At 45.4% G+C, this 260,760-nt stretch overlaps 6 protein-coding genes and 1 pseudogene across 20 annotated transcripts; 4 read left to right on the forward strand and 3 right to left on the reverse strand.

The window, feature by feature from the left end:
- Positions 1-59,726: 59,726 nt before the first annotated feature.
- Positions 59,727-163,122, forward strand: SIMC1 (SUMO interacting motifs containing 1). 4 transcript variants are annotated; one of them, XM_034961001.3, is made up of 10 exons: positions 59,727-61,835; positions 108,316-109,701; positions 113,797-114,029; positions 114,986-115,055; positions 129,705-129,859; positions 138,272-138,424; positions 140,632-140,760; positions 152,675-152,831; positions 153,017-153,101; positions 161,123-163,122. In XM_034961001.3, exons 1-10 carry the CDS (start codon positions 61,707-61,709, stop codon positions 161,401-161,403), a joined length of 2,778 nt encoding a protein of 925 aa, XP_034816892.2. In that variant the 5' UTR covers positions 59,727-61,706; the 3' UTR covers positions 161,404-163,122. The 4 variants fall into 4 exon arrangements, with proteins under 4 accessions (XP_034816892.2, XP_034816894.1, XP_054969011.1 ...); XM_055113036.2 differs by lacking the exon at positions 59,727-61,835 and adding an exon at positions 85,018-85,104; XM_034961003.3 differs by lacking the exon at positions 108,316-109,701 and having other exon boundaries at positions 61,565-61,835.
- LOC129397851 (lys-63-specific deubiquitinase BRCC36-like) lies at positions 124,046-125,044 on the forward strand (annotated as a pseudogene).
- On the reverse strand, positions 162,002-177,728 carry KIAA1191 (KIAA1191 ortholog). 7 transcript variants are annotated; one of them, XM_003806830.6, is made up of 9 exons: positions 177,512-177,552; positions 175,726-175,833; positions 175,396-175,482; positions 171,509-171,687; positions 168,562-168,688; positions 166,549-166,673; positions 164,185-164,291; positions 163,856-163,998; positions 162,002-163,743 (listed from the first exon to the last, which is right to left on the reverse strand). In XM_003806830.6, exons 3-9 carry the CDS (start codon positions 175,421-175,423, stop codon positions 163,535-163,537), a joined length of 918 nt encoding a protein of 305 aa, XP_003806878.1. In that variant the 5' UTR covers positions 175,424-175,482; positions 175,726-175,833; positions 177,512-177,552; the 3' UTR covers positions 162,002-163,534. The 7 variants fall into 7 exon arrangements, with proteins under 7 accessions (XP_003806878.1, XP_034816898.1, XP_063460367.1 ...); XM_034961007.4 differs by lacking the exon at positions 177,512-177,552 and adding an exon at positions 177,443-177,462; XM_063604297.1 differs by lacking the exon at positions 175,726-175,833 and having other exon boundaries at positions 175,377-175,482; positions 177,512-177,728.
- A 3,182-nt stretch (positions 177,729-180,910) lies between these two features.
- ARL10 (ADP ribosylation factor like GTPase 10) lies at positions 180,911-197,342 on the forward strand. Of its 2 annotated transcripts, XM_034961013.3 has the most exons (4): positions 180,911-181,207; positions 181,837-182,038; positions 184,212-184,387; positions 187,022-197,342. In XM_034961013.3, the coding sequence occupies exons 1-4, from the start codon at positions 181,025-181,027 to the stop codon at positions 187,193-187,195; spliced, it is 735 nt and encodes a 244-aa protein (XP_034816904.1). In that variant the 5' UTR covers positions 180,911-181,024; the 3' UTR covers positions 187,196-197,342. The 2 variants fall into 2 exon arrangements, with proteins under 2 accessions (XP_034816904.1, XP_034816903.1); XM_034961012.3 differs by lacking the exon at positions 187,022-197,342 and having other exon boundaries at positions 180,916-181,207; positions 184,212-185,020.
- A 2,034-nt stretch (positions 197,343-199,376) lies between these two features.
- NOP16 (NOP16 nucleolar protein) lies at positions 199,377-203,997 on the reverse strand. 4 transcript variants are annotated; one of them, XM_008958012.4, is made up of 5 exons: positions 203,857-203,997; positions 203,659-203,767; positions 202,267-202,336; positions 200,648-200,754; positions 199,377-199,717 (listed from the first exon to the last, which is right to left on the reverse strand). In XM_008958012.4, the coding sequence occupies exons 1-5, from the start codon at positions 203,961-203,963 to the stop codon at positions 199,412-199,414; spliced, it is 699 nt and encodes a 232-aa protein (XP_008956260.1). In that variant the 5' UTR covers positions 203,964-203,997; the 3' UTR covers positions 199,377-199,411. The 4 variants fall into 4 exon arrangements, with proteins under 4 accessions (XP_008956260.1, XP_003806881.1, XP_008956263.1 ...); XM_003806833.4 differs by having other exon boundaries at positions 199,377-199,805; XM_008958015.3 differs by having other exon boundaries at positions 199,377-199,714; positions 202,267-202,370; positions 203,857-203,890.
- Positions 203,998-204,243: 246 nt separating this feature from the next.
- HIGD2A (HIG1 hypoxia inducible domain family member 2A) lies at positions 204,244-205,186 on the forward strand. The gene is made up of 2 exons (XM_008957991.5): positions 204,244-204,397; positions 204,755-205,186. The coding sequence occupies exons 1-2, from the start codon at positions 204,244-204,246 to the stop codon at positions 204,919-204,921; spliced, it is 321 nt and encodes a 106-aa protein (XP_008956239.1). The 3' UTR covers positions 204,922-205,186.
- Positions 205,187-207,944: 2,758 nt separating this feature from the next.
- Positions 207,945-231,902, reverse strand: CLTB (clathrin light chain B). Of its 2 annotated transcripts, XM_034961016.3 has the most exons (6): positions 231,493-231,890; positions 225,565-225,611; positions 213,240-213,357; positions 212,898-213,009; positions 211,804-211,857; positions 207,945-208,394 (listed from the first exon to the last, which is right to left on the reverse strand). In XM_034961016.3, the coding sequence occupies exons 1-6, from the start codon at positions 231,677-231,679 to the stop codon at positions 208,223-208,225; spliced, it is 690 nt and encodes a 229-aa protein (XP_034816907.1). In that variant the 5' UTR covers positions 231,680-231,890; the 3' UTR covers positions 207,945-208,222. The 2 variants fall into 2 exon arrangements, with proteins under 2 accessions (XP_034816907.1, XP_034816908.1); XM_034961017.3 differs by lacking the exon at positions 211,804-211,857 and having other exon boundaries at positions 231,493-231,902.
- Positions 231,903-260,760: the final 28,858 nt, after the last annotated feature.

The following is a 260,760-nucleotide window of genomic DNA, read 5'->3' on the forward strand; positions in this document are numbered from 1 at the left end:
AACATTTGAAAATTTACTTCAGCAATAAAATATAAGCTGACACAATCACATGGTGTCTTAAAAATAAACAGGTCAAAGAAAAGAGTATTTTTACATCAGTCCAGGAAAGTCAAAAGCATATACAGAGGAAGAGGGTTCTCCAAAACTCGTACGCTCCAGAGGGCTGAGGGGCCAGGGAAATCCACTGGCTGGCGGCCCTTCCGGACGAATCTGCGAAACAGACAGAGGTTCGAGGGTCACTGGGGGGGCACAGAGGTGGAGGGAGGGGCGCTCCCTGGGGTAGGTGTACAGGTCTCAGAGGGCTCCTCGGGCCCTAGAAGGTGGCCTTGGGCCCCTGGCCTCCCCAGAGTCCATCCACAGGGCACCGAGGCCTGTGCGCTGCTCTCTGCTGAGGGGGTTGTCTGTGCACAGTGTCTATTAAATGTCCTGCAGGAGGCACTGAGCCCAGGCACGCACATGGGTGCCTTCAGGGGACTGGACCTCCAGATACTGAAACACAAAGAGCAAGGATCAACAGGCAGAGCCCCATGCCCCCGAGCCCTGGGAGGAGCAGGAGGTCTGATGACACAGGGTGGGGTGGTGACCTGCCCCTCCACCCAGACCCTCCATGCCATCCAGACAGAAGAGCTGCACGTTAAATGTGTGCTGCTTCCTGGAGCACGTCATTGTTATCGCCCAATCAGACTTGATCCTTCCAACATCCCCACCAACCCTGTCTATGCATTTTCATTTAAAAAATCATTAATGCTTTGCTAAAACATGCATTTCTCACTTAATACATTCCAGCATAAAAAGATTATGGAAACCACTGTTTTGAAGAGTAAAAAACTGTGTGTGTGTGACTGTGTGTGTGTGTGTATATATATATATATACACACACACATATCTATAAAATACACAAAAACACACTCATATATGTTAATTTCAAATTGGAAAATACATTTAAAACTGTGACTTCCTGAATCCTGCCCCTCAACTCCTCCTAAGTGAGCATGGCCCTGACTTGTCTTCACGAGTATTTTTGTTGGCATCTGACACAGACACAGAACCACTGATGCCCAAATCAGTGCTCTCTACACACAGAAGCCTCCAAACTCATCTTGAGAAATGGGGCCATGAGGCCACCCAAGGCACCGAGGGCTCCATGGAGGCTGGGGGGTCCCTGGGACTGGGCACATCCCAGCGGGTCTTGGATCCTGGCCTTTCCCCTTCTTGATGCCAGGACCTACTGAGTGCCCGCAGGTGTGCAATGCTGGGCTGGGTGGGCTGCTTGTGTGGCAAGAAGCCTGGGGCTGCCTCCCTCCCTCTCACACCTTTCCCAGCAGGCATGCAACAGGGGGATTCATGATCAACCCAGTGGCTGCTCATGTTGAATTGGTGAAGCTCCCTCCCTGTTGTCTTCTGGGGACATGGAGGGCAGGGCTGGGTCCCCTCAAATGAGCTTAAGTGGCACTGCAGACAAGAACGCGCTGCATGGCCTTCAGAATCCTGCATCTGGTAGCCTGACCGGCACCTCAGCCCCTCCCTCATTAAAGCAGCCTATGGAAGGCTCAGCCCAGTGGGCTCAGGGCCTGCTATGGAGAGGCTGTCTGCTCCCTGGAGGATGTTCTCAGGGCATCCTTCACTTGCCTTTAGGGATTTCCAGCATAAGTACAAAGGCCACAACAGGTCAGGCCACAACAAGTGAGCTCAGGCTCTTCAGCAGCCTCATCCTTCAGCTCACTAGGTTTTCTGATGGGACAACAAGAGAGTGAGGGCAGCCATGGGCACACAGGCATTGTCTGCCTTCCCCTGGTCATGCCGCCCCTGCACACTCACGTTTCTGCCTCTTCGGGGATTTTCCCCACTTTTTCTGCAGGTGCCGGGAGAGGGCTTGTTGGTATCTGGGAGGAAGACAACAAGTGCGCATGTCCAGAGACCCCAGTGCAGCAAAAGCCCAGGGGCGGAGGGGGGCGGCCACAGCAGACCCAGACGTCACTGGGAACCCTTCCTGCAGGGTGGCACCAACTCTTCTGACCTCAGCTGGGCTCCCTTCCTAAACCCTGTGGGGTTGCTCAACAGGATTCAACGCTGCAGCCTGGGGACCAGGAATGGAGGCAATGCCAAGACAGTGGGCAGGAGGGCTGCAGGGGGACTTTATAGACACTGAAGACCCAGGACATTGACTGTCACGATGAGACCACCCAAAAGCACCCAAAATAAGAACAGGACACACCGAATCATGCTAAAAACCTAAGTTTTCATTGGAGGATGTTTCCCGTAAGTCCATGTTGCTTGGCAATTAAGTGATTTTGCCCCAAGGAGAGAATCAAGCTGCTGAGTGGCTGATGATGTCATTTTCTTCTGCCATCTTAAATCAAACCTCAGTGGGGAACAGACTCTCACTCTAAATTCTCCTTACCAAGGACACTGTGTAAGTCACCTATGATACATACGGTCAGATTCTCATATTTTAATTCAAATAGGGGTTATCTTTTTTCTTTGACAAAAGCAGGTGGCCTGACCTACGACGGTCCTGGGGCATCCTCATCTGATTCATATATGAATTCTTCCACGGGATCCTCTGTGCAACCTAGGAGGACACAGAGTGACTGTCAGGAGGTACAGAGAAAGCATGTTCCTCTGTGCAAAGCACGACCCAAAGATCAATGTTCTAGAGAAATGCACACACTCCCAAATACATTCACCACCACTCCACACGGACTCTCTCCTCCACACCTCCCCACCCCGATGCACCCTATTCCTATTTAAATGACATCACTGCTTCTGGGAACTGCAGTGGATGGCCACAGTTGTTGACTAAACTCTTCATTTTTTCACACCCAACTGCCCAACCTCATTTCTAGCAGGAAGCTCAAACCAGGGTGGCTCTCCAGCAGAAGTAGGGGGGAAAGTGTCACCTTTCTCAACACTAAGATATTTCCTTAGCAAATGGGTGACCCCAGAGTACGTACCACTTGCCCAAAGTGCTGAATCCCTCTGCAGAGAGAAAGGAAAACACTGTGAGCGTCAGACCATGCTGTGTCCTGTGTGTACAGGTCTTTTCTTCAGTTGCTGACATTAGGAAACCAGACAAGAAACAGTGCTCGAGGTAATGGCCCCAAAATAAAGCCTAGAAGACACCTGTGGAAAGGCACAAGAGTTTCGTCTAAGACTTTCGATATGATTTTTGTTGCAAAGTCACCATTATTTTCTAACAGTAAGCATTTCTCCTGAGGAAAATGTTATCTGCATACAGTTTGTAACTGAAGGTGGCATCTATGTGTGCCATCTGGAGCCAGCTCCTAGTTGCTCATGAACTCTCACATTATCCCACCAAGAAATTCTGTAACTTATCTATAATGTCCATGGTAAGGTTTGCATATCTTAATTCAAATGAAATAGAAAGAAACCAAGAGAAATACAATTCCCATCTTAGTCAAAGAAAGATCTCACTTCGACAATGGCAATGACTTGCTCTGAGGACTCCCCAGGAAGCTCTGCTGCCACAGGCTTGACACCTAGGAAACATAAGAGTCACTGTCAGCTCATGGGAGCTGCTGAAGAATCCCTCAGGCAGCTTTGGGTGCTGTGGACAGGGGGCTGGCGTGTGTGGAAAAGGTGGGATAACAGCACAGGCTGAGCAGCTGCTGGCCGTCCTCCTTAGTGGAGAAGGAAAGCAAAGGAGATCATCAGGAAAGCCCTGGGAGACAGAGCCTTGGCTCTCTAGCTAAGCCACCCTCATCGGTGTGAAAGCTGATCTCAAACAGGGTACACCATACAATGTGGCTGTTTCAACAACAGCATCTCAGGGAGCCTTCTATTCAAACCTGAGCTAAGTTGTACTTTTTGTTTGAGATGGTTTTGCACTGTCACCCAGGCTGGAGTGCTGTGGTTCAATCACAACTCACTGCAGCCTCGACCTCCCAAGCCCGGGTGGATCCTTCGCCTCAGCCTCCAAGTCGCTAAAACTACAGATGCCCCCATCAAGCCCAGCTGATTTTTTGTATTTTTTTGTAGAAATGGGGTTTTGCCAGGTTGCCCAGGCTGGTCTCGAACTCCTGGGCTCAAGCGATACATCCACCATGGCCTCCAAAAGTACTCAGATTACAGACGTGAGCCACAGCTCCCGGCCTCTGCTGCCTTTCTGATCCCTTCTGAGGGCATTTACTCCCAGGACCCACCTGCGCTGCTGTGTGGATCACCCCTCCTAGATGATTTCTTACATCATAAAATCAGCCCTTCTTTTAAAAAATATGCAATTCAGCCAAAATATTCTACAACATTTATCCGTCAAACATCTGTTTTAAGCAAAATTAAAGATTTGAAAATACAATTATCCTACCATTTAAACATGACATGTCACATGTGCTATCTGTCCTTCCGGTCTCCCTCTTCAACACACGCGTCCAGGGAGTCTGCTACTGCTCAGGCTCTCGCTGGCTCTGACACTGGGAGAGCCCATCCTGGAAGCAGCAGGTGGGGGCGCTGACACTCTCCATCCCAGCTGTGCAGGAATTCCAGCAGGAGAGATGGGCACCAGGCTAATGCCCAAGTTGTTCCTTGAGCTCCTGTTTGCTGCTGTGCCTTAGGTGCGTGTGCTAGTGAACTGCAGCATTTCTAAGGCTTGTGGTTACTATGTTCTTAAATACAACAGGACATGTCCTTGATTATTCTCTGCTCTCCACCAGGAGCTGAGGAATGAACCCATCATGCCGCTAAAACCCGCTGAGCTCTGCAAGTGTGCCTCACATTAATGACCACGCCAGATTCCACTGTAAAATGTAGCTATTCCTACGCGGTGTTAGGTGACCACTAAGACCGTCCTGTAATGACAGTGCTTAAAATCTCTACAGGCTGTCATACTTCCACACGCACACATAGGTGCTGGAACTCCCTGGCATGCTGATGAGTTATGCCAGGGCTGTCTGATAAACGCGCAGTAGTAGCCCATCGCATCCATGTTTCACCCATTCTTGAGTTCACATTTGTCTCTTCCATTTAGGAGACCAAGAGCTCAGGAAATTCATCTCCACACCATCTCTATCTGAGGAGTGAAGACAGGAAACTTACCTTCAGATACAGCTGCCATGGAGGATGAAAGGGCTGATTGACGTGACGTGTACAATGGTGATGAATTTTGTGTTTAGAATAGTAATCCTTGTGTTGTGCTTTGTACATAGGAACATGCTTTCTGGGGAAATGCACACACGCGCCCAAAGACATTTGTGATCCCTTTACACAGACTCCCTCCTCCATACCTCCCACCCTGATGCACACCACCCTCTTTCATCTAAATGACACCACTGCCTCAGGGACCAGACTGGGATGCTCACAGTTCTTTACTAGACTTCCCCTCCCTTCCTGAGTCCTTCCAACATCATTTCCTCCCTAGAATCCACCTGTGGTGCTTCTGTGTGTATCACTCATTCTAGAATATTTTATACTTGGTAAAAACAATATTTGTTCAGAGAGATTTCATTCCAGCCCCAATATTCTACATATTCACCAAACTTTTGTGTTAAAGACAATAAAACAAAGCTTTGAAAATACTCAATTATCCTCTATTTAAAGATAACCCCTACTTAGCAAGTGCTATCTGTCCTTGCACTCAACCTTCTCAATGCAATGTCTGTGTGTCGGGAGTCCCTTGCTGCTCACACTCACACTGGCTCTGACACTAGTAGAGAATGTCATGGGGGCAGCAGGTGGCAGCACTGACCATCTCCAACCCAGCTGTGCAGGAGGTTCCACCAGGGGAGATGGGATGGGTGGGAGGCCAACACCCAAGTTGTTCCTTGGGATGATATTTGGTGCTGTGTATTGATTGTGTTTGCTACGTAACTAAAGCATTTCTTTCCTTCTTTCAATAGCGGGTCTCTGTTACCGAAGCTGGAGTGTAGGGGCATGATCTCTGCTCCCTGGAACCTGTGCCTCCTGGGATCTAGTGATCCTCCCCAATCGGCCTCCCAGGTAGCTAGGACCATGGATGGGCCACCACACTGAGGTAGTTTTTTGTATTTTTAGTAGATACGAATTTTCACCTTTCTGCCTTGCCTCATCTCCAACTCCTGAACTTGCCTCAGCCTCCCAAACTACTAGGATTACAGGCGTGAGCCACTGTTCCTGGCCAACTGGAGCATTTCTAAGGCTTGTGATAATCATGTTATTAAATACAATAGAGGATGTTCCTGAGTATTCCCTGCTTTTGACCATGAGCTGAGAAGTAACCCCACCACTACGGCCAAAAGCCCGTGAGCTTGCTATGTGTGTTTCACACTAATGGCCACATCAAAGTCCAGTGTAAAATGTACCTACTGCTACCCTGGGTTAGGCAACCTTTGAGACCTCCCTACAATGACAGACAGTGTTTGGGACCTCTCTAGGCTATCATCCTTCCACATGCAAAAACGGATGCCAGAACTCCCTGGACTAATGGTGAGTTACGCCAGGGCTGGCTGCTGAATGCACAGTAGTCACCCTTTCTATCAACTCTCCACACATTCCTGAGTTCACATTTGCCTCTTGCATTTAGGAGATTGAGAGCCTGGGAAATCTATACCATCTCTATCTGAGGAGTGAGGATATAAAATTTACCTTCAGGTACAGCTGTAGTGGAGGATGAATGGGTTAATTTATGTGAAGTGTGCAGTGGTGTTGCAATTTTTTTTTTTAGGAAAATTGCTCCTTCGGTTGTGCTCTGCACAGGGGAACATGCTTTCTGGGGAAATGCCCACACAACTCCCAAAGACACTCCCAATCACTCCACACGACTCTCTCCTCCGTACCTCCCCACCCTGATGCACACCACACTATTCCACCTAAATGACAATCCTGCCTCCCCGGACTCGAGTGGATGGTCACAGTTCTTTACTGGACTCAGTGTTTTTTATACCAAACTGTCCAAATCTCATTTCTGTCAGGAAGCTCAAACCAAAGTGTCTCTCCAGCAAAAGCAGACTAGTAAGTGCCACATTTTGCAACACTGAAGGTCTTTCCTTAGAAAGGAGTGCTCCCAGAATACACACCTTTCTCCTCAGCCTGTACCTCTGCCTGCATTGAGAGAAAGAAAAACACCATGAGCTTCAGACCATCCAAGTACCAAGTGCACAGGACTTTTCTTCACTTGGTGACATTAGAAAACCAGATGGAAAACAGTGTTCAAATCAAAGGAACACAGAAGAAGAACAGGGCAAACTGACTCGTGCTAAAATTTTTCTTGGAGGATGTTTGCTCTCAAGGTCATGTTGCTCAGCAATTAAGTGATTTTGCCCCAAGGAGAGAATCAAGCTGCTGAGGAAAAAGCTCACTGCCACTCAGTGCATGGCTGATACTGTCGTTTTCTCCTGCCGTCTTAAATCAAGCCTCAATGGGGAACAGACTCACTCAGAATTCCCCCCACCAAGGACACTGTATAAGTCACCTATGATATATAGGGTCAGATTCTCATATCTTATTTTAATTCAAGAAGATAAAGCGAAGAAAGTAACTTTTTCCCAGACGAAACCAGGTGGCCTGACCTTCAGTTGTCGTGTGTCACTATCATCTCTGGTGTTCCTGCGGAGTCTCCTCAAGAGGGGATCTCTTGCCACTAGGAGGACACAGAGTGACCGTCAGCAAGTGCAGGGCAGGAGCAGGGAAGAAAGGCTTTCTAGCCCTGACTGCCTCATCAATGTGAAATGGCCCATCTTAAACAGGGCACACCACCCAGGGCAGGCTGTGTGTCCCTGCAGCCTCTCAGGGCTCCTGCTTCTTAATCTGACCCGAGCTCACTTGCCCTCCCTTCCTGCGTCCTGCCAAGGTCATTTCCTCCCCAGAATCCACCAGTGGTGCTGCTGTGACTATCACCCCTCCTAGAGGTTTTCTACTCGATAAGAAGCAGCCTTTCTTTAAAGAGAAGATTTAATTCCAACCAAAACCTTCTATTTTTTCACTATCCATTTGTTTTTAGGACAATGAAATAAAGCTTTGAAAATACTCAGTTTTCCTCCCATTTAAAGATAACCCCTATTTAGCACGTGCTATCTGTCCTTCCACTCTCTCTTTTCCATACGTGTGTGTGTGTCCGCGGAGTCTGTTACTGCTCACACTTACCCTGGCTTTGGCACTGGGACAGCCTGTCATGGGAGCAGCATGTGGGGGTGCTGACCCTCTCTAACCCGGCTGTTTGAGATTCCAGCAGGGAAGAGGGGCACCAGGCTAACACCCAAGTTGTTTTTGACATCATATTGGGCGCTACTTCTTAGGTGTTTGTATTACTAAGCTGGAGCATTTCTAAGGCTTGTGGTCATCGTGATTTTTGTTTTGTTTTTTTGTGGCAGGGTCTCACTCTGTTTCCCAGATGGAATGCAGTGGCACAATCATGGCTCACTGAAGACTCCACCTCTCTGGCCAAAGCAATCCTCCCACCTCAGCCTCCTGAGAAACTGGGACTACAGGAGCACGTCCCCACGCCTGGCTAATTTTTGTATTTTTTGTAGAGATGTGGTTTTACTATGTTGCCCAGGCTGATCTTAAACTCCTGGGCTCAAGTGATCCTCCTGCCTCAACCTCCCAAAGTGCTGGGATTACAGGCATGAGCCTCCCCATTGGGTCCAATCATATCTTTAAATACAATAGGACATATCCCTGATTGTTCTCTGCTTTTGAACAAGAGCTGAGAAATGACACCACCACTGCAGTCAAAAGCCTGTGACTCCCCTATGTGGGTTTCACATTAAGAACCACCCCAAAGTCCACTGTATTGCTACCCTGCCTTTTGCCGTCACTGAGAACATCTTACAATGCTGGGCAGTGTGTGGGATCTCTCTAGGCTGTCATTCTTCCACATGCACACACAGATGCTGGAACTCCCTGGTGTAGTGACGAGTTATACCAGGGCCACGTGAGGACTGCGGAGTAGCAGCCCATCACGTCAACCTTTCACTCATTCCTGAGTTCACATTCGCCTTTCCCATTCAGGAAATTGAGAGCTTGGGAAATTCATCTCTCCACCATCTCCAATCTGAGGACCGGGGATGTTAAACTAACCTTCAGGTACAGCTGTGGTAAAGGATGAAGTGTCGACTGATGCGGGGATGGAATTTTGTTTCTAGAACATTGATCCTTGGGTCGTGCTTTGCACAGAGGAACATGCTTTCTAGAGAAATGCACACACACTCCCAAAGGCATTCACCATCACTCCACACGGACTCTCTCCTCCATATCTCCCCACCCTGATGCACCCCTATTCCTATTTAAATGACATCACTGCTTCTGGGAACTGCAGTGGATGGCCACAATTGTTGACTAAACTCTTCATTTTTTTACATCAAACTGCCCAACCTCATTTCCAGCAGGAAGCTCAAACCAGGGTAGTTCTCCAGCAAAAGTAGGGAGGAAAGTGTCACCTTTCTCAAAGCTAAGATCTTTCCTTAGCAAATGGGAGATCCCAGAGTGCATACTGTAGAGCTGAATCGCTGAGTGTGTCTGCAGAGAGAAAGGAAAACACTGTGAGCCTCAGACCATGCTGTGTCCTGTGTTCATGGGTCTTTTCTTCACTTGGTGACATTAGAAATCTGGATGGGAGATAGTGCTCGAGGCAATGGCCCCCAAATAAAGCCTGGAAGACACTTGAGGAAATGCACAAGAGTGTTGTATGAGATTTTCAAAAATGATTTTTGGTTGCAAAGTCACCACTATTTTCAAGAATGCATTTCTCCTGAGGACAATGCTCTCTGCCATGCAGTTTGTCACTAACACTGTCATCTATAAGTGCCATCTGGAACAAGTTCCAAGTTGGCAATGAATGGGCTCTCACATACCTCTGCCCACCAAGAAATTCTGTGGCTCATCTGTAAAGTCCGTGGTAAGAATTACATATCTTAATTCAGAGAAAATAGAAAGAAAGCAAAAGAAATAAAATTCCTATCTCAGACAAAGAAAGAAGACTTTACCGAGTGTGCTGCCTGGATCAGGTCCCAAGAATCCAGCGAGGGAAACTGCCAATTCTGGCGGTAGAAGAAGCCTAGGAAACATAGAGTCACTGTCAGCCATGGGAGCTGCTGAAGGACCTCTGGCAGCCTTGGGTGCTGAGGACACAGGGCTGGTGTGTCTGGAGGAGGTGGGTGAGAGCACGGGCGGAGCTGCTGCTGGGCCACCCTCCTTGGTGGTGAAGGCAGGCAAAGGACGCCATCAGGAGAGCCCTGGGAGACACAGCCTCGGGTCCCTGGCTAAGCCGCCCGCATCACTGTGAAGTAGGCAGTGTTCACACAGGCAGCCCTCATGACCAGTGACCACCCCAAGGGACCGACGGTCTACTTGGTCCCCAAGATGGCTCAGAACTCAGAACATTCTAAGCCAACCACCACCTGATGGCTGTACCAAGAATCAACTTCCCTTCAACTGACCAACCCCGCATGAGCAGTTCACTGAAAATGTGGCCATCAGGGCTGGCGCTTAAGTGACTGAATGAATTAAAATCTGTGACCCCCACTGTCTCACTGACTACTTATCTGAGCAACTATCTGAGCAGGCTGAACTAAGGCCTGCCTGAGAATGGGCAGTGTTTAAATGAAGCCTATTGAATAACTTGGGAGTCACACCTCATGAGAAGGGTACTCGAATTTAATGAGACACAGCGTGTGTTCAGTCATGCGTGAATACTGTATTACAGAGAAGTGTAAACAGAACTGCTAGTAACTTGAGTGGGGGGGATACCTAGCTCTAACTAACAGCATGGGAGGCTTCCTGATCACCTGAAACAATTAAGACATAGCAAAAGGCCAAGAGTACAAAATCATTTTACATCTGAGGCAAACATTAGTATTTCAGACCTTTAAAATAAGCATTTTAGTATTACAGCAGCAGAATTAGAACCTGTGTGGGGGCGGATGAAAATTTAAAGGAGAGAGTTATCATCCAAGCCAAGTATAAAGATGCGCCTTTTCCAGGGGAAAAGAAACAGAAGGCAATGATGTGGGACCTGTAACTTAGGTGTAAAGAGACACAGAAAAATTCGAACCTCTGAGGTATAAATCTGAGAAGTTTAACCAAAAAAAAAAAACAGATTTCAGAAGAAAAAATTATTACCTCTTATAATTTCATTGAGAACAAATTATCTATCTTAACAAAAGCTTATTTCTAAACCAAAATTTTAGTTTGGTATTACTGTATTTTCAATATTGTAGCTAATTTTAAGAAGACCTTATCAATAAATCTATCTACCCCCGTCAGTTTTGACTACAAAGATTTTCATAAACCTTTTATAACCTCTGATAATTTTTCTATTTTGTAACTTTGTATATCTACTTGATTGTGTTTATGTTTTCAAAAGGTCTTTAATTTAAAACAATCCTCAAAACCTCTTCACTAGGCCACTGCGTTTCCCACCAGAAGATCGCAGTCTATTTTCTAAACATCTCTGGATTCCAGCTGTTTCAACATTTGATTTAAGATTTTCACATCTCAATTTAGAGGACTTTGGCCTGTCATCTGCCTTTCATGGAACGTCTCACACTGTCATCGGTATCAAGATCTCCCGATATGACCAAGGAAATGCTGTTGCGTTTCTTCTGGGTCTATTCTATGCAAGTGTGTATAAAATTGGCCTTGGAAACAGTACATTTTTCTAAACAGAGGAAAATATTTAAGGCAGAAAGCTTGATGGCAGAATCAAAAATACAAACTGAGTCATAAAACTCTAAAACCAATTTGTAAATCTGTAGACAAACTGGAGGTGGGGGAAAAATACATAAATCAGGAAAACATTTAAGTACAAGTGGCCCATCTGAAGAAACTGCAGTGAGAAGATGGAAACGAACCTACCTTCACCTTCACCACAGCAGCAGAGGCTACCTCCCATTTTGGTGAGGAGTCTAGCTGGCAGTTCCAACACAGCGGCAGTTGAAACACAGCCAGCGACAGTTGAAACACAGTGGCAGCTGGGGTGGAAGACAGGATACGCATCATCACATGACCTCAGCGACAGGTCATCAGAGAACGTTCAAATGAACACAGGAACACGTGCCACACTCTGGGGTCCAACTGCTGCTCTCTAGACCAGTGCACTTTCACAGGGACAAGGGGCCACTCAGAGTTCATTTCAAAATCAAAATCTGAATCCCACACCCACAGTACTATTCTCTGAGTATGAAATAAACGTTAAATGAGGAAAGAAGACCTGCCTTCCAAATATATTTGATAGTGAAAATTTCAGGGTGAAGAGTCAAAACTAACACATTCAGAATAAAATGAGGTTCCTTCCTTGACTTGAAATACTATCCCCATCCCTCTTACTATTCCTGAGTCATCAGCAATTTCCATATTCAACAATTTTAAATTTATTCCAGATGAAAGTTTAAAATGCCTTAGTATAAATTCAATTTTTTTTTTTTTTTTTGAGACCAGAGTCTCGCTCTGTCACCCAGGCTGGAGTCCAGTGGTGCGATCTTGGCTCACTGCAACCTCCGCCCCCCGGATTCAAGTGATTCTGCTGCCTCAGCCTCCGGAGTAGCTGGGACTACAGGCATGCACCAACATGCCCAGCTAATTTTTGTACGTTTAGTAGAGATGGGGTTTCACCGTGTTGGCCAAGCTGGTCTTGAACTCTTGATCTCAGGTGATCCACCCACCTCGGCTTCCCAAAATGCTGGGATTACAGGAGGGAGCCACTGGGCCCAGCCTAAATTCAATTTTTAAAAGTCGATCTCTAAGAATATAACTCATAGTAATTGTATAAAATATCTTATCACCTATCTATATTATCTACTGTTTTTCTCTGTATGTAACTAAGTTGCAGACTTACTAATCTCCGAATCTCTTTGAGTTCTTGAGAGATTTCTCTGTGAAAGTATACATGAAAGACTGTCTATTCACCTGGAGATGAAGAAAAAAGAAGCATTGTATGTTCAACATACAATGATGATTTTCTAAAACATAAAGGATGATTTTCTAAATGGGGAGTTCTGATAACCTCAAACTCCAGGATTCAATGTGTTCGGCTCATCAATCAACACCCAGTCACAGCCATTCTTATCTCGTCATGAGAATTAGCACTTGGAAGGCAACTGACAAGGTCCCCAAAAGACACAACAACTGAAAATTAGAGAATAAAAACGAGAGAGTTACCATGTTTAAGACAAAGTGGATACCCATTAAGATATGAAATGGTTCAGTGAAAATTTCTGTCACCGCAGATTCATCACAAGCTTTAAGAACTATCAAATCAAATGGGCACTGATGACGTATAAAAACTGCATTAATACAGACCTTGCCAATTTTTCAGGGATTACCTAATTGAGAAGGTGACAGACAGGATTTGGGAAGGAATAAGTAATATTACCTGTCTAAATGGAGAATTGTAATTGTTAACAACTGAACAGAAAAATGTGTGTTTGTTTGCACATAATATACATATACTTGCATATATACATACATACATATACATGTATATGCATATATATATGTATGCATGAGACAGAGAAATAGACAGTGGTGAGACTTAAGGAAAAACTGGAAAACAGATTCACATCTCCAATGCAAATTGGGGAAGAAATTGTTTTAAAAAATACAGAATACATTAAAAAAATAAAACCATCTCACTGGAGGAACAGCATTCTAACGCAACTTTTAAAAACGCAGCTCATTTATAGGGAACAGTTAAAAAGAGCAAACGGCTTTCCTTCCTGCTGCCATCTGAGTGTTTACAGGGAATGAAAACTAAATGGCTCTTTCACATTGGTAGGCAAAGCCCTTAGAAAGCTTTGTCACGGTGTCAGCGCTAAATGATTGTTCAATTAATAAATCTGGAAAAATGTACAAAAACTAAACAGCCATTTCTTCCAGAGGCAGGAGCTGGCAGGCTGCAGAAGAGGGAAAGGAGGAAACCCAGATTTCAGTGTGTCTTCTTCTGTACCTTGTGAATGTGCTGCAAGTGTGTTATTCCTGGTGCGTTTATTGTGACTTTATTAAAAACATATAGATACCCCAAATTGCTGGCATAAAACAACCATTTTCTTTTGTTGATGCTTCATGGGGATAGGAATTCACGCAAGACACAGAAAAGATATCTTCTTGCTATGTGTTGATGTCTGGGGCCTGCAGAGAAGGCTTACCGGCTGGGGCTGAATCCACAGCAAGGGGTTGGGATCATCCAGAGGGGACATCACTCCCGGGCCTGCCGGGGTCATCGGGCTCGGCTGGAGGACCTACAGGAGACACTCTGGTGTCCGGGGCTTCCAAGCAGTGGGGCAGTCTCAGGATATTCAGAGCCTTGACTGAGCGGCCAAGGGCGCCACAGGTGAGTGACTGGAGTAAATCAGAAAGAGGCTCGTGGCCTTTTCAAACATAGCTTGGGAAGTTTCTCAGCATCCCCTCCACATCACCTGGCAGTGACAAGTGAGCACTAGTGCCTGGCCTCATGAGAAGAGTCATAGATGCCCACCTCTCAAGAGGAGAATAGCAGAGAAATTGCAAACATGTTTAAAAATCCACATGCAAATTCCTGTTTGAAAATCTCCAGCACAGAGATACCTCTCAAACATGAGATAAAAGACCTGCCGCTGTATGACCCAGGTCAAGGGTAAGACACCTGTGTGTTTTCCTGCTGCTTCAGCCACTGTGGGTTGACTGACAAGTAAACACACACATTCAGGGAAATTAACCAGAGGATTATGGAGTAACAGGGTAATGAAAGCTAACGTAGACCTGAAATGCTGCTCTACAAAGGAAGCATTTCATTCACTCTGTTAACTTAAAAAAAATCACAACATTTATACATTCAGAAAACAAGAGGAGACTTTTTTTCTTCACTTCATTTTAGGTTCAGGGGCTTCATGTGCAGGTTGTTACATGGGTACATCGTGTCGCTGAGGCCTGGTATAAGACCTAATTAAACCAAGGAGCTTCTGCCACAACCAGAGACTTGATTTCTTATGGAAGTTTATAGCCCGCAAGGTGGCCATCCTGCAGGCTGGGAAGCGTGCCTCCTGCCAAGGCCAGAGCCTGGCACATGGAAGGAGGGGGAGTTGGGGCAGGAGCTTTACGCTGCACAGGCTGGCTAAATAGAAACCTTCGACAGGTTATAGGAGGAGCTGTGAATATTCATGAGGATGGTCCTGATGCATGCATACTGAACATACATGTAACATATGACCCATGTTCACCATGGGGTGGAGACATAACATTTAAATGTATTACAATTAGGCCCTATACCTCAAAAGGTCTTTTCAGGACACAAAGGCACACAAGTGCACAGCCTCTGTAAACCGGCCAGAGCCAGCCCATGGCGGGTGGTCTCTTCCCGGGAGAGAGTTACTGAAATCGGTCTCCCGTCCAGTTGGAGCTCTAGTTGGACACCCCTGAGCACCCCCAGCCCCGTGTCCTCCATACTCCAAGCCTCCCTTGAGGTGAGAAGGGCTGTGTGACCGGATCCCATGGAACACAGGCAAAGTGACAACGGCCCTTCCCAGGCCTCAAACCTCCTCAAGCCTCAGGCTCCTCGAGGCTCTGTGCTCTCCTGTGCACACAGCCGGGCACATGGGCTGGAGGTGCGGCCACCAGTCCCAGAGCCTGGAGGACATGCCAGGCTGTGCCACAAGCAGGACACGAGTGGACGGCATTAGCTCCCAAGACTTGGGGGTGTTCCTGTCCCCAAATACAGTCTCACCTGCCCTCACAGGTACTGGTGGTCTGGAGGCTGGGTGAGCAAAGAAGATTCGAGCCCTTCCTGGGTCACAACTTTTCAAAGCCCTGTGGGGCGTCCTGTGTGTGACCTGCCAGAGGAGTCTCCTGCAGAGATGACCTGGGGGCTACCCACTGGTGCTGGGTCCCACAGCCAAGGCTGGCCTCTCGCCACAGAAGAGCAACGTGCCCACGTCACCAAGCGCCTGTTAGCCCCGTTTCCCCAGGTGAGGAGGGCCGGGCCCAGAGCCCCACCTCTGCTCAGTGTCAGGCTGGAAGGGAGCTGGGGCTTCCCAGGGTGCCACAGACACCCTACAGGCCACAGTGGAGGAGTGGGAGGGGGAGAAGACAGAACAAAACCACTGGCCCACCCAGGACCAGCCCCGTCTGCCAGGTCTGTGCCGGCTTCAGTGGCAACTAAAGTGTGAGCAAGAAACCCAGTGAGCCCTCCCGTCTCTCACCCACCCCGGCTCATGCTGCACCCCCAGCTCCCCACCCTCGCCCACCCCGGCTCATGCTGCACCCCCAGCTCCCCACCCTCGCCCACCCTGGCTCACGCTGCACCCCTAGATCCCCACCCTCAGGTCCTGGCACCCGGAGTGCACACCTCCCCCAGCATCCCCCAGGTCATGACTTAAATTCTAGGCAACTACATTTTTTCTCTTTCAGGAACACAAGGGTGAGAATTTTCTAGAGTCATGGAGACACAGGAGGGACCTGGAAGCGACTGGGATGGCCCCTGTCCTGCCTACCCTGCCTCCTGCCCAGGGCCACACCGCCCCCCAGGTGCTTCCCTGGAACGCTGGGCTCTGCAGGACACAGACATCAGCAGCCCAGGGCACAGAGGAGCCCAGGGCCAGGACCGGAAGCACCACTGCCAGCACCCAAATCTGGGAAGCGGTTCTGGTGCCCCAGGACCTGGGCCTGCAGGGCCACAGACATCTCCCGAGCTGGCCCCAGCTCCTCTGGTATCACTGGTGTCAGGGAGGAAAGCCAGCACCAGGTGGGTGCACACCCGTCCAGGTGCACAGAGGACCTGTGGTGGTGACTGGGCTGCTGTAATTTGTGGAGCCATCCATGACGCAAAAGCCAACAGAGATGTTTGCTCAGAGCTAAATGCCAGTCCCTCCAAGACCCAGGGGAGGCTGAACTGCCGCCCTCGAGGTCCTGCCTGCACCGTCTCCCTGCCCCGGGCTCTCTAGGGGGCAGGAACCAAGCAGAAAGGAGCTTCAGGAACAAGGACACCTCACTGCCTGCTCTTGCCCAACCCCTACCTTGTCCGGGGTGTCAGAGGGGACAGCTCAGGTATCCCTCCACAGGCCTCATGGCCTTCAGGCTCAGGGGCAGAGGGGAGAGGAGTCCCCGAGGCCCCCACAACCACACAGCCGTGACGCCAGAGCTCCACGGAGGCCCAGGGATGATCTCAGAGCCATTCCCAGGCCTGGGCCTCACCCTAGAGCTCCGGGAGGGAGGCCAAGGCTGGGAGAAAGGGCAGGACCACAGGGGCTGCCAAGTGTCCTTGAGCCTGGGTCAGGAGAGGGCCTATCCTCCAAGGTCCCCTGGGGAAAGTGGAGCCTGCCTCAGGGGGCACAGCATCACCTCCTCAACCCCAAGCCTGGCTGCCTTCCTGATGGAGGAGCCAGGTGGGCTCTGGGAGGCCTAGAACCTTCTCACCCCTCCCAGCCCCAAAGGGTGCAGTTACTGCATCACAGCCCCCAGGGGACCCCTGACCGCAACCTCTCCGAGTCACACTGACCGGCAGCCTCCAAGGGGCCGAAGACTCCCACCCCATGGAGCATGGAAGACAGCCCTGGCAGGCCCAGGTGCAGACACGCAGGGAGAGATGGCCCCACTGCCGTGGTGGTCCCCTACAGCCACCGCCGGGGTGCACTCCCTGTTTGGCAGCCACTGTCTAGTCCCCTACGCCTGGCCACACACGTGGGGAAGAAATCATGACACAGGGTGTTGACTGCGGCCTCTCCCTGCCATGTGACAGCTCCTGAGGTCCCTGAGGCACTCTCCCCAATGCATCCTGACCTCACTATATTTGCACCCCAAACCCTGGCACCCAAGCCCCACGCGGCACTCCCTGTCCTCAGCGCAGCGGTACCCCTGTCCCTGGACCCGCAGCCCGTCAACCTTCACCCCGTCCTCAGCACAGCAGCACCCCTGTCTCACGAAACCAAGCCCCCCACCCTGCACCCTGTTCTCAGCAAAGCAGCACCCCTGCCCCGACACCCATTCCCCCACCCTGACCCCTGAAAACGAGCCCCGGCCCTGCACCCGCTGTCCTCAGCACAGCAGCACCCCTGCCCTGAATCCCAGCCCCGCCACCCTGAACCCCGTCCTTTTGATGCCTTTTGATGCCCGGGCCACCCGCCCTACCCCACCCGTCCTCAGCACAGCAGCACCCCTGTCCTCTGACACCCAGTCCCAAAACCTGCCCCCGTAAGTGTTGGCCCTGAACCTCCCATGGCCCTGAAGCCGCATCTTCAGGTGCTCTGTCCCCAGCAGCACGTAACTCCCAGGCTGCCCGGTGGGTTGAGGCCCACGGCAGCCTCACCAAGGGCTCCACCCCAGAAACGACAGGCTTTTAGATGTTTAAAGACCAGAGTGGCAAAAACGCAGGAGAGCAAAGGAGCCTTGCCTAAGAGACCGCTCCACTCCAGCAGCAGAGCTGGAGGAGGAATGAGGGAGGTAGAGCGCAGAAGGGAACTCAGGACTGGGCCATCTGCTGCAGAAACAGCAGGCCCAGGACAGTGGCGACTTCTGGGCTCCCCGGCCCTCTGCTCATGCTTGCTCAGAAAGGGCTGTCCTGTTTACTTTGGGAGGTGGCTTTGGCGGGAGGGGCAGCCACACTGGGACCTCCGGCTGTGGCTGGGTTCTGGGCACCAAGCCTGCTGCCAGGCCGGTGCCTGCTCCTGCAGACCTGCCATGCCAATGCTCTCCAAGCTGAGGCCGGGTGGCCTGCGACGCTCAGCCCGCTGCCCATCACAAGAAGAAAAGCGCTTATCAGGGCGCTGTGTGCACGGGGCCACCTTCGCGCTGGCCGGTGCGGCCACCCTCAGCTGGCGGGACTTTCACCTTTGCCGAGCAGCGGCAGCAGCACCAGATGTCTCCTTCGCCCTTGCGCACCGGGGTCGCTGCAGAAAGGACGGTGGTTCTGACCGGCGGCTCTCCGGGGCGGGGTGCGGCGCTCAGCCCGGTCGCCCCATGCCTGCCCAGGGCTTGGTGGACCCGAGGGACACTGTGGGCATGGCACCTCTGGGCAGGGACTCCTGGGCAATCCGAGCTGCTGTACGCCCTGCTCTGGTCTCTGCCCGCCAGGCGAGTGCTGTGCGCGAGAGGAGCCGGCAGGGGCAGCACCAAGGCGGCATGTAGGAGAGGAGTGCAGACTGTGCAAGGGCAGGAGCGGGGCGGGGGCCAGGCAGGGGCAGGGGCAGGGGCAGGAGCGGGGAGCGGGCCAGGCAGGAATAGGAGCGGGTCGCCACAGGAGCGGGGCGCGGGTAAGAGCAAAGCCGGCCGGCAGAGGTAGGAGCAGGGCGCGGGCGGGAGCAGGGCGTGGTGCTGGGAAGGCCACCAGTAACCTGGGTCCGCTCACCTTTGCACGCACAGCCCCTCCTTTCACCAGGTGCACCTGCCTGCAGTCCCTGTGCTTTGCCCTTTTTGCTGCACAAAGACAGCAGGGAAGCCGAGCAGGATGCAAGATCTGGGACTGCTGGGGTTGCGACCCGAGGACTCTGAGAACACCACCCTCCCCGCCAACTGCCCATCCCTACCCCAGCTCCAGGCTCCCCCAACCAGAGCGCATCCCCAGCCATTTCTCCTGAGGCAGAGGCTGGGTGGAGCTCAGCCTCTGTGGGGCTAGAAGTGAGAGGAAGGGAAGATATGGGCAGGGAAGGGGGCAGGAGAGCCTTTGTCAGCATCCAGGGCAGTGCAGAGGGTGGGGGTCCTGGAGGCCTGGCCTGGGAAAAATGTAACCAGTTTTGGAAAAACAAGAATTAGGGAGGCGGGAGGCAGAGGCGTTGGTCAACAGGCACCAGGTGGCTGAGGCAGTCCAGAAGGGTGAGGGGCAGGCCTGTCAATGTCAGGCCCCGAGCTGGTAAGTTTCAACTCCCTACTGTTCTCTGGGAGGTTTACCGGAAAAACCAACTCCAGTGAGACAAATGTAACTTTCTTTAAGACTGGGAGGATCAATTTCTATATTTATTCAAAGAAGCAGTAAACATCTACAGGAGAATTTGGCTACTTTCCACCTCATGGGGGGAGTGGGGGGGGGGCCCTTCCCTCCTCTACACAGGAAAGCACGGGGTGTGGGACTAGGAGAGCCAGCATGGAGCCCCAGAGAATCCAGTTTTCCCCCGAAGAAATGATGCCCAGGGGCATCACATTTACCTCTAACAAGGGGAAGCCATGGACCTGTCAGGGGGTTCCTGGGGTGAGGTAGGTGGTGGGTTCTGGGCTTCTGTGGGGAAAGTCCCTGTTCTTTCCACATCCCCCAGCTGCCTCTTGAGGTCTGGCCTGCGCCCAGCCACAGACAGATGGAGGAAGGGAAGCCCATGGGGCCATGGGATGGGAGGGCCCAGGAAGCTGGGCCTGGGGTGCCCCGGGGCCAGCCCCTCCTCTTTCTCCTGCATCCTGGCTGAGCTCAGGGCTGAATCAGTGATCTGCACATCACTGAAGATCTGAAAAAGTGAAGTCACCCTGGCAGGCAGGCAGGAGGAGTTGCCAAGATGGGCTGGCTCGGACTTGGCCAACCACTATGTCCAGAGCCAGCCTGCTGAGGGGTAGGTGGTGTGGGCAGCCAGCCCACGAGAGGTACCCTAAACCACTGGACCCTCTGCTGCCTGCCACCCACCCCCGCCCAGGCTTTACAGAGCTGGAGTTGGCTCCCTTGGGTGCATACAAGCCCCGTTTCTGTTGCTAGCAGCTACAGTCTTCACACTCAGGCCTATGCCCAGGGAAGGGACATTGTAGGTAGGGAGGGGCTGAGGGGGACTTTTGGCAACAAACAAGCTCCCGTGACTGTCCCCTAGGAGAATGAAGAGGGAAGGGGGTGGGCCTGAATAGCACCCCCCACCCCCACCTCCCAGGAACCTCTCTGGCCACATCTTGGCTGCTGCACAGACTGGATGCCTGGCTCAGCTCTGTGACCACCTCAGGGCCCATCTGAGCCTGCACTCCTGCCTGGCATCCCAGGCACTTTTCCCTTCTCCCCATCCCCACCCTTGGAGGGCTTGGGTGGACACCTGACACCAGGGGGAGATATGGTCTTCTCCTGGGGAAAAGGTCTGGGGAGCCTCACCTGGGTGCACCCCTGTACACTTGCATACGTGCACACATGCATACACCTGTGTTCACACGTGTAGACACACATGCACACAGATGCACGCCTTCCTCCACATGCACACCCAGGGACCTGACCAGAGGATCATCCAGTAGAGAACAGAGGTGAAGCCTGGGGCCTGATGGCCTCAGCAACTATAGGGAGAGGAGACAGCCCTGCCTGGGTGTGGGCTCAGGATCCAAAACATCAGGCAGCAAAAAGGAGCTCCTCGCCCACACAAGGGAAATGGGGCCACCCCCTGAGGTCCCACAAGGGGAGGCGGAGGCAGAGTGGGTTGCAAGGCAGGCCCTGGCCCTGGCTTCTCTCAGTTCCTCGGGTGAGGAGGGCCTGCAGGGGGCTCTGCCTCCCTTTCTTGCCTTCCCTTAGTCAACTCTCTCTGAGCCTCAGTTTCCCCAGCTGGAAACATCTCCATCTCAGAAGGAGGGGTTGTAAGAATTAAAGAGGAGAGAAACACGAAGGGTGGCTCAACAGTTAGCAGGTTTATTTCAAACCTGGGAGGGACTTCTGTCCAAGTTAAGTCAGAAGCCGCACTTGCCTACATGCGAAAAGTTTTTAAGGATTCAGGGTGGGAGAGTTTATCAGAGGCTTGCACTGCTCCTATGTCTCTTTGTTGTGCTTATCTGGGAGGGAGAGTTGTGTGTCCGTTCCCATACATCTTGCTTCAGCCGCAGGCATACCTCCCCTCTCCCGAGTCTGCTTTAGCTTCCCTATCTTAGTGCATCTGAAGGGAAAGGACTGTGATTATTAAGGCCCACTGGTTTACTGGGGCCCATTGTATGAGGGTGAAGTTTGGCAGTTACTTGAGAGACTTTCCCCCCTCCCTCCACCTCCCTCTGTGCCCGAGCTCTCTTAGCTTTTACTGCCTGCTCTTTCTGGCTGCTGCTTGTAGTTAGAAGTTAAGTGATTTCCTTGAAATGCATGGGGCTAGAAAGGGAGCTGGAACTTAAAGTGGCGGTGTTTGTCTGAGATGACGGTGCTTCTGCTCTGTCACCCCTGCCTTTTGATGCCCAGGAACCCTGCCCTGCACCACCTCTGTCCTCTGCACTGCAGCAACTCTGCCCCTGACACTCAGCACCACACCCTGCACCTCATCCTCAGTGCAGCAGCACCCCTGGCCCCGACACCCAGCCCCAAAACTTGCACCCATAAATGTTGTCCCTGACCTCCCATGGCCCCAAAGCCACATCTTCAGGTGCCCTCCCAGACAGCGGCACAGAACTCCCAGGCTGCAGGCCGGGTCTCAGCCCACTGCAGCCCCTCCAAGGGAGCCACCCCAGAAACCACAGGCTTTTAGGTTTTTAAAGACCAGGTGGCAAAAACGCAGGAGAGCAAAGCAACCTTGCCAAAGAGAGCCTCTGCACTCCTCTGCCAGCCAAAGCGGCAGAGCTGGAGGAGGAATGAGGATACATGGACACAGGGAGGGGAACACCACACACTGGGGCCTGTCGGGGGCGGGGGGGGAGGGACAGCATTAGGAGAAATACCTAATGTTGATGACGGGTTGATGGGTGCAGCAAACCACCATGGCCCATGTATACCTGTTAACCAACCTGCACATTCTGCACATGTACCCCAGAACTTAAAGCATAATAAAATAAAATTTTAAAAAAGGAAACCAAGACTGCACCATCTCCTTCAAAAACAGCAGACCCGTGCCACTCGTGGCTTCCTGGGCTCCCCGCCCCTTCGCCCACACCTGCCCGGAAAGAGCTGTCCTGTTTGCTTCAGGACACCGGCTTTGGCGCTTGGGACAACCACGCTGGGAACTCCCACTGCGCTAGGTTCTGGGCACCAGCCCCGCTGCCCGCGGGCGCCTGCTCCTGTCAGAGACCTGCCCGCCGCCCGCCACCAGTGCGCTCCCAGCCGAGGCCAGGTGGCCGGTCACACGCAGCCCGCTGCCCAGCGCAAGCAGAAAGGTGCCTCTCAAAGCCTCGGCTCCGCCGCTTGGCACTCTGGGCCACCTTTGCACTGGCCGATGCGGGCGCCTGCAGCCAGCAAGACTTACTTTTGTGAGCAGCCTCGGCGCACCGGATGTCGTCTTTGCCATCCCCAGTGGGCGCTGGGGCCGCGTCTGGAGAGACGGTGGCTCTGGCCAGCGGGATGCGGCGTGAAGCCCGACCGCCCCATGCCTGCCCGGGTGAGGCCGACGTGGGCGTGGCACCTCGGGGCAGGGACTCCAGAGCACTCAGCGGCTGCGCGCCCTGCTCTGTCACTGTTGGGCCAGGCGGGTGCCGGCTGCTGGGGAGGAGCCGGAAGGGGCAGCGCAAGGCGGCGGGTGGGAGTGGGCACGGGCCGGGCTTAGCTAGGAGCGGGGCACGGGATAGGAGCGGCGCACGTGTAGGAGCGGGGCGCGGGCAGGTACAGAACGCGGGCAGGAGCAGGACGCGGAGGGGAGCGGGGCGCGGGCTGGCAGAGGTCAGAACAGGACGCGGTAGCAGCGGGGTGCCACTAGGCAGGGATAGGAGCGTGGGGCGGACCAGACAGGCGGGTGCTGGAAAGGCCACCAGTATCCTGGGTCAGCGCACCTCTGCAAGCACAGCCGCTCCTTTCAAACAGGTGCGCCCTTTCCACTGCACAGCGGGCAAGGAAACCAGGTGGGGATGCAAGATCTGGTACTGCTGGGGTTGCTGGGGTTGCGACCCAGAAGACTCTGAGAACAACGCCCTCTCCCCAACCCCCCATCCCTACCCCAGCTTCAGGCTCCCCCGCAGCGCACCCCCAGCCATTTCTCAGAGGCAGAGGCACAGTGTAGCTCGGCCTCTGCATGGCCAAAGGTGGGAGGAGGGGAGGAGCTGGTTAGGGAGGGGGAAGGAGAGCCTTCGTCAGCATCCAGGGCAGTGCAGAGGGTGGGGGTCCTGGAGGCCTGGCCAAGAAGAAATGTAACCAGTTGTGGAAAAACAAGAGTTAGAGAGCAGGGAGGCAGAGGCGGTGGTCAACAGACACCAGGTGGCTGAGGCACTCCGGAGGGCTGAGGGAGGGGTGAGGGGCAGGCCTCTCACTATCAGGCCCAGAGCTCTAGCTCGTAAGTTTCAGCTCCCTACTGTTCTCTGGGAGGTTTCCCAAGAAAACTCCATTGAGACAAATGTAACTTTCTTTAAGTCTGGGATGATCAATTTCTATGTTTATTCAAAGCAGCAGCAGCAAACTTTTTCTATGGGAGAATTTGGCCACTTTCAGCCTCAAGGGGGGAGTGTGGAGGGGGTGGCCTTCCCCCTTCTACACAGGGGAAGTGGGATGTGGGACTGGAAGCCTAGGAGAGCCAGCAGCAGAGAGGAACTGGAGCCCCAAAGAATCCAATTTTCCCCCAAATAAATGATGCCCAGGATCACATTCACCTCTAATAACGGGAAGCCACTGGACCTGTACTGGGGAATCCTGGGGTGAGCCTACGACCCGGGGCTTATACCCAGTGCCTAGAACTTGGGGCTTACACCCAGAGCCTAGGACTTGGGGCTTACACCCACAGCCTAGGACCCGGGGCTTACACCCACAGCCTAGGACCCGGGGCTTACACCCAGAGCCTAGGAAACAAAGCTTATACCCAGAGCCTAGGACTTGGGGCTTATACACAGAGCCAAGGACGTGGGGCTTATACCCAGAGCCTAGGATATGGAGCTTATACCCAAAGACTAAATCACAAGGCTTATACCCAGAGCCGAGGACACAAGGCTTATATCCAGAGTTTAGGACCCGGGTCTTATACACTGAGCCTAGGACACTGGGCTTGTACTCAGAGCCTAGGACATGGAGCTTATACCCAGAGCCTAGGAAACACAAGTCTTATACCCATAAAAAACGTGGGGCTTATACCCAGAGCCTAGGACCCGGGGCTTATACACTACTTATACTCTACTTTTAGTAGAGACGGAGTTTCACCATGTTGGCCAGGCTGGTCTCAAACTCCTGACCTCAGGTGATCCACCCGCCTCAGCCTCCCAAAATGCTGGGATTACAGGCATGAGCCATTGTACCCAGCCATACAGTACAGAAGCAAGTTTAAAAATTAAATATTTATTTGAATAACAAGCTTACATTGGAGCTGCAATGTTGGCAATGCAGATTTTGAACACGGATCACAAAAAGCATGCATAAAATCCTACTGGCCCAGAGAACAAACCACTGCTCAGAATTAGGCTAAATAGCTGCTGCTTTTAAGAAAATAAAAGGCCTGAAATCAATATACAAAATTTTTAAAAATGTATTGGCCGGGCGGGTGCCTGTAATTCCAGCACTTTGGGAGGCCAAGATAGGAGGATCACCTGAGGTCAGGAGTTCAAGACCAGCCTGGCCAACATGGTGAAACTCCGTCTCTACTAAAAATAAAAAATTAGCTGGGTGTGGTGACACACGCCTGTAGTCCCAGCTACCTGGGAGGCTGAGGCAGAAAAATTGCTTGAACCTGGGAGGAGGAGATGGCAGTGAGCCATGATCATGCTATTGCACTCCAGCCTGGGCAATGGGTAAGACTCCATCTCAGGAAAAAAAAAAAAAAAAAAGGTATTAAACACTACCATATACAGAACAATCTTTGTTATTGACTATATTTAAAAATTATTTGCATAGTTATTACATATTGCAAATGAGCATAATACATGAACTTTCTTTTGGAAGGCAATTCCTTTTTACATACAATAAGAAACATCTAATTTCAGCTGGGCGCAGTGGCTGATGCCTATAATTCCAGCACTTTGTGGGGCCAAGATAGGCACATCATCTGAGGTCAGGAGTTGGAGAGCAGCCTGCCAAATATGGCAAAAACCTGTCTCTACTAAAAATACAAAAATTAGCCAGGCATGGTGGCGGGCGCCTGTAGTCCCAGCTCCTTAGGGAGGCTGAGGCAGGAGAATCGCTTGAACCCGGGAGGCAGAGGTTGCAGTGAGCTGAGATTCTGCCACTGCACTCTGGCCTGGGCAACAAGAGAAAAACTTGGCCTAAAAAACAAACAAACAAAAAAAAACCTAATTACATCACATAGCAAATATCTCATTTTTCCTGTCAATAAACAGTTAATAGTATTACCGTAAATATCAGGAAGGCTACAAAAAAATAAGATTTCTTTTTGTCTTCACAGTGTTTTTTATGCAGTGAAGCACTTACTGTATTGAACAGAATGCAGTACTAGAAAATGTCCTGGGTGTGAGATGCTCTTGAGTGACAAAACTAGGCTTTTCTTTTCTTTTTTTTTGAGATGGAGTCTCACTCTCTCACCAGGCTGGGGTGCAGTGGCGCAATCTCGGCTCACTGCAACCTCTGCCCCCCGGGTTCAAGTGATTCTCCTGCCCCAGCCTCCCAAGTCACTGGGACTACAGGCGCCCGACACCATACCCGGCTAATTTTTTTGTATTTTTAGTAGAGACGGGGTTTCACCATGTTGGCCAGGATGGTCTCGATCTCTTGACCTCGTGATCCACCCACCTGGGGCTCCCAAAGTGCTGGGATTATAGGCTTGAGCCACCGAGCCCAGTCCAAGACCAGGCTTTTCAAATCAAAGACAAAAGAATCATGCAACCCTCTTACAACTGGGATACCATCCTGTGCCACTTGCCAATACTGTCTTTCCAGAAAACCATTCAAGACACTAAAAAAAGATCAGACTTATATGATAAACATACATAGAATGAAAAGACACCAACTGCTATTTGACACTACTATTGGTAATGTCTGTCATATGTGAAAGTACTTTTTATTTTATTATTTGAGACTGAGTTTTGCTCTTGTTGCCCAGGCTGGAGTGCAATGGCACAATCTCAGCTCACCGCAACTTCCACCTCCCGGGTTCAAGCGATTCTCCTACCTCAGCCTCCCGAGTAGCTGGGATTATAGGCATGTGCCACCACGCCAGGCTACTTTTCTGTATTTTTAGTAGAGATGGAGTTTCACTATGTTGGTCAGGCTGGTCTCGAAATCAGAACCTCCGGTGATCTGCCTGCCTCGGCCTCCCATAGTGCTGGGATTACAGGCATGAGCCACTGTGCCTGCCTGTGAAAGCACTTTTAAAAAGAGAGCACGTCTGCTGCGTCACATTCTGTACCTGTTCCCAAACCCCGAAGCCAGTGATGTCAGTGGCTGCGTGGGCATTGAACGTGTACATGATTCCTGCAGCTTTCCTGTTGACCTGGACCATGTTCATCAATGTTTTTCGATACATTAATTCTACATCTTCTTGGATGACCACTAGTTTTATTTCATTTTTCAGAAATATCCAGCCACTGGTGCACAGCCATTGCCACTTGTGCCCCCAGGGGATCTTGTCAACTCCAGTATGTCCCCCCAGCACTGTGTTATCTGGCATAATAAATGTAGTTGGGCTGTAGTTGTAGTGACTCCTCCCAAAACAACCCAGGAGTTTAATACTGTTTGGCCACCGGTTACAGACACTGCTGCTCCTTCCGCTGTGGCTTTAAAAGCCTATCTAATCGGCTGGGTGTGGTGGTGGTTCAGACCTATAATCCCAGCACTTTGGGAGTCCGAGGTGGGTGGATCACCTGAGGTCAGGAGTTTGAGACCAGCCTGGCCAACATGGTGAAACCCCATCTCTACTAAAAATACAGCAAATTAGCTGGGCATGGTGGCGCATGACTGTAATCCCAGCTACTCGGGAGGCTGAGGTAGGAGAATTGCTTGGGTGGCAGAGTAAGACTCCGTCTCAAAAAAAAAAGTTATCTAATCAGGGACGTCACCTTTCCCTGCCAGTCATTTTGTTACCAAGGAAAGAAAACATATTCAAATCAATTTTTAGTTCAGAAAATGTTTTACTGTATCTTTTAACTTTTTTATTGTTCTGCATTTTTTACGTTAAAAACACCTACCATATATATTTTTTTCTGTTTTGTTTCCTTTTTTTTCAAGAAATGTTTTTGTTACTTTCCTTTTTGATTTTTTCACTGACCATTACCATTATTTATATACCATGTACCTAGAGAGTTTCCAACGTTTCTCTTGTTATTGGCTTTTAATTTTATGCCATTTTGGTCTGAGAAGATACTTGCTATGATTTTCATTTTTTAAATGCTTTTTTGAGATTTGTTTTGTGGCCTAAAATGTGGTCTATCCTGGAGAACGTTTTGTGAGCTGATGAGAAGAATGCACATTCTGCAGTTGGTGGGTGAAATGTTCTGTAATTACCTGTGAGGTCCCTTTGACTTCTCTTGGAGTCAGTCTGGTCTTTGTTACTTTTCTGCCTAGAGGGTGTGTCTGTTGCTGAAAGTGGGTGTTGGAGTCCCCAGCTATTATTGTCTGTCTCTGTCTGTTGCTCGAATAACTCTTACTTTAATAACTGGGGCTCCTGTGTCAGGTGTGTTTACATTGACAACTGTCCTACCTTCTTGCTGAATTGATCCCTTTATCATTTTATAATGACCTTTATTTTCTATTTTTGTGCTTTTTTGACTTAAAGCCTACTTTGTGTGACAAGCATAGCTGCACATACTCACTTTTGGTAACACCTTTCATTTCTTATCATCTTCATTGAATCTCACTTCTTCACATTTACCAAAATGTCTACTTTTGAGCCATGGCAGTTCTTTGAATCTTCAGATCCACCACATGCTGATCAAGCCTTCCTTTTTGTCTGTACTCTGAGGAATCCCAAACAGGCATTTTTGCAAGAAAGTCTAGGAGGGAAACATAAATCTATGTGTCAGAAGAATTAACATAGAAAATAGTGTGTCCTGGTTAACAAAAGTTCTCATTGTAAAGTGTTATGCACAAGACTATGAAATTTCATGTGCCATAAATAAAATTATCTTGATTTGTCTAAAACTACATTTTGTCTAAAACTACTTTTAAAAATTACATGTTACTCTAATAAATGTATTTTTGGCTGGGCGTGGTGGCTCACGCCTGTAATCCCAGCACTTTGGGAGGCCGAGGCGGGTGGATCACGAGGTCAGGAGATCGAGACCATCCTGGCTAACACGGTGAAACCCTGCCTCTACTAAAAATACAAAAAAAAATTAGCCAGGCTTGGTGGCGGGTGCCTGTAGTCCCAGCTACTCAGGAGGCTGAGGCAGGAGAATGGCGTGGACCTGGGAGGTGGAGGTTGCAGTGAGCCGAGACTGCGCCACTGCACTCTAGCCTGGGCGACAGAGCAAGACTCTGTCTCAAAAAACAACAACAACATCAAAAAAAACAAATATTTTTTCCAACTATATTCTTTCTTTTTTTCAAGATTATTTTCCTATATTGGGTTCGTTGTATTTCTACGGGGTCCACTTGTCTACAAAAAAGTCTTTTGACAGGGATTGTGTGGAATCTATAGATTAATTTGGGAAACACTGACATATTAACGTTAAGTCTTTCAATCCATGCATGCAAAATGTCTTTCTTAGGTCTTCTTTAGTTTCTTTGAAAAATGTTTTCTAGGCTGGGCGCGGTGGCTCACACCTATAATCCCAGCACTTTGGGAGGCCGAGGCGGGCAGATCACGAGGTCAGGAGTTCAAGACCAGCCTGGCCAACATGGTGAAACCCCGTCTCCACTAAAAATACAAAAATTAGCTGGGCATGGTGGTGTGCACCTGTAATCTCACCTACTGGGGAGGCTGAGGCAGGAGAATGGCTTGAACCCAGGAAGCAGAGGTTGCAGTGAGCCGAGATCATGTCACTGCACTCCAGCCTGGGTGACAAGCAAGACTTCATCTCAAAAAAAAAAAAAAAAAAAGAAAAATGTTTTCTAAGTTTTCAGTGCACAAGTTTTACACTTCTTTTGTTAAATTTATTCCTAAGCATTTTATTATTTTTGATGCTATTGTAAATGGAATTTGTGTTAATCTATTCTTGCATTACTATAAATAAATACCTGAGACTGAGTAATTTATAAAGACAAGAGGTTTAATTGGCTCATGGTTCTGCAGTCTGTACAAGCAGCATAGCAGCTTCTGCTTCTGGGAAGGCCTCAGGAAGCTTCCAATCATGGCAGAAGGCAAAGGAGAAGTGAGGTATCTCACATGGTGAAAGCAGAAGGAAGAGGGGGTGGGGGTGGGGGTGCCATATACTTTTGTTTGTTTGCGACGGAGTCTCACTCTGTCACTCTGGCTGGAGTATAGTGGCATGATCTTGGCTCACTGCAACCTCCGCCTGCCAGGTTCAAGTGATTCTCCCACCACAGCCTCCCGAGTAGATGAGATTATAAGCACATGCCACCATGCTCAGCTAATTTTTGTATTTTTAGTAGAGACAGAGTTTCACCATGTTGGCCAGGCTGGTTTTGAACTCCAGACCTCAAGTGATCCACCCACCTTGGCCTCCCAGAGTGCTGGGATTACAAATGTGAGCCACCGCACCCAGTCTATATAATTTTTTTTTTTTTTTTTGAGATGGAGTCTCGCTCTGTCACCCAGGCTGGAGTGCGGTGGTGTGATCTTGGCTCACTGCACCCTCCACCTCCCGGGTTCAAGCAACTCTCGTGCCTCAGCCTCCCAACTAGCTGTGACTACAGGTGAGCGCCACCATGTCCAGCTGATTTTTTGTATTTTAGTAGAGATGGGGTTTCACTGTGTTGCCCAGGCTGGTCTCGAACTCCTGAGCTCAGAAAATCCACCTGCCTCAGCCTCCCAAAGTGCTCACAGGCATGAGCTACTGCACCTGGCTGGGGCCTATATACTTTTAAACAACCAGATCTCATGAGATCTCACTCACTATCATGAGAACAGTACCAAGGGTATGGTGCTAAACCATTCATGAGAAACTACCTCCATGATCCAATCACCTCCCACCATGCCCTACCTCAAACATTGAGGATTACAATTTGACAGTCCCCAATGTCATGTCCTTTCCACATTTCATGCCTTCCCAATAGTCCCCTAAAGTCTTAACTCATTCCAGCATTAACTCAAAAGTCCAAAGTCCAAAGTCTCATTTGAGACAAGGCTAGTTCCTTCCACCTATAGGTCTGTAAAATCAAAAACAAGTTAGTTACTTCCAAGATACAATTGAGGTATAGGAATTAGGTAAATATTCCCATTCCAAAAGGGAGAAATCGACCAAAAGAAAGGGGCCACAGGCCCCATGCAAGTCTGAAACCCAGCAGGGCAGTCATTAAATCCTAAAACTCCAAAATAATCTCCTTTGACTCCATGTCCCACATCCAGGGCAACTGATGGAAGGGGTGGACTCCCAAGGCCTTGGGCAACTCTGCCCCTGTGGCTTTGCAAGGCTCAGCCCCCGACACCACTCTCAAGGGCTGGTTTTGAGTACCTGCAGCTTTTCCAGGCACAGAGTGCAAGCTGCTGGTGGATCTACCATTCTGGGGTCTGGAAGATGGTGGATCTCTTCTCACAGCTCCACTAGGAAGTGTTCCAATGGGGACGCTGCGTGGGAAATCCAACCCCACATTTCCCCTCCTCACTGCCCTGGTAGAGGTTCTCCATGCTGCTGCACGGGGCAGAGCCTTCCTGGAGGACCTCTACTAGGGCAGTGAGGCTTCTGCTTAGACATTCAGGCTTTTCTATACATCCTCTGAAATACAGGCAGAGGCTCCAAAGCCTCAACTCTTGCACTCTGAACTCACAGGCATATTACCACATGGAAGCCACCAAGGCTTATGGCTTGCACCCTCTGAAGCAGTGGCCTAAGCTGTACCTGGGCCTGTTTGAGCCATGGCTAGGCTGAGATGCAGGGAGCAGTGTCCCGAGGCTGCACAGGACAGCAGGAGCCCTAGGTCTGGCCCAGAAAACCATTCTTCCCTTCTAGGCCTCTGAGTCTGTGATGGGAGGGGCCATGGTGAAGGTCTCTGAAATGTCTTCTAGGCTTTTCCCCCATTGTCTTGGCTATTAGCACTTGGCACCTTTTTACGTATGCAAATTTCTGTAGCCTGCTTGAATTCATCCCCTGAAAATGGCCTTTTCTTTCCAGGCTGCAAAATTTCCAAACTTTTACACTCTGCTTCCCCTTTAAATATAAGTTCCAACTTTAGGTCATTTCTTTGCTCATGCATATGAGTGTAGGTTGTTAGAAGCAACTGGGTCACATCTTGAATGCTGTGCTGCTTAGAAATTTCTTCCACCAGATAGCCTAAATCATCACTCTCAAGTTCAAAGTTCCACAGATCCCTATGGCAGGGGCACAACGCAGCTATGCACTCAGGTTCTTTGCTAAGGTATAACAAAAGTGACCTTTGCTCCAGTTCCCATCAAGTTCCTCATTTGCATTTGAGACCTCATCAGCCTGGCCTTCACTGTCTACATCACTACTAGCATTTTGGTCTAACCATTCAACCAGTCTCTAAGAAGTTCCAAGCTTTCCCTCATCTTCCTGTCGTTTTCTGAGCCCTCCACATTCTTGCAACCTCTGCCTGTTACCCAGTTCCAAAGCTGCTTCCACATTTTCAGCTATCTTTATAGTAATGCCCCACTCCTTGGTACCAATTTTCTGTATTAGTCTGTTCTTGTATTGCTATAAAGAAATACCTCAGACTAGGTAATTTTAATTTTATTTATTTTTTAAAATTTATCTATTTATTTTTGAGACAGTCTCACTCTGTCACCCAGGCTGGAGTGCAGTGGCGTGATCTTGGCTCACTGCAACCTCCACCTCCTGGGTTCAAGCAATTCTCGTGCCTCAGCCACCCAAGTAGCTGGGATTATAGGCGTGCACCACCACAGCTGGTTGATTTTTTGTATTGTTAGTAGAGACGAAGTTTCACTATGTTGCCCAGGCTGGTCATTTACTCCTAGCCTCAAGTGATCCACCTGTCTCAGCCTCCCAAAGTGCTGGGGTTACAGGCATGAGCCACCATGCCTGGCATAGACTGGGTAATTTATAAAGAAAAGAGGTTTAATTGACTCATGATTTTACAGGCTGTACAGGAAGCATAGTGGCTTCTGCTTCTGGGGAGGCCTGGAGAAGCTTCCAATCATGGCAAAAGGTAAAGGCAGAGCAAGGCATCTCACATGGTGGGAGCAGGAGTGACAGACAGAGGGGAGGTACTATACACTTTTAAACAAACAGATCTCAAGAGAACTCACTCACTATCACGAGAACACCACCAAGGGGATTGTACTAAACCATTCATGAGAAAATGCTGCTATGGTCCACTCACCTCCCATCAGGCCCCACTTCCAACACTGGGGATTATAATTCGACCTGAGATTCAGGTGGGGACATATATCCAAATCATATCAGAATTGTTTTCTTAATTTCATTTTTGAGTGTTCATTACTACGGTATAGAAATACAACTGATTTTTGTGTCTTGGTCTTGTATCCTGCAACTGAGGTGTTTTGTTTTGAGACAGAGTCTTGCTCTGTGCCCCAGGCTGGAGTGCAATGGTGTGATCTTGGCTCGCTGTAACCTCTGCCTCCTGGGTTCAAGTGATTCTCCTGCCTCAGCCTCCTGAGTAGCTGGGATTACAGGCGCCTGCCACCATGCCCAGCTAATGTTTATATTTTTAGTAGAGACGGCATTTCACCATGTTGGCCAGGCTGGTCTTGACCTCCTACCTCAGGTGATCCACCTACCTCAGCATCCCAAAGTGCTGGGATTACAGGCATGAGCTACCACGCCCAGCCACAACTGAATTTTGTATTTTGGTCCTGTATCCTGAAACCTTGCTGAACTCCTTCATTAGCTCTCATAGTTTTTTTGTAGATGCCTTAGGATTTTCTATATTCAGAATCATGTCATCTGCAAACAGTTTTACTTCCACCTTTCCTATCTGGATGCCTTTTAATACTTTTTCTAGCCTGTCTGGTTAGAAATTCCAATACAATATTAATAGAAATAATGAGAGTGAACATCCTTGTATTGACCTTGACTTTAGGGAGAAAGCTCTCAATCTTTTACCCTAAAGCATGAAATTATCTGTGGATTTTCAGAGATACCCTTTCACGGGTTGGGAAGGTTCCCTCCTATTCCTAGTTTATTCATTGTTTTTATTTTGAATTTTATCAAATGCTTTATCTGAAGTTACTGAGATGATTATGTGGGTTTTGTCCTTTATTCTATTAATATGGTGTATTATATTGATTTTCATCTGATGAACAAACTGCATGCATTCCTGGGATAAATCCCATATGGTCATGATATATCATCCCTTTATATGTTGCTAGATTCAGTTCACTAGGCTTTTGTTAAGAATTTTTATATCTAAATTCATAGGAGATATTGGTTGGTAGTTTTCCTTCTTGTGTTTTTTTTTTTTCTGGCTTTGGTATCTGGGTAATACTAGCCTCATAGAAGGAGTTGGGAAGTATTTCCTCCTCTTCTATGCTTATGGAAGACTTTATGAACAATTAATATTAATTCCTCTTTACATGTTTGGTAGAATTCACCAGTCAAGCCATCTGGCCCTGGGCTTTTTTGTGGGGGAAGGATTTTTTATTACTAATTCAATATTTTTTCTTGTTATACGTCTTTCAGATTTTCCACTTCTTCTTGAGTCAATTTCAGTAGTTTGTGTCTTTCTAGGAACTTGTTCATCTCGTCTCAGTTATCTAATTTGACACAGTTGTCCATAGTATTCCCTTATAATTCTTTTTATTTTGTAAGGTCAGTAGTAACATCTACACTCTCATTCCTAATTTTAGTAATTTTGGACCTTTTCTCCTCTATGCTTGATTAGCCTAGCTAAAAGTTTTAGCTAGCTAAAAGCTAAAAGTAAATTTTGTTGATATTTTCAAAGAACCAACTTCTGGTTTCCTTTATTTTTTTCCGTTGTTTTTCTACCTCTATTTCATTTATTTCCACTTTGCACATTAATATTTCCTTCCTTCTGCTTGCTTTGAGTGTAGTTTGATCTTCTTTTCCAGTTTCTTAAAGTGGAAGGTTAAGTTATTGATTTGAGATCTTCTTTTCAACATAGGCATTTACAACTATCAGTTTAGCTCTAAGTAATGTAGTAGTATTGGATATAAGGTACTTTTAATGAACTTAAATTGCTATGGTACTTAGATTTCTTTGGATACATTTTAAAATATGGGATAGTAAGCCAGGTGCAGAAGCATGTGCCTGTAGACCCAGCTACTTGGGATGCTGAGGTAGGAGGATTACTTGAGCCCAGGAGTTCAAGACCAGCCTAGGGAATATAGTGAGACCCTGCCTCTAAAAAAATTGTTTAAATTTTAAAAAGTGGCAGCACACAGTGGCTCACACCTGTAATCCCAGCACTTTGGGAAGCTGAGGCAGGAGATCACTTGAGCTCAGGAGTTCAAGACCAGCCTGGGCAACATGGCAAAAGCCCATCTCTACCAAAAATACAAAAATTAGCCAGGCGTGGTGGCACATGCTGTGGTCCCAGCTACTCAGGATGCTGAGCCAGGAGGATCACTTGAGCCCAGGAGGTCAAGGCTGCAATAAGCCATGATCGCACCACTGCACCCCAGCCTGGGTGACAGAGCAAGACCCTGTCTCAAAAAAATAAATAGAAAAGAAAGTATGGGATAATAGTGACAGTTTATTTTTTAAACATCAATATATGTAATAACTTAGTATTTAACTATTTAAACTTACGATAAAAAAAAAAGCTTTAAATGTCAACAAAGGAGGTATATAGATTTTCAAAACTCTTTTAGAGGGCAATAAGCAAGTCTGAAGCAGGCTCCAGTAAAGGCCATCACTGAATCTGGAGAAGTGACCGTGTCCAAGTTTGTCAGTGAAGCCACCCAAAAGGAATGGGTTCAGCTGGACAGGGAAGGCATTGTCTGCCATTATGCAGAACAAGAATGCAGAGTCAGAAATTAATGAGGTATTAAGAATGAAGAAAATTATACTGTTTGCACACCTGAGTTTGTGACTGAAAAATTCACATCATGATTATAAAAGTAACGACGATGATTAGAGCACACAAGAGCCTTTTAAGACAGATGCTATGTTTTGAAAACCTCCTGCTGGATGGGAAAGTACAAATGAGAACCTTTCCTTGGTTGGCACAATTCCTTCCCTTCCTGGGTATCACCTTACTAACTAGAACTAAAGAGCCATATTTGCAATGCTAATACCCAGCCCTGGGGAGAGCCCACAGTTGCCCATCTGCCTTACTTACCTCAGGAACACAATCGCTAACTTCCCAAACAAAAAGCTGCCCAAGTGTCAGCCACAGCTACCAGTGACCAAAACACAGGAGCTCCCAGAAAAGAAGAAGAGCAACAACCACAGGCTGGTATCAACTTAGATGGGGGACAGTAAGGACTCAGGTCCTAAGGGGGGGGAGGGGGGCAGGGGGAACTGGCTGCAGAATAGAACACTAAGGAAATCTGTCAGAAAATAGTCAGGAACAAGGTAGGAAAAGTGTCCAGCCCTGATCTTCCCCCAGAGAAACAGATCTTGTCAAAAGAAGGTACATTGTATAAATTTACAGTGCCAGGCAGAGTCCCCCAATCCTCAGAGAGCTGGAGTAGGGATTTGGAACAAGATCTAAGAACCCCCAGGTACCAAGGGACACAGATCCTAGGACTGCTGAAGTACAGAAGAGGGCCAGAGTGGTTGCTGCCCAATGACAACCACTGACTCCTCCAGCACCTCAGGCTATCCCCAGTAAGAAGCATCCCAGACTGTGCATTTCCAACCCTGCTGAAAAGCAGGACAAGGAGAAAGGGCTGACTCTGCCTCAGCTGCAGATGAGGCTGTGCAGTCTGCAGACAACTGTGGGTTCATTACTGACAGTAGAAATGGCACTGGAAATTGTCGGGATCAGAGCAAAGGGGCTTCTGAGTGAACTAGGAACACCAGCACTGACAGCAAAACCACCCAGCTAAATAAACAGTAGGATATACGTAATTCCAGCAAGGTCACAAAACATAAGATCAATACACAAAAATCGATTATTTTTCTATATACCAGCAATGAACAATTCAAAAATGAAATTTAAAAAATAATTCCATTCATAATAGTATCAATACAATAAAATGCTTAGGGATAAATTTTACAAAAAATGCACTTCTTTGATACAATGAAACTTTTATACACTAAAACTGGTGCTGAGAGAAATTAAAGAAGATTTAAATAAATGAGGGGACATCCATATTTATGGATTGGAAAACTCAATCTTGTTAAGATGACAATTCTCCCCAAATTGATCTATAGCTTCAATGCAATCCTTTCAAAATCCCACCTGCCTTTTTTGCAGGAATTAACAAGCTGATCCTAAAATTGATATGAAAATACAAATAACCTAGAATAGCCAAAACAATTTTGAAAAAGAACAAAGTTGGAGGACTTACAGTTCCTAATTTCAAAACATATTATAAATCTACAAAAATAAGGACAGGCTGGGCACGATGGCTCATGTTTATAGTATCAGCTACTTGGGAGGTTGAGGTGGGAGGATCACTTGAGCCCAGGACTTCAAGGCTGTAGTGAGCTATGATCACACCACAGTACTCCAGCCTAGGCAACAGAGCAAGACTGTCTAGAAAAAGAAAAAAAAATCAGAAGAGTGTACTGGCATAGGGATTGACATATAGATCAATTAAACAGAATTGAGAGCTCAAAAATAAACATTTATGGCCAACTGATTTTCAACAAAGCTGCCAGAAAAATTCAAACTGGAAAGAATATTATTTTCAACAAATGGTGTGGGACAATATTCACATGCAAAAAGATAAATTTAGGTACCTCACACTAGTCATTAAAAATAGCTCAAAAACTGAGATGTGAGGAGCACCTCTGCCCGGCCGCCCCGTCTGGGAAGTGAGGAGCATCTCTGCCCAGCCGCCCCATCTGGGAATTAAGGAGCGCCTCTGCCCGGCCGCCCATCATCTGGGAAGTGAGGAGCACCTCTGCCCGGCTGCCCCATCTAGGAAGTGAGGAGTGCCTCTGCCCGGCCGCCACCCCATCTGGGAAGTGAGGAGCGCCTCTGCCCATCTGCCCATCGTCTGGGAAGTGAGGAGCGCCTCTGCCCTGCTGCCCATCATCTGGGAAGTGAGGAGCGCCTCTGCCCGGCCTCCCCATCTAGGAGTGAGGAGTGCCTCTGCCCGGCCGCCCCATCTGGGAGGTGTACCCAACAGCCCCGAAGAGACAGCGACCATCGAGAACAGGCCATAATGATGATGGTGGTTTTGTCGAAAAGAAAGGGGGAAATGTGGGGAAAAGAAAGAGATCAGATTGTTACTGTGTCTGTGTAGAAAGAAGTAGACATAGGAGACTCCATTTTGTTCTGTACTAAGAAAAATTCTTCTGCCTTGGGATGCTGTTAATCTATAACCTTACCCTGAACCCCATGCTCTCTGAAACATGTGCTGTGTCAACTCAGGGTTAAATGGATTAAGGGCGGTGCAAGATGTGCTTTGTTAAACAGATGCTTGAAGGCAGCATGCTCGTTAAGTATCATCACCACTCCCTAATCTCAAGTACCCAGGGACACAAACACTGCGGAAGGCCGCAGGGACCTCTGCCTAGGAAAACCAGAGACCTTTGTTCACGTGTTTATCTGCTGACCTTCTCTCCACTATTATCCTATGATCCTGCCACATCCCCCTCTCCGAGAAACACCCAAGAATGATCAATAAATAAAAAAATAGCTCAAAAAGAGTCACAGATCTACATACAAGAACTAAAATTACAGGCAGGGCGCAGTGGCTCACGCCTGTAATCCCAGCACTTTGGGAGGCTGAGGTGGGCAGATCACAAGGTCAGGACTTCAAGACCAGCCTGGCCAATGTGGTAAAACCCCATCTCTACTAAAAATACAAAAATTAGCCAGGCATGGTGGCGTGCGCCTATAGTCCCAGGTACTTGGGAGGCTGAGACATAAGAATTGCCTGAACCTGGGAGGCAGAGATTGCAGTTAGCTGAGCTCATGCCACTGTACTCCAGCCTGGGCAACCAAGTGAGACTCCATTCCAAAAAAATAAAAAACCTAAAATTACAAAATGTTTAGAAGAAAATAATCCTGTGACCCTGGATTATGTGGAGTCCTAATTAGGGAAAAGGAATCAGGCTGGTGGGATTGAGGGAAAGCAACAAGAAAAAGCAGATAAGTTTTCCTTTCTTCATGGTCCAGGACACACAGCCCTCCTGAGCAAATAACTCACAATCTCCCTGCACCCAGCTATCACCAGACCCTCAGCTGATAGAAAAATGCAATTTAGTTCACTGCAACGTTGGTGTTATCAGTATACACAAAGCCCTCTTCAGTACACAGCACAAACGCCATCCTATAAAATCCCCAGCAGGCCTTTGTTTCCTTGCAGTTACCTCCACACTTGCTAACTTGCCCACACTTGCTAACTTGCCCACACTTGCTAACTTGCCCACTGCTTCCTTGCAACATATTTTCCTACTTTCTCTAATAAATCAGCCTTTCTTAACCTACAACTGTCTTGGTAAATTCTTTGAACCATCACGCCACCAGCCCCAGATAGTCACCACTCACCCATGACATTTTGGTGGCCCATATAAGGACTCTCTCTCCTTACAGGGAATCCTCTCCATTCTCTTTCCCAACTTGTGATCCTTGGTGGCCAACATCTGAGCACAGAGACAACTAAAGGTCTCTGGCCAGACCTACACTCCAGTGGGACTGACAGGGGTCCATGTGGAAGCGTTTGACCCACCACCAGGTTCAGGTGAAGGACCTAAATTTACTTTCACTTTTCAGTCTCCCAGCAGCTGGCTTCTAGTATCCGACAATTGATGGCAACTGGCCAGGGCCACTCTCTGGTGTTGTCTGAAGGCCAAAGGGTGAATAGGGCTGAGTGCCCTGCCCAACAGGAAGGAAAGCTCTCTCCTATCTTTTCTGGTCAAAAGTCCCTAAACCCTACGTGTGACACAACTGACAGCAGAAGCTCGTTCAGAGCAAATTCACACGCATTTTGGGTGACTCGTACCCTCTCTTTCTCGCTCTGAATTATCCATCTTGTTCAGGACTTTGCTAAATCAGGTGATCCAGACAGCCTCAGAACAATGAGTCTTCCCTTATCCGCCCGCTCTTCTGACTGGCACCAGGCTGAGTTCTTCCTTTACCCTTTTTCCTCATACCTGGGCTGATCACCCAGCGTCAGTACCTGGACTGGCCACCGATTGTAAAGCCCCTGAGCAGCCGAGAGGTCTTTTCTAACGGTGGGAGGCCCCTTTATAAAGTGTACCCTGAGTCCCTCAGCAGACATAAGTGGAGCCCTTTTCATCTTGGCAGGATATCCAGAGAGAATGCGCGGTTCAAATAGCCCCAAGCAGCATGTTTTCCAGTCCCATCATGGGATAAACCCCATCTATTCCTTTAGCCTCACCTCTAGGCTGCATTCTAAAACACTGGAGAAATTTAACCTTTAGACTCTCAAGAAGAAACGTCTAATTTTCTTGTGTAATACAGCATGGCCCCTGTGCAGAAAATCCTCAAATTAGCCTCCTCAGTCTTTTATAGCCAAAAGCAGAATAAGGAGGACAGGGCTAAAAAGAAAGAAAACCACAGGGACAAAAGGCAGGCTCAGCTCTTGGCTGCTTGACAAGCCCCCAGCCCCCTCCAGGTTTCCCTAAGAGCACTCCTCCAAATAACCGTCATTGGTACAAAAGGCTAGGCCACTAATAGGCAAACTGCCCTAATGGGATAAATGGGGAAAAAACCCACATGGCTTACCCCAACCCATAAGCTCGGCCGCTGGAAAAGGGACTGCACTGAGGACCGAAGGGCCCCTGGAACAGAATCCTGACCCCTGATGGCCTTAAGCTGAAGGGGCTCTCTGCTCCCGCTGGAGACAGCTCACTTTAACTGGTGGCTTGTGGAGGTAGGAGGAATTCATCCCATACTGTGTAGGTCTGGGGTGCTAAGGCTCTCCCTGATAGGAAATGAGCGAGAGGGGTAGGGATGCTGCCCTACACTGTCCAGTGGCTGCAGGCTCAAAAGCCATCCTGTAAAGCTTAACCTTTTCCTCTATTCCTTTCTTTTCTTTTTCTCTGTTTCTGTTCAATCCAGGAGTCTAACCTTAAATGGGAAAAAACAGTTTGTAACATCCTAGCCCGATTTTATTGTTCTCTTTAAAACTCCAGCTGCTTACATATTATGCTGTTTTTGTGCACATTTTAAACTAACGGGCAAATTACAAAAAAAAAAAAAACTCAGAGCTCAAATATTTAACTTGCACTACAGAGGTAAACAGTCTTCTAAAGCTCTCGATTTTCCTCTCTTTTTTTCTTCCTGCTTTAGAACTGCTGTTACTAAGCTGCTGCTGCTGAGATAAGACTCATTATTTATGGTCAAACTAGAATGTAAACACTGGAAACTCTTTTAAAGTTAAGGAAAAAAAAGGTTAAAGAAGTTTTGTTAAACCAAACAACCTAGAATTTTTTAACCTCCCTTAAAGTTGATGGAAATAAATCCAGCACCTCTTTTAAATCTGTTTTGTTTTGTTTTGAGACAGAGTCTCTCTCTGTCACCCAGGCTGGAGTGCTGTGGCGCCATCTCAGCTCACTGCAACCTCCACCTCCTGGGTTCAAGCGATTCTCCTGCCTCAGCCTCCTGAGTAGCTGTGATTACAGGCATGTGCCACCAAGCCCGGCTAATTTTTGTATTTTTAGTAGAGACGGGATTTCACCATGTTGGCCAGGCTGGTCTCAAACTCCTGGCTGCAAGTGCTCCATCAGTGTCAGCCTCCCAAAGTGCTGGAATGACAGGCATGAGCCACCATGCTGGGCTACATCTTATTCTTAAAGCGAACTCTTTGCATTCAGTTCTACCACAGGCTCTCAGTAATTCTCCAACTGCCTGTTAAGCAGCTTCACCCTCTTGATATTAATGCTCTTATAAGGGAGATAGTACACGATTGCTATTTGCAGAGGAACCTCCAAAACTATCACCCAGATGAAACTTCTTTATATTTGTCCTAGTGATGTTATTTACCCCCACACCACAACTTCAATGCGCTGAAGTACTAGTATTTGTTTAACTGTTTTTCTCATACTCTTTACAGCCCCTCTTCTTTCCTGCCTTCCTAAGTTTACCATATATTGTCATTTTCCTTAAATATGATTCTGTTTTTACTCTATCATAGCTAGCTACTGCCTCAATGGCTGCACCCAAGCACCCACTCTACCCAGTAATATCTCAAGTTGCTAACGTAACACACAATACTGACTGCTGAATATGCCCACACAAGCAGGCACTTGAGGATGACATTACACTCCTTCCTAGCTGTCGCACTATCTATAGAAGAAATTGTTAACATACAAGCCCAATAGTCTGGATTCGACTACACCACTTACACACACACCAAAAACGCAGGTTTAAGAGGGGGACCTAGGCCAACGGATGCCTCATGGCAATCATCCACCATGACAAAGTGGATCGGGAAGGCACCAGAGATGGCCTGTAAGGCAAACCTCTGCATTAGAAATTCCAAGGGGTTCGGCCCTTTCCTAGGGGCTTTAACACAAGTGCATTGCAATTCTGCCCTCAACTATAATCAGGTACACCAGGAACAGGTGCCATATGACGACTCTGATCAGCTCACTGTGGACCCCCACAGGCTTTCTCTATTGCGGGGAAACAACAAAGTTAATGCCTGCAAGATTGATGATGATGACTTTATGCCTATAAACAATTCAGCAACGGGGATGGAATATATAGGAATAGGGGTTCAAGACTAGACAACTCCTCGTCCTCACTAATACATCTACATCTTTTTCTCAATTTTCCCTTATCCCATTAATATTTAGAAATCTTTATCTGTCAGACCCCACTTCTCCCACCTGTAATAATGCTCATAGGAGTTCATTTGTACCATTCATGGTTAATGCAATATCTCATTTTGTGTCTTGTAGAATACAACAATTTCAAACCAAAATGTTACTGCAGCAATGGTATCAGCCATTAAGGGTACTCCATTAACTCTCCTTTAAACACAGCAGGACAAAATTTTAGGCTACTAAATAAATGCTGTTCCCCCATAGTCCCGCAGTCACCCTGCCCAATTCAAGTCCCAACTCCGGGGTTTAGGCCCATATAACCTCCTAACAGGCCAGTAATCCCAGGTAGGGCCAACTCTATGCCCCTGGTCAGCAGGAAGCAGTTGGAAGATGAGACCTTCACCCACATGACAAAGATTTGTCATTATTGCTCTGTCAGCAAGAAAATTTAGAGTCTTAATTAGGGAAAAGGAGTCAGGCTGGTGGGACTAAGGGAAAGCAAAAAGAGAAGGCAGATAAGCTGTAAGTTTGCCTTTCTTCATGGTGCAGGACACGTAGCCCTCTTGGGCAAATAACTCACAGTCTTCCTGCACCTATCACCAGACCCTCGGCTGACAGAAAACTGCAGGTTAGCTCACTGGAACCTTGGTGTTATCAATACTGCACAAAGACCCCTTCAGCACACAGCACAAGCATCACCCTATAAAATCCCCAGCAAGCCTTTGCCTCCTTGTAGTTAGCTTCTCTCTTGCAAACTTGCCTGTTGCTTCCTTGCAATGTATTTTCCTACTTTCTCTAATACATCTGCCTTTCTTTACCTGCAACTGTCTTGGTAAACTCTTTTTACCACCACACCACCAGCCCCAGATAGTTACTGCTCACCCATGACAGATTAGACAGAGTCCTTCAAAAGCCTAATGCATAAAGAAAAATCTGATAAATTAAACTGCATAAACATTTTAAAAATTTTTGCTCTTAAGAAGACATCACTTAGAAAATAAAAGGAAAAATCACAGACTGGAAAAAATATTTGCAAATCATATACCTGATCAAGGACTTGTATCTAGAATATATAAAGGCCTCTCATAACGCAATGGTAAGTACACAAACAATTCAATTAAAATATGGGTAAAATATTCGAACAAACATTTCACCGAGGAAGATATACAAACTTAATGAGCACACGAGTAGATGCTTGACATCATTAGTCATTAGAGAAATGCAAATTAAAGCCATAATGAGCTACCACTAGAATAGCTATAATTAGGTAAGACGTTGGTAAATTACAGAACCACCTGTTTCTGTATAATAAAGTTTTATTGCAATACAGCCCTCCCATTTATTTATAATGTATGGTCTACGCCTGCTTTTACACTAGCATGGCAGAATTGAGTAGCTGCTACAGAGACCACAGTGGTCTGCAAATTCTAAAATATTTACTATCTGACCTTTCACAGAAAAAGTGACAAGTATTGGTGAGGTTGTGGTAGGTAAATTATACCTCAACATTGCTGATGGTGTGTCCAGAATTGGTGGGTTCTTGGTCTCACTGACTTCAAGAATGAAGCCGCGGACCCTCGCGGTGAGTGGTACAGCTCTTAAGGTGGCGCGTCTGGAGTTTGTTCCTTCTGATATTTGGATGTGTTCGGAGTTTCTTCCTTCTGGTGGGTTCGGGGTCTCGCTGGCTCAGGAGTGAAACTGCAGACCATTGCAGTGAGTGTTACAGCTCTTAAGGCAGCGCATCTGGAGTTGTTCGTCCTCCTGGTGGGCTCCTGGTCTCGCCGGCTTCAAGAGTGAAGCTGCAGCCTTTTGCGGTGAGTGTTACAGCTCATAAAAGCAGTGTGGACCCAAACAGTGAGCAGCAGCAAGATTTAAAGCAAAGAGTGAAAGAACAAAGCTTCCACAATGTGTAAGGAGACCCGAGCGGGTTGCCACTGCTGGCTGGGGGGGAGGGGGGCAGCCTGCTTTTATTCTCTTATCTGGCCCCACCCACGTCCTGCTGATTGGTAGAGCCCAGTGGTCTGTTTTGACAGGGCGCTGACTGGTGCGTTTACAATCCCTGAGCTAGACACAAACGTTCTCCACCTCTCCATCAGATTAGTTAGATACAGAGTATCCACACAAAGGTTCTCCAAGGCCCCACCAGAGCAGCTAGATACAGAGTGTCGATCGGTGCACTCACAAACCCTGAGCTAAACACAGGGTGCTGATTGGTGTGTTTACAAACCTTGAGCTAGATACAGAGTGCCGACTGGTGTATTTACAATCCCTGAGCTAGACATAAATGTTCTCCAAGGCCCCACCAGAGCAGCTAGATACAGAGTGTCGATTGGTGCACTCATAAACCCTGAGCTAGACACAGGGTGCTGATTGGTGTGTTTACAAACCTTGAGCTAGATACACAGTGCCGATTGGTGTATTTACAATCCCTGAGCTAGACACAGGGTGCTCCAAGGCCCCACCAGAGTAGCTAGATACAGAGTGCCAATTGGTGTATTTACAATCCCTGAGCTAGACATAAAGGTTCTCCATGTCCCCACCAGACTCAAGAGCCCAGCTGGCTTCACCCAGTGGATCCCGCACCGGGGCTGCAGGTGGAGCTGCCTGCCAGTCCCGCGCCACGCGCTCGCACTCCTCAGCCCTTGGGTGATCGATGGGACTGGGCGCTGTGGAGCAGGGGGCGGTGCTCGTCGGGGAGGCTCGGGCTGCACAGGAGCCCACGGAGGCGGGAGAAGGCTCAGGCATGGCGGGCTGCAATCCCGAGGCCTGCCCCGCGGGAAGGCAGCTAAGGCCCGGCGAGAAATCAAGCACAGCGCCGGTGGGCTGGCACTGCTGGGGGACCCAGTACACCCTCCGCAGCCGCTGGCCCGGGTGCTAAGTCCCTCATTGCCCGGGGCCGGCAGGGCCGGCCGGCTGCTCCGAGTGCGGGGCCCGCCAAGCCCACGCCTACCCGGAACTCTAGCTGGCCCGCAAGCGCCGCACGCAGCCCCGGTTCCTGCTCGCGCCTCTCCCTCCACACCTCCCTGCAAGCTCAGGGAGTGGGCTCCGGCCTTGGCCAGCCTAGAAAGGGGCTCCCACAGTGCAGCGGTGGGCTGAAGGGCTCCTCAAGTGCCACCAAAGTGGGAGCCCAGGCAGAGGAGGCGCCGAGAGCGAGCGAGGGCTGTGAGGACTGCCAGCACGCTGTCACCTCTCAATAGGAATGTGAAATAACAGTCTGGTGGCTTTTTAAAAGGTTAATCACAAATTTACCATATTATCCAGCCATTCCATTCCTAGGTAATAAAGAGAAATGAAATTATATGTCCACATGGACTTGCACAGGGATGTTCACAGCAGCATTATTCATACAGCCAAAAAGTGGAAAGAACCGAATGTTAATCTACTGGTAAACAGACAAGTGAAATGCAGTCTATCTATACAATAGAATACTATTAAGAAATAAAAGGGCCTGGCGCAGTGGCTCACACCTGTAATCCCAGCACTTTGGGAGGCCGAGATGGGTGGATCACAAGGTCAGGAGATCAAGACCATCCTGGCTAACATGGTGAAACCCTGTCTCTACCAAAAATACAAAAAAAAATTAGCCGGGTGTGGTGGTGGGCCCTGTAGCCCCAGCTACTCGGGAGGCTGAGGCAGGAGAATGGTGTGAACCTGGGAGGTGGAGCTTGCAGTGAGCTGAGATCACGCCACTGCACTACAGCCTGGGCAACAGAGCAAGACTCTGTCTCAACAACAACAAAAAAAGAAATGATATATTGATACATGCTACAACATGGATGACCTCAAAACCAGTACATTGAATGAAAGAAGCCCGATGCAAAAGATCAGATATTATATGATTTCATGTATATGAAATGTCCAGACGAAGCATTAAACCTAGAGACAGAAAGCAGATTAGCAGTTGCCTGAGCCTATGGGTAGGAATAGGGATTGGTTACAAATAAACAAAAGCAGGGGATTTTTGGGGGGTGATCAAAATGTTCTAAAACTTGATTGTGATGGTGGTTACATAACCCTATAAACATACTAAAAATCATTAAATTATAACACTTAACGTGTAAATATTATGGTATGTAAACTATGCCTCAACAAAGCTGTTTTAAGAAAGGCTATAAAAATTACATAACTTTCTAACTGTAAATTACAAAGAGAGAATCTGGTTCTTAAAGGAAAAATATCAAAGCAATGACATAGACAAGCTCACACTAGCCTAAAGTGGGTTGGGGGATAAATATACCATATAAAAAACAAGAAGAGATTAAACCACAAATGTGATTTCCCCCATTATAATAAGATAGTTTGTACAATTATTTCCTGATGAATGTGTAAGTCTTGAATCAGACATTTTTTGAGAAAATATGAATTACCAAAATTGGTTCAAGAAGAACCATAAAATCAGAAGTTAAAAAAAAAAAACTTTGAAAAACAAGTACTGAAAGAAACATTCCATAAAAAGGCACCAGACCAAAGCTTTTTATGTGCAAGTCCTTTCGAATTTTCAAGGAACAGTCAGTCCCAAATATTCATCAAATGTCTACTAGGTTATTGGACCCTGTGCCGGGCACTGAGCTGCAACAGTGTTCACAGTCGGGCATTCTCCACGCTCTCACGGCACTCACAGTTGAAGAGGGAGGGGCAAATGTTAATCAAAGGTACCACCTCTAGGCTCAATTATTAACTTAGGCTATGACCTAGAGAAAAGGGCCCCAATTCTCCAGAAAGTTGTAAGATATGTTCTTGACATAGATTGGAGGTTTGGAGAGTTTTCCATGACCTAGGGATGCTGTGCTGAGATCTGCCAGGGACTAAGCATTTCACAGAGGCTCCCATAAAGGCCCTGCCTGGGTCAAGGGGGAACATACCATGTTAGAAGGGTCACTATGGCTGAATTTCAGGGAGCAAGTGGGGAGTGTGGCACAATGAGACTAGAGATGTAGGCTGTGATAAGAAGACAGAGACTGGCAGGTCATCTTAAGGATTTGGGGGTTTTAGTCAAAGACTGATAGGAGATGATTAAAGCCTTTAAATGCATTAAAGCAGAACAAAAAGACATTTAAAAAAGAAAAGAAACATGATCAGATCTGTGTTTTGAAAATATCCCTCAAGCAATAGTATGGACAATGGACAGGAGATGGGCCTAGGATAGATGTAAGGGAATAGGTTTGAAGGCTACAATAAGAGTCCTGGTGACAAAGAATCATGGCTTGGATAGCAGAGGAGATTTAAGAGATGATGCAGGAGTTAAGCAGGCTTGGAAATGGATTAGATACGTGGTTAAGGAGAGAGAGGTGCATGGCGGGCTATAAGCAACTGGATAGATGGTGGTAGTGTTATTCACTGAAATAGAAAACACAGAAAGAGAACCAAGTTTTGAGGGAAAGACGATTTGTTTTCTGAGTAGAGACTGAGGTGCTTTGGGGGTGATGAAGGATAATGCTGAGCGAACAGTTTCAAATGTAGGTGAATTGTTCTGGGAAGACGTCTGGGTTGGATGAAGAAACTGTCAACTGCATATTTACTGAGAGGCTGAGTGAGAACTCTGAGAAAGATTAGATTGAAAAGAGAAGAAGACTTTAAAGAGCTCATCACTGAATTGACTGTAGAGGAGAAAGAACTGGCAAAGGAATGAGAAGGAAGGATTGGGGAGGTAGAAGAATGTAGTGTGGTGGAATTAAAAGGAAGAGTGTTTCAGAGAGGGAGAGGTCAACAGTGTCAAATGCTGCCCAGAAGTCGTGGCATCCTTTAGATATAACAATGTGTAGGTTGTATTCCTTATCTATTGCTGTGTAACAAATTACCCTAAACTTCAGCACCTTACAACAACAAATATATATTAACTGATTGCTGTGGTTTGAATGCGTCCCCTCCAAAATTCAGGTGTTGCCAATGTGACAGTATGAAGGGGTGGGGTGTTTATGAGATGATTAGGCCATGAAGTTTCCTCTCTCATTAATGGGATTGAGGCCCTTATAAAGGAGGCTTCTTGCAGCATTTGCTTAGCTCTCTCTTCTCCTCTTCAACCATGTGAGGACACAGTATTCCTCTCTCCCAGAGGATGCAGCAAGAAGGCCCTCACCACGTACCCGTGCTGGCACCTTGATCTTGGATTTCCCAGCCTCCAGAAACAGTGTGGAAATGAATTTCTGTTCTTTATAAATGACCCAGTCTTAGGTATTCTGTCACAGAAGCATGAACAGATTAAGATACTCATGCAGTTTCTGAAAGTGAAGGATCCAGGAGCTGCTCAGCTGAGTGATTTGGGCCCAGTGTCTCATGAGGCTGCAGCCATCTAAAAGGCCAGTAGGCCTGAAGGATCCTCATCCACCAAGGCCCACTCACACCTGGCTCTCCCAGAGTAGGCAATCTATGCAGGAGAGAAATGTTGAAGTCACATTGTCTTTTTCAACCCAGACTTGGAAATCACCCACCATCACTTCTGACACATTCTATTTATCATACGCAAGTCAACCAAGTACAACCCACACTTAAAGGGAGGGAAATTAGACCTGCCTTTTGAAGGAGGGACTTCTAAGGAATTTGTGGACATGTTTTAAAACCACCACAGAGGTCAGGGGACCTGAGTGAGCACTATCTCTGCTGACTAATGAGGAGTGGGAGCTAGATTGGGGTGGGTTGAGAAGTGAATATGAGGCTAGAAAATGGAGCCTGCTAATGTAGATGACTCTCTCAGGAAGTGTGTGAAGGAGAGAAAATTGATTAGAATAGTGTTGAGGCCTGATATGTTGGTAATCATTAGTCTGCAGGAATTAGAAGGAAATCCCAGAAAAATGGAGAGCAAATGGTGTCACATTGAAGGAGAAAATCATAACCTAAAACATCCAGAGGAGAAAATCGCAACAAAAGGTAAGATCAACTTGATGGCTCTCCAACCTCAGGAGCAGCAGATATGAGGAAACAGGAGTGAGCCCTGGGCACCTAAGAGTAACCTTCTCCAGCGTTTGCAAAGCAACTGGCAGCAGAAGCTTAAGAGCAGTAAGTGCGAGTGTGAGCACCTGAGCCAGAGAGGCAGGGCGTTGCAGTGCCCACGGTAACTATGTGGTTTCCCCCAACACACACACATGCCTGTCCCAGAAGACTGGATGCTAACAAACCCTATCCCACTGCAAGTCCAAATTCTTTCCTGAAATTACTGGCAACAAGGTGCTATGAAAAAATCCAGCACTCACATGTGAGCTAACAGGGAACTTCAAAAATTAAGACAAACACCCAACCAAGAATGACAAAATATTTGAGGAAAACTCTAACACTAAAAATGAGAAACACCACCCCGCATGAAGGAGAGAAGTCACATCTAAGGAAATAGAACTAATAGAGCAAGCAACATGACTTCCTCTGAGGGGGAAGAAACTGGCTCCGAATATCTTATACCTGAGCCCCAGCTTTGACATTCACAAGCCAACAATGTGTCTTTTTGTATTCTGATTCCACTGTGACAATCTTCTTTAAGGCAAAGGATGACTCCGTCTAGTTATCTGAATGGTGAAAGAGTTACATACTGGACAAAAACAGGTGGGCTTAAATATCAATATTTTCCCAGCACATCAAAGAATTGTTATGTATGTTATAATATTATGTAACCAATGACTCAAGATGAAAGGCACTAAAAGGGACAAATGGTGATATTTCATACCCGTAAAATAACAATTAACTTGAATTTTTATATATCTCACATAAGCGCTTGTAAATATATAAATCAAAATATAATAGAAATATCAGACTTCTGATAAGATGATGAAATGAAATTGTATTAGCAATTTTCTCCCTCAATACCTTACAAAATGAGCAATAAGTGGTAAATGCACTCACACACACACACGTGTGAGCGCGCGCACACACACACGTTGAACACGCACATTATCGGCATCGCCAAACTAGATCGGTAGTTAAGAAGAGAGTCTAGAGCAAAAGGAGGTCCAACTTAGCAACACTGCAGCCTCAACCCCCAGTAGCCTTACTGGAGAACTCACAAAACCCTGAAAATACTTGCTAACGTCATCAAACCTGGAGTGATGTAACCTGAATGGGAATCCTTATCTTTTACTTCTTCTAGGTAGTACACATGGATCCTAGAAAAGAACAGGGGTTGGGAGGAAGTGGGGATGATTAACAGGTACAAGAAAAGTAGTTAGAATGAATAAGACCTAGTATTTGCTAGCATAACAGGGGGGGACTATAGTCAAAAATAATTTAATTGTACATTTTTACATAAGAGTATAATTGGAGAGTTTGTAACACAAAGGATAAATGCTTGAGGTTTACCCCCATTTACCCTGATGTGATTGTTACACATTGCATGCCTGTATCAAAGTGTCTGATGCAACCCATAAATATATGCACCTATGTACCCACAAAAACTTTTTTTTTTTTTTGAGATGGAATCTGGCTCTTGTCACCCAGGCTGGAGTGCAGTGGTGCAATCTTGGCTCACTGCAACCTCCACTTCCCAGGTTTAAGCGATTCTCCTGCCTCAGCCTCCCAAGTAGCTGGGATTACAGGCACCCACCACCACGCCCAGCTAATTTTTGTATTTTTGTATTTTTAGTAGAGACAAGGTTTCACCACATTAGCCAGGCTAGTCTTGAACTCCTAACCTCAGGTGATCCACCCACCTCGGCCTCCCTAACTGCTGGGATTACAGCTACCACGCCTGGCCAGAAAAATATTTTTAAAGAGTAGGGTAGGTAAAAATGAAACTGACTCTCAGACAAAAGGAAAAATTTCAAAACTACCCACTGAATTGGGAAAATGTTCCAAAGAAGAAGAAATCCAAATTGACAAACTTTAAAAAGATTGTTTTAAAGCCCACTGACTGAAGGCCATCAGGAACATTTCTATAGTAGAAAATAGTTTGGTTTATTTACCTTGCTGCAGGAGCGGGGAAAGCACTCCAAAGGAACTGTAGAGGTCTCAACAAGGAATTGAAAGGGGCTTCTCATAGGATTTGGGCTTGTACTAGATTATTTCAAGAAAAGCTGGAGAAGTGAGGATTAGCTGTGAGTTGAGGGTTGTTAATAAGTTAGGGCAATGCAGTGGCTGGGATATCTTAATTCTTATCTAGGAAGTAGGACTAAGGTAAGACTACAGTCGTCATTGGTAAATGAGCAGCAGTCACTCCAGTTAGAAATGGAGAATGTTTTATTGTTTCCATGGTTGCAAAATGGCTTTTCTCTATTTTGTTCCAGACATGGTCATGCAGTAGCCTTGTCTATATCCCATTTATATTCTAGAAAGTATTCTTTATGTTTGTTTGGGAACACCATAACCTGACTGCTAGCTGCCAAAAAGGAAGTGTTACACTTTCTCAAGATAATCAATCTCACTAGCAGTAAGGTAAATACAAATTATAGCAGCAAATACCTCTTTGCACACATCAGATTGACAAAAATAAAAGTAGTAACACCCATTACCAAGGGAAATGTAAGGTAATCATTTTTCTCATACATTGATAATATAGGGTGAATTATTACAGCTTTATAAAATTATTATTGTGGAGAATTTCTAACATATCTAAAAGGAAGACAGTGGTATAATGGACTCTCATTATACCAGCTCCAACAATTGTCAATTCAAGGCCATTCATTTTATCCCTGTTTCCATCCACTTGTCTCTCCCCAATACCTTTCTGAAGCAAATTATTTTATCCATAAATATTTCAGAATGTCTCTTGACCATTATTACATCTAAAAATAGAAAACCAAAAAGTCCTTAATTTAGTGAAACATCTACGCAGTGTTCAAATTTTTTTTTAAGAGACGGGGTCTTGCTCCCTGCCCAGGCTGGAGCGCAGTAGCACGATCATAGCTCACTGCAGCCTCGATCTCCTGGGCTCAAGTGATCTTCCTACCTCAGCCTCCCCAGGACCTGGGATTACAGGCATGAGCCACCACACCTGACCCTGTGTTCAAATTTCCAACTGTCTTATAAATGTCATACTTTTTCTATTTTGTTTGAACTGAGATCCAAATAAGGTCCACACATTGATACTGGGTGATATGACCTACAACCTTTTAAAGTAAGTAACATGGCCTTATACACTAAAACCAAAAATATACATACCCTTTGATCTAGTGATCCTAGTCCTAACAATGTAAGGTCGAATCTGAGACTTACTGTGACACTGTAATGACAAAAAACATGAAAACAGCTTGAATGACCATCAATGGGGAAAAAGTAAATAAACATGTACCTCTACAGTAGGAATAACTATGTCACTATTTAAAACAAGTAGGATCTGTAGTGTATTGATCTGGTGGCTGTCCTGATGAATTAAGCAAAAAAAAAGTGGTTAAGAAATATAGTTTATGATCTCACTTTAGTAAAAGCAAATGACAAATTCACAATCTCTAACATATATTTTATATATTTCTATGTGGTGTACATGTGTCTGTATATCTTTGGAGAGGCTTACATGATTATGGAGAAATATGTACAGGCTTACATACCTGGGCAAACAACATTTGCCTGGTGATGGTGGTCACGATGGTGGTCAACAAAGAATGTATAAGAAGAGCATAAAGGGAGATAACAAACAGATTAGCAAAATTGGAAAATATTCACAGTATGCTAAGTGAAATGTATAAATCCAAAGTCTAACCACAATATTGTTAAGATATGTAAAACTGAATATGTAATGGTAACTAGGACAAAGGACAACTTAATGTGAGGAGTAGATTTTTGTCTTGGATGTCTTTTTTCACAAGAAAGTAACATTGGAACAAAGAAAAAATAGCATTTTATATATTGTTATTAATTAAATGCATATTAGAACAAAACATGAGAGCACACCAACTTTTGTCTATTTGATTTTGTCAATAACATGAATGCAGAAAATGTTCAGATAATTATTCTGTACAAAATGGTGTTAATAACTTCAGTTCTTTGCTACCTCAAGGTAGACCTCATACTTGGTCAAAACCACCTCCAAACAATCCTGGAATGCCTGGTTTCATGCAGTTTCCCAATAACTCCTGTAAAACTAAGGTGGACATTGTGGTCATTAATGCAATTTGGCTTGAATTGGTGTCCTAATCCAATTATTACTCAAATCAGAAATGTAAAACAATGTCATTGTTTCCTACTACACTTGCTGCTAATGAACAAGTTGTACAAAGACAGGATTTGCTCAACTCATCCTCCCTCAAATCATTTCCTACATTCTTCTAACTTAAAGGATTGCTTTTGCCCAGGTTCTTTTGAGCTCTGCTTGCCCCGGAGTCCACCTGCCCCATGAGTAAACTGGCTCAATTCTCCCACTACCTCCCTCCACTTAGTTAAAATTCATGAACTACCATAGTGCCTTAAAACATTATGCACCTGGCCAGGCGCGGTGGCTAACGCCTGTAATCCCAGCACTTTGGGAGGCCAAGGCAGGCGGATCACGAGGTCAGGAGATCGAGACCATCCTGGCTAACACGGTAAAACCCTGTCTCTGCTAAAAATACAAAAAATTAGCCAGGCGTGGTGGCGAGCACCTGTAGTCCCAGCTACTTGGGAGGCTGAGACAGGAGAATGGCGTGAACCAGGGAGGCGGAGCTTGCAGTGAGCCAAGATGGTGCCACTGCACTCCAGCCTGGGGGACAGAGCAAGATCCGTCTCAAAAAAAAAAGACAAAAACATTATGCACCAATGCAGGCAACTATAAACAGAAACATAAAGCCAATGTTGGAGTTGTACGGTCATAAAATGATTCAGAATGTGCTTATAATTTTTAATACTATTGCTCACCTGAAAATTACAAAATTACTTTTTCTTTTTTTTTTTTTTTAACCCTAGAATTTGCAGACTCCCAGGAGGTCTGGGCACTCAAATAGAGAAAGAGAGTTAGGATTTTACAAAGCTTATTGATGAAAGCAGGTAGGATGATATCATCAATTAGCCTGCTAACTAAACTCTAATTTAGAGCTGACTGGCCTTGCAATTGGGAGTAACTGTTAAGTTCCTTTCTTTCCTACTTCCTCACTTGGACCATTCCCCTATCACACAATGCTGTTTGGAACATTTGGACAAATAATTCAACTTTAAATCAGCAATTCCACTTCCAGAAATTTAACTTAAACAGATACATATCTGGTCCAGAGTACAAAGATGTATGTGCAAGAATGTTTAAAGCAGCAAGATAATACTGTAAACATCCTAAATGTTCATTATTTGATGTCTTGTTGAATATGCAAGCAATGTAATACTTTGTAAATGTTAGCTATTCATATAGATTTCACTGTTACTGAAAAAGATGAACAGCATAGGAGAAAAAAGTCAATGTATATGAACACAGTTTAAAGAAAAAGCTACAAATAGCCAATGAGCACTTTAAAAGTGTCATAACTTCACTCATAATGAAGTAAAGGCGATCAGGACAAGAAACCAACCTTAAATTATTTGATTGGCAACAACTAAAAAGTCTGATAACCAGCGCTTGAAGAATTTGGGGAAATAAGCACTCTCAAGTGCTTTTGTTGATACGTTATTTGGTGCAACCTTTCTGGATGACAATTTGGTAATTTCTATCAATATGTAAAGCACACATCTTCTAACCCAGTCCCCCATGCTTAAGAATTTCCCGGGCCGGGTGCGGTCGCTTACGCCTGTAATGCCAGCACTTTGGGAGGCCAAGGCAGGCAGATCACGAGGTCAGGAGATCGAGACCATCCTGGCTAACAGGATGAAACCCCGTCTCTACTAAAAATACCAAAAAAAATTAGCCGGGCGTGGTGGCGGGCGCCTGTAATCCCAGCTACTCGGGAGGCTGAGGCAGGAGAATGGTGTGAACTCGGGAGGCAGAGCTTGCAGTGAGCCAAGATGGTGCCACTGTACTCCAGCCTGGGCGACAGAATGAGACTCCGTCTCAAAAAAAAAAAAAATTTCCCTGCAGTTATGCTGGCAAGACTTCTTAGAAGCTCAAAGATGTTGTTGTAACATAATTGGTAATAGTAATAACAAAAATACACAAAAACCCTAGAAACAACCAAAATATCCATGATAGAAAACCAATTAAATAAATTATGGCACAGCCTAACAAATGACTTTTTAATGTAAGCTGTTAAAAAGTGACAGATATGTTTACCCTGCAGTTAGGAAATAATGCCCATGATAAATTTAAAAAAGCAAAGTAAATAACTGTACAGTGTGATTTTTTTAGGGTGTGTTAGAACAGATAAGTATGTGTAGTAAGTAAGTATGTTTTGAAGGATTTACAAGAAACTAATAAAGGTATTTAGTGTTAGGAAGAAGAACTAGGAAAGAGAGGGTGGCTTTCAACTTTCACTTTTCATTTTGTAAGTTTTGGTAGCAAGAATTTACTGAACTCACAAGATGTTTCTTTTAGTTTTACAAACTGTTCAATGAGGGATACCAAGAATGGGAGAACGTGGTATATTTTTTTGCTTGCTTCTTTGTGGTTTTCTATATAAAAGCAAATACGCTATTTTAAAATATGAGCCAATAGACAATATGGATACTATAGATCCATGTTCACTGACACAGAAAACCATAAGGACATATCAATTTAAGAAAACCAACTGTGATGCAATATGCATAGTCTGATCCCATTTATGTAAAAATTTTGCACATGTGAGTATCGGCCATTTAGAGATATCTGGAAAGATGTTATCAAAATATGATGGAGTTACACATTCTGCTTCGTAACCATTCTCAATTGCTTTAACTTTCTCAAATGAGGATTCTTCAAACATAGGGAATGAAACAAAATTTTTACAAAGGCCTTGATATCACAGCAAATTTGAAGATGGGAAGGCAGCAGGGAGAAAGTATAAGAAAATGATTTAAATAAAGTTATGTAAACTGAGAGGCCGCCTGCTGAAGCAATCCAGTGGAAAAGCTAAGAGTGCCCTGAAACTGGAAGATTAGACCTGGAATCCCACAGAAGGGACAGAATGTTCCCTAGAGCAGGGAGAAACTTGAGCTAGCTGGCTTTAGCATAAACAAAAGCGGGTCTGCAGGCACTGACCCTGCCATGTGATGAAAAATAGAAAAAAGAAAAAATATTTTAAAGATGAATAACCACCAAAAAAAAAAACCCCATTAATAAGGCAGGAAGCTTTGTATTTAGAATGTTTTTACCACAAATGATGGTTTCAAATCTCAATAGCAGGCTGCGTGCGGTGGCTCACGCCTGTAATCCGAGCACTTTGGGAGGCCAAGGCAGGTGGATCACGAGGTCAGGAGTTCAAGACCAGACTGGTCAACACAGTGAAACCCCATCTCTACTGAAAAAAAAAAAAATACAAAAATTAGCCGGGCATGGTGGCGTGCATGCCCAGCTACTCCCAGCTACTCGGGAGGCTGAGGCAGGAGAATCGCTTGAACCCAGGAGGCGGAGGTTGTGGTGAGCCAAGATCGTGCCACTGCACTGCAGCCTGGGTGATAGAGTGAGACTTCGTCTCAAAAATAAACAACTCTATACCAGAGCAGATATGTTATTCGATAAAGCTAAAAATGTATTTAATTTTAGTAAGTACACATGAATTCAGGTAAATACACAGAAGCAGCTCTAGAGGAATAAACGTAACAGCACTGAAAAGGGGGAATTGCGAATCTGGACAGGGGAGGTGGCAAAAGGGGCCTTTAGCCTTGTCTGTAATGCTTTTAAATTTTATAAAAGAAAACCATGCACATAGTGTGTTCTATTTTGGTAAAATAGACGTAACACAAAATTTACCATTATAACCATTTTAAATATACAATTCGGTGGCATTAGTTCATTCACAAAGTTGTGCAACCATCACCACCATCCATTTCCAGAACTCTTTGTCATCCCAAGCTGAAACTCAATACCCATTAAACAATAACTCCCCATTCTCCCCTTCCCCAACCCCTGAAAACCATTATTCCATTATCTGTCTCTGTGAATTTGCCTATTCTAGGTACTTCATAAACATGGAATTGTATAATATTTGTCCTTTTGTATCTGGCTTATTTCACTTAGCATAATATTCTCAAGGTTCATCCATGTGACATGTTATCAGAATTTAATTCCTTTTCATGGCTGAATATATTATTGTATTATATGTATATACCACTTTTTTTTAATCCATTCATCTGCTGAGAAAGACTTGTTTCTACATTTCGGCTATTAGAAATAATGCTGCTGTGAAGATTTGCAGACGAGTACCTGTTTGAGTCCCGTTTTCAGTTTTTCTGGGCAAATATCTAGGAGTAGAATTGTTGAATCATACGGTAATTCTACATCTAACTTTTTGAGAAACTGCCAAACTATTTTTCACAGCTGCTTCTCCATTTTACATTCCCACCAGCAACGCACAGTGGTTCGTTTCTCCATATCCTTCCCAAATTTGTTTTCTGTTTTTTAAAAAAATAGCCATCCTAAATGGGTATAAAGTAGGATCTCAATGTGGTTTTGATTTGCATCTTCACACATTTTCTCATGTATGAATTTTTCATTAAAAATTATTTTAAAAGAAAAGAAACAATTTTTTCTTCATTAACCAACTAGTGATACCTCCTTAACTGCTAAGCTCTTTGAGAACAGAGGCAATAGCTGTCCTGCTCACTGCTTTATCCCCGACCCCTAACATAAGCCTAGCATCTAGCAGGTACTCACCAAATACAGTATTCACTGGATGCATAAAATACTACATTAGCCTCTCAATTTACATGAGACTAATGTATGGTTTGGGGGGAGTGAGTCCATGAAAAAGTGTCAACTTAAAAAAAATACACAAATTTCTGAAAAACATACAATCACTTTGGAAGTCTTGGGTAAACGGCACACTTCAAGACAAATCCAGGATGGCCAAGGAAACATAAGTGACATTACTTACAGTTTTAAGGAGGGCAACTTCAGAGCCAGTATTCATCCCACCTGGGTTGCCAAGTAAGGGCAGGGTACTTTTAAGCTGTTCTCATATTATACCACCAGGGGTCCTGAGTTTCCTGTATTTCAGGCAGGATGGCTGATGAGAAAGAAACAATCTGAACACTCTTGTGTCTTGCCACAGTAGAGCAGGCCAGAGCTTGGCTAGAATCAGCAGCAGAGGCCAAAAGAAGCAGAGGGATGCAGGAGATGTTTAGGAGGTAAAACAGACAGGACTTGTTGAGGAAAGGGGAGAAACCAAGTGCAATGCTCAGGTTTTTCACTTCAGCAATTGCTGGCTGGTGGAGCCATCACCATAAGACACACGAAGAGAGCAGGCTTTTTTGTGGGTGTGGGGAGCATAAAGGTGAGTTTGGCTTTAGACTTATTCAACCTGAGAGGCCTACGAGCTTCAGCAGATGTTTGGATGTATACAACTGGAGTTTTAAGGACAGCACTGGGCTGAGATAAACTCGTGGCAGCCATTGGCATAAAACCAATCACTGAAGCCAGGGAATAGTTGAGATTGTAGAGGGAAGAGGTCCCGTGTGTAAAGGTGGCCAATGTCAGGACTCTAAGGGACATCAAGAGTTTAAGGAGTGAGTAGAGGAGTAGGAGTCAGCTAAGGAGACTAAAAAAAAGTGGTGAGAGAAGCACAGCATCACAGAAACCTACAGAAGACAGTGTTTCAGCAAGCAGGTAGTCAGACACACCAAATGGTTGTGTATTTTGTTTCGTTTTGTTTTATTGAGACAGGGTCTCACCCTATTGCCCTGACTGGAGTGCACGGGCAGTATCATAGCTCACTGCAGCCTCCAATTCCTGGGCTCAAGGGATCCTCCTGCCTCAGCTGCCTGAGTAGCTAGGACCACAGGCATGCACTACCACACCTGGCTAATTTGTTTTTATTTTTGTAGAGACAGGGTCTTGCTATATTGCCCAGGCTAGTCTCAAACTCCTGGCCTCAAGCTATTCTCCCAACTCGGCCTCCCAAAGTGCTGGGATTACAGGTGTGAGAGATCACAACCCTAAATGTTTAATATCTTTAGATGAAGACAACTTAATGAATCCTTTCACAAGGGTGACTTCACCCATTGGACCAGAATGTCTGAAATCTGCTGGGCATAAACTCCCTGTCCACCAGACCAGTGGTTCTCACAGTGTGGTCCCCAGACTAGCAGCATCCACATCACCTGGGCACTTGTTAGAAATGCAAATTTCAGGGCCCCACCCCCAAAATTCTTTTTCTCAATCAGAAAATCTGATGTGTGATTGTTAGTTCATTCTCGAATTGCTATAAAGAAATACCTGAGACTGAGTAATTTATAAAGAAAAGGGGTTTAATTGGCTCACGGTTGTGCAAGCAGTACAGGAAGCATAGTAGCATCTGCTTCTGGGGAGGTCTCAAGAACCTTACTATCAAGACGGAAGGCGAAGGGGGAGTGGACACCACATGGGGAAAGGGGCGAGGTGGGAGGTGCCACACACTTTTAAACAACCAGATCTCAAGAGAACTCGCTATCACAAGGACAGTACCAAAGGGATGGTACTAAACCATTCATAAGAAACCACCCCCATGATCCAATCACCTCCCACCAGTCCCCACCTCTAATATTGGGGATTACAATTCAACATGAGACTTGGGTGGGGACACAGATCCAAACCATACCAGTAACCCAGCAATCTGTGTTTTGTTGAGTTTTTTGTTTTTGTTTTTTTGAGATGGAGCCTTGCTCTGTCCCCCAGGCTGGAGTGCAATGGCGCGATCTCGGCTCACTGCAACCTCCGCCTCCCGGGTTCAAGCAATTCTCCTGCCTCAGCTTCCCAAGTAGCTGGGATTACAGGCGCCTGCCACCATGCCCAGCTAATTTTTGTATTTTTAGTAGAGACGAGGTGGGCCAGGCTGGTCTCCAACTCCTGACCTCAAGTGATCCACCCGCCTCGGCCTCCCAGAGTGCTGAGATTACAGGCGTGAGCCGCCGCACCCGGCCGCAATCTGTCTTAACAAACACTCTAGGGGATTCTGATGCTCACTAAAGTGGGAAAAACACTGCATTAGACAGTGCTTGGAGAGCACCTGATAACCATTCCTTTAGGAACAAATTCCCCTCCTATTAAACACATTATTCTTTGGATCTGTTAACATATTTTGCAAAACTGCTGGAGCCTGAGCAGCAGGATTTTGTCAATACCCCACATTTAGTGTACCAATAGGTCCTATCTTGATTTTAATGGTCCTGCCCTACAACCAACCAACCAGCCAACTACCCACCGATTCCTCTACTGGGGACAACCTTTTTCACCTTTATAACTTCTGCTTATTCACAACATCTAATTATTCATGGCCTCTGCTACTTCATGGCTTCTTTTGTGCACCTTTTCAGCTTCTGATCCTGATACCAACTGAACAACTGTCTACGTCAAACTTGTTTAACTCCCTGTTTAACATTAAGAGATCTTTTTTTTTTTCGCAACTCTTTTCCTTTAGGTCATCAGCTATCATTAGTGTATTTTATGTATGGCCCAACACAATTCTTCTTCCTGGGGAAGCCAAAAGATTGGACACCCCTGCTCTAAATCTCAGTTTAAACTCCTGAGAGACACATATTGTTGGTGAAATCGCAAAACTGGTACAATTTAGGAGGGTAATCTGGCATCATTTATCAAAACTACAAAAACATGGCCTTTGCCCCATTAAGTCCGCTTTTAGGCATTTATCCTACAGATACACATGGGCGTGTGCACCAAAAAGTGGGGTCTCTCTCTCTCTCTCCCCTAGCTCGGCCAGAAGCCAGGTCACTCGGGGGCCAGGACCTCTCTCCCTGCCCCTCAGTCAAGGCCCTCTCAGTCCGGGAGGCGCTTCACACCTGGGCAGGGTGGGACTGGGCGCGCCTCACTTCACGCTTTCGTCGGTTGGAAGCAGGTGGGGAAGTCCCCGCGGCCTCGGCGTCTCGCACGCCCGGCCCCAACACCTGCCGAAGCCGGCTGCGACTCCATTTTTCTTTTTTTTTTTCCTCCTGGGAAACGGAGGACCCGCGCCGCCACGAAGCACAGCGACCCCGGCCCTGACCTCAGCCGCCCGCCGCCGGTGGGCGGGGCTTGGCGGCCCGGCGGGGCGGGGCCGGCGTGGTGATGGCCCGGGTTGTAGCCGCCGCCGCCGCCGCCGCCGCCGCCCCCGCCCCCGCCGCCGCCCCCGCCGCCCCCGCCGCCGCCGCCGCCGCCACCACCTCAGAAGCAGGAACCGAAGTTGTCGCCGCCGCCGCCACTGCCTGGGTCTCCGGCCGCCCGCGCGCTGGCTCGGTCGGGGCCCGCAGCCATGGAGGATTTCATCGTGATCTCGGACGACAGCGGCTCTGAGAGCTCCGGGGGCGCCCGCCCGGGCCGGTCGCGGAGGCTGCGCCGGGCCCTGTCGCGAACCTCCGGCGCGCTGCCCCGCCGGACCGTGGTGAGTGAGCGTCGCCTCGTTTGGGGGCGCGCGTCTTCGCGACCCTCGGCTGGGCCCGCCGCCCGCTTCCCGCCCCTGGCGCCTCACAGCTGCAGCCACTTCCCGCCTTGCCTCCTTCCGGGCCTCTCGGGCCCCGGGGAGCGCGGCGGGCCGGGGCAGGGACCCGGGCAGGGACCCGGGCAGGGACCCGGGCAGGGACCGGGGAGGCCGGGCCTCCCAGGCTCAGCGCTGAAGCCCGAGAGGACTGCGGCTGGAAAGCGGCCGAGCACATGGACGAGCTCCTGGCGCGCCTGCTGCAGGGGCTGGGGGGTCTCAGGCCGGGGCCGCGGGCGTCCTCGGAGCCTCGGCGGGACGTGGGGGCTCGGGTGTACTGGCCGGGCCGATGCAGGAAAGCGGGAGCGCGTAATTCTTTGGCCTGTGGTGGGCACAGATGTGTGCAGGGAGGTAACAGGAGCCCAGGCTGGGAGGGAGGGAAGCGCGGGCCTGGGCCAGATGGTGGCCGCGCTCCAGGGCCTGACTGCAGAGCGAGGGGCCCGATTTTGGAGTTGTACAGGAGGGCGATTTATTTCCTTGGCACTTACCCTGTACCAAGCCCTGAAGGAATAGGGAAGGAAACCGCGCGCACTATTTCTCTTTCCCTCGGAACCCCTTCGTCTTTGTCGTTCATGAGGTGGTGAATATTTGCCTTTGGAGAATCCTGCATAGATGTTTATTGAATCCCTACTATGGGCCCAGATGTTGTAGGGGCTGGGGATACAACGGCGAACACAATATCCATGGTCCCCTCAGAAGGTGATACATTCATCAGGTGGTTATTGAGGACCTACTCAAGCGGTGGGAGGTGGAGCTTTCTCTCAGAAGGCTTCCAGCGATCTCCCCAGCCTCCCAGAGCCATCCCCCGGAAACACAAGGATTGTCAAGCTGATGTTATGTGTATAGATCATACGGTTTACCATGCTTCCTATGCAAATACTCGTTCAAGACGTTTCCTAGCTTCTGCTGCCCCTGTTCCCTTTCTAGCTGGTTTACAGTCCCTAAACCTCCATTGGGAACCCCTTCTGTGCCCGAGGTACAGTGCCAAGTGCTAGATGATCACTATAGAATGAATAGCATGCAAAACTAGTTAATATATATTATTTTTCAAGCAAGAGGGGTTCTCAGGACGTCTTAGAGACAAATTTAGTTGAGTTAGGCAGCTCATGAGGTAGTGAGAGAAGAGATTTCCAAGCTAGAAATGACCCGACTTCATGAGTGAATGGATATATCTAGGGCTGTGGCTGAATGTATCGGACATAATAGATGCACAATAAATATTTGTTGGATGAAGGAACGATTGAAAGAATATGGGGAGAGAGAATGGTTTAGATGGATGTTTGATAAGCATAAGAGAAGTGCATATAAAAGTAGCAGCAGGCTTGGGATGAAGGAGATGCTGAATTCAGGTTGGGCCTGTTGGATTTACAGTGTTAATAGGAAATGTAGATGGATGTGGCCAGCTCAGTAGTTGGAGAAAAGGCAAGAATGGAGATATTTGGCAATCATGCAAACAGAAAGGAGTCTTGAAGGCCTAATGGTGACTGAGATCATCAAGGAAAAGAGTAGGGAGAGAAAAAAGGTGGAAGGGAAAAAATACTTCTTTCCTCCTAGTTCCTCCTCATTCCTATGGCCTCTTCTCTCACTACCTGTTTAACTTTGTCCTTCCCACCTGCTTCCTTTCCTCCCAAGTGTTGTCCATTTTCCCTCATTCTGGTCCAGCTTCCTTCTTCAGTGGTCAGATGCCATGCTTATCTCAGTCTTTCGTGGTCTTTCACACACGTACATGGGCGTACTCTCTCACTGCTTCCCTCACTTGTGACCACTCAAGCAAGCATTTTGATCTTGAGCCTTTGAGTTGAATCGAAATGAGGGGCAAGTTCCAGAGAGCAGTACCCAATTTAAATCGTGCTTCTCCAGATATTTATTCCAGCTCTCTAAAAGCTCCAAGCTTATTCTCGTTTTATCTTTTTTGCAAATTAGATAAGAGTGGTATGATAACCATGTAAAAGATCAGAGGCATTGAGAGACTTGCAAGGTTATAAAGTCTAAAAGTGCCCTTTTCTCTGTAGCTTTTCCCGAAGGCTCTGAGGTCAGAGAGACTTCTGAATCAATATCTCCAACATAGCAACTATTTGAGTTTTGGAAAGTTCTGTCAACTCTCAGCTTTTGAGCCTGAGAACATTAATGCCTACCTAACAGGATGGTTTTAAATTTTTAATGAGACAAATGCAAGGAAAGGATCTCATATAAATGATAGCTTTTGCCACTTTTTGTGTTGTTTCTAAGCCCAGGCCTGTCCCTCTTGAGCTTCACAGGCAATGAAATAAAAGAAGCAACTTTTACATCTTTCTTTTTTTTTTTTTTAATAAATATTGACTAAGGGGAAGTAACTTGCTTGAACTTGAGAAAGCCATGTCTAATACTGAAGTTGACATTTCTGAACTCTTGATTCTTAACCTGGGCTTTAGTCTTCACTGAGTCGATGAGGTGTGTTTCTGTGTTTATCATGGCTTTTTCGTTTGGGGTTTTTTGTTTTTCGTTTTTTTACTTATAAAAACAGAACATTTTCAGATGGTTAATTTTGTTGATCTTATTATGCAATTTTTATAAATGTATAAAGAAGAAAATTAAAATTGCCCGTAATCTCACTATCCAAAGATAACCAATGTTAACATTTTGATGTATGTCTATGTAAACGTTTACTTGCATACACACATGTGCATACATACATACCTATGTGTCCTCCCCATACATGTTTTTATGACCTCCTCTTAATGGATATTATGCCTTCATTTCTAAATTTTCTCTAAGAACCCAGTGAAAAATTCCCTCATAATCTTTGTACTCTTGTTCATTTGTTTATTAAGTTCCTCTTAGAAGTTAGATTGCTGAGTCAAAAGGTGTGCCCTACTTTATATGTAGCTAACCCTTGAATAACACGGGGATTAGGGTTGCTAACCCCCACGTGCAGTTGAAAATTTACATGTAACATTTGACTCCTCGAAAATTTAACTACCAGTGGCCTACTGTTGACTGGAAGCCTTACCAGTAACATAAGCAGTTAACTCATGTTTTGTATGTTATATGGACTCTTACGATAAAGTAAGCAAGAGAAAAATGTTAAGATCATAAGGAAGATAAAATACATTTACAGTACTATACTGCATTTGTCAATACCATAGGTTTACATCGTCTGTTTACAAGATAAATCATCTGTCTGAAATAGGGGACAACCACAGCTGCAGACCTCTATCTACGGTACATCTCAAGCGATTCAGCTTTTCTTATGTCATGACTTTTCTCTGTTTCTTGAGAGCACATCCAGCATCACTAGTAGCACTTTGTATGGGTTTCATGGTGTTATTCAAGGTTTACGATATTACCCTACACATGATTAAACAAGTATATGTGGAAAAAAACCCAGGAGAGAACACTTGTTACCGTGATACACAGTTTACTGGGAAGTAGTGCAGAAATTGATTAGTGTCACGTGGCGTTTTAAGTGGATCCTCACAACACTTGAGCCCACCACAGCAGCAGCAGATGTCTGTGGTAGTAGGACATTATTATCACAGTAGCACAGTGTAGTCTATGGTAAATTTTATGCAGTTGTGATACAAATTAAAAAGAAAAAAATAATAAATTTAAAAATATGCAGTTGTGAGTTAATATTGCATCTTTACATTTCTGTCAACTGCAGATGTCACCATCTATGGTCAGTAAGTGATTGTGTGCATAAATTTTGATAAAGTTTAACTTTGTATAATAGATTTGTGTTGATTTTATGGTAGTAAATGGATAAAATAGGCTAGTATCTACATATATTTTATGCATTCAGGACATATCTTTTTCTTAGTTTTTTTCAATTTTTATAGGCTGTGGAGTTCATCTGTGAGTTTTCCAAATTGTTATAAATCGCCAAAAAATTTTCCAATATATTTATTGAAAAAAACTCTCTTGTAAGTGGACCCATGCAGTTCAAACCTGTGTTGTTCACGAATCAACTGTATTGCCAAATTTCCTACAGAAATTGTGCATTAATATTCTTACCAGTGGTGTATGGCCAATCATATCCCTTTCTCTGCTGCCTAGTCACCCCTAGGTATTGTTACATTATTCCATAAATATTTATTGAACACTTATTATATACCGGGCACTCTTAGAGGTGCTGGGAATACATCTATGAAAACCAAGTCCCTGCCCTCTTGGAGATTTCATTTTACTGAGGGGACACAAATAGTAAACAACACTATAAATGTAATGTCAGGTGATAATACAGAGTGTTAGGGAAAAAAATACGGTATTTTTGTTCTTTCAATCTTTGCTGTTTGATAGCCAGATTCCATAAGATGTCATTATTTTTTTATGATTCATTTATTCAATAAATATTTATTGAGCATATGCTGTAACCCTGGGGACCAGAGGTGAACAAGATGATAATGGAACTACATTCTACTGTGGAAAGATAGGCAGTAAACAAACTAACAAATAAGAGAACAGTATAATAGTAACTTTGGTGGGATTGGGAACATTTGATTGTGTTTTCAGAGAAGGCCTCTCTGAAGAGTTAATATTTGACCTGAGACTAAAATGACAACAAATTAGTTATAAGATCTAGATGAATAAGGCATTGTCAAAGGGAACAACAAAACCAAAAGTTTGGAGGCGGGAATGAGCATGACTTACTGGAAGAATGGAAAGCCAGTGAGGCTGCAGTGTAACAACTGATGGACAGAGTCAGAAGAGATGAGAAGTAGGTAGGTTAGGTTATAGGGCTTTGGAGACCACAATAAGGGATTTGGATTTTATTGTAATACAGTAAGAAATCTTTGAAGGTTTAAGCAGGACAGTGACATGATTTGATTTACTTTTTTTTTTTTTTTTTTTTTTGAGATGGAGTCTTGCTCTGTTGCGTTGCCCAGGCTGTAGTGCAGTGGTGCGATCTCGGCTCATTGCAACCTCCACTTCCCAGGTTCAAGCAATTTCCCCCAACTCAGCCTCCCGAGTAGCCGGGACTACAAGCGCACCACCACGCTTTACTAATTTTTTGTATTTTAGTAGAGACGGGGTTTCACCATGTTGGCCAGGATGGTCTAGATCTCCTGACCTCATGATCCTCCCGCCTCGGCCTCCCAAAGTGCTGGGATTACAGGCGTGAGCCACTGCACCTAGCCTTGATTTACATTTTTTTAGAGATGACTTTAGCTACTGTGAAAAGAAAAGATGGTAAGGTAGGGAGACCATATAATTTATCATCCAATTGGGAAACTTTTGCAAATGAAAAGGGATGCTAACTGGACCAGGATGTCAAGCAACAGGTGAAAACTGGAACTGTCCCAAACAAAGCAGAAGTGTAGTCACCCTACTGTAAGAGGGGAAGAGTGAAATTAGGGAGATCAGTTAGAAGGTTGGCTGTAGTAGTCCAGGTCAGAAATAACTGTAGCCTGGACTGGAGTGGTGGTACAGACTGGGAGAGTGGAGGGATGTAGATATTTAGTAAATAAAATCAACAGGTCCTGATAACTTGGATGTGGATAACAAGGGAAAGGAAAGAATTAAGAAGGATGCCCTGAGTTCTGGCTTGAGCAACTGAATGCATGTTGGTGTCATGCATTGAAATGAAGCAGACTTGGGAGGAACAGGGTTAGAGGAAAGATTCAAGAGTTCTGTTTTGAAGGTATAAAACTTAACGATGCCTGTGGAATAGCCAACTGGAGATGCCAAGTATAACATTTGTACTGAGTTTAGAGCTCTGAAGAAAAGTCCTGACTAGAGATACAAATTTAGTCTTGTTAGTGCATAGGTTATAGTGAAGTCATTGACCTGGATAAAATCATCTAGGTTGAGGTAACAAGAGGAAGAACATCCAGAACCTAGCCCAAGGGAACACCATAGTGCATAGCCCAAGGGAGGAAGAGCAGCTAGTGAGGTTGGAGATAAAGGAGTGTGCTCACATATAGTACAGCCAGACATCTTGCTTATGTTTACTGGAAACACATAGGGTATGTGTGCGAATTCCCTATGCTTGTCCTTTGCCCATTTTTCTGTTGCGGTGTTATAATGTTTCTTTTTTTTTTTTTTTTTTTTTTTTTTGAGAGGGAGTTTCACTCTTGTTGCCCAGGCTGGAGTGCAATGGTGCAATCTCAGCTCACTGCAACCTCCACCTACCTGGCTCAAGCGATTATCCTGCCTCAGACTCCCAAGCAGCTGGGATTACAGGCATGTGCCACCATGCCCAGCTAATTTTGTATTTTTAGTAGAGACGGGGTTTTACCATGTTGGTCAGGCTGGTCTCAAACTCCTGACCTCAAGTGATCCACCCGCCTCGGCCTCCCAAAGTGCTGGGATTACAGGCATGAGCCACCGCACCCGGCCAACATTTCTTACTCATTTGTTAAATCTACTTATATATTAAAGATTGGTATAGGTGGAACTGTATCTCCTAAAAAGATGTGCTGAAGTTCTAACCCCCCACTACCTCAGATTGTGACCTTATTTAGAAATAGGGTCATTGGCAGATATAATCAGTGAAGATGAGGTTGTGCCGAGTGGAGTGAACCCTTAATACAACATGACTACTGTCCTTATGAGAAGAACATGTGAAGACACAGGGGAAGAATGCCATGTGACAGTGGAAGCAGAAACCGAAGTTATGCAGCTGCAAGCCAAGGAACACCGAGGACTGCTGGCGACATCAGGAGCTAAGACAAAGGCATGAAACAGATTCTTCCCTGGAGCCTTCAAGAGAACGTGGCTCTGTAGACACCTTGATTTCAGACCTTTAGCCTCCAGGACTGTGAGGGGATAAATTTCTGTTGCTTAAATCCACCTAGTTTCTGGTAATTTTTACTAGGAAACTAATATAGCCTCCTGTCATACATGTTACAATTTTCTTTCAACTTTCGATTTTGTTTTTTTAATTACAGAAGTTTTACATTTTTATGTAGTCAATTCTACCACTCCTTTTCTTTATGATTTCTTAGTTGTCATGCTTATGTCAACCTAAATAACAGACAGCGACTATCTAAAAAGAAAGTGATATTTATTCAGGAATGGCATTGCAACCGGAGTGTGTGAGCCATAATAAACTATGTGTGTATTCAGGGAGGTAAAGGAAGGCAAAAGCTTTTAAAGGAAAAATGAGGAGGATTACATAATTGTTTTGAGATAATTATCGTTATCTGCAAGGATTAATAACAAGGGTGGCTCCAGTCCAAGGTCGAGCAGGCAGTTGCTGGGCAGATGTCCTCATGGAAGTATTTTTTTCTGTAAGGTTGTGGTTTTTGCAGAGCCTTTTGTGGTACTTATCAGGCATTTGTGCATAATAATCCTCCCTTCATGGCCTTCCCTAGCTCTACTTGTCAAGGTTTTGTTGTTTTTTTTTTTTGAGACGAGTCTCGCTCTGTCACCCAGGCTGGAGTGCAGTGGCACAATCTCGGGTCACTGCAACCTCCACCTCCCGGATTCAAGCAATTCTCCTGCCTCAGCCTCCTGAGTAGCTGGGATTACAGGCCTGTGCCACTACACCTGGCTAATTTTTTTGTATTTTTCGTAGAGACGGGGTTTCACCATATTGGCCAGGCTGGTCTCGAACTGCTGACCTTGTGATCCACCCACCTCGACCTCCCAAAGTGTTGGGATTACAGGCATGAGCCACCACGCCTGGCCAAGTGACTCCATTTTGATACTGACAACTCACATTTCCCTCATTTGATCAAGATGTTTTCCCAAAAACATTGCCAATCAGCTTGTATAATAGTTCAGGGGTGTGTGTGTGTGTGTGTGTGTGTGTGTGTGTGTGTGTGTGTTGTTTGTTTGTTTGTCTTGAGATGGAGTCTCACTCTGCCACCCAGGCAAAGTGATCTTGGCTCACTGCAACCTCCACTTCCTGGGTTCAAGTGATTCTCCCACTCAGCCTCCCGAGTAGCTGGGATTACAGGCAAGCGCCACCATGCCTAGCTAATTATTTATTTATTATTATTATTATTCTTTAAGTTCTGGGATACATGTGCAGAACATGCAGGTTTGTTACATAGGTATACACATGCCATGGTGGCTGCTGCACTCATCAACCCATCATCTACCTTAGGTATTTCTCCTAATGCAATCCCTCCCCTAGCCCCCCACCCCCCAACAGGCCCCGGTGTGTGATGTTCCCGTCCCTGTGTCCATGTGTTCTCATTGTTCAACTTCCCCTTATAAGTGAGAACATGCAGTGTTTGGTTTTCTGTTCCTGTGTTAGTTTGCTGAGAATGATGGTTTCCAGCTTCATCCATGTCCCTCCAAAGGACATGAACTTAGCCTTTTTTATGGCTGCATAGTATTCCATGGTGTATATGTGCCACATTTTCTTTATGCGTCTATCATTGATGAGCATTTGGGTTGGTTCCAAGTCTTTGCTATTGTGAATAGTGCTGCAATAAACATACATGTGCATGTGTCTTTATAGTAGAATGATTTATAATCCTTTGGGTATATACCCAGTAATGAGATTGCTGGGTCAAATGGTATTTCTGGTTCTAGATCCTTGAGGAATCACCACACTGTCTTCCACAATGGTTGAACTAATTTACACTCCCGCCAACAGATTAAAGTGTTCCTATTTCTCCACATCCTCTCCAGCATCTGTTGGTTCCTGACTTTTTAATGATTGCCATTCTAACTGGTGTGAGATAGTGTATCATTGTGCTTTTGATTTGCATTTCTCTAATGACCAGTGATGATGAGCTTTTTTTCATATGTTTGTGGGCCGCGTAAATGTCTTCTTTTAAGAAGTGTCTGTTTATATCCTTTGCCCACTTTTTGATGGGGTTGTTTGTTTTTTTCTTGTAAATTTGTGTAAGTTCCTTGTAGATTCTGGATATTAGCCCTTTGTCAGATGGATAGATTACAAAGATTTTCTCCCATTCTGTAGGTTACCTGTTCACTCTGATGATAGTTTCTTTTGCTGTGCAGAAGCTCTTTAGTTTAATCAGATCCATTTGTCAATTTTGGCTTTTGTTGCCATTGCTTTTGGTGTTTTAGTCATGAAGTCTTTGCCCATGCCTATGTCCTGAATGGTAAAGCCTAGGTTTTCTTCTAGGGTTTTTATGGTTTTAGGTTTTGCATTTAAGTCTTTAATCCATCTTCAGTTAATTTTTGTATAAGGTGTAAGGAAGGGGCCCAGTTTCAGTTTTCTGCATATGGCTAGCCAGTTTTCCCAACACCATTTATTAAGTAGGGAATTCTTTCCCCATTGCTTGTTTTTGTCAGGTTTGTCAACGATCAGATGGTTGTAGATGGGTGGCATTATTTCTGAGGCCTTTGTTCTGTTCCGTTGGTCTATATATCTGTTTTGGTACCAGTACCATCCTGTTTTGGTTACTGTAGCCTTGTAGTATAGTTTGAAGTCAGGTAGTGTGATGCCTCCAGCTTTGTTCTTTCGGCTTAGGATTGCCTTGGCTATATGGGCTCTTTTTTGGTTCCTTATGAACTTTAAAGTAGTTTTTTCTAATTCTGTGAAGAAAGTCAGTGGCAGCTTGATGGGGATAGCATTGAATCTATAAATTACTTAGGGCAGTATGGCCATTTTCATGATATTGATTCTTCCTATCCATGAGCATGGAATGTTCTTCCATTTGTTTGTGTCCTCTTTTATTTCGTTGAGCAGTGGTTTGTAGTTCTCCTTGAAGAGGTCCTTCACATCCCTTGTAAGTTGTATTCCTAGGTATTCTATTCTCTTTGTAGCAATTATGAATGGGAGCTTGCTCATGATTTGGCTCTCTGTTTGTCTATTATTGGTGTATAGGAATGCTTGTGACTTTTGCACATTGATTTTGTATCCTGAGACTTTGCTGAAGTTGCTTATCAGCTTAAGGAGATTTTAGGCTGAGACGATAGTGTTTCTAAATATACAATCATGTCATCTGCAAACAGAGACAGTTTGACTTCCTCTCTTCCTATTTGAATACCCTTTATTTCTTTCTCTTGCCTGATTCCCCTGGCCAGAACTTCCAATACTATGTTGAATAGGAGTGGTGAGACAGGGCATCCTTGTCTTGTGCTGGTTTTCAAAGGGAATGCTTCCAGCTTTTACCCATTCAGTATGATATTGGCTGTGGGTTTGTCATAAATAGCTCTTATTATTTTGAGATACGTTTCATCAACACCTAGTTTATGGAGAGTTTTTAGCATGAAGTGGTGTTGAATTCTATCAAAGGCCTTTTCTGCATCTATTGAGATAATCATGTGGTTTCTGTCATTGGTTCTGTCGATGGATTACGTTTATTGATTTGCGTATGTTGATCCAGCCTTGCATCCCAGGGATGAAGCCAATTTGATCGTGGTGGATAAGCTTTTTGATGTGCTGCTGGATTTGGTTTGCCAGTATTTTATTGAGGATTTTTGCATCGATGTTCATCAGAGATAATGGCCTGAAATTTTTTTTTGTGTTGTGTCTTTGCCAGGTTTTGGTATCAGGATGATGCTGGCCTCATAAAACGAGTTAGGGAGGAGTCCCACATTTTCTATTGTTTGGAATCATTTCAGAAGGAATGGTACCAGCTCCTGTTTGTGCCTCTAGTAGAATTTGGCTGTGAATCCGTCTGGTCCTGGGCTTTTTTTGGTTGGTAGGCTATTAATTACTGCCTCAATTTCAGAACTTGTTATTGGTATATTCAGGGATTCAACTTCTTCCTGGTTTAGTCTTGGGAGGGTGTATGTGTCCAGGACATTATCCATTTCTTCTAGATTTTCTGGTTTATTTGCATAGAGGTGTGTATAGTCTTCTCTGATGGTACTTTGTATTTCTGTGGGATCAGTGGCGATATCCCCTTTATTATTTTTTATTGTGTCTATTTGATTCTTCTCTCTTTTCTTCTTTATTAGTCTGGCTAGTGGTCTATCTGTTTTGTTAATCTTTTCAAAAAAACAGCTCCTGGCCAGACATGGTGGCTCACGCCTGTAATCCCAGTACTTTGGAAGACTGAGGTAGGCATATCACAAGGTCAGGAGATCGAGACCATCCTGGCTAACATGGTGAAACCCCGTCTCTACTAAAAATACAAAAACAAAATTAGCTGGGCATGGTGGTGGGCATCTGTAGTCCCAGCTACTCAGGAGGCTGAGGCGGGAGAATGGTGTGAACCCGGGAGGTGGAGCTTGCAGTGAGCTGAGATCATGCCACTGCACTCCAGCCTGAGCAACAGAGCGAGATTCCGTCTCAAAAAAAAAAACAAAAACCAGCTCCTGAATTCATTGATTTTTTGAAGGGTTTTTCATGTCTATTATCTCCTTCAGCTCTACCCTGATCTTAGTTATTTCTTGCCTTCTGCTAGCTTTTGAATTTGTTAGCTCTTGCTTCTCTAGTTCTTTTAATTGTGATGTTAGGGTATCAATTTTAGATCTTTCCGGCTTTTTCCTGTGGGCATTTAGTGCTAGAAATTTCCCTCTAAACACTGCTTTAGCTGTGTCCCAGAGATTCTGGTACATTGTGTCTTTGTTCTCATTGGTTTCAAAGAATTATTTATTTCTGCCTTAATGTCGTTATTTACCCAGTAGTTATTCAGGAGCAGGTTGTTCAGTTTCCATGTAGTTGTGCAATTTTGAGTGAGTTTCTTAATCCTGAGTTCTAATTTGATTGCACTGTGGTCTGAGAGACTGTTATGATTTCCGTTCTCTTGCATTTACTGAGGAGTGTTTTACTTCCAATTATGTGGCCAATTTTAGAATAAGTGAGATGTGGTGCTGAGAAGAATGCATATTCTGTTGATTTGGGGTGGAGAGCTCTGTAGATGTCTATTAGGTCCACTTGTTCCAGACCTGAGTTCAAGTCCTGAATATCCTTGTTAATTTTCTGTCTTGTTGATCTGTCTGATATTGACAGTGGGTGTTAAAATCTCCCACTTTTTTTGTGTGGGAGTCTAAGTCTCTTTGTAGGTCTGTAAGAACTTGCTTTATGAATCTGGATGCTCCTGTATTGGGGTGCATATATATTTAGGATAGTTAGCGCTTCTTGTTGCATTAATCCCTTTACCATTATGTAATGCCCTTCTTTGTCTTTTTTGATCTTTGTTGGTTTAAAGTCTGTTTTATCAGAGACTAGCATTGCAACCCTTTTTTTTTTTTTGCTTTCCATTTGCTTGGTAATTTATTCCTCCATCCCTTTATTTTGAGCCTATGTGTGTCTTTGCATGAGATGGGTCTCCTGAATACAGCACACCAATGGGTCTTGACTCTTTATCCAATTTGCCAGTCTGAGTCTTTTAATTGGGGCATTTAGCCCGTTTACATTTAAGATTAATATTATGTGTGAATTTGATCTTGTCATTATGATGCTAGCTGGTTGTTTTGCCCATTAGTTGATGCAGTTTCTTCATAGTGTTGATGGTCTTTACAATTTGGTATGTTTGGCCAGGCATGGTGGCTCACCCCTATAATCTCAGCACTTTGGGACGCCGAGGTGGGCAGATCACAAGGTCAGGAGATCGAGACCATCCTGGGCAACATGGTGAAACCCTGTCTCTACTAAAAATACACAAATTAGCTAGGTGTGATGGCACACTGCTGTAGTCCCAGCTACTCGGGAGGCTGAGGCAGGAGAATGGCTTGAACCTGGGAGGCGGAGATTATAGCAAGCCAAGATCATGCCACTGCACTCCAGCCTGGCGACAGAGCGAGCGAGACTCTACCTAAAAAACAAAACAAAACAAAAACAATTTGGTATGTTTTTGCAGTGGCTGGTACCGGTTTTTCCTTTCCATATTTAGTGCTTCCTTCAGGAGCTCTTGTAAGGCAGGCCTGGTGATGACAAAATCTCTCAGCATTTGCCTGTCTGTAAAGGATTTTATTTCTCCTTCACTTATGAAGCATAGTCTGGCTGGATATGAAATTCTGGGTTGAAAATTATTTTCTTAAGAATGTTGAATATTGGCCCCCACTCTCTTCTGGTTTGTAGGGTTTCTTCAGAGATCCATTGTTAGTCTGATGGACTTCCCTTTGTGGGTAACCCGACCTTTCTCTCTGGCTGCCCTTAATATTTTTTCCTTCATTTCAACTTGGTGAATATGATGATTATGCGTCTTAGGGTTGCTCTTCTAAAGATACTCCTCGAGAATTTTTTTGTATTTTTAGTAGAGACGGAGTTTTGCAATGTTGGCCAGCCTAGTCTCTAACTCCTGACCTCCAGTGATCCACCCGCCTCAGCCTCCCGAAGTTCTGGGATTACAGGCATGAGCCACTGTGCCTGGAAATAGTTCAGTTTTGATATCCCTCAGTGCCAGGATGGACCTATCCTGGATTGTTGGTCTCATTCCATGTTGTAGGGAGTCATTGACAACTAGGAGTCAGTGTCAAAACTCTTTTAGCCACGTTTGAGCAACAAGGGAGGTTTGGAGGGAGTAGCTCTCAAGCTAAGTTTACCTGGGGTTCATTATTAAGTTTAATTTTATCAGTTCCATAGGTGTTTCCTATCACCTCAAAGTGCTGGGCCAGCATTATTCTGTCAGGCATTGTAGTTTGGCAGAATTTTAACAAGTAATAGCTACGAAGTTTAAAAAGAAAAATAGAAAGTAAAATGATAATCTCGGTTTGTGTAATAGTTTTCAGCCATGAACCTAGGATTCAAGGTTCAATTAAACCTTTGAATCAATTGAATAAATCAAATGACCACGGAGAACTAGGTGACACCTTTTGTAACTGTGTGGCCTGTTTTCTTATTTTGCATATATGGGTCTCAACTTTCCCAAAGGCCATTATCTAGTTACAGCATAAAGTATTAGCAACAGCACAGAAATTTCCTTATTTAACTAATAGATAATATAGACCAATTTTATCATCTAGGATCCCATGACTGGGTGGAATTAAAGCAGAGAGAGAGCAACAGTTGTATTAGGGATGTTGCCAAGGTCACCCACTAGATGGACTAAAGGATCCCTTAAACCAGTTTCTGTCAAGTTACCAACAGAAGCTGCTGATTGTGAAATTTCAATTACACCGTTATCCTGCCAAGTGAAAAAGGTAGGATTAAGAGGAGTAGGAGTCTGATTATGTAGTCTTGTTCTAACATCTAGGGAAAAGCTGTCTGCAGCATGAAAATGTCAACTTATTGTCCTGGTTTTCAGTTTTGAATGTCTGGTTATGGCACTGGATGGTTTGGTGAACTTCCTGTGTGACCCATCATCAGCCATGAGACTTGCCCCTTAAAATTTATCTAGTTTTAGCTTTTAGGATTTCAGGAACAGAGCAGTTCCTGTTTTTACTAATTTCATGGAAGAAAAGATGGGAGGAATCTAGAAGAATTTAAGATTTAGTTCAGTCTACCAGTGTATAACAGGAACTCAAAGACAATGCACAGGGCTATAATCTAAGAACAGATGTATTAACAGCCTTACTCACTGTAAGGCTGGGAACCTTGAAGCCAGGCATTATATGCACATTCTCAAATATGATGCTCTAGTTAAAGCCTTGGTAATATATATAACCAATGTTTCCAACTGCATCCTGTTATAAAGAGAGAGCAAATTTTATTAAACTTATGTAAATAATTCTTGCCATAAAAAATAAGAATACTCATGGATAGTTTCTGAATTTTAGAGGAATCAAATAGGGACAAAAAAAATGTTTCCACCTTTGTTCACAAAGTATACCAAATTACTGTAAACTAATAAGTAGCTTAAGAGAAAGAAAAGGTTTCCTTAAAGCTAGAAAACAAAATATTTAAATAAAGAACCTGGCTAGGCATGGTGGCTCATGCCTGTAATCCCAGCACTTTGGGAGGCCGAGGTGAGCAGATCACCTGAGGTCAGGGGTTCGAGACCAGCCTGGCCAACATGGTGAAACACTGTCTTTACTAAAAATACAAAAATTAGCCAGCATGGTGGTGGGCATCTGTAATCCCTGCTACTCCAGAGGCTGAGGTTGCAGTGAGCTGAGATCGTGCCACTGCACTCCAGCCTGAGCAACAGAGCAAGACTCCACCTCAAAAAAAAAAAAGAACCAATAATGTTTCAAATAAAAGTCATAAAAACATTATCTTCAGGACCGGGTGCTGTGGCTCATGCCTGTAATCCCAGCACTTTGGGAGGCTGAGGCGAGCTGATCACTTGAGGACAGGAATTTGAGACCAGCCTGGCCAACATGGTGAAACCCTGTCTGTACTAAAAATACAAAAAATGAGCTGGGTGTAGTGGCGCACATTCGTAACCCCAGCTACTCTGGAGGCTGAGAAAGGAGAATCGCTTGAACCCAGAGGCAGAAGTTGTAGTGAGCCAAGATCGTGCCACTGCACTCCAGCCTGGGTGACAGAGTGAGACTGTCTTTTTTTTTTTTTTTTTTTTTTTTTTTTTTTAAAGAAAAAGAGCTAACTTGACTTTAAAGAGATGAAATGTACATGTAAAATAAAATTTTGTTTTCTGTGAAATTTTACTTCAGAAAATATCCTGACTAAAATAAACAAATTAAAAAATGAGTACTCCTAAAAAAAAAGAAAAGAAAAAAAAAAAAAAAAAGAAAAGAAAGAAAGAAAGTAAGAAAGCCAAGAGCACAGAATCAGGATATACTGGAGGAAAACAACTTTTCTAGGCCTTCAAGATAGAACATTTCAGTGTCAGGCCGTTAAAGCAGAGTTAGAGCTGGAGAAAAAAAGTTACAGAAGATGAAAAAGTTAAAAGAGAATTATCACCTCACCAAACAAAAAGATATACCGTCTCAAGGAGAGAAAGTGGAAGACCAAAAGGCAGAAATGTCTGACCTGCAAATCACATGAAACAAGGTACAGCAAAAGTTTAGCTACTGATATATGAATCTGAGAAGCTTCCACCGGAAAACTGTACCTCAAAATATGAAATTACCATTCTAAATGAAGAAGATTCATTTTAAAACTGATATTAGAGAAAGGAAGACTAAAAAACAAACAAAAAAAAGCTGCACTTCAGAAGATAGTTGAAAATTTAAGAAACAAATTTCAGAATTAGGTCAAAATCTCTTGCAAATGTTATTAAAAGCAGATCAATACTTCAAGAAAACATTGTTCTAATATAGGAGACCAAAATTTTAGTTTTCATATCAATGTGTATATAAATATATATACACACATGTATTTTTTTAATTGAAGCAGTCTTTAGAAATACTTATAAGTAAGTTTCTTCTAATTATAGCCAACTTGGTCACCACAAATTTCTTTTGTAAATTCATCCTTCGCAAACTTTCCATGATATACTCAGACCTTCTATGGCATGTTTAGACCTTTAGTTTTGTCCTTCTTTCTTAAATAGTTAGTCATTTTACTTAAGGATAAAATTTAATTTCTTGCCTTATTTCTAAGACAACAACAAATCTAAGACTTGCTGTCATTTTAAAAACACCTTTTCTAAAAAGAAACACTACCACATGAAATGCACACATTAATTATAGGATACATCCTGGTTATATATGTATTATGGAAACATTCCACATATTAGATTATAAAATATGGTGTTATCAATTGTGTCAGTCATTTTAAAACAATTATCTTTTCTCCAATTATTTGTAACATTTTTTTTTTTTAGAATCTCACTGTTACCCAACCTGGAGTGCAGTGGCAGAATCATAGCTCATTGCAGCCTTGAACTCCTGGGCTCAAGTAATCTCCTGCCTCAAGTCTCCTGAGTAGGTAGGACTATAGGCAAACACCACCATGCCTGGCTAATTTTTTAAATTAATTTATTTATTTTTTGGTAGAGATAGGGTCTCACTATATTGCCCACACTGGTCTTGAACTCCTTGCCTCAAGTGGTCCTACCACATTGGCCTCCCAAAGCACTGGGATTACATGTGTGAGCCACTACACCTGGCCCGTAACATATTTTTATACCAAATTATTTTATTTACTTGTGTTTCTGGGTTTTCCATTATGTTTCATTGATTTCTTTATTCAATACCATAACTTTCCTGTTTTATTTTTATAGTTTGATATATCTTTCGGGATTTCATAAAGCAGTATATGTGTTAGGCTATTCTTGCATTACTGTAAAGAAATCCCTGAGAATACTCATCTCTCACCTTATGCAAAAAATCAATTCAAGATGGATCAAAGACTTTTATATAAAAATTTTTTGAAATTAAAAAACAAAAGAAATGCCTAAGACTGGGTAATTGATCAAGAAAAGAGCTCACAGTTCCAAAGACTGTACAGGAAGCATGGTGCCGGCATCTGTTCACCTTCTGATGAGACTTCAGGAAGCTTACAATCATGGTGGAAGGCACAGTGGGAGCTGGCACATCACATGGAGAGAGCAAGAGAGTGAGAGTGGGGGTGTGAAGGTGCCACAGATGCAAACAACCAGATCTCGCAATAGCTCATTATTGTGAAGACAGCACCAAGCCATGAGGGATCTGCCCCCATGACCCAAACACCTCCCACCAGGCCCCACCTCCAACCTTGGGGATTACAATTCAACATATGGGGAATACATACATATGTACGTATGTGTTTCCTTACTATTTTTCCCCCCAAAAAAATGTCCTGGCTATTTGTACCCATTTGTTCCCCCAAATGAATTTTAGAATAATTTTGTCAAAGACTGCATTAGATTGTTTCTTGGGCCGTATAATTATTTGTTGCATGGGGTTGTCCTATGCACTGTAGGATATTTAATAGCATCTCTGACCTCTACCCGCTAGATGCCTGCCAGTAGTAACCCCTCAACTTGTGACAATCAAAAATGTCTCCAGACATTGCCAAATAGCCCCTGGGTAGGGGGTAAAATTGCACCAGTTCAGAACCACTACATTAGTTTTATAAGTTAATTAAAGGAGAGTTAATGTCTTTACAATATTGTCTTTCTAAGCAGAAGTATAGTATAACTTTCATTTTATGAGATTTGCTTCTTGGTGATCAGTAAAACTATAAGACTTCCTTGGGTTTGGTGCCTTTTTATGGAGCTAGTGTTTTGATTCTGAATGACTATGTGCTATGTAGGGTTAAACATATCAATCATGGTAAGCATCACATAATAAGAATAGCTGGCATTTATGCCAGGTACCATGTCAAGTGCTTTACTTGGATTAACTCATAATCTTCACTGCAACCCCATGAGGTAGGTAGTATTATTATCCCTGTTTGGTAAATGAGGAAACTAAGGTAGCTTCAACCAGATGCTAACTAGTAGAGCAGGTTTACCACCGCTTGTCTCCATCTTTAAGATCCTGGGGCAAAGTTTTTCAAACCTCATACCAGGTTTCCAAGGGAACATCAGGTGGGGATGGTAGTAGTAAACAGTTAAGTGGAAAAAAGCAAGTCACAAAATATAATTCTATTTTTTAAACGGATGGTTTTGAAAAAATAGACTCACGAGAGTTTTTTAATACAAAAATTGTTTTTTAAAACTCCTTTTTTTTTTTGAGGTAGAGTCTTGCTCTCTCACCCAGGCTGGAGTGCAGTGGCACAATCGCATAAGTTAGTGAACTTATTAATATAATATTCACTACAGCTGTATGGAGCTGCCATAGAATAGAAAGGAAAATTCATCTACATTTTGATGTGAAATTAACTTGGGTCTTAAATCAAGTTCAGCTTCCTTGAAAGCCTGCAGATCACTTCCAACATCCCTCATTTATCCTGAGCTGTCTTTGGGAGGTTGGTGGGTCTGGCTACCCGTGAAGACAAAGTGTTCCTTCCTGTCTGGTAGGGATTTAGTTTTGTATTTTTGTATTAGCTAATTTGTAAAGTGTTACCTTATTCCAGTGGGTCTTTTAATAACAGCTTTATTAAAGTATAATTCCATACCATACCATAAAATTCTCTGAGTTGTGCGGCCATCACCACTATCTAATTTTAGAACATTTACTTCACTCCAGAAGGAAACCCTGTACCCTCCAGTGGGTTCTCTGATTTGCTTATGTTTTAAAGGTACATAATCATATCATTCAAAAAGTAAATTTTTCCCATTTTAAATTATAAACATTAGGCTGGGCATGGTGGCTCACGTCAGTAATCCCAGCACTTTGGGAGGCTGAGGTGGACAGATCACTTGAGTTGGGAGTTCGAGACCAGCCTCGACAATATGGTGAAACCCCATCTCCACTAATACAAAAAATCAGCCAGGCATGGTAGTCCAGCTACTTGGGAGGCTGAGGACTGAGAATCACTTGAACCTGGGAGGCAGAGGTTGCAGTGAGCCAAGATGGCTCCACTGCACTCCAGCCTGGGTGACAGAGCGAGACTCCATCTGAAAAAAAAATTATAAACATTATTTTTAAATTGTAAATAGGCCGGGCGTGGTGGCTCACGCCTATAATCCCAACACTTTGGGAGGCTGAGGCAGGCAGATCACCTGAGGTCAGGAGTTCGAGACCAGTGTGGCCAACATGGCAAAACCCTGTCCCTACTAAAAATACAAAAGTTAGCTGGGAGTGGTGGCACGCGCCTGTAGTCCCACCTACTCTGGAGGCTGAGGCATGACAATTACTTGAATCTGGGAGGTGGAGGTTGCAGTGAGCCAAAATCATGCCACTGCACTCCAGCCTGGGCAACAGAGCAAGACTCTATCTCAAAAATAATAATAATCATAAACTGTAAATACAGGTAAGAAATTCTTATGTAAGAACCTGCCCCTATCTATTTCTACTCTAGATAACTACAGTTTTTGTGTATTGCTCCAGAAATTTTCCTTGTGTGTGCACAAACATATTTAAATGTATAATTCTTTCCCAATGGGGTCATGCTAACTTTTTAAAATTACTTAATATATTATAGGCATTAAAATAAAAACTAAAATTTATATATATTTATATATAATTAGTATATATATTTTAAAATTAAAAAATATGTAATAGACATTTTAAAAATTCATACCTCATTCAGACCATTATTCATTTTGCTTGCAATGGTATTCCCAGTGCACAACATGGTGCCTGGTACATTGTAAGTATTCATTCAATAATCGTTTTATCAGCTGCATGTTATTCTAATGTTAAAAAACCATAATTACTCAGGAATGGAAAACCAAACATCGTATGTTCTCCCTCATAAGTGGGAGCTAAACTATGAGGATGCAAAGGCATAAGAATGACTTTGGCGACTCGGGGAAGGGGTGAGAAGGGGGCGAGGGATGAAAGACTACAAATTAGATTCAGTGTATACTGCTTGGGTAGTAGGTACACCAAAACCTCACAAATCACCACTAAAGAACTTACTTGTGTGACCAAATACCACCTGTTACCCAAAAACCTATGAAACTAAAACGAAATTTTAATAAAAATTTTTAAAAACCAAACTTAGCCAGTCTCTTATTGATTTTAATTTTTTTGATGTTAGACTATGATATGATGAATCCTCTTGCATGGTCATTAAAATACGGTTTTTTTCCTCTGCATTTTATGGTTAAAAAAGGAAAAAAAAATGTTTCTAGGACAAGTTCCTTGCAGTGGAATTTTGAGGATAAAGAGTAATATGTCTTTTTTTATTTTAATATATACCACTATTGCGGACATTATGTCATTCCTTGTGACATCCTAGTGTCTGAATCTCAGAACACTAGGAGTGTACAGAACTCCCACCTTCAGAGATACAATCTACTTCTGTGTAAAGAAGCAGAAATGGCAGATGCTCACTTTCCCAGGCTCTGGTACACCTAGTGCTCAGCCGTGGGACCTAGGTTCTACCAGAAGCTGGTGACAGGAAGAAGCAGGGCCCAGGTGAACTCCAATTTAGTGAAGATGGCAGCAGCAGTGGCAACTACATACAGCAGTAGTAACGTTCTTTGTTTTTTTCTTTTCTTTTTTTTTTCAGACGGTGTCTTGCTGTGTCACTCAGGCTGGAGTGCAGTCGCACAACCTCAGCTCACTGCAACCTCTGCCTCCCGGGTTCAAGTGATTCTCCTGCCTCAGCTTCCTGAGTAGCTGGGATTACAGGTGTACGCCACCATGCCCAGCTAATTTTTGTATTTTTAGTACAGATGGGGTTTCGTCATATTGGCCAGGCAGGTCTCAAACTGCTGACCTTAAGTGATCCGCCCACCTCAGCCTCCTAAAGTGCTGGGATTACAGGCACAAGCCACCGCGCCCGGCTGCTTTTCCTATTTCAAATGAAGTTATGAATCATCTTATCTGTTACTTTTTAAAATCCCATTGGAATTTTGTTTGTAATTATTAAGCTTATAGATCAATTTGGGTAGAACAAATGCTTTTTAAAATTTAAATTTTTGTTATAAAAGGTGTATGATGGCTGGGCACGGTGGCTCACACCTGTATTCCCAGCCAGCTCTTTGGAAGGCCGAGGCGGGTGGATCACTTGAGGCTGGGAGTTTGAGACCAACCTGGCCAACATGGCGAAACCCCATCTCTACTAAAAATACAAAAATTAGCCAGGTGTGGTGGCATGCACCTGTAATCCCAGCTACTCTGGAGGCTGAGGCAGGAGAATCACTTGAACCCAGGAGGTGGAAGTTGCAGTGGGCTGAGATCATGCCACTGCACTCCAGGCTGGGTGACAGAGCAAGACTCTGTCTCAAAAAAAAAAAAGGAAAAAAAAAAGTTTTATGAATAAGTAATTTAGGTAGACCTATATTCAATAAAGAAATAGAATCAATAATTATTAGTAACCTTCCAAAACAGAAAGCCCCAGGCCCAGATGGGTTGGCGAGTGAATTCCAACAAATATTTAAGGAAGAAATGATATAAATTCTCAACAATCTTTCAGAGAATAGAAGCAGAGGGACTACTTGCTAACTAGCTCTATGAGACCAACATTACACTAATACCAAAGCAAGACAAATTATAAGAGAAAACTACAGACCAATATCTTTTATGAACACAGATGCAAAAATCCTCAAAAAATATTAGCAAATCAAATCCAACAATGTTCAAAAAGAATTACACATCGTGACCAAGTAGGATTTCTCCCAGGTATGCAAGGTCAATTCTACATTTGAAAATCAATTAAATCCATTAATGCAATTCACCATATCAGTAGGCTAAAGAGAAATCACATGATCCCTTCAATAGAGGCCAAAAAAGCATTTAACACCCATTCATGATTTAAAAAAAAAAAAAAAAAAAAAAAAAAAAAAAAGCCTTCCAGCAAACTAGGAATAGAGGGGAACTTCCTCAACTTCCGAAAGAACATCTACAAAAAACCTGCCACTAACATCATACCTAATGGTGAAAAACTTGAAGCATTCCTACTAAGATCAGGGATAAGGCAAAGATGTCTCCTCACTACTCCTTTTCAGCATTGTACTGGAAGTCCTAGCTAATGTGACAAAAAAAGAAAACAGAAGAAAAGAAAGATACAGGGCCGGGCATGGTAGATCACGCCTGTAATCTGAGCACTTTGGGAGGCCAAGGCAGGTGGAGTACTTGTGGCCAGGAGTTCAAGACCAGCCTGGCCAGTGTGGTGAAATCTCGTCTCTACTAAAAATATACAAATCAGCCAGGCATGGTGGTGAGCACCTGTAGTCCTAGCTACTTGGGAGGCTGAGGCAGAAGAATCACTTGAACCCAGGAAGCAGAGGTTGCAATGAGCCGAGATTGCACCATTGCGTCCCAGTCTGGGTGACAGAGTGAGACTCTGTCTCAAAAAAAGAAAAAGTATGTGGATTGGGAAGGAAGAAATAAAATTGTCTTTGTTCACTGAAGACATGATTTGTCTATGTAGAAAATCTCAAAGAATCTAGAAAAAAACCTCTTGGAACTAACAAGCAATTATAGTGAGTTTGCAGAACACAAGGTTAACATACAAAACTCAGTTGCTTTCCTATATACTAACAATGAAAAAGTGGAATTTGAAATGAAACATACATTACCATTTACATTTACATTAGCACTCCCAGAAATTGAACAAATAGGTGTAAATATAACAAAATATCTACAAAATCTTTATATAGAAAACTGTGATGATGGGTATCAAAGAAGAACTACATAAATGGAGAAACATTTCATGTTTGTGAATAGGAAAACTCAATGTCATCAAGATGTCAATTCTTCCTGACTTAATTGGTAGATTCAATGCAATCCCAATCAAAATCCCAGCAATTTGTTCTATGAACATCAACAAACTGATTGTAAAGTTTATATGGAGGGACAAAAGATTCAGAATAGCTGTCTTAGTTCATTTTGCATTGCTGTAAGGGAATACCTGAGGCTGAGTCATTTATAAAGAAAAGAGGTTTATTTGGCTCATAATTCTGCAGGCTGAACAAGAAGCATGGCACCAGCATCTGCTTCTGGTGAGGACCTCAGGAAGCTTCCAACCATGGCAGAGGTGAATGGGGAGCAGGTATGTCTCATGGTGAGAGAAGGAGGAAGAGAAAAAAGAACATTCATATTTTGCAGGAACTATGAGTGAGAACTGGCTCAATCCCTTGAGAATGGCACCATGACATTTATGAGGGATCTGTCCCCATGATTCCACCAGGTCCTACCTCCAACATTGGGGATCAAATTTTAACCTGACACTTGGAGGGGCCAAATATCCAAACTATTATTCTTTCCCTGGCCCCCCAAATGTCATATCCTTCTCACATTGCAAAATATAATCATCCCTTCCCAATAATTTCCAAAAGTCTTAACTCATTCCACTATCAATTAAAAAAATGCAAAATCTCATCTGAGACTGAAGGCTAATTTCTTCCAGCTGTGAGCCTGTAAGATGAAAAGCAAGTTATTGAATTCTAAGATACAATGATTGTACAGGCATAGGGTAAACATTCCCATTCCAGAAGGAAAAAAATGGCCAAAAGAAAGGGGTAATAGGCCTCATGCAAGTCCAGAACTCAGCAGGGCAGACATTAAATCTTAAAGCTCCAAAATAATCTCCCTTAACTCCATGTCCTGCATCCTGGGCATACTGGTGCAAGGGGTGGGCTCCTAAGGCCTTGGGCAGCCTCACCCTTTGGCTTTACTGGGGCACAGCCTATATGGCTACTCCCACAGGTGGGAGTTGGGCCTTTGGCTTTTCCAGGCTGAAAATACAACCTGCTGGTGGCTCTACCACTCTCAGCTCTGGAGGGCAGCATCCTTGTTCTACTAAGGAGTAGCCCAGTAGGGACTCTATGGGGGCTCCAACCCCACATTTCCCCTTGGAACTGCCCTAGTAGAGTCTCTCTGTGGGGGCTCTGCCCCATGGCAGGCTTCTGCCTGGGCATGCAGACTTTCTGATACATCTTCCGAAATCTAGGTGGAAACTGCCAGAATGCGCTCTTGCATTCTGTGTGTCTACAGACTTAACACCACATGGAAGCTGCCAGGGCCTCTGATTGGCAGCCTGAGCCATGCCTGGGGCCTTTTGAGCCCTGACTGGGGCCTGAACAGCCTGAATTTGGATTGGGTTCCTGAAACCATTCTGTCCTTCTAGGCCTCTAGGCCTTTTTCCCATTGTCTTGCTAATTTCTTTTGCAAGTGGTTGCCCTTCAGCCCCTTTAAATTTCTCTCCTAAAAATGCTTGTTCCTTCCCTACCACAGGACTGGGTTGCAAATTTTTCAGACTTTTACAGTCTGCTTTCCTTTTAAGTTCAAACCTTAGATCAGCCCATTGCTCCCACATTTGATTGTGGACTGTGAGATTTAGAACAAAGCAATGATATTTGCTTTTACTGCTCCTATTCAGATGGTGCTGGAAGTCTCAGCTGGTGCAATTAGTTAAGAAAAGGAAATAGGCCAGGCATGGTGGCTCATGCCTATAATCCCAGCACTTTGGGAGGCCAAGGAGGGAAGATTGCTTGAGCCCAGGAGTTCAAGACCAGCCTGAGCAAGATAGGGAGATACCATTTCTACAAAAAAAGTAAAATAGGAAAGGGGAATAAAAGGCATACAGATTGGAAAAAAGAAATGAAACTGTCCCTATTTCCAGATGACATGATTGTCTATGCAGAAGATCTCAAGGCATATACCCACCCCCAACAACAACAACAACAAAACCCTCCTAGGACCTAATTGAGGGAGTTTAACAAGGTCACTGGATAGAAATTCAACTCAAGCCTTGACCAGGAATTTTTTCCTTCAGGAGTATAGCCAACTTAGAAGGACTCTCCACTTCAAACAAACAAACAAACAAACAAACAGGATTCTGACCGAAACTAATTTGTCCTGCTAGCCAGGCTGGCAAGAATTAACAGAAGTCTCCAAAGAGTAAAATTAACCAAAAACTGTGAACAGAAACTAGAGTGGCAGGCAGCATATCCCATTATCAACACCATAAGTGGGTGATAAGCCTCGGGTCAGCAGTTTGCTGGTACAGGTGAATCTGACACTTCCAATTTCTTAAATCCAAAGCCCCAAAAGAAAAGTGTTCTGGTTTCTGAGCTAGCTTTGTTTTGCTCTAAAATGTGAATAACATTCACCTCACAATATCTGAAAATAGGGTTAATTAGGAGGCCTGTTGGAGTTATTTCCTAGTTTCACTCTGCAGATGCCAAATATCGGGATGCCTTAGTAATCTGTGTTTCTCCTCCCTCTGGCAATACAACTGTTAAAATTAGATAATTTGTTATCTGTGAAAGTTTAATTGGAGCAATATGTGATGGAAATGCAAATTACTTAATTAGGAGTTAGGGAGAGTATGAGAGAACAATGAAATGAGAATAAATTAACAAATATTATTAGATTAAATTTATTAATCGTGTTGGATCCAAGTACCTTATAGCTACCAAGGATACAGGATACAAAAAGAGGTTATTCTCAAATAGGGGAGAAGATAATTTAGTACCCTGCAAAATGCCTCATGATATGTGCTAAAGTAATATTAGTATGTACAGTGTGCTATGGAACCATCAAAGAGGGGAGCAACTGACTCTCTCCAAAATTTGAAGAGCAATGCAGTTGGATTCTACTTCCAATCTGTGAAACTGCCTCACAGTTAAAGTACTCTCCGAGGGCCCGGTGAGAAATCAAGCAGATACCAGAGAGGAATCTATTCTTACAAGATAGCTGCATAGGGTGATATCTGTGACTTTGCGGCTTTTTTAACTGATTGCATTCCCCAGTCATTTGCAACTTGGGTGGCAGAAAGCTGAGATTTTATGGACTTGAAATGTCAGGGGACACAGGTCAAGGCTGGCGGAGCAAGAAATTACAGAGGAATCCCTGCAAACAAGAAAAATCATATGAAGGGTGAACTGCAAAATTTTAGTATAATGACTGCTCAAGTGGTTGGCTGACAGCCAAATTATGTAGGCACAACAGAGGACCCCCTGCCCTGCCTCAAGAGGCCAGGTTAAAACAACAGCAGCTGGAAACCATAAGAACAAAGATATCAGTACCTATATTGTGCAAGGGAGACAAAGTTTGCAGTTCGAATCTAAGCAGGTTAAGTATTAATATCTACTAGAACAACAAAAACCCCACAACAATTCTTAGAAGAACACAGTTAAACCCAGTGTCTAGGCATGCAAAGAAACAGAAGTATGACTCATACTCAAGGAGGGGGAAAGGGCAGTCAATAGAAACTGACTCTGAGTGAGCCTAGTTGTTGGATTTAACAGAAACTTCAAAGCAATTATTGTAAATGTGTTCAATGAGTTAAACTATGACATCAATGAGTGGGGTGGAAAATCTCAACCAAGAAATGGAAACTATAAAAATGGAAATTTGAGAGTTGAAAAATACAGTAACTGAAATTTTTTAAAAATCTAAATAACTTCAACAGTAGATTAGAAAACAAAGCAGATTGGCAAAAGAAGCCATGAAGTTCAAGCTAGATCAATAGAAATCACCCAGTTTCGAGAAACAGGGGAGAAAAAGATGGAATAAAGTTGAAAAGAGATATGTAGGGCAATATCAAACAATCCATAATAGGTATAATTAGAGTCTTAGAAGGAGGGGCAGCAGTAGATTATAGAAAATTTTTTGAAGAAATGACTGGAATTTTCTCACATTTTGGGGGAAAAAATTAACTTACCCAAGTAGTACAGCAGACTGAAAGCAAGATAATTACAAAGAAAACCACTTATTGACTGTCCAGAGAAAAATGGTATATTGTACATAGGGAACAACAGTGCAATTAACACCTCACTTCTTATCAGAAACTGTGGAGGTCAAAAGACATTGGACCAACATATTCAAATGATGGAAAAAAGAAAGCTTTCAGCCAAGAATTCTGCATCTGGAAAAATTATCCTTCAAAAATAAGGGGAAAATAAAGACATTTTTGGATAAACAGAGATGAGAGAATTTTTCACTAGCAGACCTGCACTATAAGACATTTTGGCTGAAGGGAAATGACACCTAAATGGATATTTGGATCTACACAAAGGAGTGAAGAGCACATGAAATTGTAAATGTGTGTAAAACAAAAATAATGATTTTTTGTTATGTCTTAATATCTTTAAAAGACAAGTGACTGAAACGTATAGTACTACTGTGCTGATGTGTTTACAATGTATACAGATAATACACAGGACAACAAAAATACAGGATGAGGCACAGGTGAGTGGAATATTTTGTAAGGTTTCTATAGTTTTACCTTAAGTAATTTGATAAATTTTCTTTTCTTTTTGTTTTTGTTTTTTGTTGTTGTTGTTGTTGTTTTGGTTTTTTTTGGTCCCCCAGGCTTGTCTTTGTCTGGCTTTGTCCCCCAGGCTTGAGTGCAGTGATGCAATCTCAGCTCGCTGCAGCCTCAACCTCCCAGGTTCAAGCAATCCTCTTGACTCAGCACCCCCAAGTAGCTGGGACTACAGGTGCGCACCATCACGCCAGCCAGATTTTTTTGTAGGGATGGAGTTTCACCATGTTGCCAAGGCTGGTCTCCAGCTCCTGAGCGCAAGCAATCTGCCCGCCTTGGCCTCCCAAAGTGCTAGGACTACAAGCCTGAGCCACCATGCTGTGCCAAGAAGTAATTCAATACATTTTCTAAAATTTTCTAAAGTACACTGGAATAAATTGAATTTATACACTGTAGTCCCAAGAGCAACCACTAAAAATATAATGAAAAGACATATAGATAGAAAACCAATAGAGGAGTTAAAATGGAATGCCAAAAAATATGTCACTAGCATAAAGGGAGGTAGGAAAAGAGGGACAGTGAAACAAATAATGGATAGAAGAAATAGGAAAGAGATGGTATGATTGTAGGTTTAAAAGTGAACATGTAAATAATTAAGTGTAAATAGACCAAAATTCTAAACAAAAGGCAGAGATTGTCAGACTGGACCAAAAAAAAAGCAAGAACCAAGTATGTGCTATCTATATGAGATGTACTGTCTATATGAGAGACATTCTACATATAAAGATGCAAATACACTGAGAGTAAAAGGATAGAAAGAAATATACCATGCAAATAGTATGCACAAGAAATTTGTAGTAACTCCATTCTTAACAGAAAAACAAGACATCAATACAAGGAAGATTTCTGGAGACTAACAGGAATCTTTCATAATGATAAAAGAGTTAATACATTAGGAAGTTATAAGAATTACATGTGTATATGCACTTAATAAATACAGTTTCAAAATACATGAAACAAACAACTGAACTAAGAGAGGGAAAACAGTCAAACTACAACCGTAGTTGGACACTTTTCACTCTGTAGTTGATAATACAACTGGATCGCCCCCACCAAAGTAAAGAAATCAAAGATCTGAAAAACACTGTTAACTACCATGACCTGATTGATATTTATAGAACTGTAACTAACAAATACAGAATACACTTTTTCTCCCTAAGTACACAAGGAAGATTCACCAGGGTAGGCCGTGTGTTAGGACATGAGTCTCAGTGTATTTCAAAAGATTAAAATCTTACAGAGTATGTTTTCTGACCATAATGAAAGTAAATTTGAACCACATGATAATAAAATGACTACATATTAAAAATTGTGTCCTTCAGAAAAATTCACATACTTTTTAAAATTGTGGGATGAAGCCAAAGTAGTCATTACAGTGAAATTTTTAGTTTTAAATGTTAATGTTAGAAAAGAAAAAAGTCTAAACCTAAGCTTCCATTTAAGAAGCTAGAGAAAGAACAAATTAAATACAAAGTAGAAAGAAGGAAATAATAAAGATAACAGAAATAGATGAAATAGGAAACAGATTAAAAAGATCAATAAAGTTGATAAATATCTAGCTAGATTGATCAGGAATTTAAAAAATGTTACCAATATTGGGGATAAAAATAGGAATTGGGAATAAATCTATACAGAGTATAGAATTATAAAGTTGATAGGAAATACGAACAATTTTATGCCAATAAATTTGATAAATGAAATGGACAAATTTCTGGAAAAACACAAGTCATAAAACTAACACAAGAAAGGCGGATAAAATATTAATAGCCCTGTGTCTACTAAAGAAATTGAATTTGTAATTTTAATTTGTACCTTTCCTGCAAAGCAAATTTCAGGTGCAAAGAGGTTCACTGGTGAATTTCACCAAACATTTAAGAAAGACATAGTACCATTCAAACACAACTTAAATAGAAGGGGTAGGACTGTTTCTCAAGTTATTTTATTAAATCAGTTTTACTCTGATAAAAACAGAAAAATTACAAAAATAGAAAATTACAAATAAAAATCCCACATAAACATGCAAATTTTTTTTTTCTTAGAGATGACGCCTCACTCTATTGCCCAGGCTGGAGTGCAGTGGTGACCCCACAGCTGACTGCAGCCTTGACCTCCCAGGTTTAAGCCGTCCACCCTTCTGAGCCTCCCAGGTAGCTGGGACCACTGGCATACACCACCACGCCCAGCCAGTTTATTTTATTTTATTTTTATTGTAGAGACAAGGTCTTGCTTTGTTGCCCAGGCTGGTCTTGAACTCCTGAGCTCAAGAGATCCTCCCGCCTAGGCCTCCCAAAGTGCTGGGATTACAGGCATGCACCACTGTGCCCAGGATAAATATGCAAAAATTCTTAACAAAATATCGATTCACTGAAGCCTGTCAGTATGGGAAAAGAACAATACATCATAACCAAGAGAAGCTTTCCCAGGATTGCAAGGTTAATTTAACACTAGAAAATCCATCAATATAAATTCTGATATTAGTAGAACAAAAAATCATCATCAGCTTAACAGATGCCGAAGAAGCATTTGACAAAATGTAATAGCTCTTCCCAATTTAAACTCTAAGTAAACTAGGAAAAGAAGGGAACTTCCTTAAAGGCATCTGTGAAAACCTCACAGCTAGAATTATACTTAATGATGGAAGTCTGAAATTCTTTCTTCTAAGTTCAAGAGCAAGCAGGGAAGGCAGAGCAAGATGGCTGAATAGAACCCTCCAGCATTTGTCCCCCAAGCAAGAACACCAACTTGAACAACTATCCACACAAGAAAGCACTTTCAGAAGAACTAAAACTCAGGTGAGCAATCACAGTACCTGGTTTTAACATATTAAGGAAAGAGGCACTGAAGAGGTTAGGAAAGATAGTCTTGAATTGCCTATACCACACCTCCTCCATCATCCAGCAGTGCAGTATGATGTGGAGAGAGAATCTGTGTGCTTGGGGAAGGGAAAGCGAAGTGATTGTGAGACTTTGCATTGGAACTCACTGCAGCCCTGTCACAGCAGAAAACAACACATGGCAGAATTTGGCCAGTGCCCACAGCAGAAGCATTTAGAACAGACATAGCCAGAGGCAAATCGTCCATCCTAGCAGTCGGAACTTGAGTTCCAGCTAGCCCCACCACCATGGGCTAAGGTGCTCTGGGGTGCTAAATAAATTTGAAAGGCAGTCTAGGCCACAAGGACTGCAATTCCTGCACAAGTCCTGGTGCTGTGTTGGGCTCAGAGCCAGTGGATTTGGGGTCCACACGATCTAGTGAGACACCAGCTGGGGCAGCCAAGGGAAAGCTTATGTCGCCCCTTCCCCAACTTCAGGCAGCACAACTCACAGCACCGGGAGGAAAGGGAAGAGTAAAGAGGGGCCAGTCATGGTGGCCTGTAATCCCAGCACTTTGGGAGGCCAAGGTGGGCAGATCACCTGAGGTCAGGAGTTCGAGACCAGCCTGGCCAACATGGCGAAACCCCATCTCTACTAAAAATACAAAAATTAGCCAGGCATGGTGGCAGGCACCTGTAATCCCAGCTACTCAGGAGGCTGAGGCCTGAGAATCATTTGAACCCTGGAGGCGGAGGTTGCAGTGAGCCAAGATCTCGCCACTGCGCTCCAGCCTGGGTGACAGAGCAAGGCTCTGTCTCAAAAAAAAAGGTGTATGAGTAGATAATTTAAGTAGACCTATATCCAATAAAGAAATAGAATCAATAATTATTAATAACCTTCCAGAACTGGATGACATTCTGTTAAGTGAAATAAGTTAGGCACACAAAGACAAACTTTGCATGTCCTCATTGTTTGTGAGAGCTAAAAATTAGACTCATGGTGATAGTGAGTAGAATGATGGTTACCAGAGGCTAGGAAGGGGTGTAGGGGGTTGGGAGAGAATGGTTGGTTAATGGGTACAAAAATGTTTTTAGATACAATGAATAAGATCTAGTATTTGATAGCACAACAAGGTGACTACAGTAAGCAATATTTTATTATACATTTCAAAATGACTGAGGGAGTACAATTGGAATGTTCTTAACAAAGAAATGAATTCTTGAGGTGATGGATACCCATTTACCCTGATGTGATTATTACACATTATACAATGTCTCAAAATATTCCTGTCTCAAAATATCTCATGTACCCCATAGATATATATTATATATAATATATAATTATTATATATAATTATTATATATTAGTATATAATTATATATTATAATATATATTATTATATATTATATATTATGTATATAATGTATATATTATATATAACATATATGTTATATATAACATATATAATATAATAAATAATATATATATCTACTATGCAGTTATAAAAATTAGAAAAAAAAACAAGGGCCAGGCACAGTGGCTCACGCTGGTCATCCCACCACTTTGGGAGACCAAGGCAAGAGGATTCCTTGAGCCCAGGAGTTCAAGACCAGTCTGTAGTGACATCCCATCTCTACAAAACAAAAACAAAAACAAAAACAAAAAGCTGGGCGCGGTGGGACGCACCTGCAGTCCCTGCTACATAGGAGGCTGAGGTCATAGGATCACTCCACTGCACTCCAGCCTGTGTGACATAGCGAGACCCCATCTCAAAAAACAAAAAGCAAGAATGTCTGTTTTTGGCACTTCTATTCAGAATTATACTGAATGCCTTAGCAATTGCAATAAGGCAAAAAAAAAAAAAGCATACAGATTGGAAAGGAAGTAAGACTTATTTGCAGACAACACATATATAGAAATGTATATCGAAATCCTAGGTTCCACGATGGCCGTATAGGAACAGCTCCAGTCTACAGCTCCCAGGGTGAGTGACGCAGAAGACGGGTGATGTCTGCATTTCCAACTGAGGTTCATCTCACTGGGGCTTGTCAGTGGGTGCACGACTGGGTGCAGCCCACCGAGCAAGAGCTGAAGCAGGGCGAGGCTTCACCTCGCCTGAGGAGTGCAAAGTGTCAGGGAATTCCCTTTCCTAGCCAAGGGAATCTGTGACAGATGGCACCTGGAAAATGGGGTCACTCCACCCTAATACTGTGCTTTTCCAATGGTCTTAGCAAACGGCACACCAGCAGATTATATCCCGCACATAGCTTGGAGGGTCCCACACCCATGGAGCCTCGTTCACTGCTAGCACAGCAGTCTGAGATTGAACTGCAAGGTGCCAGCGAGGCTTGGGGAAGGGTGCCCGCCATTGCTGAGGCTTGAGTAGGTAAACAAAGCAGCCAGGAAGCTCAAACTGGGTGGAGCCCACCGCAGCTCAAGGCCTGCCTGCCTCTGTAGACTCCACTTCTAGGGGCAGGGCATAGCCGAACAAAAGGCAGCAGAAACTTCTGCAGACTTAAATGTCCCTATCTGACAGCTTTGAGGAGAGTAGTGGTTCTCCCAGCATGGAGTTTGAGATCTGAGAACGGACAGACTGCCTCCTCAAGTGGGTCCCTGACCCCTGAGTAGCCTAACTGGGAGGCATCTCCCAGTAGGGGCTGACTGACACCTCACACAGCCGGGTGCCCCTCTGAGATGAAGCTTCCAGAGGAACGATCAGGCAGCAGCATTTGCTGTTCCACAATATTCACTGTTCTGCAGCCTCTACTGGTGATACTCAGGCAAACAGGGTCTGGAGTGGACCTCCAGCAAACTCCAACAAACCTGCAGCTAAGGGTCCTGACTGTTAGAAGGAAAACTAACAAACAGAAAGGACATTCACACCAAAACCCCATCTGTATGTCACCATCATCAAAGACCAAAGGTAGATAAAACCACAAAGATGGGGAGAAACCAGAGCAGAAAAGCTGAAAAAAAAATTTTTTTTTTATACTTTAAGTTTTAGGGTACATGTGCACAATGTGCAGGTTAGTTACATATGTATACACGTGACATGCTGGTGCGCTGCACCCAGTAACTCGTCATCTAGCATTAGGTATATCTCCCAATGCTATCCCTCCCCCCTCCCTCACCTCACCCCACAACAGTCCCCAGAGTGTGATGTTTCCCTTCCTGTGTCCATGTGTTCTCATTGTTCAGTTCCCACCTATGAGTGAGAATATGCAGCATTTGGTTTTTTGTTCTTGCGATAGTTTACTGAGAATGATGATTTCCAATTTCATCCATGTCCCTACAAAGGACATGAACTCAATCATTTTTTATGGCTGCATAGTATTCCATGGTGTATATGTGCCACATTTTCTTAATCCAGTCTATCATTGTTGGACATTTGGGTTGGTTCCAAGTCTTTGCTATTGTGAATAGTGCCACAATAAACATACGTGTGCATGTGTCTTTATAGCAGCATGATTTATAGTCCTTTGGGTATATACCCAGTAATGGGATGGCTGTGTCAAATGGTATTTCTAGTTCTAGATCCCTGAGGAATCGCCACACTGACTTCCACAATGGTTGAACTAGTTTACAGTCCCACCAACAGTGTAAAAGTGTTCCTATTTCTCCACATCCTCTCAAGCACCTGTTGTTTCCTGACTTTTTAATGATTGCCATTCTAACTGGTGTGAGATGATATCTCATTGTGGTTTTGATTTGCATTTCTCTGATGGCCAGTGATGGTGAGCATTTTTTCATGTGTTTTTTGGCTGCATAAATGTCTTCTTTTGAGAAGTGTCTGTTCATGTCCTTCGCCCACTTTTTGATGGGGTTGTTTGTTTTTTTTCTTGTAAATTTGTTTGAGTTCATTGTAGATTCTGGATATTAGCCCTTTGTCAGATGAGTAGGTTGCGAAAATTTTCTCCAATTTTGTGGGTTGCCTGTTCACTCTGATGGTAGTTTCTTTTGCTGTGCAGAAGCTCTTTAGTTTAATTAGATCCCATTTGTCAATTTTGGCTTTTGTTGCCATTGCTTTTGGTGTTTTAGACATGATGACCTTGCCCTTGCCTATGTCCTGAATGGTAATGCCTAGGTTTTCTTCTAGGGTTTTTATGGTTTTAGGTCTAACATTTAAGTCTTTAATCCATCTTGAATTGATTTTTGTATAAGGTGTAAGGAAGGGATCCAGTTTCAGCTTTCTACATATGGCTAGCCAGTTTTCCCAGCACCATTTATTAAATAGGGAATCCTTTCCCCATTGCTTTTTTTTCTCAGGTTTGTCAAAGATCAGATGGTTGTAGATATGCAGCGTTATTTCTGTCTCTGTTTTGGTACCAGTACCATGCTGTTTTGGTTACTGTAGCCTTGTAGTATAGTTTGAAGTCAGGTAGCGTGATGCCTCCAGCTGTGTTCTTTTGGCTTAGGATTGACTTGGCGATGCAGGCTCTTTTTTGGTTTCATGTGAACTTTAAAGTAGTTTTTTCCAATTCTGTGAAGAAAGTCATTGGTAGCTTGATGGGGATGGCATTGAATCTATAAATTACCTTGGGCAGTATGGCCATTTTCATGATATTGATTCTTCCTACCCATGAGCATGGAATGTTCTTCCATTTGTTTGTATCCTCTTTTATTTCCTTGAGCAGTGGTTTGTAGTTCTCCTTGAAGAGGTCCTTCACGTCCCTTGTAAGTTGGATTCCTAGGTATTTTATTCTCTTTGAAGCAATTGTGAATGGGATTTCACTCATGATTTGGCTCTCTGTCTGTTATTGGTGTATAAGAATTCTTGTGATTTTTGTACATTGATTTTGTATCCTGAGACTTTGCTGAAGTTGATTATCAGCTTAAGGAGATTTTGGTCTGAGACAATGGGGTTTTCTAGATATACAATCATGTCATCTGCAAACAGGGACAATTTGACTTCCTCTTTTCCTAATTGAATACCCTTTATTTCCTTCTCCTGCCTAATTGCCCTGGCCAGAACTTCCAACACTGTGTTGAAGAGGAGTGGTGAGAGAGGGCATCCCTGTCTTGTGCCAGTTTTCAAAGGGAATGCTTCCAGTTTTTGCCCATTCAGTATGATATTGGCTGTGGGTTTGTCATAGATAGCTCTTATTATTTTGAGATACGTCCCATCAATACCTAATTTATTGAGAGTTTTTAGCATGAAGGTTGTTGAATTTTGTCAACAAACTTTTCTGCATCTATTGAGATAATCATGTGGTTTTTGTCTTCGGTTCTGTTTATATGCTGGATTACATTTATTGATTTGCGTATATTGAACCAGCCTTGCATCCCAGGGATGAAGCCCACTTGATCATGGTGGATAAGCTTTTTGATGTGCTGCTGGATTCGGTTTGCTAGTATTTTATTGAGGATTTTTGCATCAATGTTCATCAAGGATATTGGTCTAAAATTCTCTTTTTTGGTTGTGTCTCTGCCCGGCTTTGGTATCAGGATGATGCTGGCCTCATAAAATGAGTTAGGGAGGATTCCCTTATTTTCTGTTGATTGGAATAGTTTCAGAAGGAATGGTACCAGTTCCTCCTTGTACCTCTGGTAGAATTTGGCTGTGAATCCATCTGGTCCTGAACTCTTTTTGGTTAATAAGCTATTGATTATTTCCACAATTTCAGCTCCTGCTATTGGTCTGTTCAGAGATTCAACTTCTTCCTGGTTTAGTCTTGGGAGGGTGTATGTGTCCAGGAATTTATCCATTTCTTCTAGATTTTCTAGTTTATTTGCGTAGAGGTGTTTGTAGTATTCTCTGATGGTAGTTTGTATTTCTGTGGGATCGGTGGTGATCTCCCCTTTATCATTTTTTATTGAGTCTATTTGATTCTTCTCTCTTTTTTTCTTTATTAGTCTTGCTAGCGGTTTATCAATTTTGTTGATCCTTTCAAAAAACCAGCTCCTGGATTCATTAATTTTTTGAAGGGTTTTTTGTGTCTCTATTTCCTTCAGTTCTGCTCTGATTTTAGTTATTTCTTGCCTTCTGCTAGCTTTTGAATGTGTTTGCTCTTGCTTTTCTAGTTCTTTTCATTGTGATGTTAGGGTGTCAATTTTGGATCTTTCCTGCTTTCTCTTGTGGGCATTTAGTGCTATAAATTTCCCTCTACACACTGCTTTGAATGTGTCCCAGAGATTCTGGTATGTTGTGTCTTTGTTCTCGTTGGTTTCAAAGAACATCTTTATTTCTGCCTTCATTTCGTTATGTACCCAGTAGTCATTCAGGAGCAGGTTGTTCCGTTTCCATGTAGTTGAGCGGTTTTGAGTGAGATTCTTAATCCTGAGTTCTAGTTTGATTGCACTGTGGTCTGAGAGATAGTTTGTTATAATCTCTGTTCTTTTACATTTTCTGAGGAGAGCTTTACTTCCAACTATGTGGTCAATTTTGGAATAGGTGTGGTGCAGTGCTGAAAAAAAGGTATATTCTGTTGATTTGGGGTGGAGAGTTCTGTAGATGTCTATTAGGTTGGCTTGGTGCAGAGCTGAGTTCAATTCCTGGGTATCCTTGTTGACTTTCTGTCTCGTTGATCTGTCTAATGTTGACAGTGGGGTGTTAAAGTCTCCCATTATTAATGTGTGGGAGTCTAAGTCTCTTTGTAGGTCACTCAGGACTTGCTTTATGAATCTGGGGGCTCCTGTATTGGGTGCATATATATTTAGGATAGTTAGCTCTTCTTGTTGAATTGATCCCTTTACCATTATGTAATGGCCTTCTTTGTCTCTTTTGATCTTTGTTGCTTTAAAGTCTGTTTTATCAGAGACTAGGATTGCAACCCCTGCCTTTTTTTGTTTTCCATTTGCTTGGTAGATCTTCCTCCATCCTTTTATTTTGAGCCTATGTGTGTCTCTGCATGTGAGATAGGTTTCCTGAATACAACACACTGATGGGTCTTGACTCTTTATCCAATTTGCCAGTCTGTGTCTTTTAATTAGAGCATTTAGTCCATTTACATTTAAAGTTAATATTGTTATGTGTGAATTTGATCCTGTCATTATGATGTTAGCTGGTTATTTTGCTCGTTAGTTGATGCAGTTTCTTCCTAGTCTCGATGGTCTTTGCATTTTGGCATGATTTTGCAGCGGCTGGTACCGGTTATTCCTTTCCATGTTTAGTGCTTCCTTCAGGAGCTCTTTTAGGGCAGACCTGGTGGTGACAAAATCTCTCAGCATTTGCTTGTCTGTAAAGGATTTTATTTCTCCTTCACTTATGAAGCTTCGTTTGGCTGGATATGAAATTCTGGGTTGAAAATTCTTTTCTTTAAGAATGTTGAATACTGGCCCCCAGTCTCTTCTGGCTTGTAGAGTTTCTGCCGAGAGATCCGCTGTTAGTCTGGTGGGCTTCCCTTTGTGGGTAACCCGACCTTTCTCTCTGGCTGTCCTTAACATTTTTTCCTTCATTTCACCTTTGGTGAATCTGACAATTATGTGTCTTGGAATTGCTCTTCTCAAGGAGTATCTTTGTGGCGTTCTCTGTATTTCCCGAATCTGAATGTTGGCCTGCCTTGCTAGACTGGGGAAGTTCTCCTGGATAATATCCTGCAGAGTGTTTTCCAACTTGGTTCCATTCTCCCCATCACTTTCAGGTATGCCAATCAGACGTAGATTTGGTCTTTTCACATAGTCCCATATTTCTTGGAGGCTTTGTTTGTTTCTTTTTATTCTTTTTTCTCTAAACTTCCCTTCTTGCTTCATTTCACTCATTTCATCTTCCATCGCTGATACCCTTTCTTCCAGTTGATCACATCAGCTCCTGAGGCTTCTGCATTCTTCATGTAGTTCTCGAGCCTTGGCTTTCAGCTCCATCAGCTCCTTTAAGCACTTCTCTGTATTGGTTATTCTAGTTATACATTCATCTAAATTTTTTTCAAAGTTTTTAACTTCTTTGCCTTTGGTTTGAATGTCCTCCTGTAGCTTGTAGTTTGATCGTCTGAAACCTTCTTCTCTCAACTCGTCAAAGTCATTCTCCGTCCAGGTTTGTTCCATTGCTGGTGAGGAACTGCGATCCTTTGGAGGAGGAGAGGTGCTCTGCTTTTTAGAGTTTCCAGTTTTTCTGCTCTGCTTTTTCCCCATCTTTGTGATTTTATCTACTTTTGGTCTTTGATGATGGTGATGTACAGATGGGTTTTTGGTGTGGATGTCCTTTCTGTTTGTTAGTTTTCCTTCTAACAGACAGGACCCTCAGCTGCAGGTCTGTTGGAGTTTGCTAGAGGTCCACTCCAGACCCTGTTTGCCTGGGTATCAGCAGCGGTGTCTCCAGAACAGTGGTTTTTCGTGAATCGCGAATGCTGCCGTCTGATCGTTCCTCTGGAAGTTTTGTCTCAGAGGAGTACCCGGCCGTGTGAGGTGTCAGTCTCCCCCTACTGGGGGGTGCCTCCCAGTTAGGCTGCTCAGGGGTCAGGGGTCAGGGACCCACTTGAGGAGGCAGTCTGCCCGTTCTCAGATCTCCAGCTGCGTGCTGGGAGAACCATTGCTCTCTTCAAAGCTGTAAGACAGGGACATTTAAGTCTGCAGAGGTTACTGCTGTCTTTTTGTTTGTCTGTGCCCTGCCCCCAGAGGTGGAGCCTACAGAGGCAGGCAGGCCTCCTTGAGCTGTGGTGGGCTTCACCCAGTTGGAGCTTCCCGGCTGCTTCGTTTACCTAAGCAAGCCTGGGCAATGGCGGGCGCCCCTCCCACAGCCTCACTGCCGCCTTGCAGTTTGATCTCAGACTGCTGTGCTAGCAATCAGCAAGACTCCATGGGCGTAGGACCCTCCAAGCCAGGTGCAGGATATAATCTCCTGGTGCGCCGTTTTTTAAGCCCATCAGAAAAGCGCAGTATTAGGGTGGGAGTGATCCGATTTTCCAGGTGCCGTCTGTCACCCCTTTCTTTGACTAGGAAAGGGAACTCCCTGACCCCTTGCGCTTCCGGAGTGAGGCAGTGCCTCGCCCTGCTTCGGCTTGCGCATGGTGCGCTGCACCCACTGACCTGCGCCCACTGTCTGGCACTCCCTAGTGAGACGAACCTGGTACCTCAGATGGAAATGCAGAAATCACCCGTCTTCTGCGTCACTCATGCTGGGAGCTGTAGACCGGAGCTGTTCCTATTCGGCCATCTTGGCTCCTCCCCCCGAAAAGTTGAAAATTCTAAAAATCAGAGTGCCTCTTCTCCTCCAAAGGAATGCAGCTCCTCGCCAGCAACAGAACAAAGCTGGACAGAGAATGACTTTGACGAGTTGAGAGAACAAGACTTCAGACAATCAAACTTCTTCTAGCTAAAGGAGCATGTTTGAACCCATCGCAGAGAAGCTAAAAACCTTGAGAAAAGATTAGACGAATGGCTAACTACAATAACCAATGAAGAGAAGTCCTTAAATGACCTGATGGAGCTGAAAACCATGACATGAGAACTACATGATGCATGCACAAGCTTCAGTAGCCGATTCGATCAACTGGAAGAAAGGGTATCAGTGATTGAAGATCAAATGAATGAAATGAAGCGAGAAATCAAATGAATGAAATGAAGCGAGAAGAGAAGTTTGGAGAAAAAAGAGTAAAAAGAAACAAACAAAGCCTCCAAGAAATATGGGACTATGTGAAAAGACCAAATCTGCATCTCATTGGTGTACCTGAAAGTGACGGGGAGAATGGAACCAAGTTGGAAAACACTCTTCAGGATATCATCCAGGAGAACTTTCCCAACCTAACAAGGCAGGCCAACATTCAAATTCAGGAAGTATAGAGAATGCCACAAAGATACTCCTCGAGAAGAGCAACTCTGAGACACATAATTGTCAGATTCACCAAAGTTGAATTGAAGGAAAAAATGTTAAGGGCAGCCAGAGAGAAAGGTTGGGTTACCCACAAAGGGAAGCCCATCAGACTAACAGCTAATCTCTTGGCAGAAACTCTATAAGCCAGAAGAGAGTGGGGGCCAGTATTCAACATTCTTAAAGAAAAGAATTTTCAACCCAGAATTTCATATCCAGCCAAACTAAGCTTCATAAGTGAAGGAGAATTAAAATCCTTTACAGACAAGCAAACGCTGAGAGATTTTGTCACCACCAGGCCTGCCCTACAAGAGCTCCTGAAGGAAGCACTAAACATGGAAAGGAACAACCATTACCAGCCACTGTAAAACCATGCCAAATTGTAAAGACCATCGAGACTAGGAAGAAACTGCATCAACTAACGAGCAAAATAACCAGCTAACATCATAATGACAGGATCAAATTCACACATAACAATATTAACCTTAAATGTAGATGTGCCCAATGCTCCAATTAAAAGACACAGACTGGCAAATTGAATAAAGAGTCAAGACCCATCAGTGTGCTGTATTCAGGAGACCCATCTCACATGCAGAGACACACATAGGCTCAAAATAAAGGGATGGAGGAAGATCTACCAAGCAAATGGAAAACAAAAAAAGGCAGGGGTTGCAATCCTAGTCTCTGATAAAACAGACTTTAAACCAACAAAGATCAAAAGAGACAAAGAAGGCCATTACATAATGGTAAAGGGATTAATTCAACAAGAAGACCTAACTATCCTAAATATATATGCACCCAATACAGGAGCCCCCAGATTCATAAAGCAAGTCCTTAGAGACCTGCAAAGAGACTTAGACTCCCACACAATAATAATGGGAGACTTTAACACCCCACTGTCACCATTAGACAGATCAATGAGGTAGAAAGTTAACAAGGATATCCAGGAATCGAACTCAGCTCTGTACCAAGCAGACCTACTAGACATCTACAGAACTCTCCACCCCAAATGAACAGAATATACATTCTTCTCAGCACCACACCACACTTATTCCAAAATTGACCACATAGTTGGAAGTAAAGCACTCCTCAGCAAATGTAAAAACAGAAATTATAACAAACTATCTCTCAGACCACAGTGCAATCAAACTAGAACTCAAGATTAAGAAACTCACTCAAAACCACTCAACTACATGGAAACTGAACAACCTGCTACTGAATGACTACTGGGTACATAATGAAATGAAGGCAGAAATAAAGCTGTTCTTTGAAACCAATGAGAACAAAGACACAACATACCACAATCTCTGGGATACATTTAAAGCAGTGTGTAGAGGGAAATTTATAGCACTAAATGCCCGCAGGAGAAAGCAGGAAAGAACTAAAATTGACACCCTAACATCACAATGAAAAGAACTAGAGAAGCAAGAGCAAACACATTCAAAAGCTAGCCAGCAGAAGGCAAGAAATAACTAAGATCAGAGCGGAACTGAAGGAGATAGAGACACAAAAAGCCCTTCAAAAAATCAGTGAATCCAGGAGCTGGGCAATAAAAAATGATAAAGGGGTTATCACCACCGATCCCACAGAAATACGAACTAACCTCAGAGAATACTATAAACACCTCTATGCAAATAAACTAGAAAATCTAGAAGAAATGGATAAATTCCTGGACACATACACCCTCCCAAGACTAAAGCAGGAAGAAGTTGAATCCCTGAATAGACCAATAACAGGCTCTGAAATTGAGGCAATAATTAATAGCCTACCAACCAAAAAAAGTCCAGGACCAGATGGATTCACAGCCATATTCTACCGGAGGTACAAGGGGGAGCTGGTACCATTCCTTCTGAAACTATTCCAATTGATAGAAAAAGAAGGAATCCTCCCTAACTCATTTTATGAGGCCAGCATCATCCTGATACCAAAGCCGGGCAGAGACACAACCAAAAAAGAATTTTAGACCAATATCCCTGATGAACATTGATGCAAAAATCCTCAATAAAATACTGGCAAACCGAATCCAGCAGCACATCAAAAAGCTTATCCACCATGATCAAGTGGGCTTCATCCCTGGGATGCAAGGCTGGTTCAATATATGGAAATCAATAAATGTAATCCAGCATATAAACAGAACCGAAGACAAAAACCACATGATTATCTCAATAGATGCAGAAAAGTTTGTTGACAAAATTCAACAGCCCTTCATGCTAAAAACTCTCAATAAATTAGTTATTGATGGGACATATCTCAAAATAATAAGAGCTATTTATGACAAACCCACAGCCAATATCATACTGAATGGGCAAAAACTGGAAGTATTCCCTTTGAAAACTGGCACAAGACAGGGATGCCCTCTCTCACCACTCCTATTCAACATAGTGTTGGAAGTTCTGGCCAGGGCAATCAGGCAGGAGAAGGAAATAAAGGGTATTCAATTAGGAAAAGAGGAAATCAAATTGTCCCTGTTTGCAGATGACATGATTGTATATTTAGAAAACCCCATTGTCTCAGCCCAAAATCTCCTTAAGCTGATAAGCAACTTCAGCAAAGTCTCAGGATACAAAATCAATGTGCAAAACATCACAAGCATTCTTATGCACCAATAACAGACAGAGAGCCAAATCATGAGTGAACTCCCATTCACAGTTGCTTCAAAGAGAATAAAATACCTAGGAATCCAACTTACAAGGGATGTGAAGGACCTCTTCAAGGAGAACTACAAACCACTGCTCAACGAAATAAAAGAGGACACAAACAAATGGAAGAACATTCCATGCTCATGGATAGGAAGAATCAATATCATGAAAATGGCCATGCTGCCCAAGGTAATTTATAGATTCAGTGCCATCTCCATGAAGCTACCAATGACTTTCTTCTCAGAATTGGAAAAAAACTACTTTAAAGTTCATATGGAACCAGAAAAGAGCCTGCATTGCCAAGACAGTCCTAAGCCAAAAGAACACAGCTGGAGGCATCACGCTACCTGACTTCAAACTATACTACAAGGCTACAGTAAACAAAACAGGATGGTACTGGTACCAAAACAGAGATATAGACCAATGGAACAGAACAGAGCCCTCAGAAATAATACCACAAATCTGCAACCATCTGATCTTTGACAAACCTGACAAAAACAAGCAATGGGGAAAGGATTCCCTATTTAATAAATGGTGCTGGGAAAACTGACCAGCCAAATGTAGAAAGCTGAAACTGGATCCCTTCCTTACACCTTATACAAAAATTAATTCAAGATGGATTAAAGACTTAAATGTTAGACCTAAAAGCATAAAACCCCTAGAAGAAAACCTAGGCAATACCATACAGGACATAGGCATAGGCAAAGACTTCATGTCTAAAACACCAAAAGCAATGGCAGCAAAAGCCAAAATTGACGAACGAGATCTAATTAAAGAGCTTCTGCACAGCAAAAGAAACTACCATCAGAGTGAACAGGCAACCTACAGAATGGGAGAAAATTTTTGCAATCTGCCCATCTGACAAAGGGCTAATATCCAGAATCTACAAAGAACTTAAACAAATTTACAAGAAAAAATCAACCCTATCAAAAAGTGGGCGAAGGATATGAATGGATACTTCTCAAAAGAAGACATTTATGCAGCCAAAAAACACATGAAAAAATGCTCATCATCACTGGCTATCGGAGAAATGCAAATCAAAACCACAATGAGATACCATCTCACACCAGTTAGAATGGCAATCATTAAAAAGTCAGGAAACAACAGGTGCTTGAGAGGATGTGGAGAAATAGGAACACTTTTACACTGTTGGTGGGACTGTAAACTAGTTCAACCATTGTGGAAGACAGTGTAGCGATTCCTTAAGGATCTAGAACTATAAATACCATTTGACCCAGCCATCCCATTACTGGGTATATACCCAAAGGATTATAAATCATGCTGCTGTAAAGACACATGCACACGTATGTTTATTGTGGCACTATTCACAATAGCAAAGACTTGGAACCAACCCAAATGTCCATCAATGATAGACTGGATTAAGAAAATGTGGCACATATACGCCATGGAATACTATGCAGCCATAAAAAATGATGAGTTCATGTCCTTTGTAGGGACATGGATGAAGCTGGAAATCATCATTCTCAGTAAACTATCGCAAGGACAGAAAACCAAACACCGCATGTTCTCACTCATAGATGGGAATTGAACAATGAGAACACTTGGACACAGGAAGGGCAACATCAACACACCGGGGCCTGTAGTAGGGTGGGGGGCTAGGGGAGGGATAGCATTAGGAGATATATCTAATGTAAGTGACGACTTAATGGGTGCAGCACACCAACATCGCACATGTATACATATGTAACAAAACTGCATGTTGTGCACATGTACCCTAGAACTTAAAATATAATAATTTTTTAAAAAGTTAAAAATAAATAAAAATAAAATGTAAGCAAACACTTAAAAAAATAAAATGAAAGCATAAAAAAAGAAAAAAAAAGAAATCCTAAGGAATCGACAAAAAAAAGTTTACTCAAACTAGTGAACTTAGCAAGGTTGCAGGATACAGTATCAATATACATAAATCAAGTATATTTATATTAGCAATGGACAATTGGAAAATGAAGTAAAAATACATTTCTATTTTCAATATCATTAAATTCTTGAGGATAAATAGAGAGGTTTGCATAGGTTCAGTGGAGACATGATAGAGGAATGGGTTAGTTTAACCAGCGGGGAGAAGTGATCTGGAAGGATCACTTCTGTGGTGTCTGTGCTGTGTCTTGAAAGACAAGAAACTCCAAACAATCAAAGGGATGATAGTCATTCCAGGTAAAAGGACAAAAGCAAACATTCCTAGGCCCTAGGTGATCCACTGTGCCTAGCCGGTGATGGGTTTTAAATAGTCCAGGCACAGTGGCTCGTGCCTGTAATCCCAGCACTTTGGGAGGCCAAAGCGGGGGGATCATCTGAGGTCAGGAGTTCGAGACCAGCCTGGACAACATGGTGAAACCCCATCTCTACTAAAAATACAGAAATTAGTCTGGTGTGGTGGTGTACATCTGTAATCCCAGCTACTTGGGAGGCTGAGGCAGGAGAGTCGCGTGAACCCAGGAGGCAGAATTTGCAGTGAGCCAAGATTGTACCACTGCACTCCAGCCTAGGCTAACAGAGCGAGACTCCATCTCAAGAATGAATGAATAAATAAATAAATAAATAAATAAATAAATAAATGGGAGAGACCTGGTGATGTTGCATTTTAGCAGTTGGCTATGGGAGAGGGGTTGAGTTCAGACCTTTGATGGCCTTTCAGCTATTTATGTTCAGTTCTTGCCATTGAGAGCCAAGCCACCAAAGGTGGTGATACTATATGGCTGCTTCCTAAGAATGAGGCATTAGATTTCACCAAGCAATCCCTATTCCAGGATGAGGGAATCCCTATTCCAGGATGCCAACTTCTCACTTGACCCACTGAGAATTCTGTATTCTGCTTTGGTGCTGTTAACAATGGTGACCATCTATTAAGAGAAATAGCATGGTAGCTGTGATAGCAGCAATAGTATGCTAGCCTCAGGGCCCTAAAGTACCAGTGGCAGTAGTATCCAAGTAAGTGAGAAGACAGAAGGTAGAGCAATATTTTTCCAGGCTCGTGGTACAGAGGTTGATTACAATACCTCTGTACTGTATCATTAGGCTTTGTGAATAGCCTGATCAATTTGCCAAGGAATGGAAGTAGAGATCGGAAGTTTTCATTAATTTACTTACTTAGGGCTCCGACTTACACTATTGGTTTTATTACCCTTGTTATATTATCTTTCATATCTGTTTCTAGGTTGATTACATATTGAATCAAGTTGTACATTCCTAGGCCCTCACAGGGAAAGAAGGAGACAGATCTGTGTTTGAATGTCTGTCTCTGCTACTTAGCTGTATAATCTTAAGGTAGATAACCTAACCCCTCTGAACTCTAGTTTCCTCATCTGTATGATGGATTGATAATGCCTACCTTATCAGGTCATTGTGAAAATTAAAGATACGTGAAAATACTCAGCATGTTCTTAGCACATAGATTCTCTTACATTTGCTTCACTTCTTAAAATGTAGCTTTTGTTGTAGGTTATCCTGTGTATTTGACCTTCCAAACAAAGGTTGCTTTTGACTTTATGACTTAAGGTTGGAATATCTCCTACTACTCCCCTGTCCTCCTTGGACCAGAAAAAAAAAAAATCCCACTATGATCCTAGTCATGCATATGTGGCATTTGGAGAATTTAAGAAGGTATAGAAATTGACAGCTTTGGCAATATTATTGCTTATGTTATACAAGATGTGTAACTTATCAGTGAGGTGAAATGGTAAAGTAATGCTTATCCTTAAAAGCTAAGACTTAAGTCGTCTCAGATAAAGCTAATACTCCCATCTTGACCTCTTCTCTTCACACAATCCTTCAACAGGACTTCATTGACTTAACTAGAGAGACCAGACCAAGGACAAAAGATCGCAGTGGACTGTATGTGATTGACCTGACAAGAGCTGAGGGAGAAAATAGACCTATTGCCACTCTTGACTTAACTTTAGAACCTGTCACTCCTTCCCAGAAGGAACCAACCAGTCTTCAGACATGTGCCAGCCTCTCTGGCAAAGCGGTGATGGAAGGGCAGGTGGACAGAAGCTCTCAGCCTACAGCACGGAGACTCATTAACAGTGACCCTGTAGATTTGGACCTAGTGGAAGAAAACACCTTTGTAGGTCCCCCACCCGCTACATCCATCAGTGGAGGCTCTGTTTATCCAACAGAGCCTAATTGTAGCTCAGCCACATTCACAGGGAACCTCAGCTTCTTGGCAAGTCTACAGCTGTCTTCAGATGTTAGCTCCCTCTCCCCAACAAGCAATAATAGTAGCAGCAGCAGCAGCAGCAGCAGCAATCAAAAAGCACCCTTGCCATGCCCACAGCAAGATGTGTCTCGCCCACCACAGGCCTTGCCATGCCCCCTGCAAGCTTTGCCGTGCCCACCGAGAGCCTCACCATGTCCACCACGAGCCTCCTCATGCCCACCACGAGCCTTGTCATGCCCATCACAAACCATGCAGTGCCAACTACCAGCTCTAACTCACCCACCTCAAGAAGTGCCATGCCCTCGGCAGAATATCCCAGGCCCACCTCAAGACTCTCTGGGCCTACCTCAAGATGTTCCAGGCCCGCCTCAAAGCATATTACATCCACAAGATGTGGCATACCTGCAAGACATGCCACAGTCACCAGGAGATGTGCCACGGTCACCAGGAACCATGCCACCATCACCAGATGTGCCACAGTCACCAGGAGACATGCTAGGGTCACCAGGAGATGTGCCACAGTCACCAAGTTATGTTTCACCGTCACCAGATGCACCACAGTCACCAGGGGGCATGCCACACTTACCGGGAGATGTGTTACATTCACCTGGAGACATGCCACACTCATCAGGGGACGTGACACACTCACCTAGAGACATCCCTCACTTACCAGGAGACAGGCCTGACTTTACCCAGAATGATGTACAGAACCGTGACATGCCTATGGATATCTCAGCTCTGTCCTCTCCAAGCTGCTCTCCCAGCCCACAGTCTGAAACTCCCTTAGAGAAAGTTCCTTGGCTCTCTGTCATGGAAACCCCAGCCAGAAAAGAAATATCACTGTCAGAGCCTGCCAAACCTGGGTCTGCCCACGTACAATCACGAACACCACAAGGTGGGTTGTACAACAGACCATGCCTGCATAGACTGAAGTACTTCTTACGACCTCCGGTTCATCACCTCTTCTTTCAGACGCTAATACCGGATAAAGACACAAGAGAGGTGAGCTAACATCTTCCCTCGGGGATTAGGTGTCCTTTCCCTAGGCCTAGGAGAAGGTCAGTGTGACTGGAGTCCATGCGTGAGAGGACAGGTCAAGCATAAATGAAATTTCTTATCTTTCCTCCACTTGTGAAGACCCATTCAGTGTAGAGGCCCAGATCTGGGTTCAAATTTTAGCCCCACACTTAAAAACTGTCACTTTACTTTTTTTTTTTTTTTTTTTTTTTTTGAGACCAAGTCTTGCTCTGTCTCCCAGACTAGAGTGCAGTGGCACAATCTTGGCTCACTGCAACCTCCGCCTCCCAGGTTCAAGAGTTTCTTCTACCTCAGCCTCCCTAGCAGCTGGGACTACAGGCGCATGCTGCCACGCCCGGCTAATTTTTTTTTTTTTTTTTTTTTTTTTTTTTTTTTTTTTTGAGACGGAGTCTCGCTCTGTCGCCCAGGCTGGAGTGCAGTGACGCGATCTCCGCTCACTGCAAGCTCCGCCTCCCAGGTTCACGTCATTCGCTTGCCTCAGCCTCCCGAGTAGCTGGGACTATAGGCGCCCGCTACCACGCCCGGCTGATTTTTTGTATTTTTAGTAGAGACGGGGTTTCACAGTGTTAGCCAGAATGGCCTCGATCTCCTGACCTCGTGATCCACCCGCCTCGGCCTCCCAAAGTGCTAGGATTACAGGCGTGAGCCACCGCGCCTGGTACGCCCGGCTAATTTTTTGTATTTTTAGTAGAGACAGGGTTTCATTGTGTTAGCCAGGATGGTGTTGATCTCCTGATCTTGTAATCCACCCGCCTGAGCCTCCCAAAGTGCTGGGATTACAGGCATGGGCCACCGTACCCGGCAGGGCACTTTACCTTTTTGAGCCTTAGCTTTCCTATCTGTAAAATGGAAGTAATAACATACCTCACAGGGTCATACGTGAAAGTGTCAGGGTGTCAGGCTCATCGTAGGCCTTATGTAAATTCTTATCTTCTAGCTGGATGTAGTGGCATGCACCTGTAATCCCAGCTACTCAGGAGGCTGAGGCAGGAGAATCACCTGAATCTGGGAGGCGGAGGTTGCAGTGAGCTGAGACTGCACCACTGCACTCCAGCCTTGGCCACAGAGCAAGACTCTGTCTCAAAAAAATAAATAAATGTTTATCTTCAACTCCTATGCTTTTCCCTTCCTGGTGCCCTTATTACAGCTTCTATATCACAGAGATAATAATACTCTATCACTTATGGGCCTCCAAAATTATTACTTGCTGACTTTGGGGGAGGAAATTCAATTTTAAGACATGAGTGGGAATGCACTTTCCATTGGTCATCATTGATTTATGAGAAGTAAACTAGATGTGTCAGGGAAGATAACTGGCTAAGTTCCACCATATGAAGTGTTTTTTAGTTATGTACATCCCATCCCCCATATTAAGAAAACCAGCTTGAAACAGTTCAATGTCAAAAGGTATGTTCTCCTCATTCAAGCAGTGATCCAGGTAGACAGGAGCCAAGGATTCACACTGATTTGACCTTGGAGAATGATTTTTTTTCTCTTTTTTAAAATTATTACATCTTCTATTATGTTGTATGTCTTCTCCTTCTTTATGCCTCTGCCTGACCACTAGCTCATTCTTTTTTTTTTTTTGAGACAGTCTCACCCTGTCACCCAGGCTGGAGTACAGTGGTGCGATCTCAGCTCACTCACTGCAACCTCCGCCTCCCAGGTTCAAGCGATTCTCCTGCCACAGCCTCCCGCGTAGCTGGGTTACAGGCGCCCGCTACCACTTCCGGTTAACTTTTTGTACTTTTAGTAGAGACAGGGTTTCACCATGTTGTCCAGGCTTGTCTTGAACTCCTGACCTCAAGTGATCCACCCACCTCGGCCTCCCAAAGTTCTGGGATTACAGGCATGAGCCACCGCGCCCGGCCCAGACAGCATTTATTATTGTGAATAATTTGATGTATTTCCTTCCCAGTTGCCTTTTTATACATAGGCATTTTACATATTTTAACAATTGGGATTTTTAACATATACACATTATTTTTGTTGTTTATGGGGAGTAGGGGTTGAGAGGATGGCTCTGAAGTTTACGCCACGTGTGTTTGAAACTGGCTTCTGCCATTTGTTGTATGACAAATGCTTACCCTCCAAATCTCAGTTTCTTTATTTATAAGATAGGAATAATAATAGTATGTATTTCCTAAGATTATTGTAAGAACTAGTTGAGGATCAATTAAGTGTTCAGTGCTGGGCGCAGTGGCTCACGCCTGTAACCCCAGCATTTTGGGAGGCCGTGGTAGGTGGATTGCTTGAGCCCAGGAGTTTGAGACCAGCCTGGGCAACATAGTGAAACCCCCTCTATAAAAAATTCAAAAATTAGCTGAATATGGTGGCACACACCTATATCCTAGCTACTCTGGAGGCTGAGGCAGGAGAATGGCGTGAACCCGGGAGGCGGAACTTGCAGTGAGCCAGGATCACGCCACAGTGCTCCAGCGTGGGCGACAAAGTGAGACTCCATCTCAAAAAAAAAAAAAATTAATTGTTTAAGGCCAGACATGATGGCTCGCACCTATAATCCCAGCACTTTGGGAAGCCACGACAGGCTTGATCACTTGAGTTCACAAGTTCGAGACCAGCCTGGGCAACATGGTGAAACCCCATCTCTACTAAAAATACAAAAAAAAATTAGCCAGGCGTGGTGGCACACGCCTATAGTCCCAGCTACTTGGGAGGCTGAGGTGGGAGGATGGCTTGAGCCTGGGAGGCAGAGGTTGCAGTGAGCCATGATCATGCCACTGTGTTCCAGCCTGGGTGACAGAGCCAGACTTTATCTCAAAAAAAAAAAAAAAATTAAGAGCTCCAAATTTATTGTTATTAAACCCTCATATCAAACTTTAAAATTGTTTAATTCTAGTTATAAAAGTAATGTGTGTTATGGAAAAATTGAAAAATATAGAAGGGCACATAGAGAAAAAATCACCGCTAATTCTACCACCCACATAATAGAAAATCACTTTTCACATATTCTCTCACAGTCTTTATATACATATTTTTTGGGGGAAGAAGCAACTTAATATTTACTGTTCTCACAAAAAAAAATGGAATTCTTCTCCTAACAACAAAATGAATTTAAAACTTCTTTCTTATCTATTTCAGTATCTGATATAGTATCACAGCTATCCCTAAGTCTCTAGTTACCCTCACCCCAAAATCAACCTAGGCTACCTGTTGAGCCTTTTGTATTTTTCTGTCTATGCTATATTTTAACATAGATGAAATCATGTTATATGTACAATTTTGAATTCTGATTTTTTAACTTTATATAAGCTTTTTCCCATGTCATTAAAAGTTTTTTAGATAAAGCTCTTTTTTGTCTGTTTGTTTTGATTTGGAGTCTCGCCCTGTCAACCTAGGCTGGAGTGCAGTGGCTCCATCTCGGTTCACTGCAGCCTCCACCTTCCCAGTTTAAGCAATTCTCATGTCTCAGCCTTCAAGTAGCTGGGACTACAGTTGCGTGCCACCACGTCTGGCTAATTTTTATATTTTTAGTAGAGACGGGGTTTCACCATGTTGGCCAGACTGCTCTCGAATTCCTGACCTCAAGCAGTTCTCCTACCTTGGCCTCCCAAAGTGCTGGGATTACAGGCATGAGCCACTGCATCCGTCCTCTTTTTTTTTTTTTAATCATGAAATATTTCAAATGCCTGGAAAACTTTGCTATCTTCAACCTATTCTAGAACCTCTTATTTTTGTATGCTATAGAAATCCCGGCTCGGTGCCGTGGCTCACGCCTGTAATCCCAGCACTTTGGGAGGCTGAGACGGGCAAATCACGAGGTCAGGAGATCGAGACCATCCTGGCTAACACCGTGAAACCCTGTCTTTACTAAAAATACAAAAGAAAATTAGCCGGGCGTGGTGGTGGGCGCCTATAGTCCCAGTTACCCTGGAGGCTGAGGCAGGAGAATGGCGTGAACTCGGGAGGCAGAGCTTGCAGTGAGCCAAGATCACGCCACTGCACTCCAGCCTGGGGAACAGAGCAAGACTCCGTCTCAAAAAAAAAAAAAAAAAAAAAAGAAATCCCTCCTAATTTCCTTCTTTTTAATCTCTACAGAACAAGGGTCAAAAATTAGAACCCATCCCTCATCGAAGACTAAGAATGGTAACAAATACCATTGAAGAGAATTTTCCTCTGGGGACTGTGCAGTTTTTGATGGACTTTGTGTCACCCCAGCATTACCCACCAAGAGAAATCGTGGCTCACATCATCCAGAAAATCTTGCTCAGTGGCTCTGAGACTGTGGATGTCCTAAAGGAGGCCTACATGCTTCTCATGAAAATTCAACAGTATGAACCGTAACCTCTGGCTGTTGGCGAATCTTCTAGGGATCTTGGACTCAGGGCATAGCTTTCTCTTGACAGGCTTTTTTAACCTAACCATTACAGTGGGTGACTTAGTATATTAGTGTTATTTGAATTGCAAATGATAGGAAACCCAGTCCAAACAGACCTTAACTACTGCCAAAAGAGAATTTAATGGCTCGTGTTACTAGAAACCTAGAAACCGAGGAGTGAGATGTGACTTGATTCAGTATACAAAAATGGTTACCAGGGTTCATTCTGCAGCTCTACTTCGGTTCTGTTTGGGGCCGCATGTGGTAGCCTCTCAGCCTCAGTTCTGTTTTGGGGCCGCATGTGGTAGCCTCTCAGCCTCAGTTCTGTTTTGGGGCCGCATGTGGTAGCCTCTCAGCCTCAGTTCTGTTTGGGGCCGCATGTGGTAGCCTCTCAGCCTCAGTTCTGTTTTGGGGCTGCATGTGGTAGCCTCTCAGCCTCAGGCTTTTATGACACTTCCAGTGGGAAAGAGTGTCTGCTTCCTTTATAGTCACCCAAGAGTTCTGAAATTGAGTCTTGCAGGATTTAATTGGCCTAATGAGAGACATGACCATATCTTTGAGCCAATCACCGTGAACTGAGGGGTAGAACAGCACGATTGGCTAAAAAAGCCACATACTTCATTTTGGGGTTCTGGTAGGTAAAACTAGTTGGTTAAGAGTAGTGAAGTGTTGGTTTCTTAAGACAAAATTATAGTACTAAAGCTTTCCAAAAGGGGAGTGGATACTGGGTAGCAAAAAACAATGAAGTTCCACTACTCTCAGATTGACATGGTATGATACCAGAAAGTGAGCAAGAGCATGGAGGATAACGGAGGATAAGAAGAGGCTTCTTCCTTCTATCACCTTCAGATCCTATCCCTTCTTCCGCTAAATTCTCCATAATTCTAATTGATTTCACTTGACTTTCAGGCTACATCCAGCCAATGCCAAGACAGTGGAGTGGGACTGGAAACTGCTCACCTATGTCATGGAGGAAGAGGTAACAACAATTATAAGATTATATCTTCTGTAGGGGAAGTTTTAACTATAAAGAAAAGTGATATCAGGTGCCACGGCTCACACCTGTAATCCCAGCATTTTGGGAGGCCGAGGCAGGAGGACAGTTTGAGCCCAGGAGTTCAAGGCCAGCCTGGGCAACAAAATGAGACCCTGTCTCTACAAAAATAAAAATAGAATATTTAGCCAGGCATAGTGATGCATGCCTGTGGTCCCAGCTACACAGAAGGCTGAGGCAGGAGGATTGCTTGAGCCTAGGAGGTCAAGGCTATAGTGATCCATGATCACAACACTGTACTCCAGCCTCAGTGACAGAGCAAGACCCTGTCTTAAAAGAAAAAAGAAAAGTGACAGTAAATCTGGTAATAAAGTCTACACCATTATTCCCTCCTGATACTCCCACCCCTGCCAAAAAATTCCTATTGAAATGGTATGTGCTATCTTCCAATTCAAGATTTAGTATATTTACTTATCCCTCTCGTTGAGATCCCATTAAAAATAATAGTAAATGAATAGAGAAAGTTATAAATTCATGGCTATGAAAAAAGGGGAAGGATAATAGATTTGAATGAAGATTAGGGAGACCTACAGAGAATGTAAGAGTGATGACTGATGAGCTGGGCAGAGAAAGCCACATACATGTAGAGAGGCTACAGCCAAGGAAGGATGAATCTTCACTTTAGAGCACCAGAGAGGTCTTGGATTTAGAAACACAATATCTAATAGAGGGCAGGAGTCAGATGTGGGCTATTGGATATTTATTGAAAGTTTGTGGATGGAACAGCCAACCTCTTCATTGCTGAGGGCAGAAGGATCAGTAGCCAGGTTACCTACCTTCAGGCAAAAAGTCACAGAATGTATTGTCTAAAAAAGTTGAATGAGGCCAGGCGTGGTGGCTCATGCCTGTAATCCCAGCAGTTTGGGAGGCCAAGGCGGGCAGATCACCTGAGGTTGGGAGTTTGAGACCAGCCTGCCCAACATGGAGAAACCCTGTCTCTACTAAAAAATAGAAAATTAGCTGGGTGTGGTGGCACATGCCTGTAATCCCAGCTACTCGGAAGGCTGAGGCAGGAGAATTGCTTGAACCCAGCAGGTGGAGGTTGCAGTGAGCCCAGATCATGCCATTGCACTCTAGCCTGGGCAGCAAGAGCGAAACTCTGTCTCAAAAAAAAAAAAAAAAAAAAAAACACGTTGAATGAACTCTCTGTAATAAACAAAGACAGCTAGTGCAGAGTTGGTGCTACAGGAAGAAGGTCTTCCACATTCTGACCTTTAAGGATCCCCAAGTTTAATTTAATGGATCCCCATCTTTTTGTCTGCTCACCTAAAGCAATTGGCTAAAACAAATTACTTAGAATTCTGTACTTAGCCAAACTATCAGTTAAGTGTGAGGATACAATTAAGACATTTCCAGCTATGCAGGAATTTGAAAATATATCCTCATACCCTGTTTCTTAGGAGGTTACCTGAGGTAGTATATCAAAGGAATGAGGAAGTAATCAAAAAAAGGGGGGAGGCATGGGATTCAGGCAACATCAGATTTAATCCAGGAGAGTATTGAAGTCCCAAGATTACAATGAATAGCACACCTAGGAAGCAGTTAGTCCAGATAGGAGTGAAATAACAGAGGGCTTTAAATAGGAACAATCTGGGAGACATCAGCAAAATGGTAGACTAGGAAGCTCCAGGCCCTTGTTACCCCATGGAGACACTGAATTAACAACCATATACAGACCAGAATATCACTGTGAGAACTCTAGAGCCGAATTAAGAAGCTTCAGTGCCCAGGCCAATGCCTAACCAAGAACATAGTCTTATCAAAAGTGCTAGGAAAGTTTGTGGCATTTTGCATGCCCATGTCCCTCTCCCTCCCCAGCAAAGCATGGTTCAACCAGGAAAAAACCTCCCATACCTTGGCTCTTCCCTTGGGCCAGAAACAAAAGAGTGGACCATGCATGCAATGTACTGACTTGTCTGGGGGCTGCCTGGCCACCCACCTCGGCCTCCCAAGGTGCTGGGATTACAGGCGTGAGCCACCGCACCTGTCCTGGAGTGGGAGGCTGAGATGGGAATATCACCTGAGGTCGGGAGTTCGAGGCCAGCTCAGCCAACATGGTGAGACCCCATCTCTACTAAAAATATAAACATTAGCTGGGTGTGGTGGTGCATGCCTGCAGTCTCAGCTACTCGGGCACAAGAATTGCTTGAACCCAGGAGGTGGAGGTTGCAGTGAGCCAAAATCATGCCACTGCACTCCAGCTTGGGCAACAGAGCAAGACTCTGTCTCAAAAAACAAAACAAGTTATGGGTATACAGTATATAAAGATCTAACTTAAGACATTGATAATATAAATTGCAGTGGAGTAGTAAAGAAGTAGAGGTTTTTGTATGCAACTGAATTTGTTAAACTAGATTGTTATAACTTTAAGACATGTTATGTGATCTCATTGGTAACTTCAAGTAAGATATCTATAGAATATACCCAAAAGGAAATGGGAAAGAAATCAAAGCATGTCACTACAAAAAAAATCAATGAAAAATGAAGGAAGGCCGTAACAAAGGAAAGGAGGCCTGAAAAGGCTACAAGACATACAGGAAATAATTAATATGGCCATAGTAATTCTTCCCTATCAGTAATTATTTTAAATGCAAATAGATTAAAGTCCCCAATTAAAAGACAGAGATTAGCTGAATGGACTAAAAACCAGGATCCAACTATATGCCATCTACAAGAGTCTCACTTTATATCTTTTCAAATACCAAACTCTTGTGGCCAGGTGCAATGGCTCATGCCTATAATTCCAGCACTTTGGGAGACCAATGTAGAAGGATTGCTTGAAGTCAGGAGTTCAGGACCAACCTAGACAACATAGAAAGACTCTTGTCTCTAAAAAAGTTTTTTTAATTAGTAGGCTTAGTAACACACACCTGTTGTCCCAGCTACTGTGGAGGTTGAGGTGGGAGGATCCCGTGAGCCCAGGAGTTCTAGGCTGCAGTAGGCTATCATAGTGCCACTGCACTCCAGTTGGGTGACAGAGCAAGACCCTGTCTCTAAAAAAAAAGAAAAGAAAAATAGAAGAACTTGTGAAAGTGAAAGGCTGAGAAAAGATATTCCTCACAAATGGTAATCCAAAGAGAGTAAGGGTGGCTATACTAATATGAGACAAAAAGACATAAAAACTGTTACAAGTGGCAAAGAAGGACATTATATAATAAAAGGGTCAATTCACCAAGGAGGTATAACAATTACAAATATATATGCACTAAACATCAGACTTCCTAAATATATAAAGCAAACACTGACAGAATTGAAAGAAGAAATAGACAACACAATAATAGTAGGAGATTCAATACCCCACTTTCAATAATGGATAAAATAACCAGACAGAAAATCAATAAGGAAACAGAGCACTTGAACAATACTATAGGCCACTTAACCGTAGACATACACAAAACATTCCACCCAACAACAGCAGAACACACATTCTTCTCAAGTGTACGTGGAATTTTCTCCAGATAGACCACATGTTGGGCCACAAAACAAGATTTAAACAAAATGTAAAAACATCGATATTATACTAAGTATCTTCCAATCACAATGGGATGAAACTAGAAATCAATAGCAGAATGAAATCTGGAAAACCCACAAATATGTGGCAACTAAACAACACACAACAATGGTTCAGAGAAAAAAAATCTCATGGGAAATTTTAAAATACCCCGAGACAAATTAAAATGGAAATATACGAAAACTTATGGATGCAGCAAAAGCAGCACTAAGAAGTACAGATGTAAATAAATGCTTGCACTGAAAAAGAAAGATCTCAAACCAACAACCTGACTATACCTAAAGTAGGAAAAGAAGAAACTGAACCCAAAGTTAGCAGAGGAATGTAATAGTAAAGATTAGAGCAGAGATAAATGGAGAATAGGGAAAAAATGAACAAAACTAAGATATGGGGTTTTTAAACATTTCATTTGTTTGTTTTGAGGCAGAGTCTCACTCTGTCACCCAGGCTGGAGCTCAGTAGCACAATTATCGCTTACTGAAACCTTGAACTTCTGGGCTCAAGCTGTCCTCCAGCCTCAGCCTCTCAAGTAGCTGGGAAAACAAGCATGCGTCACCATACTCAGCTAATTTTTTTATTATTTTTTGTCGAGGTGGGAATCTAGCTAAGTTGCCCAGGCTGGTCTTGAACTCTTGGCCTCAAGTGATTCTCCCACCTTTGCCTCCCAGAGTACTAGGATTACAGACATGAGCCACTGCACCCAGCCACAGAGTTGGGTTTTTGAAAAGAACAAAACTGACAAACTCTTAACTAGATTAAAAAAGAGAGAAGATTCAAATTACTAAAATCAGCATTGATAGCTCAGTGATAGAATTTTTAAAAATTACTAAAATCTGAAATGAAAGAGGGGGCATTACAACCAGTGCCACAGAAATAAAAAGGATTATAAGAGAATACTACCAACAATTATACCCCCAATAAACTGGATAACCTAGAATAAATGGAGTAATTCCTAGAAACCTACCAAGATTGACTCATGAAGAAATAAAAAATCTGAACAGAACAATAACTAGTAAGGAGATAGAATCAGTAATCAAAAACCTTTCAACAAAAAAGCCTAGAACAAGGTGGCTTCACTAGTAAATTTGGCCAAACATTTAAATAAAAATTAACACCAATCCTCCTCAGACTTTTGCAAAAAACCGGAGAGATAACTTATTTCAGCTTATTCTGTGAGGCCAGCATTACCCTGTGATATGGTTTGGCCGTGTCCCCACCCAAATCTCATCTTGAATTGTAGCTCCCATAATTCCCACGTGTTATGGGAGGGACCTGGTGGGAGGTAATTGAATCATTGGGGCGGGTTTTCCTGTGCTGTTCTCATAATAGTGAATAAATCTCATGAGATCTGATGGTTTTATAAAGGGGAGTTCCCCTACACAAGCTCTCTTGCCTACTGACATGTAAGACGTGACTTTGCTCCTCATTCGCCTTTTGCCATGATTGTGAGGCCTCCCCAGCCATGTGGAACTGTAAGGCAACTAAACCTCTTTCCGTTATAAATTACCCAGTCTAGGGTATGTCTTTATTAGTAGCGTGATACACCCTGATACCAAAGCCAGATCAAAAAAACTACAAGCAGCTGGGTGCAGTGGCTCATGCCTGCAATCCCAGCACTTTGGGAGGCCAAGGTGGGCGGATTGCTTGAGGCCAGGAGTTCAAGACCAGCATGACCAACATGATGAAACCCCATCTCTGCTAAAGATAACAAAAATTAACCGAGTATGGTGGCGTGCACCTGAAATCTCAACTACTGAGGAGGCTGAGGCGGGAGAATCACCTGAACCCGGGAGGCAGGGGTTGCAGTGAGGCAAGATGGTGCCACTGCACTCCAACCTGGGCGATAGAGCAAGACTCTGTCTCAAAAAAAAAAAAAAAAAAAAAAAAGGAAAAGGAAAAAACTACAATAAAACTGCCAACCAATATACCTAATAAATGTTGATGAAGAAATCCTCAACAAAATACTAACAAACTAAAATTCAACAGCACATTAAAATGATATGCAGTCATCCCTTGGTTGACTACATGGGGGGACTGGTTCCAGGACCTCCCTTGGATACCAAAATTTGCAGATGTTCAAATCCCATATAACCTATGCACATCCTCTTATATACTTCAAATCATCTGTAGATTACTTATGATACCTAATACAATGTAAATTATATATAAATAGTTGTTATACTGCATTGTTTAAGGAATGATGACAAGAAGAAACATTTGTACATATTCAGTGTAGATGTAAATTTTTTTTCAATTATTTTCAAATGTCAGTTGGTTGAATCCATGGATGCAGAACCCACAGATACAGAGAGCCAACTGTAAACCATGAACATGTGGGATTTATTCGTGGATGGTTTAACATATGAAAGTAAATGTGATACACCATATTACAGAATGAAGGAGAAAAACACACAATCACCTCAGTTAATGCAGAAAACACATTTGACAAAATTCAACACCCTTTCTTGATAAAGACACTCAAACTAGAAATAAAAGAAAACTACCTCAACATAATAAAGGCCATATGTGAAAAGCCCACAGTTGGCATCATACTGAATGGTGAAAAACTGAAAGATTTTCCTCTAAGATCAGATGTGCCTGCTCTTGCCACTTCTATTCAACATAGTACCTCAAGACCTAGACAGAGCAGTTAGTCAAGAAAAAGAAATAAAGGGCATCCAAATTAGAAAGGGAGAAGTAAAATATCTTTGTTCACAGGTGACATGATCTTATATGTTGAAAATCCTAAAATTCCACAAAAAAAAAAACTAGTAAATGAAATAATAAGTGAATTCAGCAAAACAGCAGTATATAAAACCAGCTCACAAAACTCAGTTGCATTTTTGTTAAACCAACAATGAAAAATCTGAAAAGGAAATAACACAATTTCATTTACAATATCATCAAAAAGAATAAAATACTCAGGCATAAACCTAACCAAGGAGGTGAAAGATTTGTATACTGAAAACTACAAAATGTTGTGGAAAGAAATTAGACACCAATAAATGGTAAGGCTTCCTATATTCATGGAGTGGAAGACTTAATATGGTTAAGATGTCAGTACTACCCAAAGTGATCTACAGGTTCAACACAATTCCCATCAAAATCCCAACAGCATTTCTTTTTTTTTGTAGAAATAGAAAATTCCATCCTAAATTTCATGTTGAATCTCACGAGACACCAACTTTTAGTCTTTCAGAAGTTGATGTCTTTAGCCGGGCATGATGGTGGGCACCTGTAATCTCAGCTACCCAGGAGGCTGAGTCCAGAGAATTGCTTGAACTCGGGAGGCAGAGGTTGCAGTGAGCTGAGATCACGCCACTGCATTCCAGTGTGGGTGACAGAGTGAGACTCTGTCTTTAAAAAAAAAAAAAAAAAGTTGGTATCTTGCAAAGGACACCAAATAGCCAAAGCAATTTTTTTTTTTTTTTTGAGACAGAGTTCAGCTCTTATTGCCCAGGCTACAGTGCGATGGCGCAATCTCAGCTCACTACAACCTCCGCCTCCTGGGTTTAAGCGATGCCTCAGCTTCCCAAGTAGCTGGTATTACAGGCATGCGTCACCATGCCCGGCTAATTTTGTATTTTTAATAGAGACGGGTTTCTCCATGTTGATCAGGCTGGTCTCGAACTCCCGACCTCAGATGATCCGCCCGCCTCGGCCTCCCAAAGTGCTGGGATTACAGGCGTGAGCCACCATGCCCGGCCAGTCAAAGCAATCTTGAAATAAAAAGAACAAAGTTGGAGTTCTCACGCTTCTTGACTGTAAAATATAAAGCTACAGTACTCAAAACAGTGTGGTACAAGAAAGAAGATAGACATATGGAATAGACAGCCCAGAAATAAACCTTTGGGTACATGGTCAAGTGATCTTCATTAAGGGTGCTAAGACTACTCAGTGGTGAAAAGACAGTCTCTGAATGTCATAGGAAAAAGTGGATATCCACTTGCAAAAGAATGAAGTTGGACTCTGAACATATAAAAATTAACTTAAAATGCATTAAAGACCTGAATATAAGACCCAAATCTATAAAATTCATTGAAGAAAGCATGGGGCAAAGCTTCATGACATTGGATTTGGCAATTGATTTCTTGAATATTACACCATAAACACAGGCAGCAAAAACAAAAATAGACAAATAATACTGCATCAAACTTCAGAACTTCTGTGCATCAACAGAGTGAGCAATAAAAATAGAAAATACCAAATAGAGTGAAAAGGCAGCTTATGGGATGGGAGAAAATAGTTATAAATCATATATCTGATGAGGGTTAATATCCAGAATATATAAAGAACTCCAGCAACTCAACAACAAGTGAATAACCCAATTTAAAAATGGGCAGAGGACTTATATAGACATTTCTCCAAAGATGATATGGAAATGGCCAACAAACTTCTGAAAAGATACTCATATAACTAGTCATTAGAGGCATGCAAATCAAAACCACAATGCAATGTCACCTCATACCAATTAGAATGGCCACTATTTTTTAAAAAAACAAAAAATAAGTGTGGGCAAGAATTTGGAGAAATTAGAACCTTTGTGCACTCTTGGTGGGATTGTAAAGTGGTGCAACTGCTATGGAAAACAGTGAGGGAGTGTGAAATGGGAAGTTGTTCAATGGATATAGAGTTTCAGTTTTGCAAGATTAAAAGTTCTGGGGCTTTTTTACAGGACTGTGAATATACTTAACACTACTGAACTGTACACTTAAAAATGTTTACTTTAGTAAATTTAATGATAATGTGGTTTTTGTAACAATTTTTTTTTTGAGACAGAGTCTTGCTCTGTTGCCCAGGCTGGAGTGCAGTGGTGTGATCTCAGCTCACTTCAAGCTCTGCCTCCTGGGTTCACACCATTCTCCTGCCTCAGCCTCCCGAGTAGCTGGGACTACAGGCGCCCACCACCACACCCGGCTGATTTTTTTTTTTTTTTTTTTTTTGTATTTTTAGTAGAGACGGGGTTTCACTGTGTTAGCCAGGATGGTCGTGATCTCCTGACCTCATGATCCAGCTGCCTCGGCCTCCCAAAGTGCTGGGATTACAGGTTGTAAGCCACCACGCCTGGCCTTTATCACAATTTGTAAACTTTTGTTAAAAGAAAACAGACAATAATAAACATTGCCAAGAATGTGGAGAACATAAGTCTCATAAATTGCTGATGAGAATATAAATAGTACAGGCACTCTGGAAAATGGTTTGACAGTTTCTTTAAAAGTTGAACATAAATTTATTTGCCCTATCTATTCCAATTCTAGATATAGACCCAACAAAAATGAAAACCTCTGTCAGCCAAAGACATACATTCAAATGTTCAAAGCAGTGTTATACATAATAGCCAAAATGTGGAAATAACCCAAATGTCCATCAGCTGGTGAATGGATAAACAAAATGAAATACTATTCAGTAATTAAAAGCAATGAGCTGGGCCAAGATGGCAGTGCAGGTGGTGCAGGCGGTGCAGGCAGTGTTCATCTAGAGTCTGACACTTTCCTTGTTTGTCTCAACCATGCTCTGAGCACAGAGAAGGAGGAAGTGATGGGGCTGTGGATAGGGGAGTTGAACGATGATACAAGGAGTGACTCCAAATTTGCATATACTGGAACTGAAATGCGCACGGTTGCTGAAAAGGTTGATGCCGTCAGAATTGTTCACATTCATTCTGTCATCATCTTAACGACGTTCTGATAAGAGGAAGGACCAAGTAGAAATTTCACCAGGGCAGCTGTCTGCAGCTTCAACAGAGGCAGAGAGGTTGGCTGAACTGACAGGCCACCCCATGAGAGTTGTGGGCTGGTATCATTCCCATCCTCATATAACTGTTTGGCCTTCACATGTTGATGTTCGCACACAAGCCATGTACCAGATGATGGATCAAGGCTTTGTAGGACTTATTTTTTCCTGTTTCATAGAAGATAAGAACACAAGGGCTGGCCGGGTACTCTACACTTGCTTCCAATCCATACAGGCCCAAAAGAGTTCAGAGTCCCTTCATGGTCCACAAGACTTCTGGAGCTCCAGCCAGCACATCTCCATTGAGGGCCAGAAGGAAGAGGAAAGGTATGAGAGAATCGAAATCCCAATCCATATTGTACCTCATGTCACTATCGGGAAAGCGTGTCTTGAATCAGCAGTAGAGCTGCCCAAGATCCTGTGCCAGGAGGAGCAGGATGCATATTGGAGGATCTATAGCCTTACACATCTGGACTCAGTAACCAAGATCCATAATGGCTCAGTGTTTACCAAGAATCTGTGCAGTCAGATGTCGGCAGTCAGCGGGCCTCTTCTACAGTGGTTGGAGGACAGACTTGAGCAAAACCAATAGCATTTGCAGGAATTGCAACAAGAAAAGGAAGAGCTTATGCAAGAACTTTCTTCTCTGGAATAAAGCAGGAGACAAAATGGAGAAAGATGAAAATATCCAGTGTAAAGTTACTTAAGCTAAATCAATTTTGAAGAACAAAAACTTGGAGGACTCACATTACCTGACTTCAAGACTTACTATAAAGCTGTAGTAATCAAGATAGATGGTATTGGCAGAGGAACAGACACATAGATCAACGGAACAGATGAGAGAACCCAGAAATAAACCCATATAAATATGCTCAACTGATTTTGAAAAAGTGCAAAAGCAATTCAATGGAGGAAGAATAGCCTTTCTGACAAATTATGCTGGAGCAATTAGACACCCATAGCAAGGAGAAAAAAGAACCTCTACTTAAACCTCACATCTCATATAAAATTTAACTCAAAATGTATAATGGACTTAAATGCAATACATAAAACTATACAACTTTGAAAAAAGCCACAGGAGAAAAATCTTCAGGATCTTGGGCTAGGTGACAAGTTCTTGGACTTTGCCCCAAAAGCATATCCGTAAAAGATAAAAACTGGTATATTGGACTTCTTCAAAATTTAAAAACTTGTGATTTAAGAAGAGGAAAAGATAAACTACAGATTGAAATGAATTTGCAAACCATATATCTGATCAATTTGGAATATTTAAAGTGTGCTAAAAACTCAACTGAAGTCAGGCATGGTAGCTCATGCTTGTAATCTCACCACTTTGGGAGGCCAAGATGGGAGGAGTGCTTGAGGTTAGGGGTTCCAGACCAGCCTGGCAACATAGTGAGACTCTGTCTCTACAAAAAAAATTTTTTTAAAAATTAGCTGGGCACCATGACACACACCAGTAGTCCCAGCTACTAGGGAGGCAGGAGGATCACTTGAGCCCAGGAGTTTGAGGCTGCGGTGAGCTATGATCACACCACCACACTCCAACCTGTGTAACAGAGTGAGGCCTTGTCTCAAAAAAAAGGCCACAAAAACTCAACAATAAAAACAAACAGTCCAATTAGAAAATGGGCAAAAGACGTGAATAGATGGTTCACTGAAGAGGATCTATAGATGGCAAGTAAGCATATGAAAAGCTGTTAAACTCCGTAAGTCATCAGGGAATGCAAATTGAAACCACAGTGAGGCTATGACTTACTTATCTGAATGGCTAAAGAAAAAATAGTAAAAATACCAAATACTAATGAGGATACAAACTGGATATTTTATACATTGCTGACAGGAATGTAAAATGGTACAGCCCCTCTGGAAAAGAGTTTATAAATTTCTTATCGAGTTAAGCATAATTTTTTAATCAAGTTAAACATAAGACCCAGCAGTTGTGCTCCTGGACATTCATTCCAGAGAAATGAAAACCTATATTGTACTTGTACCCAAATATTCATAGGAGCTTTATTTGTAATAGCCCCAAACTGGAAACAACCCAGATGTCCTACAACAGGTATGTGGTTAAACAAACCATCCATAACTTGGAATACTACTCTGGAATGAAAAGGAACTAACTGTTGGTTACAAGAACTTGGTTGTACCTCAGGGGTATTATGGTGAACAAAAAAAGCCAGTCTCAGATGGTCACATAATGTATGATTGCATTTATATAACATTCTTGAGGTGACAAAATTATTGAAATGAAGAACAGATTAATGGTTGCCAGGGATAGGGACTGGAGGAGGTGTGGGGTATGTATGACTATAAAGGGATGATGCAAGGAGTTCCTTTGTGCTGATGGAACAGTTCTATATGATTATGATGATTATGATGTTGATTATAACATTTGATTATGAGGTTAAGCACATGAGTCTTTACCTGTGCTGAAGTTGTATGGACCTACATACACACAAATGAATGCATGTAAAATCTGGTGATAATGAATAAAGTCTGTAGTCTAGATAGCAAAAAATAAAAATAAAAAATAAAAAAATAAGCAATGAGCTATTGATGCATACCATTAATATGGGCAGACGTTAAAAAAAATAAGCAAAGTGAAAGAAACCACACACAAAACATTACATATTATATGATTCTATTTCTAAGAAATGTTTAGAAAAGGCAGATCTAGAGAGACAGAAAGCAGATGAGTGGTTGCCTTGGCCTAATGATTGGAAAGGGAACTGTAAGTGCCCATGAGGGATCTTTTGGGGTAATGGAAATGTTCTAAAAAGTAGATTATGGTAATGTTTGCACAACTCAGTAGGTTTACTACAAATCATTGAATTGTACTTTTAAAATGGCTGAATTTTATGGTATGCTAATAAAGTTGTTTTATTTATTTATTTTTGAGACAGGGTCTCTTGCTCTGTCACCCAGGCTGGAGTGCAGTGGCATGATCATAGCTCATTGCAGCCATGACCTCTTGAACTCAAGTGATCCTCCTGCCTCAGCCTCCTAAGTAGCTAGGACTACAGGCACATGCTATCACGCCTGGATAATTTTTTTATTTTTATTTTTGTAGAGATGGGGGTCTCACTATGTTTCCGGGGCTGGTCTTGTTTCCTGGCCTCAAATGATCCTCCCACCTCAGCCTCCCAGAGTTCTGAGATCACAGGCATGAATGACTATGCCCAGCCCACATTATTTAAAAAAAAAAAAAAAGAGAAAGAATTATTTGGGGAAAATAGGTATTCTCAAGATTCAGCACTATTCTTGAGTTGAAAGATATAATTACAGGTAGTTAAAGGAGGGGAGAAAAAAACAAAACTCTAGAAAAACAAAAAAACTTCACAAGAAAGGAATGATTTTCTTAGTATACTATATGGATTTACTAAAAGTAGTTAGTAAAAGTATTTAGTAAATACTTTTAACAGAATCCTGACACTGTAAACACTATGTAGTTATAACATTTAGAATCAATTTATATACAAAGCATAGGAGACAATTTTATTAGCCTTGACGATGTAAAACGGAAAGTATAGAAGATAAAGTTTGGGAGATGAAAAGGGACAGGACCTCTGAAAATAGCAGGGCTGGTGTAACATCCTTATCTTCCAAAATGGGGAGTCAAGAGATACTGTCTATAGATGATGGAAATACACTTCTTTTAGGAAGAGAAGAGGTGGGGGATTGGCCTAAGTAAATTCTTATCTAGCATAGCAGAAAGCAATAGATAATGTCTACAGTTGATAAATCAAGAAATCATAATAAAAGCCTTTTTCTTTAGAGATGTTTATGGTGACTTCTAGAAGAATGAGTTAAAAATTATTCTAGGATACTGGAGAAGACAAGTAGTGGTGGAGAGTGGAGTCAGTAGAAGACTTTCTTTTTATCAAAAATCTAGCACAAGGCCAGGCGCAGTGGCTCACGCCTATAATCCCAACACTTTGGGAGACCGATGCAGGTGGATCACCTGAGGTCAGGAGTTCAAGACCAGCCTCACCATTATGGTGAAACCCTGTCTCTACTAAAAATACAAAAATTAGCCAGGCCTGGTGGCAGGCACCTATAATCCCAGCTACTTGGGAGGCTGAGGCTGGAGAATTGCTTGAGCCTGGGAGGCAGAGGTTACAGTGAGCCAAGATCGCGCCACTGCATTCCAGCCTGGGTGACAGACCAAGACTCCATCTCAAAAAAAAAAAAAAAAAATCTAGCACAGGTACATGATTTTTTAAAAAAGCATTTGCATCAGTTATCAAGGATTAGAGAAAAATAAACACCTTTGGAAGACAAAGATATTGTCACCTCCTCCCAAAAAAGAAAGAAATGATATGTATTCAGAATGGTCACTTAGTTTCCTACTGACTGAATCATATCCTGGTCCATTAGTTCATGTTCTGAGAAAATATACCTATTCTCTGGAGTTCGGAGGTTTCCACATAGTCCAGAAATAGTTTGGTACCTTCTGGTTCTTTAAAGTTTGAAGCCTAAGCTCCCAGCACTTGTCTGGTAGTAAAGGGAAACCAACAAATTGTGCATGCTTGCCTACTATGTGACAGGTACTTAACACTGTCTTTGGTAAGGTTAGAATTATCCCCATGTAAACTAGAAGGACAGTAAGTCCTAGAGGGCTTAAATAAAGGACAGAGCTAGGTCTAAAACAAACAGCAACAAAAACTGAATGCTGCGTGCCTCCAAAGCCCATGCTCTTTAACTGTTTGTCAGTTAGGATCATTTCACCTGTAACAGAATACCCAACTCAGGCTTGGCCCAACAGTCAAGTTGAGCCAAGCCAACAGACTTGGCTCAATCAGCTCGCATGACTAGAAGTTCATCAGTAGAGTGGACATCATGGCGGTTTGATCTAGCAGCACAGGAGTCATTAAAGAACCAGTTTCTCTTTCTCTGTTTTGCCATCTGTAGTTTTGGGTATATCCTGAGGTTGATAGGTTCAGTGAGAGGGAGAGATTGACTTCCCATGGCTGCCTCTTAAATCAAATGATCTACAATCCTAGAGATTCCAGTAGATATCTGATTGCAGCTTGGGTGTTAGAAAATTATAATTATCTGCAGATGCCTAGATCCTTTGAACAAGTAATAATACTTAAAAAATGGTTTCTGAAACCTTATAAGGTATGATTTTTTTCAGCAGTCACCCTATTTGTCCTCTCTCATAATGACCCAGACTACCTGCCCTCTCCTAGGAGCCTCTCTTTTAAGCACAGGCATACTTGTTGATGCCTGGCCTTCTCTTGGGCTTAGTATTTATGAGAGCCCAATGTTGACTGTCATCCAGGAGACTGAGAAGAAAGACTGACTTCTCATTCTTTTTCCCACAGGGACAAACTCTGCCTGGGCGAGTCCTTTTCCTGCGTTATGTCGTTCAGACCCTAGAAGATGACTTCCAGCAGACCCTGAGGAGGCAACGGCAGCACCTGCAGCAATCCATTGCAAACATGGTGCTTTCCTGTGACAAGCAGCCCCACAATGTCAGGTAAGCAGCCACCTGAGCCCTCGGATGAGAAGAGGTAAGGGATTATAGGTGGGCAGCTGCTGAAGGCCAGAATATCAGCCAGGTGAGATTTTCTAGTCAGTAGATAGTGTAATAGGGCTAATTATTAAAACTATAGATAGACCAGGTGCAGTGATTCACACCTGTAATCCCAGTACTTTGGGAGGCCGAGGTGGGCGGATCACTTGAGGTCAGGAGTTCGAAACCAGCCTGGCCAACATGGCAAAACCACATCTCTACTAAAAATATACAAATTAGCAGGGCGTGGTGGTGTATGCCTGTAATTCCAGCTACTTGGGAGGCTGAGGTGGGAGAATCACTTGAACCCAGGAGGCAGAGGTTGCAGTGAGCCGAGATTGCGCCACTGTACTCCAGCCTGGGTGACAGAGCAAGACTCCGTCTCAAAAATAATTAATTACTTTTAAAAAATAAAACTATAGCTAATCATAAACCCCTCCTGATAATCATAAAAGAAACCAACAATGTGGCAGGCACCACATAGCTTGAGTGAGTTTTCTCTCAAGACCAACAGACTTCCTTTGGTCTATTTCAATATTGTCCAAACAACCTTGTGAAATCTAGGGGAAAGCCTTATATAAAACTTTTCAGTTTTTATTAACCTACATTTATTCCTATCCCCCGATGAACCTCAATATTAATCTCATTTGTCACTACTAGTTTCTGGAAAGTAATATCTATAACAATAGGTCATGTAGCTGACAGTAAGGTACATTAGATAGTAAGCATGTGTTCTTTTTTGCAGAATCAGAGTCAGAGTTTCTGGAAGCATGGAACTACTATATGCTTATACCAAGCGGGGGAAAATATGATCTTTAGGGTAGGGGATTGTGGGATGGAATTTTCCTTTTGGAACTACAGATGGCCCTGACTCATGATGGTTTGGCTTAGGATTTTTTGACTTTACATTGGTACAGAAGTGATAACCATTCAGTAAAAACTATACCTCAAGTACCCAACAAACATTCTGTTTTTCATTTTCAGTATAGTATTCAATAAATTACATAAACTGTTCAACACTTTATTATAAAATAGGCTTTTGTGTTGCATGATTTTGCCCAACTGTAAGCTGTCAGTGTTCTGAGCACATTTAAGGTAGACTAGGCTAAGCTACAATGTTCGGTAGATTGGGTGCATTAAATGTGTTTTCAACTTAAAATATTTTCAGCTTACAGTGGTGTCTTAGTCCCTTTGTTTTGCCATAAAGGAATGCCTGAGGGTGGGTAATTTATAAAGAAAAGAGGTTTATTTGGCTTACAATTCTACAAGTTGTACAAGAAGCGTGGCTCCAGCATCTGTTTCTGGTGAGGGCATCAGGAAGCTTCTACTCATGACAGAAGGTGAAGGAGAGCTGGAGTATCACCTGGCAAGGGAGGAAGGAAGACAGGGGGCGGGGCTATGGTGCCAACCTCTGTCAAACAGTCAGCTCTTGAGTGAACTAATAGAGTGAGAACTCACTCGTTACCATGAGGACAGCACCAAGACATTTATGAAGGATCTGCCTCCATGACCCAAACCTCTTCCACTAAGCCCATCTCCAACACTGGAGATCACACCAACAGGAGATTTGGAGAGGTCAAATATCAAAGCTGTATCAGATGGGTTTATCCAGATGTAACCCCATCGTAGGTTGAGCATCCGAACATCCCTTGCTTTTTTGGAAATGGCTCTTACTAGAAGGTTGTACCAGCATCTCTTTGTTCAGAGCAGCATTGAAACTCTTCCACATTTACGTTCTCATATGTTCTTACATATTTGTTGAAAGTAGTATACACAGGTCAACATGGGGCATTGACTATGATAAATCCTCTAATAAAAAGGAGGACATTTCGTTATGTTTTGGGCATTGGTCAGTTTTCCCACCCCCTTAGTTTACATGCCCATATTTATTTCCCTATATGTGATATTTTTTCTAAAGATTAAATGTTAATAATTTTAGGGGTACAAAATCAGTAAGTAGAGAATCAACAGAGAGCACAAGACAGCATAGTTGAATTTTAAAGCGAAAAATTGGCCGGGTGCAGTGGCTCACACCTGTAATCCCAGTACTTTGGGAGGCCAAGGCAGGCAGATCACCTGAGCCCAGGAGTTGAAGACCAGCCTGGCTAACACGGTGAAACCCTATCTCTACTAAAAATACAAAAATTAGCCGGGCATGGTGGCATGTGCCTGTAATCCCAGCTACTTGGGAGACTGAGACAGGAGAATTGCTTGAACCTGAGTGGCAGAGGTTGCAGTAAGCCGAGATCACACCACTGCACTTCAGCCTGGGCGACAGAGCGAGACTCTGTCTCAAAAGCAAATAAAAAATAAATTTTTAAAAGTGAAAAATAATTTACATAATGAGAACAATTCCATCTACCATTATGCTTTGCGAGCCTAGGCATTAAGAGTGAGTGGGATACCCAAGGCACTGTTCTCTCAGTTGCTTTCATTTTCCCCTCCTGTGGTGTGAGCCTCTCACTGTACGGGGTATGACTCTTGGGTTTAAAGATAGGCATTTAAGGCTGGGCGTGGTGGCTCACACCTGTAATCCTAGCACTTTGGGAGGCCAAGGTGGGCAGATCACTTGAGGTCAGGAGTTCGACATGAGCCTAGCCAACATGGTGAAACCCCATCTCTACTAAAAAATACAAAAAAAAAAACAACCCAAAAAATTTGCCAGGCATAGTGCCAGGCACCTGTAATCCCAGCTACTTGAGAGGCTGAGGCAGGAGAATTGCTTGAACCCAGGAGGTAGAGGTTGCAGTGAGCTGAGATCGCGCCATTGCACTCCAGCCTGGGCAACAAGAGGGAAACTCTGTCTCAAAAATAAATAAAGGCATTTTGGGCTGCGCATGGTGACTGAGGCCTGTAATCCCAGCACTTTGAGAGGCCAAGGTGGGCGGATCACATGAGGCCAGGAGTTTGAGACCAGCCTGGCCTCAAAACCCCACCTCTACTAAAAGTACAAAAACAGCCAGGCATGGTGGTGCACTTCTGTAATCCCAGCTACTTGGGAGACTGAGGCATGAGAATCATTCGAACCTGGGAGGCAGAGGTTGCAGTGAGCCAGGATTCCACCACTGCAATTCAGCCTGGGCAACAGAGGAAGACTCTATCTCAAAAACAACAACAAAGATAGGCATTTTTGAGGGGTGTTTGTGACCTCTAAATCTAGGCCAGGTCCTCTGTTTTGTGCTTACTCAATGAAAAAAATCATTTGTTTCAGTTGGCAGGAAAATGAGCTATCTTTGATTCATTAAGAAATGGATATTAGACTGAGTTGGTGATTACAAGGATGTATGCATATATTTATCTAAATTCATCAAACAAAACTTTGACAATTTATTGTATGTAAATTATACCTCAAAGAGGTATTTTTAAAAAGAAAGAGACATGATCAGTCTCCATATGAACCCTTCTTAAGGGATTTTCTTTTCTTTCTTTCATTTTGAACTATGCATACAAAGAGTAGACTAGTTTCTACAAGACTTCAGAAATATACTTGTCTCCAGGTCCCCTCACCTGCATTTCTGTTTCTCTTTAATTGATTTTTTAAATATTTACCCCCATATGGCAAAATATACCCCCATATGGCAAAATAACATGCTTGCAGTGCTGCTTCTTGATTTTTCATTGTTAGCCATTATCTGTTGACTTCTCACATGAAAGATAAGGAGTTCGCTCTTTTTCCTCCCCACATTCCCCATCACACACATATTTGCCAGCCCCTATATCATTAATATATTATAATTTTTATATCAGTGTTCAGTGTTTCTATTACTATGACTATGTGTGCTAGTCAGAATTTTACTAAGTACTAAACCGTGATTGCTTTTCCTTTCATTCATATCTTTTTGTTTTCCCTAAGGTTAATAATTATCCTATTTTTAAGTTTCTTGCTTTCCTTGTACGTATCAGAATTCAACCCCAAATTCTCTCCTAGTTGTGTTACCGGTGGAGGGTGTCTAGGTTCTTGGCATCTTGAACAAAGAACTGGACAAAATGTACAAACAAAGCAAGGAAAAATGAAGCAACAAAAGCAGAGATTTGTGGAAAATGAAAGCACACTCCACAGGGTAGGAGCAGGCCCGAGCAAGCAACTCAAGAGCCTGGTTACAGAATTTTCTGGGATTTAAATACCTTCTAGAGGTTTCCTATTGTACTTGATGTACACCCTATGTAAATGAAGTAGTGGCCCACCATCAGTTCGATTAGTTGTGGGAGGGGACAAATCAGAGGCTGAAGTGAAGTTACAAAGTTATACTCCTATGCAAATGAAGACTTGGCCCATGACCAGCCTGATTGGTTGTGGGAGGGGACCAGTCAGAGGTACTTTCAATTTTTCATCTGCCACGCAGAAAAAGCAGGGAGGCGGGCAAGGTTGCAAAGGGAGAAGCCTCTGGTCCTTTTGTTACTTGGGCATGGAAAATTGGGGTTTTCCTTTTGATTTAGTTCTAGGAATTCAACATGAATTGGCCTTAGGTTCCCTGCCTCCAGACCCTATTTTCTTGCCTCAGTTGGTCTCAATATCCCCTCAAGATATTTATTCACACTGGATTGTCCTACTGGTTTCTTCTCAAAAATCTGAGGTAGAATGTTTTGATCTCCTTCAATCTAGATCACTCATCCTCTTTTCCAGTCTTCATCATAAATTTGAGAGTCCTCTTTAATGCTTTTCAAGACTGGATGACTTGTTTGTTTGTCCTGTCTTTTCTCTTTCATGGCTCATACCTTCATTTAAGGAATCCATTCCTAGTAGCTTTCTAAGAAAGGTGTATAGGAAGTAAAGTTTTTGAGATCTTGTTTGTCTGCAAATGTCTTTATCTTCTCATACATTGATTGATAATTAAACTGAGGATAGATGATTTGCTTAGAAATAACTTTTCTACAGAACATCAAAGGAAATCTTTCATTGTCTTCTAGCTTCCAGAATTGCTGTTAAGAAATGATAAGTAGTCGGGCGTGGTGGCTCACACCTGTAGTCCCAGCACTTTGGGAGGCCGAGGTGGGTGGATCACTTTGAGCTCAGGTGTTCAAGACCAGCCTGGGCAACATGGCAAAACCCCATCTCTACCAAAACCACAAAAAATTAGCTGGGCGTAGTGGCACACACCTGTGGTCCCAGCTACTCGGAAGGCTGAGATAGGAGGATCACTTGAGCCTGGGTGGCAGAGGTTGCACTGAGCTGAGATCGTGCCACTGCACTCCAGCCTGGGTGTCAGAGCAAGACCCTGTCTCAGGGGGAAAAAAAAGAAGTCATAAGCTATTTTGATTACTGATTCTTTGTATGTGCCCTGGTTTTTCCCTCTGGAAGTTTGTAAAGTTCTCTTTTTGCCAAATGTGCTTATCCTAGGTTTATATTCATCCATTGGGTTGGGCATTCAGTGGGCCATTTCAGTCTGGAAAAATGTCCTTCATTTCTAATAAACAGGATTTTTCACTTTTGTAATTATCTTTCTAATTTCCAAGAGCCCTTTTATTTTTTCTCTGTGTCTTCCTTATTAAAATTAATAAATAAGCCAGGCATGGTGTCATGTGCCTGTAGTCCCAGCTACTGGAGAGGCTGAGGCAGGAGGATCGCTTGAGCTCAGGAGTTCAGTGAGCTATGATGGCACCACTGCACTCCAGCCTGGACAACAGAGCAAGCCCTCATCTCTAAAAAATAATAATAATAGGCTGGGCACAGTGGCTCAGGCCTGTAATCCTAGCACTTTCAGGGGCCAAAGTGGAAAGATCACTTGAGGCCAGGAGTTCAAGACCAACCTGGGCAACATAGCAAGACCCTGACTCTGCAAAAGAAAATAATATAAACTGTATTCTTATTTTCTTCTTTCCTGGATCCATGTCATCTCATATCTTTGATTTTGCTACTCAGAATTTTCATTTTTGTTTATTCTCTGTTTCTCTTCATAATGTCTGTTTTCTCCAAGTTGCTTTTTTGGGAGGAAGGAGAGGGTATTTTGGTCTCTATCTCTTTATGTTAAAAGCTTTCCATAGATGTCTGGTAAACCTTGGTAGTCTATAGTCTATCCATATTTAAAGGTGCGAGACTCAAAAGATAATGGAAGCTCTGAAGACATAAGAGGACTTGTCATTTCTGCACTTCCCTCTAGGTGGAACTGATTTCTCATTTCTAAGAAAATTTCTTGAGTCAAGGTCTTTCCTCTTGCGCTGGTTCGGTTTTACAGAGAAGACATCCAACCTCTTACGTGAAGGTTGAAGACAGGATGCCAAGGTTTTGGAAGACACGTGTGAGAAGATAGCAAGGGTCTCTGCATTCAGCATGCCTATGTTCATTTAGTGCCCCATTTGCTTCAGTGTCTGCTTCTAAGCCGTGCCTGGTATCCCAGTCCAGAGACCATCTGTTTTACCTCTCCACAAAGTTAACTTGTAGTCTGCAGGATTGGGGAAGTTCTAGAGGTCTAAAAATTTATTAAACAGCTTTCAAGCCATCCTATTTTATTTATTTATTTTTTTTTTTATTTTTTTTTTTTTTGAGGCGGAGTCTCACTCTGGTTGCCAAAGGCTGGAGTGCAGCAACCCGATCACAGCTCACTGCAGCTTTGACCTCCCTGGGGTCAGGTGATCCTCCCACCTCAGCCTCTTGGGTAGCTGGGACTACTGGCACGTGCCACCACGCTCTGCCAATTTTTAGTATTTTTAGTAGAAACAGGTTTTCACCATTTTGCCCAGGCTGGTCTCAAACTCTTGGACTCAAGCCATTTGCCCACCGCAGCTTCCCAAAGTGCTGGGATTACAAAGTGAGCCACCATGCCTGGCTACCTCCTACATATTTCAATTCACCCCTCTTTCACCATCACTTCAGAGAAACCTGGTGCTACCGCTTGCAGAGCTATTGAAGTTTTTTTTTTTTTTTAAGTAAATAGGATTAAATAGGATAGCTCTTCTCTGCTGCTGGCTTAGGATTCAGCTTTCTCAATTCCACTAAGTCAATTAAAATGTATTCCTTTGCCTAATTCATAGGCTTGGATTAAACATCATCTTAAAACATGGCACAGTGGCTTTATTTGCTCAGTTAATTGGTTGCTTTTAATTTTGTAATCAGCATCTCTCAACCTACTCCCAAATCAAAGACTAAGCCCTTGACAATTACCTCACCCCTCATCCATCAGCCTGAGCAACATAGCCGGAACCCATCTCTACACCCCTCATCACCCACCTTGCACCCAGGTGATCATCATTCTGCATGGTCATCATTTCATTTCTTTCCTTTCTATGTAGTTGTATTGCATATACATGTATTCCTATAAAATATATTTTTTTACTTTAGTTCCTTTAGCTCTATATTAAAAGGTATCATGCTATATGTAATCTATCGAGAATTTTATTTTTCACTTACTGTTTTATAGTACCAAGATTTGTCCATATTGTTGCCTGTCACTGTAGTTTATTCATATTGATATTCATATTCATACTCATATCCTTCATTTGCCTTCCACCTTTCAAAATTTCACTGCTATCACCTGGGAGGCGGAGCTTGCAGTGAGCCGAGATCGCACCACTGCACTCCAGCCTGGTGACAGAGCGAGACTCTGCCTAAAAAAAAAAAAAAAACTCACTGCTATTCATCTTCTCTCCTCTTCTCTTCTTCCTTGTGGATATTTTTCAAAAGTTATTTATTATAATATTAGTGGGGTTTTAGGAGGAAACAAAATTAGGTGTGTATATTAAATCTACTATTTTTACCTAGGTTACCTAAGTGTTCATTAAAAGTAGTTTTGACTGTATGTTTTTACCTTATTAACTTGTAGAGCCTCAGCCCTGTATAAAGTGTGATTCCACTGCACACACTCTAAACCTTAGTTGTTAACATTAATAGGTGACAATAATATAGAGCTGGCAAGGACTTCTGTGGTCACCCAGTCTAACTTTCCACTTGGTTTAGGAATGTTCCTGGTCAGGAAGGCACAGATAGTACTATTTTACCCTGAAGTTACCTTTGAATACTTACAATTCAAAGAAAAATGTTGATATTTTAGTTAGCTTTTTTTTTTTTTTTTTTTTGTAGAGATGGGTTCTTGCTGTGTTGCTCAGGCTGGTCTCAAACTCCTGGTCTCAAAAGATCCTCCCACCTCAGCCTCCCAAAATGCTGGGATTACAAGCATCAGCCACCATACCTGGCCTTTAGTTGACTTTCACAGCCTTACTGCAGTTAAATGTGATGTCTTTATTAGACTTGTTTAATTATTGAAAATAGCCAGAGGGCCCTTTTGTTGCCTGTAGGAAAATCCAGGGATCTGGGGGCCCAGGTTAAGGCTATAGTTCTGAGCACCATAAATACAACAGACATTGAAACCTTTTCTTTCTTTATTTTTTTTTTCTGCACAGAAAAAGAAAGAATAAACCTTTTCTTTCTTTTTTCCATTACAGGGATGTTATCAAGTGGCTGGTCAAAGCAGTAACTGAAGATGGATTGACTCAGCCCCCAAATGGAAATCAAACATCTTCAGGAACAGGAATCTTGAAGGCCGGCAGTAGCCACCCTTCTTCCCAGCCCAACCTGACAAAGAACACCAATCAGCTGTAAGGGGCAGGCAGTTCTCTTTCCTGGGGCTCTTGGGGTTTAGTGTTTTAGAGAGAACAACACCAATCCCTAAGAGCAGCTTCCCCCAAATTAACAAGATCTTAGAACATAGGCTGATGCTTATTCAAGACTTAGTTTAACTAAAGGCTAAATTTCTGATTTCAAAGGTAGAACAAAACCAGGTGCTTTCACCCCTAGAATGAATAGGACTTCACAAAGTGAATACGAAGTCACAACGCAGACGCAAAACAAATGCTAGAGGACACTGCCCTTCACTTCCTGCATTTCAGGAGACAGTAAAGGGTTACAGCTCCTCGTCACTTCAGATATCTGTTGCCATAGAGAAGGAGTGGTGTGTAGTGTGAGTTTTGTTAACCTCGAGTCCTCAAGGACCTGGATTTCTCTCCTCAGGTCCCGGGAGAAAAATAGCAGTTCAGTCTGCAGGTTCCAACACACCAGGGCAGGTATCATCACCGCAGACTGCACTGGAAAGAAATTCATGGCATTTCTTTTATGGAGTTGAGAGTGGTCTTGGCGTTTTTTGAGAGATGCTGGGATATTAGGGGCTGGGGCTACCCTTGCACAAATAACCCAGTATTCCATGTCAATCATATTGTGAAAAGCCAGTCACACTGGGCATTTCAAATGTAACATTTGTGTCTGAATTCACAATGTTATATTATAATCTGGTTGCACCAACCTGATTTTTATGGAAGGCCTACAAGTTTAAATTGTTTCCTAAATTATAAATAATTATAACTAATTTAGGAAACAATTTTATATCTAAAGGGGAATGTTTTGGAACAATGAAGCATTTGGACAGATTGAGGAAGGCCCTAAAGTGGCATTCTCCCACACGGGCCACATACAGACCCAAGAGGGAGGTGGACACTGTTCCTTCAATGGAAGCTAGTATCATATAACAATCATCATAATAAATGTTTATAAATACATGTTAGTAGAAATAACAATAGGGTACCCTAAAAGTCAATTTTGTTATGATCTTAACAACAATAGTAGGTTGCTACCACTTATCACTAGAGAGTCCCTATCTGTGAGATATTTTATATAGCACTCACAACTTTACAAAATAGATATTATTGCTCACCCTTTTTATAGATGAGAAAACTTGGACTCAGGGCAGTTTAGTAACTTGTCGAAGGTTGAACAGCTTGTCATTGTAGAGACAGAATCTGAGGCCAGAACTCCTGGTCTGGCCCACCTGTTGTGTTACTAGCTGCAGATTTTCTTAAAGTAAAACCTTTCTTCCATCACAGATAACATGTGTTGCCGGGCGTGGTGGCTCACGCCTGTAATCCCAGCACTTTGGGAGGCCAAGGCGGGTGGATCATGAGGTCAGGAGATGGAGACCATCCTGGCTAACACGGTGAAACCCCGTCTCTACTAAAAAAATACAAAAAAATAGCCGGGCATGGTGGCGGGCACCTGTAGTCCCAGCTACTCAGGAGACTGAGGCAGGAGAATGGCGTGAACCTGGGAGGCGGAGCTTGCAGTGAGCCAAGATCGCGCCACAGCACTCCAGCCTGGGCGACAGAGCTAGACTCCATCTCAAAAAATAAAAATAAAAAAAAAACACATTAGAAAAGGCTGATGTCAGGCCAGGCTCACCTTTCTGAGAGGTTGCCCCGACTCCTAATGCCGCATCAGGCTGGCTCTCTCCCACAGTTAGATCTAATGGGAGAGAAGGTCAGGTTCCACCAGGGGAGGTTCTGAGACCGAACTTAGTAAGAAGCTATTGTAAAGGAAACAGTAACAGGAGAAAACTGTATGGCAAATACATATTTTCTCCTGTATCAAAGAAATGTAAATCATTTTAAGTCACTCTGGACCTGTTTCTTCATCTGCAAAATAGGGAAGTTATAGATTAGATGATCCTTATAGTTCTCTAGATCCTGAAGGTTGTGTGGTTCTATTTTTGAATTTAAAAGCAGCTTGCTTTTACAGCTCAACCCCAGGTTCTGAGAGGTTCAAATAGTATGTTCTGGCAAAAGGGATTCAGGTAGGTGAAATTGCTAAATAAAAGCATGCTGATGGTTTGAGTGGTTCTCCCTGACCTTGTGTGTGCTTTATAAGGTCCTTTAGTAGTCTCTACTCTCGATGTACACTGGTGAGGACCTCCTCCCAGCCAGAGAGTGGCTCCTTGCCAGACCCTCACACTCATCTGTGTCCTGTGTTCTGGACTCAGGATTGTGTGCCAGCTTCAGAGGATGCTCTCCATAGCCGTAGAGGTGGACAGGACCCCCACCTGCAGCTCCAATAAAATTGCCGAGATGATGTTTGGGTTTGTGCTGGACATTCCTGAGAGGAGCCAGAGGTGAGTCTTGATTTTGCTGGGGAGAGCAGTTATTTAAAAAATCATTTTTATTAAATTAACTTTTCTATCTATGCTACCTGTCAGGAACAGAATTTTACAAGAGAAAGTTCCAAACTAATTAAGATAGGAAGAAAATAGTAGAAGGATTATTCTTATGTCTTTGACTTTTGGAAAGGAGGTTCTCAACTAATTATTATTATTTACAACTGAGATATAATTTCTTGGGAAGAGGCACAGTACCCTAAATGGAGCCTAAATTTTCTAACCTTATCAATTTGCCTAACAATTTTACTCTTCTTTCAATATTTAACTGTTAAGGGTGGGTTCAGTGACTCGTACCTGTAATCCCAGCACTTTGGGAGGACGAGGACTAGGCGAGCAGATCACCTGAGGTCAGGAGTTCAAGACCAGCCTTCGCCAACATGGTGAAACCCTGTCTCTACTAAAAATACAAAAATTAGTTGGGCGTGGTGGTGCACACCTATAAATCTCAGCTACTCAGGAGACTGAGACACGAAAATCGCTTGAACCAGGAGGTGGAGGTTGCAGTGAGCTGAGATTGCTCCACTGCACTCCAGCCTGGGTGACAGAGTGAGACTCCATCTCAAAAAAAAATAAAAATAAAGGCCGGCTGTGGTGGCTCACACCTGTAATCCCAGCACTTTGGGAGACCAAGGCGGGCGGATCCCGAGGTCAGATCGAGACCATCCTGGCTAATGTGATGAAACCCCGTCTCTACTAAAAATACAAAAAAATTAGCCGGGTGTGGTGGTAGGCGCCTGTAGTCCCAGCTACTCAGGAGGCAGAGGCAGGAGAATGGTGTGAACCCTGGAGGCGGAGCTTGCAGTGAGCCGAGATGGCGCCACTGCACTCTAGCCTGGGTGACAGAGCGAGACTCCGTCTCAAAAAATAAATAATAAATTAATTACTTAATTAATTAAATAAATAATAAAAATAAAAATTTAACTGTTAAGCCCTGCCTTCTTCTCTTATCTTTATCCATAGGCCTGGCCTAAGTGTTCACTAAAGGCTTGGTGGGTGAATGAAATAGATATATCCAATATTGGAGGAACTAGAGGTGACACAAGAATGAAAAGAGTTGGACCTGTAGAATGACCCCAGATAGTAAGAATTAGGAATTCAGTTTCTCTGAGCATGAATTAGTGAAGTATTTCATTAGGAAGGGATAAAGAAATAGTTTTTGGCTAAAAACAATGATTCCTTCCTTGAACCAGTAATTTTAAAATCCAGAGGAAGAAAACTAAACTGGAATGAATATGAATTCATGAACAATTGCTGGTACAGGAAATAAGTATAAGAGAGTCATTGCGTAGTGGTGACCCTTGGGGAAATTATGGTGTATGTTTGTCTTCAGTGCGTCTCCACCAGCTCCATGCGTGCTTCCCATCCCCATCCCTAAACTCCCAGCTGACAACCAACACAACTATTGTGCAGCTTTGGTTTCTTCTATTACAAGAAAATGTCATGCCAAATAGTACTGGAATAGGACTTAATTAAAATACTCTGGTAAGATTAAGACATTTACTGAGTCCCTACAATGTGCCAGTCATTGTCACATTAATTATCTCATTTGTTTTCTGTTTTTTTTTTTTCTTTTTCTTTATAATTTAGAAACAGGGTCTTGCTATGTTGCCCAGGCTAGTTTTGAACTCCTGGGCTCAAGCAATCCTCCTGCCTCAGCCTCCGGAAGTTCTGGGATTACAGGCATGAGCCACCGCACCCAACCTTATTTATTTTTCTTATAATGTTATCCCTATTTATTTATTTATTTGTTTTGAGGCAGAGTCTCACTCTGTCACCCAGGCTGGAGTACAGTGGTGGGATCTCAGCTCACTGCAGTCTTTGCCTCCTGGGTTCAAGCAATTCTCCTGCCTTAGCCTCCTGAGTGGCTGGGATTACAGGTGCATGCCCCTATACCCAGCTAATTTGTGTATTTTTAGTAGAGATGGGGTTTCACCATGTTAGCCAGGCTGGTCTCAAACTCCTGACCTCAGGTGATCTGCCCACCGCAGTCTCCCAAAGTGCTGGGATTACAGGCGTAAACCACCACACCTGGCAATGTTATCTCTATTTAATGAATAAGAAAAGCATTCAAAGAGGTGGAGTTAACTAGCCTAAGTTTATGTAGCTAATCAGGTTCAGAATCCAAACTTAAACCCAGGGCTGCTTAATCCCAAATTCAATATTCAAAGGAGGCAGTGTGTTGTACTGGTCAGACAGAAGAAAGTGCACATGAATACCATGCTTGCTCTAACACTTTGTCAGGAGTATTTCATTTGGGTCCAACTCCTCTACTATTCATTCATGTAAGCCCAGATGCTGGTAAGAAATGGGAAAGCTAAGGAATAGGTAACAAAAACAAATTAGGAATTAAAACAGACAAACATGATTTATACAAAACCTGGCCCTACTTTAAAATTCTCTCAGAGGGGCAAATTGGCCATTCACCCAAATTATGCTAAAAGATACTTTACTTGGCCTTTACCTTGATGTATTTTAATTTTCTAAAGATTAAGTATAATTTACATACAATTAAATTATGTAAACTAACTTGCATACATACCATCCAGTGAGTCTTGACAAATGCATGTACCTTCTTGACCTATCATTTTCCAATTGCTCATTAGTAGTGTATAGAAACCCTGCAACCTTAATAAATTAACTTATTCTAGTAGGATTTTTGTTTGTTTTCCTTAGGATTCTCTACATACACAATCACATTGTCTAAAAATACACTTTAACTGTATCCTTCCCAATCTGTGTATGCCTTTTGCTTGCTTTTTCTTGCCATATTGCATAGGCTAGAATCTCCAGGAAAATGTTGGAGAAGCAGTGAGAGTAGACATTATTGCCCCATTCCTGATCTTAGGGTGAAAACATTCAGTTTTTGACTATTAAGTGTGATGTTAGCTATAAATGTTTCATAGGTGCCCTTTGTCAGTTTGAGGGAGCTTCCTTCCATTTCTAGTGTATTATTTTTATGAAGAATAAGTATTGAAATTTGCCAAATATGTTGTCTCCATCTATTGAGATAATCATAGTTTTTCTTCTTTATTCTGTTGATGTGGTGTAATACACTGATTAATTTACTCACGTTAAACCAACTTTGCATTCCTGGAATAAAAACCCTACTTGGTTGTGATGTTATCCTTCTTATATATTGATGGATTCAAGTTGCTAATATTTTGTTAAGGGTTTTTGCATCAATGTTTACAAGGGATATTGACCTGTAGTTTTATTTTCCTGTAATGTTTAATGTTTTCCATAATGTTTCCTTATGCATATTTAAAAGAAAGATAAGTTGGCCAGGCTGGTCTCGAACTCCTGACCTCAGATGATCTGCCCACCTCAGCCTCCCAAAATGCTGGGATTACAGGTGTGAGCCACCAGGCCTGGCCTTATGAACTGAATTCTAAAATAAGTTTAAAAAGCAAAATGCAAAATAATATTATATTAAATATACATATATTTTTGTAAAAAAATGATAAAAATATACATGATTCTGATCATTTGTTTAAAAAAGAAACAAAGTTAAGGTAAGCCACAGACTAATAAAATTGCTTACATACAGAGAGTGGGTGGGAATGGGATAAAAAGGAGAAAAGGTACTGGGCTGGGTGGTAATGGTGGCAGTGGTGGTGGTGGTGGTAAACACCTCCCTGAGTATGCCTTTTTGTGTGGCTGTAAACACTTTTTAGAGTCATGTTAACCCATTTATGCCTGGGGTTCAACATTTTTTGTGTGAAAAATCAGACCTTGGCAATGACCTTGAGCAGTAGGATACAAATAACTCTCACAAGTTTAGCGTTCCAATAATGGAACACTGGGCATAAATTTAATGTTTTACATACTCAAAAAATCAAGTTCACGGGGTGCCAAAAATGGAATACAAACAGAAACAAGTTAACCTAACTGTATTTTAATAAAATAAAGGAGAGCTAGCATGGTGGCATGCACCCACAGTTCCAACTACTCAGGAGGCTCCAGTAGAAGGATCACTTGAGCACAGGAGTATGAGGCTGGCCTGGGCAACACAGCAAAATCCTGTTGGTAATTAATCAATAAAAATGGAAGGGGTGAAGGGACAGGCCCAGGTAACTTTTTTTTAACCTTTTATTTTTATTTTATTTTAAATAACTGTAGATTCACAGGAAATTGCAAAACCTATTAGAAGTAGTGTATATCCTTTACACTGTTTTCCCCCAGATACAAGGGGAACTATAACTATAGTACAATATCACAAATAGGAAATTTACATTGGTACAATCCCAGACTTTATTCAGTTCTACCCATTCTCGTGCACTCATTTGTGTGAAGCTCTTTTTAGTTCTATTACCTGTGTAGATTTTTGTGACCGTCACCGCAGTCAAGATGTATAACTGTTCTGGCCGGGCGCGGGGGCTCACGCCTGTAATCCCAGCACTTTGGGAGGCCGAGACCGGCGGATCACGAGGTCAGGAGATCAAGACCATCCTGGCTAACACGGTGAAACCCCGTCTCTTCTAAAAATACAAAAAATTAGCCGGGTGCGGTGGCGGTCGCCTGTAGTCCCAGCTACTCGGGAGGCTGAGGCAGGAGAATGGCATGAACCCGGGAGGCGGAGCTTGCAGTGAGCAGAGATAGAGATAGTGCAACTGCAGTCCAGCCTGGGCGAAAGAGTCCAGCCTGGGCGAAAGAGCGAGACTCCCTCTTTAAAAAAAAAAAAAAATGTATAGCTATTCCATCATCACAAGGATTCCTTGTGCTACCCTTTTATAGCTACAATCATCCATCCTCCCAGCTACTGGCAAATGCTAATCTGTTCTCTGACTGTGTCAAAGTAACTTAAAACACAATATTTGGACTAAATGTCATAATGGTAAAGACAAAATGAACTGAACTCTAGTTAGTAGGTTTCTTTTTCGCAGAAATATACAATTCAAAAACAATTTTATGTGTATTCTAGGATTAAACAAATATATTGTGAATACTGAGAGCCAAGTTTCTCACTGTCAGAGAAAAGATTTACACATATGAAAAGGGGAAAGGATAGAATAAACCCTGTGGTACTGGATTGGAATTGGAGGTATCAGTATGAACTTGTGGTTTCTAATAAATATAGAGATAGGAATAGATGTAGATGTGTGAGGGCTTATTTACATATATTATATATACACATACGTCTGTGTGTATTCATACATATGTTTCCTACCTCTGCCCACTGAGAGAGCATGGAAGCAATTATATCTTAGTAGCAGTGGAGCACACCTCATACCCAGATCTTTGTTTTTAAATTCCAGTTTACATGAAAGGGAACCAGGGCCAGGTGCGGTGGCTCACGCCTGTAATCCCAGCACTTTGGGAGGCCAAGGTGGGCAGGTCACTTGAGGTCAGGAGTTCGAGACCAGCCTGGCCAACATGGTGAAACCCTGTCTCTACTAAAAATAAAAAAATTAGCTGGGTGTGGTAGCATACGCCTGTTATCTCAGCTACTTGGAAGCCTGAGGCAGGAGAATCGCTTGAAACCAGGAGGTGGAGGTTGCAGTGAGCTAAGATCGCACCACTCCACTCCAGCCTGGGCAACAGAGCAAGTCTCCATCTCAAAAAAACAAAAAAGAAAGGGAACCAGAATTCCTTGAAGGAATGACTAACTCCAGAACTGTGTTAGGTAAAGTACAAGATGAGCCTGGAACATCTTGTGCCACAAAGGAAGTATTCAAAGACTATTCAGAACATGTCGAAAGACACAGGAGTCAGCTTAAAGGGGCTTTCAGTGACCAAATCTGGAATAATTTGAGCTCCAAAATGAATATTGACAGTAAAATAATATTATCTGTTGAATAAAACAGGAATCTATGATTCCAGTGCTGATAGGAAGAAAGAGACGGGACCCCTTTCTTACAGTAAAAAGCCAACTAATGTTAGAAAAAATGATGAATTAGGCAGAAATACTGTTTGGCAACCATCATAATATTCAGACGTGAATGGATACTAACATGGTGAAAGATTGTGGAGTAACAAGATATTTGCATGGTCTCCAAGTATGTTCCCACAAGATACTTATTTATTACAAAGGGAAAAATAGCAACTTTACAATGGAGACACTACCATAGTCAAGTGATCAAAGTTCACACCAACAATGGGACAAATTGATGTCATGTGCCTTTTTATACAAGGCATTGAGAACAACAAAACACCATTTTTTCAGTACTGCCAAAAATGTATAACCTTCATCCATTCATGGGAAAAGTTCAGCCTAATGTCAAATGAGAGATGTTCCTTGAAAAAAACTGGCATGTGCTTTTCAAAAATGTCAGTATCCACTTTGGGAGGCCAAGGCGGGTGGATCACGAGGTCAGGAGATCAATACCATCCTGGCTAACACAGTGAAACCCCGTCTCTATTAAAAATACAAAAAATTAGCCAGGCATGGTGGCAGGCCCCTGTAGTCCCAGCTACTCGGGAGGCTGAGGCAGGAGAATGGCATGAACCCAGGAGGCGGAGCTTGCAGTGAGCCGAGATGGCGCCACTGCACTCCAGCCTGGGCGACAGAGCAAGACTCCGTCTAAAAAAAAAAAAAAAAAAAAAGTCAGTATCATGAAAGACAAAGCAATGTAAAGCAATTCTCCTGCCTCAGCCTTCTGAGTAGCTGGGATTACAGGTGCCCCCACCATGCCCTGCTAATTTTTATATTTTTAGTAGGGAAGGGGTTTCACCATGTTGGCCAGGCTGGTCTCGAACTCCTGTCCTCAAGTGATCCGCCCACCTTGGCCTCCCAAAGTGCTGGGATTGCAGGCATGAGCCACTGCACCCAGCCCTATGTCTGCAACTTACTCTCAGATAATTCAAAGAAAAACAGACAGACAGATGGATAAAGAAGATGTGGTAGGCCAGATGCAGTTGGCTCATGCCTGTGATCCTAGCACTTTGGGAGGCCAAGGTGGGCGAATCAGCTGAGGTCAGGAGTTCAAGACCAGCTTGGCCAGCATGGTGAAACTCCATCTCTACTAAAAATACAAAAATTAGCCAGGTGTGGTGGCGGGCGCCTGTAATCTCAGCTACTCGGGAGGCTGAGGCAGGAGAATCGCTTGAACCCAGGAGGCCGAGGCTGCAGTGAGCCAAGATTGTGCCACTGCACTCCAGCCTGGGCGACAGAGCAAGACTGTCTAAAAAAAAAAAACAAACACAAACTTTGCATTATTCTTGCAATTCAGTATGTCTGAAATTGTCAATACAAAAAGATAAGAAAAAAGGTTATGTTTATTGTAAACAGTATATAGTTGGCATTTGTTGTTTTAGCCAGCTGAAAATTCCTGCTCTTTAATAGAAGTATTGGTTTTATACCTGTAATCTGACTATTTGTTTCCTGTTTGTTCTTTCCTCCTCTTCTGGCTTTTGGATTAATTGAAGATTTTCTATTATTCCATTTTATCTCTCCTGTTGGCTTTTAGTTCTCTTTTTTAAATTAAAATCTTTTTGGTTTTTTTTGTTTGTTTGTTTGCTTGTTTTCTGAGTCAGAGTTTTGCTTTTGTTGCCTAGACTGGAGTGCAATGGCGCGATCTCAGCTCACCACAACCTCTGCCTCCCGGGTTCAAGAGATTCTCCTGCCTCAGCCTCCCAAGTAGCTGGGATTACAGGCATGCGCCACCAGACCCGGCTAACTTTGCATTTTTAGTAGAGACGGGGTTTCTCCATGTTGGTCAGGCTAGTCTCGAACTCCCAACCTCAGGTTATCCACCTGCCTCAGCCTCCCACAGTGCTGGGATTACAGACATGAGCCACCGTGCCTGGCCTTAGTTTATTTTTAGATTAAAATCTTATTTTGACATAATTGTAAATTCACATGCAATTTTAAGGAATGTTAAATATTAAATAGTATTAGATAAATATTGTATTCAATATTACATATTATTGGATAAAAATAAATATAAACTTTATTCAATATTAAAATTATTAAAGAGTTCAGAGACAACCCAGATAATCTTTTTCCAATTTCCCCCAATGGTAATATATTACAAAACTATAGTACAGTATCACAACCAGGATATTGTGATTGACATAAGCCAAGATATAGAACATTTCCATCACTTCAAGGATTGCTCTTCTTGCCTTTTTATAGCCACACCCACTTCCCTCCCATCCCAACCCCTTTCTTAACCCCTGTCAACCATTAATCTGTTTTCCATTTTTTATATTTGTGTCATTTCAAGAATGTGATATAAATGGCCTAGGCACAATGGCTCACGCCTATAATCGCAGCACTTTGGGAGGCCAAGGTGGGCAGATCACTTGATGTCAGGAGTGCAAGACCAGCCTGGCCAACACAGCAAAACCCCATCTCTACTAAAAATACAAAAATTAGCCTGGCATCGTGGCGCGCACCTGTAATCCCAGCTACTTGGGAGGCTGAGGCAGGAGAAACACTTGAACACAGGAGGCAGAGGTTGCAGTGAGCCAAGATTGCACCACTGCACTCCAGCCTGGGCGACAGAGCAAGACTCCATCTCAAACATAAAAAGAAAAAGAAAATGATATAAATGGAATCATTTGGTATATAACCTTTTGGGACTGGCTTTTTTTCACTCAGCATAATTCCCTGGTGATTCATCCAGGTTGTGGGGTTTTTTTGGTGTTTTGTTGTGTTTTGTTTGAGATAGGGTCTCACTCTGTCGCCCAGACTGGAGTCCAGTGGTGCAATCTAAGCTCACCGCAACCTCTGCCTCCCAAGGCTCAAGTGATTCTCCTGTCTCACCCTCCCAAGTAGCTGAGATGACAGGTGCGCACCACCACGCCCAGCTAATTTTTGTATTTTTAGTAGAGACGGGGTTTCACCGTGTTGGCCAGGCTGGTCTTGAACTCCTGACCTCAGTTGATTCCCCCACCTTGGCCTCCCAGAGTGCCGGGATTACAGGTGTGAGCCACTGTACCTGGCCTAAATACAGATTTTTAATATTTTTTTTTTGCCCCAACCTCTCTTATCTTCTGGGAATCTAAGTGTACATATAGATCTGTTCCACAGATCACCGAGGCTCTGTTTTTTTCTATTGCTGTTTAGTTTCATTTATTTTGTTTTCTCTCTCTCTCTCTCAATAGTCTTTAAAATCCATTTTTTTAATTCCCCCAGTGCCCAATCTGCTGTTAAGTCTATTATTGTTTTTTTTTTTTTTTTGGAACTAGAGTTAACATTTGGTTCCTTTTTATTCTTTTTGCTGCAAGTCTTCATCTAGTCACTGATTATGTACATCTTAATTGACTTGCTTGCTTTTGAAAATCTTGAACATATTTATAATAGTTATCTAAAAGCCCCTCACAACTAATTCCAACATGTATGTCACCTCTTGGTCTGTTTCTATGGACATTTGCTCCTGGTTATGAATTACATCTTCCTGCTTTTTTTACTTGTCTGGTAATTTTATTGTGTTCTGGACATTGTGGGCACTACATTGTTGAGAGTCTGGATTTTGCTCTCTAAAGAGTATTGACTTTTATTCTGACAGGCAGTTAATTTGCTGGCAGATTAGCTTTTTCCTGTTGAGGCTTGTTTCTAGGATTTGTGAGGATGGTTCCACAGCAGCCCTTATTAAGGAGCTACATTCTTGAGGCTTAATCTTTCTGGGGTCTCAACTGAATGTCCAGGATATTCAGTGAGATCTCTCCACACTGACTCCTTGAAACACCAGTATCTTTCAGCACTCTGAGATCTCCAGAATTCCCAGCCAGCTTGCAACCCCCCAGTAGCTGTTCTCCACCAGGCTTTTGGGGCTTCCCCCTACACATGTGCCAACAGGTTCCCTTACACACATTTCCTGAGCACCCTATTCTCTGACACAAATTCTAGACACCTCAACTGTCCTAAACTCCAGCCTCTGTTTTGTCTGCCCAAGAAGCCCCCTCTCTTCTATTTTGGACCCACACCTTCCTCTGCCTTCATTAGAAAGTGCCCCCAGCAAGAAATCTGGAGTACATGAAGTTTACCACCTTTGTTTCTGTTCTCTCAAGAATCACAGTCCTGCAGGGCACAGTGGCTCATGCCTATAATCCTAGCATTTTGGGAGGCAGTTGGGGTGGATCACCTGAGGTCAGGAGTTCGAGACCAGCCTGGCCAACATGGTGAAACATGTCTCTACTAAAAATACAAAAATTAGCTGGGCATGGTGGTGGGTGCCTATAATCCCAGCGGCTCAGGAGGCTGAGGCAGGAGAATTGCTTGAACCCGGCGGGTGGGGGTGGAGGTTGCAGTGAGCTGAGATCAGGCCACTTCACTCCAGCCTGGGCAAAAGAGCGAAACTCTGTCTCAAAAAAATAATAATAATAATCACAGTCCTTTGTAGTAAGTTCTCTAATGCCTGAAAATGGTTGTTTTCTATATTTCCTCTGGTTTTATCATTGATTATGACAGAAAGGAAAGTCCAACATCAGTTACTGTGTTGAGGCTGGATCTAGATGTTGGCCTTTCTTTGTATCTTTTTTTTTTTTTTTTTTTTTTTTTAGATTGAGTCTCGCTGTGTTGCCCAGGCTGGATTGCAGTGGTGCAGTCTTGGCTCACTGCAACCTCGGCCTCCCAGGTTCAAGCAATTCTCCTGCCTCAGCCTCCCAAGTAGCTGGGACTACAGGTGCACACCACCACGCCTGGCTAATTTTTTGTGTTTTAGTAGAGACAGGGTATTACCATTGTTGCCCAGACTGGTCTCGAACTCCTGAGCTCAGGCAGTCCACCCACCTCGGCTTCCCAAAGTGCTAGGATTACAGGCGTGGGCCACCGTGCCCGGCCTTGTTTTTAAATTTTTAATTTGAATTGCTCTAGGTAATTCTACCTACAGTTCCTACTGTGTTCCATATATTGAAATTATGTCCTTGTCCTTTGTAGATCTCTGAGTTTACCATCTGCAGATTATAAAGCAAGCCCTGGCACAAAAATTAGAAGAGAAAATAGTTTCAAATAAAAAAATACTATGGCCAGGCACAGTGGCTCACGCCTGTAATCCCAACACTTTGGGAGGCCAGGGTGGGAAGATTGCTTGAGCCCAGGAGTTTGAGGCCAGCCCTGACAACATAGTGAGACCCCATCTCTACAAAAAAAATAATAATTAGCCAGAGACAGTGGCACACTCCTGTAGTTCCAGCTACTTGGGAGGCTGAGGTCAGAGGATCACTTTGAGCCCAAGAGATTGAGGCTGCAGTGTGTGATGATCACACCACTGCACTCCAGCCTGGATGACAGAGTGAGACCTGTCAGAAAGGCAGGGGTGGGGTGAGGGATGAAGGGAGGGAGAGGGAGGGAGGCAGGGAGGGGGGGAGAGAGAGAGAGAGAGATTAGAAAGCAAGAGAAAGAAAGAGAGAAATACCTCCTGCGTTGAGCCTTTTTGCCACTCCTAGACCACTCTCACCAGTGCTTCTGCCTCCATAGGAAGGCCACTTCCAGTCCCCAAATGTGCTCTCTTCTGTGTATCTCTGGAGCACCACTAGCACTTTGCATACAAGTACACTTGCCCTGCACTTTTTAAAGTTCCTTTTGCGTACCCCTTGCCCCTGTTCAACTATCAGCTTTTTGAGAGTGGTTCCTTTTATTTATCTTAATATTCCTTGTTGTGCCAAATAGTATTTGGCACATCATTGGCATTCAGAAATATTCTCATGATTAATTTTCATAGTTACAATGTGTAGTAATTATTTTTCATGTGTCCTAAACTTGTCTTTGTCAAATGTGAAAGACTTTTTCCTCATTCTAGCAGTTGCTAATCCAACAAACCCATTTCTACCCTGTCCACAGGTTTTGTGATTCTGTGGGCTTCCACGGTATTCCTTCTTAACTGTCTTTTTTAGGACAAATGTTGTACATTCAGGGTGAATTGTGGCTCATGTTCTTTGAAGCATAGTTGTGATGATTAACTCCCTCTTCCTCTTCTCCACACAGAGAAATGTTCTTTACTACCATGGAAAGCCACCTTCTGCGCTGCAAAGTGTTAGAAATCATATTCCTCCACAGCTGTGAGACACCCACCCGCCTGCCTCTGTCTCTGGCCCAGGCCCTCTACTTTCTGAATAATTCTACGTCACTGCTCAAGTGTCAGGTACATTTTTTCCTGCCCAATTTCAGGCCTAGAGCACCTTTCTTTGCTCTAGGCCCGAACCCTTCCCATAGGATTTTAGCTTAAAACACAACTGTTTGAGCATTCTGTAAAGGTGAATTGAAAACTGTACAAAAATTTTAACTGGGGAAGGCATTTATTATCAATCCATTTTACCATCTCTGCAGTCAGATAAAAGCCAGTGGCAGACTTGGGACGAATTGGTTGAGCATCTGCAGTTTCTGCTGTCCAGTTATCAACATGTTTTAAGAGGTAAGGAGCATTTGTTCACAAGTGGAGTAGTGGAAGGTCTCAATGGACATTTGTATTAGTCATAACTACACAGGATATTCTGATTTGTTGACATTGTTCCTTGGTTGTATGTAACTTATTATAAGGGATAAGAAATGACATAGCCGGAGTCACCACTGTGAAAAGAATTCACATATTCTTGTTATGGCCGACAATACATGGTCCTCATAGTTGTAAGGTTGTGTAGGTAAGCAGAAGTCATCAGAACCTCCAGCCTGGCCAACATGGTGAAACCCTGTCTCTACTAAAAATACAAAAATTAGCCAGGCGTGGTGGTGTATGCCTGTACTCCCAGCTACTCAGGAGGTTGAAGCAGGAGAATCATTCGAACCCGGGAGGCAGAGGTTGCAGTGAGCCAAGATCATGCCACTGCATTCCAGCCTGGGCAACAGAGTGGGACCCTGTCTCAAGGGGGGGGGAAAAAAGAGAAGTCATCAGAACCTGAGAAGGACTCAGGAATGCCTGAAGACCCCTGGCATCCTCCCTTGGCCTGTCACTGCAGCATCTTTGCTCACTGACTGTGGACATTGTAAACATTGTAAACATCCGTCAATACAATGTAAGTACAGAGCAAATCAGGAGCAAGGTGAACATGTACATCTTGCAGAAGATGTAAGGTACTCTAAGTCTATGAAAGTGGCTCTTCAGAGCTGCTTGGGTCACAGGTGAAGCCAGTGACCAATGACGATGTAGGAGAGTTAGACCAGGTAACCCTCAGAAGGTAAATGTTGACCAGGATAATGATGGAATAGCTGCTTCAAATGAGAATGATTTTATTAGCCAAGGATTAATGAGGCCTATGGGGAAACTGAAGAACTGATGAATTATTAATTACTGGAGGAAAAATAGTAACTTGCTAGGGGAGAAACCTGGCATTCTTCCTGGATGTGATTGACGGAGAAGGATGCATCATCATGTATGTAATGTTCTTGCCAAAAGTTCATGACCTGGATCCAATGGCCAGGACACTTCAGACAAAACCAGATTGAGTGACCTTTTATAAAATAACTGACCTGTACTTTTTTAAAGTGCCAGTGTTTTAAAAACAAAGACAGACTGAGATACTCTTCCACATTTAAAAGAAACTAAAGCACATAAATACTACATTCAAGGCATGACCCTAGGCTGGATCCTGAACAGGAGAAAAGAAGTCATAAATGGGGAGACGAGAGTTTTCCAGAAAGAAAGAACAGCATGTCCTAGAGCCTTGAGGCAAGAAGTTGCTTAGTGTGAGTCCAAGGAACATAGAACAAACTAGCAGGGCAAGGCTGTAGTACATTGTTCGGACAATTGGTAAAACTTTAATAGATGATAACATTATTGTGTCCATATTAAATTCCCTATTTTTGATAATCATACTGGATTATGATAGTAAATGTCCTTGGCCTTAGGAAATCCATACTGAAGTATTGAGGGGTAGAGGGGCATAGTGTCTGCAACTTATTCCCAAATAGTGAGGGAAAAAAGTATACAAGTGAAATACACCTGCCCATGATCATATTTAGGTTTATTTTAACTCAGTAATGGCACTTGGGAAAGTAAGATAGCTCTCAGACCCTCTCAGGCCAGGAATTGAGAAAGCTGTTGTAGAGACTTTAAAAAAAATAAAGTACTGGATTTAAGACAGAAAGTCTGAGTTTAAATCCGAACTTCACCATTTACTCCGTGTTGGGCAGCTAACAGTGTCTCTAGGCCTCGGTTTCTTCCTTCTATAGAATGGGGATGATAGTATGTAACTTGCAAGGATTATTAATGAGTGAAAAAAGTAATGTGTTTAATGTTCATTGAATCTGTCTTCCTGCGTCCCTGGGCAGAGGTAGGCTAAGGGTCTTCTCTGTGTTTCAGACTGTTGTAACTAACACTTAAAAGAGTACATTGTCGGCCAGGCATGGTGGCTCACGCCTGTAATTCCAGCACTTTGGGAGGCCGAGGTGGGCGAATCACAAGGTCAGGAGTTCAAGGCCAGCCTGACCAACATGGTGAAACCCCGTCTCTACTAAAAATACAAAAAAATTAGCTGGGTGTAGTGGCGGGGTCTTGTAATCCCAGCTACTCAGGAGGCTGAGGCAGGAGAATCATTTGAACCCGGGAGGTGGAGGTTGCAGTGAGCCAAGATCGTACCACTACACTCCAGCCCTGGTGACAGAGTGAGACTCTGTCTCAAAAAAAATAAAAGAGTATGTTGTCCAGTCCATGCATGATATGTGGTTGTGCAGTTTGTGCATTTGTAGCACCCTCAAAGAAAGGTGCATGTCCTCCTCCAAACAAAGACCCGAAGGCAAGTTCCATGTGTTCTTACCCTCAGTGAGGCTTATGTAATTGTTTTGGAGATTACCAGAAAGGTTAATATTAACAGCTTGTTTTAAAGTTCACCTTTAACATTTCTTGTTCCTTTCTATTTTGATTCCCGGGGAATACACCTATCATGGGCAATAATGACTTAAGGTGGAAACAGAATCTACTTTTATTACAGAATATTTTTTATGTTTTGATAAGAGAGAGAAAGGCCTCAAACCAGTATATATTGACCAAGAATAAATGGGGTGTGTTGCAGTGCTGTTTTATCCTTAAATGTTTGTTCCAGCTTCTTTGGGGTCCAAGAGTTAGGAAGGAGGAAAATTAGCACTAGTAGTTTGAAAACATTGTCCTGCAAAGAACACAGCCGAATGGTACCCTGCAATAGTCAGCGTCCTTGTCAGTCAGTAAGCATCTTACTGTGAGGGCCCTTCGTCTCATCTCTGCCTTCTGCGAGGGGTCTGTGGATGTTGTTGAGGGCATTTTGAGATCAGTCTGAGTTGTCTAGCTCCACTAGTTGTCTAGCTGCAAGAGTGGGAGAAGAAGGGAAGGGATTAGAGAGCCCCAGCTTTCCTTTTGTTTAGGGGAACTCTCAGCATGGAGGAAGAAAGGAAAAGAGATTAGGTAAATTCACCTGCACTGGTTTATATAATCCAAAAACCTTGTGAAGGTATCACCCCCTGTTACAGATGGGAAAACAAAGGCTGAGAGAAAAGCAAATGCAGAGCTAGGATTCAAACAGGTCTGTCAGAGACACGGATTCTGGGCTGTCAGTTGAGCTCATGTTCTTGTTCTTTGGCCGAGAGAATCAATCCCCCCCACCCCAGTTGCATAGCCGTGTGGCTCAAGTTTCAGCCTCAGCAAAATTACAAAGTGCTGCCTGTCATGGAGTTTATGAGTATGAATTCTAGGGATTTGAACATATAATATTTCAATGAACAAATGCATGCTTTTCCTGAATCCTGCTCATCTGGCCAGCATAGCTTGCAGAAGTCAGTCCCAGTCATTCTGAGGACAGTCACACACACGGTCTCCCTGCAAGGAGCCCTGTCCACGGACGGGGAAAAGCAGAAGCAGGTAGGATCAGTTCAATTCATATATTTATCGAGACAACAGATATCTACTGAATGTCCTCTCTGTCCTCTGTGCTCACTGGGAAAACCTTAATGAATAAGACCAGCATGGCCTCTGCCCTCACAGAGCTTATTGTTTAGTGGAGAGGAGAGATTGAGCCTAAATGAATAATCATACAAGTAACCTATAGTTACATAGAGTAAATGCTATGAAGGAAGTACAAGTGCACAGAATCTATTTTTGGAGGGATCCAGGAAGGCCTCCCTGAAGAAGTGATACCTCATCTAAGACATTAAGTAGGCGGGGTGCAAGGACTCACCCCTGTAATCCTAACACTTTGGGATGCTGAGGTGGATGTATCACCTGAGGTCAGGAGTTCAAGACCAGCCTGGCCAACATGGCAAATCCCCATCTCTACTAAAAATACAAAAATTAGCCAGGCGTGGTGGTGGGTACCTGTAATCCCAGCTGCTTGGGAGGCTGAGGCAGGAGAATTGGTTGACCCTGGGAGGCAGAGGTTGCAGTGAGCTGAGATTGTGCCACTGCACTCCAGCCTGGGCAGCAGAGCAAGACTCCATCTCAAAAAGAAAGAAATAAAAGACATGAAGTAATGGTGTTAGCCAGGCAAATGGGGAGACAAGAGTTTTCCAGAAAGAAGGAACTGAATGTCCGAGGGCCTTGAGGCAAAAAGATGCTTAGTGAGTCCAAGGAACATAGAACAAGCTAGCAGGGCAAGGATGTAGTGAGTAAGGGGAGAATAACACTAAATGAGACTAGAATAGTCCATGGGGGAGGTTGCGAAGGGCCATCTTGGCCATGCTAAGGAAATTCAGCTGGTTCCAAGAACAGAGTGAAGCCATCAAAGTGGTTGGTTCCAAGTAAGGGAGTGTCATGATCAGATCTGCAAATTTAAAGGCCGCTCTACCTGATGTGTAGCGAATCATTTGGCAGAGGGCCAGAGGGGCCAGGGGAGGGGTAATGGTGACAAGGGTGTGGCAAGGACAGAAGGACAGTGGAGAAGGCAGTGGATGGGACAGAAGCACTTTGAAGATAACTTTGACAGGACTTAAGTGACTGAGTCTGAAGGGTGACTCCCAGGGTTCTGCCATTACTGACATGGAGAAAGATCTGCAAGGAAGATGAAGAGCTCAGGTTTGACATATTAGGTAGGAGATTCCTATAGTGATGATGATGATGATGATGATGATGATGATGATGATGATGATGAAATAATAACTAACTCTTGTATTGATCCAAAACTACTAACAATACTATCAGCTGAAATATCTTGAGCCAGGCATTATGGCTCAAACCCTTTTCAATGTTAAATGTCCTCATACAGTAATCAGCAACCTCTGACATAACAACTCTTATCCCTACCGAAGCATAAAATCCAAGGCCTTGTTGACTAGACCAGCAGGGCTGAAGTCCACTGGCCAGGGTTTCCTCCCCCATAGACAGTGCTGAGATGGGCGCTGCTAACATTTGCTTCTTTAACTTTCCTGCATGATTTAATAAACTCCACATTCTTCTTGCTTGCCCTCTAAGTTTCCCCTGTCCCACCCTATTCCGTCAACTTTTTTTCCACTTGTTTCAAAATCATTTTTGTATTTTTCAGAGTGGCACATGCCTTAAGAAAATCAAAGTCTACAAAAAGGCTCTTCCTAAGACTATTCCTAACTAGTCTCAAATAAAACAGCTCATATTTCCCTATTTACAACCCTCTAAGTCTATAGATACCCTGTTTGCTCTCAAAGGCCAAACTCCACATTATAATGTGGCCTACCCTACCTTCCAATCTCATCTAGTACTTGTCTCCCTTTTATTACTCTGATTTTTTTAAGTTTCTCGATTTATAAAGTCATTACCTTATGTTAGCTGAAACACTTTAAGTATCAAATGTAATTTTCATTGCCTTCCATGGATGCCATTAACGTGGTATATGCATCCCCAGTGCTTCCACCCAGTTCCAGAGGCTGGGAAGTCCAAGGTCAAGGGGCTGCACCTGGGAAGGACTTCTTGCTGCGTCTTACCATGGCAGAAGGCTTCCTACCCTGATTTTCTGTCTCGTTCTCTAAGCATGCTTTTCCTCAGGACATTTGCTATTGCTGTTCTCCATGGACTGCTTTTCCTTTTGACCTTTGCATGGTTGCCTCCTCATCCGTCAATACTCAGCTCACAGACCCTCCGTGGCTAGAGTGGGCTGCTTGCCTTATTCCCCTCAGTGTTACTGTTTATCACAGCATCTGATTTATTTATTTGATTGCATTTGCCACAAACTATAATCAATATTGTTGACTAACTTATCATCAGGCTTCCTGCAACTAGAATATCAGTCCACAAGGACTGGGCCCAAGGCTCTAAATTCCACTGTGTCCCCAGACTCTAGCCAGTTCCTGATATGCAGTAGGTGCTCAGTAAATGTGTGCTGTTTGAAGGTTGAAAGGGCCTTGCACTTCCATCTCAAGGCAGCTTTGTTTCCTGTGTTTCCAGACTTTTTGAACATGCTGTTGTATACTTACTGTACTTCTTCACAGATTACAGACTTTAGTTTTGAGAGATTTTACTTTTCCATCATTTTATCTGAAGGTTGAGAAAAAACATATTGAATGTATTACTTGAAAATGTAACCTGATAAACCACTTAAAATGTAACCTGATATACCACTTAAAATGATTTGTTCTGTGTCCTAAATCTGCATACAGTGTAGCTCAGTCCTTTTAATAACTGTTAGTGAAAGTGCCATCATCCCCGTTTGATAAATGAGGAGACTGAGAAATGATAGTGTACTTATGTGCAACTGGAAGTCTTCAAGTCCCCAGAACTCTCTCAATACATTTGCCTAATGTGACCTTGTGCTCATTTGCCTCAGTTCCACACACTTCTAGAATCTATTGGGGCTGGCCTGTAGATTTGGGATGAGATACCTTTATAACTTTTTGTTTTCCTATTTTCATTTTTAGACCTACAGAAAAGTAGAAAGAATAGTATAACGAATGCCCATATATATACCATTTACGCTGATTCATTAGCTGCTAAGATTTTGACATATTTGGTTTACCTATTGATCCATGTATATACCATTTTTTCTGAAACAGTTGATAAGTGCGCCATCATAATTGTATTGCTTAAGTACTTCAGCATGTTCAGCATGTATCTCCTAAGCGTAAGGATATTGTACTTCATACCACTGTGCATTATCACACTCACGAAACTTTTTTTTTGTTTTTTTGTTTTGTTTTGTTTTGTTTTTTTGAGACGGAGTCTAGCTCTGTCGTCCAGGCTGGAGTGCAGTGGTGTGATCTTGGCTCACTACAACCTCCACCTCCCGGGTTCAAGCAATTCTCCCACCCTCAGGCTTCCGAGTAGCTGGGATTACAGGCACGCACCACCATGCCCAGCTAATTTTTTTGTATTTTTAATAGAGACAGGGTTTCACCATGTTGGCCAGGCTGGTCTCAAACTCCTGACCTCAGGTGATCTGCCCATCTCTGCCTCCCAAAGCGCTGGTATGACAGGCATGAGCCACCACAGCCTGCCATGAAACTTGTTCTTGATAGAATATTATCTAATAGTGTCCCAGTAATATCCTTTTTAGGTAGTTGATTTTAGATTGAGCCAGGATACGGTCAAATATGAAGCACTGTACTTGGCAGTCATACTCTTTGGTCTCCTTTAGTCCAGCACAGTTCCCAGATTTTACTTGTCTTTCATAATAGACATTTTTTAAGAGTCCAGGTCAGTTATTTTGTACATGTCCTATGATTGGGATGTTTAATTGCTTACTCGTGATCACACTCATGTTAAATACTGTTGACAAGAACATGGAGTAGGCCAGGCACGGTGGCTCACACCTGTAATCCCAGCACTTTGGGAGGCCGAGGCTTGCGGATCACTTGAGGTCAGGAGTACACACACACACACACACACACACCTGAGACTGGGTAATTTATAAAGAAAAGAAGTTTAGTTGGCTCACAGTTCTACAGGCTGTACAGGAGGCATAGTGGCCTTTGCTTCCAGTGAGGCCTCAGGAAACACAGTCGTGGCTCAAGGGGAAGCAGACACGTCTTACGTGGCCACAGCAGAATAAAGAGTGAGGAGGTGCTACGTAAACACTTTAAACCACCAGACCTCATGATAACTCACCATCACTAGAACAGCACCAAGGGGATGGTGCTCAACCATTCATGAGAAATCACCCCCACCGGGCCCCACCTCCAACATCAGGGATTACAATTTGGGACTGTCTAGTTGTTTATTCATGATCATACTCATGTTAAATACTATTGGCTAAAACATGGAATAGATGAAAATGTCTAATTGTTTCCTCAGTATTTTCATTTTTTGACCATGTTATGTGATCATAAAAAATGACACAGATCCAAACCATATCACTTTTTTTAATGTAAAACTTCTTAAGGACCCAAGAGAACCGAGAACAAAGGGCCTTTTGGAAGTGGAGTTACTGCAGGCACTCACACAGCCTTCGGACTTGTATCCCTGTAGCTAGTCAGAAGTCTTTGCCAAGACTCTACCTACCAAAATTAGACTTCTTAAAAAGAATTAAAAAGCAGTTCAGAGCACCCAGCTGACTTTTTTCTCTCTTGCAGAACACTTAAGGAGTTCCGTGATCGACCGAAAGGACTTAATAATCAAAAGGATTAAGCCCAAACCCCAGCAAGGAGATGACATCACAGTGGTAGACGTAGAGAAGCAGATTGAGGCCTTCCGCAGCCGCCTGATCCAGATGCTGGGGGAGCCTCTTGTCCCCCAACTCCAAGACAAAGTGCACTTGTTGAAGCTCCTGCTCTTCTATGCTGCGGACTTGAACCCTGATGCAGAGCCCTTTCAAAAGGGCTGGAGCGGCTCCCGAGGGCCTGCCAAGCACTGAATGCCAAGAATACCTCCTGAACTCTCTCTCCAACTGCTTAGAAGCTCTAAAAGCATGAAAAGTGGTTAAAATCTTACAGGACCAAACCTGTATTATTTAATCAGTAGGTTGTAATTTCTAACTCTAGTAAATATCTTTTTTTAAATAATCCTATCCTAGCCTGTTCTCAAATATGGCTTAAATATACAAGGTATATATATTTTTTAATAAATTATTTATCTATACTTTTTTGAAACAGGTTAATACTCTGTGCACCACATGTTTAACATTTTCATTCAAGATGTGGAAAAAATCCCTCTGCTGAACCCAGTCTATACACCAATATTATGTCATTCAAGGTACCGACAACCTGTTTCAGGAGAGAGACGTTCATTTTTCCCTAATGAAATGCAAGCATTCTGTTAGACCTATTATATTGCCTGTTAATTTGACTGTAAGGAATAGGGGGTAGAAACAAAAGGATCAAGTGTGTTATAAAACATTTGATGTTAAAAGGAGACAATAAAAAGGCAATGGTTTTTCAAAATACCAAGTTCACTGTGACTCTGGGTGGGCAGAGTGGAATAACTATTGTTAAAAGGACAAAAAAATAGCCACATTTGAGAAAGTAGTAAGGATTTTTATTGTCAAAACGAGATCATAATAGAAGACACAAATAAATTAATTGTTCTCATAATTTTAGACTCCAGGGCCTCTCTATGGAAAGGCCAGCTTCTTATACAGACAAGGTACTATCCAAAACAAAAAACAGGTATTTGAGACAGTGTTCAAGACAATAACTGAACTTGTACACAGTGAAGAGAAATAAAAAGGTGGCTTCCGTATTTCCCTCCCTCAGTAAGGTTATGTGTTGCATAAAGGGATGAGGCTCATTTTCGTGAAAAATGCTTTCATACAGAAAATTTTGAATTGAGTGACCTCCCCACACAGGTGTTCCAGGCCCTGACCTGAACAAGGAAATCAAAGTAAGTTAACACCACTGGCTTCACATGAACCTCAAGACTATAATCTAATGGTATCTACCATTTCCTTTACTTTAAAAAAGTTTAATGTCCATTTACCTATACCAAATCAGTAGACTTAATTTTCTCTCTTAGGAAGTTTTTAACCAAATTAGAGCTAAATTAATCTCACTTTAAAGTGCAAGAAAGGCTCTGCTAGAGTAGTGTTTGTTCTGTGGCATAGAAAGAGGAGCATGCCTCCTCTGGCACTGGCCTAAGAGGCCCCACATGAAGAACTAGCTGCAAGACAGTGATCCATTAGGTCTGCCAAAAAGCAGGGGGACTCAAGGTTCAGCCTAGAAAGAGGGGTCCCTGCCAAGTCTGGCTTTTACCTGTACCCAGGTCCCAAACAAATCTTGGGTCCCCTAACTGATAAGGCTGGAGCACAGCACCAGTCATCAACAGGGCCAAAGTCGTCTTAGCGAGTCAGTGAGCACCTCTAAGCCATGATTTGTCAATGCTCACATGGATAGTGGTAAAGGAGTAAAGAAGCCTGGGTTTTGGAACAGTACAAACATTCTTTACCTAGTAAGCAGTGATCAAAGTTCTTACCTAAGGTAAATGATGAAAAAAACAGGTAATGAGGTCCCCATACACCCGTGCTGAGAATATTAGTCTAACTTTAAAGCAGTACAAAATGGCTTCTTCCACACAACAAGGGCAAGCTTTATACTAATGTTTCTCAAAAACCAATTACATCTCCAGCTCTAGCCTCAATTTAATAGGTTTTTTACTTTATTTATTTATTTATTGATGGCGTCTCGTTCTGTCGCCCAGGCTGGAGTGTAATGGCATGATCTCAGCTCAATACAACATCTGCTTCCCGGGTTCAGGCGATTCTCCTGCCTCAGCCTCCCAAGTAGCTGGGACTACAGGCGCCCACCACCACGCCCAGCTAATTTTTGTATTTTTAGTAGAGACGGGGTTTCACCATGTTGGCCAGGCTGGTCTTGAACTCCTGACCTCAGGTATCCACCTACCTTGGCCTCCCAAAGTGCTGGGATTACAGGCGTAAGCCACCACGCCCAGCTGATTAAGTTTTTAAATATACCTTTCCTATGTCAAAGCCAAGGTAAAAGGGGAGTGGGATGCAAGAAACCACCTTTACCAGAATCCCTGGAAAGAGGGCTCTAGAAGCCAGTGGGTGTGAGCACATTCAGGTCACGGGGTTTGAGGTTATGGGCCCGTGGTGGCTGTTTCTTTCCTTCCATCACTGGGATGTCCATCTTGGGGGGCTTCAAGGCTGCTGGATCTTCAGCCATTCGGTTGGCCTGGGCACGTATCAGTTCCAATGGAGAGGGCTTCTGGGCTCCTCGGTAGGCCTGGGTGGCAAAACTTCCTACAAAAGTGAACCAGAGTGCAAATGATTTCAAAACCAGTAAACAGCTCCCGATATACAATATGGTAAGATGTCTGCCATGCTGCTCTCTTTTTTGAAGGTGCTGCCTTACCAGAATCATACTTCTGAAGGGATCTCGGTCCAAAGAGGCTCCACTTATCTGATAAGTTTCTGTCCTTATCCCCACTTCCAGAGTCCATGGTGCTAGGATTTGGGCCAGGTAAGGCTGTGGAAGAACCAGAAGTGAACCAGCCCCTGGGAAAGAAAGAACAAAACATATCCTAAAATACCTCTTCCTTCGCCCCTAGAAATGTCTCACACCAAAAGAACAGGGAACTATCCCTTCTCCCTCTGAAACCACAGGCTTAAATACAACCTCATCTGCCACACTAGCTTTCCTGAAGCACGCAGGAACTCGGAAGGGTCACAGGAAGGGCTCACCTGGGCCTCTGCTTAGGTGAAGAGTGCGGAGTGGTGCTTGGGGTGGACTGGGCTGATGCAGGCTGCCTCTCTTCTTTTGTTATCTCTCCACTCTGTAGCTTTAGTTTCTGCTCAGATGGGTAAGAAGAGAGACTTTTAAAAAATGAAAGCAAATTCCAAACAGCTAAGTCTAGGCATAAAAAATTTGGTTTGCATTCTAACTTTAGGCAGAAGACATCTACAGGTGGAATGATTTCGGATGATCTAACAGGTAGTCCTTTGTTTTTGCCATACTAGATGGAACTCCATCTCCTTAAAAAATGTGTTCATTCTACACTATATCATGAACATCCCTGTACTTAAAGCTTTACACTACAACTTTTACTTTCAGAAACGTGAAGTAATTTCCCCACATTCCCCCAGACAGTAAAATGGAAGAGCCAGAACGCTAGCTGCCAGCCTTCTTGGCCTTTTAAGCAGGGCTTAAGCTCTTGTCTTGCTGCTGCTCCTACCATGTACAAAGCCCTGCCCATCCTCAGTCTCTCCAAGCCAATACTCAGGCATGCTGCTTCTCTCCAGCTAAATGCTTCCTCTGAGGAGTCTGTTCCATTCTCTCCTCCTTCTCTCCCATAGTCAGCCACTCTGGGTTCCCTCAGCACCGTGAGCATTCCTCTGACTCGCAGTCTAGTAGGGAGAGACAGGTCTACATCTCAGCTCTTCTAGAGCAAGGTTCCCATGCTGTCTCCTCCCTCCAGGCCTGCCATGCCACTGCTTAACCCAAGCTGCACGCCAAACAATGATCACGTTTGAATTTTCTCAAACACTCAACAGATCCATTCATGTAAGTTGACAATCTGTTACAAGATGTAAGTTACAGCTAATATTTCAGCCATCCTCATGTTCTACTCCTATGGGCAAGACACAGAAAGTGGGTCAACCAAAGTCAATCCTACCATTATATAAGGTGAATTGCTCAAATAGAATTCTCACTGACCTATCCTGGAAAGTTCTCAGTTAAGGGTCAAAGGCTGCTGGTGCCCCTCTCTGGAAGCTTCTGTCTTGTTTGAAAGCTTAAACTGGCCACCAGCCCAAACCTGATTTCCTATAGCAGTTTTTAAACCTAGCCTGCAAAAGAATCATCTGGAATGCTCATTACAAAATGCAAACAGTGCCGGGTGCGGTGGCTCACACATGTAATCCCAGCACTTTGGGAGGCCAAGGCAGGTGGATCACATGAAGTCAGGAGTTCAAGACCAGCCTGGCCAACATGGTGAAATCCCATCTCTACTAAAAATCAGCCGGGCATGGTGGCGCATGCCTGTAAATCCTAGCTGTTTGGGAGGCTGAGTTGGGAGGATCACTTGAACCCGGGAGGCAGAGGTTGCAGTGAGCCGAGATCACAACACTGTTCTCCAGCCTGGGTGACTGCAAACAGGCCACAGTTTTATATCCACAGTTTTATATCTCCACCCACAGGCCACCAGATCCGGGTTATTCCTCGTTATGTATAATGTATACCATGATTCTTTCCTGCATCGTGTGCTCTCCTCACCTTGCCCTCATCATACCCTGTTCAGAACTCTTAAAATAAAGCTTGGAACAAGCCTGGATTCTGACCCCCCCCTTGCCTAAAGAAGCCAGCCCAAGTTTCTTAACTGTAATTGTGTCTCTTCACAATCTGCCCCCGACTTCCATATGAGCCCCTTCAGGAGCCAGATTTCCAGGCTGCTTTGGAATGAGGAGGAAGAGGCCAACAGGAAGGAAGGCATCAGGAGACTTGGGTTCGGGTACTATGACTGGCTGAATAGGTGGCCTCGAACCTCAACCTCCTCATTTACAAAATATGGAGAAGAGCATCTGTCCCAAAAGGTGATTGTGAGGATGAAATGAATGCAAGTGCTTCACAGTCATACAACACTATCCAGTATGAAGCGGTCTTCACTGAAAGAAAGTCATTTGAAACTATTCATTCAAATACTTGGCTATCACTAAATTAACCCTTACCAAAATTCTTCACTTATAGAAATGAAATAGCGAAAACATTCCAATGCCACATTTGATTTTAACTTGTTCCTTTCCAGTTAAGCTGTTACCTCTGTTGAGGCTGCCCAGTTCTCCCCAAGATACTCCACATTTGCTTTATGATTCATAAAGTACTCCTATGTATATGTAAGCTGAGGTTCTCACTTGATCCTGCTAACCAGAAGTAGCAAAACAGACACCCCACTGTATAGGTGGATAAGCAAAAACTACGAGGCTAAGAGCTCGGGAGCGAGACTAACTCCACAGCCCCCAACTAACTGAGCTGGTAACTTCGAAACCACAGCCACATTTCAAGCCATGAACGCTGAAGGTTTTGTTTTTTCAAAGTTCCTAAGAGCTTACGTGGAGTGCTTCGGCCACTCGAAGGTACTTGGTCTCCTCGGTGGTGAGGCCCTTGTGGGGTGTGTAGCCAGCATCTCTCAGCCCTGCCTGTCGCTCAAAATGCTGAATGCTTTCCTGGGTCTGTTCTGGGAACAGAGGAGATGACAGTCATGCCCATTCCCCTCTCCCATCACAAAATAAGGAGGACAACATGGATATCTACTATTCTCCCCAGAAGCAAGAGACCACACTGACCATTCAAAGAAGAGGAGACTTTCCCCAGAGAGGCACCACAGCAGTAATTCTGAACCTCACACAAAGGCTCTCTAGCCAGAAGGAAGCCTTCCCTCACACCAAGCTGAAGAGGTTATTCCTAAAGGGACAGCTGAAGAACCTTGAGGACAATACTCCCACCCTCCTCTTAGTTGTACATGGTGACATTTTCTTTGTATTTAGAAATGCAACATGGGGCTGGATGCAGTAGCTCACACCTGTAATCCCAGCACTTTGGGAGGCCAAGGCGGGCGGATCAAGAGGTCAGGACATCCAGACCATCCTGGCTAACAAGGTAAAACCCCATCTCTACTAAAAATACAAAAATTAGCTGGGTGTGGTGGCGGGCGCCTGTAGTCCCAGCTACTCGGGAGTCTGAGGCAGGAGAATGGCGCGAACCCAGGAAGCGGAGCTTGCAGTGAGTCGAGATTGTGCCACCGCACTCCAGCCTGGGCGACAGAGCAAGACTCCATCTCAAAAAAAAAAAAAAAAAAGTTACATTGTGCTAAAAGAACAATGAATAAGTTTTGTAACACTGCTAGAACACATTCTCAAGCTTGTAAAATAAAAGTAGTGTTGCTGATTCAACAGATGTGAATAAGAAAATCAAAGTATAGGTGGGGCGTGATGGCTCACACCTGTAATCCCAGCACTTTGGTTGGCCTAGGCGGGCAGATCACGAGATCAGGAGTTTGAGACCATCCTGCCCAACAGAGTGAAACCCCATCTCTACTAAAAATACAGAAATTAGCCAGGCGTGGTGGCGGGCGCCTGTAGTCCCAGCTACTCCAGAGGCTGAGGCGGGAGAATTGCTTGAACCTGGGAGGCGAAGGTTGTGGTGAGCTGAGACCACAGCATTGCACTCCAGCCTGGGTGACAGAGTGAGACTCTGTCTCAAAAAAAAAAAAGAAGAGAAACCAAAGTAAGAGTCTGGACCTTTGGTTCTTGGTGAATTCACTAGGAATTGCCCAGGACAAACTGATGCCCTCCTGGAGAAGATAAACAAGGGCTTCTGACTTCAAAAATGAGCCAACCAAGGAGAACCTCTATGTACCTTACCCTGGTAGGGGCACAACTGCTGACAAGCAGAGCCATGTATCTAATTGTTAACTTTCCACAGCAACCTGTACAGCCCTCCAGAATGAAGAAGTTTAGTTAGCTTGTTACAAGGTTAAAAAAAAAATCCAAGTTCTCATATCAGGTTTCATTAGGATGACCAATCATACGTTCTTAAGACTAAAGACACTTGGACCTGGTCCTCTTCCTGGTAGACCAACTTTGAGCTGTTTTAAAAAAAAAACAAAAAACAAAAACAAAAAAAAAAACTGGGGCAAGTGGGAAATGCCCGGATGTTTCTCCTTCTCCAGCAGAGTTTGAAACAGTAACAGCAGCAGCTGCCGCCACTGAGCACTGGGCCTTCTGATCCTCACCTCAACCTGCCAGTGAAATTCCCCATTTTAGAGCGGGGCAGTCTCCGTAGTTAAGTAGCTTGCCCAAGGCCACAGTGACAGAGCTGGGAACATGAGATCGTATCAACAAAGCAGCAGGAATGCACCTAAATCAGATAAGATGCTTAACATTTGGCAAATCTTCCACTTAATAAATGGAGCTTCAATACTGACATGATTCAGCAGCCAAACTGACATTTGTTAGGATAAGGTAAGGCGAGCGTGTTGCAGTATCATCTCCAATCAGCTTGTAGGAAGCCTCAACTCTTCCCTGCCCCTATGGCACTCTACTCTGAGGGTGAAGAGTGCTTACTTGTGATCAGAGAATTCATGATGACATGGGTAGCTTTAGCCTTCACCACTGGGACCTTGTCCACACTGTCAATGGCTGATGACAGGGTCATGGCAGGGGAGGGTAGACTGGCCTCTCCTTCCTCCACCTGTTCAAGAGAGGTACAGTACAGAAGCACTTAGGCAGGGCAGGGGAGTCACACACCTAAATTTACTCCTTTGGGGAGGAAGTTACTGAAATAACATTAATCTGGTAAGTGAGGAAATCGTTGAAGGGAGGAGTTGGTCATCTCCACCCAGCTAGATAGGTATTATCCATAGAGACAACAAAGAAAGACATTAGGTGAATAGTTTACATTTATAAAGGTGGGAAAGCCAGAATTTGAAGCTCTGACGTCTACTACCTTCCCAGACTATGATCTTCCAATATACTATAGTACTATGCCCTAAGAATGCAGAAGAAATGCTTATTACGAAGCACTGACCACATCCCAGGCGCTATGCTAGATCTTAATTGATGAGAGCACTGGCTAAGTGGTTCTGACCCTGTGCCAGCCATTAGAACAGACTGCCGGGCTCCACCTCAGAGTTTGATTCAGTAGGGTCCCTGTTAGTCTGGGGTGGAGTTCAAGAATTTCTTTCTAATAAATTCCCAGGTGTTACTGATGCTGCCGGTCCCAAGACCACACCTTGAGGACCACTGCTCCCAAGGTTCAAGTAATGGTCTTTTGAAACAAACAAAAAAAATCTACTTAGCTCCTCATTTTCAACCTGCAAGAGCTGGCAGCCTCCACCTTCTGCAATCGAAACACCTGATACCTTGCTCAGGCCTAGCAGGGAGGAGAGAACAAGACTTATTCTTTATTCTGTGCTTGTCTGGAAGAACTGAGAAGAAAGTAAGATGGTTGCAAAGGGGGGACAGATAAAAAGTAATAAAAAATGTTGTATCCTTACTACAAAACAGAATTTATACCTTTAAGCTGTGACCTTGAGTACAACTTGAGTCTGTTTCCTTACTGGGAAGACGGTTGATTCCTAACATAGGGAGAGTTAGGGCAAATGAATAGGATCGCATGCGATGAGTCAAGCGGAGCTCTCCTTTGGAGCAGCTGTTCCAAGCCATCAGCTGTTCCAGCTTAGGCCCAGAAGAAATCTGGAAGCCCGCTCATCCCTTGCCTTGTGGAGCCATCAGCAGGGTGTGTGGCCTGGCAAGCACCACCAGAAGCCCTGCTCACCTCCTGCTCTGGACCCTAAAGCCCACTGCTCTGACATCACAGGCAAGCTGCAGCAGGCCTTTTCTCCCTGCACTTTTGCTACTTGTTACATGGAATACTCTCTCCTGAACAATTGACTGGGTCATATTTCAGTAGATAATTGATAGAGGGAATAGCCCCCAGAGCTGTAGGGGCACTTTCTTAGAAAGGAGCTTTCTGCCCTGAGAGTCTGTTGGAGGCTGGGGGAAAAACACTCCTTAGAAAGAATCAAATATGGCTCTACTAAGAGAAAGTTAAGCAGGGAGCCCGCGGTCATAATATCAGCTACACAGCTAATACACAATGTGCCAACCCTTTACATCCCCTGACTAAATCCCCACAACACCTCTATGACATAAGGTATTCCCAACTCTCAGAGAGAGACACTGGGGCTCAGGGTAAAGTTGTGTGCCCAAGGTCTTGCTAGGGCAGACCACCTGGGACTCACATCCAGGCCTATTTCAGTGGACCCTTACTGTGTACTGCCTGTCAGGCCCTGAGCTACCATGTGGCTCAAAGTTCAGAGAAACTGTAGCTACAGGTTAAACAGCCTTATGTGAACTTGGCGGGCCTACTTTATTCAGGCAACAGTCTAGCCTTTCTTGTATTCTTGGTGGCTGGAGAGTCAGAGGGGAGAGAGTCCCTGAGGTCGGGAAGCAGAGGCTCCAATAATGCGAACCTACGAAACTCGATTGCACGAAGGACTGTGAGGTATGTCCGGAAGGGCCTTAGGAAGGAGGCAGTTCTTACAGAGGATGGCCATGGGCAAAGGCAGCTGAGGCTGGAGGAACAGCATGAGGACAGGTACAGCATGTGTTCAAGAAAGGGCCAATTTTTTTCCCCAATCACAAAATGAGCACTTTTTGGGAATCTATGCCAGGCCATCGGCTGGATCCTGCAGATAAGAGTACAAACCTAGACATGGCCCCTGTCCTCAGGAAGCTAATGGAGGGCGAGAAAGCAATGCAGGGATGACGACGGGGACCATGGTACCGTGGGGAGCTCAGAGGGAGAGGTGATGGCCTTATCAGGAGGACGGTGATGTCAGGAAAACTGTCACAGAAGAGACTTTTGAGCTAAGACTTAAAGGATACCAGTTTTCAGGCAAATGGAGTGGGAGAAAAGTTGAGAGGACAGGATGCGGATGGCAAACATCCTAAACAATCAGGGCAATGTGAGCCAAAAACTGACAGGCAGAAAATACGCTGCTAAGTGCAAGAATTTTAGGTAACTTGCACAGTTCAAGCACTGGGTAGGGGAGCTGGAGAGATGCAGGCAGGACTTAGATCACATGGACTGTGGATCATGCTGAGCTTGGATTTAGCTCTGTGGGGAATATGAAGAGTCTCAGGAGCAGACAAGGCCATTCTAGTTTTGAATTAAAAAGAAAAAAAAAGGAAGGAGATTTAAAAAACCATCTATTGGGTACACTGTACACTATTCGGGTGACGGGTGCACTAAAAGCCCAGACTTCACCACTATACAATTCATCCATGCGAACAACACCTCGGGTAACCCTAAAGCTACTGATTTTTTAACAAAATAAATAAAATCTTAAAAAAGAAAAAAAAGACAGCTATAACTGAGGCACAGAAAACACATACAGGGAGTGGTTGCTGCCCAGTTCCATGGGCACAGGGAGCCACTGAAGGCTTCTGGAGCAGAGGAAGGACAAAGGGGTTGCGTATGCCAGAAGTGGCCAGCAGGGTCAGATACCTTGGCGAGGTGCTGATACTTGCGCTCTGGAATCACTGGCTTCCAAGGGACGCTGCCCATGTCCGATGGAGGAGGAGTCATGGGCGCAGGGTCCTCGAGGGTATCATCATAGCTGAGTGCCCGGCGGTATATCCCGATGGGCAGGGACATCTTGCCTAGAGGCGCACTAGCCTCAAGAGCTAAGAACAGAGACACCTGTCAAGACAGGTTCAGCAACTGGACATACTAGCAGCTTTAAATTAATCTGCAGGAAGGAAAGCTCTGAAATACTCTTGTTCTTGAACAGAGCAAAATAGCTTGTTTTGGAGTAGCTAATCCCATCCAGGAAAGGCAGTGGTACCAATCCCTTCCTCTATGCCTGACACCTTGGGTGGTCCACTTAACCCACTCAGCCGTCCTAATCCTTTTTTTTCATTATTTGTTTAGAGACACAGTCTATGTTGCCCAGGCTGGAGTGCAGCGGCACGATCACGGCTCACTGCAGGCTCAACCTCCTGGGCTCAAGTGCCTCAGCCTAGCGAGCAGTTGGGATTATAGGCATGTGCCACCATGTCCAGCTAATTTTCATGGATCAGGAAACCTGAAGTTCCATTTAAAGGTACTTGACCACAACTTCAAAGTACAGTTTGGAATCCAATCCCAAACCCATCTGATTTCAAAGCTGTGTCCTTTATGCCACAGAAGCCACCCCCTACTGCAATACTAAGGCTCTCAGTTCGTGCAAGACTGAGGATATGAAATGACCAAGGATACGAAGTTCTCATTCCCATTTCATAGATGAGGAAACTAAGGCCTAGGGGTAAAGTGACCTTCCCAAGTTCATTCAGAAAATGGCTACCTGGGGCTCAGCCAAGGTCTGTGAATCCTCTACCTTCCTTTCCTCACCAAAGAAAACACCAGCACTAACAGAAATGTTTGTGGCATCACTGTTCTGTATGATTTATTTAAACAGTAGAGTCACTTTCCATCACAGAAATTATTGACAACCACTCTCGCAAATCACCAGCTGATCCTGCCATTCCTGTCCACTGGAACTGACGCCCAGCATGTCGGGTTGTGATGCAGCCACCCCATTCAAGGGCACTCTCAGCTGTGCCAGACCAGGGAGCCAAGTTCATTGTGTTTCGTTTGCTAATCCTTGCATATCAGAACTAATGTCCAGAACCTACCTGAAAAGTAACATTTTCCTGTGGCTAAAATCATATAATAACACTCTCTAAGACATCAACCTGCCTGGCAATAAGTCCAAAACCACAAAAGATTTCATTTAAACGGCAAGGGGACCAAGCAGCTATCATTATTATTACTATTGCTATTAGTAATAATTAACAAAACCATAGAAATAAAAAGAGGATTAGAGGTTGCCAGGGAGTGGGTGGGGGGAGTGAGGATACGACTGCTAATGGTATGAGGTTTTCCTTTGGAGGTTATGAAAACGTACTGCAGTTTGGACGGGTGTGGTGGCTCACCCCTGTAATCCCAGCACTTTGGGAGGCTGATGTGGGTGGATCACCTGAGGTCAGGCGTTCCGGCCTAGCCAACATGGTGAAATCCCATCTCTACTCAAAATACAAAAATTAGCTAGGCGTGGTGGTACATGCCTGTAGTCCCAGCTACTTGGGAGACTGAGGCAGGAGAATTGCTTGAACCCAGGAGGCGGAGGTTGCAGAGAGCCAAGATCGTGCCACTGCATTCCAATCTAGGCAACAGAGTGAGATTCCATCTCAAAAAAAAAAAAAAAAGAAAAGAAAATGTACTGCAATTGATAGCAGTGTTGTTTGCACAACCCTGTGAATATACTAAAAATCACGACATTGTTCACTTTCAATGGGTGAATTTTATGATATGTGCATTACACACACACAAGCAAATAATAATTACTAAGTCTTCCTCCTTGCTAGACAATTACATCCCTCATCTTATCTAATCCTCATGAAGCAGATATTCTTCCCATTTTCAAATTTTCCATTTTCACAATCAACTTGCCCAATATCACCTAGCTTGAAAGAGTGCGCTGGGAACTGGAACACAGACCTGAGCCGGTGCACACACTCTGCATGCAACACACTACAAAGCATTCACTGAATGGGCACAATCCTATGGCTCGCGATGGCTACATGGAGTTTGTGGTAATCACAGCAACAATGAAAGACAAACTAAAACGGAGCTGATGATGTTAAGACTAGAGATGGATCTATATTGGGGAATACAGGAGACTTGGGGAGCAATTTCAAAAACATCTTAAAGACTCCCACTGAACAGCCATCCTAAAACAAATAAAGTCAGCTAGTATTTACTGGAAAATATGTTCGTATAAAGACAGACCAAATGCATTCTGGGCAGTAAATACATATTTATCACTGATTTTTAACTCCTGTTTTTACATATTTTGTTTAATCTTCACAACCCCGAGAGACAGGAACCATCATCTTTCTTCATCATCATACTTTACCGAGAATCAGAAATTAAGCGATTCAGATGTAATTAAAAATCACTTTCCTTTCTCATAAAACAATTCAAGTAGTCATCAATGGTGTCAATAACCCAGAACTTGACTCATTAAGGGTTGCTGTGAGCATTTTCATGATTAAGTTCAATCTGCCATTTAAGCAGGCTGGTGCCTTTTTACCAAGACTTCCATCCCACCTCCCCATCACCCCCAAAAAGGTGAGTTTAATCACTTTGGTACATACTACAAGAACTGCACAACTTATTCTGAATTATTATTTGATAACTAGGAAAGTAACAAACTTGTCATAATACCCTTAAATGAAGTGACTATTCTCTTTAAGTTAAAGTTTCATACTATGGCTGAGCGGCTAATAAAATATTTAAATGATGCCAATCTAAGGCTAGGCGTGGTGGCTCACACCTGTAATCCCAGCACTTTGGGAGGCCAAGGTGGAAGGATTACCTGAGATCAGGAGTTTGAGACCAGCCTGGCCAACATGGAGAAACCCTGTCTCTATTAAAAATACAAAAATTAGCCGGGCGTGGTGGCAGGCAGCTGTAATCCCAGCTACTCAAGGTTGAGGCAGGAGAATCACTTGAGCCCAGGAGGCGGAAGTTGCAGTGAGCTGAGATCACACCACTGTATTCTAGCCTGGGCAGCAGAGTGAGACTCAAAAATAAAATAAAACTGGCTGGGCGTGGTGGCTCACACCTGTAATCCCAACACTTTGGGAGGCCGAGGCAGGCGGATCACAAGGTCAGGAGTTCCGCCCAGCACGGTGGCTCACGCCTGTAATCCCATTACCTTGGGAGGCCGAGGCGGGCGGATCACAAGGTCAGGAAATCGAGACCATCCTGGCTAACACGGTGAAACCCCGTCTCTACTAAAAATACAAAAAATTAGCTGGGCATGGTGGTGGGCGCCTGTAGTCCCAGCTACTCGGGAGGCTGAGGCAGGAGAATGGCGTGAACCCGGGAGGCGGAGCTTGCAGTGAGCTGAGATCGCGCCACTGCACTCCAGCCTGGGCGACAGAGCAAGACTCTGTCTCAAAAAAAAAAAAAAAAGGTCAGGAGTTCCAGACCAGCCTGGCCAATATGGTGAAACCCCGTCTCTACAAAAAATACAAAAATTAGCTGGGTGTGGTGGCGGGCGCCTGTAATCCCAGCTACTGGGGAGGCTGAGGCAGGAGAATGGCTTGAACCCAGGAGGTGGAGGTAGCAGTGAGCCGAGATTGTGCCGCTGCACTCCAGCCTGGGCAACAGAACAAGACTCCATCTCAAAAAAATAAAATAAAATAAGCCAATCTAGTAAATCTAAATACTCGCTTGGTAGCAGAGATTAACCATTAATATATAGTTCCGATAAAATGGTTTCTGTCTAGCTTAAAACATTAATAAGGGCAAAACATGATTTTACCAAAAAGAATTAAGTTTACCAGGCACTTCTGGTTGTCTTGAAGCCATTGAAAGACTGGGATCCAGGTGCTTTTTCTATACAGAATTCCGAGCTGAGTCCCTGCCACCTAATAAAATAACAAAGGGCATTTTCTTATGGTGAGCAGCACCAATGCTGTTCTTCTGGCAGGCACACAGAATTGAACGGCTTGTTTACAAGGTTGAAACACACATGCAAGAGCCAGTGGGTGACAAACATGCCAATGAAAAAAGAAGGATAAAGTCAAAGGTCTCACCACACCTGTGGCTGATCTTAACACCTGTGAGATGACAGAGCTAAGATGCCATACATGGTGAAAAAGTCACCTTACCACAGTGAAATGATGTGACGACTAAGCGGACAGACAGATGTTAATGAGGAACATGGTCCAGCTGCTGCAAAGTAGCAAAGCTTCCCAGGAAGAGTCCATCCAGAGGTTCTAATAACAACAAACAGCCAGCATTGGAACAGCCCGTCAGAGTCTGCCAAACACTTGTTTATTCCCCACAACAACCTTGCTCATTTCATTTTCTTAACTCACAGCAAGCGGCTAGATACTACAGCAGGGAAATTTGTTCTTTATAGCTAACACTATAAACTATTTACAGCGTTTATCTTGTCTTTTAATCCTTGCAGCAAGATGGCAAAGCAGATATTATTTATCCCAATCCCAATTTTTTTTTTTTTTTTGAGACGGAGTCTCACTCTGTCGGCCCAGGCTGGAATGCAGTGGCGCGATCTTGGCTCACTGCAAGCTCCACCTCCCGGGTTCACGCCATTCTCCTGCCTTAGCCTCCCAAGTAGCTGGGACTACAGGCGTCTGCCACCACGCCTGGCCAATTTTTTGTATTTTTAGTAGAGATGGGGTTTCACCGCACTAGCCAGGGTGGTCTTGATCTCCTGACCTTGTGATCCGCCCACCTCGGCCTCCCAAAGTGCTAGGATTACAAGCGTGAGCCACCGCGCCCGACCCCAGTTTTTTTTTTTTTTAAGCTATCTCTTACAGAAAGGCTATCCCAAATTTAAAGAGAAGGAAACTGGCCGGGTGCGGTGGCTCACGCCTGTAATCCCAGCATTTTGCGAGACCCAGGCGGGCAGATCACTTGAGGTCAGGAGTTCGAGACTAGCCTGGCCAACATGGTGAAACCCCATCTCTACTAAAAATACAAAAATTAGCCGGGCATGGTGGCGGGCGCCTGTAATCCCAGCTACTCGGGAGGCTGAGGCAGGAGAATAGCTTGAACCCGGGAGGCGGAGGTTGCAGTGAGCCGAGATCGAGCCACTGTACTCCAGCCTGGGCGACGGAGTGAGACTCGGTCTCAAAAATAAAAATTAAAAAAATTTAAAAATGTTAAAAATAATAATAAAGAGAAGGAACCTAAAAATCAGAGGAGTTAAGTAAATTTGTCCACGGTCACAGATAAGTGGTCCGTGCGCAAGGTAGGTAGTTTCATGCCCAGTTTACAGGGGAGTTAAAACGAGGGCCTGAGAAAGTTACTCTTGTTTTTCGGCTTGCTACACCGTCCCTCTATCCCGATAGGACTCAGAGCAAAGAAGTTATTGATAGTTCTTCACTAACGAGCATCGCAAAGGCCGAATTCAGCCATCCTCCCAGTCCAGGGAGCATTCCCGCCCCAGACACGTCCCCTTCCCCTTTCCCTTTCCCTGTGCGCCCACCTCCCAGCTCACCGTCCCTCTGCCTCTCCTTCACAATATACAAGACGGTGCCGCCAGGATACGAAAGGCCGGCTGCTTCACCCACCCCTCCAGGCTAAGATTAGGGCCAGGACCCTAGCCGAAGGCGGGGTGTGGGGAGATGAGGTTGAGGACAAGCCGCGGGGGCTCGGGCTGGGCTGGTCCCACGAAGCGGAGGGGAAGCCCGTACGGGAGCTGCAGGGCATCCCCGGAGAGAAGCCCCATTACGGAGACCCCAGAGAGCGGAGCCAGGCAGGCAAGAGGCGACCCAGCCGAGCTCGAAGCCGGGATGAAGGGTTAAGAGGTGCGGGGAGAGGGGAGTGGCTTGGAGGGGCCCCGAGATCGGGCCTCACCGGAAGCGCCCCTCCTGATCGCCAGAGAACGCAGCCCCAAGGGAGGGCCCAGGCCCGCCATCTGTTCACCTGTGATCCTGCTGCCGCGGGACTGCCTGCGGCCCGGAGTCCGGCACTAAAAAGGTTCCGAGGGCCCACGTCTCCCGAGAGGCTGTGGCGCAGTCTGGACCCAAGCCATTGTGAGAGCGGCGGCGATTTCGAAGGTCCCCAAGACCCACTAGGTAGCAGTACCCAGCCAGCGGGCAGGCAGCACTGCAGATAAAGCCTCCGGAGACCGCGGGATCTCGCGCGAGACTTGGCCCAGCGGAGCACAGGGCATGCTGGGAGTTGTTGTCCACGATCGCGAGACCCGCCCCCTCCCCACGCCCTTCGCTGCCCAGCGAGTTGTGGAGCCGCAGCTCCGAGTGTGGAATCCGCCAGCCCCGAGAGGAAACGCCACACTTCACCACCACTTCCTCAGCGCGTGTGCTGTGCCTGGGTCCGTGACAAGCTAAGGGAAGACGGAGGTAGCATAGTAAAATGACACCCACAAACCCAAGCCCTCAAGGCTCAAAAAGGGCTGCCAGGTGCGAGCACTTGTCATCCTGTTTTTCCCACTTCACGGAGGTGAAGCTGAGACTGGGAGAGATGAGAAGTCACTTCGATTAGCAAGCGGTGCAGTGAGCACGGACTGTCTCCCAAAACAGCGGGGTTAGGCAGGGTTCGTACTAGTAGCTGAACCAAAAAAGGGAACCGACCTCACCTGCCTCCCCTAGGGAAGGCGATCCTAATATCATTTCTCTTTTACATAAAGGAAAGTGAGGCTTAGAGACGCCAGCTGAGGTGTCAGTCACATCCTGAAGGAAGACTTCTCTTATCCCTGAAGGGTTCACAAAGAAGGCGAAGCAACGAAGTTACAGCAGAATTTGCAAAAGTCTATCCACGTTTCTACCCCAGTCCAAAGCTCGCCATCAAAACTCATCTCAGGAGAGCTATGATTGGTGGTGCGGGGTGAATGTCACATTTAGATTTCAGCATTTGAGGCTTCCAGCCGTACTGGCAGAACTGAGAGGCCTTGCTCATGCGACTTGAAACTTAAGCGCTGTTTCCAGACCAGGGTGCTTGAGTGCACTAAGAATTAAAGTCTTTGATGAATTCTATAATTAGCTTATCAACAGCACAATTACATTGCAGTATAATTGTGTGTATATGTGTGCGTGTGTGTGTGTGTTAAAGGTGTTCCTTTGTTAATTTGGAGCTTTTTAAATATGCCATATTTTTTAACCTCTGTGGAGGCAAAGCTGGCACCTTGCTCTTTATCCACCACAGGAAGGGATGTATATCACCTCTCAGTCAGAAAAGGAAGAAATAGCACTTTGCACCCTTATGTAGATCATAAGGTGGGATCATCTCATTTATTTCTTAGCCACAAATACATGAAAACTTAAGACTTTCCTGGAAGTTACTATTTGATTAAAACAACTTTTTCTGGCTGGGCACGGTGGTTCACGCCTGTAATCCCAACACTTTCAGAGGCTGAGGCGTTCGAGGCCATCCTGGCCAACATGGCGAAACCCCGTCTCTACTAAAATACAAAAATCAGCCAGGTGTAGTGACAGGTGCCTGTAATCCCAGCTATTCTGGAGACTGAGGCAGGAGAATCTCTTGAACGTGGGAGACGGAGGCTGCAGTGACCTGAGATCACACTACTGCACTCCAGCCTGGGCTACAGAGTGAGACTCCATCTCAAAAGAAAAAAACTTTACCCCTGATATTTGTGGTACCAATGTCTGAAGCTGTCATGGTCTTGGTGCATAGCACCTATGTGAGAGCACCTATTTCTTTTCCACAAATAATAGACTGTAAACATTTTTTTTTTTTTTTTTTGAGACAAGGTCTCACTCTGTTGCCCAGGCTGGAATGCAGTGGCGCAATCTCGGCTCACAGTAACCTCTGCCTCCCAGTTTCAAGCGATTCTCCTGCCTCAGTCTACCGAGTAGCTGGGACTACAGGCGCCTGCCACCACGCCCGGCTCCACGCCCGGCTAATTTTTTGGATTTTCAGTAGAGATGGGGTTTCACCGTGTTAGCCAGGATGGTCTCGATCTCCTGATCTCGTGATCCGTCCGGCTGCCTCGGCCTCCCAAAGTGCTGGGATCACAGGCGTGAGCCACCGCACCGGCCAAACTTTTAATCTTAGCAATTTTGTGGGTTTTCCCCTCTAAGTGGGTGTATTTTTGAGGAGGAGCTAATTTTTTTTTCTTTTTTTTTTTTTTGAGACGGATTCTTGCTCTGTCACCCAGGCTGGAGTGCAGTGGCGCAATCTCAGCACACTGCAACCTCCTCCTCCTGGGTTCAAGCGATTCTCCTGCCTTAGCCTCCTGAGTAGGTGGGATTACAGGCACGTGCCACCACGCCCGGCTAATTTTTGTAGAGATGGGGTTTCACCATGTTAGCCAGGCTATTCTCGAACTCCTGACCTCAGGTGATCCGCCTGCCTCGGCCTCCCAAAGTGCTGGGATTACAGGCATGAGCCACCACACCCGGCCAGAAATCAATTTTTCAAAAGAATCAATGCCGGAAGAAATAAGATGTAGCTAAAACATCACTATCTGGGAGGAGAGGAGCATATATATGTAGTCAAAGGGAAAGGGGGACAAATCAGAAGGAATAGGGGCTGGGACCCAGAGCCAGGGGTACAGAGGAATCGCGAACTAAAAGGAGGTGAAGAGTTGAGACAATATAAAGGGGAAGAGGTAGCCCTGCTGGGCCCTGAGAGCCACAGGCGGTCTCTCCACCCATGTACCCTACAGCCAGCCATACATGGCGTCACCCCTCTGGAGAGCCAAAAGAACCCGACTGCTGTACTCAGGTCGTTTCTCCTGTTCTTCCTCCTCGTGCTACACACGTGGAAGCCTTGGCAGTCACTGGGGGTACCTAGGACAAGGCAGTCAGCCCTAAACATTCTGAAGTCCTGACACTGCTTAATTCAGCCTGACCAGGACCCCAGCAAAACCCCTGTGGTCCGGGAGGCAGCGAAAGAAGGCTAGAGGTGGCGGGGAGCCACGGACCTGGGTTCTATTCCTGCCTCTGCCACCCGACTACCGTGTGATCTCGGGCGTCTTGCTTCAATTTCCTCCCCGAGGTCTTGAGGGATGACCGGGAGACAGATCGCTTGGGTTTGAACGCAGGCTACACCAAAGCACTACGATGCGGCGTTGGGCGGGTTACTTAACTCCTGGGCCTCGGTTTTCCCTTCTGCGTGGTATCATTGTAAGGGGTAACGGAGAAAAGCCGTGAGCTAACCCCCGGTGGATGCTAGCAAGCACCGCCGTCTCCCGTCCTCCCCAGGCACAGCCTCTCTCCCCTCCACCCTGCACCTGGCAGGGGGACCGGAGGTCCCTGCGCGCCGGCCAGCGCCCCACCACCCACGCCGCCGGGTCCCGGGCGGCCTGCCGTGACAGCGGCAGTGCATTGTGGGGCTTGTAGTGCGGGACTGGGTCTGGGTGGGTGGGCGCGGCCGCAGCAGTCGCAGCGGGGCCATCTTCGGCGGGCGAGTGGGCTCGGCCTGGGCAACCCGCACCTGCGTCCCCCGCCCGGCCCGATGGCGCCGCGGCCGCTGGGCCCCTTGGTGCTGGCGCTGGGCGGCGCCGCGGCGGTGCTGGGCTCGGTGCTCTTCATCCTCTGGAAGACCTACTTCGGCCGCGGCCGAGAGCGGCGCTGGGACCGGGGAGAGGCCTGGTGGGGCGCGGAGGCTGCCCGCCTCCCCGAGTGGGACGAGTGGGACGTGAGTGCCGGGCCGAGGCCCGCGGAAGGGCGGGCAGGCTGGGGCTGCGATCCCCGCGCATGTGGCCAAGGGGTGTGACCACGGAACGGCCCCGCTGGTGCCGGGAGCTTGGGGGGTCGAGGGCTTGGCAGCCGCAGCGCACAGGCCCCGCGCGGGTGGGCGGTCAGAGCCCGGGAACCGAGGAACGGGTGGGTGTGCTTGGGTGCGTGCGGCGCCGTGGCGCCGCGCCGTCGCTCCACGCCATGAGGCTCGGGTGTTCCAGCGGGGGCCGGAGTTTGGAGGGCGCGGCTCGGGAGCATCCCGGGGCCCAGCCGGGTCGGCTCGCGCCCCTCCGGCGCCTGCGCAGTGCGCCCCGCCCCGGGGGAAGTCGGGAGAAACCCCATCCCCTCCCGCCTGCGGTCGGGACTCCGAGACCGGTGGAGGAAGCGGGGCGCGCGAGCGTAAGGAATTCGCCAAGGGTTTGGAATTCAGGACTGCAAAGGCGGCGTTCGTCCCACTCATCCAGACCATGCCTGCCTGTCCCAGGACGGGTGGAAGGCGGGCCTGGGCCCTCTGGTGCCTTCGGTCTTCCCTCGGGAAAGGTCCTTCGGGAGGCCGCCAGCCGCAACCTTACCTCCGCTTCCCCGCAGCCCGAGGACGAGGAGGACGAGGAGCCGGCGCTGGAGGAGCTGGAACAGCGCGAGGTGCTGGTGCTGGGGCTGGATGGCGCAGGCAAGAGCACGTTCCTGCGCGTGCTGTCGGGGAAGCCACCGCTGGAAGGCCACATCCCCACCTGGGGCTTCAACTCCGTGCGTCTGCCCACCAAGGACTTTGAGGTGGACCTGCTAGAAAGTGAGCGGACACCCTACCCCATCTCCCCGTCTCCCCTACTGGACCAGTCCTGGATTCTCTGCAGGGAAGGGGGCTTCCAAAATGCATGTCTAAGCAGCACATTCCCCTCTACGAATCCTTCCCACCGCTCTCTGGGGCACAGGATTCAGTCCACGCTCTGTGCTCTGACATTTAGGGCCCTTCGTGATCGGGCCTCTCCAGCTGCACCGCCTGCCCCATCACCCCTACCAAAGTCGATAGGCCTAACACAGAGATACTAACAGCTAAGGGTTCATATGCCAAGCACTTGACAGGCATTGCTTAAGAAAACTCCCCTAAACAATTACATAAAACTAGAATCGGTCACTACCCTCGTTATCTCCAGAGGAAAATGAGTTCCAGCAGTAGTATCATGAATCCAAGGTCACCCACCTTTCTAGTCTTTTTTTTTTTTTTTTTGAGATGGAGTCTCACTGTGACACCCAGGCTGGAGTGCAATGGCGCTGTCTCGGCTCACTGCAACCTCCTCCTCCCGGGTTCAAGCGATTCTCCAGCTTCAGCCTCCTGAGCAGCTGGGATTACAGGCGCCCGCCACCACGCCCGGCTAATTTTTGTATTTTTAGTAGAGACGGGGGTTTCACCACATTGGTCAGGCTAGTCTTGAACTCCTGACCTCAAGTGATCTGCCCGCTTCGACCTCCCAAAGTACTGGGATTACAGGCGTAAGCCATCGCACCCCACCATTCTAGTTTTTTTTTTTTGGAGACAGGGTCTCTGTCGCCCAGGCTGGAATGGCAGTGGGCAGTGGCACACCCTCCTCCACTATTGCCTGTCTGGCCCAAACTAGTGTCATCTTTCCTCTCAGCACCACAGCCTCCTCTTTGGTCTTCCTGCTTCCCCTTCTGTCCCTAGTGTCAGCTAGAGAAAACCCATGTCAGGTAACGTCACTCTTGCTTAAAGCCCTTGGGGGGCTCCCCACCCCCTCACTGTGGTCTTTGGCCCCATGTGGCCCGCCCCAGCCAGCCTCACAGCCATCTCTTTCTCCTTCTTGCAGTGCCTCAGCACCCCAGCCTTCTTTCTGTTTCCCAGACACTTCCAGCATGCTCTCCCCTCTGTCTGGAATGCTTTCCTCTGCCTCTTCCCATGGCTGGCTCCTTCTCATCATCCCACTCAGCTCACATGCCACTTCCTTGATGAGACCTACCCAGACCACCCAATCCAGGGCCAACCCCTGTTCCGCCTCAGCCACTTTCCCTTTTTTCTGTTTTCTTTCCTTTTTGAAATGTGTTGATGTCATTGCCATGTCCTTCCCAGTTAGGGAGGGAGCTCCTTGGTGCAGGGCCCCTGCTTGCCTTGCTCACCTCTGTATCCACAGCACCCAGATCAGTGCTTGGCACCTAGCAAGCACTCAGTAAATACTTGTTGAGTGCCTGCTATGTGCCAGGCATTGTGCTGAGGGCTTTGTGGGGATTCAGAGGTAAGTGCCTCTGACTCTCACAGCTTAGAATCCTCAAGTGTCAGAAACATAGCCAGAAACACTAGGGTGCGGGGCGACCAATGGGACTGTGCAGAGGAGCAGAGAGGAAAAGAAAGGTGATCCAGGCTGGGGGACTGTGTTGGCAACCATGTGTTCATAGGATGAAATATGACATTTCCAAGGGAAAAGAAGGGAATGGGGGAAACTGAATGGAGAATGGCTGTGTATAGGCAGGGCAGGGGGTCCTGAGTTTTCTAGACAATAGGACTCCTGGCTCCTATCACAGCCATCACTGACAGTTTTGAACCTGTAGGAGAAAGCTAGGAACTAGCAAGAGGCAAAGCAAGACAACCCAGGGGAGAGAACTGAAGACTTCCATTTATTGAGCACCTATGTGTCAGTCCTGTGAAAGGTACATTGCACATGGTACCTGTGGGTTTTACTGCAACCTGTTAGGAAAGTTCAGTGAGGAGACTGGTGCTTAAAGCTAGGGACTTGCCCCAAGAGACCCACCTATCAGAGCTAGAGCTAAATCCAGTCTGAGTAGCTGCGGAAACTGCAGTGTTTTCCTTGCCCCTGGCTGGTGGAAGCTCACCAAGCTAGAAGTAGGGTGGGTGGGGGCTGTGGGCAGTGAGCGGGGGCCCGGGGTGGGGTGGGGGCTGTGGGCAGTGAGCGGGGGCCCGGGAGGCTCTGAGCTGGCCCCTGGCCTCTCCTCAGTTGGGGGCAGCCAGAACCTACGCTTCTACTGGAAGGAGTTTGTGAGCGAGGTGGATGTGCTGGTGTTTGTGGTGGACTCGGCTGACCGACTGCGGCTGCCCTGGGCCCGACAGGAGCTGCACAAGCTGCTGGACAAGGACCCTGACCTGCCTGTCGTCGTGGTGGCCAACAAGCAGGTGAGGGCTGTGAGAGGGCAGCTCGGTCCAGGCGACGTCCACTCAGAGATGATTGGGCAGGGGCAAGGAGCGCTGCCTGGGCCCATGGCCTGGAGAGGGTGGCTGAGATGCTGCCCCCACCTCTTCTACCTATGCCCTGTCCTGATCCCTGCCTCTGTCTTCCTTCCTCTTTGCCTATCATCTCGTACTCTGGAGAGATGAGAAAAATAATTATTAAGTGCCTCCTATATGCCAGGCATGGTTTTTTGTTTTTGTTTTTTTTTTGAGACAGAGTCTTGTTCTGTCGCCCAGGCTGGAATGCAGTGGTGTGATCTCGGCTCACTGCAACCTCCACCTCCCGGGTTCAAGCAATTCTTGTGCCTCAGCCATCCGAGTAGCTGGGATTACAGGCATGTGCCACCACACCCAGCCAATTTTTGTATTTTTAGTAGAGGTGGAGTTTTGCCATGTTGGCCAGGCTGGTCTTGAACTCCTGACCTCAAGTGATCCGCCCACCTCAGCTTCCCAAAGTGCTGGAATTATAGGCATGAGTCACTGTGTCTGGCCCCCAGGTGTGGTTTTGAATAACATTTCTTCTTATGCTTCTGTTGACCCTATAAAGTATGGGATGCTATTCCCATTTTATAGATGGGACAGGCTAGTCTTGTAATCTTTCCAAGGTTGTTCATCTTGAGAGTAATAGAATTGGTCCAGGCGTGGTGGCTCAAACCTCTACCCCCAACACTTTGAGAGGCCAAGGAAGGTGGATCATTTGATTCCAGGAGTTCGAGACCAGCCTGGGCAACATGGTGAAACTCCGTCTCTACAAAAAAAATGCAAAAAATTAACTGGGTGTGGTGGTGCCTGCCTATAGTGCCAGCTACTTTGGAGGCTGAGGCAGAAAGATCACTTGAACCCAGGAGGTCGAGGCTGCAGTGAGCTGTGATCACACTACTGCACTCCAGCCTGGGTGACACAGCGAGACCCTATCTCAAAAAAAAAAAAAAAAAAAAAAAAAAATAGTGGAATTGGGACGTGTAATGCTAAAGCTGTACCTTTTCCACTCTGCTATGCCCTTGCAAATTCTGGCTCTAGATCAGAGAGCTGAAGCTGGTAACTGAAGAGAGGTAGAACAGGTTAAATAACAGCTAACATTTATTGTGTGCTTACAGTGTGCCATACATGTGGTAAGCACCTGACAATCATGACCTCACTTCCGCCCTCCAAATACCCCGTGATGGGCCCTGCTGTTACACTAAATACCTGGAGTTGCAGCTGGCATGTGGCAAAGCCCAAACTTGAACTCAGATATTCTTCAAAGTTCCTCCTCTTAACCAGTGTGCTGTACCTCTCCTGGGTGCCAGAGAGTCGCCTTGGGCCCAGGAACCCTCAGTATCACAGACCTTGGGTCCCATTCTCAATATCAGGTGAAACTGCCAGAGTACAGAGTCTGATCATATTTCCTGTGGCCTAAACTCAGGTGCCTCTGAGAGCTGTGGGACCTGTTTCCAACTTGACATGGAGAGAGACTGTATGTCTTCGACCTCAGATTCCCCAACCTATTAGGAAACATTTGACAATTATTTATAAATAGGGTGACTGTATGTCCTTTTCTGTCCAAGACAGTCCCCATTTACGACTCTTGTTCTGGCACTATTAATAGTGCCCGCTCTGAGCCTCAGATTGCCCCAGTTTGGACCAGGAATCACATCATATCCTATTTATAAACTAATTTATAGCAGTTTTGAACCTGTAGGAGACAACAGCTAAGGTCCCAGCAGTCTCTGAATTGCTCCAGGAAGAATCATTTAAATCTTGGGCCAGGGTTGAAATTACAACATACCATCACCAGTCATGCTGTGTAGTGGTCCCTTGTTTTCCTCCAGCTAGTTTCTAGAGGTCTTGTCTGGAAGTGATCCTACTGTATCATCTCTCCATGACTGAGTTTAGGAAACTTGGTTATCAAACCAACCTGAGTTGGAACCTGGCTCTACCACCTATCACTGTTACCTTAGCTCAATGATGTCACCTCCCTGAGCTACTTTTCTCATCAGTTAAGTGTGGACTGTGAACATTAAATAAGCTGAAGTATATACGGGCCTATCTACAATGCTTGACACATAGGAAGTGCTCTATTTCTAGCCGGGCGTGGTGGCTCATGCCTGTAATCCCAGCACTTTGGGAGGCTGAGGCAGGTGGATCACCTGAGGTCAGGAGTTCGAGACCAGCCTGGCCAGCATGGCGAAACCCTGTCTCTACTAAAAATACAAAAATTAGCCAGGCATGGTGGCTCACACCTGTAGTCCCAGCTACTAGGGAGGCTGAAGCAGGAGAATCGCTTCAGGATTCCACCACAGGAGGTGGAGGTTGCAGTGAGCCAAGATCGTGCCACTGCACTCCAGCCTGGGTGACAGAGCAAAACTCCATCTCAAAACAGTGGCTAATGATGCAATGAAAAGAGGTTGGTACAAAGGAGAGCCCAGGGTGAGGGAGAGAGCATTGAGTTTAGGCCCAGGGGTCCAGAGGCTACTTCTGGGAACTTGGGGCCTGATATTCCCGGGGATAGCCTAAGAACAGTGTATTTCATGAATGACAAGGGTGTGAGTGTGTTAGGAAATGCTGCCAGCTGTGTTCTGACTTCTGTGTCTCACCCAGGACCTGAGCGAGGCCATGAGTATGGGGGAGCTGCAGCGGGAGCTGGGCCTACAGGCTATCGATAACCAGCGGGAGGTTTTCCTCTTGGCAGCTAGCATTGCCCCTGCAGGACCCAGCTTTGAAGAGCCTGGCACCGTGCACATCTGGAAACTGCTCTTGGAGCTTCTCTCCTAGGCTGGAGCTCTCCTGCTCGCCACCTGCCTGTCAAGACCATAGTTGTACTGCTGCTGCTTCATTGCCAGACTGGGCCTGGGGCAAGAGCCACATGGCAGCATTTCCCTTTTCCCCTCCTTTGCCTTTCAAGAGCAGGGCCTGGGCAAGGCCAAGAACCATGCAGAAGCCTTCCTGGTGGGGTGGCCGTGAAGCCGAAGCAGGGAGGTGGGTGAGACAGAGGGTGGGGAGGATAGTGTCTGGCTCATTCCAGGCTGGAATGTGGATCCAGCTTTCCCTTCTCTTACCTGTACAGTGAGATGCTCAGTGGGCTCAATCCTCCACTACAGGTCCCGGTACCTGAGGAACCAGTGTAGGTGTCAGAAATACTCCTAGAGCCTCAAGGTCTCCTAGTCCAGAAACAGTCTGGTGACGTCATGCCCTTCTCATGTGGGCAGCTTCTGAGTGGTGACACAGCAAGCCTTTGTTCCTGTCCTGCATTGTCCAGCCCCAGCTCCACCTAAGTGACTTGTGGCCTTGTGCAATCTCTGCCTCTCTGACCCCAGGGCCATTATTTTTAAAGGGAGGTGGTTTCCTAATTCGGAGATGCCTTTCCCAGCCATGGGAGTGTGAAGTGCTAGGATGAACCTGGCCATCCTAGCAAGGAGCTTTCTGAAGACCTCCCTGCTTTTCCCTGAGCCCAGGCCTGGCCTGCCAGCCTCTCTTGACTACAGAATAACTGATATTCACCCACCAAACAGAAAAAGTGAAGGCTGGGTTTTTCCCCTCTAATCTGGAGACAAGCTGCTGCTCTCGTACTAACTGTGCCAGTGCCCATGTTTACAGAAGTCAGGGGAAGGAAGGAGCCTGTGTCCCTGGGACGACAGTCAACTGGAGCTAGGTGTTGACCTCAGAACTGCATTTTATTTATTAATTTATAAGCAGAACAGGCCAGAGTTCTAGGCTCTGTTTCTAGGTGCTGTTTTCAAAACCCCAGATGACAGTCATAGAAAATTTGGAACTTAGGAAAATAGCTGGAATCATGAATGACAATGAGATAACACACAGATGTCAGTGGAGACAAAGTTGTGGGTTCCTCCTCCCACCTGGCTTTGAGGCTGTCGTCGATATCATAGTACTTTACATGGATTCACATGAACTGAAACACCACCACTTGGCCCAGGATGTTGAAAGGGTGCAAATTCCTTCTGGGTAGATAAGAAATGACTCTGGGAGAGGATTTCCCTTATGTGAATCTAGGTAAAAAGATGGAAAAAAATTGTATTATGTGATCCTAAGGACAGGAATAGCAGACCAGCCAACGGGATGGCCTTGGGTACATCACTCAGCCTTTCCGGACCCAATTTTTCCCCAGTGAAAGCCAAGTTGGACTGAATTTCTGGAGTTCTCATCAGTGCACATTCCATAGTTCTCCAGTGCTTGGCGATCAGCCCAATTTAAGGACTGGCTCTGTACTGACATTTATTATCGGTACAGGCAAAGAGGAGCCTGTTGTCTGTTAGGGACCACTAAATCAACAACCACAAATGGATTTTTTTTTTAAGAGGAGCTGTGCACCTCAATTTGCTGTCTAGTTGAGAATAGAGATTGTGTGCCTTCATTTCATTTGACATTTACCCAGCATGCCTCAGTTCCACACCGTGACCAGTGTAAGAAGAGGAACTATGATAAAAACAGTTCAACAAGCCGCAAGGAGGGTGGGAAATTCTGAAGTCCAGAAGCGAGTGTGATTTTGGAAATTGGCTGCTGTGCCCTTGGGCGCCATTTGAAGGATCACTGTTCTCGAAAGTGCTGGTTCACCTTCTGCAGTAAGAAGTGATTTATGGGCTCTTATGTAAAATTTTAAGAATGACTTGGGTTTTAGAGTAGCCTTTGAAACTTTGCTGGCAGCTTTTCATTTTGTCATTGGAAGGGTAAGAGACTTTTCTCCTTTGTTCTATGAACTCCTTGTTCTTCAGGGCTTGAAGGTGTTAACAAAAAAACCTTAGACAACTTTAACGAAGTTTAAAAAGTATGTTCTGTTTTTGAGCAGAAAAAAGATTCATGAACTGGTTAGTACTTAGCACCAAAAGCAGTTCAGAATGCTCAGCCCCACAGTGTGTGTAGGCTGCATTTATAGCCAGAGAAACGAAAATAACTTAGGTTGCCTGATTGGCTGCAGTCTGGCATTTGCCTTACCTGAACATGTTTTAGCAGCCTTCAGCCGACGATTGACTGAAGGTTTGGCTGCTGTGATTGGCTAAAATTCGGCTACTTGTTAGAAGAACATACTTTTAGGTTAGGTTACGAGTTGTTTACACTTTAAGTTACAATTCACTGTGTACAGAGGCAGCTTTAGGCCAGACTTAATTCAGCTTCACAGTGTCCCTCATTTTGCTCAGCCCCTTAATTTTGAGAGATTGACCAAAATCCCAGGCACTGACACTACCTTCTGTCACTATTTGACCTCATTATGGAACTCACAGTTTACAATGTTAAATCAGTTAGAGGATTCTGTATGTCTTCATGTTTCTGTTACTGTAACCGTAATGAGACCATTTGAGGTACAAAGGATGACTGCATTGGTGTACTTAAGACTACAACACATCAGTGGGGACCTTAGGATGGCTATCAGGAGTGTAATACCAAGAAACTGGAATGCATCCCTTAATATGAGTCTCCACAAACCAAACTGATTGGAATCAAACAACTCAAGTTCAGACGATAAAAATCGTTCAACAGCATGCAAGCTCTGCTGCTCATAGCCTGTTCAGGGTATAATGGCAATTAAGGACATAGTTCACTATGAAGTACCTTAATTGAAAGTGTTTGATTTTTTGGTTAGCTTTTGGTAACACAAGTCATGGTGATTGGGATACCCACTAAAAGAAACATGAAGATTAGAAAACCTTGAACAGCTAAGCTTGCTGTCTACCATTCAGGATGCCTGCAAACCAACCACTAGCTGCTCCTGAAAACACATTATGTGTTCCTTTTCCCTGAGAAATATCCTTGATGTGTTTGGTGGCAGTATCTACAGAAGCGGCAGCCACCACCGCCTTTTGAAGCTCTCCATAGTAGTAGAATCAGGAAAGATAAGCACAGCGTTCAGTTTTGTTCAGCACCATACACAAGCTCCTAGCTGGGCAAAGGAAATCTAAAGCTGCATGAAGTTCCATTACGTGTTTTTGTTGAACACAGGTGGCCTCATCCATTCAACCATCCATCCATCCGTCCATCTGTCCATCCGTCCACCCATCCACCCACCCACCCACCCCTACATCCACCCACCCATCCACCCATCCATCCATCCATCCATCCATCCACCCACCCACCCATCCATCCACCCACCCATCCACCCATCCATCCACCCACCCACCCACCCATCCACCCATCCATCCATCCACCCACCCACCCATCCACCAACCCACCCACCCATCCATCCATCCATCCATCCACTCGTCCACCCATCCACCCATCCATCCATCCATCCATCCACCCATCCACCCATCCCTCCATCCGTCCACCCACCGACCCACCCACCCACCCACCCACCCATCCACCCATCCATCCATCCACCCACCCACCCACCCACCCATCCATCCATCCATCCATCCATCTGTGGCTTCTACCTGTGCGAATCTCTGTGCTACAAAATTCTTTTCAATTTAGCATTAACTTTAATTTCCATACAGTTGGCACCTCACTGCCGCCAAAAGTGAGTCTGCAGGAACCCCACTGGAACATTTGCTCAGGGGAAACTAACTAATCATCTGTTTCAAGGTTGGTATTCATTTTAGTCTTTGACCTCTGATTATGGGGACTTTCAGGGAAAGCTGTTCGCAAGGCGAGCGTGAATCAGCTGAAACAGCAAGATCTGAAGTCAGGACAGAGTAAGCAAATTATCCACAGACCTAATATGTACCCTCTGAAGCTGGAAAGTGGGGGCCACCTGGTAGCATTTGAGCAGGGGTCACTTATGTTCCCCCATAAGTCTGCACAGCTCCTAAACAAGGTCCAGTGGGGAACCTGTTTTTATGTCGTCCCTTTATAGCATGCTGTAAGGGTGCATAACCACAGCCAGTGAGAAGGGACCCTACTGGATTTAACCCAGTGACATTATATAAGCAATCGCTTGGAGCCACATAGGTAGTTCCCAGGTCCTGAATATGTGGTGCCTGAAAGCATAGGTGTAGGCAGTATTCCTTGCATAGGCATTACCTGGACAGGTTTTTTTCCATATTGGCACTTATTAATTGAAAAGGTCAGGGTACCACTTCCAGTGAGTGTAGGGAAGCAAGCAGTAGTGGTGTTTAGAATATCAAGGTTAGCTGCTGGATGTGGTGGCTCACGCCTGTAATCCCAGCACTCTGGGAGGCCGAGGTGGGCGGATCACGAGGTCAGGAGATCGAGACAATCCTGGCTAACACGGTGAAACCCTGTCTCTACTATAAAATACAAAAAATCAGCTGGGTGTGACGGCATGCGCCTGTAGTCCCACCTACTAGGGAGGCTGAGGCATGAGAATCACTTAAACTTGGGAGGCAGAGGTTGCAGTGAGCTGAGATCACGTCACTGCACTCTAGCCTGGGAGACAGAGCAAGACTCCGTCTCAAAAAAAAAAAAAAGGTTAGCATTCCACTCTTCCTTTGGGGTTTCAGGGTGACTTATTGGGAAAATGGAGAGATACTGGCATTAATGGAATCGTTTCCTGATTTGAGCATTAAGTCACAAACCCAACAGGAACTCCAGTTTCTTGCTAGAGCATTAGCCTTTGCTAAAGCCAGCCCCAGATTATGGTCCCACGGATTTTCCCATAAAGAAAGGGAAAGGATTTGCGGGCAGAAAATAGGAAAGAGAGGGAGAAAGACAAGATTTTTGCGATTGCAGTGAAGTCTTCATCCACATCTAGGGAAAGCTGTTCATGTCTAGGACGTGATCTGCTTCTGGGGAAAAACTTCCCTGGTTAGCTTTACCTTAAAGTCTCCAACAGGTGTGTAGTTCCAGGAGTCTGGAGAGGTCCTTTTGAGTTGTGAGATGTGGACCCAAGGTTCGAAGCCCTGAAGTTTTACCACAGTGTGGGTAATAGAAGAACTTGGTATCGTCTCTTTCTGTGAGGTTTAAGGGCACTTTTTCTCTGATACCATCTCCAGAAGACCTAGTCTCAGGTTACAGATTGTGAAGGCTTTGATGGTCCTCTGTGGGTCACAGAAAGTTTATTTTATTTTGTCAAAATACAGTGTGACATAATGCATTATAGCTTTGTAGTATTTAGTGGCATCAGCATTTAGGAGAGTAGGAACTACGTGAAGTTCTGTTAGGAGCACGGGCTTTCTAGTAACTATTTCATAGGGGTCAATCTGTGTCTGTCGTAGGAATGGATCCGATCTGCTGACCAAAGGCAATGGTTGGCTTTCTTCTTCAGAGATCAGAAAAAAATGAAATTCAAAGCCAATGGTAGTACCTTTGGCCAAGATAATCCAATCGATTCAGTTAACTTTGCCAATTTTAGTTTTAAAATATTTGTCCTTTTGACCTTTCCAGAAGACTGAGGGTGAAAGGGACAATGGTAGCACCACTGTGTTTCTAACACTTTATTTAGCTGCTTCATAGATTGTCCAATAAAATGAGTTCCTCTGTCACTGGAGATTTTTCCAGAGATGCCCCATAAAGGAAACACATGTTCTTATAACTCCTTAGCTACTGCCATAGCATCAGCTCTCCTACATAGGAAAGCTTCTATCCAACCAGAAAACATGCCAGCTATTACAAGAACATACTGATACTTAACTGAGGGTGGCAGTTGAATGAAGTCCATCTGTAAGTGTTCAAATGGTCCATCAGGTGTTGGTGGAAATACACCACTTGGAGTTTTTATTATCTTCCCTGGATTATGGGTTTGACAAACCAAATATTGGTTATAACCCATTTCAGCATTTTAGAGTAGTTACACTGTCGGTATTTTTTATAATTTGGATCATTTTGCTCATTTGTGAGGTGCAGAGGTTGTTTTTTGTTTTTTTGTTTTGAGACAGGATCTCAGTCTGTCACCCAGGCTGGAATGCAGTGGTGCAGTCATGGCTCACTACAACCTCCACCTCCAGAGATCAAGTAGTCCTCCCACCTCAGTCTCCTGAGTAGCTGGGACTACCAGTGTGCGCCACCATCCCCAGCTAATTTTTGTAATTTTTATAGAGAGGGTTTTATCCTCTTGCCCAGGCTGGTCTTGAACTCCTGGGCTCAAGCTGTCAGTCCAGCTCAGCTTCCCAAAGTGCTGGGGTTATAGGGAAGAGCCACCGTGCCTGGCCAAGTGCAAAGCTTTTAACAATAGAAGTTTCAAGGGCTCAGGAAGGACCAGGGGGCCATCTAGGCTCTCCATGAGTTCACGCTTAACAATATGTTTACGTCTGTCGGATAACAATTTTGGTTTTCCACATCAGGTGCATTGCACGGTTAGATGGGTCATCATAAAGGTCATCAATCTAGTGGCATTCATTCCATTTGCACATCCTAACTGTTTCAGCACTATCTGATTTAGCATGAAACTCTGCCAGGGCAGTCCCTTGATATTCAGGTTCAGCTTTCCATGTATGGGCTTCAATCTTATAAGAATTTGTTATTTATTTTTCACCTTTACTCAAGATAGCTTGGAACTTATACCAATTTGTGATGGCAACAGGATAGTAGCAAGTTCATCCACTTGAGTCTGTTTTTAATAGGGGCTCCACTAGAAGTGAGAAACCCTCTTTGTTTCCATAACATGCCAAAATTGTGGACTGCAAAGGCATGTATATATACATAGCATGTCTGCTATGTATATAGCATTTTCTGGTTTCCCTTTAGCTATATGATAAGCTCAAGTGAGAGCAAAAGCTCTGCAGTTTGAGCTGACTGAAACTGGGAAGAGTCCGCTTTTTATTAACTCATTTTGGGTTTTAATGACATATTTTGCCAAAGAATAATTTCAAATGGGGGCTGGGCACTGTGGCTCACGCCGGGCGTGGTGGCAGGCACCTGTAGTCCCAGCTACTTGGGAGGCTGAGGCAGGAGAATGGCGTGAACCCAGGAGGCGGAGCTTGCAGTTAGCCGAGATCGCGCCACTGCACTCCAGCCTGGGCAACAGAGCAAGACTCTGTCTCAAAAAAAAAAAAATTTCAAATGATGTTGGTTTGGTCTACTTGCTGGAAAATGCTGGGTGTGACTGGAATTTAATAGACTTTCCACAGCACGTGGAACTTGCAAAAAAAAAGTTCATTCCCTAAAACCAGGTCAGATGAACCCTTTACCAATCTGGTGGTTGCTGCCACTGCCTTTAAACAATTGGGATATGCCTTAGCTATGGGGTCTAATTGCAGGCCATGATATGTGATGGGCCTGTGCTTTCCCAACTATGTTCTTTTTTATGTATGTATGTATTTATTTTTTGAGATGGAGTTTTGCTCTTCTTGCCCAAGCTGGAGTGCAGTGGTGTAATCTCAGCTCGCTGCAATCTCCGCCTCCCAGGTTCAAGTGATTCTCCTGCATAAGCCTCCCGAGTAGCTGGGATTACAGGTGCCCGCCACCACGCCCAGCTTATTTTTTGTATTTAGTAGAGATGGGGTTTCACCGTGTTCGTCAGGCTGGTCTCGATCTCCTGACCTCAGGTGATCCCCCCGCCTCGGCCTCCCAAAGTGCTGGGTCAACTATGTTCTTGAGTAAGAACTCCTGATGCCTGATTGTTATGTTTATGAACAAACAAGATGAAGGGTTCAGTATAATTTGCAAATCCTAGAGCAACCATAGCTGTTACTTTCCATCCTGGTTATATTTCTTAATTAGACTGCGAAGTTCTGAATGAAGTCCTTTTTAAATAGAGCAGTTAATGCCATTTCTGTCTCTGCAGGTTTCACAAGTAGTGTTTCTAAATGAGCTCTATAATCTGAAACTGGTTCATCTTTCTTTTGCCCACAAGATTATGTGATTGACCAATCAATTTTTTGTGGAAAAGCCTTAGGGATTGAATTTAAAAGATCTTCAGCAATTCTTCTAGTTCCTTTTTGCCCTCCTCTTGGGGTTTTGGAGTGGTCTTTAGTATCCTCAGGCTGTTTCCATTCGGCTCCTGCTGTCAATTTTCAAGCTTCACCAGTATCATGTGAATAAATTGGTAAAGATTAGAGAGTCCTGAATCATAAGCTCCTATGAGGATTCTCAATTTTCCAATACATTTTTGAGTATTTTCTCTTGGATTAGTTAAGTCTTTATGATGGCTCTAAGCTCAGCTTTAGACCATGGAGTAAAAGTGGTTACAGCAGGCAGGCTGGTTGACTAGAGAGTCTCACTTTGTAAGGCATTTGTCCAACTTCCCCTTTTTCATTAGCCTCAAGGAGAAAAGGTAACTGAGCAAAAGGGTTACTGTACTCAAAGCATCGAGGCAAAGAAGAGACAGAGAAGGAGCAATCCAGGTTCATGTGCTGCATGAGCCTTTCATTTGCGTTTTGTAAAGAATCTTTTAGGCAATTTTAGATTTGTATAATCTTGTATAATCTTTCAGATGCCTCTGCATACTGATTTAAAATGCATCCCATTGTTTTTGTGGAGTTTTTGATCCTTTCTTTTCTAATGTGTCCCACAAATAAACAGTTTTATTTAAAGTTTCCTCATCATGGCCATTTTAATTCTAAGTTGTTCCTAGTAAGGTTAGCCTGTTTTTCTAAAAACAAGTTCTGGGTCCATAATTTTGGTTTTTTGTTTTGTTTTGTTTTTGTTTTTGAGACAGTCTTACTCTGTCACCACCCAGGCTGGAGCGCAATGGCACGATCTCAGCTCACTGCAACCTCCGCCTCCCAGGTTCAAGCAATTCTCCTGCCTCAGCCTCTCAGCCTCCCGAGTAGCTGCGATCGATCACAGGTGTGCACCACCGCCCAGCTAATTTTTGTATTTTTAGTAGGGAGGGGTTTCGCCACATTGGCCAGGCAGGTGAGGTGATCTGCCCGCCTCGGCCTCCCAAAGTGTTGGGATTACAGGTGTGAGCCATCACACCCGGACTTGTTTTGTTTTTTGAGATAGAGTGTTGTTTTGTCGCCCAGGCTGGAGTGCAGTGGCGTGATCTCGGCTTACTGCAACCTCTGCCTCCAGGGCACAAGAGATTTTGCCACCTCAGCCTCCTGAGTAGCTGGGACTACAGGCATACACCACCACACGCCCAACTAACTTCTGTATTTTTTGTAGAGATGGGGTTTTGCCATGTTGCCCAGGCTGGTCTCAAACTTGTGAGCTCAAGAGATCTTCCTGCCTCAGCCTCCCAAAGTGCTGGGATTACAGGCATCAGCCACCACACCCAGCCCCATAATTCTTACATATAAAATTAGATGGAGTCCCAGACTCCTTGGATTGAAACAAACCCATTATCAAAAGGATAACCTACCCAATGCCTCTAACTGGATCCATCCAGTTTATTATGGGATGCAGTCCAATCCAGGACCCAGCCCAGTAAAAATTGCTCAGATAAACTTGGAGAGCTCAAAACACAAATTTATGGAGCTCAGAATCCTAGGAAGAACTCACTATGACCTCCAGTTGCTGTGAGGGGTCACTGGGCACAATGGGCCCTGGCAGATACCTTTTTGCGTGGTCACTCAGTGCTCCCGGAGGTTGCTGAAGTTATACTTTGGATCCTACTTCTGACACCAATTTGTTAAAAGAAAAATGTTATAGACAAGTTAACTTTAACAGTTTAATTGAGCAGAAAAGGGTTCATGAACCAGGTAGTGCTCAGGACCAAAAGCGATGGTTCAGAATGTGTGCAGGCTATATTTATAAGCAAAGAAACGGAATTGGCATACAGAGATAGCCTGATTGGCTGCAGTCTAGCGTTTGCCTTCTTTGGACATGTTTTGGCAGCCTTCAGCCTATGGTTGGCTGAGATTTGGCTACTTGTTACAAGAGTAGACTCTTACATTAGGTTGCAGGGTGTTTACACAGTAAGTTAGGTTATAATTCACTATGTACAGAGGCAGCTTTAGGCCAAACTTAACAAAGGTCACCTTTGGAACCAGCACTAATTGTTGAGGGGGTCCCTGGGGTCCCTTTTTACCTAATGAAGATCTGTCTGTGTCTAATGAATATCTTGTACAATTTTTAAAGTCCCCAGTTGTGGGAGGTGAACTTGAAGAATAAAGTTTCATTATGTTTACTTGAGCTGCTTTTATCAAGACCACTCTCAAAACCTCAGGTCCCAGCAGCACACTGAGGGCACTGAAGATCCAGAGTGTCACCGCTCTCTGATACTGGTACAGAATGTAGGTGTCCTAGAGCCTGTGGGTTGGTGGTCAGCAGCTGTGCTCCTCTGGCAGGGCTGCTGGCCTGTCCTCAAGGCACAGTGCCACAGTGCTCATCTGCTTTGGTTTCTACCACACGTAGACTGGGCAAAGTGGGTGAACAGGCCTTAAGAACCTCACCTAACTGGCTCTGTGGTGCCCTTACCCAGCTGCTCCTGAATATGACTTTGTGATTCAGGAGCCACGATCACCTGCTCTTGGGAACCAGTCCAGTTACCTGGAGCTGCTCATCTCAGAACGATCTAGCCTGGGTGATACTGTGTTCCCCCAACTGCCTAAACCCAACAGCTGCCAACTTAGCTGAGCTTGGGAACAGAGTGAAATGTTTGGGCGGCTCTCATGTTCCAACAGAGATGGCTGGAGGGGAGGCTGTGGACCTGAGGGAGTGGGTGGCAGCGAGCATGCAGAGCGTCCACTCCTCACATAGAAGGGAAGTCTTCACTACACTTACCTGTTGAACCTGTGTCTGGTCACTCACCTGGCACTGGGGGCCTTTGTTCTTAAGTAACTCAGATGAAGCAGTGGCTTCTGATTTTCCATTCTCTGACCTATTACCATCCCTCTGAAGAGGTCACCAGAGATAGCTTCCTGGGATGGGCTGAGGAGGGAGGATCACTTGGGCCGGAAGATTGAAGCTGCTTCTGCAGTGGGCCATGATCATGTCACTGCACTCCAGCCTGGGATACAAGAGCAAGGCCGTCTCAAAAAACCTACAAGACACACATGGCCTAGGGGTGGGGCTAGTGGTAGGGAAGGCTTCCTAAAGTTCATTCCTCAACTGCATAAAGACACATGCTAAGGGGCCACCCCAGCCAAAGGCCTGAATTTGGAATCCTGTGGAGGACCTAAGATGGAGCCAAATAGGCCCTCAGGAGCTCCGCTGCAGACTAAGCACTGCTGTGTGCTTCCGAGGGCCAGTCATTGCTGGAGTCTACGGCTGGCTCCAGTAAGGGGGCTTCTGGGACTCTCCCAGCCTGCCTTGACGGTATGAGACTGATGGGCAGCCTTCAGGGGTCCTTAAAGGGGAAGACAGCAAGCAGAAAGCCTAGGCTTAGTTGTTGGACAGACTTCAAACCCCACCTTGACACCTTGTAGCCTGTTTCCTTACCTGCAAGATGAGGATAAAAACACGCACCATACAAGATTTCACATGAAATGATCTATGGAAGAAACCAAGCGCTCCTTTTTGAGAACGAGTGACAAGAGACAGCTGATAGGCGATCCCGAGAAACCCTGGGAATGAGGTTTTTGTGTGACTAATAGTTGGGGATCAAGTATCAGGACATAAGGAAATGCCCAGGGCCCACTCCATACCCTGCTTGTGATCCTGCTGCATTGTGGACATCACCTCATGCCACCAAATCAGGCAAGCCTGGCCCCAAAGGATGGCCATGCCATGTGTAGCCCACTGCTTGGCACACAACAGAGTGGGATTCAGCAGTCCACCAGTCCCAGAAGCCAGGTTGGGGGCCTGGGATTCACTTCAGACCGAGGCCAACATAAGCAATCCAAAGAAAAGCAGAGAAGGCAGGTCACTCAGAGGGCAGGCCAGGAGTTGAGCTCCTTACCCTCTGCCAGTCAAGCCACAGCTGGCCTCAGGCTAGGGCCCCACCAGCCCCCAGCCTAGTGGGGGGACTAGCATGGGCAAGGCAGGCCCCTTCCAAGCAGCCCAGAGTTCCCGGCAAGCTTCTGTAGAGGTGAGAGGAACTGCTGTGCGGGAAATGGGCAGAGAGCCATCGGGATGAGGCCAGAGGCCGTGCCTAGAAGAGCAAGTGAATGTAGCACTTGCTGACAGGCGGGATGGCCTCTCAGCCCCGGTAGAGGTAGTTTTCACTGGGGCAGCCCCAGGGTTTGCCTGAGAGCAGAAAAATGCAAAATCATCAGAGAAGTAAAATATATTTGTTTTATTATGTACACACTATATTTACATCACCCACCCTGAAAACAGCAGGTTCTGGCTTTTCCGTGAACCCCCAGATGAATATAAATTGGAGCCTCTGAGAACAGTTCCTTCCCCAGAGCGGGGAGTGTGCACGTGTGTGTGTAACCTTCTGATTCCATGGGACCTGGCCAGCCCCTCTGGAGCCACACAGCACCTCCTTGCCTTACACCCTGGCTCCAGCCTCACTGGTCCGGGGGAGGCCTCAGCCTGGGGCAGCTGTGATGTAAACCAGTCACTCCACCTCCATCTTCCTCTTCTGCAAAGAATCGAGGAAGTCTTGCCACTCTGCTGGGTAAAAGCGTTTATAGACGTTGATCTTACTCCGAATCTGTTTTGGGGTGTCTTGATAGTAATTCTTCTCATCACGGGCCATGGCCTAAGAGGAGAAAGGCTACTTTAAGGAGGGCTAGACAGGCAAAGGCTCAAATCTGAACTCATCCTGAATTAGGCAAGCCACTTGCTATCTATCCCTGAGGTCCAGAATCCTGACCTCCAAGGCTGTGGTGCACCGGGCACAGTGGCTCATGCCTGTAATCCCAACACTCTGGGAGGCCGAGGTGGGAGGATCTCTTGAGCCCAGGAGTTCCAGGCCACCCTGGGCAACACAGTGAGACCCTGTCTCTCCAAAAACAATAAATTAACCATCCTGTGGTCCCAGCTACTTGGGAGGCCGAGGCAGGAGGACTGTTTCAGCCCGGGAGGATGAGGCTGCGGTGAGCCATGATCACACCACTGAACTCCACCCAGGGTGACAGAGCGAGATTCTGTCTCAAAAAAAAGACCAGGAAGGCCTGAGAGTCCAGCGGGCCAGGGAGGAGCTGGGGCCAGCTGAGGAGCTCATGACCCATCATAGCCAGCTAATCCTACTTGGGCCCAGGGGTCCAGTGTAGCTGGATCTTTCAACTGTTAAAGGAAGCCAAAAATAGACTTCCATCCTGGGTGACAGAGCAAGACTCTGTCTTGAAAACAAAAACAAACCAAGAAACACCATGCGAGCAAAACATTTATCTGTGAGTGAGACTGGAACCAAGGTCAGTCAGTCTATCCTTGCCATAAGCATTCATTCAAGTTAGATCCCTGTCAATGGGATCCATTTCCTAGAGTCTCTTTTTCCTCCCTTTGCACTCGGTTTCAGGAAACAGGTGCTGCGCAAGCAGATCAAGCCGCGAATGGTCCAGGGCGCCTTCCCAGCCAGCCCACGGGGCCTGAGCCGCTCACCTTATAGTCCTCCCCGTGGTTTTCTACCATGTAGCGTACATAGTCAATGAGGTCCCGAGACAGAGTATTTCCTTTCTTTTCTGGAAGGCTGGCTTCTGCCTCCAGGTCTGGAGTGATGAGAGAAGCGGGGAGACAGGGAATGAGGCTTTGCTTTCTGTGCTCTTTGAGCTGTCCAATCACCCCTTCACCCACTCCCAAGCCACAAGACCCACCACACCAACCACCTGGGGGTCTTTGCCTCCCCATTCCCAAATCCATTGTTGGAACTTCTTTCAGCCCCTTGGATCCCAGACTCTGTCTCCTATGACCCACTCATCTACCAGTATGGCAACTTTTGGAAAGGGAAGTCGCTTCTCTCCGGGCCTCGGGTGGATTTACAAGGAAGGTACCAGACTAATAACCTCTACTTAGTGGCAGGTCTCAGGACAGAGATGAAGGCACATACCTGCCCACAGGACAGGGCTCCCTTCCAGCTATAAGCCTCTCAGAGAAGCTCTTGATGTATTATTGCAACACATGAAATGGGACGGTCTAAATACATGAGATCTAGAGCTGCCGGGTCTGGGGCCTGAGGCGGGGCCCCAGCACCTTACTAGTGCTCCACGGGAGAGAAAAAGCCAGGATGTGGAGCCAACTAATGGCTTCACTTTTAAAATAGGCAGGCAAATCCTACTCCATTTCTCATCTAGAAAGAGAGAGAAAGAGCTACCTCAGAGAAATGAAGTAGTCGAATCATATCCAGGGGTTAGGTCCTCATATTGTGTATAGTCAAAATTATCTTTGACATGGTTGCCAGGGGCTGGAGGTAGGGGAAGATGGGGAGTTGTTTAATGGGTATAGTTTCAGTTTTGCAAAATGAAAAGGTTTTAGGGACCTGTTGCACAACAAAGTCAATATCCTTTACTGAACAGCGCACTTAAAAATGGTTAGGATGGTAACTTTTATGTGTTTTTTAACCACATTTTAAAATTTTTAAAAATGTTCCTCTTTGACTACAGTAAGTGCATATGGCTTGGTATATACAATCCTGTGCAGTAATTCTTCTGAGAACCACTGAGATAAAAGACAGGAAATCAAGGAATTCTGTATCAAATGTCTGGCCATTCAAATCCTTTATCTTTAGGGGAGCTGCTTAAACTCCCTGACAGGTAAGGGGAAGGATGAATGAAGAATTCTAGAGTATTCCCACTTTCCTGTAGGGTTTACTCTCCTCTGTTTTAGCGTTCACTCTCTATAGCTTTAATATACATAAAATCGATTTTGTCATTGGAACATTTATTGAGATGGTGGAATCCCTAAAAATCAGTTCATCCTTAAATTCATGAGAAGCCATACCCATGCCTGAGATTTACTGGTTTCTCTTCTATTCTCCCAGGCACCTGGGTACATCCTCCCTAAACATCTCTGACCTTAGTTCACACAGTAAGGTCAGGGTTTAGTCAGTACAATGAAAAATGAGCCAGCCAGGACACAGTCCTAACTCTGTGAACTTTGAACCAGCTCACTTCTCCCCTCTGAAACTTGGTTTCTCCATCTGCAAAATGAGGACATCTTAGGGCCCTTCCCAGCTTCCCACAGTGCAGGACAGTGACCTAAAGGAATATATGGACCACACCCACCATTCAGCACATAGGGCTTCCGTACAAGCTCTTTAGGCCTCTCCTCTATGTCCACCTCCATGGCCTTCACCTGCAGAGAACAGAGCCCTTGAGACCAGAAGGATCTTTGATGAGGGAAAGTTATAGACTCCTGCTTATCCCAACACAACTACTAACCCATAAGAATCCCTGCCCAAGGTTAGGTAGAAGTAGGTAACAATGAGAACTAATGCCCTGGAGGCTTTTTCTCTCTCTCTCTTTTTTTTTTTTTTTCTTTTTCTTTTTGAAACAGAGTCTCATTCTGTTGCCCAGGTTCAAATGCAGTGGCACAATCTTGGTTGACTGCAACCTCCCCCCGGGTTCAAGTGATCTCCTGCCTCAGCCTCTCAAGTAGCTGGGATTACAATAGTGCGCCACCATGCCCAGCTAAATTTTGTGTTTTTAGTAGAGATGGGGTTTTGCCATGTTGGCCAGGCGGGTCTCAAACTCCTGGCCTCAAGTAATCCGTCTGTGCCTTTTACCCCCAACATAATCTTGGTGACAAGGACTTTGTGTTTTGTTCTCTATTAAATCCCCAGGGTGCTTAGGATGTGACATGTTCTCAATAAGTGGTTAACCTAATGAATGGGCTTCCCGAATGAATTTGTTCCATTGCCTTAGGTAAGTTTCTTTTTATTCTTTCATGCCAGAGGAAAATGGCACTACCATTTCTTGAATAAATGTGAGGCTACAGCCACACAGTTAGATAGTCCCTAAGGCAAGGAGTGTTATACCCATTTTATAGATAGGCAGAGAAAGATGAATTGCTTGCTTTTCTTTTGGGAACCTGGATTCTTTTAATAGTTGTTGAAGCCTCCAGGGGGCCAGGCGGATCACTTGAGGCCCAGCCTGGCCAACATAGCGAAACCCTGCCTCTACTAAAACCACAAAAATCAGCCGGGTATGGTGGCACACGCTTATAATCCCAGCTATTTGGAACGCTGAGGTGGGATATCGCTTGAACCCGGGAAGGAGACTGCAGTCAGGGAAGCCTAGGGAAGCCTCAGACCAAGGATGATTGAATAACAAAGAAAAGGTGTAAGTAAAGATCTCCAACTCTTAGGGAGTACTAATTAGGAAAGTTAAGGGTAGAAAAAGATAAATTAAGGAAAATACCGTTGAGATGCTAATGGGTTAATTTCAGAGAAAAAAGACTGAGTAGAGGGTGTATGGGGAATGTGTGCTGGGGAGGAGCGTGACGAAGGTCGTAAAGAGACCCTTGCTCACCGTCAGTTGAGCGTTCTGACTGTGGGGAGGTCGAAAACTCGGAAGGGCCTGAGGGAAGGAATGGGCAGTACCACGTTCTGACACCTAGGTCAGTATGGCGGGGGAAGAGTAAAGAAGACAAGGACCGAGACCCCGCCATGTCAGTACCTTTCTCTTACGGAGGGGCACCGCCCTGTTGGGGTCCACAGCCAACCCCATCTCGGCCAGGTTCTGCCGCACCGATTTAGCGTGGTCCCAGGCATGTCGGATGTGGGAGCTACCGGCAAAGAGAGACATCGCGGATCCGTCATCTCGCGGACCGTCCCGGCCGAGGCCCACGGCCACCCGGAACCCCAGCCCCCTCACCATTCGATCCGCGGCGCTGCCTTCCGTCGAGCATTCCGGTTCAGACGCTTTCGGTTGACACTGTAACCAAACTTCTGCCTCCGGGTTTTGCCCTTGGCCTTGGGCATCGCGCTGACCACCGCACCAGCAGCTCAAACACGCTGCCTCTCTCTCTCAGACCTCGTGTAACAAACTCCTTCCGGAAGGCGTGCACAAGGCTTTGCGGGCATTTGGGGAAATGTAGTCCTTTTGTAGCACTACCGTGCTGAGCACTACGACTCCCAGGATGCAACGAGCACTTGCGCCTGCGTACAAGGCTCAATCTATTCGTTTCCCCGCCCCTTTCATGACCTTCACCGGGAGGCTGAGCTCGGAGTCCCGATTTTCTCCTGCTGCTGTGGTCCGGACATGGCGACTCCCGGCCCTGTGATTCCGGAGGTCCCCTTTGAACCATCGAAGCCTCCAGTCATTGAGGGGCTTAGCCCCACTGTTTACAGGAATCCAGAGAGTTTCAAGGAAAAGTTCGTTCGCAAGACCCGCGAGAACCCGGTGGTACCCATAGGTAAGTGGGTGCGGTAGGAACTGCACAAGGAGAGGACAGTGATGTCGGAGGGAAGGAAGTAGAGAAGGACCAGAGCGCTAGCGGGGAGCGGAAGGAGAGCGGACTAGAGAAGAGACGAGGGGGCGGGGCGGTGAGGGGCGAAACTGATTGGAGCGGGAGCAGCGGGCTTAGGGGGCGGGATTTGGGGCCTAAGATTGGGAGGACTCTGTAACTAGGAAGACCTCGACGCGACCTACCTTCGCCGCCCTCCCTCCGCTGTGATCCAGAGATCTTGGCTTTGGGGAAGCGAGACCCAAAGCGGGGAATGACCTGCGGGGCCCGACCTGCTGTTTCCCAGTTGCTTTGTCCCCTCCTCAGGTTGCCTGGCCACGGCGGCCGCCCTCACCTACGGCCTCTACTCCTTCCACCGGGGCAACAGCCAGCGCTCTCAGCTCATGATGCGCACCCGGATCGCCGCCCAGGGTTTCACGGTCGCAGCCATCTTGCTGGGTCTAGCTGTCACCGCTATGAAGTCTCGACCCTAAGCCCAGGGTCTGGCCTTGAAAGCTCCGCAGAAATGATTGCAAAACCCAGGGAGCAACCACTGGCCCTACCGTGGGACTTACTCCCTCCTCTCCTTTGAGAGGCCCATGTGTCGCTGGGGGAGGAAGTGACCCTTTGTATAACTGTAACTGAAAGTTTTTTCAAAAATCCTAGATGCTGTTGTTTGAATGTTACATACTTCTATTTGTGCCACATCTCCCCTCCACTCCCCTGCTTAATAAACTCTAAAAATCCACTTGTATTTAATTCAGTATCATCCCCATGGTTTTTGGTCTTTGATTTTGGAGGAAACGGACTTTGGAGTGGTGCTTAGAAATCGTGTAGTCTAGTGATTCCCGAACTTTCCTAGTAACAGCCACCCAGGGCACTTTGAAAGCAGAGATTTGGCCAGGCGCAGTGGCTCACACCTGTAATCCCAGCACTCTGGGAGGCCGAAGCGAGCGGATCACCTGAGGTCAAGAGTTCAAGACCAGCCTGACCAACATGGAGAAACCCCATCTCTACTAAAAATACAAAATTAGCTGGGCGTGGTGTTGCATGCCTGTAATCCCAGCTACTCGCGAGGCTGAGGCAGGAGAATCACTTGAACCCAGGAGGCGGAGGTTGCGGTGAGCTGAGATCGTGCCATTGCACTTCAGCCTGGGCAACAAGAGCAAAACTCCATCTCAAAAAAAAAAAAAAAAAAGAATCTCAAGGTCACTCCTTGAGATTCTAGTTCAGTGGGCCTAGAGTAATGCCATTTAAAAATACTGGTCTAGCCAGCAGTTTTTCAAACTTTCAGTAGGACAACCTTCCTTCAGATGAGGCCTCCCATAGTCGGGTCAGAGGCAGAGGGTTCTGCCCTCCACTCCGCATAACCTCCTCACCCTGCTCCCACCTCCCTAGAGTCTATGGGGCTCCACTGATCTAGACCATCTGGTTCTTTTTTTGAGACGAGTCTCACTGTGTCAGCCAGGCTGGAGTGCAGTGGCACAATCTCGGCTCACTGCAACCTCCGCCTCCCGGGCTCAAGCAATTCTCCTGCCTCAGCCTCCCGAGTAGCTGGGATTACAGGTGTGTGCCACCACGCCCGGCTAATTTTTGTATTTGTATTTTTAGTAGAATACTAAAACAACATGGTTTTACCATGTTGGCCAGGCTGGTCTTGAACTCCTGACCTCAGGTAATCCCCCCGCCTCGGCCTCCCAAAGTGCTGGGATTACAGACGTGAGCCACCACGCCCAGCCTAGACCATCTGGTTCTTGACACAGTATAGAAGAGGAAACAGGCTCAGAGAAGCAATCTGGTACAGTGGGAAGAACACAGTCCCGAAGCTCTCCAGAGATTTGTGTACATAGTGTTTGAGGGTTCTGGAAGAGGAGGCTGAGGACCTGAGCACACTCTACAAGAGAGGTGACCTGTTAGTTCCTCCTTCATGTAGTTTCAAACAAGTATTCCTGGTCTGTGGTCAGCGCTCCTCAAATGTTGGATTTGAGGACCTGCGCTCTTCCCGAGTGATTCTGCTGTTTTCAACACCAGCTTCAAGCTGGCAGAAGGAAAAAGGGAGTGAAGACACACCCCTTCTTGAACCCCCCCAACAGTCTAGATCTCAGAGTGGAGGGCTGTACTAGGGCCACTAAGTTTCTTGCCTCCACCATGTTCTCTCAGCTTTGAGGCAGAGATGATAGGTGTAGAGCAGTGCACTGTGGTGACCCTTGGCCTCCAGATACAAGACAAGGACATGGAGTGGTGAGGACTGTGACACCTTTAAAGAGGATGACCACTGTTTGTAAGTGTTGGTGTCATGGTGTCCCCCTCCAAAAATGTTGAAGTCCTTTTAGTGCCTTAGAATTTGACCTTAGGCTGGGTGCTAGGGTTCATCCCTGTAATCCCAGCACTTTGGGAGGCCAAAGTGGATAAATTGCTTGAGCCCAGGAGTTTGCCCAGCCTGGGTGACATGGCAAAGCCCCGTCTCTACTAAAAATACAAAGATTAGCCAAATGTGGTGGCACGTGCCTGTAGTCCCAGCTACCTGAGAGGCTGAGGTGGAAGGATCGCCTGACCCAAGGAAGTTGAGGCTGCAGTGAGCCGAGATTGCACCACTGCACTCCAGCCTCAGTGACAAAGCGAGACCCTGTTTGAGAAAAAAAACAAAAAACGAAGATTTGGCCACAAAGACAGACATACCTAGAAGGCAATGTGCAAACAGCCATCTGATGGGGGCAGGATTGGGGTGATGCGTCTGCCAGCTAAGGGATGCCTGAGGCCACCAGAAGCCAGAAGCAGGTGGGACAGACCCTTCCCCAGCTCCTTCAGAGGGAGCATGGCTCTGCCACAGCTTGATTTCAGATTTCTGGCCTCAAGAACTATGAGACAATAAATTTCTGTTCTAAGCCAGCTAGTTCATATACCTTCTTACAGAAGCCCTAGGAAGCGAATATTTACTGGCAATTACTCAAATCTTTTTAAACATCATGCAGGTCATGAACGTCCTGTTTGCAAACTCTGCTGAAGGGGAAGAAGGTGTGATCACTGGTTGTTTATCCAAAATCCAAGATGGGCCCAGTTGAAGGAGGAAGCGAAACACACAGGGCAGTGGACCCTCCACATCCAGAAGGTTCCAGCCAACCCTAAGGAAGGGAGTCTCGTGGGTCTTCAGGGCTCTTACCCAGGCTTAGGAGGAAGCTACCACCAGGAACCTCTGGTCTCGCTTTTCCCTCCCACTACAAGCCACTTCCCCTCTGGGAACCTTGGTGTCCTTGGCTATATGATGAGAATAACAGAATTTACCTCACAGACTTGTTAAAGGATCGAGGTTACAAAAGCATTCTGCGAGAGGCTGTCTTTCCTCCTGGAGGTGGAGGCAACAGACATGGAGAGCTTGGGGCTCCCACTTGGCTGGGAAATGGGGGAACATTCTCCCTTCTCTCAAGGTCATGAAGCTGGGAAAGTTCTAAGCACAAACCGAGCCCTGACACCAGTTGTGGCTTCCAGAGAAGTGAGAATGATAATAAATAAGTGTAAAAAGAGTTAACAACACACCCTTTAAGCCAAGAAAAAAAATACATCAGGAGGGACAGTCACAATTGAGTAGACTGAGAGGAGGCGTGAGGGGCTGGACCAGAGGGCCAGGAGGGAGCGAGGCGTGACGGGGTGAGGGTCCCCCTCCCAGCGCCTGGAGATGGGGAGGAGTGGAATAGGCTGTGGGTAGCAGCTGCTGCGAGTCTCCACCCCGACCAAAGCAGCTGCTCCTCCTGTGCCCAGGCCCGGCCCATGCTCTGTGGCCATGCACCTAGCAGGCACCTAGCGGGACAGTGGCGTCTGCTTCAGGGACATGAGCACCGAGCGCAGGCGGGACACATCTTTGCACTGCTTGCTGCTCTTGGGGTTGAAGTCACATAGCTGGGCCACCTTCTCCCACTCTGTGCCTGGGGTCTCCTCCTTGGATTCCTTCACGAAAGCCTCCTCGGATGCCCTGCAGGTGGAGATAGGACGGGCTTTTATAGCAGTCTGCTTTCCCCCAGCCTTGCCCTTGAGCAAAGCTGCTTTGCCCAGCCTACTCTGGGGCACTGTGTCCTCCCCAGCCTTGTGCCCCCCTGACTTCAGAGGAGGGCAGCCTTGGCGCAGGAGGAAGCCTAGCTTGGTCCTGCCTCAGGACCTTGGCACTTGCTATCACCTCTTCCTGGAACACACTTCTCCCAGACCTGCTCCTGGCTTGCTGCTTCTTGTCATTCAGGTCTCAGTGCGGGCCTCACCTCCTCAGAAAGTCTTCCCAGCCTAGGCACCCTCTGTTCATTACTTCCCCATCGGGAGTTCCCAACCTGGGGTTCCTGACACCTAAAGACCCTTGGAGGTCCTAGGACGACCTAATGCAGGACCTTAGCTATTTCACCATTTCCAAAAACTTGGCAGAAGTAGGACACTGACTAACCATCTAACAGAAGCACCTAGTTTAGCATTGCCTGAATGTTCTGTGTGAGAATTCTCCAGAAAGACTGTGGTCAAATACCTATGGAAAACCCAGCTAAAGAGGATCTTTACAGCAAGACTTTCAAAGCCTTTCATGTGCTGTGTGCATCGTGACCCTCCAAGGTGTGTATGTGATGGAATCCACCACATCCCAAGCATCTTTCACTACAGAGCCCTTTGTAGCCCAGAACCACCACTGTCTCTGAGGAGCCACAGCCTGGGGCATGAATGCTCCACTGGAGTCTGCTTTTGGTTGGAATCAAGTTAGGATGAAAACTGGCAGTCCTTCATCAGAAGTTCTGGTTGACAGTCACAGAAGCCACTGACTAAGGGACAGTGGGGAAACAAGTAAATACAGTCTAGTGGACAAAATCTACACGTGGGACTCACTAACAGAAAGACAATAAGGGATTCTTAGGTGAGGAGAGCTGGGTCTATGTCCTGTTTGGCCAGCGAGGGTCGCTCACAAGTCCCTGGAAGCCCCCTCTCCATCTCAAGCAGGACCAGTTCTGCCGATGCCAGACACGACTGATGGCAGGAGCTCTCCATGGAAGAGCTGACCCCGGATCAGGTGACCTGGCCCCTCTCTAGGGATGCTGGCTGTATGCTCATTTCCTAGCCTGTAAAATGAGGATCATAGCTCTGCCCTACCAACTATTTCACTGGACTGAGAATTCAATGAGGTAGCAAGCAGGTCTGGAAAAAAGGAAAGTGCTGCGTGGAGCTGGGTGGCAAGTGGGGATGAGGGGAGCTATCCTCGGAGCTGTCCCTTCAGGGTCCAGAGGCTCCCCTCTGTCCTTGCAGCTCAAAGCGTCCATGGTCCAATGGCATCAGCATGACGACAGAGCCTGTCAGAAATGCAGACCCTTGGGCCTCCCCACAGTCCTGCTGAATCAGAATCGGGGTTTTCACCAGACCCCCTGGTAATTCATAGGCATGTGAAAGTTTGAGCCTGGGTGCAGTGGTTCACTCCTGTAATCCCATCACTTTGGGAGGCAGAGGCGGGTGGATCACTTGAGGTCAGGAGTTCGAGACCTGCCTGGCCAACACGGTGAAACCCCATCTCTACTAAAAAATACAAAAAATTAGCCGGGCATGGTGGCGAGCACCTGTAGTCCCAGCTACTCAGGAGGCCGAGGCAGAAGAATTGCTTGAGCCCAGGAGGCGGAGGTTGCAGTGAGCTGAGATCATGCCACTGCACTCCAGCCTGGGTGACAGAGCGAGACTCCGTCTTAAAAAAAAAAAAAGTTTGAGAAGCCCTGGTCTATACTCTCTCTTCAGGGCTCTCCTGGGTGCTCTCTGGGCCATTTCCTCAGGCTCAACAGAAGCATCGAGCCCCCTGTGGTATTCCACAGCACCCATGCCCATCTGACATCCCCATCCCTTGCTGGAAGCCTCCTGTGGCTCCCCACTGCCTTCTGGATCAAGTCTGAGCTCAGCCTTGGCACAACAGGCACTTTGCAACCAGCCCCAAGCCAACCACCTCCCAGCCTCAGCTCCCACCCATCCCCACCATCCCCACCATCCCCACCATCCCCACCATCCCCACCATCCCAGACTGTAGAGCTTCAGCCACTGCAGCCAGCTGGGCCTTTTCTCTCTGGATGCCTTGGCCCCAGCTGCTCCTCCCACCTTCTCTTCCCACCCTCCCTATCCAGCAAACTCCTTCTCACACTTGAAGGTCAGCTGAAGGTCTTGCATCTCTGAAGCCTGCCCAGGCTCCCCAGGCAGAGAGTGGCTTCCAGAGCTCACTGTGTCCTTCCACGAGGCCCTTATCACAACACACTCCAGACCATGAGCACGGTGCGGGGGGCGGCCTGTGGGTGTCTTACCGATCTGGCACAAGGCCAGTGCCAAAGAGTACTAAATGAGGGAGAGTGGAAGGAAGCAGATGAAGGCTCTGGTGTGCTCTGTGCCCTGTGAGAGGAGGCTTAGCCTCGACACATGACGGGCTGCCAGGGCACACCTAGAGTGAAGAACAGCAAGTACCTTCTCTTCAGCTCCACAATCCCCACCGCCACCCTCCAGGATGTCTCTACCAACTAACTGATGTTGGCACGAGATAAAACCTGTTTGCCAACCCTGGTCTTGATTACTCATCACACCAAGTAGACCCCAAACCTGAAACATGTGAGGGGGCCTGTGGTGGTCTGGGCAGGGGCTGATGGCCAAAGTCAGTGCACTGGGGCAGGAGGAAGAGATGGATGTCACAAAGGAGCAGCTCTTGTCCTTTACATGCCTCCAGCATCCCATGCTCAGTGTCTGTTTTGTTGAATAAAAGACCCCTTCAGCTGGGTGTGGTGGCTCATGCCTGTAATCCCAGCACTTTGGGAGGCCGAGGTGGGTGGATCACCTGAGGTCAGGAGTTCGAGACCAGCCTGGCCGACATGGTGAAACCCCGTCTCTACTAAAAATACAAAAGTTAGCCGGGCGTGGTGGCATGTGCCTATAATCTCAGCTACTCGGGAGGCTGAGGCAGGAGAATCGCTTGAACCCAGGAGGTGGAGGTCGCAGTGAGCCGAGATCGCAGCACTGCACTCCATCCTGAACAGCAGGAGCGAAACTCCATCTCAAAAAACAAAAAACCCTTCACCCCACACACCCACCAAGAGACATCACAGAGGGAGGGAGTTGGGGTGCTCTGCCATTTGCCCCTCCCACATGGGAATGAGTGGCAAGCACATTCCTTTCTCTGCCTTTATCCTGCAAGGCTCTGATTTAGCCAAGCAGCCTCCACTTCACTGGAGGGAGGGAGGTGGTTGGTGCCTGCACCCACCAGGGCATTTGCCTCCTGTTCTGACCATTGCTCCGAGCCCAGCCACACTCATTTATATCCCACAAGCAGGAAACTCAAGAAACTGTGGTGGCCATTCCCTCTCTAGCTCCCCCAACAGAGAAGCAAAACAGACACGTACACGTAGCCGATGATATCAGCATCTGGCTGCTGGTAGAATGCTTTGTCAGCGATCCTTGAGGGAAAGGTTGAGGGAAGGGGTTAGGTGGGGGAAGACAGATGGCAAGACAGACAGGCAGGCAGAAGGTTAGAGAGAGAGAGAGAGACAGCATTAGTACCTCCAGTGGGAGAAATGTTAGGAAGCATAGTTCTGGAAGGCTCAGCAACGACCCACAGCCCCAAACAGGAGAATGCGGACCTTCACCCTGGCCCCAGCACCTTCTCTAAAATTCATCCCTGATCATGTTACTCCTGTTCAAACACCTTCAGTGGCTCCCCACTGCCCATGTCACGGCCCAACTCATCAGCCAAGGCCCTTACAATGTGAGTCCACAGGTTCCTGCCTTCTCTCCCACCGCTCCCTGGCCCCCCGTTGCCTAATACATCACATTTTTTTCTTCGTACCCAGGTCTAGAATGCCCCCCTACCTCCTGCCCTTTTTTCCCTTTTTTCCTCCTAGTCTTCCAAAGCCCAAGTCCCAAGACACAGAGGTCTCTCCCTGACCTGTTTCCTTGCTTCCATGGCCTTCGTGCAGAGGGCCCTACTGTATTTGAGCTTAGCTGAACATGTGTGTTTTTCTCCTCTGCACCCTTTGAGGACATAAGGCTGGGTCCTCCTTATCTCCATCTCCTCCGTGCCTACCCCAGAGCCTGGCATGCAGCAGTTCCCTAGACAGAAGGGTAGCTTTCCCAGAACAGGCCTTTCCCTTCCTGGAGGACCTTGTACCGGGAAGGACAGAGCCTCAAAGGCAGGGAGCACTGGGCAGTGTTCAGTCATGTCCCCACAGCCCCTCTCATGTCCCCACCCTCTCATGTCCCCACAGCTCCCTCATGTCCCCACCCCTTCATGTCCCCATGGCCCCCTCATGTCCCCACGGCCCCCTCATGTCCCCATGGCCCCCTCATGTCCCCATAGCCCCCCTCATGTCCCCACGGCCCCCTCATGTCCCCATGGCCCCCTCATGTCCCCATAGCCCCCCTCATGTCCCCACGGCCCCCTCATGTCCCCACCCCTTCATGTCCCCATGGCCCCCTCATGTCCCTACAGCCCTCTCACCGGTTGTTGATCTTGTTCTTCTCTACTTGTTCACTCTGGCGCTGGTTCCACTCCTCCAGGTCCTTCTTGGCCTTCTCCCGCCATTCCTGTTCCGTGACCTTAGACGCAGCATCTAGGACCCCACAAGAGAGTGGCTGCTTTCCAGCCGGGATGCACAGGCCCGGCCGCGCTCCTCCCCTGGCCCCTGCCAGGCTCCTCCCCTGGCCCCTGCCAGGCAGCCACAGGGCCGCACCGGCCCAGTCCCACATTAAGGCATGCGGGGTCCCATGCACTCCGAGGACTCCCCACACTCCACCCCACACACAGCCCACCCAGCCAACCCCGCCTCAGCCCCGCCCTCACCCAGCTCTTGCAGCCGTTTCCTCTGCTCCTCTCGCCACTTGCGGATGCTCTCAGGCTCCTGGGTCAGCCTGTCAGCCTGGGCAATGGCTGCGTAGCCATCAGCAGGACCGTTGGCCTCCTAGAACACAAACACGCAGCAGTCTATCCAGCCAGCACACCTGCCCCGCTGTCTCTGCTGCCCCTGCTGGGGACCCACTCATGTCTGGATAACTCAGCCTCAAACAACCTCATACCCACCGTCTCTGGTGACTACACCTATCTTTGCACTTGCTGTTCCCTCTGTCAGCAACACTCCGCCACCTGTGTGACTGCGGGCAAGTTACTCACCCTATCTGTGCCTGATCATTGCCTCCGGCCCAGTCATAGGTTTTGATACCCCCGAAGCAGAAGACTCAAGAAAGCGTGTGCCAGCCACTTTCTTTGTCATAAAATGGGCTAAATAACAGTATGCACTCTGACGGGAGGACATAAGGATGAAATGAGTTAAAAATTATAAAGAATGTCGGGCGCGGTGGCTCACGCCTGTAATCCCAACACTTTGGGAGGTCGAGGCGGCGAATCACCTGAGGTTGGGAGTTCGAGACCAGCCTGACCAACACGGAGAAATCCCGACTCTACTAAAAATACAAAAAATCAGCCAGGCGTGGTGGTGCATGCCTGTAATCCCAGCTACTCCGGAGGCTGAGGCAGGAGAATCACTTGAACCCGGGAGGCAGAGGTTGCAGTGAGCCGAGATCACACCATTGCACTCCAGCCTGGGCAACAAGAGCAAAACCCCGTCTCAAAAAATAAACAAATAAAAATAAAAAATAAAAATACTGCTTGGCACAGTGAGTCCCTTGTGTTACCGTCATTAAAATCACTCTCGATGGTGGTTGTATTAACTCCTAACACTGAGTCCAAAACGACCTCAAGACCTCACTTTTTTTTTTGAGATGGAGCGTCCCTCTGTTTCCCAGGCTGGAGTGCGATGGTGCAATGTTGCTTCACTGCAATCTCTGCCTCCCAGGTTCGAGCGATTTTCCTACCTCAGCCTCCTGAGTAGCTGGGATTACAGGCACACGTCACGACGCCCGGCTAATTTTTTGTAGTTTTAGTAGAGACGGGGTTTCTCCATGTTGGTCAGGCTGATCTCGAACTCCCGACCTCAGGTGATCCACCAGCCTCGGCCTCCCCAAGTGCTGGGATTACAGGCTTGAGCCACCGTGCCCAGCCCAAAAGGACCTTACTTTATAATGTGTTTGTCTGTCTCTGCCATCAGAATGTCATCTCTGTCCATTTCACTGCTATGTCCCCAGAGCCCAGCACAGTGCCTGGCCCAGCAGATGCTCAGTAGATGTTTGTTGAGTAGAGAAGCATCCCTGAGATATGCAGCATGATCATAGCTCAGATCACACCATGGGGAAGAACTTGGACTCTGCAGCCAGGCTGTCTCGGTTCAGACGCCACCTCTGATACCATGAAATGTTTGTAAGGCCTGGGAGAAATTGCTTAACCTTGCCTGACTTTTGTTTTCTCATTTGAAAAATGGGGCTGGGCATGGTAGCTCATGCCTATAATCCCAGCACTTCGGGAGGCCAAGGCAGGAGGATCACTTGAGGCCAGGAGTTTAAGACCAGCCTGGGCAACACAGCAAGAGTCTGTCACTATTTTCAAAAAAGTTTTTTTAATTATGGAAAAAAAGGCCAGGCACGGTGGCTCATGCCTGTAATTCCAGCACTTTGGGAGGCCGAAGCGGGCAGATCACTTGAGGCCAGGAGTTTGAGACCAGCCTGGCCAACATGGCGAAACCCCGTCTCTACTAAAACTACAAAAAATTAGCCAGGTGTAATGGCTGCTTAGGAGGCTGGGACTTGGGAGAATCGCTTGAGCCTGGGAGGCGAAGGTTGCAGTGAGCAGAGATCGTGCCACTGCATCCAGCCTGGGCCACATAGTGAGACTTGGTCTCAAAAAAAAAAAAAAGAAAGAAAAATGGGAATAGACCGGGCACAGTGACTCACACCTGTAATCCCAGCACTTTGGGAGGCCAAGGTGGGTGCATCACATGAGGTCAGGAGTTCGAGACCAGCCTGACCAACATGGTGAAACGCCATCTCTACTAAAAACACAAAATTAGCTGGGTGTGGTGGCCCACACCTGTAATCCCAGCTACTTGGGAGGCTGAGGCACAAGAATCACTTGAATTCGGCGCGGGGCAGGGGAGGCTGCAGTGAGCCAAGATCACACCATCGCACTCCAGCCTGGGCAATAAAAGTGAGACTCTATCTCAAAAAAAAAAAAAAAAAAGAAAGAAAGAAAGAAAAAAAAAGGAATAATATTAAGAACACCTCTAAGAGCTGTTATGATTTAATACTATAATATTTGTGAGATATTTAGAAGAGTGCTTGGTGTGGAGTGATGGCTCAGTGAATAGTAGCTAGAATTACTACTATTATTATTCATTCCCATTTTACAAGGGAGGAAACTGAGGCCCAGAGACATGGCACAACGTAGTGGCAGAGCCAGGACTAGAGTCCAGGTCCCTGACTCCCAGGCAGGGGCTCTGCTCACGTCTCCCCACCCCTTGCCAGAGCTGGGGACCCAAAGCGCTGAGCACCGTGAGCTCTGCTCACAAGGGTGTGGCACCCTCTGGTCTGGCAAAGCCTTTCCAATCCAGGTCCAGCCACACCCGCTCTGGCACCCACGCCCTCCGCATTCCTGTCTGCAGGCATCCCACTCCAGCCGCCTGGTCTTTGTCTCCTGGCGTTTCTGGCCGGCAATAGTCTCCCCTCCCTCCTCCTTCAAGCACTTATCAAAACTTCCATGACTGCCTGCGTTGTTTGACATCTTCTCCACACAGGAGTGTCTGGCACACTCTCTGTCCTACGGCGCCCACCTATCCTCAGTGCCTGGCAGGTGCTCAGTAAGCAGTGGCTGAATGAGCAAAGACCCCTGGAGCCAGCAGGCACCCGGTTCAAGGAGGAGCTCTGGGAGAGGGAACACATAGATGGAACATCAGGGCTACAGTCTCCAGCTGCCTGGGGAGTGAGGGAAGGGCAGGCCAGGGCAGGCCAGGACAGGGGTGCAGCCTGGCTCCTGGGATCGTCGGGGCAGCTGGGCGCCACCCTTACTCCTCTCCAGCACAACACTGCATTGCAATTCAGAGACTCTCTCCCAACATCCCAGTGGGCCCTTCTGGGGCCCTTATCCGGAGAACACAAGTTCACTGCTGCTCCTTTCTGGGAACAACGCTGCTCTGAGGCCAGGATACCAGGGACTCCTCCCAGCACCGCTGCCCAAACCTACAGAGCCTTCCATCTGCAGACAACTGCACTGTTACTTTGTGTATATGGGTTTATCCAGGTGCCCTATTTTATTTTCTTCCCAGCACTTACCTCTATCTGAAATGACTTGAGAGGTCAGAGAAGTTGGAAATAAAAATAAAAATACAATGAAGGCATCCATCTGACCACCACCCAATCCCCACTCCTTGAGCAAACATGTACTGCCCTTTCTCTGTGCCAGCCCATGTGGGTGTTTTGACAGGAATCCCGAACGTCACTTCACTTTTCATTCCCCAAACTTGCCCCACCCTCCGTCTGAGACAAAGGCACCACAATGCCCTTGTGGGGGAGGAGGAAGGGAAGAGAGGGTCATATCTGAGCACTGTCTTTAGGGTGACATCCACATGGCATCGAGACCTCAGCCTGTAGGTCTATCAGAAAGGGCAGTGGGGGCTGCCTCCTGCAATCGTCACTCGCTCGCCTTGTGTTGCACAGCATTTTCACAAAACCTCCTTTGCTTTCTTGGATTTTTGTTCCAGATGTTAAAATGAAAACAGCAACATTGAACAATTTCCCCAGGGTGCTGAGGCCCCAGCCTCCTGTTCGTCCTTGATTTCTCCTTCCTTCCCATCCCCCGTGCAAGTCATCAGCAGGGCCTGTCATCACAATCTCTAAAACTCTCCCTCCTGCCCTCACCGCCCCTGGCCTGGACCACTGCTGGTCTCTGCTTCCTGCAGCCCCATCTCCACAAAATGCCCGAATGACCTGTTTGGAGCCTAAATCCGATTTATCATGTCACACTTTAAAATATCCAAAGGCAGCCGGGCACGGTGGCTCGCGCCTATAATCCTAGCACTTTGGGAGGCTGAGGCAGGCAGATTGCCTGAGCTCAGGAGTTCGAGACCACCCTGGGCAACATGGTAAAACCCCATCTCTACTAAAATACAAAAATTAGCCAGGTGTGGTGGCGGACGCCTGTAATCCCAGCTACTCAGGAGGCTGAGGCAGGAGAATTGAACCCGGGAGATGGAGGTTGCAGTGAGCCGAGATCGTGCCACTGTACTCCAGCCTAGGTAACAGAGCGAGACCCTGTCTCAAAAAATAAATAAATAAAAATAAAATAAAACATCTGAAGGCTCCCTATTATGGCTAGAACAAAATTCAAGTGATCTGGTCTCTCCCTGGGCCTCTGATTTCTGTCCTCTATTCTTGCACTCTTGCCACACTGGCCTTCATGCAAGCTCATCTTGTATCCCCTCAGAGACTCTGTCTGGAACATTCTTCCCCTAGAATCGAGGGTCTACAGCTTCCTAGGGCTTCCCCTGCCTCCTGATTGAGGCCTTGGCTTGTTTACCTGTTTATTATCTGTGTCCTCCCCCTTCCCTCCCTGCCATGAGGGCAGAGGCTGCCTGTTTCCATACAGCACCCAGCACTGGGAGGGCCTGGCTGCAGGAACCTTTCAAGAATACTGAATGAATTCATAGATGTTCAGGCTTGGGGACAGGGACGAGCAAGACACCTTCCAGGAAGTTGGGACAGGGAGTCCCTCACAAATGAGAACCATGGCTGGGGAAACGTGAACCTTGCTGGAACACAGTTCAGATAAAGAAAGTGGGGAAGGGAGGGCACCATTCTCGCCTGGGGACAGAGTACAGTAGGAGAGATGGGGAAGGGCATTTCAGGCCAAGAGCCAGCACGTGTAAGAATCACGTGGGCCTGGAGCCTTTGGGAAATGGATACACAGATGCTGCCAGATGTGGGAGAGGAGTGGTGAGGGGCCCTGAACAGGAGTCTCTTTTCATCTGTATCCTTCAGGGCCCGCCATCTCCATAAAGCCTGCCCTAATTTTTTTTTTTTTTTTTTTTGAGGCACAGTCTCGCTCTGTCGCCCAGGCTGGAGTGCAGTGTCAGGATCTCGGCTCACTGCAACCTTGGCCTCCTGGGTTCAAGCGATTCTCCTGCCTCTGCCTCCCAAGTAGCTGGGATTACAGGCATCTGCCACCACACCTGGCTAATTTTTTTATTTTTAGTAGAGACGGGGTTTTGCCATGTTGGCCAGACTTGTGTCGAACTCCTGATCTCAGGTGATCCACCCGCCTCGGCCTCCCAAAATGCTGGGATTACAGGCGTGAGCTACTGCGCCTGGCCAAGCCTGCCCTAAATTAAGACTCCAGAGAACTTGCATTTAAAGGGCTTTCTTTAATCTTCGCAACCCTACATGGTTGGTTTTTTGTTTTTTGGTGTTTTTTTGTTTTGTTTTTTTTTCTTTTTTGAGATGGAGTCTCGCTCTGTCACCCAGGCTGGAGTGCAGTGACGTGATCTCGGCCCACTGCAACCTCCGCCTCCCGGGTTCAAGCAATTCTCCTGCCTCAGCCTCCCCAGTAGCTGAGATTACAGGCGCCCACGACCATGCCTGGTTAATTTTTGTATTTTTAGTAGAGAAAGGGCTTCACCATCTTGTCCAGGCTGGTCTTGAACTCCTGACCTTGTGATCCACCCACCTCAGCCTCCCAAAGTGCTGGGATTACAGGCGTGAGCCACGGTGCCCGGCCTGTTTTTGTGTGTGTGTGTTTGTTTTGAGACAGAGTCTCACTCTGTTGTCCAGGCTGGAGTACAGTGGCGTGATCTCTGCTCGCTGAAACCTCCGCCTTTCCGGGTTTGAGAGATTCTCCTGTCTCAGCCTCACAGGTAGCTGGGATTACAGGTGGGCACCACCACACCCGGCTAATTTTTTATTTTTAGTAGAGACAGGGTTTCATCATGTTGTCCAGGCTGGTCTCAAACTCCTGGCCTCCTCTGCCTGCCTCAGCCTCCCAAAGTGCTGGGATTACAGGCATGAGCCACCACGCCCAGCCAAGTTTTATTCTTTTTGTTTCACAAGTAGGTAAACTCTATCTCCAAAGAGCCAAGGTCACCCAGCCAGGAAGTGGCAGAACCAGGATTCAAACTGAATTGCTGGGTGTGACTCGCCACATAGTAGCTAATAGGGCCCAAAGTCACTTCTGTGACTCATAGCTTGTGTGCCTGCTTGTCTTCCTCTCAAGACAAGACTAGAGACTGGGTCCCCAGCTCCGGTTGCCCCCAGGTCTCATGGCCCGCCTTCCTCTGGGACGCACCCGCACACGCCACCCTCCGCTCACCTAGGGGCTGGGTCAGGAATTTGTGAGAAGCGTCCGGGGCTGCAGAGCACTTTCTTCCACAGCCCTTTGGGGCAGCGGAGTGGAGCCTCTAATTCTCATTTTACAAATGAGAAACCAGGCTCAGAGTAGTTAAGTGACTAGCCCACAGCCAGCCAGCTGGGAAAAAGCAGAAAGTGAAGTCCAGGTCTTCTGACTCCATCTAAACCGCCACTGCAGCCTGCAGTCTGGGTGTGGGAACAGCCTTAAGGAAACTCAGCCCCCACGGTGTCCTGCCCCAGTCCCAAGGTGCCAAGCCTGGCCAAACCGGGCCCACATCTCCGCCACCTGCCACCAGCTGCAAGGCCCACTGATGCACTCTAGTGGGGGCTATGCAGGGCTCACCCGAAACCTTTGGCCTCTCCTGGCACGTCCCTTTGTGCAGCAGGTCCCGGGCTCCGGTGAACCCTGGAATGAGTGACCGACCCTCTGTGGCTTTGCACATGCTCTTCCCTTGGCCTTGGCCAAGGCCACCCACATCCCCCTGGGCAGCCTCAGAACCCCCTGCCAGTGTCCCCTCACACTTGCATTCCCTAACTTTAGTGCAGGCTCTGGCGCCTGATCCTGGATTCGAGTTTTGCCTCTTACTAGCTACACAACTCGAGCGAGCTGTTAAACCTCCTGTTAAAACAGGAATAATGACAACCGACATCACAGGGAGTTGGGAGGACTCAGGGAGATCATGCACGTAAAGCCCTTGGCTGGTGCCTACACAGAGAAGAACTCAATCTGTTAGCTCCTAATGCTTCCCCAAAGCCAAGCCCTCACCTTCCTGGGCTCCCATTCACTTCTTTCACTTCTTTCCCTGTCTTCTATCAGAAGCGAGTTTGGGACCAGGCGCAGCGGCTCACACCTGTAATCCCAGCACTTTGGGAGGCTGAGCAGGAGGACTGCTTGAGCCCAGGAGCTCAAGACCAGCCTGGCCAATATAGCGAGACCACATCTCCACAAAAAAATTAAAAAATTAGCCAGGCATGGTGGCCCTCCCTGTAGTCCCAGCTATTCAGGAGGCTGAGGCAGGAGGATCACTTAAGCCCAAGACTCAAGGCTGCAGTGAGCCATGATCACACCACTGCACTCCAGTCTCAACTACAGAGCAAGACCCTGTCTCTCAAAAAAAAAAAAAAAAAAAGAAAAAGAAAAAGAAAAAAAAGAGAGCTCTTTGGAGACAAACTACCCAGTGGATTTGCCACCATATCCATTTATTCACTGCCCTAGCAGGTGTGTGGCCATAAAAGAATGTGCACTGACCAAATGAATAAACGACCAAACGTATAAACCAAATGAATAAACAAGTAGCTGGGTACACAGGGGCGTGGAGTGCACGGGACGAGCGCTGGACACTCCATCAGAGGGGCTGGGCTTTACATCCCCCTTCTGCCACTCACTGGACTCGCAACCTTTGAGAAGTCCCTTCCCTGGGCAGCTTGGCTTTCAAACCTGTTAAATGGGTGACAATATCCTACTACCGGTGGGAAGTGAGGCTTACGAGATGCTCTGGTAACACTCTGCAGCCCATAGAGGGCGTGTGCGTATGAGGGACAGCATGGCTGCTGTGGCCTGCTGTTCCGGCGTGGCAGGGCCCCACACCTGCTGGCCCTCCGTGCACCATGACCAGGAGAGCACAGTGGTGCTGCTGGCAGGCAAAGCCCCGAGAAGCAGTCACCACTCATTATTTCCGGGCTGCTCAGAACTTATTTTCCTGCCCCTGTCCCCACCCCTACCCTTGCCAGTGACAGTGAGTGTCACGGGCCACAGCTGGGCTCTGCTTTAATCACCTGAGCATCTCAGGGCGGAGATCAGCCATGGCCAGGAGGGTTGGCAACCAGGAGAGATCACCAGCGGCTAGAGCAATGTTCTGACCCCTCCCAAGCTCTGGAGAGAGAAAGGGGCAGGAATGGCCAGGACCAGAAGGCAGGAGGCGACAGTCAGGGCCAGGCTTGTCTCAGTCTAGCTCCCTAGAATCCCTCTCCTGAGGGGCCCCTCTGCTGGGCCCACCCGTGAGAGCCTCTGTGGACCCACACCAGCCCAGCGTGTGCTGCGACTCCAGGGATGGCCAAGAGGATGAGCCACATCCTTCTTTGGGATTGATCAGCTAAATCTAAGCTAAGCTGAGCTGCTGATTCCTCTAAGTAGCTAAAAGGAGGATGATGGGAGTATTAGGGGAAAGGAGAGAGGATCTGTGCAGAGGTGGGGAGGCGGAGTCCTGCAGGGCCCTTCTGTCCCTGCCCCTGGCTGTGCCAAATGGAACTGGAATAGTTGTGGGCAGGCTCGTCCTTAGGCTGTATTGGCAACTGGGTTTGTAGCTGGACCCGCTAGTGGTGCACGGGCTGCAGAAAAGAGGAAGAAAGGAAGCACAAAAGCTCTGTCCGGGATCCTTGAAAGTGTTGGGTGTGCACAGGTCAAGGTTTCTCCTCCCCCTGCAGGTGCAGGCCAGACCTGCTATGCTCAATCCTAAAGAGCTGGGGCTTTCCACCTGTGACCCAGGCGCTGTGGCCAGCCAGTTCCAGCAACAGAGTCGTAATGCAAAGCACACCGGGTCGGAGCCCAGGAGATGTAGGCAAGCTGGGGCTTTGCCACTAAGCTTCTGAGTGATTCAGCTCATCTGTGACCCTGCCCTGCCTGTAAAGATTCTAGGATGGCACTGATGTGATATGATTTACAAATAAACACACCTGCTGTGATTCTTAGTAACAGTGAGAATAAGAGTTCTCACTGAGATTGGAAAGGAGGCCCAGGGCTCCTCAGATTCACCCACGGCTCACCCAGGGCTGACAGGTCGGGAGGGAGAAGGCGGGGGGCCAAGTCAGTCAAACGGGGTGCACTCCAGAAGTGGCTGATTTCCTGGGTGACTTTGCATTCACCACTTCACCTCTCTGAGCTTCGTGATGCTAATCTTTAGGAAAGGTAAATGATCCAGCTCAGAGTGTTCTAGGTACTTTCTTTTTTGAGACAAAGTCTCGCTCTGTCGTCCAGGCTGGAGTGCAGTTTGCGATCTCAGCTCACTGCAACCTCTGCCTCTGGGTTCAAGCAGTTCTCCTGCCTCAGCCTCCTGAGTAGCTGGGATTACAGGCAACCACTACCCTGCCTAGCCAATTTTTGTATTTTTAGTAGAGACAGGGTTTCTCCATGTTGGCCAGGCTGGTCTTGAACTCCTGACCTCAAATGATCTACCCACCTCAGCCTCCCACTGCTGGGATTACAGGCGTGAGCCACTGTGCCCGGCCATGTTCTACATACTTCTGTGGTTCCAAGCATATCTCCAGCTCCAGGTGCACTTTAGGACACAGAACTGTGGGGTCAAGCAAAGTCCTTCAGAATGTGGCCAGAGAGCCTGGGCAGCCTAAGTCTTAATGATCTACCAAGCTGCACAGAAGCAAATCCTCATTCTTTGACTCCCTCGGGCCCAACTAGACATGAAGCTGCTGAAGTCCTAGAGATCGACTTTTCCAGCTTGCTGATAGTTGAGTAATTTTCCAGAAACAGGACTTGGCCAGTCTCCCTGCATAAGGTACCAGCCCATCCCTCTTACATAAGAAAATAAGTATTGTTTACTCCCCCAGAGGATCCAAGAAGCCAGCTCCTCCAGGGCGGGGCTCAGAAGATCCCACAGCCAAAGACCCCAGGATCAAGGGTCTTTGGCCCAGTCTGAGTGGGAATGAAGGCTCTGAGGGGAGGTTTAGCCCCATCAGGCATCTGGCTGGGGGGCCTAGGTGAGGACTATTGCATGCCTCTGTGGTCTGAGTTCCCTCAGAGTACTAAAATGGATTTGTGTGTATGCAAGGGGAAGAGAGTTAGGTGGGTGCGGACAGAAGCAGTCTTAACTAGAAATACACTTACTAGGGTTTTCCTCTTTTTTTTTTTTTTTTTTAAGACTGTCATGCCGGGCACGGTGGCTCGCCCGTGCCTGTAATCCCAGCACTTTGGGAGGCCGAGGTGGGTGGATCACTTGAAGGTCAGGAGTTCGAGACCAGCCTGGCCAACATGATGAAACGCTATCTCTACTAAAAATACAAAAGATTAGCTAGGCGTGGTGGCGGGTGCCTGTAATCCCAGCTACTCAGGAGGCTGAGGCAGGAGAATCACTTGAACTCAGGAGGCGGAGGTTGCAGGGAGCCGAGATCGTGCCATTGCACTCCAGCCTGGGCAATAAGAGCAAAACTCCATCTCAGGAAAAAAAAAAAAAAGACTCACCCAGGCTAAGTGTAGTAGTGTCATCATAGTCACTGCAGCCTGGACCTCCCCAGCTCAAGCTGTAATCCTCCCACCTAAGACTACTGAGTAGCTGGGACTATAGGCACACGCTATTGCCCCAGCTAATTTTTCATTTTTTGCAGAAATGGGGTCTTACTATGCTGCCCAGTTTGGTCTCAAACTCCTGGATTCACATGATCTTCTCACTTTGGCCTTCCAACATCTGGGATTACAGGCGTAAGCCGCCGTGCCCGGCTGGGTTTTCCTCCTTTTTTGCAGGATAAAAACACTTAAAGAATCTGTAAACAACCCAGTGAAAGTGAATGCCCTTTTCTTACCCCCATCCCACCCCACCCTTGGGGCTAACCACTGTTAACAGCTGGTACACATCCTTTCAGATATGTAGTGCAAACCTTTATTTTTATTTTTTTGAGATAGAGTTTTGCTCTTGTTGCCCAGGCTGGAGTGCAGTGGCGTGATCTCGGCTCACCGCAACCTCCCACTCCCGGATTCAAGCTATTCTCCTGCCTCAGCCTCCCAAGTAGTTAGGATTACAGGCATGCGCCACCACACCCAGCTAATTTTGTATTTTTAGTAGAGGTGCGGTTTCACCGTGTTAGCCAGGATGGTCTCAATCTTCCGACCTCATGATCCACCTGCCTTGGCCTCCCAAAGTGCTAGGGTTACAGGCATGAGCCACCACGCCCAGCCCAAACATATTTTTAAAATTAAAAAAAAAAAAAAAAAAAAGACCATACTGTGTATATTATTCTGCAAGCTGCTTTTTCCACTTAATATATTGTGGACATCTTTTCATGTCAATACAGGAAGATCTGATTGCCCTTTTTTTTTTCTATTTTTTTTTTGAGACAGAGTTTCACTCTCATCTCCCAGGCTGGAGAGCAATGGCACAATCTCAGCTCACTGCAACCTCCACCTTCTGGGTTCAAGTGATTCTCCTGCCTCAGCCTCCCGAGTAGCTGGAATTACAGGCACCTGCCACAATGACTGGCTAATTTTCTGTATTTTTAGTAAAGACGGGGTTTCACTATGTTGGCCAGGCTGGTCTTGAACTCTGACCTCATGTGATCCACCCACCTCAGCCTCCCAAAGTGCTGGGATTACAGGCGTCAGCCACTGCACCCGGCCCTGATTGCCCTTTTTAACAACAGCCTGGTTTTCTAATCTATCTATTCAGTTCCCTGACGCTGGACACTTAGGTTGTCTCCAAATTGTCTGCCATTATACATAACCCTGCAAAGAATCTGGGTGGCCTTGACCAATTATTTCCTTTGGGAAAATTCTGGAAGTGGAATCTCTGGATCAAAGGGCCTGCCCTGTGTGCGGAGATGGCCTGGGTTCTGCCTCCCGTCAGTGGTGAGGGAAGGCCTTGCGCTGCCTTCATCTCATGCCGCTGTGCGCCACTTGACCTCTCCCTCCCAAAACCAGACATCACCATGGGCAACCTGAGGCTACTCCCCATCAATCTCAATCTCTAGTGGTTCTTATTCTTCTTCCCTGCCCTCTACATGACAAAAAAACATGCCAAAAACCTTTCTCTATGTTCCCACCCCAATGCATCAGACATAATGAACAGGAGAACCTGGAGCTGTAAGCCTACAACAATGAGGCTTTAGGTTACTGAGACCAGGGCTGTTGGTCCTTACCACTGGTGAGACAGAGCCTTGCTTACCTGAAACACATCTCCATTGACTGTGGTCCCCATGTCCTCAGAACCAGCTGGAAAGAGAACAAGGAGATAGCGTTACTCACTGTTTAGCTTATAGCAAGCAGGAAATGGTCCTACATTAGCCCCTCAACCCAAACTCTGTGTACACCCATGTATATATCGACCCACATGCAAACAGACATAATGGATATATATATAACTTAGGCTCAATCCCATCCCTGACTGTTTATAAAGCCTCTCACAGTCATTAGTACATTTTATTTTCACCACAGCCCTGCAATGAAATTGTTATCAACCCATTTTACAGATACTCAAGCTGAGGCTCAGAGAGGCCATGCTCAAAATCACCCAGCCAGTAATAGCTCCTTACCTACCTGAAATCACTGACCCCTGGCCATGGCTGGGAATGGCCAGATTACCTGTGAAGCCTGTGCCTGGTGAGTAGGCTGAGCTGCTGTAAGCTCAGGGCGGGGGCTACACTGGATAAGGAAGAGAGGGGCCTACGCGTCTCTGCCTGTCCCTGAGGCGCCTTGAGCAACTGCTCCTCCTGGGTGAGCAGGAGTTGCAGTTCCCACCAGAAGCACCTGGCATATTTTTTCTCTTTGTGCCCCTCCCAGAAGGAATTAAGTTTGCCCTCAGCAGTGACTCCTGCCTGTCCCTTTCCTTGACATTTGATTAGTCACAAATTCCTGGGGCTTCTGCTACAACAGTGACATTCACAGTTGCCCTCCACTCTCTCCCGCAGCTCAGCCCCAGCCCAGGCCCTCGCCACCTTGCACCTGCACAACTGCTTTGCCCGCTAGGGGCAAACACCTGGGAAGACATAACTGTGTCTCTTTCTCTTCTCCTGTGTCTTTCCCAGAGACTTGCATGCACCTGTGACTTTGCAGGTGCTCAATAATTATTTGTTGAATAAACAAGTAAATAAATGCATGAAAGAAAGACAACGACTGCATGGCTTTTGCCCATTCACAGGCCCCCTTGACTCCAGCCTCTCCCATCCCTCTTTCAAACCAATTGCCAGGGCTGACAGTCTGTAAAACATGCACTTACCTGTGCCTCTCCTCTGACTCAAAATGTCATGAAAACAAACTCCAAAGAAATCCACTTCCCATGGACCACAGTGGCCTATAGCGCCTGCTCCTGCCTTGGGGACTTTGCAGGTGCTGTTCCCTCTGCCTGGAAGGCTGCTCCCTCACTCCCTTCAGCTTCTGCTCAAATGCTGCCTAATTAAAGGCCTCCCTGACCACACCCCCATCCACCCCTTGGGCACCCCTTCCTATTCCTCCTGCAGTATTAAGCGCACTTACTACAGCCTGCTGTGTTTATTTGTGTATGTGTTTATTATCTGTCTTCCCCCAACAAACAGACCCTCCATGAGGGTGTGGACTTGGTTTCATCCATGATGAGGCCCACCTGCAACAGTCCCTGGCACATAACAGGGGCTCAATAAATATTTGCCAGATAAGTACATCTAACACTGGAACATGAGGATCTCTACAATCTGGCCCTGCCCATTCCTGACTCACTTCCCACCAGCCCATCCCACAAACCCTAAATTCTGGTTTCCTCCTTCTCCAAACACACCACCCTCATCCCCATGCTTTCTTCCTGCTTCCCTCTCTAAAGAACGCTTTTTTGGGCCGGGCGTGGTGGCTTATGCCTGTAATCCCAGCACTTTGGGAGGCTGAGGTGGGCGGATCATGAAGTCAGGAGATCGAGACCATCCTGGCTAACACGGTGAAACCCCGTCTCTACTAAAAATACAAAAAATTAGCCAGGCGTGGTGGCAGGCACCTGTAGTCCCAGCCACTTGGGAGGCTGAGGCAGGAGAATGGCATGAACCCGGGAGGCGGAGCTTGCAGTGAGCCGAGATCATGCCACTGCACTCCAGCCTGGGCGACAGAGTGAGACTCCGTCTCAAAAAAAAAAAAAAAAAAAGAATGCTTTTTTGGCTCCATTTATTCTCCAAGGTCCAGCTCATAAGTCACCTCCTCTGGGAAGCCCTCCTCTGCTTCCTTTACTTCCCTAGGCACTTACGGAAGGTCTCACTTCCGGGGTACCCCAGGATATCATACAGTATCCTGCGCCCTCTTGTGCAATTACTCATGACCCCCAGGGTCCGTGTGTACCCCCTTACCAGGCTCCGTGTCCTATTCAGCTCCTCAGGGCTCCAGCACGGAATGGGTGAGCAGTAACTATTGGCTAAATGGAAGTTGAATTGTTCTTTTGAGGCCTGCTGTTATCTGCAAGGCTCTCAGAAACTGCTGTGACTCCTAGCAAAAAGCCATGGAGGCCACATGAGGTTAATAGGCAGATGGACAAATAGCCCTTCACCAGCCAGAGAGGGCTGTGAGCAGCGACAGTGTGTTTGGCTTGGGGACTCAAGGGAAGGGTACTTAATCCCATGGAAATAATCCCCGGGTGACATAAATCATAATTGACTTTGCTTTCAGAGTCAACCAGTGATTGATTCCAACCAGCTCTGTCAGCTGTCACCCCCATTCCTTCAGATAAGGCTTCTCCTGCATGGGTGTCCTGGCCCCTAAATCACAGTGGGACCAATAGCATTTCAGTGGCAGCATCTTCTGCAAAGGGGCTTCTTCTGCTGGGGTGTCTCCTCTAGCAGGGCCTCACGTTACCAGGGTCTATTCCCTGTGATGCCGGTCTGTACACTTGGCCTTCTCGAGAATTTGCACCACCCCACTCCGCCCTGACCAACCCCAGTCTCAGACCCCACATCTGCACACAGCTGCCCGGGGTCTACCCTGACCTTCAGAAAGTCTCTCTGCCTCAGCCTCGAGAGTGTTCCTCTGGACACGCAGTTTCGGCCTCCTTAAGAGTCCACACACACCCACACAGCATTCCAAGTACCTGTTCCCACAGGGCTCTCCACCCGCCCACTGCCCATCTACCACCGGGAGTCCACACTCACAGGCCGGCAGAACAGGACTGAGACAGAGACACGTCCCAGGGATAAACCCCTGAGTGTTTGCTTCCCTCAGCTGCCTGACCCATTTTGGAACAAGGGCAGAGAGGGTCCAGAACATTCCTGTGAGCTTACGAGGCCCAGCGGGGGAAATGGGCTTGCCCAGAACTGACAGGCAAGTCAGAGCCAGGCCTGGTGCTCAGAAAACTGGGTGTGAAAATGGAAACCTACCCAAGGCTGATGAATGGAAACAAAGTGTCCATCATCCAGATCACCCAGGGCCACAGATCCAGCCAGAGAGGAGGGGCTCCCTGTGGCTCCAGCACAGGCCTACACCAGATACCTCTTTCCCCAGGGGCAACTGAGCCCAGTGTCAGCACAGAGACTGCTAATCTGAGGACCCCAACATCTAAGAGAAGGTGCCTCAGAGGTACTGACTGGCGGCCGCTGCTAAGCCAGCTTTTGCCCAGCTCTCAGCAGGCCAGGGCGCTTTTTCTCTGCCTCATCCAGGCTCCTGGCACACATCCCTGGTCAGGGGAAGATTACCTGTTCAGCACTGCATAGGCTGAGAAGGTCAGATCAATTCTAGCCCATCTGGCCGCCCACTGAGCCGCCATCCCTCAACACCTCCCTGCTCCCCCATCCGACTAAGGAGTGCAGCTGAGCCTTTGCAGAGTCAGCAGGTATGCGCCTGGGAGACCCTCAGAAGGCTGTATCCCGGCACCTCCCTGGAAGAAGCGAGCGTGTCATTGTTTCTCTCCCTGTCACCGCGGGTCTGAGGCCAATTTCTGCCCCACCCCTGCCAAGGACAGAACTTGCCATCCAGGCTGTAAGCCCCTGGAGCCCCACCATCCTGGGAGAGGCCACAACCTGCTCAGCTCCCTCAGGCATCTGGCTGCCCTCAGCCTGAATCCCATCTTCTCTCTCCTGAGGTTCTGACAATGGCTCCCCTCAGCAGGACCTCCCCACAAGGCCTCCCTCCTCTTCCCTGCACCCCTACCCCAACAGGCCCCAGTGAGCCAGACTTAGGAAAAGGGTGGTCTCACAGAGGTGTGGTCCAATGAATACTGGTGCATTAACTGGGGCAGGCATTTCTTAGGAATTCCCTGGGACAGGGCAGATTCTGTGTTGAGGTGCTGGAAGCTTCCACTTCAGAAGCCCTCCACTGCTGTCTCAGACAGGTGGCAAAAGACCCTGTGCTTCTCACCCCACATCCTATCTCCTCCCAGGGAGGTGACTGCTATAGAATTTTTTTTTTTTTTTTTTTTTTTTTTTGAGACAGAGTCTCACTCTGCTGCCCAGGCTGGAGTACAGTGACATGATCACAGCACACTGCGACCTACCTACACCTCCCGGGCTCAAGCTATGCTCCTGCCTCAGCCTTCCCGAGTAGCTGGAACTACAACTACAGCTACATGCCACCATGCCTGGCTAATTTTTGTATGTTTTGTAGAGATGGGGTTTCACCATGTTGCCCAGGCTCCACAGCATTTGAAAGAGCATGGAGCCCAGAGTTGGGAGGCGTGGGATCAAGTCCTAGATCGGTCATTCCTGGCTGTGTGACTCTGGGCAAGATACTCAGATTCTCTGGGCCACCAGTTTCTTGCATGTTACAAAAGCCTGGTTACATTTCTCATATCAAGGAGATACAGAGTTGCTTCAAACTCCTCAGCCACAGGAACTGTCTTATTCATTTCTGTATTCCCAGCGTCCTGGCACACAGTAGGTGCTCAGTAAAGGTTGAATGGATACAAACATGACTGTGAAGAGCCTTGTAAACATCATTAACCAAAATATGTCTATATGTATATATGTCAGCACTTATTACAACAGGCCCATAAACCTCTCCAAAATGACATTAACAGGAAGTAAAACCTGTTTTGGATGTACCCATGAAGGTGATACCTACTTTTTTACTAAATATTTTACAAAATCATTCTTGCTAGCCAGAACCAGGGCAGAAACATCATTGATAAAGATGACCTCACAGGGACTTGGCCCTGAACACTGAGGTCTGAAGCCAATCTCAGTAAATCATAATAGCCCCAGACCACCTTTGGAAAACCATTAAGTCGACAACTACAAAACCCTGAAGGGCCCTACCGCATCTGACTGATGCCTCTTTGCGGCCCACACTCCGGTGTCTAACTCAGAGCCAGACACTTGGAAGGCAGTGTGGTCAGGTGGAGAGGGCTTCGAGTCTGACAGGAACAGGTTTAAATTCACGGCCAGGCGTGGTGACTCACACCTGTAATCCCAACACTTTAGGAGGCAGAGGTGGGAGGATTGCTTGAGCCCAGGAGCTCAAGACCAGCCTGGGCAACACAGCGAGACCCCATCTCAAAAAAAGGAAAAGAAAAAATATATATGTAAAAGAAAAAGAAACAGGTTTAAATTCTTGATCTGCCACTTACTAGTTATTTCAATAGCATACCCCCTTGAGCCTCAGTTTTACCATCTCTGAAATGGGTTCAATCACGTGTATGAAGTGATTAAACGTAACCAAGGCGCTTAGCCCAGCGACTGCCGAATGGCAGGTGGTCACCGGGGAAGGTTAGTGAGTTCCTGGAGCACCCAGGATCCTCTTTTTTCCCAGCGGCAGGAGAGAGCTAAGCCTGAGGGGCCAGGAGGGCTGTGTTCTGCCCACACCTGCACACTTAGCTGGGAGCCTGGGACACCCAGGCTATTAGGAGGCTCAGGAGGGACTCTCAAAACTGAGGTGGGGTTGGATTCCAGAGCCGGGCAGCGGGGAAGCTGGCCTGGGGATGAAATGTCATGACCGAATTCCTGTCCCGGGAGTCACCAGATCCACAGCCCCAGGCGAGGCCTCATCCCCAGCTCGGAAGTCCTACATGGAGATCTCCAAGAAGATTCTTCCCCACGTCCCCCAGCTCCTGCCCCGGGTGGCCTAGAGCAGGCTCTCTTCCCTGTGCCGCTGGGCCCCGGCCGGGGTCCCCCGGGCGCGCGCCCTGAGCCCCTCTCCAGGCCCCGCGCTGACTCACCCCCACTCGTGGGGCCCGGCTGCGCGGGGGCCGCATGGCTGCCGGCAGGTGCCCCGAAGCCCTCGTCGTTCTCTATGCCTGCAATCTCGCTCTCCTGCTGGGCCAGGAAGGCGGCCGCCGGGTCCTCCTCCGCCGCCTCCGGGGCCCCGCTCTCCGACGACGAGAAGAAGCCAAAGTCATCAGCCATTTTCCCCGCGCCTCCGCCGGAGCCTCCGCTGCGCTCGGCTCTGCCCGCGCCTGCCCCGCGCTGCGTCCGGCGGCCGCGACGCTGTCACCCGAGCCGCGGGGAGCCGGCGTCGGCGGGGACGGGCTTGGCGCGGACCGCACTTCCTCTCCGCCACCGGGCCCGGCTGGCTGTCACTGCGGTGCGGGCGCCGCGGCGGGAGGAGCGGAGCCGGAATGCGGTGACGTCACCGCGGGGGCGGGGCCGCAGGGCCGGGAGGTCGCCGAGCAGCGGCCGCAGGAGGGCGCCTCAGGACTGGGCGCAGCGCTGGGCCCGGGACCGGCGCGGCGCTTCCCTCCCTCCGCAGCGGCGCCCAGCTGCTCGCGTCGAGGACACCTGGGCTAGGCACTGCTCCCGCCCGGTCTGGAGGCGAAACGCAGGGCACAGAGTGGCCGTACCGTGCACAGAGCTGCGACAGGAGGCCAGCTCTGGCCTCGGGAGCGCAGACCTGGCTCCTGATTCATTCTGCAGAAGTTTCTTCTCCTAAGCTGGGATGTCATGCACCCCATTCTATGAGCCTCCGCCTCTGTAAGAAGAGGAAAATTGAGGCTGGGAAAGGCTGCCCCGCACCTTTTCATGCAAGTCCAGGTCCTTTCCCACTAGGCCGTGTTGTTTTGTGCATTTTTTTGTGTATCTCCCTTGAGGAGGCTTCAGTTCATACGATCAGAGTTTGGATGGCCAGCTGGGCCCCTTAAATGTCCTTAAGGTATGAACCAGCCTGAGAAAGGCAGACCTGGTTTACCCAGGCAGCCTGCCACTCTCCACGCTGCCCGCTGCCCTCTGTGAACAGGCTCTGAATGCCTCCTCCCTGCCTGCGCTTTGCCAAGCACCAGGACAGCAACGTTTTATAAAATCCAGCCATGGCCATGCGGAGATTACAATCCGGTGAGACCAACAGATGGCAAATGGCCTGTCAAAGCACTGTGTGTGAGGCGCTGTGACATTTAAGCACGGGGTACAGGGAGACGATGCAAAGAAACACCATGGGATTTGGGCTGTCTGCTATTTCTAATGTGGGACTTGAAAGGCAACTATGAAATATGGACTGGAAGAGAGAAAGGAAAGATGTGCCGCCAAGTTGGGGGTGGAAGTGGAGTTGGGGTGAAGGGACCTTCCAGGTTTTTTGTTTTTTTTCTTTTTAATTTTTTTATTTAGAGACAGGGCCTTGCTATATTAACTGGGCTGGTCTTGAACTGCTGGCCTCAGGGGATCCTCCTGCCTTGGTCTCCCAAAACACTGGGATTACATGTGTGAGCTACCAAGCCCAGCTGGAACTTTCAGTTTAGTTGGTAACAACTTGAGCACCTTTTGATGTTACTGTTTTTTGGGGTTTTTTTATTGTTTTATTTAATTAAATTAATGTATTTATTTATTGCTGTTCATTTGCATGGTTTTGTTGTTGTTGTTTGTTTGTTTTTTGTTTTGAGACGGGATCTTACTCTTGCCCAGGCTAGAGTGTAGTGGTATGATTATAGTTCACTACAGCTTCAACTCCTGGGCTCAAGTGATCCTCTCATCCTCAGACTTCCAAGAGCTGGGATTACAGGCATGAGCCAACGCACCTGGCCTTTTTGATATTATTGTAAGTGGAAGTTTTATCTTCTTTTTTGATTGCGTATTGTTAATGCATAGAAATTTAACTGATTTTTGTGCATTGGCTTTGTATCCTGCTGCTTTGCTGAATTCATTTATTAGCTCTAACATTTTTTGTGTGGAATATTTAGGGTTTTCTGCAGATAAGAGCTTATTAGCCAGGTGCCATGGCTCATACCTGTAATCCCAGCACTTTGGGAGGTGGAAGTGGGTGGATAGATTGAGCCCAGGAGTTTGAGACCAGTCTGGACAACGTGGCAAAACCCCATCACTACTAAAACTACAAAAAATTAGCCAGACATGGTGGTATGGTGCCCGTAGTCCCAGTTACTCAGGAGGCCGAGGTGAGGGAATCACCTGAGCCCGGGAAGTCAAGGTTGCAGTGAGCTATGATTGTGTAAGAGGTGTGTGAATCAGAGCAAGTCCGTCATAAACAGGATCTGGGTAAAATGAGGCTGAAACCTACTGGGCTGCATTCCCAGACGGTTAGGGCATTCTAAATCACAGGATGAGATAGGAGGTCAGCACAAAATACAAGTCATAAAGACCTTGCTGATAACACAGTTTGCAGTGCTGGGCAAGGTGGCCCACGCCTGTAATCCCAGCACTTTGGGAGGCCAAGGTGGGTGGATTGTGAGGTCAGGAGTTTGCGACCAGCCTGGTCAATATAGTGAAACCCCATCTCTACTAAAAATACAAAAAATTAGCTGGGCATGGTGGCAGGTGCCTGTAATCCCAGCTACTTGGGAGGCTGAGGCAGGAGAATTGCTTGAACCTGGGAGGCGGAGGTTACAGTGAGCCGAGATCTCACCACTGCACTCCAGCCTGGGTGACAGTGCAAGGCTCAGTCTCAAAAAACAAACAAACCAACAAACAACAACAACAAAAACCAGGTTGCAGTAAAGGAGCCAGCCAAAACCCACCAAAACCAAAATGGTGACAAGAGTGACCTCTGGTCATCCTCACTCCGACCAGTGCCAGGACAGTTTACAAATGCCATGGCAACATCAGGAAGTTACCCTATATGGTCTAAAAAGGGAAGGCATGAATAATCCACCCCTTGTTTAGCATTTCATCAAGAAATAGCCATGAAAATATGCAACCAGCAGTCCTTGGGGCTGCTCTGTCTATGGAGTAGCCATTCTTCTATTCCTTTACTTTCTTTTTTTTTTTTTTTTTGAGGCAGAGTCTCGCTCTGTTGCCCAGGCTGGAGTGCAGTGGCGCGATCTTGGCTCACTGCAAGCTCCACCTCCCGGGTTCACGCCATTCTCCTGCCTCCGCCTCCCAAGTAGCTGGGACTACAGGCACCTGCCACCACGCTCAGCTAATTTTTTTTTTTTTTTTTTTGTATTTTTAGTAGAGACGGGGTTTCACCCTGTTAGCCAGGATGGTCTCGATCTCTTGACTTCGTGATCTGTCCACCTCGGCCTGCCAAAGTGCTGGGATTACAGGCGTGAGCCACCGTGCCCGGCCCCTCCTTTACTTTCTTAATAAACTTGTTTTCGCTTTGCACCAAGGACTCACCCTGAATTCTTTCTTGCGTGAGATCCAAGAACCCTCTCTAGGGGTCTGGATTGGGACCCCTGTCCTGTAACAATCACACCACTGCGCTCCAGCCTGGGCAATGAGAGTGAGACCCTGTCTCTAAATAAATAAACAGCATCTGCAAACAGAGATACTTCTTACTTTCCAATCTGGGTTGCTTTTATTTCTTTTTCTTGCCTTATTTCCCTGGCTAGGACTTCCAGTACGATGTTGAATAGAAATACCAAAAGTGGGCATCCTTCTGCACAAGTTGTCCAAATCAAACTGGAGTCACTTATGCCAAACCCTAGCAAAATGGACTCAGGAGGCCATAAATCAGGGGCTCCCATGCACACATGCCTATGATAGAAAATATTACAAGGACTGTCTGAGGCTGGGCACGGTGGCTCATGCCTGTAATCCCAACACTTTGGGATGCTGAGATGGGCGGATCACCTGAGGTCTGGAGTTCAAGACCAACCTAACATGATGAAACCCCGTCTCTACTAAAAATACAAAATTAGCTGGGTGTGGTGGCACACACCTGTAATCCCAGCTACTCAGGAGGCTAAGGCAGAAGAATCGCTTGAACCTGGGAGGCAGAGGTTGCAGTGAGCCGAGATTGCCCCATTGTACTCCAGCCTGGGCAACAAGAGCAAAACTCCGTCTCAAGAAAAAAAAAAAAAACCCAACAACAACAACAACAAAAAACAAGGATTGTCTGAAACCACAATCTTGCACAAAGGCCGTCACACCCATGCACAAAGAATATTTCTGCAAGGACGCCTGCCCAGCAATTGCCTGTTCGATCTTGGAATGATGCTACCCTCGTTATCAATCCTTGTAGCCAAGGATAATTTTTTCGAAACAACTTACGTAACCTTCCTCATTTTGCCTTTAAAACCCCTTTCCTTTCTTTTTCTCTCTGAGTGCCCCCCTCCATGGTTCACCATAGTACGTGTATTCCCTGGCATGCAACTGTAAGCAAGAAAGTGTCACAGACAGGTCTCAATCAATTTAGAGGTTTATTTTGCCAAGGTTGCAGGCACACCCAAGAAGAAGAGACACAAGACACAGTATGATCTGTGGCATGCACTTTTTTCCGAAGAAGATTTTGAGGACTTCATTATTTAAAGGGGAAAAAGTGGGCAGGAGGAGAAAGAAAAAAGGGAAAAAAAAGGAAGGTAGACAAGTGAGATAAGCCATTGCATTCTTTTGAGGCTTTGATTAGAGCTCACTGAATCCATACGTTCCATGTGAAAAGGACAGGGTAGAGGGATAGTCAATTACATATTCATCTTGCACTCAGTAAATCTGTACATAAGATAAACAGAGAGTAGAGGAAGAGTTCAAATATGCATTTGTCTGACGGGCGTGGGGGGGATGATTTCTAGTCTCCTTTTGTCCCGCACCTGTGAAGATAAGCTGTTAATTTACATTGTCAGGGTGAGGGAGGCCACCTGGGGAGACATATGGCCTTCTATCTTATACCTATCTGTTTAGGAACAAAAGGAAAGGCAGTTTTCTTGTGTGGCTTAGTTTCCAAGCTTAACTTTTCCTTTTGAGTAGTGAGTTTGAGGTCCTGAGATTTTATTTTCCTTTCACACAATCTGATATGGTTTGGCTGTGTCCCCTCCCAAATCTTATCTTGAATTCCCATATGTTGTAGGAGGGACCCGGTGGGAGGTAAATGAATCATGGAGGCAAGTCTTTCCCGTGCAGTTCTTGTGACAGTGAATAAGTCTTACAAGATCTGATGGTTTTATAAAGAGGAGTTCCCCTGCACAAGCTTTTCTCTCATTTTGCCTGCTGCCATCCATGTAAGACATTAGTTGCTCCTCCTTGCCTTCCACTATGATTGTGTACCTCCCCAGCAACTTGGAACTGTAAGTCCATTAAACCTCTTTCTTTTGTAAATTGCCCAGTCTCAGGAATGTCTTTGTCAGTAGCATGAAAATGGACTAATATACAATTTGTCATTCATTCCCAAGTAATCTCATTTTTTCTTAGAGCCACTCTCCCTGTCGTTATTTTAGGTTGACTCTCTACTTGCTCCTGATCCTAGTGGATGAGCTTTCAGTCTTCCACCATGGAGTATGATGTTTGCTGTGGATTTATTTTCTTTTCTTTTTTATAGAGCTGGGTCTCACTATGTTGCTCAAGCTGGTCTCAAACTACTGGGCTTAAGTGATCCTCCTGCCTCTGCCTCCCAAAAAGTGTTGGCATTATAGGTGTGAGCCACCATACCTGGCCAGATTTTTCATATATGGCTTTTGTTACATTATATAACTACCTTCTGTTCCTACTTTATTGACTGTTTTTATCATGAAAGGGTGTTGAATTTTGCCAAATGTTTTTTCTGCTCTATTGAGATGATCACATGGTTTTTTTTGTTTGTTTGTTTGTTTTTGAGATGGGGTCTCGCTCTGTCACCCAGGCTGGAGTGCAGTAGCACGATCTCAGCTCACTGCAAGCTCCGCCTCCTGGGTTCACGCCATTCTCCTGCCTCAGCCTCCCGAGTAGCTGGGGCTACAGGCAACCGCCACCACACCTGGCTAATTTTTTTGTATTTTTAGTAGAGACGGGGTTTCACTGTGTTAGCCAGGATGGTCTCGATCTCCTGACCTCGTGATCCGCCCACCTCGGCCTCCAAAAGTGCTGGGATTACAGGCGTGAGCCACCGTGCCCAGCCGTGTTTTTTAAATTAATTCAGTTAATGCAGTACATTACATTGATTGATTCTTGTATGGTGAACCACCCTTGCATTCTGGGTATAAACCCCATTGGTCAAGGTACACAATCCTTTTATTGTGCTGTTGAATTCGGTTGCTAGTATTTTGCTGAGGATTTTTGCATCAATGTTCACAAGAGATAATGATCTATAGTTTTCTTTTCTACTAGTGTCTTCTTTTTTTCATGCTATTACTGGGACTTGTAGTGTCTTTATCTGGCTTTAGTATCAGCATAATGCTGGCATCATAGAAAGAGTTAGGAAGTGTTCTCTTCAATTTCTGTGAGAAGTTTGAGAAGAGTTGGTTCTTCTTTAAATGTTTAATGGAATTCACCAGTGAAGCCATTAGATCCTGGGCTTTTCTTTGTCAGGAGATTTTTGATTACCGATCCAATCTCACTAGTTATAGGTTTACTCAGATTTTCTATTTCTTTATGGTTTAGTCTTGATAGGTTTTTGTGTTTCTAGCAATTGTAATGGTGTGATCTCGGCTCACCACAACCTCCACCTCCCAGGTTCAAGCGATTCTCCCTCCTGCCTCAGCCTTCTGAGTAGCTGGGATTACAGGCGTGTGCCACCACACCTGGCTAATTTTGTATTTTTAGTAGGGACAGGGTTGCTCCATGTTGGTCAGGCTGGTCTCACACTCCCAACCTCAGGTGATCCTCCTGCCTCAGCCTCCTAAAGTGTTGGGATTATAGGCGTGAGCCACCACGCCCGGCCACAGTAGTCTTTTATAATCCTTATTATTCCTATGGAATCAGTAGCAATGTCCCCATTCTTGTATCTACTTTTAGTGATTTGAATCTTCTTTTTTCTTAGTTAGTTCATCTAGCTAAAGGTTTGTCAATTTTGTTGATCTTTTCAAAGAACCAACTTTCTTTTTTTAAATTTTTTATTATTATTCTTATTTATAGAGATGGAGTTTCACCATGTTGGCCAGGCTGATCTTGAACTCCTGGCCTCAAGTGATCTGCCCACCTCAGCCTCCCAAAGTGCTAGGATTACAGGTGTGAGCCATCATGCCCAGATGAAGAACCAACTTTCTATCCTCATAAATTATTTTTGCCCAGACTAGTGGAGTTTTATTCTATGGATGCACAGATTATTATTTGGCTGATGATTTAAAGCTAATTCCTATGCACATTTCTGGAATTCTTGCCCTCCCTAGCTCCCTCTTCTCAGTACTTTACCCTGCAAATCCTAGCCACTTCAACTTCCCCAAACTCCTATCTCTGTCTCTTGCCTCTGTGAGACTGCTGGACTCTGTTTGAGTTCCCCTTACCTTCCTAGCAGCTTAGAAATTCCTTCAGGCGGGCTGGGCACAGTGGCTCACGCCTGTAATCGCAGCACTTTGGGAGGCCGAGGTGGGCGGATCACCCGAGGTCGGGAGTTCGAGACCAGCCTGACCAACATGGAGAAACCCCGTCTCTACTAAAAATACAAAATTAGCCAGGTGTGGTGGCGCATGCCTGTAATCCCAGCTAGTCGGGAGGCTGAGGCAGGAGAATCGCTTGAACCCAGGAGGCGGAGGTTGCAGTGAGCTGAGATCACGCCATTGCACTCCAGCCTGGGCAACAAGAGCGAAACTCCATCTCAAAAAAAAAAAAAAGAAAAGAAAAAAGAAATTCCTTCAGGCAGAAAGCGTGGTGTTCTGCTGTGAGCAGATCTAAGCTAACCTACCTCCAAAGGCCAAGGGAGCTGAGAGGCTGAAGAAAGAGGTTGACAAATCCAGTTTATCAGAAAGAAACATTTAATAGAGACTTACAAACAAAAGCCTTGTCTTAGACAGCCACACGGCAGTGGATCTCTGCAACTGCCATCCGGAAAGTATCCTTTTTATAGCAAGATTTTAGCCTCAGACCTCTTGTGAAACTCCTGACCACTGGGGAAGTTAAATAAGCTCTTTTTTTTTTTTTTTAAGAGACAGGGTCTCACTGTGTTGCCCAGGCTGATCGCAAATTCCTGGGCTCAAGCGATCCTCCCACCTCAGTCTCCCAAAGTGCTGGGATTAAGCCACTGCAAGCCAGCCTAGATAAACATCCTTATGAGAGGTTGTCTCTGGTTACAGGCACTGTTTCTTTGCAAGGGGTTATCTCCATTACAGGCATTGTTTCCTGACTTTGCTGCAGGACTGCCTCAGTATATGCACTAGTCAAACATGGGTCATTATGGTGGTTTCCCTTCAAGATAGTGTTACTCTTGCCAGGCAACAGGCTGTTTTCCTACACCTGGAAAATCACAGGGTTCACCCTGTTTGTTTCTCTTCTCTCAGGGATCACAGCCCTGTGCTGCCCATCGCCAATGTCTAAAAACAGGGCCAGGCACGGTGGCTCACACCTGTAATCCCAGCACTTTGGGAGGCCAAGGCGGGTGGATCACCTGAGGTAAGGAGTTCAAGACCAGCCTGGCCAACGTGGTGAAACCCTGTCTCTAATAAAAATACTAAATATTAGCTGAGCATGGTGGCAGGAACCTGTAATCCCAGCTACTTGGGAGGCTGAGGCAGGACAATTGCTTGAACCCGGGAGACAGAGATTGCAGTGAGCCGAGATCGCACCGCTGTACTCCAGTCTGGGTGACAGAGGAAAAAAATTAGAAACATTATTTTGAAGACTTGTAGCCAAGAAAAATTAGAATTCGGTCCAAACTGTAAAAAATAATAAAAATGGAAAAACATTAGGCAAGATTAGAATCTAAAAATAGGTGTACTATAGTTTGTGAAACATAATTTTTCTGTCTCTGGTTTCCCATTTTTACTATAGACAAGTCATGGTAGGACTGATTTGCTTTATTATACTTGGCCTGATTATTTGTATACAGTGCAGCAAGAATAATTTTTTTTACATAGGCTTTTAAATTCGCTGTGATGGGACTTTGTTCCATAGAAGGAATCTCAGATAAGACTTTTTTAAAACTGAGCCCAGCCATGGATTTATACCATCAAATACCTATGAGTTGGGTGAATTCCTCTCTTCTTGAAGTTCCAAGACAAACTTGTGGCTCTGGGCCTGTCAGAAAGTAACATTCCTTACTTACCACAGGTCAGGAACCCTGTACAGGGACTGTGTAGACAAGGTAAGAGGCCAGTTTTCCCAAGGTGCTTTTATTGGCTCCATAAGTCAAGTTTGTTTCCTTGAAGGAAAGCATACCATTCTAGTCAGTAACCAGTTTCTCCAATTGTGTCCTGCAATAAATGAAAACAGATTCTTTTTTTTTTTTTTTTTTTTGAGACAGAGTTTCGCTCTTGTTGCCCAGGCTGGAGTCCAATGGCATGATCTTGGCTCACCATAACCTCTGCCTCCCGGGTTCAAGTGATTCTCCTGCCTCAGCCTCCCGAGTAGCTGGGATTACAGGTATGCACCACCAGGCCCAACTAATTTTGTATTTTTAGTAGAGATGGGGTTTCTCCATGTTGGTCAGGCTGGTCGCAAACTTCCAACCTCAGGTGATCTGCCCACCTCGGCCTCCCAAAGTGCTAGGATTATAGTTGTGAGCCACCACGCTCCCCTGGAAACAGATTCTTATTATACTGATGCAAATAACTGTATTACCATAAGTTAAGAATAGTCACAAATAGTTTCCAAATTCTGGAGAAATCAGGTAGAGAGAAAAAAATGTGTTCTAAATGTTGTTCACAGGAGTATACTAAATTATTAAAAGCTGTCAATAGCTCAAAAGAAAACTTCCCTTGACTCTGAAAAAACAAAACAAAGGATTAGCAATGTTTTCAACAAAAAGTAAAAAAGATTACATCAGTCTTCTATTAACTCTTTCTATGCAGTTAATTCCTGTTCAGCTTGATATTCATGAACATTTCACTTCTCCATGAGTCCTGAAAGTTTTATTCTATTCTGATGTCACAATCTCCAAATGTATCAGAAACTTGTATTCAAGAGCACATGTTAGATTTTATAGCTGATTATAAAACCACCTTCTAAAGAGGACCAAAACAAGACAACAATTGTTTGTGGATGACAAAAAGTTTTAGGGCAGTCATAGTCAAAGACACAATTGACAAGGGTATTTGTTACCTCTGTGGCACATTAATGTAACAATTATAATTATAACTGATAATGTACACTAAGTCATGTAATAATTACAGGGGTTTCCCATAATTTTAGAACACATACCAATAACATATTTATACAAATACAGCCCAAAGAAAACCAAATACCATTTCATATTTGACCATGTTTTCTGTATAATTTTTATACCAAATAAGCCAAATTATGTCATTTTTGGACTTTAGGGAATCTAATATTCTAAAGCATTAATTAGGTCAGAAAAAGACATAATTTATAATTTGATTTCAGAAAGTTTGTCAAATATCAAAGGTTGAAAACACTTGATACCACAGGTCATTGTAAAATAAGTCATTCTTTTGACCAAAGTGCTAACTCAAGGATTTCAAAAAAAAAAGGCAAAACCTTCATTCTTTGAGAGAGGAGACTTAATTTTACAAACAATAAGCCCTAATGAAAACAGCATGAAGCCAATTAAATTTGTTTTTCAAAATTTTATAAGCTATCTATAAAATTTTAATCTTGACCATAAGTTATAATTTCCATAAGCCTTTTATAACCTTTATTAATTAGTTGGTTAATGCTTCAAGAAAACATTGTTAATCTGACACAGGGGCCCATATGCTGGTCTTGCATCAGCGTGCATTTGACATTAATGATTAATTTCTAGGGAAACTGAACTTATTTTATCTCTCAAAATTGGCCTTTACAATCTCACATGCCCACCTCCTCCATGATAGTCCCTGGGTCTTGAGGAGTTCAATGGCTTTAATTTCTGGCCCTGTGTCTCAGGAATGCAGTTTATTTTGACTGGCATCTTCTGTCAGGCCTGAAGATGAGGCTTTAATTGATGTCAGTGTTCAACATTTAGCAAGACTTGGTGTCCTTCTTAGATCCAGTAGTCAAAGCCCTTTAACTCAGTGTCACAAGAATTTTAAAAGCCCGTACAGAAAGACACGTGAATGTAATAACCTTAAAGTTAAAAAATTTCTTTTTTTTTTTTTTTTTTTTAGACAGAGTCTCGCTCTGTCACCCAGGCTGGAGTGCAGTGGCATGATCTCAGCTCACTGCAACCTCCACCTTTCCAGGTTTGAGAGATTCTCCTGTCTCAGCCTCTCAAGTAGCTGGGACTACAGGCACGTGTCACCATGCCGACTAATTTTTGTAATATTAGTAGAGACGTGTATGTACCATATTGGTCAGGCTGGTCTCAAACTCCTGACCTCAGGTGATCCGTGCGCGTCAGCCTCTGAAAACGCTGGGATTACAGGCATGAACCACCACACCCAGCAAAAAAATTCTTTTAATCTCACTTTTTTTCTAAGCAAACTCAAACTTCATAATAATGGCATAGGAATTGTTTCAGTAAACCATAAAATTTGTTAGGCTAGTTACCAAAAGGCAAAAGAAAAGACCTTCAGCACTGCAGTGAATATTATGTTGGAAGAAAACATTTCCTTTACACCTTTAAGAAAACATTGTTAGCATCAGTCCACAACAAATAGAACTCAAGGAAAAAAACTTATATGAGCTGAAAAATAAGTTGGAGAGCATTACTGTCTTGCCCTTTAAAAGAGGAGAGAAAACCAAAAATGGCAAGATGTAATAGAAGTTGAACTTTGGGTTATAATATTTAAATCTCTTATAGTTTATTAACAATAAATCAATCCCTTAAGAAAGTTCCATTGCTCGTACCAATTATTTACTACATTTTTCATTTACATCAAGCCCAGTCTCTAGAAGGACCATTACAATTTCCCTTTAATTAACAGACAACTTGATCATATAAAAGTTTATTTTTTTTAATTATATCCTCTTCTTATGACTCACACAAACTGTTCATGCCATGCTTGGACTTTCTGGTTTGTCCTGAACATCCCTCCCTCCCTCCCTCGCTTCCTTCCTTCCTCCCTCCCTCCCTCCCTTCCTTCCTTCCTCCCTCCCTCCCCCCCTCTCTCTCTCTTTTTCTTTCTTTCTTGACAGAGTCTCACTGTGTCACTCAGGCTGGAGTGCAGTGGAACGATCTCAGCTCACTACAACCTCCACCTCCCGGGTTCAAGTGATTCTCGTGCCTCAGCCTCCTGAGTAGCTAGACTTTCAGGCACATGCCACCACACCCAACTCATTTTTTATAATTTTAGTAGAGACGGAGTTTCACCATGTTGGCCAGGCTGGTCTTGAACTCCTGACCTCAGGTGATCCACCCACCTCGGCCTCCCAAAGTGCTGGGATTACAGGTGTGAGCCACTGCGCCCAGCCAAACACCCCCTCTTTCTTAAACAGGTCATTTTATTCTAGGACTAAACTTACAATACAAGGTTCTTGCTCATATAAAATCGTTTCTCATGGCTGGGCACAGTGGCTTATGTCTGTATTTGGGAGGCCAAGGCAGGAGGATCACCTGAGGTCAGGAGTTCAAGACCAGCCTAGCCAACATAGTGAAACCCTGTCTCTACTAAAAATACAAAAATTAGCCAGGCGTGGTAGCAGGCGCCTTTAATCCCAGCTACTTGGGAGGCTGAAACAGGAGAATCGCTTGAACCTGGGAGGTGGACATTGCAGTGAGCTGAGATCACATCAATGCACTCCAGCCTGGGTGACAGGAGCAAAACTCCATTTCAAAAAAAAAAAAAAATTCTCTTTAAGCCTTCTTACCAAAAAAAACCCAGCCAAACAAACAAAATAAAACTCTTTATTTTTGTAACTTTCTTTACATCTCTCTTATTTCCTGGTTTCTTTTACCTTTTTAATATATAGCCATATAACCTTTAAATAAGCTTTGAATTAGACAAAAATTGTTCTCCTTTTTAAAAAAGACATCTTTTTTTTTTTTTTTTTTTAGAAACAATGTTTTCTGGCCAGACGCAGTGGTTCACGCCTGTAATCCCAGCACTGTGAGAGGCCGAGGTGGGCAGATCACTTGAGGTCAGGAGTTCGAGAACAGCCTGGGCAACATGGTGAAACCCGGTCTCTACTAAAAATACAAAAATTAGCTGGGCATGGTGGCTGGCGCCTGTAATCCCATTTACTTGGGAGGCTGAGACAGGAGAATTGCTTGAACCCAGGAGGCAGAGGTCGCAGTGAGCCAAGATCACGTCACTGCACTCCAGCCTGAGTGACACAGCAAGGCTGTCTCAAAAAAAAAAGAAGTACATCTTATAGATTCATAAAAATCTTTTTATTTTCCTATCTTAGACCTTCAAATTCTTGATAACCTGTTTCACTTCCCTAGGCAATTGTCAGCTAAATTGCCTTAAAGTTATGTATTAAAGGAAACAACTCAGGTTAAAATCAAATAGCAAAATTTACATCATAAGGTACGGAGAAAAAAGTATAGTGTGCTAGAGGGAAATTAAAACAGATTTAATTGCCAATTGAACATAAAATTATAGACATTATAAAGGCCTTTTAAATATATACACACACACATACACAAAGATCCTTCAGCTTTTACTTCAGAACTTTAGCCATGAGATAAATACAAATTCACCAGCTTGCGAAAAGAACCTGTTGGATCCAAACAATGGTTTTTATTTTAATAGAAAAATAACAGTAGACTTAAAGCAGGCGGCAAATAAAATAGAGAAAAAGAGGACCTTGGAACTCTATAGTTTGCAGGTTGACCTTAGGGCTCTTTTTCCTTAATGTAACTGTGCATAAAGACCATATTATTTTCATTTTACATAAATTCTGGCAAGTAGAGGTGCCATAAAACCTACGCAGTGCTCTCAAGGGGGTCACTTTCCTCGTTTTCTTCTCATTCTTAGATTATTTGTTTCCCACTTTTTTTTTTTTCCTTAAAAGGAGGCGCTGCGCTGAGGCCTAGGGTTTTTGTGTGGTGGATGGATGCGTACTGCTTGTGAGCAGGACTCCACAGTGTGTTACCACTGAGTTGTTTCCACCCTCTGTTTCTCTCTCCAGAGGTCTATGACCTCTGAAAGGGCTCAGAAGGCTGAGTGTCAGCTCTTATATGCGTTTCTTAGACAAGCCTTTTTTTTAAATTAATTTTTGTTGGGGATTTCCCTGTGGGACCACTGCACATCACAGGGGCTGAATCCCCCCAGACACTCCCACGAGGCCCCCAGTCACCCAGGGGTCCCTTTCGGCGGGGGGGAGCAAATGCCCTTTCTCTTAGGTGCTGAGAAAACTTAGTCTCTCATTTACCTATGAAAACAACAGTTCAGTTCCTCACACAAATATGCACAGAGAAGCCAAGTTTGGATTAATTTTGAGAGCATCTCTGAACTAGAATTAGGATCCTTAAACAACTTCCTAGGAGAGCCAAAAAAAACCAACAGCCAAGACCACTTCCTGTAAACTGTGCTCAGCCACCCCTACTTTGTAGCTCTCATCCGCCATTACACACACCAAGGTCAAATCCTCTCACAGTATAAGGTAATCTCTGGTACCCACAAAGCCCAAGAGGTCAGGTCATACAATACAGGAAAACAGAGCTTTAGACCTAAGAAAAATCTGCTCATGACTCTTAAAACTCCACAGAGAAAATAGAACACCTCAAAAAGGGTGAGTGGTGCCTTTGTTTGAATTATTTAAAGAGGATTAAGTCATTGGAAGCCTTTTCTAGATTTTTTGGTAGTGCGGATGGCAAAGAGGGAAGCAGGTATAAGGTGGAAGAAAAGTAAATAAAAAAATTATTTTTGGTTGGGTGCAGTGGTTCATCCCTGTAATCCCAGCACTTTGGGAGGCCAAGGCGGATGGATCATTTGAGGTCAGGAGTTTGAGACCATCCTGGCCAACGTGGTAAAACCCCGTCTCTACTAAAAATAGAAAAATTAACCGGGTGTGGTGGCACACGCCTGTAGTCCCAGCTACTCAGGAGGTTGAGGCAGAAGAATCGCTTGAATCTGGGAGGCAGAGGTTGCAGTGAGCCGAGATCGCACCACTGCACTCCGGCCTGGGTGACAGAGTGAGACTCCATCTAAAAAATAAAAATACAAATACAAAAATTAGCCGGGCCTTAGTGGTGTGCGCCTGTAATCGCAGCTACTCGGGAGGCTGAGGCAGGAGAATCGCTTGAACCCGGGAGGCAGAGGTTGCACTGAGCCGAGATCACGCCACTGCACTCCAGTCTGGGTGACAGAATGAAAGACCCTGTCCCCCCTGCCAAAAAAAAAAAAGAGTTTTTTTTTTAAGACAGAAAGCAAACACAGAAACCAAGCACATGATTTTTGGGTTTTTTTTGTTTTTTTGTTTTCCCTCTTTTGCAGCTGCAAGAAATTTTAGCCAAATTAGAGAGGCTTTGTTACCCATAATTTGGAATTTGCACTTGGATTCGACAAAGTCACACAGAGTTGGTCAAATCTAATGGGAGAAAGACTAGAACATACAACAATAACAACAAACCCAACACTATGGTCACTGAGCACTCTAATGGTAAAGAGAAATTAAGATCAGCTGGTTGTTAAACTTTAGCCAAGACAAAACCCCAATTCAGCTACTTACCTAGGGATGGGTCTCAGGCTGAAGACTACTCTCTACCATCCTAGAAGCAGGAAAAAACTCAAACTCATCTTCCCTGCTGGGAGCGAGCTCAAACTCCATAAAGGAATTATCTGCCTTTAAATCATCATGGAAGCAGGAAATCTTGCCTTCTTGTTGGAAGCAAGCAAAACTACAAACAAGGGAGTTGCACAGCAAAATAAACTTTAGATCTCCACCAAATTTTGGGAAATCAGGGATTCTCTGGAGGGGGTGCATCCAGACCTCAGCAAGCTGTCCTATTGGTTTGAGCCATAAAGGTAACTCATGCTGGTCCCAAGCACTGATAGGAGATTTGCCAAAGGTCAGGGGCATCTCCACTCAGAATCCTTCCACGGTTACCAAAACGTGAACCCCGAATATCTGAGACAGGTCTTAGTTAATATAGAAAGTTTATTTTGCCAATGTTGAGGACACGCGCCCGTGACACAGCCTCAGGAGGTCCTGACGACATATGCCCAAGGTGGTCAGGGCAGAGTTTAGTTTTATACATTTTAGGGAGACATGAGACATCAATCAACACATTTACATATGAACATTGGTTCAGTTCAGAAAGGTGGGACAACTTGAAGCAAAGGTGGGACAACTCCATGGGGAGGGGGCTTCCAGGTCATAGGTAGATAAGAGACAAATGGTTGCATTCTTTTGAGTTTCTGAGTAGCCTCTTCAAAGCAGGCAATCGGATATGCGTGTATGTCAGTGAGCAGAGGGGTGACTGAATAGAATGGGAAGCAAGTTTCTCCCAAGCAATTCCCAGCTTGACCTTTTCCCTTTAGCTTAGCGATCTGGGGGCCCCAAGATTTATTTTCCTTTCACAGCCCCTGAACTATGAAACACACGTCTATGAAGATGGAGATGTTCTGAGGCTCCTGGGACCCTTGGTACATCCTAGCTGGTGCTGGATGGGGTGCAGCTGGAGAATCGCTTGAACCCGGGAGGTGGAGGTTGCAGTGAGCCAAGAGTGCACTCCAGCCTGGGCGACAGAGTGAGACTCCGTCTCAAAAAAAGAAAGAACTACAAAATGTTGTTGAGAGAAGTTAAATAAGGTCTAAGTAAATAGAGAGATATACCTTATTTATGGATTAGAAGAGTCAATATTAAGATGTAAATTCTTGGAAGGAACCTGGGGGGAAAAAAAGATGCAATAAAACTCCCAGCAGTCTTTAAAAAATAAAAGAAAGAAATTGACAAACTGATTCTAAAATTTGTTCAGAAATGTAAAGGACCTAAAATAGCCAAAACAATTTTAGAATAGAGCAAAGCTGGATAACTAACAACCTGATTTCAAGATTTTTTTTGTGCGTGTTTTGTTTTTTGTTTTTGAGATGGAGTTTCACTCTATTGCCAGGCTGGAGTGCAGTGGCGCGATCTCAGCTCACTGCAACTCCCAACTCCCTGGTTCAAGCCATTCTCCTGCCTCAGCCTCCCGAGTAGCTGGGACTACAGGCACGCACCACCACACCCAGCTAATTTTTGTATTTTTAGTAGAGACAGGGTTTCACCATTTTGGCCAGGACAGTCTCGATCTCCTGACCTCGTGATCTACCCACCTCAGCCTCCTGAAGTGTTGGGATTACAGGCATGAGCCACTGTGCCCAATGTCAAGATGTTCTATATAGCTATGGTAATCAAGACAGAATGGTATTGGCATCAAGATAAATAGATAAATAACGAGAATCGAGAATAGAGTCTAGAAGTCTTACACATGTACAGACCACTGCAACAAAGTTACAAAGGCAATTCAGTGGAGAAGGGATAGTCATCATCATTATCATTATTAATATTTTAGAGACAGGGTCCCACTCTGTTGCCCAGGTTGGAGTGCAGTGGTGTGATCCTAGCTCACTGCAGCCTCCACCTCCTGGGCTCAAGTGATTCCCTCACCTCAGCCTCCTGAGTAGCTGGGACTACTGGCACACGCCACCACACCCAGCTAACAGTATACTTTTTGATGCTTAAATTTCCCAGTCTTTGGCCAGTGGAAGCCTCTTCAAACTTGTTCCAATGTCATTAACATTCTGATGTTTTGACGTTTCAGGTAACAATTTTATTGCTTTCTGGTACAGCAAGGTGTTCGTGGCTCATCCTCTACATGTCCTGCCCCAGACTGGAATTAATCATTTCTTCAAAGGGTTTTGTAACCTTTGAGTGGGAAATGATATTTAGAAAACACTAGGTGGGCACCTCAGGCATTAATTTTTTTTTTTTTTTTTGAGACGGGGTCTTGCTCAGTAGCCCAGGCTGGAGTACAGTGGTGCGATGTTGGCCCATTGCAACCTCTGCCTCCCAGGTTCAGGTAATTTTCCCACCTTAGCCTCCTGAGTAGCTGGGATTATAGGCACACATCACCATGCCCAGCTAATTTTTGCATTTTTTTGAGTAGAGACGGGGTTTCACCATGTTGGCCAGGCTGGTCTCGAACTCCTGACCTCAGGTGATCCACCCTCCTTGTCCTCTCAAAGTGCTGGGATTATAGGCGTGAGCCACGGCACCTAGCCTGATTATTTCTTATAAACCTCTTTAGTCAAGAAAACTAGGAAATACAGTTTCTGTTTGAAAAACAAAACGCAGTGTAGTCTTACTGTCTTACTGATATTTCTTTTTTTTTTTTTTTTTTTTTGAGACAGAGTCTTGCTCTGTCGCCCAGGCTGGAGTGCAGTGGTGCGATCTCAGCTCACTGCAAGCTCCGCCTCCCAGGTTCACGCCATTCTCGTGCCTTAGCCTCCCGAGTAGCTGGGACTACAGGCACCCACCACCTCGCCCGGCTAATTTTTTGTATTTTTATTAGAGATGGGGTTTCACCGTGTTAGCCAGGATGGTCTCCATCTCCTGACCTCGTGATTTGCCCACCTCAGCCTCCCAGAGTGCTGGGATTACAGGCTTGAGCCACGGCGCCTGGCCTCTTACTGAAATTTCTAATTTAAATTTAAAATAATGTTTTTACTTAATCTCTTTGATTTTAGATCTATGTATTTTTCCTTTCACCGAAAATCTTGGTTCTAATGCATAACATATTTACTCTTTTTTGCTGTCTCCATATATACACAGTAGTCCCTTATAATTCTTGGTTTCACTTTCCATGGTTACAGTTACTTGTGGTCAACCACAGTCTGAAAATATTAAATGGAAAATTCCAGAAATAAACAATTCATAAGTTTTGAATTGAGGAGCGTGATGAAATCTTGCATCCTCCCGTTCCATCCTGTATGGGATGTGAGTCGCCCCTTTGTCCAGCGTCTCCATGCTGTATACACTCCCCACCCATCAGTCACTTTGCAGTTGATCTGATAACTCTGCAGTTAACAGATCAATTGTTGCGGTTCTCAGCGCTTTTGTTCAGGTTCCCCTTATTTTACTTAATATTGGTCTCAAAGCTTAGAGTAGTGATGGTGGCAGGTCAGATACGCCAAAGAGAAGCCATACATTCCTTTCTTTAAGTGTAAAGGTGAACGTTCTTGATTTAATAAGGAAAGAAAAAAATTGTATGCCGAGGTTGCTAAGATCTATGATAGAAACAAATCTATCCATGAAACTGTAAAGAAGGAAAAAGAAATTTGTGCCAGTTTTGCTGTCACACCCCAAACTGCAAAAGTTACACCGCAGTATGTGTTAAGTGCTTAGTTCAGATGGAAAAGGCATTACATTTGTGGGTGGGAGAGATGAACAGAAACAAGCTTCAACTGACAGCATTCAGATTTGGTACTATTCGTGGTTTCAGGACCCACTGGGAGTATATATTTAAGTGCATGCCTGTGTGTGTGTGTGTGTGTGTATAGCAATATCAGGCTGGGCGCAGTGGCTCACGCCTGTAAATCCCAGCACTCTGGGAGGCTGAGGCAGGCAGATCACTTGAGGTCAGGAGTTCGAGACCAGCCTGGCCAACATGGTGAAACGCTGTCTCTACTAAAAACTAGCCGGGCATGGTGGCGTGCGCCTGTAGTCCTAGCTACCTGGGAGGCTGAGGTGGGAGAATCACTTGAACCCGGGAGGTGGAGGTTGCAGTAAGCTGAGATCACACCATTGCACTCCAGCCTGGGCAACAGAGCAAGACCCTGTCTCAAAAAAGAAACAAAAAACAAAACAAAACAAAAATAAATAAAATTGCAATATCAATATTATTACTGACACTAGGATTATTTAAAACCATTTCAGATTTCTTTGCTTTTCTTTTTGTTCTCAGGATATAACCTATAAGGAATATATAGGTCAGACGTGGTGCCTCATGCCTGTAACCCCAGCACTTTGAGAGGCCGAGGCAGGCAGATCACCTGAAGTCAAGAGTTCAAGACCAGCCTGGCCAACATGGTGAAACCCTGTCCCTACAAAAATACTAAAGTTAGCTGGGCATGATGACAGGCACCTGTAATCCCAGCTACTCGGGAGGCTGAGGTGGGAGAATCGCTTGAACCTGGGAGACAGAGGTTGCAGTGAGCCAAGATCGCACCATTGCACTCCAGCCTGGGTGACAGCACGAGACTCCGTCTCAAAAAAAAAAGGAATACATAGACATTACCGTATGGCTTTTTGTTTTTGTTTTTTATTTTTTGAGATGGAGTCTCATTCTGTTGCCCAGGCTGGAGTGCAATGGCGCAATCTTGGCTCACTGCAACCTCCGCTTCCCGGGTTCAAGTGATTCTCTTGCCTCAGCCTCCCGAGTAGCTGGGATTACAGGCATGTGCCACCACGCCTGGCTAATTTTCTCATTTTAGTAGAGACGGGGTTTCACCATGTTGGCCAGGCTGGTCTCAAACTCCTGACCTCAGGTGATTTGCCTGCCTTGGCCTCCCAAAGTGCTGGGGTTACAGCCGTGAGCCACCGCGCCCGGCCACATTACTGTGTTTTAAGTTCACTTGAATTTGTTATTTTTGGCTGGGCTCGGTGGCTCACGCTTGTAATCCCAGTACTTTGGCACTTGGAAAGGCTGAGGCAGGCGGATCACCTGAGGTCAGGAGTTCGAAACCAGCCTGGCCAACATGGTGAAACCCTGTCTCTACTAAAAATACAAAAATTAGCCAGGCATGGTGGTGGTGCGCACCTGTAATCCCAGCTACTTGGGAGGCTGAGGCAGGAGAATCTCTTGAACCCAGGAGGCAGATTGCAGTGAGCTGAGATCATGCCACTGCACTCTAGCCTGGGTGACAGAATGAGTAAGACTCCATCCAAAAAAAAAAAAATTTCTTATTTTCTCTGTGGTTGGGTCACTAATTTGATATTTAATATCATAGAGAATATAGCCTGACTGAAAGCTCACATGCTTATACTTTACTGGGGAGAGTGATTTCAGGGAATCAGGCCTGAGGGAACAGGAAAGTGAGGCAAGGAAAATGAGAGGGCTAATTCGAGGGGCTGCCTACTGCTTGGTGCTAAGTGTGTTGGTCAATCCCATGGTCTATTCCCAGAGAGCCAACATGAACGACTGCAACATGAGACAGCTCACCACACAGCAGGAGATGACAAGATGTTATCCGGTGGCTCCTGTCAACAAATCAACTCAAATAAATGAGTCAGGCATGGTGGTATTTGCTTGTGGTCTCAGCTACTTGTGAGGCTGAGGTCGGAGGATTACTTGAGCCCACGAGTTTAAGACCAACACTGGCAACTTGGGGAGACCCTGCCTGTGTACAAAATACAAATAAAAAAAATTAAGAGGGCATGGTGGCACACACCTGTGGTCCCAACTATTTGGGAGGCTGAAGTGGGAGGACTGCTTGAGTCCCTGAGGTCAGGACTACAGTAAGCCGTGATCACACCATGCACTCCAGCCTAAGAGACAGAATGAGACCCTCTCTCTTTCTCTTTTTTTTTTTTTTTTTTTTGTGAGACAGAGTTTTATTCCTGTCACCCAGGCTGGAGTGCAGTGGCGCAATCACGGCTCACTGCAGCCTTGACCTCTGGGGCTCAAGCGAATCCTCCTGCCTTGGCCTCCTGAGTAGCTGAGACTGTTAATGGTGGAGGAGTTCCAGGTTTTTGGCATCTTGAACAAAGAATTGGACAAAATACACAAAGAAACAAGGAAAGAATGAAGGGATTTACTGAAAATGAAAGTACACTCCACAGTGTGGGAGCGGGCCCAAGCACAGAGGCTCAAGGACCCCATTACAGAATTTTTGGGAGTTTAACTATCCCCTAGAGGATTCCATTGGTTACTTCGGGTACACCCTATGAAAATGGAGAGAATGAAGTAAAGTTACAAAGTTATTTACAGCATATGCCCTATGGAGAGGATATTTCCTGTTATAGCTGAAGTGTAAATCGGCCTTATGTTCCCTGCCTCCAGACCCTATTTTCCTGCCCCAGGACTATCAGCATGTGCCACTGTGCCCAGCTAATGTTTGTATTTTTTGTAGAGAGGAGGTTTCACCATGTTGCCCAGGCTGGTCTTGAACTCCCAGCCTCAAGGAATCCACCCTCCTCAGCCTCCCAAAGTGTTGGGATTATAGGCATGAGCCACCGTGCCCGGCTGAGATACTATCTAAAATAAATAAATAAATATATAAATTCCACTGACAAAGATTGTCTTTTTTTTTTTTTTTTTTGAAACGGAATCTCTCTCTGTTGCCCAGGCTGGAGTGCAGTGGCGTGATCTTGGCTCACTGCAACCTCCACCTCCTGCATTCAAGCGATTCTCCTGCCTCAGCCTCCCGAGTATTTGGGACTACAGGCACCCACCACCACACCCGGCTGATTTTTGTGTTTTTATTAGAGATGGAGTTTCATCATGTTGGCCAGAATGGTCTCAAACTCCTGCCCGCCTCGGCCTGCCAAAGTGCTGGGATTACAGGCGTGAGCCACCACTCCCGGCCAAGGATTGTCTTTTTTAAAAAAGAGAGACTTCATTCCAGTGAACAGTTTGCAAACCAGAGAGATGCATCCTTCAGTGAAAACAAAGGTGCCTTCTGAGAGAACAAAGAGAGGGGTCGTCTTTTACAAAGAAAGCTCTGCCCACGTTCTCACTATGGTCCACTTATGCAAATGAGGGATGCAATCTTTGACTGATGCTTGTTGTATTCTGATTTGTCGATACAGGTCATAGTCTACTGATTAGGTCTGTATCTTGGTCTGTTTGTGTTGCTCTAAAGGAATGCCTAAGACTGCATAATTTATAAAGAACAGAGGGTTATTAGGCTCACAGTTCTGCAGGCTGTACAAGAAGCATGGCACCAGCATCTGCCTCTGATGAGGGCCTCAGGAAGTTTCCACTTATGACAAAAGGTGAAGGGGAACAGGCTTGTGCAGATAACATGGAGAGAGAAGAGGCAAGAGAGAGGGGAGGAGGTGCCATGCTGTTTTCAACAATCAGTTATCTTGAGAGCTAAGAGTGAGACCTCCCTCCCTCCCACAAGAACAGCATCAGGTTATTCATGAGGGACCCACCCCCATCGCCCAAGCACCTCCTACACGGCCCCACCTCCAACATAGGGGATCAAACTTCAACATGAGGCTTGGCGGAGCCAAACAAACCATATTCCAACAATAGTAGTTCAGGAGGTGAAATGGGATTTTCCAACAGCAGTTATTTCTGGCAGGATGAACAAGAACAGACAGCTATGAAAGTCCCAACATTACATGAGCATGTGGGTTTCTGGGAATGCAGGATACGTGGGTGACCTAGAGTCAGTGAATGGCCGCTTGGCTGTATTTTGAATTCAGGCCCACTTAGCCACTCAGGATCCATCTTGAAGGACTGGCTCTTTCAGGGTTCACACTCCCATCTCTTAATGGCCAAAAATTTGCCCCACGGGCCATTACTTCCCCTGCACTTCTGGGTCACACGTGGGTAGGCGCTGCGCTGGTCCATGGTGTCTCCTGCTCCAGTAGCAATAGAAAAGCTCCAGGGCGGGAGTCAAAGCCTGTAGTGCACATGCAAGTGACATGCTGTTGCACTGGGTCTGTGCAAGCTGGTCACCACGGAGGTGGCCAGACAGAATCCATCCAAGTAGAACTGATCAGCACAGAAGTGGCTGGGGGTGCAACAAGTGACCAAGGGCCTTGGAGATAGGTAAGACTGCAAAGATCTCAAGTGAAATGTAACAGATGTTGGATGCAGTCCCTCCCTTGCACTGCTCACTCCCTCCCGTTATATCCAGTCCCATAGTTCTCCACGACTGTAGGAACAAAACGCCCTCATTCCTTCCAAGAGGGACGGTAGGAGTCCAAACATTCATAAAAATCCCTTTTCATGTAGTAGCCAGCAACAATCTCTACAAAGACTTAAGGTGAGCTAGCTGGTGAAACAAACTAAGCTCTCTGCAGCTGCAACTGGTCCCAAGGCTGTAAGTGATAATCGTCATCTCCTTCCTCCATTACTCATTCGGCATTTCCCTCACCCTTGGCTAGTACTTTGGTTGGCCTGATGCTTTTCCAGCCTGGGCAATCCAGACTTTTATTTTGGAAGGGTCTCAGCCTTTAATTACCTTCCCTTGTCAGGCTGTGGTTGTGGCAATTGCTTGTTTTCCGTTATCACTGGGTGTGGAAGTGACAAAAGATGTCCCAGTAAGTCCCCTGAGCTCCAGACACACTCCTGACTCTGTGGTGTATAACAGCAACCCTGGCCCCTCATTGTAAACAGGGGGATTACCCTGCTGGTCTGACAAGTCCTCCACTCGCAGGTTTACGGCATGAGGTGTCCAAAGTGTCCAGGTGGTCATTGCAGCAAGCAGTTCAATGGAAACTACACTGTGTCTCCTGGGAAACATGCCCTCCCAACCAGGCAGAGGCTAAGATTGTAGGGACAATTTAAATGCAAATGGGTTATTTAAACCATCTGTAAGTAGGTCTGTTGCTTTTCCTCCCTTTCCCATTCTGCCAGCTCAGGTGTTGTTTAAACTTGTTCACAGTTCACAAATCACGCAATTTTTTACAAACAGATTTTTTTTTTTTTTTTAGAATCTCACTCTGTTGCCCAGGCTGGAGTGCAGTGGCGCGATCTTGGCTCACTGCAAGCTCCACCTCTGATTTACTTTGCTTATTATTTTTTATAGACACAGAGGTCTCACTGTGTTGCCAAGGCTGGTCTTCTGGGCTTAAGCAATCCTCTTGCCCTGGTTGGAATTTTTAAATGCACTTTGGATTAAAATATAAACTGGGTTTGGTGGTGCAGGCCTGTTAGACCAAGCTACTTCAAAGGCTGAGGCACAAAGATCGCTTGAGTTCTGGAGTGTGAGACCAGCCTGGGCAACATGGTGAAACCCCATCTCTACAAAAAATACAAGAATTAGCCTGCTGTGAGCAATCCCATTACTGGGTGTATACCCAAAGGAATATATATCATTCTGCTATAAAGACATATGCACATGTATGTTCATTGCAGCACTATTTATAATAGCAAAGACATGGATGCCCATCAATGATCGAATAAAGAAAATGTGGAACATATACACCGTGGAATACTATGCAGCTATAAAAAAGGATGAGATCATGTCCTTTGCAGGGACATGGATAAAGCTGGAAGCCATCATCCTCAGCAAACTAACAGAGGAACAGAAAACCAAACACCACATGTTCTTACTCGTAAGCAGGAGTTAAACAATGAGAACATGTAAACACAGGGAGGGGAAAAACACACACGGGGCTTGTCTGGAGGTGGGGGGAAAGGGGAGTGATAGCATTAGGACAAATACCTAATGTATGCAGGGCTTAAACCTAGAGGATGGGTGGATAGGTGCAGCAAACCACCATGGCACATATATACCTATGTAACAAACCTGCACGTTCTGCACATGTATCCTGGAACATAAAGTAAAGTAAAATAAAATAATAAAATAAAAGAATTAGCCTGGTGTGGTGGTGTGTGCCTGTAGTCTCAGCTACTTGGGAGGCTGAGGTGAGAGGATCGCTTGCGCCCTGGAGGTCGAGGCTGCGGTGAGCCATGATCATGCCACTATACTCTGGCCTGAGCAACAGAGGGAGGCCCTGTCTCAAAAAAAAAAAAAAAAAAAAGAAAAGAGAAAAGAAAATAAAAGAGAAAAAAAAAAAAAAGAAAGAAAAGAAGGCCAGGCATGGTGGCTCATGCCTGTAATACCAGCACTTTGGGAGGCCAAGGCGGGTGGATCACCTGAGGTCAGGAGTTTAAGAGCAGCCTGGCCAACCTGGAGAAGCCCATCTCTACTTAAAAATACAAAAATTAGCCGGGCTTGTTGGCATGTGCCTTTAATCCCAGCTACTTGGGAGGCTGAGGTAGGAGAATCGCTTTAACCTAGGAGGCAGAGGTTGCAGTGGGCCGAGATAGTGCCACTGCACTCCAGCCTGGGTGACAGAGCAAGAATCTGTCTCAAAAAAAAAAAAAAAAAAAAAAGTAGGCTGGGTGTGGTGGCTCACGCCCGTAATCCCAGCACTTTGGGAGGCCGAGGGAGGCAGATAACGAGGTCAGGAGATGGAGACCATCCTGGCTAATATGGTGAAACCCCGTCTCTACTAAAAATACAAAAAAATTAGCCGGGCGTGGTGGCGGGCGCCTGTAGTCCCAGCTACTTGGGAGGCTGAGGCAGGAGAATGGCGTGAACCCAGGAAGCGGAGCTTGCAGTGAGCCAAGATTGCACCACAGCACTCCAGCCTGGGCTACAAGAGCAAGACTCTGTCTCAAAAAATAAAATAAAATAAAATAAAATATAAATAAAAAAAGAAAAGGCAAGCCAATAACTGGTAACACTTTTCACACTCTTCATCTTGAACTTATCAAAAAAAAGTTTGAGTTTCTTCCCAGGTCTGCTTCTTCCATGGCAAACAGAGGCTATGAGGCTTTTTCCAATTCTGGTTGACTTGCAGAGTAATTTTCTTGAAACTGACACCTTTTTTTTGAATTGAATTAGTTCACACCTTTTTCTTTTTTTCTTTTTGTGACGGAGTTTCACTCTTGTCTTCCAGGCTGGAGTGCCATGGCGTGATCTCGGCTCACTGCAACCGCCGCCTCCCAGGTTCAAGTGATTCTCCTGCCTCAGCCTCCCAAGTAGCTGGGATTACAGGTGCGGGCCACCATCCCTGGCTAATTTTTGTATTTTTCATAGAGACGGGGTTTTACCATCTTGTCCAGGCTGGTCTTGAACTCCTGACCTCAGATAATCCACCCACCTCGGCCTTCCAAAGTGCTGAGATGACAGGCATGAGCCACCGCGCCTGGCCAACACCATTTTTAAATGGCGGGATTTCACATGGAAATCCAAATGTGTAGAGTTTTTCTTTTCAAATTAGCATATTTTACTTTTTAAGGTGTACAATGTGATGTTTTTCAAATAGAATGTATCATGTATGACATGATGTTTTGAAATATGTGTACTTTGTGGAATGGCTAAATCAAGCTGATGAACATATGCATCACCTCACATTTTTTTGGGGGGGTGAGAATGTCTGTGCTCTTAAAAAAAATGGGCAGTTCTGGCAATACATGGAAGCCATCCTCCACAGCTAAAAGGCAGAAACCATCTGTTTTTTGTTTTGTTTTTTGTTTGTTTTTTTGAGACAGGGTCTTGCTCTGTTACCCAGGCTGGAGTGCAGTCATGACTATGGCTCACCACAACCTCTGCCTCCCGGGTTTAAGTGATCACCCCTGCCTCAGCATCCTAACTAGCTAGAACTGCAGATGCGTACTAACACACTCAGCTAATTTTTTTTTTTTTTTTTTGAGACAGAGTCTCGCTCTGTTGCCCAGGCTGGAGTGCAGTGGCACGATCTCGGCTCACCGCAACCTCTGCCTCCCAGGTTCAAGCGATTCTCCTGCCTCAGCCTCCCGAGTAGCTGGGACTACAGGCATCTGCCACCATGCCTGGCTAATTTTTTTTTATTTTTAGTAGAGACAGGGTTTCACTGTGTTAGCCAGGATGGTCTGGATCTCCTGACCTCAAGATCTGCCCGCCTCAGCCTCCCAAAGTGCTGGGATTACAGGTGTGAGGCACCGTGCCTGGCCCACACTTGGCTAATTAAAAAAAATAAACAATTGGTAGAGACAGTCTCACTATATTGCCTAGGCTGGTCCCCAACTCCTAGGCTCAAACAATCCTCCCACCTTGGCCTCCCAGAATGCTGGGATTACAGGCATGAACCACCGCGTCTGGCCAAAAACCACCTTTGGACAGGGAATGGACACTCCAGCTTTTCATATTTTGTCCCCACATGGAGGCACATTAAAGTAGAGTTTTAAACAAATGAATTATTTCTTGTAACCTAATCTTTATTGAAAGAAGAAAACAGGGCCAGGCGCGATGGCTCACGTCTGTAATCCCAGCACTTTGGGAGGCCGAGGCGGGCAGATCCCGAGGTCAGGAGATCGTAGACCATCCTGGCTAAGACGGTGATACCCCATCTCTACTAAAAATACAAAAAAAATTAGCCGGGCATGGTGGCAGGCACCTGTAAGCCTCAGCTACTCAGGAGGCTCAGGCAGGAGAATGGCATGAACCCAGGAGGCAGAGCTTGCAGTGAGCCAAGATCGGGCCACTGCACTACAGCCTGGGCGATAGAGCAAGACTCCGTCTCAAAGAAAAGAAAGAAAGAAAGAAGAAAACAGAAAGATAGACAAAGAAAGTGTAACTTTCTTTGAGGAAGTGAAGAAATATTCAGTGGTGTTTCATGTAACTACAAATTAGGTCTGTTGAAAGAATATGTTACCCAGGCTGGAATGCAGTGGTGTGATCACAGCATACAACAGCCTTGAACTCATGGCCTCAAGTGGTCCTCTCACCTCAGCCTCCCGAGTAGCGGGGACTACAGGCATTTACCACCATGCCTGCTGGCAAGTATATATCTTAAGTGAGAATTACACAATTCCTGAGGACATCTGACTTTGCCACCCCTCATTTAGTTTATCTGAACCTAACGTTATTGGTGAGATTGAACAACACTGAGTTTCCTTTGAGCTTTGAGCTGCTGTAATAAATTCTCTAGAGTAGCAGCTATCTGCTTCCGATTTTACCTTCGGGGGTTTTTACTTAATTGACATATTATTTATTTATTTATTTATTTATTTATTTATTTATTTATTTATTTTTGAGACGGAGTCTCACTCCGTCGCCCAGGCTGGAGTACAGTGGGGCAATCTCAGTTCACTGCAACCTCCGCCTCCCAGATTCAAGCGATTCTCCTGCCTCAGCCTCCCGAGTAGCTAGGACTACAGGCGTGCGCCACCAACCCTGGCTAATTTTTGTATTTTTAGTAGAGACAGGGTTTCGCCATGTTGACCAGGCCAGTTTCGAACTCCTGAGCTCAAGTGATCCGCCCGCCTCGGCCACCCAAAGCGCTGGGATTACAGGCGTGAGCCACAGAGCCCGGCCGACACCATTTTTAAACGGAAAGATTTCATATGCAGATCCAAATTTGCAGGGTTTTTGTTTTGTTTTGTTTTTCCAATTAGCACTTTTTTGGGGTTGTGTTTTAGGGCGCACCATGTGCTGTTTTTCCAGGACGTCGTGGTTTGTGCAGACCTGGTAAGACCTGATAAAGTCCTGAAAGAAGTAGCAAAAATTTCATGTACTCTTCACAGAACCAGCTCTCAAAGCCTTTTCTGTCTCACCGGATCAACCCTGCAAGGGGACGAGGGTGGGGCGCAGGCGGCCGAGAGCCTTGCTGGGAATCACACAGGTGGTCAGTGGAAAAGCGTGTACCAGACCCAGGCCTCTCTGGAAGGTGGGCAGAGGAGGCGTTCGGCGGGAGAAGTGGAAATGAAAACGGGAAATCTAAAGAGA

The sequence above is a fragment of the Pan paniscus genome, chromosome 4, assembly GCF_029289425.2.
Source record: "Pan paniscus chromosome 4, NHGRI_mPanPan1-v2.0_pri, whole genome shotgun sequence".
NCBI classification, from domain to species: Eukaryota; Metazoa; Chordata; class Mammalia; order Primates; family Hominidae; genus Pan; species Pan paniscus.

Bases quoted from the DNA above. Each gene is read 5' to 3' on its own strand.
- SIMC1 (XM_034961001.3), top strand. From the start codon at position 61,707: ATGGAGGATTTCATCGTGATCTCGGACGACAGCGGCTCTGAGAGCTCC. The intron at 129,860-138,271 runs GTAAGCAGCCAC...TTTCCATTACAG, and splicing joins AAGCAGCCCCACAATGTCAG to GGATGTTATCAAGTGGCTGG. The intron at 140,761-152,674 runs GTGAGTCTTGAT...TTCTCCACACAG, and splicing joins ATTCCTGAGAGGAGCCAGAG to AGAAATGTTCTTTACTACCA.
- KIAA1191 (XM_034961008.4), bottom strand. From the start codon at position 175,423: ATGGCTTCAAGACAACCAGAAGTGCCTG. The intron at 164,292-166,548 runs GTAAGCTCTTAG...CCATCTGAGCAG, and splicing joins GAGTGGCCGAAGCACTCCAC to AAACTAAAGCTACAGAGTGG. The intron at 163,744-163,855 runs GTAAGGCAGCAC...TCACTTTTGTAG, and splicing joins CCTTCAGAAGTATGATTCTG to GAAGTTTTGCCACCCAGGCC.
- ARL10 (XM_034961012.3), top strand. From the start codon at position 181,025: ATGGCGCCGCGGCCGCTGGGCCCCTTGGTGCTGGCGCTGGGCGGCGCC. The intron at 181,208-181,836 runs GTGAGTGCCGGG...GCTTCCCCGCAG, and splicing joins CCGAGTGGGACGAGTGGGAC to CCCGAGGACGAGGAGGACGA. The intron at 182,039-184,211 runs GTGAGCGGACAC...GCCTCTCCTCAG, and splicing joins TGAGGTGGACCTGCTAGAAA to TTGGGGGCAGCCAGAACCTA.
- NOP16 (XM_008958012.4), bottom strand. From the start codon at position 203,963: ATGCCCAAGGCCAAGGGCAAAACCCGGAGGCAGAAGTTTGGTTACAGT. The intron at 202,337-203,658 runs GTACTGACATGG...TGTTCTCTGCAG, and splicing joins TGCCCCTCCGTAAGAGAAAG to GTGAAGGCCATGGAGGTGGA. The intron at 199,718-200,647 runs GTGAGCGGCTCA...GCTTTTACCCAG, and splicing joins ACCACGGGGAGGACTATAAG to CAGAGTGGCAAGACTTCCTC.
- HIGD2A (XM_008957991.5), top strand. From the start codon at position 204,244: ATGGCGACTCCCGGCCCTGTGATTCCGGAGGTCCCCTTTGAACCATCG. The intron at 204,398-204,754 runs GTAAGTGGGTGC...TCCCCTCCTCAG, and splicing joins GAACCCGGTGGTACCCATAG to GTTGCCTGGCCACGGCGGCC.
- CLTB (XM_034961016.3), bottom strand. From the start codon at position 231,679: ATGGCTGATGACTTTGGCTTCTTCTCGTCGTCGGAGAGCGGGGCCCCG. The intron at 213,358-225,564 runs GTAAGCAAGGCT...TTTGTGTTCTAG, and splicing joins TCAATGGAGATGTGTTTCAG to GAGGCCAACGGTCCTGCTGA. The intron at 208,395-211,803 runs GTACGTGTCTGT...CTCCACCTGCAG, and splicing joins GCTGATATCATCGGCTACGT to GGCATCCGAGGAGGCTTTCG.